Genomic DNA, 243,793 nt, shown 5'->3' with positions numbered 1-243,793 from the left:
GTTAGTTCATTTCGTGGCTTGATTTGAAAATATTGATATCTTAATTTTATATTTTTAAATACCGTTTTTGCCGCCCCCTCTTATGTGCCGCCCGGGGCCATGGCCCCCCTAGCCCCCCCCTCGCTACGCCTCTGCCGGCGATATTTGTTTTCGCTTACATTTACTAATAACTGGATTCCATGTGGAAATAATAATGTGTAAAAATTGTAAAAGTTTAAATCAGTGTTTTGAGTAGTACAGACTACTTACCGATTTCTAGAATTATGAAGGGCTGTTGCATTTTTACCCACGACGGAACGGAGACGGAATATGCGTTTGGGGTGAGAGGATGTTTGTGCAAACCAATGTTGCCATTTTTCTTAAAAACTACTAGTCCGATTTTGATGCGATTTTCAGTGATGGGTTCGGGTTTGATTGGTGCATGTTCTTAGATAGGTGTTACGGTGACAACTCACCAGAGGGCGCTGCAGTAAACATTTATTTGTGCATCCTTATTCAACTACGTTTTAACCGTCGTGGGTTTTTTTCAAAAAAAATAATTTTGTTTTATTAGCACAATGAACTTAGCAGCACTGCTGAGTTATAAGAATAACGAAATAAGTTGTTTTCAATCGCAACTGATTTCGTACAATACCGCAAAGGTACTTATTCGATCGACACTAAAGGGAAATAAATAACTATTATCTGTTTTTTAGGGCAAGTAGTTTCGGAGATAAGAAGAGCGTGAATCAATTTTCGCCTTTTTTCATAAATGAAGTGAAGAACAGAGCTTAAAATTGGTCAAGTGAGAACGAGGCACTTCGCCGAGCTCCGCACAGGGCCGGAAGCCCGGAGCGTCTGGTTGCGATGCACATTCGTGCGAGGCGGAAGGCCAGCAAGCTACATAAGAGCAGAGGTTGGAAATAAACAAAAAGGTCAAAAGCCGAGTCTCGCATAAGGCCGGAGACCCCAAGCTTTCAATCTCAAAGCACTTCTGTGCGAGGCCGAAAACTGAGTTGCACGAGAGCAGAGCTTGGAATTGAACCAATGACCAAATGCAAGCGAAGCCGAAGGCCAAGCTGCAGCCGAAGGTAAGCTGCTTGAACCGTTGCTGATGGGAGATGAGTTCATGTGAAAGACTGAGCAAGGTTAGCTGAGTGTGAGCCAATGGCCAAATCTTTCAAATATACATATTTGAAAGATTGAGGCTGAAGTCTAGCTCTGCATACGACCAAAGGCTTGGATTATTCGATCGCGGCATATTTCGGCACATGGAACCCTAATTAAAAGAAAGAACTATGGAACCCTAAAAACTATAAAATATAATTTTATACTAAAGCAGAGACGGTTTCCAGATTAGATTTCGATGTATGAAAATCTATCTGGAAAGCGTCTCCTCTTTATAATGCGATATCACATGAAATACACGCCCGCAACTGACAGTGTACTCTTTATGATTCTGAATATAACGTACATTGATAAACTATCCCAGTAAACACTAAACCATGGTTCCCGCGCGTCGACCGAGCTTTTCTACGTATTATGCAACTGAGTTTCAGTACTTATTTTAGTCAGTCAGAAATTTTCACCGCGCGAGCACACGTTCGCCGAAAACAAGCGAAAACAAGTCTTAATCCTATGTAATTAGATTCAAAATATTAACTAATACAGTGCGTTTAAATGTCGAATACTTAGGAAGTGTTTTTAATTGGTAGATTTTGACAAGTGACGACGGGCCGCCATCTTGGTTTTTTTGTTTGTTTATTTGTGCTGTTAAATGCGTAACTAGTGCAATGATTCAATGGTTAATTTTAGAATTTGTTGGTTAATTGTAAACTCCTTGGGAGATTGGATGAACATTTGTTTTATTCGTAGTTAATATTTTTCGTTTCGGATTGTTTCAAATAAACAATAATTATTACTTTCCATATTAATCTAGGATCAGATAAGCTTCTAAACACATTCGTGATTAAAAGAGTAAAAACAATGCACTCCTTATGGCAGTCGTGTAAAAATCAGACAAACGCATAAGGTTGAAATATAAATTATATGTGAATGTGGTTATATTGTTTGCTTCTGCCAAAAATACCGCAAATTCTAACGAAATCGAGCGAAGGCCAACATACTGTAAACATGAATAATCACAGAAATAAACACTGTCACGCGTAATGTTCACTACTGTATTCACATTTTGAAAGAGCTCAGAAGAAAACATTAAATATTAGATACATTTTTAGACAGAACTTAACGGAGGCATAATATTATTTGTGCGTGCTTCCAGAATTCTGTATTTAATAGACGGTGTTTTTTTAAACTCCGTTAACTTCCGGGTATAGCTCATAAGAACATTTAAGACAACTGAATAGTAGCATAACTTTGTATAAAAATAACTTTTTTTTTTTCGTAAAAAGTAATGAATAGCGTTGTTTTAACACGAACATTATATTTTAATCCACCAAACAATTGAGAACTATGACATATCAATGTCATTTCGGATATCGATCGTCCGAGATAGCACTTGCGTTTGGTAACAACTGTATAAATTCATACTAAACACTAATTAGTAATCAATATGTAACCAGGCCGTACGGCAAGTGCACACACTCGTAGAGGCCTTGTCAGACAAAAAATTATCATTATCTCCTAAATGGAGTTAATTAGGACACCGGTTTCTTTGAGAAAGTTACTTAATTTAAGCTTAGGAATGCACCCTTGAAATTAATTTCAAGGGTGCATTCCTGAGCTATGAGCTGAGTCTGTTAACAGACTTTAAAAAAACACCGTGAATATAAGTCAAGTAGTATAGTATTTATATAGATAGACAAATAAATCAGGAATTGGTTCCGTGTTGTATAAACTTACCACACGAACACCCAAAACAAATTAATCACGTCTCATTTTAGCTCAGTCGCTTCCAGACTTTCGACCAGTGTTAGTGAAAGTGCAAAATGATGACAATCAGCGAGAACCAGTATTCTTCCAATAAAATGTCGAGTTTCTACTCCATCAACGACCGGGTCGTCCATCGGGACAGTTACAACGATGTGAACAGCAGCTCCAGCGTGAACAGCGCGCTGGTCACCAAGCGCGGCTTCAAGCCCTCCGATATGTATGATCCTCAGAAACGAGAGTTCCTGACGAATCTCAGTTATAAATTATTCCCTGTAAGTTGGGTAAGTTACGATATTTTGTGTTGAGCTTGCTATTGGAGGTGCCCGTATTTAAGTATTGTATGAAATTTTTATATTTCCTAACCGTCGTGCCTTTGGATATGAAGAGAATTTTTAACCAAATCAACAGAAGGAGATACAAGCATTTTATTTACAATAACATCTCATCTCTACGGCACAACTGCAAAAGCCGGCGCGGCGGCAGTGGCGGCCGAAAAATTAAAAAAGATCAAATATAGGGCTTGGCCCCGAATACGATTTCGTACCTTTTGGCGTCGTGACCCTTGGCCCGTGGGGTCCGAATGCATCTACACTATTTAAGGAATTAGCCAAAAAAATAGCAGACGCTACCGGTGATCGTAGAGCTGGCAGCTTCCTCGCACAGAGAATAAGTATTGCGATACAACGAGGAAATGCTGCCAGCATCTATGGCACCATGCCGCAGGGGGATAGTTTTTAATTATTTATTTTAAGATTAGTTTTATTTGTCTTTAGATTATAACAATATACATAATGGATTACTAAGGTAAAAGTACGAGTGCTCGACGCTGCACTAATACTCGACATGGGCACTTTATGTCAAAGTGACAAGGATTAAGTTCGAATACAGAAAAATCTTCGTTGTTCAAATTTAACCTATATTTCCATGAAATAAAGTGCCCATGTCGGTGACTAGTGCAGCGTCGAACACTAGTACTTCTACCTTATAACTAGCTTAAATCTAAAACAGGCCCTTGAGGCGTTGTACCAAGGGTGCTGCTGGTGGCATTTACTCGTTGTATCGCAATACTGATACGTTGTGCGAGGAAGCCGCCAGCTCTTCAGTCACCAGTTAAATCAGCCAGACGCTTCTCGATTTTTTTCTTTATACTTTATATAGGTATAGGTACCTAATAGGTAACTGAATATTGGCAAAATAGTGACTTAGCATTTATATTTAAGATTGCATACACTCGAGAAATTGCGGTTGCCGTCATAACCACTGTATATGACGTCTGCTAAGAATGCAAACGCTGGACAGCCCTTGAGCGTTGAAGGTCGTGGTCACGTTTTTTTCGTTGGTTTCGTTTTTTCATTTATGAAGTTATTACAAACTATATAACTTTATACTAAAAATAAATTCAAAAGGCCATAAATTAGATCTCAAATAGCTGTAAATCGAGTGTAAAATGCTGTTGCTATTTTGTCTGATTTTAAACACGTTTATATATTTTGTTGTAGTAGTAGTACCTAGTAAAACATTTTATTGTACAAAAATGAAAACAAAATAACACAAAGGCGAACCTATCTCTTTAAGGGATCTCTTCCAGTTAACCTTTGAGCAATTGAGGGAGAGTTGGAGACGGTAGACATCCGTACTGTACAAACTGTGTCTATTGTTCTCTTTCAAAACTCTTTTCTCTCTCATACCAAAGTTTACAAGTAGGTAGGTATTATAGGTTGGTTTCTTTGTATTTAAAGGCGTTATATGTGGCTTTCCATTAGAGAAGAGTCCTTATGCTTATGAAGCACCCTTTTCTGATGAAAAGCCATATATTGTTTAGTATCATATCTATTTAAAACACTTTTATAAATAAGCTTCTAACAGTCGTTTTTCCACGATGCGCTACACTTGTTCCATACATACACATATAAGCGCTGGTTGCCTAGCGGTAAGAGCGTGCGACTTACAATCCGGAGGTCGCGGGTTCAAACCCCGGCTCGTACCAATGAGTCTTTCGGAACTTATGTAGTTACAAAATATCATTTGATATTTACCAGTCGCTTTTCGGTGAAGGTCGCATCGTGAGCAAACCGGACTAGTCCCAATAAGGCCTAGTTTACCCTCTGGGTTGGAAGGTCAGATGGCAGTCGCTTTCGTAAAAACAATTACTCGACCAAATTAAGAAGTCTCCGTTTCCATGCATATTATTAGCAATCAGTTACCTTCTTAACTCAGTCGGATAATATAATGCAAAAGCACGAGTGTTATAATATACTGAAGAAGCACGCGTGTTTAATATCTAGGATTATGAGCTAAAAATCGGTGGAATAAAAACGTCGTTTTGAGCAAGTGTGTTGAAAAGGTTTTTTTTTCAATTGGCATTAACTCTGAAACTAGGCAAATTCTAGAAAAGTTTATAGGACTCTAAAGTCTTTAGATATGATCAGGAATAAAATATTAAAATCTCTCTGAATCTGAATCTGTGGGACTAGGTCGATCTGTGTAAAATTATCCTATATAATAGTACAATTACGATAAAAGTGCGAAAAATAGGAAATTCGAAACGAGTGACGATAAATTGAAACACGACCGAAGGGAGTGTTTTAAATCGACACGAGTTGCGAATTGCCCATTCGCACATGTATCGTACAACGTTTTACAGTACATATGGCCCTTTAAATGTTCGACACAGTAACGTTATATGCTAATTTTCGCACTAGTGCTATAAAGTAGCACCATATGGTCCATATGTACTGTAAATACATTTATTTCCACCGCTCTGGCCTAGTGGGTAGTGACTCTGCCTATGAAGCCGATGGTCCTGGGTTCGAATCCCGGTAAGCGCATTTATTTTTGTGATGAGCACAGTTATTTGTTTCTGATTCATGGGTGTTTTCTATATTTCCATTTTAGTATTTATATATTATATTTATCGTTGAGTACCCACAATACAAGCCTCATTGAGCTTACTGTGGGACTTAATATATGTATTATTGATCTATTTATGTATTAAATGCAGAAATCTGGATGATAAAAACTGGCACAAAACTTCAGTTCGGCGGCTATTTGCGAACGGACAGATTAACCTATTTTCTTAATGATCTGGAAACTTTCGTTCTGTTGGAAACTCCTTAGTTACCCAATACGATAAGCTGTGGTTTCATAATAATACCCAAATAACTCAAATAACTGGCTGGAGTTTCGATATTTTTATTTAAAAAATGCGTGACTGTCGTGGAACACTCAGTTACAACTAAGAATATTATTGATTATTGATTAACAAATACAAAAAAAATACAAATCATACCTAATCAACAAAATAATAATTATCGAATCTGCTTACACAATTTGACAAATCAGTTCAGAAATGCGACTTTTATGTACAGACAGGGAGAACAACCAAACATAAGAAAACATTTTTGTACAAAATATGAAATTCAAATACAAAAAAGAATATATGCATACACGTTCGGGGATCAAATCCGGATCGTCGCTGTTTTTAATATGATTTATGATGTTTTTATCCACCTTCAAAGAGGTAAGTATGTATGTATGTATGTTTGTCCGCGATTATCTCGCGTTCGGCTGAACCAATTTTGATGCAGTCTTTAGAAAAATGTTTGTCACATTCTGAAGAAGGTTTTAGTATACGTGGATGGTTTAAAAAAACGATTGGACCCAGTAGGTGGCGCCGCTATCAGTATATCGTCTTTGATTTGCTGAAACCGATTTAGATGATATTTTGTGTGTATATTTCAACGGGTTACTGGATGGTTTGGCACCGACTTCAAAAACTAAGTAACCATCCGGGTAGCCTATTATTTTTTATTATTAGGTATTACTTATTTTTGGCAGAAAATCGCTTTACGGGATAGGGACTGGACAAAAATAGGGGTAGGGTGTATAAAAATTATTTTGGGTTTTTCAGTGGGTTGGTTTTTTTAAGGCGGTTCTCTTTTTTAAAATAGATATGAAATTAAGTTATTTTAGTTATGGTTTTTGTTTTTATTTTTTATCTTTTTTTTTACTGTTTACACGGTTAGTATTTTTTTCGCATTGGTGTAGTGAAAAGTTTCACTCGGGAGCAAAGTTATCTTTAATTCTGAAACCGTCTTCGCAACACTCAAAACCTTTATTTACCTTTCGAACCACTCGCTATGCTCGTGATTAATTTTGGAGTCTCGCTTGCGGGTATCAATATTATCACCACGGCCGGATTTAGGGGAGGGCAACCGGGGCTACAGCCCCCACAATAGACTTCGGGAAATTGTCCATTTTATTTGGAAAATAATTTGGAGCCAGGGGGATCCACTCCTTTGTTGCCCCGAGGCCTCCAGACCTCTAAATCCGGCATTGATTATCACGAGGGGTTAAACAACTATGTCACCTTGTAAATAAATAACTATTGTCTATCAATACTAAAGTATTTATCTGCAACTGTGTTTTCTGCAATTGTTGTTTGCTTGTTGAGGGCAATGAAGTTTTATACGAGTATAAGACTTTGATCTTACTGTCCTTCCCGAAGTTGATGGAAATGACCTATCACATGAAAAGAAAACGACAGTAGGGCAAGTAAGTGCAGAAATGTATGTTCTCCCTCACCATACTGGTTTCCTAACGTCTTCTTTTGCTGTTCAAGCAATCCGTCTTTGGAATGCGCTTCCTCTAACGATTAGACAAGCCCCAAACAAGCTGAATTTTAAACGAATTCTCTACAAGCACCTGCTAGATACTGTCTAGTGGGACCCACCCCCCCTCTCCCCCCCCCTACCCCGCACACATGCAGAAGTATATTTATGTATATTGTATAGTATATACTGGTACGAAAACCAAACGAACTACGTAAAATGGGGCGAAGCGACTTCTAACGAGTATAGGTTAGAATGCGGTGTTCGCCAAGGGGGAATAACCTCTCCGGACCTTTTCAACCTCTACGTAAATGACCTGATTGTGGGGTTGAGGAGTACCAGAGTCGGATGTCACATAGGTGGCGTCTGCGTTAATAGTTTAAGCTATGCGGATGACATGGTGCTCCTCAGCCCCTCGGCTGAGGGCCTCAGGAGGTTGCTTCATTTCTGTGAGAAATATGCGATCTCTCACGGAATGAAGTATAATAGCTCTAAAACTGAATACCTTGTATTTAGAACGGGAAAGGGTCCAGAGAGGATACTTGACGTGTTTTTAAACGGGTTACCTGTTCGAAGGGTGCAGCAGTTTAAATACCTCGGACATATCTTAACCGAAAACCTGAAGGACGACAAAGACATCGAGCGAGAGAGAAGAGCCTTATCAGTAAGGTGCAAGGACGACAAAGACATCGAGCGAGAGAGAAGAGCCTTATCAGTACAATCGGATACAACACGCCACACACGCCAGCTAAGCTGCCGGTCGCCTTCTCCGCGGCTCCATAACCTGGCCCCGCTCAAACGGTATCACCAGGTTAGGGGCCGTGGGGTTGGATAAACGATCGGTAGCGAAGAGCTGGCCCACACCAGCAACCCACACCGTCCCCAAAATGACGGCCACTCGACCACCCCACCAGTCGGTGGGGAAGCGACCCGCGACAGCCGCCGCAGCCACTGTGCGGTAGCGGCCCCTCATACCCCCCTGACGGGGGGTATCGACAGATTACTCGACAGCCTTATCAGTAAGGTGCAACATGCTCGCGCGAGTCACGTGCCACCCTGCGTCGTAGCGACATCGTTTTCTTTGAGCTCCGCAGTTGAAAATTCGTGGACGTGGCAATTTTCGTCGTATTGAGACCAAACAAGTGTTGTTGTGTGCGGGACAGTGAGTGCCATCTATCGGATTGCAGTGTATAAACGTGCGACCTCGGAAAAAACCGTGAAGTGCTCAAAACCGTGTTTTTAGAGGTTAAGTGTACATAAACATCAATACGCTGCGTCACTGGACATTGATACCGCTACGTGCGATACACCGTTGGAAGCGCCTCTACGAGCCCCACACGCCGACACCTCACACGCGTCTGGACGATACACCGTCGAAGCACAAAGTGCAAAAAAACAAGTACCACGTGGTGGCGTGGTCAGCGATCCAGCGGCGACCGGCTGAAATTGACAGAACACCAAGAAGCAGTTCATCACTAGGAGTGAAACGGTACATTGAACAGAATTTTTGGACTTTTATTTCCTGAGTAATTGACTTTTCAAAATTCAAAATTCAACTGCGTATATCTAAAAATCTTCAGGCAGACCATACCTTTTTTATATTAAATTCTGTTGCGCGCTAAGGAGCTGAACGTGCCTACGAAAAAGGAAAAAATTTAGAGACATTTTTCAGTGAAAATTTTTCAAATTTCCAAAAAATTTGTATTTTGAGCAGTTCCAAAAATTTTTCTTTGGAACACTTCTAGCTTTTAATTTTATGTTATAGAATAGTATTTATAGTGTATTTTAACGTTTTTTCCGGAATTTTTGGGCTTGTGGTTCTCGAGATATCGATTTTTTAAGAAAAATTGTATTAAATCCGTAATTAATAGAAATAAATAGTTTTTAGCCTTAGAAATAGTTATACAACATATATTTCATCTTAATTAAGCCCAAGAACGAGTTTTCTAGCTGTTAAAACAAAAAATTTGGACATTTACCGGTTTTAACCGAAATTTTGGGAAAAATTCAAAATTAAATAAAACGAGAGCCAGAAGACCTACAGAGGCCGGAGAAACGGTATTTTTAGTTAGAGTTAAGTAGTTTTCAGGCACACCTGTCAAAACACCGGATTTCCAAAAAATAGATTGAAAATTTTTGCAAGTAATATTTTGGATTCAGAGCACCTTCAGGACATAGCCAAGGTCAAGCCGAACTGTCTGGAAAAAACCGGAGTCCAATAGGACCCATAGAACCGGAGTTATCAAACCCCAAACCTCTAGTTTGACAGCTCGGCGGCCATTTTGGATTTCTTCGATTCGACATAACTGGGCAACGGTAAGTCGTATTGAAACGGCGATTTCGACGTCGAGCTCGGAAGATCCCCACCTATCCTCCTCCCCCAGTTTCAGTCGAATCGGAGGGATCACTTTTCAGGATCCTGAAAGTGGCCTGAATTGACAGGGAAGGTATCATTACCTCGGGAAATCGAAAACCCCGTCTTTCTGCGACCACTAGAAGCGCCACAAACTCAAATTAAAGTTGAGTTTTGACAGTTGGGCCGCCATATTGGAAGAACTTCAAACCTCCGTAACTTCCATACGGAACGTCGCAGAAAGGTGCGGTTTTGGAAGCAGGTGTTGGCAGGGGGAGACCTACCTGAAATCGGAGGTTTCAGGAATAAAAAAGTGTTTTCAGGAGCTGAAATTTCAGGACACCACTTCGGCCAACCGACCATCTTGGAAGATAGCTCTCACCGTGCTGAGGACAGCATCCCAAACCGCAGGTTCGTGGGCCCAGTGGTTCCGGAGATACGACCGTTTCCGGTTAACCGATCCTTTACCGATTCGGTTATCGGTAAAACTGTAGACGCCATAGCTCCGGAGCCCCTGGTCGTAGCCACCTCGAGTTTGGGTTCGTTGGAAAGGGCACGAGGAGAGCTACCAGCCAGTGTACAGAAAACGGCTCTACATAGAGCCAATTTTCTGCTCCACCGCAAAAACCGTAAAAACCTGGTTTTTCGGCCCCTGAAAGCGCAGACGGGTTGAGCTTCCTCTTAGATTTAAGTGATAGCTGCCTCCCTTGTACAGGACAGCTCTACGTACACCGTACGGCTCTACATAGAGCAAAAATTATTGTAGTTAGACACAAATAAATTATTTATTTTATTTCCTAGTTTAGACCATTAGCATAAGAGATCGTAGAGTCAGCGACTCTTCAAAAATTGTTTGTGTGTTTTTAGTGCTATCGCTCTGATTTTCTGTCTTTCTCTCTCCTATATCTTCTTTACAAATTCCTCTTTATTTCCCTACATCTTCTTACTATACCGCCTCCCCTATACAGAGGCAAACAAACGACTCTACATAGAGCCAACCAGACCGACTCTATAAGTAGAGTACAATTCTAGGTTATAAGTAAGTGCCATCTACAAACTTTACAAAGTGCACAAGCGACACCTCCAACATGGCAACACCCAGAACACCACCAACAAAAGTGGCAACATCGGTGCCTATGTCTCCGAAAAGGGGGTCGGAGGAAATGACGGTGAGACGCAGGACCGGGGAATGGGAGGCTAAGACCCACCCCAACCCATCCCCACCCCCGGCTACAGTAACGAAGCAGGCAGGTCCTGCGGAACGCGGCAGAACCTTCGACCTCCCAGAGCCCGAGCAGGCTCCTGCGGTCCCCGCGGCGTCGACCGCAGCAGCCAAGGCCGCGATTTTTCCAAGGACAGCAGAGGCCAGACGCCTGCTAGAGAAAGGAAAGGCCCTGATGGAAAAATCCGGCAACATAAAAAGGGAAATAAAGCTCGGGGTCACGGAGGTCATCGAAAAGCTGTACAAAGTTGTGAAAGAGGCGGAACAGGAGAGGAGCAGACTGGGAACGCGACCCTTGCCCACGGGAGGCAAAGCCTCCCCGCAGAGGGCCTTAAAAGAGGATCAGTCCGCAGCACAGGATCCTGCGGCCCTGACTCTGGGATCAAGTCTCGTAGCTAAGTTCGAAGAGCACGCGCAGCGGTTAGAAGAAAACAACAGAAGAATGCAAGAGCTGAAGACGGTCATGGAGGCGCAGAGAGAAGCCCTCGAGAGGGCGGCAACAGCCCACGCCACATACGCAAACGTGGTGGCAAGGCGCCCAGAGCAAGCAGTGGCGGGAGGGCAAACTCTGCACTCCATGATCGTCACGGCGCAGGACGAGACTGAGACAGGAGAAGAAGTCATAGAAAGAGTCAGACAGGCAGCAAAGGAGAAAGGAGGCGTGCAGATCGATAAAATAAAGAAAGGTAAAGACAGGAAGGTCATCTTAAGCTGCAGAACAAAAGAGCTGAGGAGAGGAGTGAAGGAGAGTCTGCAGAGAGAGGGGGTCGGTCTCCGGGTCGAGGACGTGGAAAATAAGGACCCCCTTCTGATGCTCAGGGACGTGTTGCAGAGCAACAGCGACGAGGAGATACTCGAGGCCCTGAGGAATCAGAATGGGGATGTCTTCGGCGGACTCGACCAGGAGAGCAATAGGATGACGGTAAAGTATAGGAAAAGGGCGCGCAACCCACACCTGACGCACGTGGTCCTTATGGTCTCCCCGCAGATATGGGGGAAGGCGCTAGCAAAGTCTGTGGTCCACCTGGACATACAGAGGGTCAGAGTAGAGGACCAATCCCCTCTGGTCCAATGCTCTGTATGTCTAGGGTACGGTCACAGCGGCAAGTACTGCAGAGAGACCGCCGCGAAGTGCGGCCACTGTGGGGGACCACATATGCGAGGGCAGTGCGAGCAAAAAGCGGCCGGCATGCCGCCTGCTTGCACAAACTGCAGCAAGGCAGGAGCAAGAAATATAGAGCACGACGCATTCGACCCGGACTGCCCGATCAGGCGGAAGTGGGACGCTATAGCGAGAGCTAAAGTAGCGTATTGCTAAAGGCACCCTTAGCGAAAACACGACGGCAAATAACACCCATAGGCATGGAAAGCGAGGGCTCCTGGTGATGCAGGCCAACCTGCAACGCAAAAACCTAGCAACAACCGAACTACTACTGGAAGCGGCGAAGAGAAAGGCAGCCATAGCCATGGTCCAGGAGCCCTACGTCGGGGGAGTGGGGAAGATGAGAGGTGGAGGACCTGCAAGGGTGTACCAGAACGCCTCAGACGAGGAGGGCCCAGTCAAGGCTGCTATAGTCATTTTTGACGCAGACCTTGACGTGGAGCAAGACCCTGAACTTACAACCAATAACATCGTGGTCGTAAGGATTCGGTCTGGCGACTGGTGCACCACTGCGGTATCCCTCTACTGCGAACCAACCACCCCCATTGATCCATACCTAGCCCATATAGTAAAAATTCGGGACAAGCTGGGAACAAAGGGGATGATATTAGCGGGCGACGTCAATGCAAAGAGTGTCTGGTGGGGAAGCGCGTACACCGATTGGAGAGGCCAGGAGCTGGCAGGACTCCTTCACGAGCTGCAACTGCACATACTGAACATAGGCAGCACACCCACCTTTGAGGTGGAGAGGCAAGGCAGGACGTGCACCAGCATAGTGGACGTGACCGTGTGTTCGGCGGATCTCCTCCCTAAGATATCAGAGTGGCGAGTAGACAGAGAGGTAACGGGGTCGGACCACAATGCTATTGTCTTTCGGCTGGATATGGAAAAAGGCGCATGCAGAACTACAGACAGAACCACACGCAAATACAACACAAAAAAGGCAAGTTGGAATGAGTTTGATGACAAACTCTCCCAACTTTTGTCACAGAACAACATAAACACAGACAATATAGACGCACTGACAGACAAAAAACAACTAGACAACACAGTAAACACATACACAGCACAAATAACACAAGCATGCGCCCAGCACATACCACTGAAAGCCAAGAGCCAAAAACTTACCTTCCCATGGTGGTCCGACGAATTGTACCAAATGAAGAAGCTCGTCAACACGAAGAGGAGAAGGATTCGATGCGCCGCGCCGGTCCGACGACAGAAGGTGGTGCAGGAGTACCTGGAAGAAAAAGAAAAATATGAGACTGCGGCCAAGATGGCCCAAACACGCAGCTGGAAGGAATTCTGTCAGAAGCAGGATAAGGAAACTGTGTGGGACGGGATATACAGAGTTCTCAAAACAACGGAGAGGAGAACAGAGGACCTACCGCTAAGCAAGGAGGGGAGGGTCTTGGGATTGGAGGAGTCAGCACAATGGCTCGCGGAAAGATTTTACCCAGAGGACGATCGACAAGGGGATGGAGCTGAACACCGCGAAACACGAAACATAGCACTCGAAATAAATAAACTGGGTCATGCTGAGATACATGACCCGTTATTTACAGCAGGAGAAATGATGGCCGCGGTGAACAGCTTCAACCCCAAAAAGGCCCCGGGCGATGATGGCTTCACGTCGGACATATGTCAAAGAACAGTCAAAAATCACCCCACCGTCTTCCTTGCTGTCGCGAACAAATGCCTTGAACTGGGCCATTTCCCGACAGCATGGAAGAAAGCGGTGGTGGTGATTCTCAAAAAGCCAGGAAGAGCCGACTACACCGACGTGAAGTCATACAGGCCCATAGGACTCTTGCCGGTCCTGGGTAAAATCTTCGAGAAAATGATAATGACCAGATTGCGGCACCATCTGGTCCCAAGACTCAGCAAGAACCAGTATGGGTTCATGCCACAGCGCAGTACCGAGGACGCCCTCTATGTCCTAATGCAACACATCAGAACCAAATTGGAGCAAAAGAAAATAGTCACAGTAGTATCATTGGACATAGAGGGAGCCTTCGACAGCGCTTGGTGGCCTAAGATAAGGACCCGCTTGGCGGAGGAGCAATGCCCTGTGAACATCAGGAGGGTAATCGACAGTTACCTTGAGGATAGAAAGGTGGAGGTGAGGTATGGGGGCAGGAGGGCAGAAAGGGGAACGGAAAAGGGCTGCGTTCAGGGATCGATAGGCGGGCCCATACTGTGGAACCTCCTCCTCGACCCACTCTTGAGGCGGCTAGAAGAAAGAGGCCATTACGTACAGGCCTTCGCGGACGACGTGCTGATGGTGTTCGACGGTGGGACGGGCCTGGACGTCTCGATAGAAGCAAACGCAGCGCTCTCGCGTGTCCTGGAGTGGGGTGTCAATAATAAGCTGAAGTTTGCACCCAATAAAACAGTAGCCATAACGGTAACAAAGAAGCTTAAATACGACACCCCGGTCCTGGTCATGGGGGGGCGTGACATCGAGATGTCCAGAGAGCTCAAAGTCCTCGGACTGACGATAGACGATCGTCTCACATTCAATCAGCACGTCGTTAGGGTCTGCGGGAAGGCCCTAAATATATACAAGAAGCTTCGAACCGCTGCAAGAGTGAGTTGGGGATTACACCCGGAGGTGATTCGCTCCATATACACCGCAGCAGTAGAGCCAGTCATCACTTACGCAGCCGCGGCGTGGTCACCTGCCGCGGAAAAGATAGGGACCCGCAAGGAGCTGGCGGCGGTGCAAAGGGGATTCGTGCAGAAGCTGTGTGGAGCATACCGCACAGTGTCCCTGGACTCGGCCCTAGTACTGACCGGGATCCTGCCCCTGGACCTCCGCATACAGGAAGCAGCCGAACTGTACAGAGCCAGAAAAGGCATGACCCGAGCGTTGCCTGACGATAGGGAGGTGGAGGTTGCGTCAAGGTACACAGAGTCTCCTCATCCGGCCCTTTGCCAGGAGCTGAGCTTCACGAGCCTTCCGGACCGTGAAGCTCTGGAAAGATATGCGGTGCCGGAAGTGAAAATATATACTGACGGCAGCAAAATTGAGGGCAAAGTCGGAGCCTCCCTTTCCATATGGAAAGGTGAGCGCGAAGACCAAGCCATAAAAATCACCTTAGCCAACTACTGCACCGTGTATCAGGCCGAACTCCTGGCAATACACAGGGCAACCGAGGAGATAAAGAGGAGGGGTGAAGCGAGCTTCGGCATCTTCAGCGACTCGAGAGCTGCTCTCGAGACGCTGACGAACCGGGGCTCGCTCCACCGCCTGGCACTAGAGGCGAGACGCAATCTCCAAGCCGCTTCTGACCAGGGCAAGAATATCCTCTTGTTCTGGGTCAAGGCACACGCAGGACTCGCGGGCAACGAGCGGGCGGACGAGCTGGCGAAAATAGCAGCACTTTCGTCACGGAGGAAGGCGGACTACGACCGGTGCCCCATCTCATTCGCCAAGCGCTTCATACGTGATGAGACGCTTGGCGAATGGGCTGAGAGATACGCGGCGGGTTCGACGGCCTCCGTGACGAAGGTGTTCTTCCCGGATGCGGTGGCCGCATACCGGCTTGTAAGAAAGATTCAGCCGACGGGTGCAGTGACGCAAATAATGACAGGGCATGGTGGGTTCTCCTCGTACTTGCACAGATTCAAGCTCAAGGACAACCCATCATGCATCTGCGAGCCAGATAAAGAGGAGACAGTAGAACACCTTCTGATAGAATGCCCTGTGCATGAATACGCGCGCATCGAGTGTGAGGTCAAGATGGGAACAGAGATACGGAGGGAAACAATATGTAATATAATGAAAAGTAAAAAGGAGAGAGAGATATTTTTAGAATTCTGTACAGAAATAGTTAAAGTTGTAAGGAATAGAAATAAGTAAATAATATTATGTACTCACATATATCTGGTGTATATATTAGGAGATACATAAATAAAAACTGTAAATTAAATATAGCAAATAAAAAACTGTAATATAATATAAACAAGTGTATTAGAATTAAGAAAAATGTAAAAGAATCCAGCAATAAAAAATGTAAATAAAGACTCTGACTTAACCCACGTCAGAGGACCATACCTCCCCCTTGATCCCAGAAGATCCCAGAAATAAATAAATAAAGTAGCTCAATTAGCATAAGGAAATAAATAGACGGCAGTCCCAGCCGTGAACAGAATGAAAGAAGATGAAAGAAAGAAAGAAACGTATGAAGAATAAAAGTGCGAGAAGCAAAATAGCGAGAACTGGAATGAATGCGAAACTTGATTAAATAGGCTCCGATCCATGTGGAGGTAGACAGTAAAAAAAAAAAAAAAAAAAAAAAAAAAAAAAAAAAAAAAAAAAAAAAAAAAAAAAAAAAAAAAAAAAAAAAAAAAAAAAAAAAACATGCTCGCGCGCAGGTTTGGCAGATGCTCTGACGAGGTCAAAGTGACCCTTTTTAGAGCATACTGTCAAAGCTTCTACACAGGGCAACTTTGGACCAACTTCACCAGGAAAGCAATTAACACCCTAAGGGTTCAATATAACGACGCCTTCAGAATCCTGATGAAGTTGCCAAGGTGGTGTAGTGCGTCGAGTATGTTTGCGGAAGCTCGTGTCCCCGATTTCTTTGCCGTAATTCGGTCTAGAGTGGCGTCCTTTTGGAGTAGGCTGCGCAGCTCTGGGAACTGTATCCTAGCCACGATTAGTGAAGATTTGCACAGTCCAATCTGTAGGTTTTGGCTGTCTCTGCATCAGGATGCGAACCGAAAGTAGTTATTTTAGTTTATTTATTTTATTCGAAATTGTAATTACTTTACTTTTTACACTTTTGTGCCATTTTAAATTGTGAATTCTATGTATAACGTTATTTTATATGGGTGCTTGCCTGAAATAAAATCAATTTATTTATTTATTTATATTATGTAATTAATTTATATATGTATTTATAACGATAATTTGTGTAGTTTATAAAAGTATTATATATATTACCTATTAGTTTGTATACTGGCTTAGTAGTATTTAATTTTGGAATATATTTTTTCACACTGCACCCACCTTAGCAAATTTCTGTTTGGCCCAGTGGTAGAGAATGCCTCAAGGCATTAAGTCCGCCTATTATACGTTATACTTGTACTTGTGCAATAAAGTTTAAATAATAATAATAAAATGTAAGGAGCAGTATGCACTTTTCACACGTTTGTATTAGGCCGTGCTGCATGGCACGATTGTCCCTTGGATCGTACTAACCAGCGGTTCTTAACTTTATTCCTTCCAAGGACCGTAGGAAATCAAGTACAAGTCCATGGACCACTTAAAAAACAACATAAAAAACAACAACAATACATTTCAGACCATTTATTTTAGTATTGCAAATACAAAAAAGTACGCTAATGTAAGGTTGGTGCTTCATCGTAACTAAATTGGTGATATTTGGGCTGATGTTACTACTACTACTAAGTTGCACTCACAAATTGAATTCCATTTGTAATCTGTTTCTGTATTTTTTTTAAATATATACAAGAGAAGAAAATGCATTTTTACAGAGGTACCTATGTGGTTTTCTCGTTATGTTAGCTGTGCTTAGTAAGCGTAGTGATTACGAGATTTTTAGTAGTTAAATGGTACATAGGTGAGACTGTGGTGTCCCCAGAGGTCCGCAGACCATAGGTTAAGAGACGCTGTACTAAGCCATCTTTTCCCCTTTCCTTTTTGGGGATGGTCACAAGAAAAAAATTGCTTTTCGGGATTCTCGTGGTTAGGGTATGAGATAAGCTTTGTATGACTCAAGGAGCAATCGAGAGAGAGGATCCTACTACGCCTATGCGTCCTCATGGCTCAGTTACGGGATAATTATTTGGGGAAACAGTACTGACATAAATGATCTATTTGTTCTTCAAAAAAGTGCGTACGAATACTAGCCTACACTAAAGTCTCCAACAATTGTAGACCCTACTTTATAAAATACAAAATTTTGACGATTTATAACATCAATTTACATTTTAGAAATCTGCAGATTTGTCAGGAAATACTTGGAATTCTTTCCAAAAATTGGCGACCGTCCTCGACGTTTTGAAAGTAGATTTAAGAATAACCTGGCGCCACCGACAAGTTCTGTACTAAAGCTACATAAATTTTGAATCAAAATTTATAATAAAATCCGCGACGTCATTAAATTGCAAATATCAGAAACGCTATTCAATAAGCAGTTGAAGGAATTTTTAATAAATAAGTGCTATTATAAGCTTAATGATGTTTTGAATGATAAAATTGTAATTATCTTGTAGTTTAGTGTATTTATTAGACATGTCTCATTTTCAATTATTAATTTAAGCTTGAAATTAACATTATATAGGTATTGATATTCTTGACATAAACTGTAACAATTAATGTAAGATTTAAGATAATTAATGTAAGTTTTAAGATAATTTCCGTGCCCTATCAGGGCCCATGTGAAACAGATTATTATGTTACACCTGTGTACCTACCATGGATGCAATAAATATATGAATATGAGCCAAGCGGCATCGCGTGAGATTAAAGTGCATGCTCACTGTATTTACTCCCCCCACTTTCATTAAGAAATGCTCAAGTTCCTACTTCTATAAATTATATGCAATCTAAACGCGTAGTTAGTTGACGTTCGGTACCCGCCTAGGAACACTGATATAAAATTATCACTTTCCTCGTTATTCTTGTAAACAATGTACTCGATAATATTACTTATTGTTGTTTTCGCGTTAACCTTCCTATATCTCAGAGGCAAATACAATGAAAACTATTGGAGGAAACGCGGCGTCGCTTTCTACGACAAAAATAAAGTTTTCGGAATTTTCTGGGACTTTCTCACCACCGACAAAGCTGTGTTTGAAATCCTCAGTGAAATATACAAGAAATACGAAAATGAGCCTGCCGTGGGCATCGGTTCGCTAATGACACCGAGTCTCTACATCATGGACCCGCAGAACGTCCAGCACGTCATGCATACGGATTTCCAATCCTTCAGCTACAGAGGACCCCTAATAAATGAAGGCGATGTGCTAGGAGACAACGTGCTTTTCATGAATGGACCTAGGTGGAAGTTGATGCGACAGAAATTAACACCATTTTTCACTGCGGCTAAATTACGTAATATGTACCATATTTTGGACAAAACTGCGCAAGATTTCGTGGAGCATTTGAAGCAGAATCCACAGAAGTTGAAAGGAAACGGGTTTGACAGGGCCAGTGAGTTCTGTTCCGCAGCCATCGCGGCAGCAATCTTCGGGATTAGGACGGATTTTTCCTTCGAGTCACCGTTTCTGAAGATGGCTAGAGACGCTTTTACACTCAGTTGGTTTACTCACCTTAGATATGCGGTCGCTAATTTAAGTGATTCAATAAGCAAAGCTGTGGGTTTGAAGTTCTTTAAAGAACAGGAACCTTTCTTCATTGGCGTCGTGAAACAGATGTTTAGAGCTGCAGAAAAAGATGAAATTAAGAAGCATTACTTTACCGATATCTGCTTGAGTCTGCGGAAGTCTGGAGTTATGAAGGATATAGAAACGGGCGAAGAATTGGAGCCCACTGACGAGATTCTTGCTGCCCAAGGTTTCTTCTTCTACATTGCCGGGGTCGAACCAACAGCCAGCGCCCTGTTTGGTGCTCTCACTGAGCTTGGAAAACACCCAGAAATCCAAAGGAAACTGCAGAAGGAAATCGATGAAACTCTCGAAAAACACGGCAAACTCACTTACGAGGTCATCTCTGAGATGAAGTACTTAGATCAAGTTTTTAGTGAAACTCTAAGAATACAGACGCCTGTAGGCTTCATAAACAGAATATGTACAAACGATTCAGTGCTCCCAGTTGGTAACATCAAAGTGTCTAAAGGCACAAAGTTGTACATACCTATTTTCGACTTTCATTTTGACCCTAAGTACTTCCCAGAGCCTGAGAAGTTTGATCCGGAGAGGTTTTCTTCAGAAAATAAGAGTAGTAGTGAGATGGCTTACTTGCCGTTCGGGAAGGGTGCGCGGGTGTGCATCGGGATGCGGTACGCGCGGCTGCAGGTGCTGGCGGGGCTGCTCCACCTGCTGCAGCACTTCCGCGTTCTGTCCCACCGCGACCCAGCCGCGAGGAAGTATGCCAAGGGACAGTTCCAGATGAGACGGACCGATTACGATATTGAGCTCATCCTTAGACAGACAGAATAAGCTTTGGCTACACCTAATTATGGGTCGAATAATGATTGTTCGAATTTGTTAGTGTACTCTAACCATAAGTGGCTTTCCATCATAAAAGGGTCCTTTTGTTCCATGTGCATAAGGACCCCTTTCATCAGAAAAAGACCCTTCGTTGATGGAAAGCCACTTAAAGTGTTTGTTGTTTTTTCCTGGTCAGACAAAGTTTTGCTAACTTTATAGGTATAATATAAATAATTCAGCATATATAGGTACGTCCCACTGCTGGGCACAGGCCTCCTCTCATGCGCGAGAGGTTTCGGGAGGTGAGTGTCGAAAGTCTTTAAATTATTTCTGAGGAACAATATTTGCAAGGGGTAAAAGGTTATTCAACAAAACATTGCTTTCAAAACGAATCATTATTTATGTAATTTCTTGAAAGTGTTTATCATGGTTCTGCAATGCATTGAAAGTTGGAGACGAATTCGTTATTATATCACAAGATGTAAAAAATAAATACTCATATTACCTAGTTAAACTGTTTTTGTTTTTTATTATACAATGATTTAGACGCTATATTTCTTATAAGTATATTATATAGCTACCCACAACACAAGCGTCACTGAGTTGTGGATAATTCGATTTGTAGGTATATGATGTTAATGTTCTCTTCGGTAATATTTAACTAGGTATTTATTTCATATAAACATCCATGTAGCAGAAATCGTCTTATCAATATGCAAGTACAGTTATCGGTGACACATTTCTAGTCGTATTTAACCTATGAAATGACCAAATGACCCATGTCTTACATTATAAATATATTAGGTAGGTACTTACATAGTTATATAAAGTAGTTGATAAATGTATCCTTCCGTAATCAGTAAGTACAGTGACACCAACTAATATGTAGTTATTTTTCAAATCATGAGCGTTGCGAAGGTTTCAAAGCACGATTAAACAAAGTTTGCCACCGAGCCGAAACACAAAAAATTTCACCACACCAAAGCAAGTAAAATACTAATTGTTTAATATCAAACAAAATCAAGTCATTATCATTCAAAATCATCATTTAGAAGTCTATACTACTAGCTAACATAAGGAAACAACTCAAAATTTGTATCTGATTACTTTGCTCACATGTGGATAAAATGCAACTTTCTCATTCGTTTTCGAACTATCAAGAGGGCCTTTACCAGTTGGTGTGGTAAAAAATAATTATGCTTAAAAATACAGTTTTTTAATCCGTCGCTTGCTTGGGTATCAATAAAACCCTCGTAAAACAAATAAATGTCTCACCACACCAACTCGTAAAGGCTCTAAAACCCTCGAAGGTTAACACTAGCTGCTTGACATAATTCTCTGGGTGCATGCCCTAGAAGTATATTGAGAAAATTTTGCTTAAATTGCAGTGAAAATATTAATGAAACAAAATAATTCCAGCCGCAATGTAACAACACATAAAAGCTACGAGATACGAGCTTTTTAAAGTAACTGTCAACGCTCGTGTAATGTCATGTTATTCCTCGTAGTGTTTGCAGTACATTGCTGGTCGGTAACATTACGGGGTCTCGATTAAGTGTAACTTAAAAAAACTTCTTAGTTAATGACTAAACGGATTAATTCTATATCTGATTTAATTTATCGTCTGTATTTGATTTACACACTGTATAAACAAATGCCTCTTGTCATCTAACAACCATGAATATAGGTATTTTAAATAATTTTTAAGAAAAAAAACCGACTTCAATGAGGTAGAACGGTGAAAGAAAGATTATTGTTGATTTTGGATTTCATACAATGAAATTAAAAAGACTGGTAAATTACCCGCAATAGGGTACTCGATTATATTTAAAATAAATTATTTCACACCATACATGAAATAATATTAAAAATGGCTATAAGTTTGCTTAAAAGAGTTGAGAAGTACCCTCAATTCCTCATGGAATCCATCATCAAAACTCTAGCTTGACAAAAATGTACCTTGAAAACCTAACTGCTTCACAAACATGCGAAGAGAACAAATTGCCAAACGTGAACTATGCGGCATTGAAAAGTTCCATTCTGTTCATCATCAGCAGTTTCGCTTCATCAAATGTCACTTCTACAAATGTAAATGCTTGATTTGATGATGAAAATACTAAGATCACTATATGCCTCATGGATCCCATCATCAGAACTGAGTTTTGACAAAAATGGGACCAATCTATATATATATAGATTAAAACAAAAAAATAATTTTCAAAATCGGTTCAGAAATGACGGAGTTATGAAGTAACAAACATTAAAAAAAAAAAACAAAAAAAAACATACACACCGAATTGATAACCTCCTGCTTTTGAAATCTTGAAGTCGGTTAAAAAGAAACTTTAATGTAACATGTGTATTGTGTACAATATTGTAACATACCAAATTAGTGAATTAGTCTAATTAGGCTGTAAATAAGCAATTTTTGGCTAAACAGTCAGATTTTGTAACTTGGCGATAAATTTAATGTATGGAACTTTAATAAATAAATAAATAATATTATACAACACCCTCAATCAGTGCATTCCCTTCAAAGATCCATCCGTTGGTATCCTTGCTCTACCTATATGTCTCTCGGTATCAGTTCAATATCGGTATCGATCTGTCTTAACTGGAACTGTCCCTTCGCGTACTTCCTCTTGGCGGGGGTGCGGTGGGCCAGCACGCGGTAGTGCCGCAGCAGGTGCAACAGCCCCGTCAGCACCTGCAGCCGTGCGTACCGCATCCCTATACAAATCCGCGCTCCCTTTCCGAACGGCAAGTAAGCCACCTCACTACCCGTCCTCTTCTCCGCAGAAAACCTATCCGGATCAAACTTCTCAGGCTCAGGGAAGAATTTTGGGTTGTAATGCATGCTGAATACAGGGATGTATATCTTCGTGCCTGATGACACTTTTATGTTCCCAACGGGAAGCACTGAATCGCTAACACATTTTCTGCCTATGAAGCCTATAGGCGCATGCATTCTTAAAGCTTCACTTAAGACTTGATCAAGGTATTTCATCTCGGAGATTACATCGTACGTGATGATTCCATTATGCTTCTCAAAAGTTTCGTCGATTTCTTTCTGCAATTTCTCTAGGATTTCCGGGTTTTTGCCCAGCTCGATAAGCGCCCCAAACAGACCGCTGGCGGTCGGCTCGACGCCAGCGATGAAGTAGAAGAATCCTTGGGCAGCGAGGAGCTCGTCTGACGGTTCAAGTTCCTGGCCCGTCTCATCGTCTTTCATAGTCCCTGCTTTCTGTAGACTCACGCAAATATCAGCGAAGTCGTGCTTTTTAACATTATCATTTTCCCTAGCTCTTAACACTTGTTTTATTGCATCAATGAAAAGTGGTTCTTGCTCTTTAAACAACTTCAAACCTATACTTCGGCTCAACGTTTCGCTGGTATTCAGGACCGCGAACCTAAGGTTAGTTCGCCAGTTAACTCTCACTGCGTCTCTTGCCATCTTTAAGAATGGTGACTTGAATGTAGATTCCGTACCGATGCCGAACACAGCGGCTGCGATGGCTGCACTGCAAAACTCGTTCATTGTATCAAATCCATTACCTTTCAAATTCTCTGGATTCTCCTTTAAATATGCCACGAAATCTTGCGCACTTTTGTCTATAATATAAAACATGTTTTTGAGTTTAGTCGCAGTGAAGAGCGGCGACATTTTCTGTCGCATCAGCTTCCATCTTGGACCATTCATAAAGAGCAGGTTATCAGCCAACAGATCGCCTTTGTTTATGGTTACACCTCTATGGTTGAAGGATTGGGAGTCGGTCTGCGTTATATGCTGGACGTTTTGTGGGTCGATCACGAAGAGGCTCGGAGTCATGAGAGATCCGATTCCAACAGCAGGCTCGTTTTCGTATTTGGTGTAAAGATCGCTGAGAACCTCAAACAAGGCCTTCTCGGTGGTGAGAAAGTCCCAGAAAATGCCGAGAACTTTGTTCTTCTCGTAGAAAGTTACACCGCGTTTTCTCCAATAATTCTCATTGTATTGGCCTGTTAGATAGATAAAGATGAGACCGATGATAACGAGAAGTAATATAGGAAACATTGTAGCCGCGGAACGACCGATCGTGTACTAATTGTGCGTTGCAGCATAATTCTATTTATACGACTATTTATTTTGTTCTTTATCATTAAGTGATTAAGTATGTGATACCTACTAATAGTCTCTAGAAATACGGTTGTCTCTCTGTAATTTGAAAGATGACATGACAGATTCAGGTTTGAATTAAGCGCAAACAATCTGTTACCTGATTGTTGGTTTTCTTAGTTTGACATTCCGAAGAGTTAACCCTTTTCTAGGCCGCAATATTCAATAAGGTTTTCCGAAAAAATATGTACCTATTCTAATTAATCCAGCTTTGGTGATTTATTTGAAAACAACAACAACAGCAACAAAGTCACATTTCCCGAAAGTGCAATTTAATTTGACCTTTTATCGGAATGCTTAAGTTGAAATTCGATTATTCGTATTATGTCTTGAAAAGGGTTAAGTACTTTTTGAGAAAACTATGAATATGACTTTTGATGTTCTTTTTTTTTCAATTGTCTTTAGATACTATTAGTTACATTTCGTCAATTGTAATCTCATCTTATCTTGATGCCAAACATTCAAAACTTCGGTTTTTTTGTAGTTTGTCCTCACTCATTCCATTATTGTTATTGGTCAATTCTAATTAACGTTCGGCCAACATTGGACGATGATAATGTCTAAAAACATTAAGTCCGCCTTTTGTAGTAATGTTGCAATAAGTTAAAAATAAACCAATAAACAAAATACAGGCTAAAGGTCACAGATAACTGATTCCACAATGTGGAGCAAGTTACGAAATGTTGTGTCCATGACTTCACCTTATAAAACAAAGTCCCCCGCTGCGTCTGTCTGTTTGTAAGTTCGCTATAAACTCAAAAACTACTGAACGGATTTTCATGCGCTTTTCAGCTATCAATAGAGTGATTTTTGAGGAAGGTTTAGGTGTAATTTAATAAGGTTTTATGTAACCCGTGCGAAGAAGATTCCATTCGTCTGCTGGTTTCGACGATGGCGATGGCTGTGCCGTTTAAGCGAAAATATTTTTAAATGTAGTTTATTTTGTGCCGCGGTGACAGTTTAAATACCTACTACATTCAAAGACTCTTGCAAAATGAATACAGTTTGCAAAATTCAAAAGACTATCGCGTCCAAATCTCAAGCGAACGTGTTGACCTAGCCAGAAATAACTCGGGCATCGAACTCCGAACGTTTCGTAGCGACCCCTATACAACAGACGCTAAGATAACCATCTGAGGAATACGATACTGACCGTCTTAGATTTTTTAAAATTTATTATAGTAATAAGTCTGGCAAACCCAATTTGTCAGTAAATGAGAAAAAAAAGGTTCTTTTGGTGCTAGTACTAGCGTAATAGTTTCTAGTGCCATCTGAATGTCTACGCAGTCTTTGAATACTTCGGTCATATTACAAGAAAAGACGGTGGCAACCTCGAAAAGCTGATTATGACCGACAAAGTAGATGGGAAGAGGCCTGGACGTAGACGCAGTCCAGTACGTAGGTGTTACCAGATCCGCACCGCTCTTGACTTCACAGTTCACATGGCTCTCCACACCGCCAGAGACACACAGTTGGAGACCCTCAATATTGAGGAATACGACGCAAGGAGTAGAGTAAAACACAGATAGTAATTCTCCCTATCTACTTATGTCCGAAATGAAACAGTCCCTGACCAAACTATAGATGTTTGCCAAGACTTTGGGATGATTTTAATTGCGATAATTGATTAAATTACTTCAGATACTAAACAGACGCCGCATTATTAACCGTTTTTCTGTGTGACTTATCACCGAACCATGACCGAATTTTCTTCTTTTTGCATTTTTTCGAGAACGATTACTTCTTCTGCTTTGTACAACGAGATTTGAAGCCACGATTTTTGACCACCACACTATTGTTATTGCTAATTACAGCTATTGGTTGATTCCCGTACGTCTCCTCTCATCTCCGCCTCAGTGGATAGGCAGTCTAACCGTGACCACCAGTTGCCTTACGGCGACCCCACACTAGCGTCTTTTGAGGCCGGCGTCTATTCAGCGCTATGGAATGAATATGGCGTCGCTGCGCAGCCTCAGTTGCGCCAACGTTGCGTCGAGCAGCTCCATACAGTTGACTAGCAAAGTGGCCCTTACATGCTTGTAGTTGGGGTGATCAGTGGGCTAGATGCTTGCCAAGATTTTAAGATGAATTGGATGTCTTCAATTCCTAACATTATTTCTATCGCCGTGTGGTATTTGGCAACCAATATATTAATTTCCTTTCGCCCGAGTACTTTTTTGGAACCATTGACTTAGATTAAAGCCAAGAGAATCTAGCGGCATTATCTTATATTATCCCACAGTTGTCATTTATAAGTGTCGCGATTGAAACGTATGGAGGAAATAAATTAGTGTTCAGTGAGGTAAAGAAAGAAAAGTACATTGAGCTGATCCCATAAGTGTAGTTTTTTTCAAAGTTGATACGGGACTTTTAAAATTTGTCCGCAGGCGTATTATGCATGGTTTTGTCCACGTGAAATCAGTGTCTCTTTCTAACTCCACGCGATTAAAAGAGAAAAACCATCGCACAAAAGTGTTAACGAATAAACGTGTAAACAAAAAGGAAGGAATCGAAAAATCCGTAGCTCAGTTGGTCAAGAGCGATCGGACCTGCGTTCCGAAAGGTCGCAAGTTCGGGTCTTGCCGGAAGCGTTGATTTTTTCCATGTTTCCTTGAATATATAAATTTAAAGTGAAAACGAGATGGATATGATACCGGATGAACGAGAGGAAACCATCATCGCTGAACTCCTAGCGATCCTTCGGAAGAAAAGAGAGCTGGTGTTAGAGAGGATGGAAGACAGTGCTTTAAGTAGTTCGAGAACTGTGCAAAGCAACAAACACGTATGTTAACGGCACCAATCAAGGGAAAATTTTGAGTATTTTTGATGTTTCACCGACACCTGCATTTCCTATTCGTCCTTTATGTTTTCTATGTATTGAATGAAAGTTACTGCAATTGGTTTCAATATTATTAACAAATTAAAACTATTATTTTTGCTCTGGTTATGGGATGTAATGGCGCCATTAATTTTTAAACTAACAAACATCAATGAAAAATTATCTTCTTTGGCTCTTTCTTATGGTAAAATGCTGCCAGCGATTAAAAACTGGTGGTAAATACTTGTTTTACAGGATTTGTCTATACCATCCCATTACTGGTTCCAGTCCCATTAGTCACCATCAGCGTTTATTATATATATATATATGCATATTATATGATTTTCACTAAATTAAATAATAAATAATAAAACTTTAAATATTGATTATTAAAGTGCACGCCACTCAAACAATGCACATCGTTCTTATCTAAAGACGCAACTCATGCAAACACAACAAAAGCTGGTTCTGTGCGAATCGTGTCAAGCACTTAAGTTGCGCGAAGGTTAAAACTGGTTTATCTACCAGAGTAAGCGTAGGAGTTGAAAATAGAGTTCCGGTTGCTCTGGTTATAATATTAGCGGAAAATCGTTGAGCATTAGACTTTTTGTTTGTCGCGATATCTATTGTCGAGAGACTGTTGTTGTTGTTGTACTGAGAGTTCCGCTACTCGTTGTTAGATGTCGACTACGAAAATAATAAGAATAAGCGTTTTGGTACCAAAACTGATGTATGGAGTGACCACTTTATGTACTTCTTATTTCTCTATGTTCATAGTAAAAGTTGCTCAGTATGACCTAAACGTTAATAGGTCTCTTTCTTTGCCTTTCGTTCTGTGACACACTGTTTATGCGACCCACATGACATCAGCTATCGGAGACTATGACATCCTGAACACGTCATCTACGGATTAAACATAGGATATGGACTTTAAGCTTTGTTTTTCTTGCGTTTATCATGCTCTTGAACCTTTATGGATACCGTATGATATGACAATTACTTCTGACTCGGCTGTACATAAATATTACGACGCTGCAATTAGATTTTGGAGTGATCCTCACACTAACGTCTCCCGATGGTCGGCGTCCAGTCAACTCTATGACAGCTGCTCGAACGTTGGCGCAACTGCGCAGCGACGCCATATTCCATAGCGCTGAATAGACGCCAAGAGACGCTAGTGTGGGGTGGCCGTAAGGCAACTGGCGGTCACGGTAAGACTGCCTATCCACTGAGGCGGAGATGAGAGGAGACGTACAGGAATCAAAATTTAAATAAATAAAATAAAATAAAAACTAAGAAAATAGCAATAGTGTGGTGGTCAAAAATCCTGGCTTAAAATCTCGCTGTACAGAGCAGAAGAAATAATCGTTCTCGAATAAAATGCAAAAAGAAGAAAATTCGGTCAAGATCCTTATCAGACATAGAAAAACGGTTAACAATAGCGTGTGGGGTCTCTCTTACGAGTACCATACCCTGAATCTAACCGAGAGTACCTTCGCAGCGCTTTGTACCTACATCTTTTTACTAAGAAGAGAAGACTTTTTGAAATAACTCAAAAACGACTGGATCGATCTTGTTCGCTATAGTTTTCATTAAAAGCTCAAGCTTCATCAAGCTTTTGTTTCACGATTTTTTTTTTCATATTTTTTGTACTTATGGTTAGCGGACCCATGTTTTTTTTGAGTGATTAGTTCCGAAAATAATCTTTATGAAAAAATGGCTTTAGGAGACCCTTATTCGTTTTGAAGGACATATCCAACGATATCCCACGCCATTGGGTACAAACACAAAAAAAAAAACATTTTTTTTTATGGGAGGTACCCTAAAAAAACTTTTTGTAGTTTTTTTACCGTTCTGTCCCCATTCATGATTTATGTACCCATACCAAATTACAGCTTTCTAGCACTAATGATCACGAAGTAAAGCCGCGGACGGACGGACGGACATGGCGGAACTATAAGGGTTTCTGGATGACTACGAAACCCTAACAAGTATCAGGATGGATGACAACGTGTGCCTTGACTCCTATTGTCATGTTGTTAACATGACATGTTGAATTTGACAAATTTGCGCGCTATCGTGGATGACACGAATATATCAATATATTATTTATGTTAGGCCCCCAGATCTGTCAACTGTTGACAGTTGGGTTTCTGTTAGACCAATAAGAACTTTCAACACCGACATTGGCGAATTCACCCTGTGCAAATTGGCAGCGAGTAAAAGCCAGATGGAAAAGAAAAAAAGGACTTGGGGCTTCCTGTTCGAGCGCCATTTTGATAGTCACGTCTCGTAATTAATTCCTTTATTTTTGCTCATTAATATCGTGTAAAGTGTAATATCGATAGCTTATTATACAGTAAACTAATGTGGTAGTATGAAGTGAATGGAGACTTAATCTTAAAACGCGTTTAACTTCCATTTCGGAGTCAACGGCCGTAGTCCAGCTATCGCTTTACAAGAGCTGATAAAATCACCGTACACTGTCTTGTACTAACCGTACAATTTTAGTCGTATTTAAAGCTCCTAATACCTTGATACTAGCGCAATAGTCCCACTGGACTGAAGCTATAATTTTAAAAGAATAAATGAATAAGATGACTTGATCTTCATTCAGTTTTACATGACAGGCTTGGTCTTAGCGCTTATTAACGTATATTAGTATCCAATAACTGCGTGTTATTTACTAAGACGCCTGCCATGAACGCGGTGGCCTGAATTCTGCGAATAAAATCTTGTTGTCGCTTGTAAATCAGGCGGCTTGGCAACATGCGCCATCTATTCTTCCATCACTAGCATCGCTTCAAAACCAGTTTAATTGCTATCTTATGATTGGTAATAACTACATGTAATTGGGGGTAAACTAATACTGGTTTTTTCAGATAAATGCTTGATAAATTGTAGAGAGAAGCCCTGGAGTTGCGCCAAGAACGCTGTCAAACGAAATATCATAAATGCATTAGACTTTGAACTTTAGTTATTAATTGATAGAGTTTTAAATCAAATGGATGCCAACGATGCTGCTGCTATGCAAAGAAAAGCGTTGGTTAATTAAAGCAATATATCTGGGGAGACCGAGCTTTGCTTGGAAAACACATAAAAACTCAAAAATGCACATTTTCCTAGAGATAAGACCTAGCTAGGTCGATTTTTCGCCACCGAAATCCTCCATAGAGCAAATTTCGTCGATATCATTAGAGCCGTTTCTGAGATTCCTGAAATATATAATTCATAATCATTTATTTGCACATAAAAAGGGTTTACATAAAAGGTGTTACAAAAGTTACATGTGCAGCATATAAATATATATATACAAAAATTGCTCGTTTAAAGGTATAATAATATAAGATAGTGTTAGAGTCAGGCTAAGCTTACTCTGTAGCGTGTTCAATAGCACAGAGTGTGGAAGTGTTACCATAAACCTCAAACTTCTAATAAATTCTGACGTTTAAAATTACACTTGCACACTCTGTGCTATTGAACAAGCTGCAGGGTTAGCTTAACCTGACTTTAGACCCGTAGTCGCTCATGGAATCAAAGATATACTCTGCTCTTCTTCAATAAGAGAGGGGTTTTTGCCCTTTATTTATAATTAATCTATGTTAAACTAGCCACCAAATGTGCGAGCGCAGGATGCGGTACAGAGCATTACGGCCCAAAGAATCTGGAATTTCCTGGATTCAACGGGCATTAGTACTGAACTTTAAAGGGCCGTCACTGCTTGGTCGACGTGGAACTCAAATACAAATACAGATACAGATACAGATACAAATACAGATACAGATACAGATACAGATACAGATACAGATACAGATACAGATACAGATACAGATACAGATACAGATACAGATACAGATACAGATACAGATACAGATACAGATACAGATACAGATACAGATACAGATACAGATACAGATACAGATACAGATACAGATACAGATACAGATACAGATACAGATACAGATACAGATACAGATACAGATACAAATACAAAAAAAAAAATATAACACCAGTTTTCATATCATTAGGTACATACTCAAAATAATTATTACACATTTAACACATTTTAATTAGTACATTTAATTCAATGGCTCACAATACACCTAATAATTATTATAAAATGTGCGAGCTCTAGTAATATATAAACTATTTATGTATTTTATATACAGAACGATGGAGAGTACGCCCGGAGCGGCACAGTCCCCATTTTACCCTCCCTGGACAAAGACATAGTAAGGACAAACCAATCTAGGTTCCCAGGCGGGAGATCTAGATCTAGCCTAGACTTCGATTTTGTGGTTTGACTCATCGCTAGAATGTTTTAAGCCCCATTAGGGTTCAAGAATTTGCATGCAATTTTCGTTTCAATGCGTTATTTGGATTTGGTCAATCGACTGAATTCATTGTACAGTCAGCATCAATAGTAGCAGATGAAACAACGCGCCAAAAGTATCTGATATTCCGGATAACTTTTCTAAATTAATATAAATCTCTAAAATTTATGTTCATAAGTATATCTTTTACAGTCTTAATTGTTCTACATATAGAACCATCACATTTTGTTAAGCTGTTACAGAGTTTTTGGACCCGGGTACGTCCTTAAACTACGTCCACAAGAGAGGTATGGGCATTGTGAATTCATTGTCATCTCGCTCTGTGTGGTAGGGCACAGCACAGCGGATGTCATTCCAGATCTAGAGCAGAGCCCAACCTCCACCTTACAGAAAATCTCAGCCAAATAACACTAGACCCTACTCATAGTGTTGTGTTCCTGCCGGTGAGTAACGAGCTCAACGAGGGGAGGCAGGGGGTTAGGGTCGGCAATGCGCATGTAACTCCTCTGGAGTTGCAGGCGTACATAGGCTACGGATACTGCTTACCATCAGGCGGGCCGTATGCTTGTTTGCCACTGACGTAGTATAAAAAAAAAAGAATGGTAGAAACTTTTGACACCTTGTTTGATCCGTTAATTTCGATGCTGACTGTAGTCTAAGTATAGTTATGTAGCAATGTATCTGTCGGCGAGACCGATCGTAAGATCAGGTAGATCGTAAAGGGGCCCACTAATTACCAGTTCGCCGGACGATATCGGCCTGTCAGTTACTCGCAAAAGCTGACAATCACGAATAACTGGCCGATATCGTCCGGCGAACTGGTAATCAGTTATATAGTTAATAGATAGGTAGAATAGAATAGGTTAGTTAGGTTGTTTTAGATGCCCCAAGGACAAAGCTTCCAGAAATAGGAGCCCTACCGTCGACACAGGGAACGAACCAACATTTTCAAGTTTTTCGATATGCCTAATCTTACGATCTCCCTGAACTTACGATAGGCCGCTGACAGATCGACTGAATTCATTGTACTTTGTAGTTAGCAATGTATCTGTTGGTGATCGATAAGATCAGGCAGATCGTAATGTTCCTGTGTAATATTTTGACGGTATTACTCGCGTAGCGGGGCGCCGCCGTCGGCTCAGGGAACGAGACAAATATTTTCACGATATGCATGAACTTCACGATCTGCGTGATATTACGATCGGTCGCCGAATGCGATTGAATTCATTGTACTCTGTTGTATCTGTCGGCGCCCGATCGTAAGACCAGGCAGATTGTAATGTTCCTGTGTAATGTTTTGACGGTAAATATTAGTTACGTAGCGAGGATCCGTCGACTCAGGAAATCAGACAAATATTTTCACGTTTCGATATGACTAGGAATTTTACGATCTTCATGATCTTACGATCAGTTGCAGACATATCGAATATTGTGTGCAAGTTCTTGAACAGCCTGAATAGGGCTTTTAATTAACGCTAGAGCCCGTCTAAGCTAACTTTGCAACGACTTCAATTAAAACACAGTGTGGGAGTGTAATTATAATCGTAATATTTACATTAATGATGCCATTGCCATACTTTGTCATTGAAAATTGCATGCAGAGTTAGCTTGGTCCGGTTCTAAACATACATGTGTAAATAAAGCATTTAGATGGATTAGGTTTTTTTTTTTCATTTTGTGTGAAAGATTGGCTTTTCTCTGAACTATATTTTCAATGTTTGAGTTTTTTGACATTCTCGTGTTTTCGTGTTTTTCTGTTGATAGGGAATATCATTATAATTCATATTTCGCGCGCAACTTATCTTGGGTCAGTCTATAAAAATCTCATTCCCCTGGGCATACCTATTCGCAAATTCCCAGGAAAATTCTGTTTTGTTATCATCTCATTTGTGGTGAATGCAACTCGTGCCAAGTTCCGTCTACAGCCGAAACAGCTAAGCGGAATCTCCTGGGAATTTACTAATAGGTAATATATCTAGCCAGGGGAATGAGAATCCAGGGGAATGAAAGTAAAATGACCTACCCTAGCAACGGCTGCAAGGAGAAACTTTGTTAAATAAAAATTGTCAATTTGCGGTGTTAAGATCGTAAATTTTATAATGTAAGTAGTTTGTAATCGTTCGCAATTTCCCGCTATGAAAAATAATTTGTGATAATAATCACAAAACAAAACTAATAAGTAAAAGTTTTAATGAGTAAAAAACGGATAGACAGACGTACATGACGAAACTATAAGTTAATATATTTACTGCCATCTTTCGACTCATGATTAAAACTTTTAGAACGCCATTTTACTTTGATCCTTATTCTTTCACTGATATGTGTTAAATTTAAATTTGTTATATCAATCAAAATGTGGCGTCATCTAGTAGATCAATGGCCAAAGGTATGGCGGCATTGTTTCGAGCGATGGCTTTAGCCGATGCCCGGTAAGATGGCAGCACTTTTTGATATTGTTAACAAATTTAAATTTAACACATATCAGTGAAAGAATAAGGATCAAATTTAAATGGCGTTCTAAAAGTTTTAATCATGTGTCGAAAGATGGCAGTAAATTTACTGTGACAATCCACCTCAATTTTAAATTTTCTCTGGTCTTAGTCTCTGTACTTAGCATAGGAGCACTGCGCGACAGTATACCACGGGAGTTAGACTAACAGTTATTTTCTAACTGTATTAAGAAGGACGGGTGGTCTAACTCGCGCGACATACTGCCGAGGTGCATTGCATTCATTGCCTTTTAAAATGAAACTAGTTTCTTATCGATATGATTATAGGGTTCATTCGAGTTTGCTTTGTATCTCAAGGCATTAAATATCGATACGGACAAAGTGACAAAATTATGTATACACTACCTTAACATATAGGCAATAAGGTCGTGTGAACATATTGTACAGTACATGACTTGACAAAACTTTATGTATCATCTAAGTATTGAAAGTCATCATTAATCGTGTTTTATTAAGATTTGTGTTATAATAATAATTGTCGTTCTTATCTGTGCAAGTGCAAGTTCAAGAGATGTTTAATTGCATTCTGATTCACTGTGATTTATGATTTATTTACGCTATTGCATTTATTTACCAGAAAGCATAGGTATAGTAAAAATATACGGTGCAGTTTTTTAAGTTGCATATTTCTCATCGACTTAAGAGGCAAGACCGGTGGACATTTCTCCATACAAACTTAGGTACAGTGACGCCTGAAAACATCGACACGATTGAAGTGCCAAAAACATGTATACACGACCTTATGGCCCACGTATTAGAGTAGTGTACACGTATTTTTGACACTTTGTCCGTATTGATATTTTCAGACGTGACCGTACTCGACTGTTTCCTCTATGGTTTTGACCTTAGAGCCAGGAAACCAATTAATTTATTCAGGGGTCCGGTTTTTAAAATGAAAAGACCATCGCGATCCGTTTCTACTTGAGTTTATTATATAAGCAAATGAAATATACAGCGCAAAATAAGGTCTGTCCGGACGTGGGTCGCGGCCCAGATTGAACCGTAAACTGTAACCGTCCGCTACGGTTTACGGTTCAATTGTAATGGTTAACGGTCAATTGAAATTAACATTCGGCCAACACTGGATCGCGGTTTGCCGTTTGGTCATGACCACCAGTGATCCCTGCCCTATATCAGCGTGACGGAGATATTCACCTAAAATTCTCAAATCTGAGAAGAAGTTAGAGCCAGGACACCAGTTAGTTTTTTCTGGGTCCAGTTTTAAAAATGAAAAGAGTATCGCAATCCGTTTCTATACTTAAGTTTATTAAATAAGCAAATGAAATATACAGCGCAAAATAAGGTCTGTCCGGATCTGGATCGCGGCAGTGTTAACCATTACAATTGAACCGTAAACTGTAACCGGTTACAGTTTACTGTTCAATTTGTAATGGAAAATGGACAATTGCATCGGGTGCCATATTGATGGAGTATGCGTAAATAATATCAGCTACGCCGACGATATGGTGCTGCTGAGTGCCTCTCCCTGTGGGCTCACTAAACTGATAGGTGTCTGTGAGCGGTACGCTAATAGTCACGGTTTAAAGTATAACGTTAGAAAGAGCGAATGTATGGTCTTTAGGGTTAGAAACAAATGCCCATGCGATGTCCCACCTATAAAATTAAACGGGGAGGTACTCACTGTAGTGTCACAATTTAAATATCTCGGACATATTGTGACTTCTGACCTTAAAGACGATACAGACATTGAACGCGAACGAAGAGCATTGTCTATTAGAGCCAATATGATCGCCCGTAGGTTCGCTAAATGCTCTAATCAGGTCAAGGTCACTCTCTTCAGGGCGTACTGTACTTCCCTATATACTAGCGGCCTATGGGCGGACTACACAGTAAGACGGTACAATTCTCTTCGTGTACAGTTCAATAACGCTTTCAGGGTGCTGATGGGGCTGCCGCGATACTGTAGTGCATCAGGGATGTTTGCCGAGGCGCGGGTGGACTGTTTCCACGCGACTATGCGCAAGCGTTGTACATCCCTGGTGCGCCGGATCCGCGCCAGTACCAACAGCATTCTGAGAATGATATCTGAACGGGTAGATTGTGTATATCTCAACCGCTGTTGTAGTTTGCACCTGAACCGGGATGTGAAATATCTACACTGACATCCTGACAACTGTATAGAATAGCAAAATTGTATGAAGTGACATTTTATCAAATTTGACATCTGTATTAATTAATAGCGATATTGAATGAAACATTTTAAAATTAATTTTATTTCTATTTATTTTTATTTGATCGAATTTTGTTTTTATTGTATTTTGTTTGATTTAGTTTCACTTCTTTTCAATTTCAATTAATTTATTTATTCTTAATCATCATAAGATATTGACATTCCCATTATTGTGTATAGTACTAATCATATATTTTAAGATATACATTTTTTACTAACAATAATTGATCTCAGTTGGTCTCTCAATAAATGAAATTTATTAACGTTTCCGACAACAGTGGATCGCGGTTCGCCGTTTGCAGCGATTTTGACAGCCTAGACATTGCGGGTGCTATTTTAAACGTCAAACTTCTATGAAATTATAACGATTACTTAACACTTGCACAAGCTGGGCTATCAAAATCGCTGCCAACTTAGCTTGGTCTGACTAGCTTATGCTCTTAAAGTTAAAAAATTGAATGTCGTACCTACTGTAATTATTTGACGACCGATCTGGCTGGCCTAGTGAGTCAATCTTTAAACTTAAAAGTACATATTGATTCAATGTTAATGTATTCTGCCTCCGTGGTGGTTACAGGAAAACCTGGAGAACGCCCCAATGCTGAGCAAGGAGGTGGATCTGAACAAGATCTTCACGCCGGCGCCTGATGCGGAGGAGCATCTCATCAAGAAGGATCGGAAGTTTGGTCAGTACTACATCTTCTTAGGATACTCTGTGTTGGCAGTTATTTGCATTTATCCCTTAACTTCTTAAGAGGAAACATTATTGGTGATTTTTCAATACAAACGTCCTCGACATTTTCGCCTCTGGATTTATGCACTAGATGAATATTATTTTTATATGAGTTAAATAAATGTGTCTGTACGTTTTGCTTTTTTGATATTCTTTTATTATAAGAACTTGGTTACTTTAAAAAGCGCTAAAACGGCCAAATAAATGCGCCGTAAATAGACGCCTAGCATACAAAATCGGAAACAATAAATGCAAAAATTAAAACGGTTAAAACACAGATCTTTCACATTCAGTTCCCAAAATGTTCATGTTAAACACGATATTCATTTAATCAATCAAAATTCCAGAGAAAACCTTCGCCTCCTCAGCGTTTTACGTGCCCGGTGTCCACCCCACGGTCAAAGAGCAGATGGACCTGGCCCGTGCCATATCGAGGAGCCTGAGCGACCAGAGCAACCATATGAGTCGCGGACAGAGCATGTATGTGAACCGGAAGAAACGGTCCGTCAAATGGGTGCATGAGGGCAGAGGTAAGATTGATCTGTCTAGAATATGTAACCTAGGTGTCAGATACCCTGATACCGCTGGAGTGACGCTGTCCTAAAAGACCTGTCGGCCCTCGGAGTACCAACTGGCCTGAAGTGGCGCAGGATAGGGCAGAGTGGCGATTTTTTGTGTCAGAGGCTATGATCCTTTTTGGGTCACGAGCCAGTGAAGTAAGTAAGTAAAGTTATATACCTAGTATTATTCTATTCAAATAACTTGGGTACGATGACTGTCATCTCCATATTCTCCATATAAGTTATCAAAACGATTTGTTTTTTAACGCGATTTATTTTCTATGGGCATAGACACGTACAAACCTTTCCATACAAACGTAGTCCCAATTTTCCTCTTTGGAAAATTATTAAAAATATTTTGGCACAATATCGGTCAAAAACGGTCGTCCCCCTTACTAATTAACATTGAACTGGCCTGAAGTGGCGCAGGATAGGGCAGAGTGTCAATTTTTTGTGTCAGAGGCTATGATCCTTTTTGGGTCACGAGCCAGTGAAGTAAGTAAGTAAAGTGAGAATGCAATGCTGTTGTGGAATTATCAAGTTATATACCTAGTATTATTCTATTCAAATAGCTTGGGTATGATGACTGTCATCTCCATATTCTCCATACAAGTTATCAAAACGATTTGTTTTTTAACGCGATTTATTTTATATGGGCATAGACACGTACAAACCTTTCCATACAAACGTAGTCCCAATTTTCCTCTTTGGAAAATTATTAAAAATATTTTGGCACAATATCGGTCAAAAACGGTCGTCCCCTTTACTAATTAACATTACAATGAATCAGTCTCCTTTAATATACTTTTGCTGACTTTAAATTAATTGATAGGTGTAAAACATTAAGTCTGTCAAGCCATTCCCGTCAGTATAGAAAAAAGCGGCAAATCTTAAAAATGTAGGCTCGGGTGTTCGTCCCATAGAAAATTTGAATTTCGCGCCTTTTTCTACTGACAAAGTTATTTGACCGGCTATATATTTTTTTATACTACGTCGGTAGCAAACAAGCATACGGCCCGTCTGATGGTAAGCAGTATCCGTAGCCTATGTACGCCTGCAACTCCAGAGGAGTTACATGCGCGTTGCCGACCCCCTGCCGCCCCTCGTTGAGCTCTGGCAACCTTACTCACCGGCAGGAACACAACACTATGAGTAGGGTCTAGTGTTATTTGGCTGCGATTTTCTGTAAGGTGGAGATACTTCCCCAGTTCCAGTCCAGATCTAGAGCAGAGGCTCTAGATCTGGAATGACATCCGCTGTGCTGTGCCCTACCACACAGAGCGAGATGACTTTCACAATGCCCATACCTCTCTTGTGGACGTAGTTCAACCACCAACCAGCTATATCAACCAGCTTATGCCTAATATAGGTACTTCTACGCCGATAGAGGCAGTATATGACGCACTTATTGTAATTTGACCATCTTTGCACCATATTCTAAGAAAGATACATTTGTATTTATATTTTTAAAACACTATCCGATAATTTGATTAGTGTGAACCAACCTAACGGTCAATATTGCTTTCCAGGTCGCAACACAACGAATCTATCCACCACACCAACGCCAGTCCCAACACACGACACGCCCTACCGCCCGCCGTCCAGTCTCCGCAACCAGAAGACCTACCCTAAATCCGCGCTGAAGCACCCTCTGCCCAAAATGGAGCCGTTCCCAGTGTCTCCGCCAACGATTATCGTGCAAAACCAGGAGATTCCTATTCCTATGGCTCCGACGAAGTTGAATGATGTGTACGCGGCGCCCGTAAGTCCTCGCTTGCCGTTGGTGTCAGGCCCGAATTTCAACGTGGCGCCGCGCGGGTGGGGAGAGATGAAGGATTACTACAGACCTGTTGCGCTCGATGTAGCTGGTGCAGCTCCGCGTTATTCGGATTTTTAGTTGGTAGCTCTGTTTATTTTTAACTCTGCTATTTTCTAGGTACGAAAATGACAGTTCGGTTTGCGAAATTACTGGAGTCCACGCTAAGTTTTCATGCCAAGTCGCTAATGGTTCTTTAACAACAAGGTAATAAAGTAATTAGCACCCGGTTTTACTTAAAGTATACTTGAGCTAACTAAACAATCTTCATACTAGTTACTTTTCAATATTTTAATTTCTTAGTTTTCTTAGTACCTATTCCAACTTTTCAATTCATAGTCTGTTGTTAAATTAGATAAATGATTTAACCTAAAGAAGCAATTTCATAGTCAATACGATTTTTATCGAAAACAAATATTTACATACTAACGAATTGATATTATCCCAGACTCACCAAGTATCATAACTAGTTGTTTTATACTCCTATATGGATGGAATGTGCTTCGCCGCATTTTTGTATTCGTAAAGATAAAGTTTTATTACCAATTACCAACCCTAAATAGCCGAAAGGGATAGTGCCATACATTAGAAAGGGACAGCATGATTCGTCCCTGAATCGCTGTCAAACTTCGGTTTTGTAGGAAGTTTCTTTTCTATACGGTAGTACTATTACTTATTCTGTGGAAATAGTAAACTCTTTTTTGGACAAAAACACTTAATAAAAGTAACTTACGATTAAGACGAGTTTCGTACAAAGGTGAACTTATCCCTTTCAGGGATCTCTTCCAGTTAACCTTTGAGTAGTTAGCGTGTTAAGTCTACCCAATTGATTTCATATTCAATTTGAAAAAATGACAGATCCGTTGGACGCTTGAAGGATTTAAAAACTGGAGTCGCCTTTAAGAGCTTACCCCTCTGTCGAAAACCTCGGCCAATGGTCATATGTATTGTATGGACTGACGTTTATCTGACATGACTTTTTGTATGTAACGTAGAAATTACACACAAGGCGTCTCCATTTGTTAAATCCTAGGTTGGACTAATTGAGGCAACTGTAATTTAAGTACCTACCTGGAATATAAAAGCGAGCTTAGAGTTAACTAAACTTTTGACATGCGATCAACCGTTACCAAATAAGTTATGTTTTTATTTTAGATTGTACGAGTACTTTTAAATAATTAAATGACGAAGTTTTTATAATTATAATTTAAACTTATTATTTATTTATTTCATTATAAAACGATAACATATCAACGAAAAAAAACGTCTTAACAGATAATCTGTGCCTTTTTGAAAGAGTTTGCTAGTAAGATGTTTCTTAAAGTTTGATTATTCTATATATTATGGTATGTATGTATGAGTGATCTGTTTTTCAGATGATAACGAATCTGAGAACTCCAAAGTCAATAAAAACTAGTCATAAATATGATTAAATAATAATAAATTGAGCTAAATGTGTACGATATAAGATTATTACATTAGTTATTTCAGTATTTAAAAATGCTTCATCGTGTTATATTTATAAACATATTTTATTAAATTTTTGCCCTCTAAAATAAAATCCGCATTTACTGTTGTGTTTTTTTTTGTTATAGTTCATATTATACACAGAGAATATAATTATAGTGACAATTAAGGCAAGGGCTATAACCGGAAATCGAAGTTAGTCAATTGCGGGCATTTTTCTATGTCACTCTAATTACGTCTCAGTAAAAGTAAAAGAGATCCCCGCAATTTGCGAATTTCGGTTTTCGCGGTAGGCCCCCAGAGCTCACCGGCTGCTTGTGCATTAACGTGCGCGCATGCTAAAATGTTAGCCATGCCCGCACGTCACGCGCTTTGCCGTCTCTTATAGCATCTGGGGGCCTACCGCGAAAACCGAAATTCGCAAATTGCGGGGATTTTTCTCTTTTACTTTTACAGAGACGTAATTAGAGTCACATAGAAAAATGCCCGCAATTGACGAACTTTGATTTCCGATTTTCCCTGTATTTCAACGCGCACGCGCACCTGTCTATACCTTTACAGTTTATTAATTTAGATACATATTATACCTAGTCATTTTATAAATATACTACTGAAAGTTTCTTAAATCAGTTTTTGACTAAAACTAATTACCTACGTACTTTTTAGTATTTAAGTGATTTAATATGTTTTTTTTTATATTTGTTTTTGTATATCAGTACTAGGTAAATTTTTTATTAACTTGCCTTAAAATATTTTGATGCGTATACGTAAGAATATTTAAAAGTTAACATCGTATGATATGTTTATTGTAAGTATTATTGTTGTTGTCACCATTAAAATAGTTTATTAATTTTATATATCTATCTACCGAAAATAAAACATAAATAAATAAATAAGTACTATAATTGTATTGGATTTGTTGTGATTGTGATACTTTGTTAGTGAATAAATGATAAAACAACCATATTTTTTTTCTTAAATAGTAAATAAGTCAACCAACGCAAACAAAATACTCACGTATTAATACAGAAACAAAATAAATGCCTAAAATAACAAAGATAATAACTATAAAATAACTAAGCCAACAAAGGTGTAAGTCTCTCAATAAATATAACTAGTCAAATTATAAATAAAATTAATCTTAACTAATAAGCCTAGTAAGTAAATCATTATAAAAAACGCAATTAACCGATTTGCAAGACCGAAGTTATCTCATAAGAGCTTCACGAACAGTTTTGCGAGGAGCTCTAAAAGCATCGAACAAAACTAATCGACTTAGCCTCTACTCTTACAAACTTGACAAAAGCCGAAAAATGTACAAATCAACTCAGCATTTTAGTATTTTCATCTTTGTCATCACAATCTTTCTCATCGCTAACGAACCGTCCATGATTAAAGTAATCCTCGATCTCCTGAAGAGTCCGGTCTTTTGTTTCTGGAAGAATAAAGTACAATGCCACTAGACAGGTCGCCATGGCTACGCCGTATATAGTAAAAGTCCCATGCACTTTAACACTAATAAGCATTGCGGGGGTAATCTTCAAACATATCAAGAGAAAGGAACCCAAGATCAACCCTGACATAGCAGAGCCTGCTCCTCTGTGAGCTACTGGGAACACCTCTCCAAGCAAGGCTAAAGGTATAACAGTACAACCCAAGTTAGTCAATACAAAGTACAGCATAAACATCGACACAGGCAGCCAAGCTCGGTCCTTCGATATCACGTCTATAGCAGTCAAGTAAAGGTAAACACAGATGCCCGTTAGGATGGCTAAAGATGCCCCGCCAGTGACGAACAGCAAGGTTCTTCTCTTTACCACGCGAACCAGTGCCGACGAAAAAGTGGCGCTTAAAGTAGTAATCAAATCTATACTCAGCGTGTAGTAGAACGACTTAGACTTATCCCCCGTGATATCATCCATTATCTGTAACGCGTAGGCTGGAAAAACGTGTCTCCCGCATGCCTCTTTTAACATCTCAGCGAAAAATATTATAAGCAATGGCTTCATGAAGTCCTTTTTAGTAAATTTCTGCAGAAAATTCATCAAGTGAGTTTTGAGATTAGGTTTCTCGCTAACTTTGGATAGGCTCTGCTTCTGGGTAGTGATCATACTATCAAATTCTATCCTAGATTCGGAGTCATTGCCTCTCAGCCACATCCATGATTTTTCACTCTGATCAAACTTGCATTTTGTGGCCAACCAGGCCGGGCTTTCAGGCCAAGTGCAGACGATTCCAAAAGCGATGATATGATGGACTAGTGCGAAAATGGCCACCGTTCTCCAAGGATAATAGTGGCCTACAAGGTGGACTAAGGTATTGCCTACATAGTTGACAGCAGTCTTGAGGTTTAGGAACATGCCCCGGTGTTGTGGGCTGGTGTATTCTCCGATGACAACGGCACCTAATATGACGCTGGCGCCAGCGGAGATGCCGCTGAGGATCCTGGCGGCCATAAGCGTGGTCACATTCGTGGCAAAGTAGATGAGCAGCCAGCCCAGAATGCCCGGCACGATGACCAGGGCATGCGTGGTCTTCCGGCCCCACTGTTCCATGAGGAAGGCGGAGATCAGGAAACCGGGAAAGGTCGCCAAGCCCACCACAGATGCTAGAATTATGAAAACAACAATAAAGTCATAGGTATTATGAATAATAAGAGGTATTCGTCCATGAGTCGGTCAAATCTGTCTGGCGGACAAATCTGCAAGTCTATTAGGGATTTGTAGGCTGACACATCTGCTAGACAATTCTGATGTGTACCTCTGTGCATATAATATATCTTCAGAGAATGTTCATCGCACTCTTTAATTATGGCCAAGTGATTCTGCTATGAACAAACAAAACACCACCTTAGGGGATAAATTCCAGGATAAAAAGATTATATGCCTCTATCCAGGTAACAAGCCAAATTTCAGCCAGTTAGGTATGACGGAGGAGAAAATATCCTAGATATTGAAACATTTGCTTTAAGATAATAAGCACCTACCAAGCCACGACATCATTTCCGCGTCAGTTTTTATCACTGTATCGACCTTCAACCCCGGCAGCATCACCGAAGGGAAGCTCATCACCATACCCTGTGCCACCATATTCAGCAGTACCGCTGAAACTGTCCATGTCTGAAACAGATTGTAGAAGTAAGGCCGTTAGCACAGGCTTGACTCGCTACAGCGCGCAAATCGTTTAGCCAGGAAATTAGAAAGGCACAAAAAATTAGGCGCGCCGCTCAAACATGCGACGGCAGATATCGTGACGGGTTTTAACGTTAATCTGTTTTTTGCAGAAATCGCGAAGCGTCTGGTTGACGTAACTGGTGAGCGAAGAGCTGGCTTCTTCGCACAACGTATCAGCATTGCGATACGAGGCAATGCCGCCAGCGTCCTTGGTACAATGACTAAAGGGCCTATTTTAGATTTAAGCTAGTTATAATAATTTAATGAAAAAAACTAAATTAAATAATCCTATTATGAAATGAAAACCTCTGTAGTCCCTCGGTATATATCTATTAAGTTAATTAAGTTCTGTTTAAAATTTGGCTAGTGAAATCCCTCGACCCTATCAAAAATCAAATCAAATCAAAATAGTTTATTAAAACAGTGAAACTTATAATTAAAACAAGGTTAAGTAAACTTATTCTAGTTAAACACTGCTAAATGTTGTTTCAAGTTATAGAAATTGCCCGTGACACCTGCACTAGGCTATGCCTGTCTCGCAGGATGGCACTTTTCCTAGTTTGCCAGTTTTTATTGATTATAGGCGCTAAAGAATTCACTATCAGCTAAAAATAACAATTTGCATGCTACATTACAGTTAACTACGACAATTTTTTGTCTTGTATTTTTAACAATAAAAAATAAAATTAAAACTAAAAATTAGTGCCTATTATTAGCTATTTTCTGCTAAAATCATACTGGTATCGTATGGAGTGTAAAAATAGTACTTACACAATTGAAAATAAAATTAAAATTGTCATTGTGTATGTGTATTATACATATGTCTATGTTTCTGAGATATTTTCTATCAAGCCAACTTTAACGCATAAGTATTGCCATTCACGGAGGAAATGTTGCCAGCATCTTTGGCAGTTTGGCACAATGCCGCGGAGGCCTTATTTAGATATATTTTAATTAGTTTTTAATTTTATTATAAGTAGCTATTTTATATGATTGTATATACCAATAATTTTACTTTAAAAATATACATACAAGTTGTTTATTAAAAAAAACTCCCCATTCCATAAATCACGATAATTTTACCGAAATTGTTAATTGAAAGCACCCTCAAGAAATACTATAAAAGTTTATCAAGCCATGAGTTATGAATTTGTTGTCATGTTTTTAAATACACATGTATTTCACTTTTCCCGTATTCGAAATGAAAAGTAAAGTGCTTAACTTGGGTTAAAGGCATCATTTCAGTCCCGGACTATTGGCGCTCGAGCGCAGTAAGAAAGTACCTCGACCGAAATGTGTGCCTTTCATCCCTTGGTTAACAATCTACTATATTATACGACCGGTCTAGCCTAGTGGGTAGTGACCTAGCCTATGGAAGCCGATGGTTCTGGGTTCAAATCTCAGTAAGGGCATTTATTTGGGTGATGAACACGGATATTTGTCTATGAGTCTTGGGTGTTTTCTATGTAATATTTAAGTAGGTATTTATGTATTATAACTGTCTAAGTACAGTCACGTCTAAAAACATCGACACAGTCGAAGTACCAATATCTATACACGACTTTATGGCCCACATATTAGGGTAGTGTATACATATTTTTGGCACTTTATCCGTATCGATATTTTCAGACGTGACCGTACAACATAAGTATTCTTGGGATTACTATGGGTCTTTTGTCATAAAGTACACAAATATTTATTTTATTTATTTTTATATTCCTCAAATCCTGGCTCGTACCAATGAGTTTTTCGAAACTTATATACGAAATATCATTAGATATTTACCACTAGCTTTTCGGTGAAGGAAAACATCGTGAGGAAACCTGCATACATCTGCGAAGAAATTCAAAGGTGTATGTGATGTCCCCAATCCGCATTGGGCTAGCGTGAGGACTCTATAGTCCTCACGCTAGCCCAATGCGGATTTGGGGAGCCCTCTCGCACATGAGAGGAGGCCTGTGCCCAGCAGTGGGACGTATATAGGCTGAATTATTATTATTTATTATTATTATTTTTATATTCATAATTATAACGAAAGACACCGATCTTGTTATGTTTAAACGAAACAGTATAAAAAATAATTGTACAACTTACTTGTCTCGCAAATGATGTGCATGAATTTGTTTCTGCACTTTCTGCCATTTCAATTTGTATTTTTTCTAAACACAACACAACACTTTGACAAACACAAAATGCACATAGATATGCCTCATTTATATATACCTATTTAGAGTGTTTTCTGCACTACCCAGTACCTATTAAGACAAAATAACGTAAATTAATACTTTGAACGCTACGAGAACAGTCTCGCAGCGTTCAAAGTATTAATTTCTCGCCAGTTGTGCAAGCATCAAAGAAAGACAATGTTTGAAAATAAATAATTATATATAATGATTACCGGGTGTGTTCTGTATTAGGAGCAATAAATTAAATCACCATGGGTCTGTTTTCTATGAATTTAAGTATTTATAAATTTTTGACGACTGGTTTGGCCTAGTGGGTAGTGACCCAACCTACGAAGCTGATGGTCCCGGGTTCAAATCCTGGTAAGGGCATTTATTCGTGAGATGAGCATGGATATTTGTTCCTGAGTCATGGGTGTTTTCTATGTATTTAAGTATTTTATACATATTTATATATTACATATATCGTTGTCTAAGTACCCTCAATACAAGCCTTATTGAGCTTACTGTGGGACTTAGTCAATTTGTGTAATAATGTCCTATAATATTTATTTATTTAAATTGTAGTCTGTGTCCTCAAACTGACCAACATTTGTTCAGCCATTTTTAAAAATAGCTTGATTTTTGATTTTTACGACACTTTAAAATTTATATAATATTTTTTATTTTTATTTAGTTAAGTACCAACACTGTTACCTATGTTTACAAATAAATAACTTGAATTGAATTGAACTGAATTGCGAATTTTGTTGCTTAGGCGAAGGGTAGGGCAAGCTCTTTCCATACAAACTTTGTGCGCGTTTTTCTTCGTTTGTGTTTGCGCTACAGTTATTATTTTTGGTAAATATGCTTATTTTTCTGTTAGCTAGGGCTTGATGTATTTTTTTTTTGTATTTTTTTTTTAATAAAGAAAAATTTCTACATCAAGTTCTGCGTATATCCAATATATACAAGCAAAAAATGAAATTAAATGCTATAGTGCCGAAACTAACAAATATAACTTTCACAAGGTTTGTATGGAGAATGCCTTGCCCTACCTTGCGCCCTAAGGCGTGATAATAGGAAGTCTAAAGGATTTATAGGTTTCAAAGGTTGTTTAACAAAAGTTTTATCGTTTGAGGATAATATATGTTTAAATTATTAGCCCATGTTACAGACCACACTCGGTATATTATTATCAATAAAAATAATTCAAGCAATTATGTACTATACAATATAAGTCCACCTGAATACACAGAACGGTTGTCTATTTCATTAAATTTAATATGTTACTATCGCCCCGTGACTGGCCGTAAACAGTACACGTAAGTAAATCTACCTCCTAGCCTAAAGTGAGGACGGTAAGCAAACATAATTTCGTACATTGAATCGCCATTTCCTGTCTCTATCGGACACGCATTGACCGCTGGCATCATCATAACAAAATAAGATGAAGTTTATCAAAAAGAGCGTACTCCCACTTTAAAGGCCGGCAACGCACTTACAACCCCTTTGGTGTTGAAGGTGGTAATGGCTTACCATCAGGTGATCCGTCTGCTCGTTTGACTCTTATATCATAAAAACAACCGTTCTGGCCTAGTGTGTAGTGACTGCCTATGAACCCGATGGTCCTGGGCTCGAATCCCGGTAAGGGCATTTATTTGTGTGATGAACACAGATATTTGGTCTTGAGTCATGGGTTTTTAGGGTTCCGTAGCCAAATGGCAAAAAACGGAACCCTTATAGATTCGTCATGTCCGTCTGTCTGTCCGATTATGTCACCGCCACTTTTTTCCGAAACTATAAGAGCTATACTGTTCAAACTTGGTAAGTAGATGTATTCTATGAACCGCATTAGGATTTTTTACACAAAAATAGAAAAAAAAAAACAATAAATTTGAGGGGTTCCCCATACTTAGAACTGAAACTCAAAAAAATCTTTTTTATCAAACCCATACGTGTGGGGTATCTATGGATAGGTCTTAAAAAATGATATTGAGGTTTCGAATATCATTTTTTTCTAAACTGAAAAGTTTGCGCGAGAGACACTTCCAAAGTGGTAAAATGTGTCCCCCCCCCCCCCCGTAACTTCTAAAATAACAGAATGAAAAATGTAAAAAAATATATGATATACATTGCTATGCAAACTTCCATCGAAAATTGGTTTGAACGAGATCTAGTAAGTAGTTTTTTTTAATACGTCATAAAATTTAAAATATTTTTTTTTTCATCTAACTCATACGTCTGGGGTATCTATATCTATGGATAGGTCTTCAAAAATGATATTTAGGTTTCTAATATCATTTTTTTCTAAACTGAATAGTTTGCGCGAGAGACACTTCCAAAGTGAAAATAATTGTGTCCCCCCCCCCTGTAACTTCTAAAATAACAGAATGAAAAATCTAAAAAAAATATATGATATACATTACCATGCAAACTTCCACCGAAAATTGGTTTGAACGAGATCTAGTAAGTAGGTTTTTTTAATACGTCATAAAATTTAAAAAAAAATTTTTTTTCATAAAATCCATACGTGTGGGGTATCTATGGATAGGTCTTCAAAAATGATATTTAGGTTCCTAATATAATTTTTTTCTAAACTGAATAGTTTGCGCGAGAGACACTTTCAAAGTGAAAATAATTGTGTCCCCCCCCCTGTAACTTCTAAAATAACAGAAAGAAAAAAAAAAAAAAATATGATATACATTATCATGCAAACTTCCACCGAAAATTGGTTTGAACGAGATCTAGTAAGTAGTTTTTTTTAATACGTCATAAATGGTACGGAACCCTTCATGGGCGAGTCCGACTCGCACTTGGCCGCTTTTTTATTTCTATGTATATATAAGAATATATTTATGCATAGTACAAGCTTTCCTTAGTTTGGACATAGAGAGAAAATAAGCATGGACTGCTCACCATAGATACTATGGTTTGGGGCTAGGTCTACTGAGTAAGATTATTATATATATATATATATTTTTTATACCACGTCGGTGGCAAACAAGCATACAGCCCGCCTGATGGTAAGCAGTCACCGAAGCCTATGGACGCCTGCAACTCCAGATGTGTTACATGCGCGTTGCCGACCCTTTAAAAACCTGTACACTCCTTTTTTGAAGAACCCCATACTGTAGACCCTCGGGAAAACCTCGGCAGGTATATCATAACGATATATATAGTACATGTATCGTACAACGTTTTACAGTACATATGACCCTTTAAATTTTCGACATAGTTACGGAGGTAAAGTAGCACCATATCTTATACCTTTAAACGAGAAATTCTTGTATATATATATATTTCTGTGATCTCGAAAACGGCTCTAACGATTTCGCTGAAATTTGGTATATGGGGGTTTTTGGGGGTATACAATCGATCTAGACTTATGTTTGGGAAAACGCGTGTTTTCGAGTTTTCATGCGTTTTTCTTTCGACGCAGAATATGGTCGCTAATTTCGTGTTGCCGGCCACTGTCCGTCTGGCCCAGCGGGTTAAGACGCGGATGGCTAGAAACGAGTGTTATGGTTACGGGTTCAAATCTCGCCCGGTGACTATATTTTTTTTTATATATGTTCAAGTTTATTTATATTTTTTAATTTTTATTGTTTTAGACAAGTTTAATTTAGTAAAAAAATGTAGTTAAGATTATCACCCATACACAACCATATTACAATAAATAGTTATAACCGAGCAACGCTCGGTCGCCCAGGTATGTACTGTAAAACAGATACTTAAATCAACACAAAAATCGGCAAGGATAATACTATAAAGTATTTTGCCTATAAAAACAAATTAACAACAGAAGTTAAACCGGTTTAAAGGAAATAAAAACCAATGCTGCACTGCAGAATAACATCGTTATAATCAGAATAGATATGACGCGCGCGGTGTGATATGAGGGCTTACAGCAAACCACGTTTGACGTGTTGCCTCTGTCGCACTTGTAAATTCGTACGTAAGTGTGACAGGGAGGCAAAACGTCGAAGGTGGTTCGCGGTAGGCCCTCTGGCCTTAAAGGAGGGATTTTATATTTTAGTCTGTTCACGACCAAATGTCAAGGTCAGAGCCGGCATGTTAAGATCCTCGTTGTGTTAGATACTTTTTTAATACCACATTCTGTCGGACAAAATAATTAAAATTCATATTTTGTCGAGATTCTAATTGCGGGGATATTTCTCTTTTACTCTCACTAAGACTTAATTAGAGTGATAGAGAAAAATGCCCGAATTCGAATGCCTTTATTTATAGGGAGTATGTAATTTAACAAACCAGAAGCGCTGGTGGCCTAGCGGTAAGAGCGTGCGACTTTCAATCCGGAGGTCGCGGGTTCAAACCCCGGCTCTTACCAATGAGTTTTTAGGAACTAATGTACGAAATATCATTTGATATTTACCAGTCGCTTTTCGGTGAAGGAAAACATCGTGAGCAAACCGGACTAATCCCAATAAGGCCTAGTTTACCCTCTGGGTTGGAAGGTCAGATGGCAGTCACTTTCGTAAAAACTAGTGCCTACGCCAATTCTGGGGATTAGCTGTCAAGCGGACCCCAGGCTCCCCATGAGCCGTGGCAAAAATGCCGGGACAACGCGAGGAAGAAGAGATGTAATTTAACATACCATAAAATGGTTAGAACACAATCATCTTAAGGACTAGTTTTGTTTCTCCAAATTAAATGGATATGTACATAAATTAATTCATAAACCAAAAAACACGTGCCAAAAGCTGAATCAGACAAGTTAGACAGGACTTAGGCCACAGGCCAGTCACAACTGTGCCGGTCGCGGGCATAACACGTTTTATTCGCGCTAGAAGTGTTATCCATCATTTATAATATGGAGTAAGTTTTTTTTAATTTATTTATGTAGGTAAAGAAACAGTCACTACATGAAAGGCTTAAATATAAAGTATTTTAAACACTGTTTATACTATGTGTGACCAACACCGTTCACCACTTATTAATAATTATTTAGATTATTTTTTACACACACATACACACACTTAGTAGCATACGTAAGTAGTTAGTAAGGTAATCTTATACAATAAGTGGGTTCATTTTATATAAACCTAGTGGATAAAAAAAAAAAAAAAAAAAACAAAATGTACTTACCATTACAGGAAGAGCGAGTTCTCCTGACACAGGTGTCTTCATACCTACTAGGAGGGCTCAACACTTGTAAAAATTGTATACGTGTTTTTTTCACGAAATAAATTTTATTTTATTTTTTATTTTATTTTTATTTTTTATTCGGAGCTTTCGTTTTGTATTCGGAGCTTAAGGCTCCGGGAGGCATTGACATTGACAAATTAATGAAAAAAAATAGAATAATCTTTGACGCTTAACAGTGCATGCAGTATTACGTTAATATTGCATATTTACTATCTTTCGCTTCATATCAGTAGATGTTACATTAAGTGCCACTTGCACCATCCCACTAACCCGGGGTTAACCGGTTAAACCTTGAGTTACCATGGCTACCAGTACAATTTGACACTGGGTTAACGGTTGAACTGATTAACCCCTTGGTTAATGGGATGGTGCAAGTGGCGCTTAGTTATTGTCTCTAAGTACATCTATCACAAGTTTTTTTTATATATACACCAAGATTTCTAATATTTCTATACCTCGCGCATCATGGCTAAGCAATTATGGCGTCGGCTTCAATGATGTCCCTATGATAGTTAATTTTTAATCCTCGACGAAAAAAAGAGGGTTAAGTTTGACGCCAATGTTGTCTGTGAGTGACGCCTGTGGATTTGTAGCTCTCCAACGGATGGACCTATTTCGATGCGGTTTTTTTTACGTGAAAACGAGTTACCTTGCGGTGGTTCTCAGCTATGTTTGATAAGAATCGATGCAGCAGTTTGAAGAGTACCAGCTCTTTTCCAAAATGATGTAAGGGATTTTTGGCATGTACTCGTTTGAAATCTTCTGATACGCAATCATAGGATTTTTATTATTTTAAATTTAATAGTTATTATATTGAGTAGCTGTCACGTAAATTGTTTATAGACATTTTTGGGAAATTATTACCACAATTTATTTAAGTAATAAAACTATGGTAGAAACATATTTATTTAATTATTTTGTAAATTAAAACCAACCAAAAGAGATTTGAAAGAACTGTCACAGGGATCCATCATTGGACACGAGAAATATAAATAAAAAATCTAGTCATTTGTAATATTAACTTCATGGATAGACATGTGAGTTTTTACAGCTTTACTTGTAACATTTCCTATTTTTTACTTAATATTTCTGACCATATGTTATGTGGCGGTCGTCAAAAGCAGCTGGTCTGTACCAGTTTTTGTGATTACGTAGTTGTTAGTCTAGGTCACCAATGTCACCATGTCACATATTAGTTTCTCCAGGGGTCCGGTTTTTAAAATAAAATGACCATCGCGGTCAATTTTTACTTGAGATTATTAACCCTATGAACGCCAAGAACCCCTAAAGGCGTCGTTACTAGTCGTGCGTAAGATGACGTATCTGTCAAGGTAACCACAATTTTTTACATTAGCTCGCTTGCGCCCGGGAGCCTGGCGTTTGAGTGATGTTTGTGTTTACGACATAAAGCGTTCAGAAGTTAAACCTTCTGAATGCTTTGTGCAAATATTTAAGCAAATGTACAGGAAGAAGAAAGAGAAAAAGAAAACAAGTTTTAGTCTCACAAAATCACTTTGAATTCACACAAACCGCCTAAGATAAGTGGAAGAGCTTCCACTCATGACTACAACCCAAAATCCTTTCTTACGCACCGGCTTACGTGAGCGAATAACTCGCGAATCCTTTGATACCTGTGGAAGTGTCTTACGTCGGCGATCTCGTTGCGAACGCGAATGCCGTGGGCCGCCGCGCCGCGCCGCTTCGTGGGTTTAGTGGACCTTTACAACTTTTGAAGAATTTATATTTTAACATTTATCGGTCCTACTTTCAACGGTTTAGGCTGTGCGTTGTCTGTCAGTGTCTACTGTTAATACGGACAGCGACTGTAACTAAATATTTAGATGCTTTGATGTAAGATCTAAGATAAGATCTGGCAACCCCATATTGCATAACAAAACAAATGGGGTTGCCAGATAGTAAAACGTTGAAAGTAATGTTGTGTTGGGGTGTTTTATATTTGATAAATAACTTTGTTCAGGCAAGGGACTAGGCAAGCTGACCCTAACCAAGGATACAATGTATGCAGGCCTGTGCCCCGGGGCATGCTTCGTGAAGTGCTGATGGAGTTCACAAGCACGTCCACCCTGCACGGCATGCACTACCTCACTGAGCGAGGACTTACCAGACTTGAGAAGTAAGGAAGAACTAGGGAACAAACCCCTTACGTTTACGCTTACCCCGAGATCACGTTTCTCGATAGCGAGAACGTGGATGCCACGCTGAATGCTCGGCACTAATCAAAAACTCTGTGGGCCTACCGCGAACCACGTTCGACGTGTTGCCTCCCTGTCACACTTATGTACGAATTTACAAGTGCGACAGAGAGGCAACACATCGAACGTGGTTCGCGGCAGGCCCTCTGGTTTCCTAGGATAGCGGTATTAGCGGTGCTGTCATATAGCGGCCGTAATATTACGGACGAAAAAATAATGTTCCTTTAATCACCGCCCTCACCCTCTAGCAAACCGCGCCATTTTGTTTATATAGACAACGTTCTAGTGACGTCATTTCACCGCCGTACTACCGCGAACCACGTTCGACGTGTTGCCTCTCTGCCACACTTACGTACGAATTTACAAGTGCGACACATGTCGAACGTGGTTTGCGGTAGGCCTTCAGGAGGCCTGCCGCGAATATCGAAGTTCGTCAATTGCGGGCATTTTTCTCTGTCACTCTAATATTACATCTGAGTGAGAGTAAAAAAGAATGATCCCAAATTACGAATTTCGGTTTTCGCTGTAGGCCCCCTGAGCTCGCCCACGAAAGGCGTGAGCGTGCACGCTCGACCCTGACGCCGACCGCTACGAGCAATGCCGGATTTAGAGGTCTGGAGGCCTCGGGCAATAAAGGAGTGGAGGCCCCCTTGTCCCAAATTTTTTCCAAATAAAATGGTAAATTTTCCGTATTCTCTATTGTAGGGGCCCCTCTTTTGTGGAGGCCCGGGGCAGTAGCCCCGGTTGCCCTCCCCTAAATCCGGCCCTGGCTACGAGCATGGGTTTTGTAACCCACGAATAAGGATCACTATTGGTTTTCAGGATATTCTGGGCCATCTTAACGGTGACCAGCATTTTTCTTTGCGTCTGGGCCTGCAGCAAGGCGTGGTACAAGTGGCAGTATAACTCCACGATCATCACCGTCAACGAACAACTTATGTTCGCCACAGAGGTATGTAGATAGATTATATGTTAGAATCCTACAACGTAACATGACACACCCTTGTCACGCAGCGGCTTAAGTGAGCGAATAACTCGCAAACGCGGCGGCCCAACGGTATTCGCGTTCACAACGAGATCGCCCACGTAGGACACTTCCATAGGTATCAAAGGATTGAATTCACCCGCGCCGCGCCGCGCCGCTTCGCGTTCGCGAGTTATTCGCTCACGTAAGCCGCTGCGTCAGTGTCATATATCAACTATACGTACAGTTATGTATATAATAGCGATACGGACAAAGTGCCAAAAATATTGTTATTGTCAATTGCATTAACGTTTCACTGGCTGTTATAATTTTACATTACATTTTGTGTGTCAGGGATAAGACAACATAATAAACTACTATTAACACGCACGATGATATAAAACTTATTTAATGTATAACAAACAGGTGGGACCACCATTAGACGGACTTCACTTTTCAGGTCCCATTCCCGGCAGTAACCGTGTGCCCCCAGACGAAAGTGAACCAAGACCGATACAACTACACCAAGCTCATGTTGGCAATCACAAAGTTTACCAAGGACTCGAATTTACATCGCGCTACGAAAGACGAAATAACACAACACATGAAAAAGTGAGAAACATACCGCCCGTCTAAATTGCGTTACGCAGCAGGCTTGCGTGAGCGAAACTCGCGAACGCGAAGCGGCGCGGCGTGGGTGATTTAATCTTTTGATACCTATAGAAGTGGCGTGGGCGATCTCGTTGCAAACGCGAATGCCGTGGGCCACCGCGCCGCGCCGCTTCGCGTTCGCTAGTTATTCGCTCACGTAAGCCGCTGCGTTAGTTGTTTTCGTGTTATTAAGATGGAGCTAACGCGAAATTCCACATTGTATATTGAATTTTTACACATTTGTATCAAGGACTAATGCCATAAAAATTCACTCGGAAATTAGACTTATCGCCCACGAACTCGGGATTAACCGGTTAAACCGTTAACCCAGTCTCAAACAGTACTGGTAACCATGGTAACAACAGGTTTAACTGGTTAACCCCGGTTTAGTAGAATGGTGCAAGTGGCGCTAAGTATATTTTGCAAAGGCAGACTCTAAGCACAACTTGCACCATCCCACTAACCCAGGGTTAACCGATTAAATCGTTAACCCAGTGTCAAATTGTACTGGTAACCATGGTAACTCCAGGTTTAACCCTGGGTTAGTGGTATGGTGCAAGTGCCCCTAAGCAAAACTGTAAAAGATGAGAAAGAAGTTGGACGATAGAAAAAATCACAAAAACATGCATACAATACAGCATTCCTTTCTGTTTTTGCAGTTTTACTGGACAAACTCCTTTTATGAGACAGCTAGGCAACATCGATCTGATTTGCAAATCACTGCTAAATACAATGGTTCCTGATGTTGACGAGAATTTCATTGATGATATTTTGCAGGTGAGCAATGTTGACTTAGACTACCATAAGGGCTTTCAAAATTTTGCGTAAAATCTACTGTTACTATAACTTGCTTAAATTTAAAATAAATAGGCCCTCGAGGCATTGTACCAAGGACGCTAGAAGCTCGTTGTATCGTGAGGAAGCCGCCAGCTCTTCGGTCACCGTTACGTCAACCAGACGCTTCGCGTTTTCGGTAAAGAACTTGTGTGCGCTAGGACCCCATGGTACATTTTTACTTGTATTGTATTGCAAGGCGATTTTTCATGACTCGACGACTGGGGCGTATGCTGGCGTATTTTTTTTACTTAACCAGTATAACTACCTACTTATCAACCGCATTAGTAAACCGATGATTATTTCTACAGAGGTATTGATTGATATACGGGACAAAAACCGGACGGATAAAAATACGGGACTAGATACCTACTTAAATACGGTGTATATACGGGACGTATGGCGACCCAACATATGATAGAACTATTCTATGATCTTTACTATAGGTAGTTACAAAAAAAATTAAATGTAAGCCGGTACCTTTACACTCGTCGATTTTTGTTTCAGGCAGCACCTACATTAAAAGATATTTTTATAAATCTGAAATGGCGGGGGAAGATAATAACACCAAACCACAACGTCCAGAGTTACCTCTCCCCAGTGATGACTGCAGAAGGGCTGTGTTTCACCTTCAACGGGCTTGCGGCTGACGAAATATTCAACATTGAGAAGTAAGTTTACTGAAATATCACTGTCCTTAGAAGATAACACCGTACCAGAACGTTCAGAGCTACCGGTCCCCAGTGATGACTGCAGAAGGGCTGTGTTTCACCTTCAACGGGCTTGCGGCTGACGAAATATTCAACATTGAGAAGTAAGTTTACTGAAATATCACTGTCCTTAGAAGATAATAACACCGTACCAGAACGTCCAGAGCTACCGGTCCCCGGTAATGACTGCAGAAGGGCTGTGTTTCACCTTCAACGGGCTTGCGGCTGACGAAATATTCAACATTGAGAAGTAAGTTTACTGAAATATCACTGTCCTTAGAAGATAACACCGTACCAGAACGTTCAGAGCTACCGGTCCCCAGTGATGACTGCAGAAGGGCTGTGTTTCACCTTCAACGGGCTTGCGGCTGACGAAATATTCAACATTGAGAAGTAAGTTTACTGAAATATCACTGTCCTTAGAAGATAATAACACCGTACCAGAACGTCCAGAGCTACCGGTCCCCGGTGATGACTGCAGAAGGGCTGTGTTTCACCTTCAACGGGCTTGCGGCTGATGAAATATTCAACATTGAGAAGTAAGTTTACTGAAATATCACTGTCCTTAGAAGATAATAACACCGTACCAGAACGACCAGAGCTACCGGTCCCCGGTGATGACTGCAGAAGGGCTGTGTTTCACCTTCAACGGGCTTGCGGCTGACGAAATATTCAACATTGAGAAGTAAGTTTACTGAAATATCACTGTCCTTAGAAGATAATAACACCGTACCAGAACGTCCAGAGCTACCGGTCCCCGGTGATGACTGCAGAAGGGCTGTGTTTCACCTTCAACGGGCTTGCGGCTGATGAAATATTCAACATTGAGAAGTAAGTTTACTGAAATATCACTGTCCTTAGAAGATAATAACACCGTACCAGAACGTCCAGAGCTACCGGTCCCCGGTGATGACTGCAGAAGGGCTGTGTTTCACCTTCAACGGGCTTGCGGCTGACGAAATATTCAACATTGAGAAGTAAGTTTACTGAAATATCACTGTCCTTAGAAGATAATAACACCGTACCAGAACGTCCAGAGCTACCGGTCCCCGGTGATGACTACAGAAGGGTTGTGTTTCACCTTCAACGGGCTTGCGGCTGACGAAATATTCAACATTGAGCAATATGTTTACTGAAATATTCATCTGTCCTTAGACAGTTCTTAGAAGATATAACACCAAACCAGAACGTCCAGAGCTACATGTCCCCAGTGATGACTGCAGAAGCATAGTACAAAGAGTGGGGAATTAGGTTATCTTCATACAAATGCATCGCGCGCGGCTTGTATGTGGCGCCATAGTATCTATGCGTCGCCGCACGCACACTCAAACAAAATCTCGACCCGTTTCTCAGTGCGTCAGTCAGTCAGTCAGTTTAAATATATGTATGAAGATAAACTACTTCCCCACTCTTTGCACTATGGCAGAAGGGTTGTGTTTCACCTTCAACGGGCTTGCGGCTGACGAAATATTCAACATTGAGAAGTTGAAATTAAATTTAGTTTCACTTGTGTGTCTGTATTCAAAACTTGCAAGTTACATTTGACCCACTTCCCGTTTCCCGATGAAGCTTAAAATTTGTAAATTTTTAATATGTAAATTGGATGACAATGCAATATGGATACAGAAGGAGGCCATAGGAACTCTGTGATAAAACCACGTAACCAAAGTTTTTGGGTTTCGGATTGTCTCGACGACTACTAGTTGCCACTCAGTTGCCAGTTGAAAGAAAAGTACAGTCGGCGATAAAAGCTTGTATCAAAATATTCTTTTTGACAAAAAACTTATTTTAAAACACTCCTGTCTTTTTTGTTACAGCGTCCAACCGAAGTACATTTTATCCAACGTGTCGCTGTACAGGAGCCAAGGCTGGTCTCCGGATCTTGGCTATTTCAGCACAGAACAGAAAAATGAAGAAACGCGAACTGATCTACCGTATCCTAGACGCGGCGAGGTATTTTTATTTCCTACTCGGGTATAATCCGGGCAGTTTTTCACAAATCGACGACTAGCGACTATTTTGCGTGATGGGATCGGGGGGGCAGGCTAGTCCCAACTCCTCAAGGAATCCTATCTATCCTATGTTAAGTAGGATTTCGGGGCGATCTCTTGGAGATCCGAGTTGTTTTGCTCTGTACTGATTCATTTCAGCACTACATAAGAGGCTGTCTTTCTGTCTCCATGCACCCTCGGCATAGGGTGACACCTGATATAAAGAGATGTTTGTAAAATAGTTCATGACCTGTTATGCCACTGGTTACCATTCTCAGTCGGACTTTTCCAAGTTGAAGTAGCGACGTAATCTCCGTTTTCTTTCTGGATATTGACATTATGCCCCATTTTTTTTTGAGATTTTTTAAATATAAAAGTTATTAAGCATTTAAGAATTTGTATGGAATTTGTTTTTGCTCCTAATTCTTATAGTCTTCTAGGTGATATACTTATTGATAACGGTTTAGAGGATATTAGGTAATAATAATAAAAAATAAAAAAGTCAAACGAAAGCACATTGCTACGGTTAATTTACAATCAATTGTATAAAAACTGTTCCCATAATTATGTATTGAGTGGTGTTATTTATTTTTTCTTTTCCAGGAAAGTAAACTGGATTCTGCTGACTTTAGATTGACCCTGCATGATACTTTGCGCCGTGATTTTCTATGCGACGGCACCTTTTTCCAAGGTTTTAAGGTCAGTCAACATAAAATCATTTCATGAAATTAATAATGAGGTCCCAGCGCGCACGAGTTTTTACAGAAATCGCGAAGCGTCTGGTTGACGTAACTGGTGACCGAAGAGCTGTCGGCTTCCTCGCACAACGTATCATCAGTATTGCGATACAACGAGGAAATGCCGCCAGCATCCTTGGTACAATGCCTCAAGGGCCTATTTTAAGCTAGTTATTATTAATTTGGTTTAGTATTAATCCAGTTACTGTAATACCTCTACTATGTAAATAAATAAAAGATAAAAACAAAACATATATATATATATATATATATAAACGTACTTAGGAGTGGTCGTACTGCACGCCGCTCAAATCAGTTGTGAGCCCGACGCTCCCCGCCGAACGCTCCGCTTCGAGCGTCCACTCAGGCCATACATAGGGAGGTGCATAGCGACATCTACTGTAAGAACGTTATATCCTTAACCTATAGGTGTTCCTCCACCACCCGGCAGACCTGCCGCAGTCGACGCTCAACTACTACGCTGCGCAGGCGCACGAACGCGTCACCTTGGCTGTCAAAGTCAACGTTGTCACCACCTCCGACTCACTGGCTGACTACTCGATGGAACTGTGAGTTATATCTGTAGAACTCACACTTCACTTTTTTCAAAAATAATACGCACTTGGCCGATTACCGAGACAATCCACTAAAGACCTTTAGCCTTACCACAACTCCTTAGCAGTGTCAAATTGACATATTCGCTAACGTCTGCGTTACTAACTTTCTATACATCTCGCTCGCACTAATATGCGAGTACGAGCGAGATGCACAGAAAGTAATTTACGCACACGCTAGCGAATATATTAGTGTCAAACTGGTGGTAGCCGTACTTACTTACTGCTGTGGCGCAGCGTCCCGAAGTGGATCTTGGCCTCCGACACCAAAGACTGCCATGCTTCTCTGTCCAAAACCGTTCCCGTCCAGTTGACGGCGCCGAGTTCGCTAAGGTTTTTTGCACTTCATCTCTCCAGCGGTACCTACGGCATCCAGACGGTCTTCGGCCATTTGGAACTCCAGAGTACGCCCTCCAGACTGCACGATCCTTACCCATCCGGACATCGGAGTCTGGCGGCTTTCCTTTCTCCACCGCCGGTGGTAGCCGTACTTAAAAATAAACCTGTCACAAAAGCTGTTTTATTTTTTAATCGGATCGGAAATTATCAATGCTGATGTCGTGCCCAAATTTTAACTATTTTATTTGATATTTAAAAAATCACTCCCTTAGGCCTTGGCAGGAAAACAGCTTTCCAATTTGCCTCGCTTGCGAATCGCAACAAAATGCTGAGAATGCCGAGTCAAAGCTTGCTGAACTCAATGTTTTTTATTTGTGTACTCGTATATATCGGGTATGACCTGACGAGCAAATAATTGAAACAGAATGTACTCCTCAAACGGCGACACTTTTGTTCAATAACTTTTAAACATTATGAAGTTCTACTTCTATTTCTTTCTATTTCTATTTTTCATGCAAATTAAATATTATCTTCAATTTACCTACGATATTATCGTTGTAATTGACGTTGCTTGTCAAACATAACAAAATTCGCTATATATTGCGTCTTAGAATAAAGTTTAAACTGTACTAAAAATCAAAATACACTGTACAAATGTTGGTCATGGTCAGTTTGAAGAGTACAGCCTACAGTTTGATTTTCTGCTCCTTAGTTAGGTTACAGGCCACATCCGGTATAATTTTGTATATTGTTTTTGTATTGATGGTTGTCTTTTTTTCTTTGCAGGCGTCAGTGTTACTTCCCTTCAGAAAGAGCCCTGAAGTACTTCAAGGTGTACACACCGAGCAACTGCAGGCTGGAGTGTCTCACCAACCACACCATCGAGAGCTGCGGCTGCGCCTGGTTCTACATGCCGCGTGAGGATAAATCATTCATTTATAATGAACAAAATCATTCATTCATTCATTCACAACGGACCAGCGACTGCAAGCTGTAGTATCTCACCAACCACACCATCGAGAGCAGCGGCTGCGCCTGGTTCTACATGCCACGTGAGGACAAATCACTCATTCATTCATTCAAAATATACGAGCGACTGCAGACTGGAGTGTCTCACCAACCACACCATCGAGAGCTGCGGCTGCGCCCGGTTCTACATGCCGCATGAGGACAAATCATTCATTCATTCACAACGGGCCAGCGATTGCAGCCTGGAGAGTCTCACCAATCACTCCATCGAGAGCTGCGGCTGCGCCGGGTTCTACGTGCCGCATGAGGACAAATTCATTCACGACGGACCAGTGATTGCAGGCTGGAGGACACTGGTTCATTCATTCATTCATCACTAACCACACCATGCGGGCACTGTCACTGTCAATTTACTTGAGAGAATGAGTGACACATTCAACGCGGCATCTCACAGCGCCCTCGTTTACTCCGTAGCAGCAAAGATACAATATAGAGCTCTGTACATTGACATATATCTAAGGACGAGCCTTACGGTCACTAAGAATGGTGCTAGTTCAGTGGTGTCGCTCACGAAATCGAGTCAATCAAGCAGTCTAACGCAACTAGTTGCGACCAATCGCGCGCGTGATGCGGACTCATCAACCAATCGCGTTGTGGCGTTAGACTGCACGATTGACTCTAATTCGTGTGCGTGACACCGCTGTACTGGCCCCATTCTTATTGCCCGTAAGGCCTGTCCTTGGATATATATGTCAATGGCTCCGTATAAGATAAAGTCTAAGAATAAATTACGCTCGAATACGGCCTACCTTTAGTAAATGTCGACACCGTTTGATATCTAACACATAATAGTGAAAGACATGGGTCAAATAGCCACATGTCATTCTAAGAGTGTTAGTCCTGTGTCGAAAGATGGCAGTAAATCTAGTTGACTACAAAATTTACTATGACAATACCCCTCTATACTAAATTCTCTTTGGTAGCAGTAATGCAGCAACAGTGATGCAACTGCAGTTGTCGACCGATCAAATTCATGGTTTTTGTGCACCATATTGTGCGATAGGAGTTTTAAGATGGTTGTGGTTGTTTAGACGACCGGTCTGGCCTAGCGGGTAGTGACCCTGCCTATGAAGCCGATGGTCCTGGGTTCGACTCCCGGTAAGGGCAATTATTTGTGTGTGAACACTGATATTTGTTCCTGAGTCATGGATGTTTTCTATGATAACTAGATAGAAATAGTTTTAATTTTATTTTTCAAAACGTCCGGGTTTCATTCCCGAGCTGAGTACAGGTTTTTTTAAATGTATGAATGTAGTTTTTATTGTTATTAAAATCGATCACATGGTTGCTTGGGACAGATTTTCGTATGTCTTATAGTTTCATTCAGACTTTCCCATATTGACCGATCTAAACGGGCCACCCTGTACAAACTTCGTACTCAATAAACTTTTTCATATTTTTTCATATTTTACTTTCAGGTGACAACAAAACACCTTTATGTACAACCGCAAATAATAAAAAGTGTGTTGAAGAAGTGCTAGGTAAGTTTCCTTAATCTAACAAAATATCTCGGGAATTCTAAGAAAAGTTTATGAAAACCATTAGAAATCGTAGAGCGAGAAATATGTGTCGTTGTTTTCCTAAATTTTATCTTTTATTGAAGTGTACAATAAAAATTATTCTGTACGTCGGCTGCTGATAGTAAGATCAGGCAGATAGTGTAATTCCTAGGCGTGTGAAAAGTGAAAATCTTTGTCTCGTTCCCTGAGTCGACGGAGCCCCGCTTTCTATTTCTGGACAGTTTGCCCTTCGGGTATCTAAAGCAACTTAACGAACCTATCCTATCTATTGGTTTAATGCGACTACCTTCAAAACATTACACAGGAAAATTACGATCTGCCTGATCATACGATCGGCCGCCGACATATATATCATGTTTCAGGTCATTATGTCACGAGCGAAGGCGAGTTTAGCAACAACGGCACAGACCGTTGTAACTGCTTGCAGTTGTGCCACAGCGTGCAGTATGAGGCCGAGCCCGTCAGGACCAACTTCGATTTCACCGCTTTTGACGAAGCCAGACACAAGTTTAGGAACGAGCTGAATGGGTTGACAGAACCATATAAATCTCTCATAGACGGGTAAGTGTAACGCCTGAGCGGACGCTCGAAGCGGAGCGTTCGGCGGGGCGTGCAGCGTGGCGTCGGGCTCACGAGTGATCTGAGCACCGTGTTAGTTTAATGGTGCATTTCCAATAAGATTTGGAGCCGTTTAAAAAATATGACACTCTTACGGTAGATGTTGCTAGGGACGCTAGGACCTCCCTAAGGTTCATACATGGTGGAAATATTCGCTTTATTTTCAATTTCATATAACGAATGTTGAAGTGAAACGCTTCGGGTGCACAGATAGGGCCCTCCGTTCCCGCTCTACATATATCCATATTGGATAAGGTCATGGTAGTACAGATGGTAGAGCTAGTGACCCAGTCCTCGTGGGTTCAACCACCGAAGACAGTGATTTTTTTTTAAATTTTAATTTGGACCTTTAAAATGATTGCAGGCTAACCAGGATCGAGATGTACTTCAAGGACGCTCAGTTCGTGACGATGCAACGCAAGGAACTGTTCGGGGCGACGGACTTTCTGGCCGAATGTGGGGGGTTAGGAGGGGTGTTCCTAGGTTTCTCCTTCCTGAGCCTCGTGGAGCTCATCTACTACTGTACTTTAAGGTGAGACATGACGGATGAACTTCGTGGCCGAATGTTTAGGGCTAAGAGGGAGGAGGGGTAGAGTTGGTAAAAACTCGAGTCTTTTAAGTCTAAATTTGAAGAACTCCAGACGTTATTACGCGACTCTGCGCTTAAAAAACTTCAGAGTCTTTTAAGTCCTGAGTTTTTTAAGAACAACTAAAAGGACTCGAGTCTTCTAAAGCCCGACCAGAAATCTATGATCATTGTCAAGAGGGCGCTGTTATTCTCATGTATAGGGTGACAGTTCAGTTTAGTATGAAAGATTTAGTTCCAATGAAATTCCGCAATATGGCGCGTGATCATATATTACTGGTCAGGCTTTAATAAAGACTTCGTCAAAAAATTTATTGGTTTTATCTACGAGTAACACAGGAAAATTGTAATTTTTTAATAATTTGTACATAACCCATGAATTTAACGAGACAATGCCTTTAAGAAAACTTTTGTACATAATTTGAGAGTTCGCTTTAAAGGGCCCAATGCCTTTACAAAAAACTTAGGTCTCGATAAGGATTAAGGACTCCAGTTTCGACTTAATGACTAGAGTCTGAAAAACTGAGTCGAATCTTAAAGCAGAGGACTCAAAGGACTTGATCACTTAAATTGAGTCTTAATCAACACTAGGAGTATGGTGTGTTCCTCAGATTCTTTTTTAACCCGGTTGAGCTCATCTAATCCGCACTCTAAGAAGAGACATGGAATAGGACACCCCAAACCCCAAGCAATTATCGCGCGCCGTGTAGTAGATAAAGATATGCGGCGAGCAGGCAACATGAACCGGTGCTCGGCACTGTCAGTGTTTGATACTGGAGACCTAAGCTCTCCGAAACATGTCGCAAGAGTGACAAATACTTGAGTTAAACCGTAAAATGAATTCGATATTTTGTTTGTTTCAGATTATTCTGCAAGTTTAACGGACAAACCGATGAAGATAAAGGGAAGAATGGTAATGCAGTGCCCCACGCCAGCGAACTTCAGCCATATGAAGCGCGCGATATCAAAGACTAATCGTCCCAGTGCTCAACAACCTAATGCCCAATAGATGACACCCTGTCCTCACCTCTATAGCTAATATCTCATGATATTGCGATAAAATGATAACTTAACGTTCGTATGTTCTAGGAATCGGGTCCGACGTAGAAGCGACATCATGCATGAAATAAAATAAACAAAATCTTTTAGGCGTTTTGTACAAAAAAGATTACTCTTTATTTTTGGACTGTGCTGTGCCTAAAATAATATATTATTATAAGTTACTATACTCTTTATTTTAACATGCCCACGAGGTTGCCATCAGATATGAGCGGCCAAGGTGCTGTGCTAAAATATATCTGAACAAGATATTAAGTGAAGCTTTGTCCAGATATTTGTGAACACCTTGTCCGCTCCGATATGTCTACCTACTATGCCTATCTCAAATATTGAAATATAAAGATAATAATTATCATATGTAGGTGTGAAACTTATTTCACAGAGATACTGCCCAGGGTTGCCAAGCGAACAAAATTTATTGTACATATATGGATCAAGTGAAGGAGAAAGTGAACGTCGTGTCGTATCAGGCCGTCAAGGAAGAGGCAAGAACGGAGAAGGAGAGGAGACAAGAGCGCAGCTCTTAAATTTATGATGATGATGACGATAATTTCGACTAATAAACATTATCGTACGCAAATGTACGATAATTTAGACCTTGGACGATTCAAGTCAAAAACTCTTTGGTATATGAAGCAAGAAAGTGAGTAGAAATATGTTAAAATTGGCACTTTTCGGGCGTAAGGCGCCTTGATATGTCGTCAAATGAGTATGACAAATTTTCCTCCAAACCGTTTGGAAGTAGCACAAATCGCTGAAATTTAAATAAATATAAATATTATAGAGACATTCCTACACAAATTGATTAAGTCCCACGGTAAGCTCAAGAAGGCTTGTATTGTGGGTACTCAGACAACGATATATATAATATATACAAATACTAATACATAGAAAACATCCATGACTCAGGAACAAATATCTGTGCTCATCACACAAATAAATGCCCTTACCGGGATTTGAACCCAGGACCATCGGCTTGATAGGCAGGGTCACTACCCACTCTGTCAGATCGGTCGTCAAAATATAGTTGTATTTAATGTTAGGAACGTAAAAAGAGCGTACCTGGGTCGCCTAGCAGGAGGACGTCTTATCGGACGCCCTAGGTATCGCTGGAGCGACATGGTGGAGGCGGATCTGCGCGAGCTTCGAGTCGACAATTGGCGAGAGGTCGCACAGGACCGAGAAAAGTGGCGCTGTCTTGTGTCGGAGGCCAAGTCTCATTTTGGGTCGCTGAGCCAACGAAGTAAGTAAGTAAGTAATGTTAGTTTCACAAGACTTAAATACCCGTGAACAAGATGAATGTAAGTGCGTCTAAATAGCGGGAGCTGAAAAACAATATAAAAGGTAAAGACGGTCTATAACCCGATTAATTTAAGTCTAGCAGAATGTAGTTTATTTTAAATATATATTGGACATTTATTTGCTTATTCTGCAAGTAATTTTACGAGTAGTGCCTTTTTGCCTGTACATGTCATCATCATACATGTACAATAATTTATTCATCGGTATTATAATTTTGACAATTAAATACGATAATTCACTTTCGCTCACCTGGCAACCCAGACACAGCCAAGGTTGCTGTGTCGCTATCTAATACTAAGGAAGAATTGTTATCAACTTTCAAATGTATTTCATATCTACTCTCAATATTTATACTTCATTAGACGTTATTACATTTTCTGAATCATAAAAAGGAATGTGAATCCTCTAAATTTCAAATTTGACGATTTTTTTTATTACGTAATATGGAACTTCATGGCGTATAACGTACAATATTGTATAGTAAAAGTATTTATAAGTGAGTGAGTTCTAATTATAATGTAAAAAAAGTGCATTTGAAGAATTACAACTGGGAAAATCTGAAAATATCAATAGAACAAAATGACGGACAGGAAAAAAAGGATTACTCCATTTATGAAACAAGTAAGTTATAAACTATTTCAATAAAAAATTGCAGCTTTCCGGCTAGTCTGGACAAATAAAGTTTAAATTGCTGTAAAGTAATTAGCTCAAAAGTAAGGTGATTACTAATATTTTTAAAACTATACATTTTTCAATATACATATTTAGTTTAATTTATATTAAGTAGAACATCTTATCTAACATATTTTTATCAGTAAATCAACATTAAGAAATATTGTATTGCATATCTGAAGCAACTACTTAATACGGTGCAAAGATACACACTATTTGGGGTACCTACCTTTGCTCCTCTACCTATAGAATCAGACCAAGATAAGTTGGCAGCGTTTTTGACAGCCCAGACAGTGCAAGTGTTATTTTAAACTTCAAACTTCTATGAAATTATGGCGCACTTGCACAGGCCGGGCTATGAAAATCGTTGCCAACTTAGCTTGGGCTGAGCAAAGTTGTCCCATCATGCCCTTAATTAAGGCGCAGACCAAAAAAGAGAGACTAGATTATAGTAACCAATGTAGCAATTCAAAATATGTACGTATTCATTTGCGTTTACCCCACCCCAGTAGAATATACACTCAATAAATCTTTGGTACACATAATAAAATAGAAATATAATCCTCGTATTTGAACACTTACACGTACTTAATAATTATATGATAATTAGACGTACGTATTACAGAATTGTAGAATAATTACCCTCAGGGAAGAAAAGTACGACTATTTAACAAAACTAATTTGCAGATGCAGTTTTCTCACTCTCACACATTCTAGAAAAAATATCCGTTATCTGCAGTGCCTAGTGACTGCAGCAGTCAGCATCAACATGATCGGCTGCGGCGCCTTCTTCGGCTTCCCAGGGATCCTGCTGCCGCAGCTGCAGAGCCCAGGATCGCTCATCAGCATGACTGAGAACCAGGCATCTTGGCTAGGTAAAGTGGGTGAAAGACGGGCGAGTAAGTTCGCGAACTTATGGCTCGACCTTTTTCGCTTATGTGTCACCCTAAGTAGGTACGCATAACTGGCATTTTATGTCTAGGCTAGTGAGGCGGTTACCTTCAAATGTTTTGACACCGTTATGGATGGTAGAACGCCAAGAAGACCTCCTTTCAGCAAGCTCCTCCCAACGCTCAAGGTCGATGGCGCAAGTTACGGAAAAAGAGACCTAAGCCCTTTTACGTGTACACGTTCAACGCAGCTGGCCAACTTTATTATCATGCGTGCAATAGAGTATTTAAGAGCAAGTTCGGCCTGGCCAGCCACATTAGGGCTCATGCAAAACAACGTCCATAATGTTTATTTAGGGTCGCCGTCATCGAAAACGATGAGGAGGACTATATATATAGGTACGCATACTTTAAAACCGCCGAGTAAGTTCGTTGACGATACGAAATATTTGAAATTTTGCTCGTAGCCTGCCTCTGCTCACACGTCTGTCACGTAAAATTGTTGTCAATTTGTTTCATTTATAGGTTTACACAGCTAGAAACAGATTACCTATGAATCTACTACTATTTAATGGTTGAATGCCAAGACAGTGTGTCACAAATTCACAATTTGACGTTTAAAAACCAAAAAAGGTTGCTTTACAGGCCTTAGTGTGTAATTCCTTTACATATCACCTTCACTCATCGCACCGGATACGTAGTATTTCCGAACCTAATTTGAAGTAAGTTTCATTGAAAGTTTGAGAAAAGTTTATTTTAATCAAAATGAAGCATAAATAAAATTATAAAAAATCAATATCCGCAACGCAGGCTTCGTCAGGAGGGTACAACCATAAATCAGCAACAGGTGTCGTCATTGCACACAAACAATAAAGCTATCCGCAACATGCAGGCTTCGTCATTTTTAATACACAGTCATTTCATTTAAAAAGGACCCATCCAAAAGTTCCTGTTGCGCTAGTAGCGTTTCCATGTTGCAAATGGATCGTGAATCACATGTTATCCCTAAGTCGGTTAAGTTCTTTAAAGAATCTATAAGGGTTCCGTTTTTTGCCATTTGGCTACGGAACCCTAAAAAAGCCTTAGCCTCTGTTCCCCAGGGTCCCGCAGTCTCCACTGCAATTGGCACAAAATCGTACATTGGTGCCAGGGTACTGTACTTAAATTAAATTAAAATTAAATAAGCATTTACACTTAGCGTGCTTGAGTTTGGCTGCATATTCAGCAGCTGCCCCAGCAGATCTAAAAGCGTGAGTGGGACGGTGCACACATGCTGATACACGTGGCGTACACAAGAACAAAATATTAGTTAAATAAGTCTTAAGGTCAATTCAATCAATCAATTCTTTGTACTTACAATACTGAGGCACATTAAATTAATATTCTCTTGAATGAATTATTCTATTCATGGAATACCATGTGCTCCTTTAAATATGTATACCGATTAGAATTTTTGTTTTTATACCTTTTCAGCTTCTGTGGGGTCAATTCCTATGATCTTCGGCAACTTTCTGGTCCCACCGATTATGACGCGCGCAGGGCGGAAAGTGGGGATCTACTGCGTGATTCTGATTTCGATTCTAAGCTGGTTCATCCTCTGTCTCGGTACCAGCTATGAGGTATGCAACTATGCACGGGATGTCTATCCCTGAGATTCTTATGTTTCCATATTTGCCATTGAGAACGCAGCTCTCGTGACTTCTGGACGGCCGGTTAACGTAAGCCAGAGGGAGGTTGCAAGATGGCGATCTTGATAGAAAACGCCAATCATTTGTCATCCCGATATTTTTTTTCTTATCTTTTGGTGTTTGTTGATGTACTATTGTCAACTTGGCTAGGCCCCTGTTCTGCCAATCTGACAGGAGGAGGTGCAAGAATTTGCTATTTGAAACAAGCTGCCTTATCTTAATTAACTGTACCAAATAAATTGAATTAATTAATTGATTGTGGGCGGTGGAGAAGTGGTGTCTTTATGCAACTATATTATATGTATATGTCACTTATCCTAATCTGAAAATTTTGTAACGACTAATTGTCGACATTCTTCTGTCTTACGCTTCTGGTAAATTAATTTAATTAGGTATGAGAGGTTACTACTTCTTTAATTCGCTTTATCTTTTTCAGTGGCTGCTAATAGGCAGGATGCTGCAAGGTTTCTCGTTTGGCATGTTCATGCCGCTTCGCTCCATCTTCATTGGCGAGTGCTCCAGCCCACGCTACCGCGCCGGATTCCTTTCCACCACCACCCTCGCACTAGCCTTTGGTTTATGTTTCGTTCATCTCACTGGATCACTCCTCAGTTACCAAGTAACGGCTCTCTGCTGCTTATCCTTCCCTTTTATCAGCCTTCTCTTGGTGATATATTCACCAGAGTCTCCAAGTTGGCTAGCTACCCAAGGGCAATACGACAAGTGCAGAAAGAATTTCATACGGTTGAGAGGAGAGGATGAAATACCAGAGTTAGACAAGCTGATACAAACAGTAAAGCATTTAGAGGCGCAACAAACTGATCAGCGGAATAAATTCAGACAAATTATCACGATTATGAAGAAAAAAGAATTTTTTAAACCAGTTTTCCTGATGTCTGCCTTATTCATTATGCAAAATTATTCCGGAGGACCAGTTATGGGAGTATACGCGGTAACGGTTTTAGGATTGCTGATGGGTCCCGAAGTTAACGCTCATTTCTGGATGGTGGCTTTAGACTTCATGAGACTGTTGGCAGGTGGTGTGGCTATTTATCTGATTAACAAAGTTAGAAGAAGAAAAATGCTGTTTATTATAGGAACTTTAAATGGAGGTAGCCAGCTCTTGATGGGTGTTTACGTGTTCGCTAGAACCAATGGATATTTGCTCTTCGATTCTTTGTGGATACCTGGTATATTGGTGAACCTTCAAATGATGACCGTTTCCTTGGGAATGCAGCCGTTGCCGGCCGTGATAGCTGGTGAGGTATTCCCATTGCAGCATAAGGGTTTAGCAGGAAGTGTTGGTTTAGTAACGCAGTGTTTGTCTGTACTTATTGTTCTGAGGGCCTTTCCTAGTCTGCTCTCTTCCATGGGTCTGGAAGGAACATACGCTGTCTGCTCTGGGGTTATAGCAGCGTGTCTGACGGTAGCGTGGGTGCTGCTGCCGGAGACGAGCGGCCGGACGCTGCAGCAGATCGAAGAACACTTCAGGGGGGCTCCGCTCCCAGACCTTGAAGCTGATGTTAGGGAGTCAGCTCCTTTGAATGAGAAGCTGAATGGTGTAGATAAAAGAGGCAGCGTACTCTTTACAGACACTGAAGCTAATGTTATAGAAAAGGAACCGTTAACAAAAATTGATGAAAATTCGTCGAATGGGAAACCAGTTAAGTAAAACTAATCAGATATAAAACTAAACGCTAACAAATAATGGAGAGGTGAAAAAGATGTATTCTGACCATCGCTGACACTCGTAGATAAGAGAATTGCATCCGAAAAGCGATGCCGCGCTGATGAAGGTACTTAGCCAGACTATATGACTGTATAAAATGCTTAATGAAGGTTTACTTTATATCTATATAGATGGCGTTGTTACGACAGGGGAATACATCCTACATCTCGCAAACGTTATTTCAACGTAAATCCATAAGGTGTTAAACTTTTTCCTATATTAGGAAAGGATTTGTGTATAGTTCAGCATGAATAGACATACGTCTGTATATAATTTATCACGGTGTTTTGTTTGTTTCTTGCTTCCCCTTGAACTATATTCCGTAAAACCTACTTTTTGGAAAGTGTTTGTCACTTTTTGATATCATAAATATCCTTTATTTGGACTATGTCCCATAGTGGCAACATCGCCACCAAAAAGGCGTTTTGCACTAAGTAAAGAGGCCCCCAGACGGGCCATAGTTTCACGAAAATGTGTGGCTGCAACAGTGTGGCTGGTAGCATCAGCCAGCATTTACGGCCAGACAATGCAATACTCGACAATATTTTTAGTATGGCCGGGATATATTGTGATATATTTTTAGTGTGGCCGATGAATGTTTAGGGTCCCAGCCATATTGCCGGTAAAATCGCTTTGCAATCGAAAATACTGCAATATTTCTTATTGCTGTCTCACTATACGGCATAAGTGCGTCCTTTTTTCATGCTACGTGAAGTGTGTTTGTTGTTGTTTGGTTCGCGGTTTGAGGTTAGGTACGTATCAAAATGAGTGGAACATGGTCAAACGCAAAAATTATTGATTTTATCAATGAAGTGCATTTGTACCCGCAATTGTGGAACGTGGAATGCGGAATATACAAGGATCGAAACGCTAAGAAAGATGGGTGGGCAGATGTTGCCCAAAAATTTGGTATATCAAGTGAGGAGGCGTACAAAAAATTTAGAAGTTTGAGGACATACGCCAAGAACGAGGAAAAAAAAAAGAAAAGTGGCAGCGCTTGTGGAAAGCCCGTAAAATGGTTTGCCTTTGACGCCATATCATTTGTACAACGCGTACTAGTTCGTCAGCCATTGTAGCCATACTAGCCATATATGTAGCCCATGTAAAGACAAAATAATGAAATATTGCATACTGAAATATTTTGCTTAAATATTGCCGAGATATACATTTTCCAGCCATATGCTGCAATAAAATGTTTTTCGTATTGCTGAGATATATTTGGCAATATTGTAGCCACATATTTCAACAAAAGTGTAGCCCGTCTGGAGGCCCCTTAACAATAAAAAGATGTTGTTATCTGTAAGCGGCTTTAGCTCTGAAATTAGGCGAATTCCAAAAAAGTTTATAGGACATTTTAGTCTTTAAATTGTGATCAGGATTATACTCTTAAAATCTCTCGCAATGATCACGGGCACCGTGTATAAATATTTTGTATATTATTATTGTAAATAAAATATGTGACGTTCCATGGTAAAAGGTACCTTATGGCGGTTGGCGCTTACGTCGCGTCGCGTAGCACCGCATAACCAATCCATGACCACCCCCATGACTTTCTACAGTACCACTGAGAAGGTAAGGTGGAGGCTATGGCTCTCTTCGATACTAATCTCACTACTAGGCATTTAAATTCTGCTAATAGTATTGAATACGAGTGGTACCAGTACCACTCGATTCTCAATTTCTATCGCTCGTATTACAAAAATAACATTAACAGAATCGAGTGACGAAATCGAGTGCTCAAAATTCAAAAAACGGCCCTATAAACACTGAATTCTCGTAAATTTCTAGAGATTTGGTAACGTTCGTGTGTGTTTTTGGTTTTTGGGATCGCGAGCTATCTTGGTAAGCTGTGCGCTTGGTAGCCACAATTGGTTGGTGGTTGGTGGTCGTGAGTAATAAACATAGGAATGTAATTTATATTTTACGTAAGTTGTAAATATAAACTGACACGCGTATAACCTTATGCTGCAAACACTATCAAATTACACTTGTTGTACTAATTCAGGGAATCAATACCAGAGCCTAGTAAATAAAGAAGACTAATAACCCTCATACAAAGCCGCGAGATTAGTGTTCCAAGCAAAAATTCCCACTTTGTCGTTTGCCATAAGGACGCTTTGACAGCTTATTCTTATAAAGATACAAGTTTGCTTGTAGATTTGCTCGTCCTAGTCGTCCATATGGTGAGCGACAAAGACTTTAACTCGACTTTGACACATTTTAGTTTTAGATGATATTAAATATTATTTTTACATTTCAGTTCTTTGCATATGAAAACTGCCACCCTACCACGTCGATGGCAAACAAGCATACGGCCTGCCTGATGGTAAGCAGTCACCGTAGCCTATGGACGCCTGCAACTCCAGAGGTGTTACATGCGCGTTGCCGAACCTTTAAAAACCTGTAAACTCCTTTTTTGAAGAACCCCATACTGTAGACCCTCGGGAAAGCTCATTCCGGAGCGTCCGCGGAAGGAAATTCTTCTTTAACCGCACAGTGCGTGACTATTTAGGCTCTAGGGTATGAGGATGAACACCCTGCCGACGGCGAGCGGTGCGGTGATAGAAAGCGGCCGTTGGAATCATGTCAAATTCTTCAGAGCACAGCCCATTGTACAAGCGGTAGAACACACACAAGAAGGCAAAGTCTCTCCTTAGACTTAAAGGTTCAATGCCGCTTGTGAGTTTGGGATCATCGACGATCGTACAGCGCACCTTTGGACTGAGTCGAAGGGTCCAAGCTGGCATCCAGGTGATCCTGCCCAAAGGTGACTGCAGTACTCCAAGCGCCACCCTAATGCTATTTAATATTTCAAAACGTTAAATTGTTGACTGTTATAATCGCATTTATAGTCACAAAAGTAGATTTAAAGCGTAAAGCGTAAGCGTTTGTGTGGTAGGGCACAGCACAGCGGATGTTATTCCAGATCTAGAGCAGAGCCCAACTGGAGAAGTACCTCCACCTTACAGAAAACCGCAGCCAACACTAGACCCTACTCATAGTGTTGTGTTCCTGCCGGTGAGTAAGGTTACCAGAGCTGAACGAGGGGGAGGGGGGTTTAGGGTCGGCAACGCGCATGTAACTCCTCTGGAGTTGCAGGCGTACATAGGCTACGGAAACTGCTTACCATCAGGCGGGCCGGACGCTTGTTTGCCACCGACGTAGTATAAAAAAAAAATTGAGCCGTAATAGTTCTTTTTTTAACATTAGAAAAAAGGTAAACAATCCTGACATGTTAAAACAAAACATAATGAAAAACCCTTTTTAAAAATCAGTAAACTATTACTAATGAAAGAAAATAATGTAAATAATCGTATATGATTTATAATTGTTACATATCTGCCGTGACTTATTTTTCCAAAGTGTTTTTCAATCAAAATACACATTAATATACGTTGTTTCTAATGCCAAAGAGAATTTGAAATAGAGGTGGATTGTCAAAGTAAACTTCGTAGCCACAGTAAATTTACTGCCATCTTCTGATACATGATTAAAACTTTTAGAACGCCATTTGACTTTGATCCTCATTCTTTCAATGATAAATTAATGATATTTTATAGGTATGGCGGCATCTTTTCGAGCAATGGCGCTATAACCTTTGGCCTATGCTCTAGTAGATGGCGCAACTTTATGATATTTATTTTTTTAGGTATGTAGGTTGTTCGTCTTGAATATTTACTAGTCTCGGCTAACACGTACCTTGCATATTTATTAAGACAACTAAGTATTTTAAATATAATAAGTTCCTGTTCAACTCGTACTAAGATTTTATAAATTAAATATGTACAATTTACTTATAATCGTCCTTCATCTATCTTTAATCCAATCAGAATTACATTTAAATGAAACAGTGCAAAAAATAAAATCCATACTACAAAAACGTCACAAAAAATGTGTGGATAGTAATACGGATGAATTTTTAAATAATGCCCTTAGTTTTCTCCATAGAACGGACAGTTATGGAGAATTTTTGAAGACTGTCAATGTGAGTAGTTGTGGAAATGGAGATTACAGTTCTAGTTATGTTCGTGAGCATATTGTGGATGGTCTTTTGACAAGCCACGAAATTCCTGAATCACATTGGCATGAATACAAGGTAAGCCACTTGAATTGCTTTATTTTAACTCTTTGGAGGCTTTATGACATAAACAATAACATCACTCAAACACCAAGCTACCGGGCGCAAAGCGAGCTAATGTAAACCTTCCTCGAAAGTGTGAAGGTTACTTTGACAGCGTCCGCCATGACATCTATTGGTGTCCTTGGCGCTGTGGACACGATGGCAAACGACACTTTTAGGGGTTCTTGGCGTTCAAAAGGTTAAGCAGTTGTCCGACGGGCTGCGATCACCGAGAAGAAAGTATCGATGGACGATTTTTTTTCTAGAACGCTCTTAGAAATATTTTTGCCTGCTGAGTCAGTAGCTGCAATCAACGACAAATTATCATAATATATAATTATTATATATCTCTTACAAATTCTCGGGACCGTGGGGTCTCGGGCATTTGGAAGGCGTGCGTGGGGCCGAAGCCAACACTCCTGCTTGCACTATAGTAGTACCCAAGGACAAGCCCCGGTTAGTGTAGGACTATTGGGTTAAGTAGCTAGTGGACTGGTAACCGAGACTATGGAGGAGACTATGGCACCTGCCCTGATCATATGTTAAAAAACACGAAAAAATGGACAGGTGGTGACTCGCCAACTCACAATTTGGGTCTCCGAAAACGGTCGCTCGCACGGAGCGACAAGGGGACAACATTGCGTGAGCGGCTCAGGGTGTGGAGAGGTGTGCGCCGCTTGCTACCCAGTGGCTGTAAACAGTCACTGTGCCAACTCGCGTCTTATGCATATTTCACTTCCACCCTGCGAGCATATAGCTCTGAGACCCCACTCTGGACGGCCGGTAAAGGCAAGCCAGAGGTGAGAGTCCTGCGGCCCCTGCTCAGTTTTCACTCCAGCCGGCCAATCAAGGTAAGCCGGAGAGAGGGGCCTGACCGACTCTTAGGGGTATGGGACCCACGGGACGTCACTTCCCATTCAGCTCGCCACAAGCTGCCCTGGGGGCTAATTATTATTATTATATTTTACAAGGGATTAACATTTACACGTATTACGAGTACTTGACGCTGGTCGGACAGCTGCCCAATCAAGGCTTGGAAAACAGAAAATTTCCAAACTATTATCATGCACTTGGCAAAACCTTTTTAGTTCGGTTTCGTGCGTGGAACCGTTATTTTTAAACCGGTTTTTAAAAGACCATTTCTATAAAGTTCTTGTCAGATTAAGCTGTTTAGAACAATAAAAATTGGTTTATTCCTACGCACGGTATCTTCGTTTACGCGACAGACGGCCGGTAAGCCGTGTCGATGTCGCCGCTCGTCGAATAAACCGGTTTATTTAGGGTATAATAAAAATAGAATAGAATAGGTTATAAAGAGGGAAGAATAGCTTTTTGAATCTAACAAAGTAACGGTAATTTTTCTACGAAAATCCATTTCGGGAGAAAACAGAGAATATTTAGAAGTGGAAAAACGTTTTCTCTTTTTTTATATAGACGATGATACATTATATTCTTCCCTCTTAAAACATTCGCGTTCTTGTGAACTGAAAAACTATTTTTGAAACCGGATTCTGAGCCCTGGTTACGACAGGGATTTCACTGCAGCAACCTTCTGCTGCAGCGTAGCAGCAAAGGGAAACGGGCGATGAGTTAATCGTTACAATCTCGAAAACGATACGGCAACGACAAAACGCAATTTAACCTTTTGAACACAAACATCACTCAAACGTCAAGCTCCCGGGCGTAAGAGAGCTAATGTAAACCTTACTCGAAAGTGTGAAGGTTACTTTAACAGCGTTATGGGTATAACACTTCTAGTTGTCCTTGGCACAGTGGACACGTCTAGTAACGACGACTAGGTGTTCTTGGAATCAAAAGGTTAACATGGAAAATTATTATTTATTATTATTTATTTATTATTTATTTATTATTTATTGTTCGGAGAACCAACAGCTATAGATTGTACAATAGTTATATATATAGATAACAAAGAGCCAATTATAGGTTCCCACCGGTAGCAACAGGTTAACAGATAATTGGTGGTTAGCACTAGATTTTTTTTTTTTTTTTACAACGTGTTACCACTAATATTACCACTAATTACAGTAACATCTTTCTTTTCCCGCTACTGCAACGCTACTGCAGTCGTAATGTAACCTTAATGTTACTCGTCATCATATATCGTCATTATTAGCCGTTTTACAGGTAGTTTACAATAAGGAGTTTGAGTCACCCCACCACGAGATGGCGGCACTACAGACATGGCGGCAGAATTTACGAAGAGTCGTTTCGCATAATCAAGGATATATCTCTGGAAAACATAGTTATTCGCTGCATCTCAATCATTTTGGGGATTTTGTAAGTACCGATACCAATAAATATACCTTCTAGAAAACTTTGAATGAAGGTTTTCAATTCAATAAGATATTTTTCATAATTATTCGCGACTGGACCAACGGCCCGATTCGATGAATGAGATACGATAACGATAAGGGCTGGTTTAGATAAGTTCTCATTTAGATATCGTTTGTACGTCGTATAATTGACAGAAGCAGCTCGATTCGGGCAACCAATGTCACTTTGACGTTAGAAATATCGTAGATAGATCTTATTGGGATCACGGCGGAATCGAAATAAACGTCAATTTTGACATGTCATGTTATCGATCTTTTAAAGATCTTTCCAAGATCTTAAACGTGCCTGAATCATTGTTCGAATCGGGCCGCAAGTGTTTTTTTGTTTGAAATGACTGTCTGCGATATTTAGGAATATACGAAATATCTTCTCATATTCGCTATTTCCGAGCAAAACTAACTACCAATGTTTTTTTCACCCTATTTTATTTTTAAAAACCCGAGAATATTGTGGCCAGCAGTGGGATGTAAATATAGCCTGGTGATGATGATATCCATTGTAATTTCAGGCTCCAGTGGAATACGCCACAAAGATCTTGAAGCTGAAAAAGACTCCGCACTTATTCGATCCTGCGCATGACCCTTTCAGACGAGATTTCCATAAACATGCCCACAAAAGAGCGCCCAGGCAGGTATGGTAACCTTTAAACGGACAAAGCTTTCGTTAAACTAATATTTACAAGCGAATTCGTGTATACGTGGATACTACATTTTTTAAATTACTTAAATGAGAAATGGGAACATTCACCGTCTCATTCTAAATTGTGGCCTTTTGGGAAACCCTCTCCAAATACTCGTAAACAACTGTTTCCAGAAAAGTGCGGATACAGGAGTTGTACAGTTGTTGCAAGGATCGGGTAGACGTATGAAATCGCGACGCAGTTAACGCCTGTCAAATATGAATGGCAAGAAATCACACGCGGTCTAGATTCGCAGGCAGAGATCTTCAAGATGATGAATGATTGATTGGCAGGTAGACTGGCGCTCAGCGGGCTTCAAGCCTGTGCGGGAGCAGCAGCACGCTTGCGGCGCGTGCTACGCATTCGCGGTCGCGCATGCGCTGCAAGCCCAACTTTATAAGCGGCATGGGGACTGGAGCGAGCTGAGGTGAGCTGTGATTGGTCAGTTGAGTTGGAGTCAGTTGTGATTGGTCGGCTAGGTTTAAAGCCTGAGCAGCAACAGCATGCTTGTGGCAACTGCTACAACATGCTGTAAAGTTGCGCTTGCAAACTTTACAGGGCCGGATTTAAGCGAACTGAGGTAAGTTCGTCATTTTCTTCCCGTATTATTTTGATTTCCTCACGCTGATATTCTATCAAAAAGTGATTGACCAAATGATAGCGATAGCGATCTTTGGTTGAGAAATCGCACATATGTCCGTATATCATAGCCATTTTACTCAAACATTATAAGTCATTATATCGACGATTTATTATGCGGAAGGCATCCACTATAATCTCACAATCGAATGGTTTACGAGTAAACATACTTTCAGAGAACTCACGGGAATCAATCCAAATGGAGTAAGATATTATTTAGCACTGCCCACAATGTTTTCTACAAAACAACGTTACTTACGAATGCTAATTCAGAAAGGACCTAAATGGATCTAAGGAGGTTATAGGGAGGTTTCTTAAGATAAACAAGGATAACAAAATCGTGTCACAGACCACGTATAATAAATTTAAGATACCGAGCTTCTAGAAAAAGTGGTTTGTTTTTAAATGCACTTTAGAATTAAAGAATAATGAATACGTAGAATTAGAAATGAATCGTTTTTATTTTCAGCCCCCAACAGATAATCGACTGCAGCTACCCCGACGGCAATCAGGGTTGCGACGGAGGCTCTCTGAATGCGGCTATGCGATACGTCGCCAGAGAAGGACTCATCATGGAGAAATTCTACCCTTATAAGGGAAAGGTTGGTGCCCTCACATCCTGCATAACCCTCTCCAATTGCAAAAGCTCGAACGCTTGAACTCATCTGCTACTATATACTAATACGAGAGGCAGTGAGCGCTGTTAGAATTTTCTAAAAAATGAGGGGGCCTGGAGGTGGTCTTGATATTCTACGGTATAGTTTTAATGGTTCCCTGATTTCGGGAATGCGGTTCGTCACCAGAAACAGATGTCACGGAGAACTTATACCTCTTTGAGGTCAGAAGTTATTCCTTTGGGAATATTCTGTAATGGACGCGCTCACAGCAGTCGGTTTTATCTAAGGGGAAGTACAATTTAATATCCTAATTTGGGGGTTCCTAACAAAGTAAACAAGAGATGGTACTGATGTCTTTCGATCAAAATTGTTGCATGTTGGCCATTGTAGCAGTATTCACGGCGCAAAACTACTTCCAAAAGAGAGGTATAGGCGCTGTGAATGTCATCTCGCTTAGTGTGGTAGGGCACAGCACAGCGGATGCCATTCCAGATCTAGAGCAGAGCCCAACTGGGGAAGTACCTCCACCTTACAGAAAACCGCAGCCAAATGACACTAGACCCCACTCATAGTGTTGTGTTCCTGCCGGCGAGTCAGTTTCCATCAGGCGGGCCGTGTGCTTGTTTTCTCCCACGTAGTATGAAAAAACGAGCGAAGGACAATTTTACTAGCATATAATGTTTCTAAGTTCTAATTTTATTCCAGAAAGGCCGCTGTCGCTACAGCAGAGTCCTCGTGCGGGCCAGGCCGCGGCGCTGGGCTCTCCTGCCGGCCGGGGACGAAGACGCCATGGAACTAGCTCTGGCTGCCATCGGGCCTCTCGCTGTTGCTGTTAACGCTGCGCCATTTACGTTTCAACTTTATAAGTATGGCTTACTGCACCTCCTATCCTTTGGAAATTTATTAATTACTTCTCAAGGTCTTACTCTTACTTAAGTATTATAGAATTGAGTAGCCGTTTTTAGCCGAATTACGTAATCTAAAATTTGATAATTTAGTCTATATATGTCCCATTGCGGGACACAGGCCTTCTCTCATGCGTGAGAAGAGCTATAGCTGAAGCTTTAGTCTCACGCTGGCCCAATGCGGGTTGGGAACTTCACATACACCTTTGAATTTCTGCACGGATGTACTTACATAAGTTCCAAAAAACTCATTAGTTCGAGCCAGGATTTGAACCCGCGACCTCTGGATTGGAAATCGGACGTCATATCCACTAGGCCACCACCGTTTAGCAATCTAAATTTTACATTCTTAAGTATCTTATTAGTATAATCAAAAACTGTGGTATTCCAGGGGTGGCGTTTACGATGACCTATTCTGTACACCCTGGCAACTGAACCATGCTATGTTACTCGTTGGTTACACCCAGGAGTACTGGATACTGCTCAACTGGTGGGGGAAGAATTGGGGGGAGGATGGGTATATGAGGTAGGTTTTTTCAATACGATTGTAAACGTCAAATAATAAATAGATATTATTGGACTTTTCTCTTAATATGGCTGATCCGCAATATCAAAGAGAATTTGAAATAGAGGTGATTGTCAAAGAAAATTTTGTAGCCACAGTAAATTTACTGCCATCTTTAGACACATGATTAAAGCTTTTAGAACGCCGACTTTCACTCTTTCTCTTCTCTTTTTTTTCCTTTTGACAGTTTGACTCCTCATCCTTATTCTTTCACTGATATGTGTTTTTGTTAAATATCTAAAAGTGGCGCCATCTTACCGGGCATAGGCCAAAGGTTGTGGCGCCATCGCTCAAAACGATGCCGCTATACCTTTGGCCTTTGATCTATTAGATGGCGCCACTTTTTGATATTTAAGAGGAATTACTAGTTACGATTTTTCCATACAAACGCTCTCGACTGTTTCTCCCTGGATTTTTAACTTAGAGCAATGATTTTTTCAAATAAGTTCCATATCATCAATATCTGGGCCGCAATGGTTTGCTTTTTTGGAGTATACAAATATGACAACAAATATCCAGAAAATCATAAAATAGCGGCATAGATTATTTATTCCTCTTGCAGTTTCCAAAATTTCATAATGATTGGATGCGTTTTGGAGAAGGAAACAATCAAGAGCGAAACCTCGATTTTAGAGTTTTTTGCGTGGGAATTTTAGTCCATGCTGCAGTTGTCCTTATTGCACGCACGCACTCCCGCCTACCGCAGCGCGACAGCAACATAGCTTCAAAAATTCGAGATTTGAATAGTTCCTAGCTCAGCTAGGAATTGCTCTTAACAAATTTAACACATATCAGTGAAAGGATAAGGTTCAAAGTCAAATGGCGTTCTAAAAGATTTAATCATGTGTCTAAAGATGACAGTAAATTTACTGTAGCTAAAGTTTTCTTTGACAATCCACCTTTATTTAAAAATTTTGACAATATCCACATACACAAATTACAGATTTATAATCTTATGGGCTCACCATCAATTCAGAAGCAAATTAGCAACGAAAATGTTTCGGTTTAAAGAATCTTTATTGTCTAAGAAATTGCACAAATTTCACTTAAAGACAACTTATAAATAGCTAACTTAAAAAACAATACAAGTTACGCAATAAACAAGCACTTATTATGACAATGTTTAACAATAACACAGTTGCATTGAGAAACATGATAACAGGATACTCGTAAAAGACAAAAATAAAACTAGCAATCGACCCTATAGTTTGAATATAAGGTTTAGATTTGATTGGTTAGTAATAGGAAAGTAAGATTTAAGTAAAATTACCGTCTTTATTATTTTTAGGGTAAGGAGGGGCTTCAACAGATGTGGCGTCGCCAATATGGCTGCCTATGTGCAGTTATAAAAACAATGAAAGGAAATAAAGTTACGGTACTGATAGAAAACCTTTTATTTGCCAGCTACCCTTCGACTCAGTTCAAAGGCGCGTTGTACGAATCGTCGACGATCGCAAAGTCACAGGCGGTGAACCTTTATGTCCAAGGAGAGCCTTTGCCTCCTTGTGTATGTTCTACAATGGGCTTCGACAATGGGCTTTGATCTGAATAATTGTTTGACATAATGCCAACAGCCACTTTCTATCACCGCACCGCTCGCCGTCGTTCATTCTCATCATACTCTAGAACCTAAATGATCGCGCACTGTACGGCTTAAGAGAAATTTCCTCCCGTAGACGCTCCAGCTGTGATAAGAGCTCCCTGCCGAGGTTTTCCCGAGGGTCTACAGTATTGGAAGCTTCAATAAAGGAGTGTACAGGTTTTGAAAGGATCGGCAACGCGCAAGTCTTTGATCTCTGGAATTGCAGGCGTCCATGCTACGGTGGCTGTTTACCATCAGGCGGGCCGTATGCTTATTTGCTACCGACGTGGTATATAAAAAAAATTGTTTGTCTCTTGATATTATTTAGATGCAACTATCCAATGACAAAATTTTAAATAGGCTGTTATCAATTTTAGGCGCTAAAATAATAGATATAGTCGATGAAATTGTACAACTTTTGATATTTATTAGAAATAACAAGTCCTGGTTTCTATTAGCACGTCGTGTTGTCTTTCATTTTAATAAATCATTTTTTTGAAAACAGACTCACTTAATTAGTAATGATTTTTTTTCTGATGGACGTTTAGGTAAACTCGCGCAAAGCATTGATTTTAAAGCTCTTTGTAAGTTTCGTAAAGTTTGGACTGCTAAAAATGGTAATTTTGTATTACACATATCCTGTACTTCAACTTTAATAAACTACACTTTTGTTAGAAAGTTAGACGAAATCAATTTTCTCCAGAAAATACTTTCAAAACAAGTGACAATTTCTCTGAAAATCGAATCCGTAATCCGAATTTATAAAGTAAGTATATATTATATCGTCTAGTACTCACAACACAAGCCTTATTGAGTTTACTGCGGACTAGGTCGATCTGTGTAAAATTGTCCCTTGATATTTATTTATTTAAACTGTTTATTCACTTTTTCGTCTGCAGACTTGTGACTTAGTTAGTATTAAATACTTGTATATATATGACACCGTCAGATTGTGCACCTGTTAGTTTATAATCTAACGTAGGTTAGGTTAGCTTGTAATCTAACTACCGTCAGTTTATAACTTAACTAGCAAGATTATAAACTGACGAGTGTTTACAATTTTACGGTGACATATATACTGTTACAAATTGAATCACTCAATTCTAAAAACAGATCTTGATAAAAGATTCATAAAAGTAAGTCGAGAGTTCATTCTTACTGTGTAATGGCATATGTGGTTAGGCAAAACGTGTCGGTTGTGACCTTTTGTGCAATAACTCTGGGTCGGATTTAATCCAGTAGAGTTAATATTAATACTAGGTAATGTGACTGGCGACGTAACTATTAAGGAGAAGCAGTAGAAAAAGTTTTACTGTTAATTTATTACTATAGTCTGCACTTTTAGGTATTTAAATAAACGTAAACAAAATCTTCCCTCAAATGACTCAGTTGAGGGTAGATGGAACATTTACACGATCAAAGTCAAAGTCGATCAAAGTCGGTTAAAGTCAGGTCGTTCAGTTCCAGGAGGTTTTGTATTTGGCTGGTTAACCAATAAATGTTATAACTACCCGAAAATGTACAAAATGTATGTTTACGTTTATTTTAAATACCTAAAAGTAAATACTATAATAAGTACGGCTATGGAATATGTACTTTTCTTATTTGTGGGCAGACCCCAGTACCAGCTTCACGTCAAAAAGAAATTGCTGCTGCTAAGAGGTGTAACCTCGCTCTGCATTTTCTATCGCATGTATAACGGGGAATGCTTCAACGTTCGGGTTAACCTCTGCCGCTTTCTACCATCGCTCTACGCGACCACATTTCTATCTTCACCACTTAGATGGTTGGCAGTCCTCAACTGTGCGTTTTGTCCAGAAACTTCCTGCCAACAGTTTCTGCTAATTAAAAGCATCGTAAATAATATCTGTTCTGTGGTCGTATCTGTTCTCCTCCTTTAATTAGATTTAATTAATACTGATATTGCTGTTCATAGTTTTTAAACATAATTAGAAATCAGAAATCATAGCATTTATTCGTGATAAACTATGACATACAAAAGTATAACAACATTTATTTTATACTCTAAATGTAGGACTCAGTTGTGTTTTCAGATAACGACTTCGTATTATTAGATTGCCTAATTAGAAATGAAGTAATTAACAAAGAACGAAAAAATACCGTTTTCACTAATGCTAACCCAAAAGTCAGCGCTGATCTTCCGGCGAGACCATTTGTGGGTCAATTAGGTATTTTTTGTCTCTTAATGCAATCTATACTAATCTTTTCTCACCCGGAAGCGACACACACACACAACACAACACACGATATCTTTCAAATGTATTTACAGATTGCTGATTAAAAATCGTTTATAAATAGGACAGTGCAATTTTTTTAGAAAAATCGTTGATTCATCGTAGGTAGCTGATACTTTGTTACTCGTAACATCATAATGTCATTTTTATTGTCTTCTAAAATCTGTAATAATTTCGCACTTCCCCTTAATCGGAAACGTCGGCATCATAGGATGCTGTTAGCGCCACTTTTGACGTTTGCCGCTACACCGGAAAGCACTCAGACCGTCTGCCAACGGTGCCAACCTTCCAATTATGAATTTTAGCTGCATTGCGATTGGTTCATTTGTTTATATGCATGATTACTATTTTTAAAATGCATTTCCCTCTCCCCTGCATCTATATTAGGTGTGGTAACACCTGCATCTATATTAGGTGGTTTCCCCTTATCTTTCAGACTTTCGGGGGTACGATAAAAAGTGATAATGAACAAAAAAATGGGCCAAGAGCATTTCGGGCCATGCTCAGTGTAGGGTTTCGTTATTACATTCTGTCAGAACAGGCCAAACGAGGGCTATTAATTAGTAAGTATTACATTACAAGCATAAGGGAGTACTTATTACATCTTTTTACTAACAGAGGATTTTTGCAATATGTTCATGTTCGCTATAGTTTTGATTTAAAGTAATGACTAAGCTTTTGTTTTCCGATTTTTTTCATATTTTTTGGACCCATTTGTTCAAAAGTTAGGGGGCGTCATTTTTTTCGAAGCGATTATTTCCTAAAATATTAACTTTATCAAAAAATGTTTTAAAAGACCTATCCAACGATACCCCACACTATTGGGTCAAATAAAAAAAAAACTAAAAAAAGTTTTAAGTTTTTATTTTACCGTTCTGTTGCCATGCATGACTTATGTACCTATCCATGCCAAATCGCAGCTTTCTAGCACTAACGATCACGGAGCAAAGCCGAGGACGGACGGACAGACGGACATGGCGAAACTATAATTCAGGGGTTTTAGATAAAAATTGCCAATACCCAATCGAGTTTACGATTAGTCGAGAATAGAACGAAGTTACATTACGATTTACGATTAAAGTTAGTCAGACTGATTCTTTCTTCTTTTGATTGACTGATTTCTGAAATCTAACGTGCAATCTAATTTCGTGTCGGAAATTAGTAAGTAAATCAAATGGACTGTTGCGTATGATTCGTCATATTGCATAGGGGCATTTATGTATTTCCCCAGTTGTCACCAGTGGTAACAAATAGGTAGGAATCATCTGTATCCTCCAAATATTCGGATTATTCCCACTGGGAACAACTGGGGAAAAATAAACAATATCTTCCATCAAAATATTTAGTAAATAAAACAAACAAATGCAATACCGTTTTTATTTATTTATACATAGTAATATGTCAGTTGTCATTTTGTTAAATGATAAAGTACAGTCTTGGAAATATTAAAAAAAATTATATAAATTTACAACAAACTGAACGCGATGGTTCTATAAAGGGTACTTCATAGTATCCCGTAATATTTACAGGCTTAAGATAAAAATAATAAAATAAGTGGCATTCGCGGCAGGCGTGTAGCCACGCCATACTTGCACAAAAGAATTATTTAGTCAGCATACTTGAACTAACAAAAACACATTTAGAGAATAATCTTCATAAAGGATCCAAAAAGGGTCTCGGAACTTCCCATTTGATCTAATTTAGACAGTTCCAAAAATTACGTTCCAACTTGAAAAATTTCGGACTCTTCTCACACTTTAAAAAAAAAAAAAACAAAACTACTACTTTGTGTGGAGACCGAAATTATCGATTTACAAAAATTTTATGATGATCCCAAATATTTAAGCCAAATTTGCTAACTTTTGGGAAGCTTTCCGCAACATGCACAAATATAATTTGATATTCTCATCTTTTTCTCAAAATATTTAGTAATTTTTACTATGCAGAATTATTGTGTGAATTTGGTTGTTTCATACTGCTTGGATGTGTACAGTCAGAATCAAAAGTAGCGGATGAAATAACGCGCCAAAAGTGTCTGATATTCCGGACAACTTTTCCAAAAATAGATGAATTTCTAAAATTCCAGTTCAAAAGTATATCTTTTACAGTCTTAGTTGTTATATATTAAAGACATCACTTTTTGTTAAGCTGTTACAGAATGGTAGATACTTATGAAGCGTTATTTGATCCGCTACTTTTGACGCTTGTACAGTAAGTGCTTCGACTTAAGCTTGTGAGGCCCACGGCTCAATCAGCAGTACTAATTGCTTCATTGTAATTAGGACCATTTTCAATTGAAACAGGGTTGCATTTCTTTTGTTTACATACAAAACAAAATATATTCGACATTATTTCCTTCACTATTTATTCGAAAATGAAGTAACAATTTTTGGTGTGTGTGGACTTTAGAATATGTACCGACGTCGCCATACTAGTGGATACTTTAGGGCGCCGATACCAAGTCAAGTAACTGACTGAAATATTCCCTCTGTGATACTTATTTAAGATCTATATACATAGGAATTATATTATATGAGCACGGTTAAGTATCGCCACATACGAACACCACAAAACGTAGAATGATGGTACCGATTATAAATATTCTTTAGTATTTTTCTAATTTTTACAATTATTTTAATTTTACCTATCTATTTATAGTGCCAACATCAAGTTAATTGTATAATATTTATGTTCAACATACATTTATTGTAGATAACAAATCTACATATAGTTTTGTGTTCGTGTATCAACTCCTTATAGTATATTCTGATATCCTAGAGTTCCTATATTCGATACCCACTATATTATACCGCAATTACATGTCTCTCATTTTTCCACATTCAGTTAAAAAGAGAGCTTAACTCTATTAGCCATGCGCACGATTGTGGCGCCGCCTGGCGGCTATGAGATACATGTTTTTTTTTTTTTTTTATATAGTTGACACATGTCAAATTGAGCCCTTTACGCATAGCGAATAGCAATACCGTTGCTATATAACTTAGTGCGTGTCGAATGTAGGTGTAATTAAAAATGGCAGCATATTATAATATGGTAGTTCTGTCGTGCTGACTAGGCAAAATGCTATTTCACAAAAATCATTTTTTTTCTATTTGCCGTGGATCTAAATATACGAAGATACTAAAGTGGTAACACTTTTATAGGACATTCAATTACTGCTCTACAATTGGTATTTAGACACAAATTATTCACAATTGGGGATAATATTTTAATCAACAAAGAATTGAATAAAAAAAATCTGATTAACTTTGTAGGATGATTGAAAAAATATTTGTAACTAATTATGAACTAGCAGTTCATATCCATGTTGATTAAATTGAACATAATTGAACGGACGTAACAAAACATATAATATATAAAATTTATTCATGATTAAATTACTTGGACAGCAAATATGGACATGATTGTACCAGCTAACATATAAACGTTTTTTTAACATTAAATATGTCGCCCGGATTCCTTATCTATGGACAGATTTGTTTGAAACAAAATGTTTATAACGATATCACATATAGTTAAAATTGTCGTTAACTTACAACTAAGTGGGTATTATACACATACCTTAACGGCTCTAAACCTATAAAAATGGCAATCCAGGGGGGTCAATGTTACTGAATTTTCAGTCGAACCTAGGTCATATAAAATATCCCAAATAGTCAGGAGCTGATTCTAAAAATCGTTAAATTGCGATTTTTTTTTGATATTTCAATTACCCCTAAACCTTGCGAGGTATACACGAACGGGGTCATAGAAAATGTTCATGTTTTCATCTTGTATAGAAAAGTTTCCTTTAGAAATCAATTTATAATTAGGCTTTACTGTTGGCAAAACTTCGATAAAAAGTCGCTCTGTTCTCATTTATACTTGCAGGAAAAGTATTTTTTCTCGAGACTTTTCCTCATCAAGATAAATGCAAAAATAGTAAAACTATCGCTAGTTCGTCACAGGGTCATAAAAATCACGATTTCTTATAAAAAAAGGCCGTAAACTTAAAAAAAAAACGCGTATGTACATGAGGCCGTGAATGATACTTAAATAATACCGCATTAAACCTAAATCATTTACAATTTACATGATCGGAGAGTCAAAGACTCGAGGCTCGGCAGCTCAGAAAAAGAACAGCGTTCAAAATCAGCCTTTATTCATCAGAAGCTAAGGTTCTCTGCCAGCGGCAGATTGATGGTGAATCAAGTTTGCGAGGGACCGTCTTCTAAAGGCCGGAACCTCACGAAGCCGTCCTGAGCTACCAGCATGCTGTTCCCGTCCGCTGCGTGCGGGCTGACCTCGTCCTGAGGCTGGGAGTATGAGGCTTCGTACCCGCAATTCCGCGGCGCCGGTTGAGGAGCTAACGCGCAAGGGTAGCTTCTCTCGTTAGGGTCTTCGGAAAACCCGTACAAGTCTGTGGACTTAGGCCTATCAGGGAATCCGTTGTTCTTCCCCCTCTTCTGACTCCCGCTGGAGTTAGCGGCGGAAGTGGATGGCGAATTCCGTCGTTGGGAACTCCTTTGGCAACCTTCCCCGTAACTCCTGTTAGGGTTCAGAGTCTGGATGCCAGAGGCGTGGTAGGACGCATTCTCTGTGTTGTAATTCCCGTATTCATCAGGCATATGGGGCTGATGGTAATGATGGCCCATTGACGCGTCGTAACCCATAGTCATGCAGTTCTGGACGTTCTTGTTCTTCGCTCTATGCTTCTTCCGAGGATTGCTGTTCGTTCTAGAGGATACCCTATCGTACGACATGTGTTTGAAGTTGTGCGAACTTCTGTTTGAACCCCCGTTGTAATTCTGGTTTTTGATGTCACGAATGAAGTCGCTGTTACTCCCGTACTGTATGACGTTGTATTCGTGGTCTAACGGGTCATCTCCTTGTAAAGACTGGATGGCTGGGTCGCAGTTGGAATAGTGGTCGTCGGACGCAGATTCTATGCCATTGTAACCGGCCATGTTTGGATGGTGTTTGATCAAATGATTGGTCACACCTTGGCTGGACGTAGCGTTACTAGATTCCGTTGAGCTACTATGGCCAGCGTTGGCTATGGAACTGTGCCCGGAATAGTTCTCGGTTCCGGAATTATTGTCGCAAGGGCCCCCAATAGTATTCAGAAACCTTGGGTGTTCCATTGGCGGTCCTCCGCAGCAAGGATCGGGCATGTTCGGATGATGACCGGCTGATTCATAGATTGGCTTGCCAGTTCTTAAAGTATACGTATGTAGATTCGTATTGGTATTACAAATGGCGGGATAGTCTGATTCGAACTGCTCGTTGCTAGACCCAGCCGTGCAGGGGAATAAGCCCAAACCAGATATTTTCTGCCCATCAGCCTTCTCATGCTGTAGAGAAGCCACGATGCCAACTTTGAGGCTTATGACCCAGGAGATAAGGGCTACGATGCAAATCTCAATAAGACGTAAGGAGAATTGGTAGCCCCATTGAAGCCAGTTGAATTTAGTCATGTTGACTTGGCTTATTCCAAATATACCGTATATTTGAAGTGTGGCCATTAGAACGAACAGCAATGCCGTCGCCAGATTTATATGAATAGCCTGGTACAAATTCTGGAAACCATGTATATATGTATGGCTTTTCTTTTGAAGAATCGACTTGAGCATTTTATATACATAGAGATAGCACAGACCTAGTGTCAAGCATGCCATGATAAATATTATTTGACAAGTTAGACCTAATACCCTTTTTTCTACTCCCTGCGGAGTCCTATAAATTGTATTACTATTTTCAAAGATATGCAACATCAGACACGAGAGGAGATGAAGACCACCCCCGATGATGATTGTTCTCGAACGGAACAGGAAAGAACAGCAAGTGTTCTTAAAGTTGATGCTATTTGTTAATAGGAACAGGATGGTGCATGCGAATGCAATGCTGAGGAATATTTCTGGGACATGTAGCAGGATCTCACTAAGAAAAACTGGCAATGAATTGTTGATATTATAGGGATCGTAACACATATAGAATATCCTCATTAGACATACAAACACTAAGATTAAGTGTAGTATAATAAAGTAGTACTGGGTGAAGAGGTGCGTGAACTTATTATAACATATGATCTTAAATATAGAGAATACGGCTAGGATTGTAAAAATAACTGTCGCTAAATAAATATGTACGTTCCAGGCGAAAGGCCAGGTGACTCCTGCTCTCTGCACTGGTCCATTCTTGGAGTCCTGCTTCAGATTCTTCTTATCCAAATTGACATTTGCTAGATTATGGTATCTTTCAGTGGACATTTCTGGATCTTTGAGATCGAAATGCACTGTCGTCGCTGGTGTAAATTCGTCGTTTCTACTCTCATTTCTATCTTTATTAGTCGAGTATTGAAGGTTTCTTCTAGTATTTGTTTCTCCATTTTGGTCGACGATTAGAGGTCTATCTAGGTTGTTCATTTCAGGGTCCAGGACGGCAAGGACTGATCCTTCAGTGGAGCTGTCTCTGTTGGCGTCGCTGAGAGTGACACCCTCTTTGGTGACGTAGACGTCACTCTTGGAGGTTTTCTCGGTGTGTTGAGGTTTGGCGGTGACGGTCCTGAGGAGGACGTCGGGGATGTCTTCCTTGCGTCCGTTGGAACCGGAGAGGATGCGAGAGATGGTGGGGATGTTGAGGGAGTTTGGCACGAAGTCTGTGAAGTTGGCCTGATCCGAGCCATGCTTTATGTCGCTGTCTAGTTCTTCAGGCTGAAAGGAGAGGAAAGTAAAGTTAATATTTTTACGAAAGTAAAACGTTTTTTAAAGAATACTACTGAACCCTTTAAATTTTATAGTTTCGCAATAACCATCTTAAAGTGTATGCAAAAATAAACGAGCGCTGCAGTTTAATTAATTCACTCAGTAAAAATTTATGTTTTATGAATGGTCTGAAAAACAGAAAAAAGTTACTTCTTCCACCAACTCAGGACTTTTTTTTTTGAGTGCTGGTTATAAATGAACAAAGTCTAGGGCCATTTTGACTTTTCGTACTTTCAAAAATTATATAAGTTAGAAACAGTATTGACTGAAAATAATAGCGAATTTACCAGTATACGGAAACTTATGAGTCTATATTTTGCTTAAATACCATTTCCGAATATATTACAGCTTCGTATTAAAATCAAAACTTGCAAATTGAACGTTAACAATGCAAATTCCTTAATACGAACTTATCTGGCTTCAGTAAAACGTTTCTACGTCAAGCAACTAGTATGTTAACCCCAAGATCCTTCTTTATATGGTTTCAGTCAATCACCTGACCCTACTCAATGGAATGTCGACTTTATGCTGAAGCCGCTGGGTCTCATTTGCATTAAACCGCAGCGGGCGATGCTATATGTCAAGATTGCCAAGGGTATAAATACCTTATGGCTAGGAGTGTTGAGTGGTTTTTTCTTCTGCGGCTCGATGCCGGCCGGCGGGAGGGGCGGCGCGGGCGGAGGCGCTGGGACTTGAGGCGACGAGGTCTCCTGGAATGATGATTGATTTGTAAGGGTTTGTAGCAGATTTGGAGTAATGGTTTTGGGATAAAGACGTCGTAGTATTGCCATTTGGAGGGCGCATTTGCATTTTGCATGCGCTTGGAGAAAAGGGTGTGTGACGTATGTTTTTAGGGTTTCGTACCACAAAAGGAAAAAAACGGAACCCTTATAGAATCACTCGTGCGTCTGTATATCTGTCTGTCTCTCCGTCTGTCACAGCCTATTCGCTCCGAAACTACTGGACCAATTAAGTTAAAATTTGGTAGACATATGTAAGTTTGTGAACTCGTGTGGGCTCGTTGAGTACAAATCACGATAACTTCATAGCAACCTGCACTCGATTGGATATGGATGTGTTAGCAATCAATGAAACTTGGCTGAGAGGGGGGGATGAGGGTCGGGCCCCTGTGCTCCCAGGGTGTAGGCTGCGCCACACTCCGCGACCACGGGGCCTACGCTCACGAGGTGGGGGGGTCGGGTTCTACTTAAAACGTAATGTCACAGCTCATAGCCTACCACACCCCGTAGACCCCAAACACAAAACGATAGAACAAATATGGATACATATGACAGTACAAGGGAAAAAACTTGTAATTGGCACGGCGTATCGCCCACCTTGGCAGGACGTTGACCTTTTTTTGGACGCCATATCTGACACCATTAGCTCATTAACTAGATATGATCACTTAATTCTGTTGGGTGACTTTAATATTAATTTAATTACTGCAAATGACATTAAAACCACAAAGTTTAACCATTTCTTATCTAGTTTTAATTTAGCACAAATTGTAACAGGGCCAACACACTTTACAAACACAAGCCAGACACTTATTGACGTAATTTTCACCGATTTATTTGCCAAAAAAATTAGTATCGAGCATGTAGGTTCTCTCTTTGGGCACTGTATTGTTACTTGCGAGTTCGCGATTAAGCGGAACAAACCTAAGCCCTACACTATATTGCACAGGCCTATTAATAATATTAATCCCATACATTTTGACAATGATTTGCGTAGTGTGTGGTGGGATCTGATGTCTGCGTTGCCGAACATTAATGATAAGGTAGAAGCATTGAGCAGGCACATAGTTAATATTTGACTTGCATGCACCCATAAAAACATCTATAATAAAGGGTCCCTCATATCCTTGGATCACAGACACAGTGAAACTGATGATGCGTATGCGTGATCAGGCTGCCGCAGATTATCATAAGACAGGGTCTGAGAGTAAAAAACTTTATTATAAGGACCTTAAGTCAACAGTAAATAAGGCCATATACAATGAAAAATTGGCTTTCTTTAACCATAATATAAATAATAAAATTAAGGAGCCGAAATCACTTTGGAAAAGTCTAAAATCTAACATTCTGCCTAAAAACAATATAGAATTGCCATCTACTTTCAGCGACCCCGATATAATTAATAAACATTTTTTGAATTTACCAATTGCATCACAAGTCACAATCTCACAGTTAACTTACTTTGAGTTCAACAGTTATAATGAGTCTAGATTTCATATTGAACCAGTTAGCTCCGACAAGTTGCTAAAAATTATATCTAAGCTCAAATCGAATGCAGAAGGGCATGACCTAATTAATTTAAAAATGCTACTTATGACATTTCCTTATACTATAGACATACTGACTGATGTGATAAACACCTCAATTATAACATCCACTTTTCCTGACTCCTGGAAGGTAGCCATCGTGCGCCCACTGCCAAAAATCACTAATCCCTCTGAATTAAAGGACCTGAGGCCCATCAGCATTTTACCATGTATGTCTAAGATACTAGAAAAGATTGTTTGCGCACAATTAAATGACTACATTGAGAGTAACGATATCTTACCAGACGTACAATCTGGTTTTAGGAAGGGGCGCAGTACTGTGACGGCCTTGCTGGATGTCACAGACAACATACTTTGCTCACAGGATAGGGGAATGTGCACACTACTTGTACTGCTTGATTTTTCTAGGGCATTTGACTGCATTAATATAGACCTGCTACTGTCTAAGCTAAGTTACTATGGCTTTGATAACAGCGCACTGCGTTGGTTTCATAGTTATCTCAGTGACAGACAACAGTATGTTAAACTAAGCTCAAGTGATGGATCAGCTAAAGTCTCAGGAAAAATGGCGCTTTCCAGAGGTGTACCACAGGGATCGATACTTGGCCCAATCCTGTTTATTTTATATACAGCGGACATCAGAACTTGCATCGCACACTGCAAGTATCATATTTATGCCGATGATATACAGATATACATTTCCTGTAAGCCTTCTGAAATTGACAGTGCTACAGAAAAACTTAATATGGACCTTGCAAACATAGCTTCTTGGGCTCTAGACAATAGTCTAATGCTCAACCCATCTAAGACTAAATATATGATCTTCGGCACTAAAAATCAGTTGAGCAAAATTGGACCTGCCAGAGATGTGATGTTATCGGGTGAACCCATTGAAAAAGTGTATAAGGCTAGAAATTTAGGTTTAATTATGGATAGTGAACTTAGATTTGACAATCATGTTGCTGAAACTGTGAGAAACTGTTTCTACAGGCTCAAGCTACTGTACAACATTCGACCGTTCATTAATGAAACCTTGCGCACTCAGTTGATCGAAACACTTGTTCTGTCTAAATTGAACTATATGGATTTAGTCTATGGTCCACGTCTTCTGGCAAAAACAAGGCGACTTATTCAGCGGGTACAAAATGCTTGTGCTCGTTATTGCTTTAACATTTCTCCAAGAGCCCATGTGACTCCATTTCTAAATAAGCACAGTATTCTCAAAATGCTACACCGTCGCAAGCTTCATCTGGCATTTCTCTTATTTGGCATAGTAAAACACAAATCCCCATCATATCTCTTCGAGAAGTTATCATGGATGTCCACCCGTAGGTCACTTGGGGCGCGTAATTGCAGTGTGCAGTTGGTGACACCTCAACATGTTTCAGCAGCATTTCGTGGGAGCTTTAGGTACATGGCAACCAAATGCTGGAACAACATTCCTCCACCGCTCAGAAACCTACAAAGTATAGTGACTTTTAAAACTAAGCTTAAGCTATCTACTTTACAACACCAGCGGCAACAGGAGACTTTAAGACAGGACACTAGTTTTTTTTAATATTGTTTTTATTCCAATAATTGTATGTCTTCTGTACTTGTGAGCAACTCCAATCGATAATATTATAATATATTTACCTGTTTTTCTGTCCTATCCTCACGTTCAGTCAATGTGTCTGTATAATGTTATAATGTATAATGTTATAATGTTGTTAGTTGTCATTTGTTTTATCGCTGCTTTGCAACTCTTGCGTCACCGTTGTGCGTGATATTTATGTTATTTATGTTATTTTATCTTCTTAATGTACACAACTTTTAACCGAAGAGCCAAGCTTTACTTTACTTTATTTTGATTATTTTTTATTATCATTCATGGGTAAACACTCTCACTTTGGCGAAGTTAACACATTGTTATGGTAGTTATAAAACCTTAATCACCTAGGTGGTATCCTTAGTTTTAATATTGTAAGATTTAATTGAATTTCTGTTTAATTTCTTGCCATGTAAACACGTTTATTTTCGTTCATGTTTTGCACTGATGCTAGTAAGTAATAGTAAGTAATAGACTAAAAAAGTAAGTAATAAATGGTCTTGTTATCGTTGTTATCTGTATCTATCAGCACGCGTACGACATGGCCTCTTTTCTCATCATGACGTCTCGCCGTCAGACTAGATGGCGTTGATCGCCGCCCTTTCGCCGCCGCAAAGCCGCGTTCAGTTTTATGTTTTATGTTTATGCCGTGTCGTACAGCTGCGTTCGTGACCCACAAATGGTATCGCCGGAAGATCAGCGCTGACTTTTGGGTTAGCATTAATGCTGAGGCGGGACCATTTCGTGGTAAACTATTTATTTATTCTATGTTTCTTCCTTTTGTCATGTTGTTATACTTTTGTATGTCATAGTTTATCACGAATAAATGCTATGATTTATGATTTATGATTTATGAACCAAAGACGGACATGGAACGTAAACAAATGGTCACTGGGGGTAAATGAGAAAATTAAAAAACAAGGTTTAGAAAACTAAATCGTGTTACGTATCAAATGAAAAGGCTAATTGTGAGGATTCCAAATATATATTTTTTTATACTTTCAAAACCAACAATTTAGAAGTTATTCAAAAAAATAGGCAAATAATTGTAATTTTATTAACGTTCAAAAAGTTTCATGGTACAAGACAAGCCATAAGTCAAAGCCATAAAATATGGCCCACAAAAAGAAAGCTGAAGATTGAAGGCCTGGCTCAGGCCATCAGGTTAAATTTTGGAGACATCTTACAGTTGTTATGATCGTACCTGTCCTGGAGGCCTGATGGGTATCCTCTCGTGGCCTGGCCCGAGAGACGGAGGTGGAATAGGCCTCCGGTTAAGGTAGTTGTTCCCGTCTGTGTTTGTGCCTGGAATTTAGAAATATAACACGTTAGTAACGTTTGAAATTAAAATATTAGGCCTAGAGGCGTGGTCTTATCGGTGTTTAAATTTCAAGATAAAAGACAAGTCGTGTGTTATAGCTGGTCAGCTACGTCCTGGTAATATGCCTAACAAAGTAGTAGTAAGGTACTAGAAAAGTAAACGCCCCATTATGATGTATTATGATGAATGATATCTAATATATTTTTTATCCATGTCCATCAGTAGACGACTGGAAGTGTTTTGGCTTATGATGATATTGATGATAGTGTGAGAAGCTAAACTAAAAACATGTAGGTCCGATGAGTATTAAATAATCTCACTCTCCGCGGTGCTTCACGGACAAGTAGTCAAGAAGCCGACTAAGAAGAAACCACTCTCGTAGCGGCGTCTCTCGACGTAAGGCTGGGTAAGGAACCGAAGAGAGCACTTACAGGAACGGGTTCATGTACCCAGGGGGCGTGAAGAAGGTGCAGGTGGAGGGCGCGTATGATGGCACCGCGCTCACCCACTTGCGCTTTAAGTGTGAGCGAGCGAGCGAGCACTCTTACGCCACTCTAGCAATGCCATGCTTTTAAAGAGTCGAAGTGAGCACTCACCTCTAAGTGTAGGCTTGTCAGCGAACGGGTTCCTGTACTCAGGGGGCAGCGGGGGTGTGAAGAAGGCGCGGTTGGGGGGCGCGTAGGAGGGCACCGCGCCGTCACCCACCCGCGCCAGCACCGCCGCGCCGTAGTTCTGTGGCGGCCTGTAAAGAAGGAAGTGGTTAGTCTAAAGTAAGAAGCTCCCTCAAGGTACCCTTGGAGTTGCAGTTGGCACAACTCTGTTGTCATTGTTTGGAGAGTAAGAGCGTGTGCAGATCATTTTGAATATCTTGCCACTTCTACGCTTAGCCACTTCATGTAGACTTTACAAGTTTCTATAGGCTATGGTAACAGCTTAACCTCAGACAGGTCGTCTGCTAATTCGCCAACAATAATATTTATGTAATAACTAATTTGCTCAAAACACAGTTACAGACACAAATACAATTGTGAGTGGTGTAGTTTCTCAAGAACTTCAAAACGTAATATCGATAATCATATTAATGAAGAAAATAATTGTAACTTTATACCTAATAAAATAAAGTAAGTTTTTTATTTCCAAATCACTAAAGGCACCCAAGCGCCAGCCATAAATAATGCTCCAACTCCCAATCCAACGAGTTAATAAAACACGAAAAGAACTAGCCAAATGGGATTTTAAAGTGGAATCTATCACGTCCGAATTAAACCGATAGCCGCAGCAGATCCTACGGATAAGGTCTTCACCTCGAACAAGCGAAACATCGCTATATCCCTGCATAGCGCTGTCTCGCTTACACGCCGGAACGGCATGCGGATCCACATCAGTGTGATAACCGCGTAACTAGCCATGTATTCCGCCTCTGTGGTAGAAAGCGCGCGAATCGATTCGGACGCCATCACCAGCTTAACCTGACTTAGAGATCCGATAAAAACTATGCGTTAGAAAGGCATACTTATACTGGTTTAATTGAGCAAGTAAAAAGCTTGTTTGGCGATTGGATAAAGTACCAAACAGAATGATTGATGTTAGATGGCCTCGGCAATTGCCATCTTGCAGGTGAGCCAATTTACTGGCTTTTTAAGCTGAAATCATGATCCTATCTTGACCTAAACAGGTTAAGTATAGGTACGGCGACAGTATTAAACGTAGAGTTAAACTTTATGGTAGAAAAACTTAGCGATAGACGCTTAGAATTAGATTTAAAGGGCGATTTAAAAATTTATCGAATTTTAGTCAATGAGCCACTAATTATTACTAGTCTTCGAGCAACACCGGCTTCCGACACGTCGGAACGGAGGGGCCCAGGCGATATCTTACCGTACAAATCATTCTGCCATTTTTTGCGGGGGGAAATGTGCACACAGTCGCAATTCTCACTCACTACATACAAAATCCAATCTGTAATGACGACACAAATACATAGAAAATGACACACGTCAAAGACAAATCTTGCACACCTCGATCTCTTTTTGTGTATGGACGAGTCACAACATGCACCGCCATAGGTACAGTTGTACCTATGCTTCGGCAGAGGGGATAATAGTACGAATGCCGTCTCCCTTCCCGGTGTTGCTCGAAGTTACTAGTATTCTACTTATGCTAAACGATGGCACGCTGTCACTATGCCTGTCACTTTCGCACTTACATACTTGTTAGAACGCGACAGGCATAGTGACAGGCGATAAAAATGCAACCGCGCTTAACCCGCTGGTCAAGGCATTTGTTTGTATGTATGCATCGTCTAGTACACACAACACAAGCCTTATTGAGCTCAATGTAGGACTAGATCGATAGGTGTAGATTGTCCCATCCGTAACACATATACCTACAATTATGTAATTAGATATTGACACAGCGAAATTTGAAAAGCATATACATCATCGAACCCGGGTCGAAAAGTTTTTAATGACTGCACAGTCTAGTCAAGCTATAAAGAATTAAAGACCTAACTTTCAAGTATCCAGGTCGCTTCTAAAGTACTCTCTCAATAGGCTCAACATGGAGCCAAGTTTCGTTTGGCAAGCCAACTTAGATTACACCGATCTAATGTAGGTAATGATTCGCAAATGCCAAGTTTTCGCCTAAAAGGCTTGTGTAAGCATAAATTATGTTCCTACCAAGCTGGTGGTCCTGGTTTTTTTTTAATTACTTGTCATGTCATGCGTCACTTTCGCACTTACATATTTATTAGATCGTGACAGGCATGATGACAGATGATAAAAAACCGGCGGTTAGGACTATTTGTGTGATTTCCTACGTGTTTATAGAGCATGTACTATTTATTTATTTACCTATCCTAAAACACAAGCCTTATTAAACTTAGTGCAGAACTTAAGAATTGATTAGTCAATGTGTAGGCACAACAACGTCTGGCCGTCCGGAAACCTTTAAAACGGTCTTCTATTCAATTCTATTAATAAATTTAATTTTTAGAAATCATAATTAGATTTGTTCTTGGTAAGTTTTGACGTGTGGGCAGCAGCTCGAGAATAACATTGTCCTAAAATACTTAATTTAGACCGTGATAGAACACAGTGTTCTGTGCATTATTAACTCAGTTGCGTCACGACATACGATACCACAGACTTATTGCGGTGACATGAACCGCAGCATATAGATTACAGATGTTGTGACATACCCGTCATACCAATATGACTTTTCCTTGCGGTTTTGCCTGAGGCCTGAGAAACAGCGCAATTCTGCTTTAGTTTTTGACATCGCAAATTAATTTTGCGACATAGAAGTACCGTTTTATAAAAATCCAAAAGCTAATGCACGTTTCTATTTCTTTTAACCAAAGAGGTAATATTTTACAAAGTTCTTTTTGAGCTGAGCTGTACTCAACTACCACATGATTGGACTGAAAAATAACAGATGGTTAAAGAGGTTGAAAGTGCTACCCATTGGTGGGGTGCCAATAATAGGATAGTGTTTAGTGTTACCCTCCCGCTAGTTTTAGCTGTGTTGTTAAATTAGCTATTTAGTCATGACATTTAACGGCCTCCAAGTGGGTAGTGACCTGCCTACGAAGCCTACTGCTTCGGATACTGGTAATGACATTTGTATGTGTGTTTATCACACATATTTGTTCCTGAGTTATTTATCGATATCCATCTATAATATATAGTTGACGACCTGTTTGGTCTATTGTGTAGTGACCTTAGTGCCTATGAAGCCGATGGTCCCGGGTTCAAATCCTGATAAGGGCATTTATTTGTGTGTTGAGCACGGATATTTGTTCCTGAGTAATGGGTGTTTTCTATGTATTTAAGTATTTATAAATATTTATATTATATATATATCGTTGTCTAAGTACCCACAACACAAGCCTTATTTAGCTTACAGTGGGGCTACGTCGATTTGTGTAAGATTGACCCATATTTATATATTTTTTATATTTTTATAAATTCATTCAAAAAACAAAAAATATTACTTTGCTAATCCGCGAAAAGATAACGTGCTAGTAATCAGTGCTAACCCGTTATACTTACTTGCGTATTTTTACATGCAATTAATGTTCCCCCCTCCCACCGCAAAAATAAATACGCAAATAAATATAACAATCCACCACCGAAAGTACAAAACTCGACACGTGTTTCGCCTCTCTACGAGGCATCCTCAGGAGATGTTGACCATCTGAAGTCCGACGACTGAAAATCAAATTCAGCAAATTCTACAATACCTATATAATTTTGCTTTAAACTTTCCAACAAAAATAATCATGTTATTTATAATTTTACTCACGACCTTTCAGCTTAAAGAAAAAAACTAAAGGTCTCAAATAACCTGACGACCGGTCTGGCCTAGTGGGTAGTGACCCTGCCTATGAAGCCGATGGTCCCGGGTTCAAATCCTGGTAAGGGCATTTATTCGTGTGATGAGCATGGATATTTGTTCCTGAGTCATGGGTGTTTTCTATGTATTTAAGTATTTTTAAATATTTATATATTATATATATCGTTGTCTAAGTACCCTCAACACAAGCCTTATTGAGCTTACTGTGGGACTTAGTCAATTTGTGTAATAATGTCCTATAATATTTATTTATTTATTATTATTATTTATTACCTAAATGCCCTTGACGCAGTAGAAAATTCCAATAGAATTCTAAATTCATAAAAAAATATTAAAAATAATGTGAAAGAAGCCAATTCAATTGAAAACGAAACCAATATGCAAGATTGTTTTCCTTTGATCTAACTTTAATATCTTGTGATGTGATCTCTTTGTACATCAACATCAACACGCTTTGGGTCAATGACCTGAAGCGGCATTAGAACTTTAAAAAAAATATCTTGACTAGACATTACTTGTATTTTGTTCGCTCCTATTTGTATAAATGGCGAAGCCAACTGGTTGATCTAGCAAGCCAATTAGTTGCCTAGCCCATTTATTAAGCGCCGGCATCTGATTAAATGGCTTAAGAACAACCAGCGAAGTCATTTATTACAACGTTTAACCAGACGACTGAACGTCGTGTAGTCGTTTAGTTCAATTGGACATTGATGAATTTATGATTTCGGTTAGGTTATTTATTTTATTATAAATTTATTCAATTTGTTTTATGATATGTCATTTTTTAGGTAACATTTAAATCACTCGGCTGAGTGAATCAGTCATTTTCAAAGTGCTGACTTTCAATACGTCAATTGTCAAAGGTTGAATGAATCTAGTTCAACAAACTATCGGCCTAGGCATTAAAATGGATGCCGTGATTTAATGAACGGGCTAGGCGACTAATTAGCTGGCTAATTTCACCAGATGGCTGCGACATATACATATACTGTTTTATAATATACTTAAGAGGATTTAGCTTTACGATCCGTACCGAACGTACGTACATTTTTGATGAAGTTTCCATTACGGAGAACTAAATCGTAACAAATCGCTTAGTTTTGATGTCGATCTTTTCAGTATAATATACTCTAGGTATATAGGTTTCGCTATATAAAAAAATATAGTTTTTATAAAACAAACGGCTTAATTCGATCAAGTTTTAATCACATGATCGATACCCCTAGTGTAAATTTATTCGATAGCGTGACGTGACGTACGCGTATGCGTTAAGACCCATTTTGTATGGGATTTAGAAACAGCGCGCCAAGCGGAACGTTTTGGAAACTCAAAATCCCATACACAATGAGACATAACGCAAACGCGTACGTCACGTTACGCCATCGAATAAATGTACACTAGGGGTACAGATAGATGTCAGATCAAGTAAAAAAAATGAAATTCGAATACACTGCATCTGCAATTTAAATCTGCATACGTTCTTGCATTGTTGAAGTGCAATGTTATTGCATGTTATGCATTCTAGATAGACTGAGGGATAAGAAAACGCTCTAAGTGATTTCAGTGGAATAGAACATTTTTTGTATGGTGTTCAGCGCACCAGCGTATGGGCGTAGACTGGTAGGAGCAGGAGGGGGGGGGGGGGGGGGGGGAGGTTTAAACGTTAATTTATCAATAACTGTTTGATCTACGTTTTTGAAACTTTGTATTTTAGACAAGCTAAGGGGATTGAATAAATGTGCTAAATTTCATGTGTGTAGGTTAAATAGGTTTCAAGTTGTGAAGGGGTCAAAAGTAGCTCGATATGGTTCGCGTAATATTTAGTACACACGGTTCCTGCGTCACTAGGGGGCCTACAAATTGCAGGGATCTTTCTCTTTTACTCTCACTAAGACGTAATTAGAGTGACAGAGAAAAATGCCCGCAATTGACAAACTTCCATTTTCGCAGTTATAGCCCAGGGGACCGATTTTTGAATTTCGAGCGCTCGATTTCGTCACTCGAAAATCTGTGGACAACGGCGAAATGCTATTTTTTTTAAATACGAGCGATAGATTGGGCATCGAGTGGTATGACGACACGTTTTCAATTTCATTAGGAGAATTTAAATGCCTAATAGTGGAGATATTATTGAACAAAATACACGAAAGCGAGCGGTCGAAATTCAAAAATCGGCCCCCAGTTTTTTTCCTTTGAACTTGGCTGAACACGCTGCCGCGTGTCTAGATTGTAGATCTATGGTCGTTAATACGTTTGCAAAAATGTGTCTTTCTCATTTGACCCAGTCATAACAATAGTTTGGCAAATGACAGACGTCTGACCAGACATACAAATAGAACCATAAAACCTACATCTAAAGCCAATGACCTTTAAAACAGCCATAACTAGGTCTACAACGCCTACATTCTAAGACATCTTCACCAGTATAACTTGACCCCCGATTTGAACAAAATTGTATGAAGGAAAGGGTCATCACGGTCGTATGGAAATGTCAAAAATTGGCATACTGCCCGCGCCCATTCAGTGAGTTTATTTTCGAGATGTACACAGCATTTTAATGAATCCTTTCATGCATAAATATGTATACTATTTTTAACCTTAAACCCTTGATATAACGCTTAACATTCATGTATAGTACAAAAGACGTATTCAGACAAGATGCGAATGGAATGCCTAGGGCTTAACTATAGGGCTTTAAAGTGTTGCTGTTAAGGGTCATTTTGAAATGACTGGTAATGGATACGGCTTTGCATGAAGTGTTTATATTAGCGTATCCGGTTAGCTTAAATTGTTAATGCACATTTGCAATGGACGCGCGTGTATTTACAATATTGTCTTTTGGAATTTGCCAGTAAATTGTACTAAGTGAAATAATTATTTCACTTGGTTATAAGTAAATTAACAATATCATTAACATTTCTTTAAAAAATATTTAGATTATTACTTATAAATTTTCAGTGTTCATTTTCAGTAAAAAACCTACCGCTATTTCTTTGGTAAAAAAAAATACCATAAAAAACTACAATACCATAAATCATGAAAATACGAAAAAAAACCTATTGAATTGCAACAACAAATTGCATTGTAACAAAATGAAATCATCAAGATTATTTTTTCAATGAATTCTAAAATAATACCTTACATTAGTTCCGCTACTCGCCGACAGGTGGCGCTAAGAGTATATCGCATCCGCGTTGCGACACATTCTAATAAAGGGCGTCCATTATTTGATCAAAAGGAACTATTTTCCAACGAGCAAGTGACACGTAAAATTGTAAGATCTTTCAATAATAACTTGGTAAAAATATATTAGTGTTAAGCTTACTTAACCCTTAGGAAAGGACTGCGCGGGTCCATTTAAACAAACAAAAAACCGCGGCATAAGTATTGACTATTTTACTGTTTCATGTAGCGCATCCAAATGATTCATGCAATATAATATTTTTAAAGCATAAAATATCCGTGTAGATCGTGTCGTTCACGAAGACACGTGCCTTGACTCGTAATGTCATGTTATTAAAGGTCAGATTTGACCAATCTGAGCGTCATCATGTATGACACCAACTAGAATTGAAAACGAATGGTCAATACCATTAGATTCCTAATTTCTATCGCTCGTAAGGTAGAAGTACTAGTGCTTGACGCTGCACTAGTCACCGACATGGGCACTTTATTTCATAGAAATATAGGTTAAATTTGAACAACGAAGATTTTTCTGTATTCGAACTTAATCCTTATCACTTTGACATAAAGTGCCCATGTCGAATACTAGTGCAGCGTGGAGCACTAGTACTTCTACCTTATTTCAAAAATAGAATTTCGCCGATTTCCACAGATTTTCAAGTGACGAAATCGAATGCTCGAAATTCAAAAATTCTAAATACGAAATTCAAAAACAAAGCTTGTTTTAAAAGTGTCAGGTGTTAAATGGCTCCTGTAATTACACATTTACGACCATAACTCTCTCCGCACATGATGCTATTGTAAAAAAAAAACGGGCCAAGTGCGAGTCGGACTCGCGCACCGAGGGTTCCGTACAAATCTGTAGGTATATATTATTATATGAATGTAACTAAAAATTTAAGTTTTCACAATTTTTTCTTTATCTGTGCTATAAGACGTTGCTTTGTTCCAAATTTCAAGATTCTGAGTTCACGGGAAGTACCCTGTAGGTTTTGATTCCCCTGCGAGTGTCGAAAATTTGCGGAAATAATAGGCATAAACGGCTGTGTCTTTTGATTGCGTTGGCTTAGAAGTTTGATTTTTTCACAGCTCCAAGGGACAGTAGACCTGAGTATTTGATATAAATTCCAGCTTGATATCTCCACGCGTTCCTGAGAAAAACTGTCTTGACAGACAGACAGACGGACTGACGGACAACAAAGTGATCCTATAAGGATTCCGTTTTTTCCTTTCGAGGTACGGAACCCTAAAAATACAAATTTCACAGGCTTAGCGAGTTTTATGTTATGACAGCAGATTTAGAGTTTCAATTCCAAGTAAGCCCACGTGTCAGTGATTGAAAAATGGCGTCATTTTATTGGTATTGTTTTGCCGAATTATATGGAAATGACGGAGGGTAGTTTTAAATTGTTTTTCTTTTTCATAATAGGGGAGCTCATTCAGGGCTGTGACAAATTGTTTTAGGAAGGAAAATGTAGATTTTAAGAGTACTTGGAAAGGAGGAAGCTTAGATAACTTTAGCGAAATGTATGTCTATAAGTTTTTATTACTGACATTATTTCCTTTGTTTCTTTAGGGCAAATCTTATCTACAGCAATTTACGAAGTTCGCTTTTTATGATAAATCGCCTGATGGTAAGCAATTACCGTCCCCCATGGACAACTGCAACACCAGACGTTGCAAATGCATTGCCGGAATTTAAGATGTACGCTCTTTTCTTGAAGGTTATCGGTCCGGAAATACCGCGGGCGACAGTTCATTACACAGAAAATATAGAATCATAAACCGGACCGGACCGGTCTGGCCTAGTGGGTAGTGACCCTGCCTATGAAGCCGATGGTCCCGGGTTCAAATCCTGGTAAGGGCATTTATTTGTGTGATGAGTATGGATATTTGTTCCTGAGTCATGGGTGTTTTCTATGTATTTAAGTATATTTATAAATATTTTTATATTATATATATCGTTGGCTAAGTACCCTCAACACAAGCCTTATTGAGCTTACTGTGGGACTTAGTCAATTTGTGTAATAATGTCCTATAATATTTATTTATTTATTTATAAAGCCTCATATTCATATTCCCTAATGATCGTCATTAGATACCTTTACGATGATGAAACCTGATTACTTCAATCTACAGCTATTACTCAAACGAAGTACTTGTTATAATTCACGTGACTCCTGTGCTTGATCGTAACAAAGTTCCGTGAATTGTTCTTACCGGGATTATGGTAATTGCTATCGTCGAGTGAATACTTTCCGAGTTTCCTTAGTTACGCTGACAGTTTAATCTTCGAGGTTATGTTTACTAAGTCCGGCTGGACGGAGATTAAGATGTGAATACATAAAAGTAAGCTAATTTTCAGCGAGAGACTGTCACGACATACATTAGTATATTAAGTTTAATTTTATTGTATTAGTAACAAATAATATGGGGTTATTATGTCTGAATTACCTCCACCATACAGATAACCGCAGCCAAATAACACTAGATCCTACTCATATTGTGTTCCTGCCTCAACGAGGGTGCGGAGTGTTAGGGTCGGCAAAGCGCATGTAACTCCCGAAGTTGCAGGCGTACATCGGCTACGGAGACTGCATACCATCAGGCGGGCCGTATGCTTGATTGCCACCGACGTAGTATAAAAAAAAATTGAATTGAATTATACAATTTATAAAACAAAGTCCCCACCGCGTCAGTCTGCCTGTATGTCCGTATTTACGCGATAAACTCAAAAAATACTGAACAGATTTTTATGCGGTTTTCACCTATCAATTGAGTGATTCTTGAAGAAGATTTGGGTGTACTTGTTAAGGTTTTAACCCGTGCAAAACCAGATTTTGGTAATTTTGGACTTCAAAAAAACGGTTCATATGACTTAAATACACTTATCTGACATGTCACTGAAAGTAATTCCTTCTCTGTAAATATACCCCGACTGCAGCTTTGAATGTTATACAATACACATTTTTTTAATAAATAGTGATTTAAAAAAGTTTTGTTTAGAAAATAAAAAATCAGTATCTTTCGTCTTTAAAATCTAGGCCCCCAGTATTTCAGATACTACATATTCATTCGCAACTCAAATACCGGAGGTTATTCCATAACAAAGCAATCAGTCATATTAGGTAAACAAAAACACGTTTTGTTTAATCCCAATTAGCTTTGAAACCCAACACCAAGTTCCCTAGCGTTAAAATGCCAAAAGTTATCTTAAAAACATAGCGGTTACGTCCAAAACCCGGTGTTGAAATGTTTTCTCAATTAAAATGATCAATCAGGTTGAAAAAGTTTGGACAATTTGACGTAATTGAATGTCGCTAAATCGAGGCCTAATCGATTACAAAATAAATAGGTATTAGCAGAGACTAATAGCATTGTCACATCGTCTCGAGAATGTTTTTGTTTTTTACTCTTGAATGTTAATTTTTTTTGTTGTTACAAACAGCGAATATTACACGTAATGGTAAGTCAGTAAATATATTACATTAGCTAACACAGTTTTCACTTATAGAAAATAACAATTCAGTTGCTCAGAAAAGACATAGCACTTAGAAATGTGCTAATTTGTTTTAGTCTTTTTAGGGTTCCGTAGCCAAATGGCATAAAACGGAACCCTTATAGTTTCGCCATGTCCGTCTGTCTGTCTGTCTGTCCGAGGCTTTGCTCCGTGGTCGTTAGTGCTAGAAAGCTGAAATTTGGCATGGATATATAAATCAATAAAGCCGACAAAGTCGTAGAATAAAATTTAAAATTTTATTTTTTTTAGGGTACAACCCCTACACGTAAAGTGGGCGTGATTTTTTTTTTCGCTTCAACCTTAGAATGTGGGGTATCGTTGGAAAGGTCTTTCAAAACTAATAGGGGTTTTCAAGAAACATTTTTTGATAAAGTGAATATATTCGGAGATAATCGCTCCGAAAGAAAAAAAAAATGTGTCCCCCCCCCCTCTAACTTTTGAACCATAGGTCCAAAAAATATGAAAAAAATCGTGGAAGTAGAGCTTAAGAAAGACATTAAATGAAAACTAAAGCGGACATGATCAGTTTAGCTGTTTTTGAGTTATTGCAAAAAGTTTTCCCTTCATAGTAAAAAGACTTACTTTAATTAGATACTGATTATGTAAATTTGCCTATTTGTTTAACTCGGGTGAAAGGTACCGTTTCATCCCTTGGTTAACTATTTACTATACTTTAAGCTCCAGTTTAGCTTATTGTGACGGAAGAGTAACTACGGAACCCTACACTGAGCGTGGCCCGACATGCTCTTGGCCGGTTTTTTTGTTATATGTATCAACACAAACACAAGCCTTATTGAGCCTGTGGGACTTAGTCAATTTGTGTAATAATTGAAAAATTGAAATTGAAATCATTTTATTTCGAGCTAAAACACTCATATAGTGTTAGTCCATACATACAACAATTATTATTTATCTACCTATATATCTAAGTTAGTGTACAATATAAACAAACCAATAAATACCTACAACTAATTAATATAATCTATTTCGATGATGTCCTAAATATATTATATGATGATAATGTCCTATAATATTTATTTATATATTTCTGTATGTAATTTCAGTTTAACCACGAAAATAAATGATTTATGTAGGTAGGTATGTAAGGGCATTTGCCCATACGTAATTTTATAAATGGTTAACAGGTTAAAATAAAGTGAATAAAATTAGATTTTAACATTAGTGTTAACATTTCACATTTGAAAATATTATTATCGGGGACTAGACATTTTACTAACATTAGTAACTGCAGTAACAAATTGGTTCCAGTAGGGCTAAGATGGCCTGCTCTTTATCATTTGTCACCATTCCTGTCACGTTCTAACATGTATGTAAGCGCGAAAGTGACGGGCATAGTGACAAATGATAAAAATGGAACCATGCTGCCCCTGCAGGTCATGTTAAACATGTCAGAGTCGTGATATTTTTCATTGTGCTTTCTACATGCACTAAACTATAGATAGATTGTGCAGCTAATGAAGAATTAGCCATGAAACGCGTTTAACCACTCTCTAAGGGGCCCACTGATTACCAGTTCGCCGGACGATCTCGGCCTGTCAGTTTTTCGCGATTGTCAGCTTTTGCGAATAACTGACAGGCCGATATCGTCCGGCGAACTGGTAATAAGTAGGCCCCTTAAGTCAACACCCGGCAATCCATCGTGGTTATTTGTAAATTCCAGTTATCACTTAACTCAAAGCAAGTACCGAACAACGTCATGCTCTACGAACACACTCTTAATAATGGCGAAATCAACATAATAAATATGGAAGACATTTTTATGGCTCAACCATTAAAGTCCCTACTAACTGACGACGCATTAAAAAGTCGCTGACGGCCGTTTGCTAAAACAAGTTAAGTTTCTTCAAAAACACAAGTTTTCTATACAATATATTATGCAATTGCAATTGTTAAGTCTATCCCTTTTAAGCAAATTTGAAAGAAAAGAACAGGCGGTAGGGTAAAGTTTCCATCGAATTCCAAAAGGACTTAAGCATATTGAATTTCAACCAGACTTACGTCATTTTAAGATAAGCAGGATGCCGAAAGTTCCTATTGTGTCCAATCTATTGTCCCGATTGTTATTGAATTTGTGAGGTTGAAAAGCGCCAACTTGCGTTCATTTGAGTAAAAAGTGCAAGAGGGAAATTGAAGTAGAAGAAAGGGAATGTTCAGGCAATCAATTTTATATAACATCACTCCCTTGAGTTTCTCGTTTAGGGTGTTTCCAGCTTCACGCACACTGCGTCAGGATGATTTATATAGAAATGTATTGTCATGGTTACATTGAAGACTTTCATCTCGATGCGTCATGTGCTTTGGTATGAAAATATAGTAGCTGTGGCAGGTTACTCATATAACGTAGTATCTGCCGGCTTGCCTATTTACAGCAGTGTTACCAGGTGTGCGGAAGAGAATTATCGTCCGTCTATCAAAAAGACTGTACTCCAAAAATTGCTTGCAAAATAAGCTTTTTCCAATATACGATCAAAGAAAAAAACCAATTTCCGTCAAAATTGCGCAAAAATAAGTTTCATATTTGTGTATTTTTGTGACAGATCCGAACGGTTTACAGAATATTTCGTCAATTTTGACTTACACCAAGGAGCCGAATATGCTAATTTTAGCCTATTTCTAAGGGAAAGTGTCATATTTTTTTTCAAATACTAGACTTTTTGGGTGGCATCGTCCAAGGGCTGAAATTATTGTGCTTTTGCGTACGATAATGCTCTTTGGAACGTACATCGTACCGGAGCCGTATATTATGTGCGATAATTATCGTACGCCTAGCAACACTGATTTTAAGTCAAAGTCTATAAGTTTTAAAGAAAAAGAAAAAGCAAGCTCTGGCTTTCCCGACGGATTTGATGTACCGCTGCGTACAAGTGTAAAGGAATTAGGAACATTCTTACAGAACGTGACGCAATACGCAGTGCAGAGCGTCAAAGAACGACAAAGAAAAAATTATAGAGAGTATTGTTGAACTGCAGGGGGCAACACAATAGCCTCTTGTTTATTGGTGCGAAATGAAAATGTCAAACTTAACCTCCTAAGGCCCAGCCATACAAACGAAAAATCCAATATTTGACACTGGAATTTCAACCTATAATGCAGGGAATAGAGTTGATTTTGCTCCGTTTGAAAATTGAACGAAACAAAGTAAATGAAACTCTGTTCCAATTGATAATGATTTAAATCTCTTTGAACTGAATAAGTACTATAGGTAGGATCTTGGGCCTTAGGGGGTTAGGTTTTCGATTTAGGCCACAAGATGCCAGAACCCACAACCCGCAAGAGAGCGAGCCTGAACTGAAGGAAATTTTAAGTTTCTAATATAGGCTACAAGATGGCTGACGCTCCGACTCGCACTGTTCCTATATGGCCATGAAAAAAAAAACGCTCAAAGGCCTTAAAGCGATTTCGCTTGACGCTGACGTTGCCATCGCCGTGAGTAAATCGCTCGGAGCGTGTTTCGTGGCAAACATAAACCATAAATGATTTACGGCCCGATTCGAAGAATGATTAAGACACGTTTAAGATCTTGGGAAGATCTTTAAAAGATCGATAACTAAACCCAATAAGATCTATCTACGATATTTCTAACGTCAAAGTGACATTGGTTGCCCGAATCGAGCTGCTTCTGTCAATTATACGACATACAAACGATATCTAAATGAAAACTTATCTAAACCAGAACTATTCATATTTAATTCCTCGCTCAACGCATCAGTCGAACGATCCAGCGAGGAAATGCTGCCAGCGTCTTCGGTACTACGCCGCAGGGGCCATTTTTAGATTTATTTTAGATTTAATTTAGTCATATTTTAGTTTTAGTTTACATTCTTATGTGTACCTGTTAGTATTTGATGTTTTAAAATAACCAGAACTTATCGTATCTCATTCTTCGAATCGGGCCGTTAAACATTACTCGGGGCATTATGCTCAAGTACCTGTTATTGTTTCAATACTTATAACGACCGGTTTGGCCTAGTGGGTAGTGACACTGCCTACGAAGCTGATGGTCCCGGGTTCAAATCCTGGTAAGGGCATTTATTCGTGTGATGAGCATGGATATTTGTTCCTGAGTCATGGGTGTTTTCTATGTATTTAAGTATTTATAAATATGTATATAATATATATATCGTTGTCTAAGTACCCTCAACACAAGCCTTATTGAGTTTACTGTGGGACTTAGTCAATTTGTGTAATAATGTCCTATAATATTTATTTATTTATAACGTTTAAAAAGAACAGTAAACTTACAAAGTCTATTATCAAAGTAGCTTTAACTGTTATTGCTATTTTATTAAGTCCTACAACAAAAGTAACTTATACTGTTAATCTCGAAATTAGCTCATTAACTTAAAATGCTAATCGTCCCGTTAAAGTTAAATACCGTTTATGGTGCACGTAAAAAGTTTTCCGAGCGATTTATCTCATGGACTCGTAAATTTCGCATAAAATATTATCATTATACGATTACTCGTGTAACTAGGGCGAGCACGTTGTGGAAGAAATCGGAGAAATTAGGTCAAAAGTAGGTGAACCTTTTTGTAAATCTCAAGGGGCCTAGACAAGGTGATAATCGTAAAGAAAACATGTATCGAGATGACAGATTCAGCGAAAAGTAGTAACGTGATATATTTCTACAGTATTTAAGTGTGGATTGGCGTTTTCTGTCAACGATTATCATCTTGGCTAGGCCCTTAAGAGACAACAGGAGTGGTCATTACTCCATATAAGCGTACTCGACTGTTTCCTCCGTGATTTTTGAAGCTGGAGCGATAATTTTTTCAACAAAGATTATTATTATTAATATCTGTGTCGGAATGTTTTGCTTTTTTTGATACTTTTGTTTCTTAGGGCGCTAGTGCACTTCAAATATTCGCAAAAACGGCCTTATTTACTAGGCCGCAAAGAAGCATGGTATTCAAAAATCAAAACTGACATCAATTAGCCTAAAAAACAAAACAGTCCGACACAGATAATTTCATTGCCATTTAGATCTCAAAGTTTCGTTACATTTGGTTAGGTTTTGGAGGACGAAACAGACAATTACGAGGCATTGTTTTTTGAGAGTTTTACGCAGAATTTTTCGCCTTACCTTGCGTTGTCCTTATCGCACAACTTTTAGAAGCGGCTTCCGTAAGCGAGAAGAATATATTCACCTTCTTAAGATACCAAGGCAGTACGATTGGCCCAAATTATTGGACGGATTTGTCATTTTCGTATAAAAGCAAGATTGGATAGTAAATCGAACTGTCATTTTATGCACACACATTCGTTCGTTCATTAAAAAAAAACACAAAATATAACGGATAGGTATTGCCGAGAACTAGAAAACAATGTTTTCCTTAGAATCTAGATAGATAGTTTCTCCGATATCGAAAATATAAAGAATTTCGAAATCTGCTTAAACAAAAAGCAAATCGTGTAAATCAATTTCAGGGGCCAGTGTGACATATTACGCGAGAAATCGTATTAAACGGGATCAAATCGGGTTCTGCTATAGTTACTAATGCTTATAATAAATTCTTAATCATTTTATTACCCGAATCAACAAAACGCGCCCGTGGGTGGTTAATGATCAAGCGCAGATCTACAGTAAATTGATATTGTGTGAAACCAGACAGGTTATCTTAAAATCTTAATATCGCAAGCTTATTATCTATGCGTGATTACGCTGTTATGGAGACTTGTAAAAAAAGGACTGTCAATCACTCATACCTAAAATTTTGGGGAAAATTCTCCTCTCGCGCGAGATTTTATCTAACGGTTCTGGTTCTGGTACACCTAGTCCGCTATAACAACTAAACTTACCTCATCGCGGCAAATATTTCCATCGTATTCTTTGTTTTTCTATGCCTTGTGAGAGTGCCTAGTATTTAAAAAATATTTACAGTATAATTTCTCCAAAACTTAATTTTCGCTGAGCATAGATAGGGATCAAATCGGAAGCTTTATATAGAAAACGCCATGCGTAACTTAAATTGGACCCGGGTACCTTAAACTACGTCCTTAAAGCGAGATGAATATCATCTCGCTTTCTGTGGTAGGGCACCGCACATGCGGATGTCATTCCAAATAGAGCAGAGCCCAACTGGGGAAGTACCTCCACCTTATAGAAAACCGCAGCCAAATAACACTAGACCCTACTCATAGTGATGTGTTCCTGCCGGTGAGTAAGGTTGCCAGAGCTCAACGAGAGGGGGGGGGGGAGGCAACGCGCGTGTAACTCCTCGATAGTCACGTGATTTTTCCTAACATCTGTCATCATGATACATTTTTTTTCATTTGGCGTGTGTCGATGTGCGATTGTCCTGTATATTACAATATTTTTTCATTCAAATTAGAACTCCACATGTGGCAGAAGTTCCAATTTCAAAAACTCTTTTGTTCGAGTTATCGGGTTCCACCGATTGCTCTATATTAACAGTGGTATTTGCGTGGTAAGTCTTTGTTATTTAAGTGTCTCTGTTTGTTTTGTAGTCTATTGAAGAAAAAAAGACTTAAGTTTTGCGAAATCTCAAAGACATTTCGGTCGTTTTTTATTACCTAGGTAATAATCGAAGTATGTTTAGATGTTAACGCCTACGCCAGGATTTATTGGGTATAGTTTTTACAACATGTTTTTGGATATCGTAATATCGTGCCTTTTCTGGCTTCAAGGTGATAAATGTTATATAAAGACATAGAAACACTAGATATTATGTATATTATGTATGTATGTATATACTTTATTGTACATAGAAATAAAAACACGAAAAACACAGTTACAGAGTAAATTAAATACAACAAAGGCGAACTTATCCCTGTATGGGATCTCTTCCAGTTAACCTTTAAGGAAATGAGTAAAACAGAAGTAACGATGAATGAATGACAAACACAAACAAAAGTGTACAATCACTGAAATTAATGAAATGCACGTTTTGAATACACATTGATACAAATATACATAAATAGAAAAATAACCATAAAATAATGCATATATATAAATAAAAATAAATAAATATTCAATATATAATATAAATAAATATGAATTCGAACCAGAAAAGTAAAGGAAATTAAAAAAGTAGAAGTACTCAATGGAACTAGGAAGTTAAGTATATTAAGTATAGTTAGGTACTTAATATAAATACTTTGCATTTTTTAAACCTACATATCAGAAATTCCAAATTTAAAGATTTTTAAGTAGGGGATATACGCAGTAAACAGTAGATATAATTTACTCGTACGGTCAGTATCAAAAGTAACGAATCAGACTATGCGTCAAAAATATCTACCTACACACAACAACAACAACACACAATAACAACAACAACAACAACAACAACGATATTAACAATTTTAATTATTTTGTGGTAAGCGTTTCAATTGAACGTCTAGCGACCTTTACTCGTACCAAGGAGGAGTTTTGGCCGAAGGGTGTCAAGTTCCGGCGGTTCCTCGGCCTGCTCCCTGACACTGCGAGGTTGCGAAATGCGTCTCCTCTTCTTCCTTGCGTTGACATTTTGACTCATCTCATGGGAGCCTGGGGTCCACTTGACAACTAATCCCAAGATTTGGCTTGCTTTGATTTTGGATTTTTGGGTTGCGAAATGCATCGCAACCATAATTGTGTGGTCTTAGTTTTTAGTTCTATCTCGCTCTTATGTAATACGCTATATTCTGAAGAGATACATCACAAAGAAAATGATACGTCGAAACATAAATGAGTTTTTGGCAAAAAATTACATTTTTGGTACAAGCTTTTATCGCTGGCTGTTCTTTTCACAGGCAACTAATACTCATCAAGGCAATTCTAAAAACCTCAAACAAAATTAGCTTGCGTTGTTTTATCACAGAGTTCCTATGGCCACCTCCTGTCTCCATCATCAGATCAGCTCGATGGTACCATAATATTGCATCGTCACCCGACTTACACATGTATGCAAATTTTCAGCTCCATCGGAAACCGGGAAGTGGGTCAAATTTTACTTGTAAGATTTGACCGGTACATAAAAAGGTACATTGCAAGTTATATAAAAGCTTGTAAAATAATATGGTAGAAGTACTAGTGCTCGACGCTGCACTAGTACTCGACATGGGCACTTTATGTCAAAGTGACAAGGATTAAGTTCGAATACAGAAAAATCTTCGTTGTTCAAATTTAACCTATATTTTCATGAAATAAAGTGCCTATGTCGGTGACTAGTGCAGCGTCGAGCACTAGTACTTCTACCTTAGTGATGTTAATATAAATAACCATACTGACAATGTCAAATTCAACACCAATATCAATATTTCACTAACAGACGTAGCTAAATATTTAGATCACAATTAATCAAAACGTTTCTAACCGCAATTTGTCAGAATTGTCATCAAGACAAAGGTACAATAAACAATTTATTAGTATTACATTTAATATTATTGCGGTTTTCTATCGCCATTATTGCACAAGTATTTAATGGTTATTGATTGACCTGGTTTATAAAGTCAATATTATTAAATGGCTTCTAGTTATTATGCTTGTTATGTATAATTATACCTTTTGAAATAATATTATGTGGCAAGTAGATAATTATTAATTAATAAGAAGAAGATAATTGTTAAGACTTATGAGTCACAAACCCGCCGATAAAAAGCCGCCTACATGCAATCAAGTTACGCTCTCATAGAGGGAGTACAAGTTTTTTATGGAACAATATAATTCCGTGCAATATTTTTTTGTAAATGGCGCCGTAAGTCAATTTATTTGATATTCGTACAACAATTGACAACTGACAGCGAGTGACGTATAATATTCATCAGCAAGAATTGCCTCGAGGTTTTGTGTAAATTTTTGATAACGTAGAATATCTCTTACACGGGGTTGCTTATGGTTTTACATATGTTCGCGTTCGGCACGGACGAGTATGACTGAACGTTGTTTAGCGTGATTTTAGCATGATAGATGTCTTGTGAGATAGGTGGGGTTGCTATTGGTCTTGAGTATGCCCACGTTTGGCAAGGACTTTTATGTTGTTTTGCGAGCTTTTACGTTAGCAATGTATACTTACCTAGACTTGTTTAGGCACGAACAACAAGCGTACCTAACGAAACTTAATTTATATGTAGTTTAGGGTACTTTTAGCATGATTTACACTTACCTAGGCTTGTGATAAGTGGGGTTGCTGTTGGTCTTGAGTATATCCGCATTTGGCACGGATGTGGGGAGCGCGTGCTCGCGCTCAAGTTCGCTCTCATAGCTCTCCAGCGGCACGTGCTTGCCTGGCAACGGGTCCGCTGTAACAAACAGACAAACACATTAATACTGAAAATAATCAGGTAAAACTTTGCAATGTAATCGATACGTGACTGTCTTAAAGTTGTAAATTATTATATTTACTTGAAACACTTAAAAACAATTAGTTATAAAGCTGAATAGAAATAATTTTGGTTTACTGAACCGGAAGGCATCGCACAAGAGAATTCATTTCAAAGAACTGTAACCAAAACTTCGTTCGAAATATATTCAGACTTCCTAAAAACAATTAAGAAAACTAGTACAGCACGACGCCAAAAATGTATAAACAGTTTTCGCCGTATTACGATGGACTAAGGATGCAAACGCGTAAACATATCTTTGACAATTATAAACAAACTATGCTAAGTTATTATTCCAACCGCTTGCAAGCGCGGGCTAGAGAAACCAGTATAAAAGATTAAAAATTATTCACTGTAACGAATTAGTTCCTATGGATCACAATAAGCTGGTTAGTTCAATAGTCCGACTATCTCGCGTGTCCTATAAGAATACTGGTTCCAAATTCAAATTAGCTACTCGGAACAATTATCACCGGCCAGTATCTTATTTCATCAAACGGCAATTTCAGAAGATAACGCTCACAACCTCATATTTTACGTCACCGACACAATGAAATTCAATCTCTGTTTACTAACAAATAAGGTCGTGTTTGCAGGTTGATTGGAATTTTAGATTGTAGTTAGTGCGAATTATAATGCTTGTTTGCGCTTCCCACGTCGATATCCAATTCGGAATTCGGTGGAATTTCATCGGTTTTGTTCTAAATTTGAAACTGTTGATAGTGTTGTTATATCAGGCATTGTATTAACCGTTCATTTAGTCGTCACTAAATGAACGGTTAATAGGAAAATTATTTTGAATGCCAAATATTAACGGTGAGTAATTTCTATATTTTGATACAATAAAAGACCGATTGGGTCCGCCGGACACTACCGAAAATACAGTTTCGGCGAGGTCGAATGGTTCGTCAGTTTTTTGGCCGAAATCGAAACTTTGGCCGAAACTTGATTTTCATGCCGAAACCGAAACTTCATAGTTGGACACTAACTCATATTTGTCACTGTCATTGTATAAAACTACTTTTGAAAGTAAAACTCAAAGGAATATATAGCGTCACCTGTATATTTATATCCTTTTATCTGCAGGCATGGTCGATAGTATATCTCTGTTCATAGTTTGACCCAGAAACAACTTTTATCTGCTTTCATTGCATTGTATGCAAGTCGCTTTGCGTTTCAAACAGAGGTTTAGTTCTATTTTATTGTTTTCTCATAGGTGTACACTTTTACAGTCAAAGTCAATTTATATGAAAGTCGCTAGGGGCCTTATACTATTATTACTGTGACAAAGTACAAAATGGTACTAAAATAATGACCGTATGAATTCGTTGTCCTATAAAATAGGAAACAGAACCTACAAAATATCTAAAAAAAGATATCAGAAAATGCACAAACGTCTTGATGACAGAGGCTGTGTTTAGATATTTGTGAACACCTTGCCCGCTCTGATATATCTCATGGCGACTGCACTAAGCCTGTATCTAAACTAATCAAAAAGGAATTTTCGGTCTTAGATATTTTTGTTGCGTTTTTTATATTAAGTAGTAGTTCATTAATTATCTTGATGCAATTTAAAAACATAAACTCGTTAACTCATTAAAAAATCTTTTTGTAATTTAAAGATATTATAAATTCAAACGTTTTTAATTTATTTTTAAAGAGAAGTCATTAACTCGTTATTATTTATCTACAGTTCATCGACCTTAGATTTTTATTATAAAGATAAGCGTTATCTTGAATTCAAATATAAATAGTTAATTAAACATTAAAGTAGGTTATTCCGGTTTGATAAATATTTCAACATACAAATTTGTTGATGATTATCATTAATATGAATACCAATAAATTAAAAACTAGATAGATAGTTAGCTGTTAAAAGTTGTAAAAAACGGAGAAATGTGGATTTCTGGCGCGTGCAACTAATATAATTATAACTAGAGATGGGCCTTCAAATATTCTGTAATTAGTTGGTATTCGACATATTGGGCCGAAAATTTCGGTTAAAATGCCGAATATTCTGCATGTATTTTTTCATCATGTTGATTTGCCTTGTTGCAACATAAAATGCAAGCTCCTCCAAAACTTTTTAAGTACTTCTTCCAACATGTTACGTTTTCCCGTTATTACTAAACCATTTTGAATCCATAGGATGTTTTGATAATCTGGAAAATATTATATTTGTTTGCAAGTGCCTCTTGGCTTTTTAATTATTTGTTTCTAAGGAATTCCCTAGGAAATTCAATTTTCGTTTTCAAATGTTCATTTTAGTTAGAAATGTTCAAGTAGTTTTATTCCAGTTTTATTACCTATTTGTTGGATAGCGTAAGGCATTTACGCACCAAAAACCCCGAATAATCCGCCCAATATTCCGTTCGGTAAGATCACAACCGAACATTTAGCCGAAAATTCGTATTCGGCAAACATATCGGCTCGTCTCTAATTATAACTATCGCCTTCAATTAACATCAATTACTATTAATTTCCAAGTTAAATTGAATATAACCACCGTGGGAACGCTGTAAAACTGAAGTTAAAAGTTCACAAAAAACTTGGAAGCGGCATAATCAAATTAACCAAAAAGTGCTGACCGATGGAATTTAATTAATAACTCGATAAAACGTGACTGACGTCGGGCACGTCGGGTAAAAAGGGTGCATTTTATCTAGTGGAGTGCAACGAATGAACTCCCTCAACTCCGTGGAATGTATTATACGTCGTTTTTTTTAGCAAAAGGATAGACTTATACTAGAAAAAGCAATCTTGACGTGTATTTTTGTTGAAAATACGCTTTAAAAACTTATAACTATTTATTATGACACCAAAAGAATGTATATGATCATATATGCTATTATAATTGTTACATATTTTCTGTCTTATTTATAAATTTTTTAAAGTGAAAACTTCTTTAGCGGCGCTGTGCACTTTTTGTGATGGGGAAAAAATGTTAAACTCGCGACAGGTCACGTGACCGACAGATTCGTCAGATTGAAAATTCGTAAGACGGACACGTGACCTGAACGAAAAACTGTTACAATGTCACACAGAGTCGAGAGTGTAAGAGTCGTTGAAATTATGGATGGAAGTTGATTTTTCTGAGATAAACTTTTTAATGTTAAATAATTGTAATAGTTCTGAAGTGTTAATTTTTTTTATACATACATATAATCACGCCTATTTCCCGAAGGGGTAGGCAGAGACCACGGATTTCCACTTGCTACGATCGTGACATACCTCTTTCGCTTCCTTCACTTTCATGACATTCCTCATACACGCTCGTCGGTTTAGGGTGCTCTTGACACCCTACGCCTTTCTTCAGGATTTCCCCGATTTGATCAGAGAAAGTCCGCCGAGGTCTACCCCTTCCAGCTTCCTCTTCTACTTCTCCCTTATACACTCTCTTTGTTAACCTTCTTTCACTCATTCTTTCCACGTGTCCAAACCATCTCAACATACCTTTCTCAATTTTTGTCACTACATCTTCGTTCAGTCCACACTGTTCCCTATTTTTTTTATGTAATATAAATTATCATGTTTGTGTACGATAGCGCAATAAATGAATATTGTATTTTACCACATATGATAGTACTTTTATACTGATAATTAAATCAATTCGTGCAATATTATTCCCTAACCATTCCAAAATATCAAAAATGCACAACGTTAATATTAGAGTTTTTACTTCTGCCGGCACTCCCCGAGTGCAAACCGATGTTTTTTTTTCAATAAAAACACTTCAATACTACTATGTATGCGGTTGTCTGGAAGAAGCTATGCCACGATAAAACCGCCTGTTGTTTACCTCTACTTATCCTCCGTATTATTTTCTTCTATTGAAAATATAAAATAGTAAAAAGGCAATGTGAACCATGGGTCCAAAAAATATGAAATAGTCTTGAAACCAATGCTTAATAAATACTTTCAATGAAAACTATAGCGAATATGATCGGCCCAGACGTCGAGATATTGGTACGCAACAGTTTGCGTGATCTTATTATATGTCTAACTGTGAATGCTACCTGCATTACCGGGTTCCGAGAAGGTTTCATTACAAAGGAAGCGTAACAATGGAGGTGTCTAATGTCTGTTGCTCTGGCATTATTCTCAACGATTTCGCGAGATAAGTAAGGTGTGGTCAAAACCAAAAACAGCAAATACCTACTTGCGGTCTTATATAACGAGAGGCAGCTATTAATTTATTTAAACTTTATTGCACATAAGAAAAACTAATTGTACAAAAGGCGAACTTATTGCCATGAGGCATTCTCTACCGGTCAACCTTAGGGCAAAGTGGAAAAGAAGAAACGAGTCATACGCAAAGTTGACAACCCTAGAGAGCCGAAATAGATCGGACTGAGTGACCTTGGGCGGGCAAACATCAGTTTTGCTTGACAGTGGGTGTTCTATACGAAGTGGAGATACTACAGCTGAGGGTTATCGATATCGATATTCTTATCCACTTCTGTCACTAGAATTATACAAGAGCGATAAAAATGTAAGCAAGGCGGTCTTTACAAAGGAAAGGATACACACCCAGCTCCGGTGTGTGAGCAAGACAGCGATCAAGTCTTCACGTATATAGCGATGTCTCGCTCATACACCGAAGCGGCATGCTGGTCCTCATCCAATGTGAAAACCGCCAAATACACTAGCGATATATGGAGATTATGGAGAGAGGTCTTAGGTTTTCATAAGCCACATTTTTTGTGACCTTTGACCCTCGTTTAAACTCTTGGCCGGTTGCCTTTTGAAAAAAAAAATAGTTTACTTTAACGAAACGTAAATTATGACTCAAGAGTGAATATTTTTTTTTTAGGTAAGCATGCTCCATCTGAATCTATTGCATCGACACTTACCATCAGCTGAGATTGTGATCAATAGCTTACCTTTTTCTATAATAATAATAATTCAGCCTATATACGTCCCACTGCTGGGCACAGGCCTCCTCTCATGCGTGAGAGGGCTCGGGCTATAGTCCCCACTCTAGCCCAATGCGGATTGGGGACTTCACATACACCTTTGAATTTCTTCGCAGATGTATGCAGGTTTCCTCACGATGTTTTCCTTCACCGAAAAAGCTAGTGGTAAATATCAAATGATATTTCGTACCTAAGTTCCGAAAAACTCATTGGTACGAGCCAGGATTTGAACCCACGACCTCCGGATTAAAAGTCGGCGGTCATATCCACTCGGCAACCACCGCCGTCCACCTTGTTAGAACATATGTAAACTACATGCGTCATAGACTTATACGTTTTACTGGTTGTTTACTATAGCAACGCTTTTATGATTTGACTGTTGTCATCCACGAAAATTAAACACACTTATATTTAAATCAAGTTGGTTTTTCTCTATTATGGTAGCAGAGCTTATGGTAACAGTCGCTTAATGTGAAGTGAGCGTCTGCGGAGTGCTGTGTGCGTTATTCTTTATGTCGTGAAAATTCTGCGCACGAAATTCCAAAATCGAAATGGCGACGTCCAGTTCGGGGGCGGCTATTGTTCCAGCTATTGATAAATTAAATGGCATGGGGAACTACGGATCATGGAAATTCATGGTGAAGATGATCCTGATCCAAGAAGATTTGTGGGAGTGCGTCGAGAGCAATGATGGTGTGAAACCTATTTGCGACGATAAAAAGAAGCAACAGAAAGCACTGGCTCGCATTTGTCTGAGCATAAACCCTGTGGCCATCACGCACGTGCGTAACGCAACTACCGCACGGGAGGCGTGGGTAAGTCTTCAGACTGCATATGAAGACAGGGGTCTTTGCCGAAGACTGGGCTTAATGCGGCAGTTGTTTGGGATGAAGCTCCAGGAGTATCCCGATATGGAATCGTATCTTACGAAGATATGTGATGTCGCACAACAATTAACCGACATCGAAGCTCCGCTGAACGACGAGTTTCTAGCTGTGATAATGTTAAGTGGACTCACATCTGACTATGACCCACTGATAATGGCGCTAGAAAACTGCAGTGTCAAAGTGTCGAGCGAGCTGGTAAAGCAAAAGTTATTACAGGAACATCAGCGCCGGGCTAACGGAACGGACACGAGTAGTGGTTCCGTGATGGTGGCGAAGCGACGTGACGAAAAGCCTGTCAAATGTTTCCGCTGCAAAAGGCTGGGCCACATTTCCAAGAATTGTCCAGAGAACAGGAAGACGAAGGGACCCGTTGCCAAAGAAACGGCACAAATGCTGAGCGCACTGTCGGTAGATGTGCAGAAGGATTTCTGGTACGTCGATTCGGGTGCATCGAGCCATTTCTGCAACCGGAGGGACATCCTTGACGACTTCGTTCCAGACACGAACTTGGAAGTCACCGTGGCGAACGGCGAAAGGCTTTGTAGTGCGGGTCGTGGCAGTACCGAACTGCATGTTAAAGACGGTATAAAAACTCTTTGTAACGTAGTTAATATTCCGAACTTGTCATATAATTTGCTATCTGTCAGCGCTTTGACGTCAAAAGGTTTTAAAATCGTATTTGTTTCTGATGTTTGTAATATTTATTTTGGAAATGTTTTATATGCTATTGCAAAATGTGAGAATGGTCTTTACAAATTACAAACCGTCTCGAACACGCGTAATAGTAAACCGAGATCGTCTGAGTCTGTGTCCGCTGAACATGTCGCAGCGAACGTGGGGACTGGACGTAGTGTTATTTCTCAAGATGTGTGGCATCGTCGTCTATGTCATCTGAATTCAAGAAGCATGAACCTACTGAAATCAGGTATGGCCAACGGCATTGACTTTAATAACTCCGAGTTTAAACAATGTATTTCTTGCATAGAAGGGAAAACGCCTAAGTTACCGTTTCCAAAGAAATCGTTTACGAGAGCGACTGAAGTCTTAGGGCTCATACATACTGACGTTTGCGGGCCTATGCCGCAAACATCGTACGGTGGTTCGAGATATATGCTACTTTTTATAGATGATTTTTCGCGTAAAACGTTTAGTTATTTTATTAAAACGAAAGACGAAGTTTTTAGTAAGTTTAAAGAATTCAAAACCCTAGTCGAGAATCAAACAAACAAAACTATAAAGATTCTGCGTAGTGACCGGGGAGGCGAGTTCGTAAATAAAAAGTTTGATGAATTTCTGAAGCAGCATGGCATCAGACACCAGCTGACAGTTCCTCATTGCCCTGAACAGAACTCGGTCGTCGAAAGGGCGAATCGCACGATTGTTGAGGCTGCGAGGTGTATGTTGCAGGGAGCTGGCTTGAATCAGAAATACTGGGCAGAAGCAATGAATACCGCGGTTTATGTGAAGAACAGATCGCCAACCAAGGCCGTGTTGGGCGCAACTCCAGAGGAGAAGTGGTCGGGATCTAAGGTAAATCTGAACCATTTACGAATTTTTGGTTGTGTTGCTTACTCTGTCGTAGAGGATCGTAAGAAACTGGATCCGAAATGTAGATCGTACATTTTTGTTGGTTACTGCGAGAATACGAAAGGATATCGGCTCGTAAAATAAAGAATAATACCCTTGGCAACATTGCATCCGTTTTTGAAGATCGTTTGGAATGTGTGTAACCGATGCCGATACATTTTAGCTAATGGAATCACGCTTCGAGGCAGAAATAAGACGAGATTCCATTTCAATCCACGTGTATCTGTAATTAGGAGTTCCATTATTATTCCTTTATTCGGTTTCTGAACACGAGTATGTTTTGTTTTATATGCCTGTGGTTTTTAAGAACAAAAACATTGAAATATTCTATGAATTGAAAAGCTTTGAGTGCTTCTTACATATGATGGGAAAACATGTTTTGGTCATGTTCTCTTTGGTTGGGTTTATTTAATTTTAAATAAATAATAGATGCTTTTACCGTAATTTTATTACCTTAATGTTACATCATCATCATCCTCGCGTAGTCCCGGTATTTTGCCACGGCACATGGGAGCCTGGGGTCCGCTTGGCAACTAATCCCAAAAAGCGGTGTAGGCACTAGTTTTTACGAAAGCGACTGCCATCTGACCTTCCAACCCAGAGGGTAAACTAGGCCTTATTAGGATTAGTCCGGTTTCCTTACGATGTTTTCCTTCACCGAAAAGCGACTGGTAAATATCAATAGATATTGGTGGCCTAGCGGTAAGAGCGTGCGACTTGCAATCCGGAGGTCGCGGGTTCAATTCAAACCCCGGCTCGTACCAATGAGTTTTTCGGAACTTATGTGCGCAATATCATTTGGGTTGAAAGGTCAGATGGCAGTCGCTTTCGTAAAAACTAGTGCCTACGCCAAATCTTAGGATAAGTTGTCAAGCGGACCCCAGGCTCCCATGAGCCGTGGCAAAATGCCGGGACAACGCGAGGAAGAAGAAGAGACTCCAAATAAAAGTGAACTGTCATAGCCTCTTAGGGACCATCATTCGACGACAGATAGAAACTATTTAGAAAGAGTTTATATTATCGCTTGCAGTACAATCTGTGTCGGTTGTCGGAAACATCCTTTGTGCCAGAAACCCGTTTCTCCGTAAATTCCCTGCTAATGTAGGTAGCAGGTAAAAACTCAATTCGCAGGCCTGTGAATATGACTCAGGTATAATTTTGCGGTTAGCATCGATTTGTGTTCTTTCGAATGCATACCGACTTACCGAGTCGAAAATTCAGATGAACTAGTTTATCTTCGTCCCGCGTACTAGTTCTTACAAGTATAAATTCAATTCGAATTTGAATTCTTATACAGATAAAAGAAAGTTCTAATTTCAAAAGCGCAAAAATTGCCTTGGGTCTTAGTAAGTAAGTAAGTAAGTAATATTTTATTTGTGAAACACAGGTTATAATACAGATGACAGTGAAATGATATAGTACTCTGTGATCTACCATATAGGTGTACAAATATTTAGTCTTATAGCTAACTTATTATCTAGATAGCTTAGAACCTATTATATATTTACATTATAGCACATTAATTTGACATTCGGATACATTGAAATTATGTCACATAAAATAAATTAATAGAAGGGATACTTTTGGTCACGGGCAAAGTTTTTGTCAGATAAAAATTCATTGATGGTATAGTATGTACGTACTTACGAGAACAATCTTGACATGTCTTTTTACTGAAACCTTTTTTTTTATATCTATTGCTTATGAAAGCACAAGAAACAAGAATGTTAATGATCGTATATGATTTATAATTGTTACGATTGCCGTGACTTATTTTTCAAAAGTGTTTTTCAATAAAAAACACGTCAAAATCGTTTACTTCTTTGTAATGCCAATAAAAAAGGGGGAATGCAGCCAGCCTTATGGGAACCCTTCCACAGGGATCTGACCTGGGTGATCTAGCTTAATATAAACATATTGGGCTAGGTCACTCATGTTATGTTTTTTTTTTGTTTTAATTTTAGTTTTGTAGGTAGTTTTAATTTTAGGTTACATTTTATTCTAAGTTTGTTATTATTTAAATGTGTTATTGGTTTTAATAAAAATAATAAAAGTCACACCTGAAAGAAGATATTCGAGTCCATTTTGAACAATAGTTGCGAGCGTTTGAACTATTTTGGGGCGATTTGACGGTACAGTCATAAAGATGAGAACTAGAGTAGAAACTTACAACAATGTGATAGTTCGAATCGCCTGCGTCGTGTAAATCAAATAAAAGTCACACCTGAAAGAAGATATTCGAGTTCATTTTGAACCATAGTTGCGAGCGTTTGAACTATTTTTGGGTGATTTGACGGTACAGTCACAAAGATGAGAACTAGAGTAGAAACTTACAACAATGTGATCGTTCGACTCGCCTGCGTCATGTAAACTTCGGGAATATACCTACAACCAGCAATCGCTGGTGAATCATCAATACCTCGATTTGTGGTTTCAGTAATAAAACGACGTTAGATTTTTGAAGTCCTTGGAAATTAGAAACTGTATAGAAAACGGTTCGGTGGATATAAGAAAACTGCTTTAACTTTTAAGTTACAAAAAAATTCTACCTCACTAATTCATTATAGTAAAATAAGTTCGTTTCATGTTACTTATCGTATCGTACCTATAAGTATGTTGTATGTAAAAAAGCGAGATTTCCTTTAAAACACACAAAAACTAATCAATTCAAATTCTGAAATAATGCCTGTTGTTTGTTGTTAATGCCTATTTTTCATGTATTGTAACTGTCATTTACCTAGCTTATGAGGACTGTAAATGATCTGAAGTTAGAAAAGAAAAAAATCTCAGCTGTTACCAGGTGGCAATCTGGTAAGAAAAGATAGAAATAACCCGAAAAAAGCAGTCGTGTTCAAACTGAGTCTCTTAACTTAATTATATTCCATCACTAAGACCGTGACGCCCAACGCTAAATACAATACAACGTCAGATCATCATATATGTAACGAATCATCGTGTTCGTTATCTATATTTTTTTATTAACACGACTGCAGTTAAAAGCGAAGCGAATAGCTAAAATTATTTTTTAGATATGTTAGTTACTCCACTTAATTAATGTAAATTAGATTATAAGTTTCAGTCATGGCCATAAACAGCAAACGCAAAAGTTAATGCTCATTTAGGATCGTGACTGTACCTGCATATTTTAATTCAATTGGAGTCGTTCAACCTTCATGTAGTTTTTTTTTTCATTTAAAAGATATTTTACCCGGGATGGCCTAAGGATTATAATGATACATCATACATCTAAATCGGTAAAGGCATTCAGAAGTTATGGTGGAATAATGAAGCTCACATACATACACATGAACGCTGAAAACACAATATTCACACACATTCCTAATTAAACTGCCAAGGAGTGGAATTCCGCATGAGTCAATCTGGTTCTTCACGGCTAGAGTAAATAGGTATCTCATAGGTAAGTGCTCCACCGCATCATCACTTACCATCAGGTGAGATCGCGGTCAAACGCCTGCCTATCCATAAAAAAAAATCATACAAAATAACACTGTACACAACATCAAATGAATACCAAGGGCTCACAATTTTTAAACCGAAGAAAGCAAAGTTCACAGTCGACCATTTATTTTCAATTATGTCAATTGCAAGTCTGGCCACACTAATTGAGAGTTCCGTTTTTTTTCTCCCCTATTCAATCAGTCGTTTGCCGACTGATGATAAAGGGGTTATGTTTTAAACTTCACTAGCCGATGTGTGGTCCTATTTAGTGTCAGGTTACCGATACATACTTTATAAATTGGATTTGTTAAGAAGTCACACGGGCTACAAAGGCTAACAACATGGAAATGAAAATTCAAGTAACATATATGTCTGGTCTGGTACTACAACAGGCGGCCTCATCACTAAAAAGCGACCTCTTCGAGACAATCTTATCCCATAAACACCCTGCTCTTTAAATCGATTTAGATTCCAAGACATATGAATAAAACAGGCGAACCACGCCTCATAAGGACTCATAAATAGCAAAGCTAAGCTCTGCCCTTGACCTCTTCCATCTCAAAAGAGCCTAAGCGCTGCTACTGAATCCCAAAACACATATGACCTTCATAAAAGGATACGCATCTCCGAAACCATTAAATATTTATAGGAAAGTAACAGACGAAAAAGGTGGAAAAACTGCCAATGTATTACCATAGGTTATGTAAGCTCGGAGTAACGTTAACCGCTATTTTAAATTGACCTATAGTAAACACCCCTATAATGGAACAGGCACCAGTAATGGGATGGTATGGACAAATCTTGTAAAACAAGTTTTTACCATGAGTTTTTAATCGCTGGCAACATTTTACCATAAACAAGAGCCAAAGAGCTGCTTAAGTTTCATTTTTCATTGATATTTGTTAGTTTGAAAATTAATAGCGCCATACATCCCATGACTGGAGCAAAAAACCATAGTTTTAGTTGGTTAATAATATTGGAACCAGTTGCAGTAGCTTTCATTTAATACATAGAAAACATACAAGACAAATTGGACATTCAATTTTTAAAGCATAAAGCGGTAAACATTATATGGACGTCGGTGAAATATCAAAAATACTCCAAATTTTCTCTTAAATGTCCCATGATTGGTGTCGTTAACATATGCGGTATACGTATCGAACTTCTTATGGCCAAGACAACGCTAAAAATTTTGGTGACGCATCGTTAAACAATAAAATTTAAAAATGCGATGCTTGATTGCTTCCCGAAACCCGCGCTCATTCCATCAATTTTTTTTTCAATTCAATTCAATATTTTAATTCGAATAATACAATCCATATTAGTGTTAGTACATAGCACAGTAAAACTTATAAATCTATGTTAGTGACACCTATAACAACAAACAAAAATAAAAATAATAATAAACATTAATTAAAAGCGGCGCGGTGCGGCGAGCGGCGGCGCGTGCAGCCGTACCCAGCGCGCGAACAAAGGCGAGTCCCAGCGCTGCGCCAGCACGCTTAGAATACTGTTTGGGCTACTGCGAAGACGGTTTAGTAATGACGCACACCGCTTTCTAACTATTGCGTCAAAACTATCAGTGTGCGCCTCAGCAAACATAGTTGACGCACTGCAGTAACGCGGCAGCCCAAACAGCACTCTAAACGCGTTATTGTATTGCACGCGCAGTGCGTTGTATGCCCGCTGCGTGAAATTGACCCACAGATTGCACGTGTAGAATGTTTGGCAGTATGCTTTAAAAAGCGTTAACTTCACTTCAGTACTACAACGAGCAAATCTGCGGGCCAGCATGTTACTACGAACACACAACGCCCTGCGCTCCCTCTCCATGTCATCATTATCTGACATGTTTTCTGTTACCCAGTGGCCAAGGTACTTAAACTTCTGTACAACTTTTAAAGCGGTACCACAAAGGGTAACAGGTGTCATTTTGTATGATTTTGGTCCGGCTTTAAATTGCATTACCTCGCTTTTCGAGGTATTGTACCTCAACCCATGGGCAACTGCATATGATTCACATGTCTTCACCAATCTCTGCAGTGCACCAACCGAGGGGCTCAGCAGCACCATATCATCCGCGTAGCTGAGGTTATTAACACACACCCCGTCTACGTGACATCCGACATAGGTACTGCTGAGCAATGCATCGCGTAGTGAATTTGCTTTTCACTAGAAACACGAGGAAGCTGAAAGATTTGAACAGTGAATATTTTGACATCGAAATGTAATTTTTTTTCTGGAATTCGCCTAGTTTCAGAGTTAAAACCAATTAATTAAAAACATCTTCGTATTGTTACTTAATGCGAAACGTTTCTTTGATGGCAATGATGCCATTATGGTGCGTAGTGTCAAATAACACTTTGCAAAAACTAGGTTTTACGAAAAAAAAGTTAAAAATCATTTTAAGTCACAGGTTTACTAATAATATTAGAGTTTTACTAATAAACCTTTTAGAACCATGCTGAGATGGCTGAGATCGTGACAAAATAATTGGCTGATTACATATGGAGGATTTTTAGAGAAAGAGTTTTTTCGCGATTCTAAAGTAAAAGTTAACCATTTACCAGGCTAAGGGATATATATTTCCCACATGCGGCTCTTCAAACATGTGTTCTATTTTCGTTGAGTAAGACTGACATTCGATTGTCATTTTTGAACTGTCAGCCTGGTAAAGGGTTAAACAGTATGACGTAAATATCCACCGCATATAATTTGGCTAAGGGATGAAAAAACAAGCCATAAGTCACCGAACACCGTTTTTGCTAGTATTATAGCGACTGAGACTGACTCGCACTGATTTTGTAAGCGAATGGAATGACGCACATGAATTTTATACGAATGTCTTAGTTTTTATTGCTTCAGATTTTGCGTATGAAAGCACTCTTGCCTTTGTACGTCTCGTTTCTTGAATTTACCTTCATTGAAATGCCAAAATAGTCGTAAATTAACTCCAAAAACCTTTGAAAGTGTGTCATGGATACTTTTATAATTTTAATTAGTGCTATGGGGTAGGTACGCTGTCAGTGCTGTAATCTCACCCTAATGATAAGGAGTCAGAGCATATATAGTAACGGACTTTAATTGTTGAGTAGAAAAAACGTCAAAAGCAAACTGGACAACCCGTCCTGTTTGCTATATAATAATTTTATTTTTATAGACTAATATTCATAGAAAATGCTGCCACGGTCACGGGCGAGAATTGAGACGCCATGATTTCAAATAATGCGATTTCACGTACAAAACGATTCGTCTACGCGACGATCCGTGCGTAGAGCTCGTTGCGTTTTACGTTACGCCACGATTCGTGTGTACTGTGTAGAACTCTGCGCGTCTCGTACTCGTTGCATTTTACGTTACGCGACGATCCGTGTGTACTGTGTAGAACTCTGCGCGTCTCGTACTCGTTGCATTTTACGTTACGCGACGATCCGTGTGTACTGTGTAGAACTCTGCGCGTCTCGTACTCGTTGCATTTTACGTTACGCGACGATCCGTGTGTACTGTGTAGAACTCTGCGCGTCTCGTACTCGTTGCATTTTACGTTACGCGACGATCCGTGTGTACTGTGTAGAACTCTGCGCGTCTCGTACTCGTTGCATTTTACGTTACGCGGCGATCCGTGTGTACTGTGTAGAACTCTGCGCGTCTCGTACTCGTTGCATTTTACGTTACGCGACGATCCGTGTGTACTGTGTAGAACTCTGCGCGTCTCGTACTCGTTGCATTTTACGTTACGCGACGATCCGTGTGTACTGTGTAGAACTCTGCGCGTCTCGTACTCGTTGCATTTTACGTTACGCGACGATCCGTGTGTACTGTGTAGAACTCTGCGCGTCTCGTACTCGTTGCATTTTACGTTACGCGGCGATCCGTGTGTACTGTGTAGAACTCTGCGCGTCTCGTACTCGTTGCATTTTACGTTACGCGACGATCCGTGTGTACTACGTAGAACTCTGCGCGTCTCGTACTCGCTGCGTTTTACGTTACGCGACACCTACGCTTACGACTCATGTTCTTAGGACCTCAGTGTCGTTTTTGGATAAACGAATATTACAATAGAAACTATCTCAAAAACATTAAATTATGTCGTAAATATTTTTTTATGAATCCGTCAAAAAACAACTTCCATATAAACTATGTTACGGTGTCATTTTAAAATGACATGCTTAAAACACATACATAACATGAATCTTGACTTGTACATTTGCGTATCTCGTGGCCAGATCTTAGATTGGATAATTTCATGATGTGGCCATTTCACGAAATGATCGGTTGGCAACATTATTAACTCTTAACCTAACCATATCATGAATTGAACTTCTAAAATGGCAATTCATTAAATCATCAAATTCTATGATAAGCTTGGCAGCATGGTTCCATTTTTATCACTTGTCACTATGCCCGTCACTTTCGCGCTTACATACATGTTAGAACGTGACAGGCATGGTAACAAATGATAAAGAGCCGACCATCTTAGCCCTACTGGCCACCACATATATCTATGTAAATAAACACTAACTTGTACAGTGTACACTGACGTCAAAAATCGTCATCTACACGTCGTTGACGTTCAACGGCTAAGCGGTCGATAATGCCAGGGCACTTTTCGACCTCAAAACACGGTTCCTGTCAAACATGAAGGGCCCCTTTCTCTAAATGGGCTACTTAAGTGGCACTCGGAGAAAGAATGACAATTACGAGTATCTTTAAGAATAAGGAAAAGGTTATTTTTAACGGTACGGTGATGTATTAGGTTATACTTAATGGTAGGTACTTAGTATATACGTGTCTCTATCTTAAATCCATTGTTTTTCCTGAAACTGTAGCTTTTACTGAGGTATGAAGTAAAAAGTATTCTATCTAGATTATTTTATTTTTTTATTTTATTTTTATTTTTTATTCAAACAGATTACACAGTATTACAGTGAGACACTAAGGCACTGTGGAATGCATACAATATAATTACTATCCAAAAACATGTTGTGTTATACAATAACAAATAAACTTAAATACTAGATAGATATCTATAGACCTAGGGCGCAATTGTGAGAAGTTTGGTGATGGATTTTGAAATTTAAGGTATACTTATACTTTAGGCGAAACCGTTAAAAAGTTTTCCACCGACTTATGTAAATGAATTAACAGTTGTTATCGACTTTTTAATGAAAAATACGGTCTATAAAAATATATTTCTGAATGTTACGTTTTCTTTAATATGCAACAAAAAAGCTACATACGTACCTAGTAAACATAACACAATATATACGTTGACAGCAAACGCCATCTGTCGTCGAGTAGCGAAGTCCTGAGCCGTAAAATGTTCCGATCTCTTCTTTTAACACTACAGGGTTTTTTATATATAAACCAGTGTCGCTTTGAACGGATCGTGGACAACCGCTTCTACATACAAACTTAGTCCCTATTTTCCTCCCTAAATATTGACACCTATCCTTTATAACAATCGAAATAAACTAAACGAAGAAAAGCTGTAGTTAATATACATAAAATTGCGTAAAAATATTTTTTATATTATTAATATTCAGAGATGAAAATGGGGACTAATTTGTATTAGTCGTCCGCTTTCCTCTTAACATTGCATCTTCTCACTTCATAGTCAAACCATATACATGTGAACAATGCAGTTCAAAAGCTATTATCTCCTTAAAAAGCCTTTTATGCACAGCAAGCTTAGAACCTAAGCTTAAGTACTTGAGTCTAGATTATTGTTTGAGTGTTAATAAACTCCACACTCCATAGAGGGAGTCGGGAAGATAGCACTAATGGCTTTGTCCCACTCACACACATACGGTCTTAAGCGACAGTGGCTTTCGAACAAGATAGGCTGTTGTATGAAAAGGGCTTGGTTAAGTGCGGTAGATAACTAGAATGTTTACTGTTTGAAACGGAACGTAGAAAGTTCATAATAGATCAGGATAACGGGCATAAAATTCATTTTTTAAGTGCTGGTCAATGATAGTGTTAAGTAGGGTGACCATGTGTCTCGCATTTTTCGGGAAATTCCGATTTTTTACTGGAAGTTGTACTTCTACCCAACGAATTTTTATTTTTCAATATCAAAATAAATAAACCATATACGGCGATAAATTGCTAAAACAGGTTAAAAACGTTGTTGGTAATTATATTGACATTGAATACCTGCTTTAAGCAACTTTATTTTATTTTAGGGAGATCAAAATTATATCTTGATGGATCTGCTTAATTAGGCCACTTAAAATCTAGGGACGATGGCAAGAGGCCCGACGGTATGACGTTGGTGCCTTGGAGGATGGGACGGCCGCTAGTCTGGGATGCTACATGCGTTGACACCCTCGCGCCGTCTCACCTTCCAGGCACCAAAAATGATGCTGGTCATGCCGCGTCCATGGCAGAAGACCTCAAACGCCGCAAATATGCCACCCTCGGCAGTAGTTATATTTTTGAGGCGTTTGGGGTCGAAACGCTGGGGCCGTGGGGGCCAAGCGCGCGCCGGCTTTACAGGGACTTAGCCGCGCGCCTTATAGACGCCACTGGTGACCAGAAGGCTGGCCAGTATTTTGCTCAACGCATTAGCATTGCCATTCAACGTGGCAATGCGGCCTGCCTTCTGGGCACACTGCCCATCGGCAGTGACTTGGAGGACGTGTTTTATTTATAGGACCTTTATTTTAAGTTTATTTATAGTTTTTATTATTATTTTTAAGTTTATGTATAAGTTTTTTAAGTTTAGTATTATTTATGTTTAGATTATGGAAGTTAATTATAGTAATATCTGTTAAATGTAAATATATACTTAAAATCTAGTATATATTTTGTAGGTATTATTTCCTAATTCAAATATACACATCCATAAAACCCTAACAATACATAATTACAACGTTCGGATTCCGTCCTGATTGCCAGATGCTATCGCATCATCATCATATCACGTCCGAATATAATGTATATGTTACCCTTTGTGTCCTTAATCAAAATACCCTAAATCTTATCAGCGGGGTCCTATTATGAACTTAGTAATTTCGGGTTTCGTCAACTCCCCGAGTTCCAATTTGATGATAACCCAATGTTCTCTCAGTATTCCAAATGAATGCTAAGTCGGGATAATATAAATAGGCTATTTTTTACTGGGTTAATTATGTAAATTTTACGGATTGACTCATGTATTTTTAGTGACTCGGGCTCCATTTTTTCAAGCACTAACAGTGCATGAGCACTGAGCAGCGGTCACGATAGCCGCGCGCTTTGCACGACGGATCTAAAATGTATGGGAATACCCGCGGATCCGGATCCAGATTCGGATAATTTCATACATTTCGGATCCGGATTGCATACTTGCCGCAAAACTAAGTGGCGAATCAGGTCATAATGCCATCTCTTTCACTCTTAGTTAGTTTCAACAAGGGTAAACGAGATAGCATTATGATCTCAGTAATGGCGAGTGACTAAAAATACTTGAGTTAAAACGTCAAATTAGCTTAATGTAGGTATATGACTGACGATAGTTTAAATTCGAGGTTTAGAAAATTTTATATTTTTTCTACATTGAATCACGAACCCTTTCGATCTTAAAATGAGAAAAAAGTCTCCCAATATATATTTTCATATATTTTATGTTATATAAGTCACACGAAACTAGCCACCGCCATCGCCATACAACCAACATGCGCTCTTATTTTAAAATAACATTTTCAAATAATATGAAATTTTACATGTACATTCTAGTAACATATCAATATGTCTGGTACATTGCTAGGAATTGTAATAAGGTCATGTGGGAAAAAGGGGGTCCCTGCTGTTTGCCATAAAGTTTTAAGTTATAATGTATTGTTTGTCCGCATTTTCCTCAAAACTTAACGGTTTCTGAGTTATGACTAATGATAATCTGACTATCATTACATTATGACTTTCAATAATTATGTCAAACAAAGGGATCCCGGGAAAAAGGTCAATAAAAAATAAATTTTGACCTCGGACTCATTGATACCTCGAGGTTACAGTTACATTAGTTCGTTCGAGCGATCAACTCGCCTCTCTCCGTCACCAATTGGAATCCGTCTGGACTACACAATGGTTCAACTTTGAGAATTTTCCCCTAAAAAGAGGGTTGATATTTTTGTTGGGAAAATTTCGTTTCGTTCGTTTTTAAAGGTAAAACTTTTGATGATCACAAATATTTATAGGATAAAATTAGATATTGAGCTACAACAATGATCCAATATACAATATACGTTGATGTATTTGACAAGCCTAAATAGAAGTAGAGGATACGAAGTTTAGTATAAAATTTTACCCGTTAGGCCTCAGCACACGGCGCGTAAGCGTAAGAGACGCGTAAGCGTATCGTAATACACGCGTAGAACGAAAGCGATATGAGCACGAACACATTCAAACAAATCCGCACACGAAGCGTCGGCGTAGTGTAATACAGGCGTAAAAATCAAAACGTCTGATGTAATCAAACAATAAAAAAATCTTCTTCATCTGACGAGAAAGTAAGATCGTCGATACATCCACTGAAAACATCTGACGCCAGTGACGCCATGATTTCAACATTTTCAAATAATTAGATTTAACTTATAAAACGATTATGCTTACGCGACGCTTGGTGCCTAGAACTCTATGCGTCTCATACTCGTAACGTTTTTACGACCTTAAACTGTTAAAATGATAGAATGCATGGACTTGGACCCTACAAACCAGCATCTATTTAGTGTGATACATACAACTTTTACAACAGGCGTTTACAATTGTTTAAAATTACTGCGTCTCAGCGAGAAGAAACGTAACGTAAGTTGTTTTAGTACAAAAGTACAGATATCAGTTATTTTTCTTTCTGATATGATGATGCATTAGCTAACTATATTTATTTCAGTTAACATCCTCATGGTCTTTTTGTATTTTCTTTTTGTAGTGGTACATCTTTTGTATTGCATTTTTGATATGTTTATATGACTGTATGGTTTCCAAATAAATTTAAAAAAAAGAAACGTCAGACTTCGGGTGACACTGGCTCATTCCTATGTCAAATAATAGGCATAGCCATCCAGCGGGGAATGTAGCCAGCGTCATGGACACCCTTTCGCGGGAGACACACCTAGGGGACTGTCCAAGTGTTCATAAATGGGCATTTTTACTTTATTTCGTTAGATTTAATTTAGTTAAGTGCATAATTTAATTTCAACGTTTTAAGTTTTCCGAATTCCACATTCATTCAAATTCTCAGATACTAAAACAAAATCGCATATTACAGTTAAATATATGTTATCCGTTTGTACTTGTAAATAATATGTTTATGCAGAGGTTACTTCTAAGAATTTTCCAAGCTCCTTTGAATGTGCTTTGAGCGAGCAAATATTATTTTACTAGCAAAAATAAATACAAAAAGAACTACAAACATAACATTTCTCTATTCCAAAGTAACATGAATAAATCCGTTTCTCAGAACTTCACGGATTAAAAACATGTTACAGAACATACTAAAAGCGGTATGAAACGGTTAAAATGATCGTAAAGAGCAATAAACATTCGAAGAGGCAATAAAAACATTTTGGCATGCAGGCCAGGAAAGTGGTTTTAAAGAGTTATTAATGGCCTCAGTGTACCGGTGACGTATTGTTGAGGGTGGATATCGTTTCCGTTACTAAATGAAGAATATTAAATAAAACCTGACACAAATATAAATGGTGTATCACAAGGAACCCGAAAGATTTTAACCACGCATTTCTAAGGCAAAAAAAAAGGAAATATATTATATTTAACTTTAAGTCAATTTTGCCCGTTTTTTTTTTCATTTTTTTATGTATTTATACATTAAAATCAAATGTTATTAGTAAACCTGTCACATATAACGAATTTTTACTTTTTTTTTTTGTAAAATCTAGTTTTTGTCAAGTATTATTTGTCACTCCTTTACAATTACCAATGAGGAATTTTTAGACTTCGTCCTATAGCCATCGAAAAGGCGTTTAGCACAAGTAACAATAAAAATATGTTTTTTTTTTCAATTGGCATTTACTCTGAAACTAGACAAAATGCAGAAAAGTTTATAGGACATTTTAGTCTTTAAATATGACCTTCTTCCTCCTCGCGTTCTCCCGGCATTTTTGCCACGGCTCATGGGAACCTGGGGTCCGTTTGACAACTAATCCCCAGAATTGGCGTAGGCACTAGTTTTTACGAAAGCGACTGCCATCTGACCTTCCAACCCAGAAGGTATACTAAGCCTTATTGGGATTAGTCCAATATGACCAGGAATACACTATTAAAATCTTTCGGGTTCCTCGTAAAACACCGTGTATTTATGCTTTAAACAAGGCTAAATTTAACTTATTAAATGAAAGCCTGAAGAGAAGATGATACTCGTAGTACTAACTAGATGCTAATACTTTTCTTAGATTGTAAAATTCAGCCATGTCTAAAGCGCTTACTTAAAATAGTTTTTGAAACGTTTATATTACCAGTCCCTAACGACGATATTCCTACAATACCTACATAAATACTTATAAATAAAGGTAAAACTATTCCTTCAATATTCTTTCAATAAGCATTTTATTTATGAATTGTAGGTAAGATCACTAAAAATCTTGAAAATAATGAGTTTGGAAATCTTCGTATTGTTCAGGGGTATATTTTTCAAACAATACTTAAAAGGCTTATAATATTTCCATGAAAACTGGCTAATAATATAAAAGTGAATATTAATTGAAGTACTCGTATGTACTCGTATTCCTATTAGTAATATTCTAACATTTCATTTCAAACACATGTCTAAGTATGTATAGACACACAATAAATTACAAATCATTAAAAGTGAAAGGCAACCCTACAGTAAACGCAACTATTTTTGGAGCGGAAGCGTTTTTTCGGCCTAGGCCGGTAAGTGTCGGTTTATTTAACCGATGTTTATTTGAATGTTTACGTTCTAAGGTTAGGTTAAACAAGCCACGTTTAACGGCTCAACTAGTTAACTGTAAACAGATCGTTAACGTTAAACAATAACAGACCCGAAATCTATCACGGAAAGGTAAACTTCTTGGAAATGCGTAACACAGAACTTAACACTAGGTTGAACAATAACAACGTAAAAGTATACCTTACATACATTATTGTAGATCGATAAATTTTATTTATAAATATTTTTTCTTTAAAACAGTAACCTGAACCAACTATTGGTGAATAGTTTCGGCTACCCGCCAATAGGTGGCGCTGCAAGGCAACAGTTAATAATTCACTTTTCCCAGAACAACACAATGCAAAGCCATAGTAAAAATTCAATCGTTAGTAACGTAAGCGGTCAAAAGGTTAATTAATACACAGATAGATTGGCTGTAAAAAATACGGCCATTGCCATAAAAAACTTGTAACATCGCGATATAAAATAACTGAGAAATATCAGTGCTAATTAAATTTTCACGATGAAGCAAGTAGTTACTCATCTTAATTTAATTTTGTGGCTTGTAACGGTAAAAACACTTTATGACTCTGGCGTTGATTTGGTTATTACACAAATCGACTGTTTCGGAGTTTTTTCTTTAGTAGTTTTTTATTACTTTGACCAATGACACGAGATTAAAACACGATAAAAAATCTTGTTAAATATCAAGTTGGGCTTTAAAGCCCGTCACAGATGGAGCGATAATATACATATATTAATATACCGTAAGATACCGACAGATGCAGACAGATATCTTATGGTATAGCCAAGCACCACACACGCCAACGATACCAAAATATATATCGCTGTCTGTCTAGCAACTTTGTAAGAGAGACCAAATATACCAAAAAATATCGTAATATACCGAACTATACAAAAAAAATGATATGACCGCCGACCTATTTTGTTTTTTTGCTTATTTAATAAACTCAAGTAACACAGAACGCGATGGTCACTTTATTTTAACTCGAAGAAACTAATTGGTGATCTCTCCGTTAAAATAAACGATTTGCTCTCTGATAGTCCTAATACAACTATTAAATTGGTAACGTGATTTTATGACATTTTCCGTAAAGCCAGAGATGTCAAAAGTGTCGGTCTAAGGGTGATTCGCCCAGGTATAAAAACTCTCATAAAACTAAACATTTGTCCGTTTTCACGACACCCGTCCAAACTTTCGAAACATGTCCGTCATGTTTCCAAACAAGTAAGCCACGTTAACTCCCGATAAACCCTAAAAGTCCTAAAACAATGTCAACAAAGTTCCACCATACGGCGGCAAAAAAAACTTTTGACAGCCACATTAACATGCCTGTCCCTTGTCCCAGGGGAGACGAGTTTCCCGTTTTTTACAAAATTAGCATTTTTCGTAAAAAAATACGATACATTTTTAACTGGAGTATTTAAAGTTCGAAATAAGCCTCGATTTTTTAAATTCAAGTTCCCAGTTTTGTATAAGATACAGTATTATAACATAGATAATTAATAAAATGAATAGAGTCCGCAGTTACGCAGCTATCTAACAAACACTATTTTTTTAAATATGGGATAGAGCGAGGCGAATCGGATCAAGCTAAAATCCGTTGATATTTGAAATATTGAATTTACGTCTTAGCCTGCATTTAAATATCAACAGTTTTTTTAGTCCGATTCTATTCACCTCGATCTATCCTAAATAGGGTAGAGTAAAATTATACCCGGCAAGCCTATTCCAAAAAGCTTGCAACAAAATTTATCTTAATCAAATAAGACATTCGGAAATTAAGATCTTTCAACTTCATTTAGGTAACAAAAATACCAGTTTCTAGTCAATTAAATATATACTCGAAAACAAACAAATATCAATTTATTAATATCTAAGTACAATGCTAAGACGTGCACAATGACCAAGCTACTTGAATCAATCATCTGTAAAATCTGTAGTTCGTAAACTAAACAATATATAGGGTTGCCATACGTCCCGTATATTCGAGACTGTCACCGTATTGAAGGATCGCGTCCCGTTTTTGTCCCGTATATCGAAACCGCTGTAGAATGCCGAGACGTAACGCAATTACTACCCCGATTACCCTATCAGTATCAGTTCCGAATAATTATGGCAACCCTACATATATACCTACTCCTTTAAGATGCCACAAAACTTCAATCAAAGTCTGAATACATCGCTTCGCAATCATTAATAACTCATGCTACAACAATATCAGACAAAGAACAGCATTTGCATTCATTGAAGAAACTCAAAATCATTTAAAAAGATTTCAACTCTTTAAGAGAAATAATCCATCACGAACAGAAAACTTCAAGAGGCATATTAAAGGGAATTTTATTTGAAAGGACTTAATCAAGCAAAGCATCTAAAAAGGTCAAGTATTCTTGAAGGTTCATTGAAGACCCGCTTGTTACGGGCGGGAAGTTCCGCTACTTGCCGAGAGATGGCGCTAGTAGTTCTGTGAATGCAACTAAGTTACGTCTTTGAAATCTTTGAATCGTGTTAATCGTCTGACATAAAATACGTAATGCGCTTAGTGTTTTTTTTATTTATTGCATAATTTAATTTAATAGAGTACTAGTGAAGCATTATGAAGTTTAAAATTATTAAACGAATAAAACAAAACGAGGCAGTTATGTTTTATGGTTTTTGAAATCGATTCGGTTTTACGAAAGCTACAAATCTGTTCAGAAAAGTAGCAATGAATACATAACGACTGACAAACGAACAATGCCAGATCATTTTCAAAGGCATAGCAAAAACCGCATACCTATTTAAAAATACTTTGACAAAAACATGAGCCGGTAAAAAGAAGCAAAAGACGTTCCAAAATCGTGTGCGCCAGTCACGTTTCTATGGCCAGCCTCGGTACGGGCACTTTCTAAACACAAACCCGACCCAAAAGGGATTAAAAATCTCCATTGATTTATTATCGGTCCAAGATAACATATTTCGCGTCGCTGCTTTTTGACTCGATCATAATTTCACTCGTTTTGGAGCACGCCCCGGTAATAAAATTAAGATACTGCTTTGACTGTATGCATTAAGCTTTTATGAACCTAAAGTAGTTATTTTAAAGCTTAAACGTTGGAAATTCACTCGATAAGCGCCAATATAACACGATTTTGTGCTTTTAAAAGTATAAAAGTGGAGCTAGGCGAGTCCTTATATAATTTCGAGCGAATTTTTATGAATGTCACAGTCAAGTAAATTATAGGGTTACAAATCTTTTTTACAAAACTCTAATCTTTTTAAGTCAGGCTGTCTAAAGAAAGACATGGGTTAGAAATATTGCAACTCATAAATTTCATCAAATAGTAGATAAGAAAATCTAGATTCAGTAAAAGTTTACTAAAAGATAGATTCGATTTTGCATATATAACTTATTTTTTTCTGATGACCTGTCTGGCCTAGTGTGTAGCGACCCTGTCTATGAAGCCGATGGTCCCGGGTTCAAATCCTGGTAAGGGCATTTATTTGTGTGATGAGCACGGATATTTGTTCCCGAGTCATGGATGTTTTCTATGTATTTAAATATTTATAAATAATTATTATGTTATATATATCGTTGTCTAAGTACCCTCAACACAAGCCTTATTGAGCTTACTGTGGGACTTAGTCAATTTGTGTAATAATGTCCAATATTTTTTTTTATAGGTAATTTGTAATTTAGATAAATTATGTACGTAAGATATGTAGGTAACAATTTAGGGATTGATTTATAAATATAGTAAATGCGAAAATAACTCTTTCTGTTACCACTTCACGCTTAAACCGTTACTGAACGGATTTAGGTGAAACTTAGTATAGACATAGTTTGGGACTCGGAAAAGGAAATGACATAGTTAATTATGATAATCATTATCTTTCCACGCAGACAAAGTAGCGGGCAGAAGCTAGGCAATTATATAAAAAGATAATATATAGGTGAGGAATGAAAGATATAGGTAGATATTAATTTGTTTTCCCCAAACTTACGTTAAATATTAAAACACTTGGATTTTCAATTCAGTCCTATAACTAGGTCACTGAAAAGTTTTTGACTTTACGTAGGTACAGTCAAGGTGTGATAAAAATATGTACACACTACCTTAATATATAGGCAATAAGGTCGTGTATACATATTTTTGGCACTTTATCCGAATCGATATTTAATAGCTTGACTGTACCTAAATTCCTATAAGTCTCTAAAAAGTTTTCGGCTTTACGTAAATATAAAACGTTATTTGATAAACGAAATAACACGGTCTGGTTGCGTTCTCCATATCGTATCTATATTGCCAATTACGATGTCGGGTTCACTGCTTGCCGAGATACGGTTAGGATGTAAATAAGATTGACATATTTCACGATTTTAATTCTAAGTCGGGGATGGGCAAACTGAAAGTTTTTGGAATAGAGAAAATTTTAGAAATTAGGCAGTCTATTTTTATTTTAATGCCTGCTTAAACTCTTTCTGATTATGTTCATTAAAATACCTTGAAAAACCATTTTAAAATACTTTAGATAATAACCGTCATTTTACTTAAGAAAAATATATAAGCTGACATTTTCGCAACGGCGCTTTCGTATTTTTCTCGTGATAAAGGTAGCCGTGTTCGCCTCGCCTTTGCTTCTAAACTAGATTATTACCGAAGTTATAAAATTAATCTTTCAAAAGGATTTAAAGTTAAGACGCAAGATTAGAAATAATTTCATTCTGTGATCAAAATTCGCCAAAGAAATTAATGTGGATCTGCCAGATTATCATTTAGTTTTTACGTTACTGAATGGTTTTAAGCCAACAAGAATAATAACATTTTTGACACAGTTTTCCGTGGAATTATAATGTGTTTAAACAAAAACTGCTTGCGACATTCCTAACGGCGACTACGAATTCTCTAAGCTCCCGTTTGGACTTTCACCGTACCATGCAAATGCTATGCAAAATAAATCATGTAAAAACGTTTCCTCCACATTTATCATTAGGGCAATTCATAAATTGTACGTTCCGCTGAAACTTATAACGTTGTCTCGGAATTCCGTATTTTTGGCTTCGGTCCAGTAAATTAAAGGAAATAGTGAATTTACGAGGATGCGATTACGAACGATCGCCGGCGGCCAAACATCGATACGTGATGTTTATTACTGGAAAAATATCTCTTATCAATATAGGTTGTCTGCAAGATATCACTCTCTAGCGAGAAGATAGCATATTGTCTGCATCTGTTTAGACAATATGCTTTTTTTAAATTGAGCCCAATTGGGGAAATACCTCCACCTTACAGAAAACAGCAGCCAAATAACACTAGACCCTACTCATAGTGTCATGTTCCTGCCGGTGAGAAAGGTTGCCAGAGTTCTACGAGGGACGGGTTTAGGGTCGGCAACGCGCATGTAACTCCTCTGGAGTTGCAGGCGTACATAGGCTACGGAGACTGCTTACCATCAGGTGGGCCGTATGCTTGTTTGCCACCGGTATAGTATTAAAAAATATATATATTGGGGTGTGCAATAAAGAGTATTCTATTTTATTATGTGTTTAACTATTTTTAGGAGCAGTTGAATTGTAGAAAGAAAAAAACATCTCTATATTTAGTCGTTGTTAGTTTTTACAGTGTTTTCAACCTGTCTCACAGACATTTAGAAGTTTATATTATATTATAACTATAAAACTCTTTGTTTTTTAATGAAATTTTATATTTTTTTATAAGTCCAGAAAATGATTTGAAAGGGCAGGCAATGATTTAAAAAAAAGCGATGAAATAGGATAGATAGGTTCGCAATGATACTTTGAATGTGAAAGAAAGGTAAAGCTTCAATATCGTATTTTTATAAAAAGTTCTAAGCTTCCTTAAAGTTGAAATAATACTCTGTTTTTATAACAATTTTTCCGGAACAAAAAGCCAAGTTCCGTAATTCTCTAATGAAATTACCTACATTTTCCTCGTTACAGAAATTTACCGAAGTGATGATTACATTAAGTAGGTGCGCTCCTAAAATTTCTGTCACAAATCAGTTAACATTACATTAAATTCTAAATTTAAAATAGCACCGTTTAACGATTAACATTTGAAGTCTTTTTGAGTCGTTAATTGGTACATCTATTTTAAATTTGGAATGTGTGTGGTCCGTGACATTTAATACCGTCCTAATTGACGTGGATTTGACGGGGCCCATAAAATCGAATTACTTGTGTCGGGGCAGGACTGATAGTTTATGGTGAGTTCAACTGTCGGGGGAACAGTTATTTGCGGTAGCGTTTAGGAGATGAAAGTGATTTTCGAATAACTTGCTTAAATTGTTCTTGGTTTGTTATCTATGTTAGGTACTTATTGTTAAGTATATTTTGAAAATGTATTTTTTTCCTTAAAAATTGCTAAAAAAATACTGGTGGCCTATGGATTTGGTTTTGTGAGGTCGGTTTTTATAATTTCTTTTAATTTGGCATCAACAATTTTAATATTATTTTGACTTTTTTTGCAAAGTTTACGAAGTACATCGTTTTATTCAAATTTATAAGTACCTAAATTTATTTCGGTTTTATAAAGAAATATTAATTTTATTTCGCACATAGCCGTAATAACAATTATTCATCGTCCGTTGATTTAATAGGCCAATTACGTACTCACGCATAAATTAATAATTAATCACAACCGCACATAACTCATGAATGCAAGTGTCAGTTGCTGTCAACATCACAATAACTATTATTCATGAATAAACTTACCTAAAACTATCAATATGAAACACAGGCTAATGTACAAGATCATCAGGATTCTTTGGTAACTAATAAACTAAATATATCACACGCACAGACAATCATCTACGTGATTGTTGAATTTTTTTATCACAGTTCACATCACTAACTACACAGATTCGGCCACACTGCGATCCCATCAGGCCATCACTACGAGCATTTTTTGTGCTCAACAGGACCACAACTTTTTTCGGTCGTCCAACTTAAACTTTCGGTCATCGTACGTCGTCGTAATCGACGCACTGGTCACTTCCCATCACTAATGAACACTGTATTTAATTCAGATTCGAATTCGGAATATTTTAATACACTTTGAGTTTGTTTCTGTTTTATTGTACGATAGTTTTGCCGGAGCGAGCGGCAGCGGTCCGTCGTCGGTGGCGGTCGGGACCCAACTGGCGTGAAGTTCGTCGGGATTGGTGTGGAATGCGCTGCGCATGGTTGCCACACCGACTCCGCTCGGGTGAACCCGGCCGAAGCGAAGAGGCTCACATTAAGATTACACCCCAAATAGCCCGTGTAGTTTTAATTCGGCCGGTTCACAGAACCAGTAACAGTCGTGCATTGTTGGTGGCGTCGCCCTCGGTATGGCATCGCTCGTTTTCATAACATGACAGAGATTCTACTTTCCGAACCTTCCGTCTCTGTCGCTCGAGCGTTCCAAATTTAAGTTATAAAAAAAAACAGGTAAACGCATCGGGCTTACGGTCCCGAGACCTATTATTATTATTTTTTTTTTTTTTTTTTTTTATACCACGACGGTGGCAAGCAAGCATACGGCCCGCCTGATGGTAAGCAGTCACCGTAGCCTATGGACGCCTGCAACTCCAGAGGTGTTACATGCGCGTTGCCGACCCTTTAAAAATCTGTACACTCCTTTTTTGAAGAACCTCATACTGTAGACCCTCGGGAAAACCTCGGCAGGTAGCTCATTCCACAACCGGAGCGTGCGCGGGAGGAAGTTCCTCTTAAACCGCACAGTGCGTGACCATTTAGGTTCTAGGGTGTGAGGATGAACACCCTGCCGACGGCGGGCGGTGCGGTGATAGAAAGTAGCCGTGGGCATCATTTCAAACAATTCTTCAGAGCACAGCCCATTGTACAAGCGGTAGAACACACATAAGGAGGCAAAGTCTCTCCTTAGACTTAAAGGTTCAATACCGCTTGTGAGTTTGGGATCGTCGACGATTCGTACAGCACGTCTTTGAACTGAGTCGAAGGGCCCAAGCTGGCATCCAGGTGCTCCTGCCCAAAGGTGACAGCAATACTCCATATGGGGTCTGACTTGCGATTTATAAAGTAGCATAAAGCGATTTGTAAAGTTGTAGTAAATATCGAAGTTTGGTACAATCTTCAATTAACGCTTTTGTGTGGGGATAGGGATCAAGTTTCATCCGTGGTTTAAGCTTTGTAAAAACAAATTTGTCTTTAAACTCCACACATGATAAACAATAACTATAAATATGGCTGGTGCACCGCCAGTTTTTTGCGACTTGGCTTGCTACACTACCGAGTGTCTATAATACCAATTTCAGGATTTTGATAAATTTTAAGTACCAAAAATATGAAAGTTTCTTCAGAATCGATACTGTACAAAATAATCGCCAGAAAATCGACTTGAATAAGAGTAAAATTAATTAAATCTTTATAAGTTCTTCAATAGATATCCGATAATCGATAAGCAAAAAAGCCACGAAGTAAATTAACTCCTGGCAAATCTTTATCTTTATTAGGTGTTCGATTTTATATGATTAACTTGCGGTACGTACGATTTCAATTATACGTCTTATCTTTCATCTTAGCTTTGTGCCAGTACCATAATGTCGTAAGAGCATTGATATTTGAAACTCGTACTACCTTTTAGAATATAACTATGAACATAGACGGGCCACACTACGTTTCTTAATGTAGCCGTGATCTTTAAATGTTTTAATGGGGTTGTGAAATTGATATCAGATAAATTGGTCATGACATTGTGTAGCATAAAAACACTTTGATAATACTTAAGCTTTTTAAATTAATAAACAGTAAACCTACCTGCTTTATGCTTGTATGCGAATCAGCATGAATTACATTTTGTTCACTTGATTGAGCTTACACTAAGGTATGGTAAAATTATGCGCTCTGATTTTCTACGAATATTCGCGAAAAAATAATATTTTCCGAATCATACAATATTTTTCCTGCGTTAATTTTGTTTTGTATGAAATTGGTCGAGTTTACTCAATATTTTTAATTTACATAATTCATAGCAAAGAAAAAATAGTAAAGTTATATTTGTTAAGTAATTTTAAAATAATATTGTCCCTAATAGTAATAAGAAACATAATTTACATAAGGATATACACATTCTTCGTTAGTTTGATGACGTATCCACGTAACTACGACCACATATCTTTGTTTAAATTAAAATTAAATTATTATTAAATTAAATTATAATCTTTATTTCAGACCAAGGATCCATATTTTGTTAGTAATGTACATAAAAATATATAAAGAAACATAGAAACTAGTGTTAGTGTATAACATAGAAATAAAAATAATTTTATGTGTTATGTTTAAGCATGGTTAATGTCATGGTTGACAACGAAACTCAACCGTCTGTTGTCTCAGTTTTTTACACTACTGGACGGTTTTTGGGGGTGTTTTTTACCCCCAAAAACCACCCCGTAGTGTAAAAAACTAAAGGTCGCTATCAGTCAGTAAATCTAACCGAAAATGGGATAAAAAAAATTGCTCGTTAACATCTCTGGTCACCAACTTTTTATAAACTTATCTAACGGTTAAGCCACCTTATTTTGAGGTTACTATAGCTTAAAATAAAACGACTGCTTTTCGAAATCATGACCAGCCAAATGAGCTAAGCTAAAATGCGTTTTGGTGAGAATACAAAAGACCATGTAAGTGATATTGGATACCATAGATAAATTGCCAGAAAAAACTCAAAATTTTAAAGGTAAATATAAATTTAAATTGACTACAGACAGAAATGAGGTAGGTATAAATAGAAATTTAGTTACTTATAATTGTAGCACCGCTCACAATCTTTCTGTTTAGCCTTAAGGTTGACTGGTACATAATGCCTTATGGAATTAAGTCCGCCTTTTGTACTGTAAGTTTTTTTTTGCAATAAAAGTTCAATAAATAAATAAATACTTTTTATCTCAAATTTGAAGACTTGGAACGAGGTACTGTCACCGTCTAATTTTAAATTTTTCACTATTAAAATAACCTTGGCAACATCAAGTACCTAAATATCAATGTCGTTTTTTTATGAACTTGGCTATTGCACTAACAGTAATAAAAATGAACTTAATTAAAAACTGTTCGAAGTACGTTCCAATGCGTTCCAGATATTATTAACTTATTATGACATCTCCAACCGCAGATATAATAAATTATAAATAGCACAATTCAACTTAGCAGTAAAAATCGAAATTGGAATGGTTCAGCATTTTAAACCGTAAATAATTTTCGTCTAAATTTCACGGCGCAAACCCAAAATCGTCTACTATTAGTAAAAACGCCTCTGCATTTGAAAAAAGAACAAAAAACCAGGTAAGGTCGGGGCTCTATAGAATTACAAGGTATAACAAACTTACTTGGTCCCCTCGGATTGGTTCAATTTTTGTATTATAAAAGGCAAAGCGACTAAAACATTTGGTTACAAATTTATCCACTGGCAAAAATAAAATTGTGGTTCTGTAACATGCATAAAATTTCTATCTGTCATGGTGTATACGAATTCAAATAAACGAACGAAATTTCCATTCTATCTATGCAAACGAAATATTGTCGCTACATATTTAAATATCGAATGCTTCTGACAGTTGTGTTTGATTGCTTTTATTTCATTTGTTTCCATTCTGTGGTGACAATTTATTGTGAATTCAATTAAGTGTTTACCGTATTATCATTTGCGATAATTAATATGAGAGTTTCTTATTTTCAGTGCACAAACTAGTTATGTAAGCAAAAGTTTTTAACCTTTTGTATGTGTATGATAAGCATCCTGGCCGCATTTTTAGTAATCTTTTTGTTCTTTTTACGAGAACAGATTCTGCTCTTCTTTAGGTATACAGCACAACGGAGGTTTAAAACCCACTATTTATGACTACCTCACACAAAAATCAAATACGGTAGAATACATAATACAGACTGCTTCTAAAATTTTCACTATTTTAAAAACTTTCAGTTTGCCCTTCGTGCCCGACTAAATCGTGGAATATGTCAATCTTGTGTAAGTAGTTTATTATGATTTTCTTTTTGGCTTCTTTTCTGGTGAAGTAACACGAATAAGTTATTCTATTGTACGTTAGACATGACCAGCGCTTTTCGTTTTGAAAGTGGACTAGTTTTTATTTACATTGTATGACTCAGTTAACTTTCGGCGCATACGCATCGAAAGTAAACATGGCCGACTGACTGACAAGCTTAGAGCGAGTTCACATTAGGCGTACAACAGTTTTTTTTTGTTAGCTGTCAGCGACGTACCTAGGTGCTATCTGCCGTAATGTGATCTCTTTCTTTACAATACAACTTGTCCGCCAGTAAGAAGGAGGAAAATTATACTCGTCCCTTTCTTTTGGGTGCTATTACTAGCGTAAGACAAAGACAGTATGATTCCCTCTGTCTATGTTTGAAATGAGACAGTTCTGGGCCAAACTAGAGTAGATATAGGAATAGGACAGTAACTGAAGCCGTAAATGTTATTTTGTTAGAATATCCATTTCCCGGACATTTTTGCCAAGACCAACTTTTCCGTTTCATGAAACCAATGTTTGAAGACTGACACCAACAAATTATATCATATCATATGTTTATTCCTAATAGTTCATATTATATGTCACAAAATTATAAGCTAAAACATAATTACAAAACACATAGGTATATAGGCAGGGACTTAATTTAAAAAAATCATAAAAATATATTAACATAAATACTCTTCATTGCACATCTCGTGTTATAAAAACACAATACAAGTTACAAATCTACGAACAAAATCAATTTTAAATATGTATTTTACTTAAACTTTGAGTTAAGGATTTTTTAAGTTAAATTATTGGTATCTAAAACGATGTTCTGACATTCCGTGAAACGGAAAAAATGTCTCCTAAAAACTGTCCAGCGACAAGATTAAAGACTTTTAACATATCGCTGGATATTTTCTGTTATCTTGTTGCTAAGAGTGACAGGGAAATAGCATATACCTTTCTCTGTCCTTCTCCGAAAAGTGCCGGCGACCGGATAGATACTCTTAGCCGAAAACCGTACGTTGAATGTGCCCGAACGTTCGGGCGTGACGTCTCACAGGCGTTTTTATGGTGTGGTAGGTTTACTTAGTGTAAACAAACACATCGTTGGCCACCTGGCGGAATGTTCACACAATAGATCGTGCCATTCACGATGACGCGCGCCTTGACTCGTAATTTCATGTAATAAAAGGTTATATTTGATAAAGATGACAGGAACTATATCTGACGACCAGTTTGGCCTAGTGGGTAGTGACCCTGCCTACGAAGCCGATGGTCCCGGTTTCAAATCCTGGTAAAGGCATTTATTCGTGTGATGAGCATGGATATTTGTTCCTGAGTCATGGGTGTTTTCTATGTATTTAAGTATTTATAAATATTTATATATTATATATATCGTTGTCTAAGTACCCTCAACACAAGCCTTATTGAGCTTACTGTGGGACTTAGTCAATTTGTGTAATAAAATAATGTCCTATAATATTTATTTATTTATTTATTTATATCTTCAACACTGTTTTAAGACGTATACGAACCTTTGGGCCTATTCGAACTTACACTGACATCAGTTATATCTGAATCATGTCAGTCGGGTATCAATATTAGCACGAGCGGTTAAACAAATAACTATTGATTTGTTCCAAAAGTTGCTTTTTATTTCCTTGTCAATCAAAAACCCAATTGAATTAAGAAACAACTTATTACCAAAAACTAATTAGCTAATTACGTTTCCGTATCCGTCGATTGTGGGAGGTCGTCGGTTCGACGCTCGACTCGGCCCGGACACAATGGGGTCTCGCTCTGTTAGTGTCTATAAATAGCGTCACTAATCGAATTTGGTCTTAGACGGGAAATATTATAGTTTGAGGACAGGGGATAGGTTAAATGATATCTATAGGAAAAACGTACCTATTCAATTGGGTACTTGACACATGTTGAATATTATAAGAAAATTTAGTTAAATGGATAGAGCCATTCCATTATAAAAAAGTGGAATTTGAAAAAATATATGGCGATTATAAAAAAATACAAGGCTCGTCTGAAAACATTTTTTTTTTTTTGTCTTTTAAAAATAGAAAAAAAAAATGGTGCCATTCGATTCCTTACATTTTATTGAAAAATAAATTGTGTGACATCTATACACATAAACGCAATATTTCAGGGTCAAAATGGCAATTTCCTTGATCTTCCATACATTTAGGACGGACTTATATAAGTGACGTCACATGTCACATCACATTATCATTTTGTTAGAGGCGTTTCAATCGTCGAGTGCGAGCGTCAGACTTTAACTCTCATTTCTGACCTTTGTGTTGCTTAAATGCCATGAGTCCCATATAGACATTTGATCCTAAGATCCACAGAGTTCCTTGAATATTCTCGAGGCTGTGTAAGTTAAAATTAGAACCCGGGGGCCAATTCGTACATTTCGACATCAAAATAATATCATACTTGTCCATAGGTACAATGTATTGGCGCGACAGGCGCGAGTGAGAATGTATTAAGTTTGAATTGGCTTTCGAGATGATTCTTGTCATTCACACGAGTCACAAATGCATTGTGATAATGATTTACATTTTAATTTATTTAATTAATAACCTAAACTGTTATCCTGGTGATTTATTTCACACAAAAAAAAAACTTAATTAGATTAACTACATAAACCTAAATACATCTAAAATTAGAAAGATTTTCACAAATCCAAGAACAGAAAGCAAATAAAAGACATTTATTCGACAAACACCTCCACTTCTAGAGCTCTGACTCGCCCCGGGAAATAGGACACCTGAAGAGATCAGCTGCCGATTCCGCAAACACTTTACAGGCGAAACAGAGATAAGATCCGAACAGGTACTACAGATTCCGCCATCTTTGACATTTATATTTCTGGGCTATAACCGCGAAAATCGAAGTTCGTCAATTGCGGGCATTTTTCTCTGTCACTCTAATTACGTCTTAATCGGAGTAAAAAAGAAAAATCCCCGCAATTTGCGAATTTCGGTTTTCGCGGTAGGCATCGTGGATGGTACAGTCAGCGTCAAATACTTCGTAGCAGTCAAAGTAGCCAAATAGTTCGGTACACCATATATTTAGTTTGGTGTACCGAACTATTTGGCCACTTTGACTGCTAAAAAGTATTTGACGCTGACTGTACGACTCTGTGGATGTGTTAAAACAAGCGAAGAACGCATGTCAATGTTCAGTAAAAATCGGCAAAATTAGGAGCACATTAAACCTTGGAACTCAGTGTTGCCAGGCGTACGATAATTTGGGCTCCGATACGATGTACGTTCCAAAGAGCATTATCGCACGCAAAAGTACGATTTTAGCCCTTGGACGATGCTAACCAAAAATTCTAGTGTTTGAAGCGAAATATGAAACTTTCCCTTATAAATAAACTAAAATTAGCACCTTTTGGGTACTACACCAATTATCGAAATTTTTACTAAACCGTTCGGATCTGTCACAAAAATTCACAAATATTAAACTTATTTTTGCGCAATTTATATTGGAAATTTAAGTTTATTTTGCACGCAATTTTTGTGGTACAGGTTTTTTGATAGACATAGGTACGATAATTCTCTTCCGCACACCTGGCAACACTGCTTTGAACGCTACGGCTATTTTATATACTCCATAGTAAACTTAGTTATCACTGAAATACTAAAATGTTAAGATACTTGTATGAAGTAATCACTGTCGCTGTTATTGGACAAGGGAATAAATAATAAGAAAAATATTGAAAAAAAGTGGACTATTTGTGTAATACCTATTACTCATTAGCGGACCCATAAGTCAAAAAATAAAGATATAGAACCGTTTAATGGTGGCTTTAAGTCCAATCTTTGCAATTATTTTCTATTGAGCCGATTATGTCCACTCATATATCGAGTACGGCCACGGTCTTTGAAATTTAATGAAATATATAAAATATTATTTTCCAAAACAGATAGTTTTTCTGAAAATACTGCTTAAGTGACATCAATTTCAGCGAAATTGGGTGTTGAGTCAACTGTTGACATCCCCTTAATATGAAACAGTAAACGTGCATTTGTGGACGTCTTTGGCGTCAAGTTAACGTGATTTAACCATTTGGTCCGATATTTGAGGCAAAATAAAGATAAAAAAAACAGATGCTAAAGATTCAGCCGTCGATACTGGATCATTTTATTTAAAATTGTACTACATTTTTTTCATTTGAAACTGCTGCTGTGTAGTAGTTACAAAAGTTTTGGTCATTATCAAAATATTGTAGCCACTCAAAGCTAAATTCTAAACTCAAACAATGCACCCGGCCCACTTGCACATGCACAGATAATGAGCCTAATAACGGAGCAGCATTTCATTTAGTAATGCGAGGGTCGCGACCCCTCCATATTCGGCTATTGAATGCACAAAATCTATTCCAGTATGACTTGGCCTTCGGTTTGGTAATAACTTCAAGTAATCAGGGATCTGATTTATACTGGTTTTTTTGAGTTGTGTGGATGCTGCTATCAACTCAATGCATTTGACCCGGTTGTGATATCGTTTGAGAATATTCTAGAAACAGGATCGTCTGTTCATTGAAATCAACGTTCGGTTTAGCAAAAACATGTTGAATATTAATCATCATCATATATTTAAGAGTTAGACTCTTGCCGGTGGAGTGATTTCCATGTGTGTCGGTCCTCTGCCTTCTCCTTGACAGCTTGATATGACACGACGTTGAGTTTTTCCTTTACTTGATCTAAGTAGGTTCTCCTTGGTCTCCCCCTCCGTCTCCTTGCCTCAACTCTCCCTTCAATTATGTTCTTGATATATTCGTCGTGTTGTAGCAGGTGTCCAAGTATCTTTCCTCTTTTCTATATTATTTTTAAGCTATTTAATGTCTCCACATATTGTTTAAGATGTGTAAAATCTAAGAAAAGAGCATGCCCTGAGTTTGACAGCTGAAAAATATGGCGTCGATATGTAATACCAAAGCTCACCTATCATAACACCTGTAAAACGCTTCGATGGGGTTTATAAACTTAATAAACATGACAAACATTTTGTTAATTTATTTAACTAAATATTATATCGGACGCACCTGCATTAAAGCGATGTGTTATTATGATAAAACACACGGCACTCAATAGCGGACAGACGCTTTACAAGTTTTATGACTAGTTTTATAGTTCGGTTAGTATAATACGGTGAAGGAATACATCGTGAGGAAACCTGCAGACATTTGCGAAGAAATTCAAAGGTGTATGTGAAGTCCCCAATCGGCATTGGGCTAGCTAACTATAGCCTGAGCCCTCTCGCGCATGAGAGGAGGCCTGTGCCCAGCAGTGGGACGTATATAGGCTGAATTATTATTGTATGTCTTTCCCATCACGGAACAATGGTGTTCCGGACCTTTGGGAGGCGTGCGCGGAGCCGAAGCCAACACGTAGAGGCCCTTTTGACACTTTAATGAAATGTAAGGGGTACACCTAGCGGATGTTGCCCTTGCCCGCGTCATGGGACGCGCGCAGAGGCAGCACCCGCCAGGGTGTAAGGACTATTTGAGAGTTGATGGAATCTAAAATGAACTGGGCTATTGGGTGAAAGCGATGGACTAAATACTGGGCTATGGGATAAAAAACCGGACGCCTGCCTAATAAAACGATATTCAATCTTATTTCCGGCAGACGGTGACTCGCCCTCACAAGATGGGCCCCCACAAAAAGCGACATCTAGGATGGCTCAAGGGCAACACCTGTGTGAGCGGCTCAGGGGTGTCGAGAGGTGTACGCCGCTTTCTACCCAGTGGCTGCGAGCAGCCACTGTGCCAACTCGTGTCTTATGCAATTTTTCACTTCCACCCCTGGAGCTTATAGCTCTAACGACTCCACTCTGGGCGGCCGGCTAAGGCAAGCCAGAGGCAGAGAATCCTGTCCCACCCACGAATTATTATTATTATTATTTATAGTTCAGGTGCAGTTGGTAAAAAAACGGAGTTTTAAAAAAGTCGTAACGCTTTTTGGGATCACAATACGACTGCTATAAATTTAATTAACCATCTTAAAGCTTTTCTCGAGGGACTGAATCGATTCGAATCCTGAGCTTTTGACTTTCGCTCTATAGAAAAAAATCACGAACAGGCAATATATACATTTATAAACTCCACAAATAAACATTATAAATACATAAATAAATTAATAGGTGACTTCTACGCATACGAAACGGGCGGTTAGTTAATATTAATTGCCAATACTAGATTTTTTCTCCGCCGTCCCGTCCGAAATAACACCCCGTGTGTCCCCCCACAATCAGACTACGTACTCGTTACGCAATTTCACACTTTATGACTCAAATTTGACAGCTGCATGCAAATCCGTAGGAATTAGCATTAGGGGTCCGACCGTGCAGGTACGGAACCCTTTCTATGGAACCCTTCCGTGATGTTGACAGTTATGGACCTTGCGGTGAGTTTGTGAATTGTTTATTTTGAATATTATACCAGGAAAGAGTCTGACGAGTGAATGTTTGCAGAACATGTATTTTAAGAGCTTATCTCCCACTTCTGAATTAACTTTTTCAAAGGTCTCTGTACTCCAGAGCACGTGGAAGGTGTCAAGTCTTCGTTCCTGAGGGCCTAGGTTCGACGTGATATAACGGTGTCCGACACCTTCTACCCCGCGGTGTTAAAAAGGGATAGGACTTCATCACGTGGTAAAGCCATCCATAACACGTCTGCTGATTAGCGTACCTCGTTCAGGTTTCAGACCCGTCCTCGAGTATGCTCAAGACACAAGTTTGGTAAACAGTCATTTGTGTCTTTGTCATAATATGTTTCTTATTCAATACTCTTGCACGTAGCCTGCCGAATATCTCAGCTGCCTTGTCGATGCGAAAATTGGTAGTAAAATAGAAAATATGCCATTAAACCTAATGGCTCTTCTACACAATGGCCCAGCGCTAGACCAGCGAGGCCATGCGATGGTTAAAACGCAACTACACGATATAGTTCTGGAATGGGCCACGCGTAGATGCCTACTGCCATCGCTGGCCCACTGTGATGTGCGGACGAAAAACCGACACAGTGGCCATCCCGTCGCCATCCCACCGCGCAATAATTCACCCGACACCACTGCGCTCTCCACACGCTGGCCCATCTTTGTAGGCCAGTATGATGGCCCATCGCGTAGAGGAGCCAAAAATGTATTATGATATGACGCTTACACCATTGACATTTATCAAATCCCATTGTCACTTCTCACAAAAATATGAAAGGAACGCAACGCGTCAGTAAAACAAGTTGAAAATACCTCCTGTCGAAATCTTTTACAGAAATGTGTCAGGGCTATGACGGCCATGTTTTTCATCTTTTCTTTACATTTGTTAAGCGATGATACATTAATCGTCAATTAAAATTGGCTACGATCATTAAGAAAGAAGCGACGACGGTTAAAAGTAATAAAATATCTAAATTATTCCGTTTTAACTTTTAAAATAAACTGACATACTTTATAGTCGAGGCGTCGTAAATTTTTATTTTAATAATTGTATCATAATTTAGAAAACAAATATTTGTCTATGAATAATTTTAGCGTTTTAGTTAATCAAATATTATAATATAGAATTGGAATGATTATGATTATTGACTTATTGATTTAGATTCTTGAAATATTGGTCTTCTAGTCAAATTAAGCAATAAAAATATAATTAGATATACAATATTATTCTTTGATTTTTAGGGTTCAGTACCCAAAGGGTAAAACGGGACCCTATTACTAAGACTCCGCTGTCCGTCCGTCTGTTACCATGGCTATAACCGCGAAAATCGAAGTTCGTCAATTGCGGGCATTTTTCTTTGTCACCCTAATTACGTCTTAGTAAAAGTAAAGGAGATAGATCCCCGCAATTTGCGAATTTCGGTTTTCGCGGTATGCCCCCAGGCCGTGAACCGTGATAGCTAGACAGTTGAAATTTTCACCGATGATGTATTTCTGTTTCCGCTATAACAACATCATCACATGCCTTTGCGTCTATTGCAGACGATTTAAGCATTGCTGTTTAGACAACGGGTTTGGTGACTGTGGAGGCCGATGCGTGAGCGTATATATAGTACTAAAAAGTACGGATCCCTCGCTGGGCGAGTTCGACTCGCTCTTGTCCGGTTTTTTATTTATACTTAATTGTAAAATGTCAATTTCAATATATAGATACATATTCCTGTGTGTACTCATTATTAAAAATGTACATTAAATTACTTTTAAAATAAAATATAACATACATTACATGTATTAATAGTTTTGTATAGTTTTTGCTTAGAACCAAAGCCACCTGTCGCATTCCATGCAAAAAACGAAACAGGGTCGAGAAAATAAGCTATTAAACAAAAAAACACAAATTGCTACCTCCACGCGTCCCACGACTAAAGGAGGTAAGGCCCATTTCACACTCGCATACATTTCAGACTGGATAACGATAGTTTTCGAGTCATTCTCCTTTATTATTATTTTTTTTTTTTTTTATTAAAGTTCTAAACATTAAATTAATCGCAGAGTTTCTTATTTCTTAACTGCTAAGCCAAAGATGGCTTGTTTACAGCCAGAGTTCGGACTAATGCACTAAGAATTTAGTTATGTTATAATATTGTACACATGTTACATTAATATTATTCTAATGTTATCCTTTATAAAATATGTTCATGGTTATTAGATGATAACAAGTATTTTTTTATATCTTTAGTTGATTCAGGATTGGTGAGGTATAAATCTTGTAAATGTTTCGGAAGGCTGTTTAGTGTTTTTGGAAGCAAGTAATAGTTGGTTCTCATACCGTACACATTTTTTACTGTTGGTAATTTCTTTTTTGTGGTGATACAAAAGCCTACAATTTTGCTAGGTACTCCCGAAAGCTACTTTGATTCCTGTTTTGAATGTTGTGAGTCAAAACCCAGTATCATTTTTCGGGTACAAAAGAGACAATTTTTGGGACTACATGTGTGTTCAACTTTTCTTCACATTCCCCAACTTTTCCACTACCCAACGATGGTTTGGAAGATACTGTAGTCAATGACATATCTTTAATGCTGTCACATCGTTGTCGCTCTAGATGTGACAAGGCTCGAAGCACCTAGTAGCGGACAGATGAGGGATTAGCGTCACGTGACCTATTGGGCTCGGTGCGAAGACCTGACAGGCTTAAGCTGCGGCAACGGCACTAAATACCTAGGTAGAGGCAGTATTGTTGGGATATTACCGGATTTTCTATATGTACTTAATTGGGAATTTAAACAGGTAGGTTAAAATTGGATGTCTTAGTTTCTGGCATGTTATTAACTTTGACACTGTCATCACTCATCAGTGGCATTGTGTATGACGTATTTATTTTTTCTGAGTAAAACTGAAAAATATCCTGTAGTTGACTCTGTTCACCCAGCTCAAATCACCTGGGTCAATTAAATATATTGTAAACTATCCGAAAAATACATTTGATTTTTTCCGGAATTTTCACCCCTTAGAAATGACAAGTGATGTTAGAAAAAAAAAATACCGTTTTGCTAACAGTTTTTCAGGAAGAGTTTGTTTGAGCTGCTATATCCTATTTTTCACAAGAATACATGTTATATTATATGTAGATAAGAAATGCATCATAATTTAAGAGGATATATCAGCTGAACCCCTTCTCAAATATTACAATTTTAGGTAAATATCTCCGTCGCGCTGATGGGGACGGCTCCTAAAATTAAAGACAACTACAGCTCAGGCAAAGAATCCTGCGTAAAATTCTCAGAGATCGAGGTTTCGTTCTCGACATTTGCCTCCTCCAAAACTTAACCAATCGTAACGAAATTTTGGGAACGGAATTAAAAAAAATATATCTGTGTCTGACCGTTTTCATTTTTGCGTTTATTGTTGCCGATTTTGTATGCTAGGCGTCTGTTTACGGCGCATTTATTTGGCTGTTTTAGCGCTGTTTAAGGTAACCTAATTCTTATAAAAACAAGAATATTAACAAAAAAAAGTACAGACACAGATGCTGGTAATATTGACTCATATAAAAAAATCATCTAGGGCCAAAATCCAGACAGGAAAATGTTGAGAACGTATATATATTTAAAAATGACCACCAATGTATGTAATGTATTAAGAGCCCGGTAACGATTTTAGAGCAAGAATGTAAAATTGATAGATTTAGTCGTAAATAACAAGCATTGGTTTCTATTAGCACGTCTTCTCATCTTGCCTTTTAATAATGAGGTCGCAAGCGTGCGTCCCCGCTAATATGTGACGAGAAGGGACAGTTTAAAAAAAATCATCAAAAAATTATGGTGGTAAATTGTACAAAATACAAAATTACGTTGAAATTAAGTCGATTTTCACAGAAATTGTCACATGATTTGAAGTAATTTCTAAAGGAAATTGATTTCGTCTAACTTTCATTTATACTACTTCAAATTATAATAACAAAAATATAGTTTATTAAAGTTGAAGTACAGGATACGTGTAATACAAAATTACCATTTTTAGCAGTCCAAACTTTACGAATTTTACAAATAAGAGCCTTAAAATCAGTGCTTTCCGCGCGTTTACCTAAACGTCCATCAGAAAATTTTTGCGCCTGTTTTCAAAAAATGGATTTATTAAAATGAAAGATAACAAGACGCGCTAATAGAAAGAAACCAGTACTTGTTATTTCTAGTAGTTAACCAAAAGGTGTACAATTTCATCGACTAAATCCATCAATTTGACATTTTTGCGACTAAAATCGATACCGGCCTCTTAATGGTATCAATAAGTTGACTAGGTACAATACTCTTTGCATTCTTATCAGTGGTAAGTAGGCCGGCCTGAGTCAGAGGCCGAGCTTTGCTGATAACATCAATGCGATCATTCACTGATAAGGATTTCAAGGAGTTATGGGTTTCATGTTAATGTGGTGACACATCTATCTGATGTAGGTAAAGAGTGCCCTTTTTAAAGTGAAGTTTTAAATTTACTATCTTCACTAATTTGGAAAAAAGAATAGTCACTAATTTATACTCAGAAACAAAAATATCTGTAATAAATGATGTATAAGTTGCAGGAAGAATTATTGCGTTTTAACATGGTTCTAACGTTTAATAACCCCCATTCATAAAACTTTACAAGCCTCAATTAATTAAGTTTAGAAACAAATTAAAAATGGAAAAGTCCATGTCTTGGGTAGGACTTGAACCCACGACCAACGTATTCGCTTTATCTCGGTCTTGGTAGCTCAGATGGCAGAGCACTGGGCTATCTATCCAAGGGTCGTAGGTTTAAGTCCCACCCAAGATAGTGAATTTTTGCAATGAATTTTTTTACGACTCTTTACTCTATACTCAACTTTCAATCCGGAGGTCAGTTCAAATCCTAGCTTGTACCTATGAGTTTTTCGGAACTTATGTACGAAATGTCATTTGGTATTTACCACCAGCTTTCGGTGAAGGAAAACATGAGGAAACCTGTATACATCTGTGAAGAAATTCAAAGGTGTATGTGAACTCCCCAATCCGCATTGGGCTAGCGTGGGGACTATAGCCTGGGCCTGTGCCCAGCAGTGGGACGTATATAGGCTTAATTATTATTACTCTATAAATGATCAGGAACACATAAGCGCTGGTGGCCTAGCGGTAAGAGCGTGCGACTTGCAATCCGGAGGTCGCGGGTTCAAACCCCGGCTCGTACCAATGAGTTTTTCGGAACTTATGTACGAAATATCATTTGATATTTACCAGTCGCTTTTCGGTGAAAGAAAACATCGTGAGGAAACCGGACTAATCCCAACAAGGCCTAGTTTACCCTCTGGGTTGGAAGGGCAGATGGCAGTCGCTTTCGTAAAAATTTGTGCCTACGCCAAATCTTGGGATTAGTTGTCAAGCGGACCCCAGGCTCCCATGAGCCGTGGCAAAATGCCGGGACAACGCGAGGAAGAAGAAGAAGAGACATGATCAGGAACACACAATGTTAAAATCCTTCGGGTTCCAGTGTCAATTCTAGAAAAGAAACTTGCAGTATTCAATGGATATTTACGATATCTCAACATGATTGTTCCTATGACTTCTGTTCATACATTAACTCGTTCACGTCATTAAGCCATCAGTTTTTGTATGTATGTTAGAATCCAATCTCGACGATTCGTTACGCTCTCCCTACAATTTCCGTGTAGGTACTTAATATTTATTAACTAAGATAAGAGTTGTTGATAACGCAACGAGTTATGAGAATTTCAACCTGGTTATTACGGCACGTGAAAAATATGGGGTGAATTCGGTCGATTTCGTAATAAAATTGATATAAGCGGCATGTGTTATGTTGTTATCAAGAGGTCATGAGGTGGGTTGGCGATAAATACGTTTTCGAAGCGAATCTTTGTCTGTTTAACAGACAATATAGCTATAAAGGTAAGTAATTCTTTGCTTGAACGCTATACAAGTTTAGTAAACTGTGGAATGAACTGTCGCCTGCGGTATTTCCGGACCGATACGACCTTCAAACCTTCAAGATAAGTGCGTACTCCCATCTTAAAGGCCGGCAACGCACTTACAACCCCTCTGGTGTTGCAGGTGTCCATGGGCGGCGGTAATCGCTTACCATCAGGTGATCCGTCTGCTCGTTTGCCTCCTCTACCATAAAAAAAAAAGTTATTATATATTATTAAAGGTATATGCTGCTCAGGAAATCATATGCTTCGAGTATTTTCGAAGATATACCGTACGTGGAAGCAGAAGAAAATTGATTGATTCTCCTAATTTATTTATTTTCTACCTTAATGACGACCCATTTGGTGAATTTATTTCCTAAATTATTGTTTTTTATTTATAACTCAACTGATGCCATACAATTGTAATTTAAAAACTAATAATTTTGAATGAATTATTAATTGTCACATATTTTTCATATTTATATAAATTAAAACAAACTGACGATCCTAAGAATTTACCACGCGTAGTACTTCTTTTTGTTTTAACTGCTGACCTCCCAAGACGGCACTGGTGCAGCCTCAACAGACTTCGCACTGGTCATGGTCGCTGTGTTATTACAAACACCGCTGTGGATGCGTAGAATCCCCAGCTTGCAATTGTGGCGAGACTGCACAAACAATCCAGCACATTACAGAGCATCGCACCATAGCACGCTATGCTGATGGACCTCCTGAAGACCTGATCATCCTCAGCGACGAGGCCATCAAGTTGGACTTAATCTCTATGTATACCTGTTTGTTTTCTGTTTATTATAATATGCCATACGAGTAAATAAACAAACCTACTTAACTCTTAACCATCATTTAACAGGCCACTTCACGTTAATTATGACATTTAAGACAAACAAGTGATGACATGACAGAAAGTGTTAAACATCTTGTCAGTTAAATGCACATGATTATTTTTAGATAGATTTATAATTTATTTATTTAGTTCGGCAGAAGAAAACAAAAAAATCACATGAAAAGTTTTCTTAATTTCGATTTTAATTTTTTTTTAAATGTAAAGTGCCATCTCTTCAAAAATCGGTATCTAATTTGTCAGCACCTTATAGAAGGCATTATTTTATTTTTTCCTTTTATTTATCGTCCAATCAATTGTGAACGTAACGGATTTACGTGAGTCGCGTACCTAATTGGTCGAGTTCACCCTAACGGAGGAATCGCTTAACAACATTGCCATGAAGGTCGTACCAAGACTATCAAGTGTCTTGCAATTTTTGATTCTCTATGGTTCATTTTTTGTTTCGTAACAATAGATAGCACAATTGTGTTGCGATGCAATATCACAATTAAAGTTTTATAATTCAAAGCTTATATTTACTGCCTATTGCATATGTTGCATGATGTGTGGATTTCCACAAATAGTTAATATTTCATGATGATATTAAGATGTCACAAACACCAAAGCTTATACACCGTGTTTTTTTTATTTGCGTTAATTTCAAGGGTATGCACCCTTGAAATTAACGCAAATAGCCCGCAAATTCCCGAGCTTAAATTAAGTAACTTTCTCAAAGACTCCATTTCGGAGATAATCAATTTTTTTTTTTATCTTATAAAGCCCTTACGAGTATGTACACTTACCTTAGGGCCCGTTCACATATTGATTAGTGTTTAGTACGGGTTAATACATTTCCTACTAAACGTAAGTACTATCTCGGACGATCGATGTTCGAAATGACATTGACATGTCACAGTTTTCAATTGTTTGATTGAGATAAATGTAATGCCCGTGCAACAACAACGCTATATGCAACATTTAATTACTTTTTATAACAAAAAAATGTTAAAAAAAAAAAAAAAATTAAAACGTACATTACCAATACCCCGAAGTTAACGGAATTCAATAAAAACACGGTGTATACACTAGGGTATACCTGCGCAGTTTTGCCTGTACAGTTCAACTGCATAGGTGCCACACATGCTCCGTTTTTCCTGTGCAAGTGATAAAACTGCGCAGACGTACCTTAGTGTGTATGGCCAGCTTTAGTCAATTTGTGTCCTATTATTATTTATTATCTAATAGGGTCGTCACACGAAAGGTCTCTTATTAACATTTATAGTAAATACTAACATTCGGTTCGACGTTTGGGAACATTACACAAAAAGGTCTTCTTTGTCTGGGACGCGACGCGTATGGCACCTACCTTAATTACCTGCAGAAATCTGTATATAACCGTTCAATTTAAACTTCGTTATCGACCGTTATTACTAGTAGGTATGCCAGATATCTTCTATCTTAGCTTTATCCGAAGAGTCAAAATATTTTCATTCATTTCTGGAAATTCCCATTCAATAAAAAAAAGCTTATAAAAATGAGCTTATAAATAAATAAATAAATAAATAAATATTATACGACATTACTACACAAATTGACTAAGTCCCACAGTAAGCTCAATAAGGCTTGTGTTGAGGGCACCCAGACAACGATATATATAATATATAAATATTTATAAATACTTAAATACATAGAAAACACCCATCACTCAGGAACAAATATCCATGCTCATCACACGAATAAACGCCCCCACCAGGATTCGAACCCGGGACCATCAGCTTCGTAGGCAGGGTCACTACCCACTAGGCCAAACCGGTCGTCGTGAACTTAACATTTAAGTAGTCCATTAAAAAACCGTTCAAAGACTTCACCTTCATTATTTGCTACTTGCTAGTAGGTGTGATTTCGCATCAGTCCCTGTTTTCTTAGAAACCGATCTGTTGACTTAGGATGCCATTAGAAACCCTTTTATATAGTTCTGTGTATTTAGTAGGCAGGTATCTATTCGCTTTTAAATGGGTTTCCTTAGTTTTGTGGTAATTAAAATTAGCTTCTGCCAGGGACTTTGCCTACGTAAGTAGGACGGCTGCAAGCAGAAATATGCAATTTGACATTAATTTTTTTAGTCCTCAAAATTGCAGCTTTTCGAAAGGTCACTTTAAACTCCAACAGCAATAAAATGGGTCACTTTGTACCCTTATTTCTATAGAAAGTGCCCATTTCTATTCATTTGGAGTGTAATTCCAAATTTAAACTATTAATCTCAATAACTGTCATCCAAAAATGTGCACCTATAGAGTCCATCCTATAGAAGTGATTATATGGTATTTGCTCGAATGCACAAGTTTTTCTACAAGGCAGGTGTGAACTTGTGAAGTATGAACTCCTGCGCAACCACGTGCTTCGATTGAAACTCGGAAATCGTATTTTGTCCTCTCTGTCACTCTTATTTGGAGTCACAAAGATGGAGTAAGAAAAAGCAAGTTGCTGTTGCTGGTGATTTGGCAATTTTAAATATAAGTATATGCCAAAAGAGGGCATTTTGAGGAATTTCAGAGAAGAAGCAGAATACAAGTTCAAGCCGCGAATATTTATCAAATTATTTTCGAATACTCCCATGATGTTTAAATTTAATTGAAACTAAGCAAGAAACTTTTGAAAAATACGTGTAATAGAAAAGAAAGCTCGTGAAGTAAGAACAAAAATTGAATTTTAGAACACATTTTTATTCGGACATAATTCTAGAAATTAGATATAACTTAACATTTTCCTCGTTGTGTGGAAAGCTCTCCTTAGGAGTAAAGCGCCCCTTTGTAATGTTGCGCAAGTTTTTGCAGCAGGTGTGAGGTGTGGACGCCGCCTGCGCAGGGTCGCGTCGCGTGCGTTTAATCTCTGCGCAAATTGTGCGAGTGGATATTGAACGCCATCTGGACGTCTGGGACGGTATTACGGTTACTTCAATGTGTATCATCTTGAAATAAGACTGGAGCATTTAGAAAAAAAATATTAGCAATATGTTTCTAATTAAATTAAATAATATAATAACGAATAAGCTGTCGATTGCGGTATTTCTAGACCGATACGACCTTCAAACCTTCAAGAAAACAACGTACTCCCATCTTAAATGCCGGCAACGCACTTACAATCGTCAGGCGATTAGTCTGCTCGTTTGCCTCGTATATAACAAATAAAGTATGTAAATCTATGTGTTAGTTATATATGTAAAATTCTTTTTGCCGCTAAAAAGGCAGAAATTTCGATTTCCTATACAAACTGATCCATTTTCAATGTGCTGAAGTATAAGTACATTGTCGTTTCAATACACTATAAGTACACGATTTTTTTCAATCTAATAACTTACTAAGGGCACAGGGGATATAGCAAGCCAAATTTTAGCTCAAATAGTTTTGCAAAATTTTTGGTCAAAAATTCAGTTTAAGGAGACATCTTTATTTATTTATTTTACAAAAACATAGTTTATTGGCCGGAAAGTGTCGTGGCCGACTTTTTGTTTGAAAAACTGCAGACATCCCAAGGGGTAGCCAGAAGCTAACGCGTGCAAAGCAGCGGGCGACACCTATTATAATTAAAATTTCAAATTTAGGCCGCATAATTTAGTTGGTAATGTTATGTTATATCCGACTAATGACGACAGGTCTGATCTGGCCTAGTGCATAGGGACCCTGCCTATGAAGTCGCTGGTCCCGGATTCGAATCCCGGTAAGGGCATTTATTTGTGTGATGAACACAGGTATTTGTTTCTGAGTCATGGGTGTTGTCTATATGTACATATAAGTATATATATATATATATATATATAAGTCGCTTAGTACTCATAGTACAAGCTTTGCTTAGTTTGGGGCTAACTCGATCTGTGTATTAAGATTGTGCCCAAATATGTATTATTATGTATTATTAATTTTAAGTTTCCTGCAAAAACCATTAATCTGAGAGCCTAGCCAAGATGACAATCGTACGTCAAACGAAAACAAAAATGTATTGGGCTGACAGATGCCACGAAAAGTCACGTGACAATTTTCATACTAGTTAGTAGTTAACTACATAAGATAATGACAGTGACAGCTGTCATTGAAATGTCACTATCGCACTGTCTCTTTTGTCGCAACGATAAAAAAAGATGTCTCTGACACCTCATAATATAATTACAGTATTCAATACCTCAATTTTTTATCAATAGCCACCTTCGACCTGTATTATTAAGTAAAAAAAAAACATTCTTGTAAAAAGAAATGTACACGTTTAAAACCACAGGCGTCTGGCATATGCCAGGCGGATCTGCCACTAACAAAGCTAAATAACACCATTAAACGATATGTGTAATCCAGTCAAAAAGGTACTGGTTAACGCCCCACATTTATTTCTGTTAAGTAACGTTTTAATAGATTTCAAATTAGGAGTATTAGGATACAACGGTTTATTTGAATTTGAACTCTAGTATGAGATAAACTGGGTTTAACAATATGTGAAATCCTGATCAAACATAGTCTTTCCATATAGTAAGTTATGTCATTTCGCGTCTATAATAAACTTTTATATCTGTAGCTATGGATATGTTGAACATCGTATGATATAGGTATATGGAAAAATTGTTGTTAAACAAACGAACTTGAATTACAAATATGAAGTCTCAACTTGTATTGTGACCCTAAATATTTTTATGAGGTACATAAATACATACATATAATCACGCCTATTTCCGGGAGGGTTAGGCAGAGACCACGGTTTTCTACTTGCTACGATCCTTTTTTTTTTTTTTTGACGGATTGGGAATGCATTTACGTACGGTGTGTGGGACTCGCCGCTCCTTTCCCCTCTCCTGGCAAGAGGGGGGGGGGGGGGAGAATTTGGCCCTACCCACTAAACCCACTCCGGTTTTTCTACTTGCTCCAATCCTGACATACCTCTTTCGCTTCCTTCACTTTCATAACATTCCTTATACACGCTCGCCGGTTTAGGATGCTCTTGACCCTGGCCTTTCTTCAGGATTTCCCCGATTTAATCAGAGAAAGTCCGCCGAGGTCTACACCTTCCAGCTCCCTCTTATACACTCTTTTTGTTAGCCTTCTTTTACTCATTCGTTCCACGTGTCCACACCATTTCAACATACCTTCGTTCTACATCTTCGTTCAGTCCACCACACTTGGCCTAATTCTATCTTGTAATCTGACACCACACGCACTTCTTAACGCACTCATTTCCACTGCATTCACTTGGTTCTGATAACTCTTCTCAACTTTTTTTTAATGAGGTAAGTATGTCTAAACTTTTGTTCTTTAAAAAACTATATTCTATTCTAAGTGAATATTGGCTCATGGTTGACTGGTAGAGAATGCCTTCTGGCATTAAGTCCGCCATTTGTACTCTTCATGTATTGTGCAATAAAGTTTAAATAAATAAATAAATAAATATTGTAGGATTACCGACTACATTTTCCCAATGCATATTGGGCCGACGTAGGGTGGGTGGATAGGAGCTGAACCTTTTTTAGGTACAGTTATAAGAGACACCCACATATGCCTAGCATTGGAACGTATTTGTAAGAATATATTTCACTGCTTTCCGATTTCATTGCCAAAATATATATATAACTTTAACAACCTCCTAGCCTATTCAGTACTGACCCTACCAACGAAGCTGAAGGACCTGGGATCGAAACCCGCTAAGGGCATTTATTTGTGTTTATTGCAGATATTGGTTTTTGAGTAATGGGTGTCTTCTATATACCTAAGTATGTATTTTCTAGTACTGATAGTACAAGCTTTGCTTAGTTTGGGGGTTAGCAGTGGCGGATCGTTCAAAGAACTCGATTACCACCGGCTTGTCTAACTTCAGCCCGTTGAGTACTTTCACGATCGGTTCATGGAGAAAAGGAAAGCAAAATTAGCTCCGGGTTCCCTATGAATATTTGTGACGCGCCGCCACTGGGGGTTAGGTCGAGCTGTGTAAGATTCTCCCCAACACCAACAACAACAACAAATCCTCTTTATTGCACAACCTCAAAATAACATTTACAGAGAGACATACATAATACATGATGAAAACAGAAGTGACAACAGGCGGTCTTATCGCTAAAGAGCGATCTCTACCAGAGAACCTTTAGGTAGCGGAGAAGTGATAATATTAATTTAACTACCCCAACTCTTTTTAGTAAATGAGTTTTTGGCAAAAATTTAATTTTTGGTACAAGCTTTTATCGCTGACTGTACTTTTCTTTCCACAGGCAACTAATACTCATCGAGCAAATTCTAAAAACCCCAAACACAATTAGGTTGCGTTGTTTTATCACAGAGTTCCTATGTCCACCTCTTGTCTCCATCATCAGATCAGCTCGATGGTACCATAATATTGCATTGTCGCCCGACTTACATATGTATGCAAATTTTCAGCTCAATCGGAAACCGGAAAGTGGATCAAATTTAACTTGCAAGATTTGATTACAAACAGACAACGGTCAGGTGAAAGTAAATAAAAGCTTGTAATAAAGCTTCGTTGACTAGACTACAAACCTCCAAATACCGCCATTAAGTGCCGCAAGAGTGCTATACGCGCCTTAAACGAACGCATAATCGCCTTAAATGTACGTAATTATACTCGTACTGGCAAGAACCAAGTAATTTCATATTTCGTACGAAGAAATAGCGTTGCCTGCATATGTTTCTATATCGATCGTGTCATTCACGAAGACGTGTGCCTTGACACGTATAGCCATGATATTAAAGGTTAGATTTGACAAATCTGCGCGTCATTGTGGATAACATGAATTATAGTAAAAACGTGTTTTTTTTATATGAGTTAGGTGCTTGTTTGCCACCGACGTAGTATAAACAAAGACATCCGCTTAATAATATATGACGTTTGTCATTTCCCTTCGATGTCATTATAAGCGGTTTCTACTGTAATTCTGAAGTGCTCTTCATGGAACTAAGCGTGAAATGGATGATTATTGTTAATAAAATACCTACACTATGTCCTTCCCCAGGCCTCGAACTCTCTCCATACTAATTAAAGGATTATTCGTCAAAATGATCCAAAAACCAACGGAGTTCAGAATAAGGTCATTAGATAGGTATTTCTATGTACTGCATTTTGTTATATCGGCACCAAACGGAATTCTATTGCAGAACTGAGATATTTGTAATTTAGTCAAAATGTCATCAACCTTATTATTCATTTTATTTTAATCTACTGTTTCTGTACAATATTATGTTTTTTTTATTTTTTTTTAATGTAATAGGCTGCAAACGAGCAGACGAGCCGCCTGATGGGAAGCAGTCATCGCCGCCCATGGACATAAGCAACATCGGAGGAGCCACTTATGCGTTGCCAACCTTTGAGAACCCTAAAAACCTGCTTCTTGAAGAACCCCATGTCATAGCGCAAGGGAAACACCTCAGAAGGTAGCTCATTCCACAACTTGCACGTTCTGGGAAAAAACGAGCGAGATGCCCGCTTTAAATATTTATAATAAATAAAATAACATTTTATTATAGGTAAAAAACTTAAGTAAGTCACCTGTTGTATGTTAGTGACGTGTTCGAATAGACATTTGTTTTGTTTGTGTGTGTCTTTTAAACATGTATTGTCTATTTAAACACGTCACAACTACATACAACAGGTGACTTACTTAAGTTTTTTACTTGTACCTAGGAAATAGAGTCCTCCGCCGAGCGAGCGCGGCGAATGGTTTGCCGCGCTTGCCGCGGTGCGCGAACATCTACCCTGCAGCAATTAATTGACTTACTTGGACCCTATTGCCTATGATTTTTCGTCTAATATACAAATATCTCCGTTCTGAATCGGAATTCCGCTTGGTGCCCATATAATGAAATGAAGTACGTAGAAATACCTATCTAATGACCTAACTCTCATTTCTGATGGTTTTTAGGCTCCATACAAAGTTGGCCATGGTCCATCTAACTGTGATAAACAAATTTCTATGCAGGGGCCACTTAACTCTGCAGCTTACTGTACATTCGTGTAGCGGTTTAAGCATGAAGAGGTAACAGACAGACAAACTTACCTATCGCATTTATAATATTAGTAGGGATTGATGAGTAGGGGATACGGGGGCTAGATGACCTTCGAGGCAAGACGGATTATGAACTAGTTTTTTAACTACTTCAACTAAATGAACATCTTCTCGCCCAGCCAGAATGTTACTGTTAAAATTTTGCGCTTGCATCCTCCTAGAGTCCTACGTGATAATTGTGTAGATTACCTGTAACAAAAGAGAATAAAAAGATTAATTTATGGTTCCATTCTTTTTTTCATTTTTAAAAACAATACTTTAATCGCAAGAATATAATTTAAAATTAAAATATCTTTATTGATAAAAATGGCTTCACAAAAAATAACTTAAAGCTATAAAAGAATAAATGCTTATCTTAAGGTGGTTCGATTTTCATACAAAAAACAATCGCTATTTATTAATTAATTACACAATATTATTACATAAATAGTTGCGCATCTATCTACTTTCGAATATTCATTTGCGCTAAATTAATAGAAAAACTTTGTTTCATACAGAAATCATGCAATAATCAACGTTATATTTTTATAAATTTTACTCATGTGTGTGTGACAAATGTCGTGTACAAATACATTGCGGCGTTGCCACCCCGCCTCCGACGGCCATCGGCGCGACGTTGCGATGTTTGACGCGTTTTTAGCTGACTCTGTCGACACTGACACTCAGTGTGACCAGGCGTACGATAATTGTCGTACATGTACGATAATTTGGGCCCCGGTATGACGTAATGTTCCAAAGAGCATTATCGTACACTAAAGTACTATAATTTCAGCCCTTGGATGATGCCACCTTAAAAGTCTAGTAATTTGAAGCAAAATATGACACTTTCTCTCAGAAATAGGCTAAAATTAGTATCTTTTGGGTGTTCGGCTCCTTGGTGTAAGTTTAAAGTTTAAAATGTCACAATTTCCTGTATATCGTTTGAGTCTATCCCAAAAATACACAAACATAAACAGATTTTTTGCGCAATTTAGACGAAAATTGTCTTTTTTTTATTATTAATTGGAAATTTAAGCTTATTTTGCTAGACATTTTTAGGGGCTGCCTTTTTGATTGGCGTACGATATTTTTTTCAACGGTACAATAATATTGACACTCAAGTACGATAATTCTCTTCCGCTCACCTGGCAACACTGCTGTAACTTGACAGGACCTGGGGGCCTACCGCGAAAACCTAAATTCGCAAATTGCGGGGATCTTTCTCTTTTACTCTCACTAAGACGTAATTAGAGTGACAGAGAAAAATGCCCGACATTGACGAATTTCGATTTTCCCGGTAGCCGCCCTGGTGCTTCAGGTACTTGATAGAAAACAACGCTGCCGCATGTTCTGAATTGTGATTTTATGTGTTTTTGGATTTAAAATGAAAGCAACGTCTAAATCAAGTTACAAAAATCATCGATATTCTGGTCCGCGAAAAACCAGGAAAAGTGTAACTGTAATTGGAGTCTACAAAAATGACCAATTCATAGAAAATATGACCTAGAAACTAGTTCACTTTTATAAAACTCAATTTTGCCCGAGATTGTACTTAGGCGAATACCTAAGGGAGCTAAGTGTATTGATCTTGAATAATTAGTTGGCTAATACATATATGACTCCAACATGATATGGACATTTACATCATAACTATTATACCTAGTTGGTTACTAAGTTCTGTTACTCGATTTCTTTCTTTCTTCCTAGCGTTGTCCCAGCATATTGCCACGGCTCAATGGAGCTTGGGGTCCGCTTTGACAAATAATCCCAAGATTTGGCGTAGGCACTAGTTTTTACGAAAGCCACTGCCATCTGACCTTCCAACCCAGAGGGTAAAACTAAGCCTTGTTGGGATTAGTCCAGTTTCCTCACGATGTTTTCCTTCACCGAAAAGCGACTGGTAAATATCAAATGATATCTGTTCTGAAGTTCTGGTACTCGATTTGCAACCTCTTTATTTCCGTTAAAACAAATGCTACCGAAAAAATTAAAAATGACATAATGTGGTGGATTTGTGAGCTATAATTATATACCACACATAACGCTTATCTCGTCGTATCTATAATGAATTGGGGCCTAAAAGAGAATCGTATTCCAATTTTTTGAAACGCTTGTATTACTTTCTGTATTAACTAAAAGTTGCCTTAAAATTCAGCTTTTATACTAAAAACGGCTTTAAATATGTTAAATTAACAAAATATATTTTGACAGATGCTTTCGCGCCCAAAACGTTCTTTGAAAATTGTGTGACGTCACAGTTTATGGTTTGACACATAACTACATACACACGTAGAAGATACGAACTGTCAACTGATATTTATCATTTGTTGTTAATCGCCTAACTGTCAACAGTGTCAATCCGAGAGTTGTGACGTCACCAGAATCTTCAATGACGTTTCGAGTTTGGTCACGTGACGTGTGCCAAAAGATATTTTAAATTCAATATTTACAAAAATATGGTCATTACAGGTCCCCTAAAAGTAGTTTAACATGTTCTTATAATCCAAAAGAATTTTTTGGGATACAATTATGCCCTAAGATTTGTAAATGGAAACAACCCTATTGCGTTGCACAAATGTGGGCACCCACCAAACATGATTTTGAGTGTGTCATACTCAGGGCTAACACAGATTCATTTCTGTGAAAAAGGTGTGAAAACCGGAAACTGGAAACCGTTCTCGAACCAATAGTTAAGCCCTTAAGCCACACCCTATTTCAAAACCAGCCATGGATCTTTGAACAGGACTCAGCTCCTGCACATAAGGCAAAAACAACTCAACCCTGGTTTCGAAGGAACAAAATTGACTTTATTGCCCATGAAGACTGGCCGTCCTCCAGCCCGGATCTTAACCCCCTGGATTATGCCATATAGCAGGTTATTGAGGAGAAAGCCTGTGCTAAACCCCACACAAATCTTAACTCCCTCAAGCGGGCCATAGTTAAGACAGTGACGGAATTAGACATGACAATCGTGCGTGCCGCTATTGATGACTGGCCTCGTCGTTTGAGGGCCTGTGTCAAAGCCAGAGGAGGCGATTTTGAATGATATTGAAATATGTAATTCCTGATTTTGTGTACTTCATTTTAATATATACTTTATTAAACTTTATTCCTGTGATTCCTGATTTTGTGTACTTCATTTTAATATATACTTTATTAAACTTTCGTTGGTATATTTTATGTAGATAAAGATTATTGCAGTAACAGAATTTAATAACCAACTAGGTAGAAAACAATGCAATACATAAACACATAAATTGGATATGATGTGATCCGTTGAATGAAATTGACAATAAATAAAATAAATAAATAATTTTCTATCTCTAGGCATTGTGTGAAACTTCTAGTTGTGTCAAAATATCGGGAAATCAATAATATAAACAAACATGGTAAATATCTCATTTCTTTTTATAATGGTTATAAATAGAAGGCCATGCAATTTTGTAACTCACTGTAATTTAATTAAATGTATCGTAAAAATTTTTTTTTAATTCTACTGTAAAATAGTACCTACTTTTTTAAAGGCTGGGCAGTAAGGGATTGCTTTAATTTTAGAACAAAACAGCGTTTTTTTTTTGAAAAAAATTCCGGAAATCCTGACTTACAAATTTGGACTTTCTTAGGTTCATTCTACTTAGAATCTTCTCCACCCTAGCATTAAAAAAAGATATCCTAAAATATCCATACCATTACGTCACATTTTAGTGTGAAAGAAATTTCAATGTAAAACTAAAATTTCAATACAAATTTTCGGGTTTTTTTAGCACGAGGACTGATTATGCTAGTGATTCTGAGTTGGAAGAACCCAAAAATATCATGATGTGTGAGAATCAGATTTTTAATATTTTTATGGAAAACGCTCATATTTCTCATAAAATAATTTATTAATAATAGGTACTTGATAATACTGATAACAAAAAAAAAATAATGAGTCTCGAACCCACATCCTCTTGCATGTATTTCCACGTACATACCGAAACGCTATTGAAGCCTACTCACGCTGCGCTGTGCCAAATTGTCTACTACAAGGATCCCAGTAAGACTGTTTGAATGTGTGCGTGATACTTAGAAATAGAGTCAAGAAACATTCTGTCGACATTAAGGGGTAGTTTTTGTGCAATGAAGTGCTCAATGTTTGTTGTAATAGTTCAATATTTATTTAAAGAGTGCGCTAAACATAATTTACAGTATAGAAATACCAAGACTACTCCACAAAAAAATTAAAACTCAAAATTTGCAATTGTGGCGCCATCTAGAGAGGTTTAAGCTTTGGGTAACCTAGTCGAACCACCTTAAATAACATGCGCTAATAGGGTATCTCCGCGGCATATATTTGCGCCGTGCAAGACTGTGGCGCCGCCCTAGTGGGTGTGGGACATATTGCTTATTTGACAGTTGACAGCTGCCAAATAGTTTGAAGATGTGTCCCACGAAAGTTCATATTTTCGCTACGTCGTGCGTTGGCCACGCTTGTGTTTACCCCACCACCAACTCACAATATACTCGGTAATACAGATGCTGGCATATTGTTTTTATTTTCAGATATAATAAAAAAAGATAGCTTAACGAATCTGACCGTACGAAAAGGCGTGAATTTCGTCTTTAACAATTCTTCTTCTTCAGTCGGTCCCTCATTGCTGAGGATCGTGACATCGTGTCCTTCTGTTGAAGACGTTGAAGACCAGATTCCTCCTAAGGCTTCTATTCCTCGCCAAGCGCATGGTCTCGTGCAGTTTTAATTGCATAGGTGCAGTGATCTGAGCACACCATCTAGTTGGGGGAGGGCCCTGAGGTCTGGTGCCTTCAACTTTGTCCGTCATAATAACTCTCTCTAGGCTATCCGGGGAGCGGCGTGAGAGATGTCCGAAGTATATGAGAGTCAGGTCCTGGCATACTGTTGACAACCGGCGTGTTATGCGTAGCTCTTCCAATATGGACTTATTAGTACGCATAGCTGTTAACAATTCTAATATTTATTTTAATAAATTACGGTTCATTAGCAAGCTAAGCGAATACAACATCACATAGCATCGCTCCCACCCTCATACCGTCCCAAACCCAACTGAATTCAAATCAAGACTGAACAAACGCGATAACCTCTCGACTAATGAAGCTTCCTAAGACCAATTTAACACTAAAACCCAACCTTAACATCTTAGCAATAAAGTACAAATTTAAATGAGTTACTAGTTAATACACTTATTTACCCTAAGTATTAATTTGAACTTTGTTACTATAGTAATAAGGTCCAAGTTTGAATGATTACAGGTTGACGTACAAGTCAACTGTCCTTTTAAGTTCGGGTGAAAATATTTCTTGTAAGGATTAAATTTAAAGGAGCCCTATGACTTTGGAGTGGTTGGCAATGATAAGGTGCGATGAATTGTATGTTTTTTAGAGCAGTGTTTTTCAATTTCTCACGAGAGGCATGAAAAAAGAGGAGCTCTTCAATTCTCATTTAACAAAATATGAAACAGTGTTTACCGAAACGTTTTTGCCGTAACCGACGGTTACAGTACCTCTAGTGTAACTTTGATCGACATCCTAACGTGACGAACGCGTTTGCGTTAAGTGTCATTTTGTATGAGATTTTTGACTTTCCAAAACGTCCCGCTTGGCGCGCTGTTCAAAAACCCATACAAAATGAGACTAAACGCAAACGCGTACGTCACGTTTCAAAATCGAATTTAGTTACACTAGGGGTACAGCTTACGGTTATCCCTAAGTAGCGTTCGGCCAACACTGATATGAATCTACAGCAAAACTTGTGTAAAACATGTCTTAAGCGGGAAAGCCGGCCCGATTCCAAGAATGAGATACGATAACGATAAGTTCTGGTTTAGATAATTTCTCATTTAGATATTTATTTAATCTTTATTGCACAATACATGAAGGTACAAATGGCGGACTTAATGCCTTAAGGCATTCTCTACCAGTCAACCAATAGGTTAAACCAGAAAGATTAAGTAGGTGCAGTGTCTTAAAGTAAATGAATTTGTAACCGAGACTATATATCTATTATATGTCGTATAATTGACAGAAGCAGCTCGATTCGGGCAACCAATGTCACTTTGACGTTAGAAATATCGTAGATAGATCTTATTGGGAACACAGCGGAATCGAAATAAACGTCAATTTTGACATATCGTTTAGTTATCGATCTTTTAAAGATCTTTCCAAGATCTTAAACGTGTCTTAATCATTCTTCGAATCGGGCCAAGCGTAATAAAATAATCGTGAAAAAGTAACAAGTTGCAGAGACCAGTGTAAAATGGTGTATTATTCAGGAAATCGTATTAACACGATCGTATTAAGCGGGTTGTACTCTACTGTACCTATGTTTATTTTTATGGATGTTTCCATTTGAAGGCTCAAAATGGCATTGTATAAAACATTTTATAAAGGATAACATTAGAATAATATTAATGTAACATGTGTACAATATTATAACATAACTAAATAGTGCATTATTCCGAACTCTGGCTGTAAATAAGCCATCTTAGGCTTAGCAGTTAAGAAATATGAAACTCTGCGATTAATTTAATGTTTGGAACTTAATAAATAAATAAATAAAAAATACTTTTGTAGTACAATAACAAAACTTACAACACGAAATGACCACGAAAAAAACATCGTGACAAATAAACAACGATATATCAAATTGTTTCTAACTATTTAATCCCAAACTAACCTTAAGATACTTTTGAGACCTTCACCACGCTCTGTAGCAAATCCTACCCTCGCCAATTACACTTGGGTGGACAATTATGTCAAACAACGACTTTTACTCAGCTAGATGTACTATCTCATGAGAGGCATGAATAATAGAATATAATAGAATATTACTTTGTTTCACTTAATAAACAAAACTTGGAGCGATCACTAGTACATAGGAAAAACATCGATGATTGAGTTAATCGATACAGGAACTCCCTATCTGCTATAAAATTTTGCCCCCTAAAATCCGATGTCTGCGTATATTTATAACATGATACACAATTTTAATAAATACTAGCGACCCGCCCGACTTCGCACGGGTTTGTATTATATAAACCTTCCTCTTGCATCACTCTATCTATTTAAAAAACCGCATCAAAATCCGTTGCGTAGTTTTACAGCGCGGCTTACGTGGGTGATGACTCGCGAATGCGACGCGGCGCGGCGCGGCTCGGCGGCCCAACGGCATTCGGAGATCGGGCGATCGACGTAGGACATTTCCATAGGTATCAAAGGATTGAATTCACTCGCGCCGCGCCGCTTCGCGTTCGCGAGTTATTCGCTCAGGTAAGACACTGCCTTAAAGATCTAAGCATACATAGGGACAGACAGACAGCGGAAAGCGACTTTGTTTTATAGTATATAGTGATTATCTTATCTTGTCTTACCTCGTTAGACGGAACATCTAGGTAGTCAAAGGTCCTTGGTCTCAAACTTTTTGCGACTGCCAACCCACCCGAGCAAATAAAACAACTATTTAACTACCAACTTGCCCATACTTCGCCATACTTTGGCAAGTTTTGATTGAATTTAACAGCCATTGGAACCCGCCAGATCATAGTGATAGCACCTTTAGATTCCGTATTGTGAAGTACATAATATACTAAGACTCTTGCCCACACATTGGCTAATTTGTACTATAGTTCGTGTCATCCACGATGACGCGCAGATTTCTCAAATCTAACCTTTATTAACATGACATTATAAGTCAAGGCATGCGTCGTCGTGAATGACACGATCTATAAGAATCTACATATTAAGAGGGGGCGTAAAGTTAGGAAATTAGAAGTGGAAAAAGATACGGCGCCGCGCCCGCAACTTGCGACGGAAGAAATGGCCATCGCACGGGTTTTTAATCTTATCACAATTACTCTGAAAATAAACTTTTGTTTAAAATTTTGCTTATCATTTTGTTGTTATCTTGTTATATCATCATTACATCGTTTTCATTTGATTATTATCATTAGCTATCTGTTCGTCTCATCGTCAGCTCCAAAAACGGTGCTGATAAATTAATGTCTAATGGTTTTAGACGGGATACCCCGTCTTGCCCGCTGCCCGCTCTTACCCGCTGTCCTCTACTGCTATTACAACGTAGGTATGTATACGCAGCTAGCTTTTTTCTAGCATCACCACTCAGTTGCATCCCACGAAATTGTTACTATGTTCATCTTCAAAACATTTTGGATTTATATATTTTCTCATTTTATTTAGAAATGACATTTTAACATGTCATTTTATGTCACCAGGAGATTTGTGGCGAGATGTCTCTACACCCCCTCTCATACTTTATTCATATAGAGGTTTTCTCGAGGGACTATTGGTGTTCTTCAAAACAGAAGTGTACAGGTTTTTAAAGAGTCGGCAACGCGCATTTAACACCCCTGACGTTGCAGGTGTACATAGGTTAAATCAGTAGTTCCCAAGATTGACTGGGCTCGTCGGAACCTGACAAAAATTGGCAAATTCGGGACCCACCACTTGGCCGTCTTAAATAGGGAGCATGAAATAGTATTAACACCGGCTGTTAACGCGATTGGTCGGCTTCGGCATGTCGTGTTACGTTTCAGAGCCCACTCAAAATTCGCTCGCGACCCACCAATGGGTCGCGACCTATAGTTTAGGAAATGCTGGGTTAAATAGTTGCAAGTGACCGCTTTCTATCAGGTAGACCGAACCTATGCTTAACACACGAGAAACGAGTTGATGTCTGTGTTCAGCTCGAGCCCTTAAATAAGCCATCTATCAGGCGAGTGTCTGTCTGAACGGATAGTTCAGTTAATTGTAAACTTGACCCCAGCTCGGTTGCAAATGAATTAAATAAATAGATCCCCAAGTTTAGCACAAATATTAACAATTTCCATCAAGGGAGCGGATTACGAAGTTTATCAAACGTTAGCAATTGAGTTATCATTTTAAGTTCAAAGCCATCTATCATTGAATTATTGAAATTTCTTACCTAAAACATTTAATGATAAATACTCGTAGCGAAGAGTCTCAACCATCACCTTGGGAGTCTCCCGCTGGGTGCCTGGATCAAGGGTCAGATGCAGAAGGCGGTAATCCTGGACACGGTGCTTGAGCCCTGCCCCGCTGCTGGCGGCAACCTAGATTAGGATTTTTATAATGTGTTTATATATTTACGACCCGTCTCGCCTAGTGGGTAATGACCCTGCCTACGAAGCCGTTTGTTCTGTTTTCGAATCCCGGTAAGGGCATTTATTTTTTACCTTATAACGGGGTGTAGAAAAATCTTAATAGCGCGAAGTAGCCGATGGAACAGCGACATCTAGTGTGATATTGGGCAACTAAAAACCTTAAAAATTACTACATTTAACAAATACGCACCAGTGTATTGTTTCAACAGTTCGTTCTCTTTTGGAATCGTGCCACATTGTTAGGCAGTTTTGCCAGCGTTTTTCGATGCCAAATATTGCTAATTGGGTCTCTGACCCATTTTGAAAGCCTTCTAATGTTTAGATTCATTCAAGTTACAGGTTAACCGTAAGCACCAATAGTAGCAGATTAAACAACGCGCCAAAAGTATCTACTACCCTGGAATACTTTTCGAAATACAGATGTTTCTATCTGTAACAGTATAATTGTCATAAATCATCATGATATTAGCCTTTTATCGCCTACTGCTGAGCTTAGGCTTCTCTTCAAGTACACCACTTATCCCGGTCTAGGCTAGTCTCATGTGAAGTGACCCGCAATCTTCCGAATGTCGTCCACCCAACGAGCCAACGGACGCCAGGCACTCCTTTCGTCTGAAAGCGGCCACCATCCTGTTAACATTTTGGCCCTCCTGCCATCACTCTGCCGGGCAACACGTTCCTACATTGTATTGTTATAGATATAGAGACTTCTTTTTAGTTAACCTAAGCTATTCGATATTAGAAAGTGTACTTTTGACACGTCAGTACCCCTAGTGTAATTTTAGTCGATAGCGAAACGTGACGTACGCGTTTGCGTTAAGTCTCATTTTGTATGGGTTTTTGAACAGCGCGCCAAGCGGGACGTTTTGGAAAGTCAAAAATCTTATTCAAAATGACATTTAACGCAAACGCGTACGTCACCTTTCGCTGTCGAAAATATTTACCCCCTACTGATCCGCTACTTTTGATGCTGAGTGTACTTAAGCGCGAGATTTTATTATCATATTTTATGTTCTTAAAAAGATTTTAAAAGCAAAAGAAATGGATTTAACAATATTTTGACGTCAATAATACAGCAATACACTATAGAGTGTATGTATTAGAAAGAAGGTAAGCGATTTTGACGTGACTTTTTATTGAAAAAACTTTAAAAAAAATAAGTCACGGCAAATATGAAATATGTAACAATTATAAATCATATACGATTATTTACAATATTTTTCTTTCGCAAGTAATAGTCACTGATTTTAAATAAAAAAACTGATTTAAAAAAAAAGCGTTTTGGATTAAAAAGACATGCCAAGATTGTTTACCTTTTTTCTTAATGCAAAAAAAAACGAAGTATAGATATCATCTGGATTCGCGAGAAATTGATAAAAATGTAATTTTTTTCTCGTATTTTCTATAACCGTTAGTGACACCAAAATTTGAGATACATATTAGAGAAAAAGAGACCACCTGCTGTACATTTTTTTATACTACGACGGTGGCAAAAAAGCATACAGCCCGTCTGATGGTAAAGCAGTCTCCGTAGCATATGGACGCTTGCAACTGCAGAGGAGTCACATGCGCGTTGCCGACCCTAACACTCCGCATCCTCGTTGAGCTCTGGCAACCTTACTCACCGGCACGAACACAGCACTATGAGTAGGGTCTAGTGTTATTTAGCTGCGGTTTTCTGTAAGGTGGAGGTACTTCCCCAGTTGGGCTCTGCTCTAGATCTGGAATGACATCCGCTGTGCTGTGCCCTACCACACAAAGCGAGATGACATTCACAGTGCCCATACCTCTCTTTTGGACGTAGTTTAAGGACGTACCCGGGTCCTACGCATTATTACTTTTCATTGTAACGACAAAGAAGATGAACTAAAAGACATTATAAAGTTAATATTAGTCTTCAGTTTTTTACTTAATATAAAAATCGGCCAAATCCAAGACGGTTTTTAAATAATACTGTTTAATTCACACAATCGTACAAAAACTACCGAAGACAATCAGATGATCGTTTTTGCGGCCAACAAAAACATAGACAAATTATGTTTTTGCCCCCGACGACCTAATTTCGTAACAATCATTGACATTGTTTGCTATTGACAGGTAAAAAAACATTTAGGAATATGCAAAGTGACTCGTTCCGGCTGTTTGACGCCATGTCGTGCCGAGTTGGGTTTTAGGGTTCCTATGATATATATATGACCTATGTAATAAGAGAAATTGACAATAGATGGCGTTACTCTGTGACAAGTGCTGTAAGGTTAAAATCGATTGTAAATAATAATAATTGTCAGTTCACATTTTACTTTTTAAGTTTATGTAGATTATCACCAATACACCACCATATTACAATAAATAGTTATAACCGAGCAAAGCTCGGTCGCCCAGGTACTATCAAATTATGTAAGAATATTTTCCATAATGTCAATATCCAGAGAGGAAAATGGGGACTACGTTTGTATGGAGAAGCGGCCGTCCCCGTTCTTCTTAAAAGGCAAATCTTAAAATATGTTATTCTTACTACATATACTTATGTACAGTCAGTAAAACTATTAGAGATGCCAAATCCCTGCAACCAAATATGTACACCTCTACCCACTCAGAGGTCTATAAAAAAAGTCTATAAAATTGCATTTCTCTGGTTTATTCGTTTTAGAAGTTATGAAAAAAAAAAATATATATATCTAAAAGCAACCTATAAAAAAATGTACGATGGCGGTGAACTGAACGAAACCAGGCGCGTTGGTCGTTGTTTTTTTTTTAATTCCATGGCGTTTGGCGATGAAGGTAACTTGTTTAGCCATAGCGATTGGCCGGTAGAAAGTTAGATTGGATTCTAGAACTGAGTGCTTTTTGATTTTCGAACTGACGGTGAAAGACCGCCTGTTGTTACCTGGTTCTATTTTCCTTTAAAATTCATTTGTAGTTTTACATGTATGTAAAATGTATAAAATTGTTGGTGCAATAAAGAATATTTACTTACTCGTAGCAAAGAACCTCAGGTGTCGAATGATGGTCCCTGACAATTCCTTCAAGTTGCTTTGGTTGGGCTCAATTTAATAAATATGTTTTTACCGTATTTTTGGAACGAAGTTCCTTATCGGACGTTTCGCGGATGGGAGTTTGATGAAAAAAGTGTAAGATTTTTGCGTCCCGGCCCTCTTTTATTTTGAATTTCGAATTTGAATTCTTTCTCGAGAAAGGCTACTTAAGACTAATTTCACCCACTTACCTACAATATGTATATCCCATATAGTGGTGTAGTTAACAACAGCCGCTTAAAACAGGTGATAACAGCGACGATCCGGGTTTGATCCCCGGACGTGTAGCAGATACTGTTTGTACTTTTTTTGCACTTAAATTTCATATTCTTGATTGACTACGCGAGTGTGAAGCTCGAGCTAAGCGTATCAGTTTCAGCTTTTCTAAAATGATTTTCTCATGTTTATTTGTTTTCTCTGCCTGTAAGTCGCATTTCTGAACTGATTAGTGAAATTTTGTGAGTAACTTTTTTTTTGTATTTGATAATATATTCATATTCATATTCCTTTATTAATAAAATTACAAATTTTACAAGTCAAAAGGGTAATACAACATACAATTAGGTCAATGTCAATTGAAGTACAATTAAGATAATAATAATCAGATTAAATTACAGTAAAAAAAAACTATATAAAAGTAATCGAAACAATATAAATATCCAATAAATTAAATTAAATCATTCTTATAATATTCAGACATGTCATAAAATTCGTAATAATGAAATCAATTTATATAATATATAACAATATAAAATAATCAACACAATTCAGGTATCCAATAAATTAAATTAAAATTAAAATCATTATTATAATATTCTGACATGTCGTAAAAGGCATTTGTAGTATTTGTAGTAGGCATTACGTGTATCAATAATAATACCCATACTTTGTTCCAGCTGAGTGTTTCACAACACTCACGCATTTTTTATTACTGAATTTTTTTTTTATGTTATGTTATAGTCAGCAAACGAGCTGACGCCGCGCCTGATGGGAAGCGGTCATCGTCGCCCATGGACATAAGCTACATCAAAGGAGCCACTTAAGCGATGCCGATCCTTGAGAACCTTAAATACCCGCTTCTTAAAGAATCCCATGTCGTAGGGCAAAGGAAAAATGTTAAATTAAACTTACAACTTCAGTTAGTAAACTTCCAAGAAATGACAGACAGCAATGCATATAACAATTAACTGTCATAGGTACAGTCACGGACTTTAATTGTTGAGGCACTTAGGGTTTACTTTGCATTATAGGTACAGTCAGCCAAGAAAGTGGTTTACCACTTTTCGACTCTATTACTTGACAAATAGAGTCGAAGTGGTAAACCACTTTCTTGGCTGACTGTACATTTCATACCGTTAGTATTGACAGCCAAATTAGCTTGAACCCTAAATAGATCAGCAATTTAAGTCCGTGACCGCATCATTCCACGCCAGAGGTATAAATAACAAAATAAAGTTACTAACAATCTAATTTCAAATAAGTGGCAAGTGGCAACCCACACCCATATGTGTAACTGCGTACCTTATGTTACAGCCAAAACCATTAGTAGAACTTATTAAATAATACCTTCCTTCTAACCCATTCAAATTCCAACCATAAATCCTACCATTAAGTTCTATATTCAATTGAAAGCGAATTGAAATAAAATGTGGTCAATAGTTAAAACCATTGATTCATTAGCATGGAACAATCTGAATTCGACTGTAGGTTGTATGTAGTAAGGTCGATAATGGATTGTATGCGAGAAACAATGGACCAGCAAATCATTGGCAAATAGGCAAAATGTTCGTTTTACCTATGAAGGAACGAATTGTAGATGCATTTATTGAATTCCCGGCGTAGATGCGTCACTTTAAACATAATATGTAATACTAGCGTCTGCCTGCAAATTCGTTCTGCAAAGAATTGCGTAGAACAATGATGATGATTGATAAAAACTAGAGATGTCCCGAATAGTGGTTTTGGCCGAATACCGGATATTCGGCTACTCTCCCGGCCGAAGCGCCGAATATTCGGCGATCGAACATTTTGAGTCACATTAATTATGAAACTGTTCGCCAATAAAGCACAACGTTTTAAGATTTCATTTTTCTTGCTCAAAATCAGTGAAAACAGTGAATGTGGTTAGAGTCAATCAAATCAGAAATATTAAATTATTTGTAATCAACAAATGCTCATAAAACCGGTACCTATTGGTATTTAACAACTTTCCAAGAATAATAAAAGATTTCCAAGAAATATGTACGGGTTATTTTATTTCATATGTATTCTTGGAAACATACAGAGACATAAGAATAAACATAGACAGCCGGACAGACATAGAAAACACTTTTACCCAACCTGAGACCTCGGTCAATAACTAGACTGTTAAAATTATGATTATAAGGTTACGACCTTTTAATACAAAAAGTAGCTACGACAGACGTTTGTGATACGAATAACGGCATAAGACTTCGAGCAACACCGGCTTTCGACACGTAGGAAGAGAGGAGCTCAAGCGATATCTTACCGTACAAATCGTTCCGCCATTTTTTGCAGGTACACGTGCACGCAATCGCACTTCTCACTCACTAAATACAAAGTCCAATCTGTAATGACGACACAAATACATACAAAATGAAACTCGTCAAAGACAAATCTTGCACATCGATCTCTTTGTGTACGTACGAGTCACAGACTGAGGAGAAATAGTGCGAATGCAGACTCCCTTCCCGGTGTTACTCGAAGGCATAAGAGTTTACGTATCTATAAATTTTTCTATTCGATTTATAGAATGACGCGACGTTTTCAAAGGCCCTTTTCAACTGTCATTTCGTCCATATGTCTTATGTATGTAGGTCCAGTCGGCATTATAAAAGTTTCTACCATTCTCAGACAGTTTACCAAAAAGAAATATGTCTATAGCACAATATTATTAAACGGTTGCAGATACTTAATGGTAAGACAAAAATTAGCGTCTACAGGGCGCTAATCATTCCTGTCCTTTTATACTCGTATGGAGCAGAGACATGGTACTAAAAGATTTTGTTTACCAAAAACAAGTACCTCTGTGCTTACACCATCGATCCCGGGGCTCTTAGGCATAGGTACTTTATACAGCATTTTTTGTGGCGTATCTGATGTGTATTATATTCAATTCTGGATGAAGAAATGACAGGAAAACCCAAATAATAATAAGATAAAATCAGAAGAAATCATAAAACTATTCACAATGTCAATTACATTCAATACGATAATTATGATATTTCTAACAATACACATTTTCCTTTACATGCATGGTCGTAAATATCTATCCACATCGTCTCCTTATTCCAGAAATATAAGGGAAGAATTTGTTTATATGCTTATGACTGTATTGTACGATATACATAGATCACTTATAGTAGATGCAGCATGTATAAGACGAATCGCGCTCACTTTTACAGAATATCATTGCGTGCACCGGGTTTTGTAAGTTAAGATTAAAAGATGTAACGGAGCTATGTTATTATACAATCTAAATCAAATGAATTAGTGTAATTAGTTAAAAAAACTGTGGTTTCGTAGGAAAATATTCAAAATAGTAGAAATTGGCTTAGGCTATGCTGGCACTTAAGACCTTTATAGGTCTTAAGTGCCAGTACGGTCTATGGCACTTAAGATCATTATGAGTTCGCTCTGATGATGACTCCACGAAATAAGTTTCTTTTATTTTTACATTTTTTAAACTTAGGAAGCTTATCGCAAGGTCTACAGCGCAGCGTATTTAGAAACAGCGCGCCAAGCGGGACGTTTTAGAAACTCAAAATCCCACACAAAATAAAACTTAACGCTAACCGTACGTCACGTTTCGCTATCGAATAAATTTACACTAGGGGTACTGAACTGTATGCTAATACCGTAATTTCTGCTAGTGTCTGTAACTTGTTTTGTGAGCCAAATAAATGAAATAAAATAAATGTATGGAAAGTGATCTTTGACTATACAGGATTATTGTTAAATGGGTGTATTGCTCGAAACTAAACGACGTAACCGCCAAGGTTTTTATAATAAACTACGCCATTCTGTACAAGTACCATTCCATTCATGTCAGAAAAGCCATCAATGGGGCTCGTTAGGATAAAGTCCAACATTTCCTTATTTATTGTACTATTAATGAAATAAAAAAATAGGCGAAGAGAATTTAACCACTTTCCAAGAATACGTACATATTAAATATGTAAGTACGGGGTTTTTTTTTATATGTATTCTTTCAAAATACACAGACATAAACATAGACAGCCGGGAGACATAGAATTTTTTTTTACTCAAACTGAGACCTCGGTCAATAACTAGACTGTTAAAATTATAAATAAAATAAATAAATAAATAAATATTATAGGACATTATTACACAAATTGACTAAGTCCCACAGTAAGCTCAATAAGGCTTGTGTTGAGGGTACTTAGACAACGATATATATAATTATTTATAAATACTTAAATACATAGATTATGATTATAAGGTTATGACCTTTTAATACAAAAACCGGCCAAGAGCATGTATGGCCATGCTCAGTGTAGGGTTCCGTAGTTGTTTGTCAGAATAGGCTAAGCGGGGGCTTTTAGTAAGTATCATGTACATTACAAGCATAAGGGAGTACCATCGCAGCGCTTTGTACGTTTTTGTTACCAAAAAGAGAAGACTTTTTAGGTTTCTAGCACTCACGATCACGGAGCAAAGCCGCGGACAGACAGACAGACACGGGGAAACTATAAGGGTTCGTAGAGAAATAGTTGAAGAGGTCAGGGCTAGAAGTTCCACGGGTAAGATTAATAGCGTATTAAAAAACATTTTAATCGAAGAGGCACGGCCACATGATTAAAATTTTGTAAGCTAAACACAAACTAACTAATTTTTGTATCACCATAATTTCGGTTAGAACTTTACAATATACGCTACGAGTACATACGCTTACAATATTCATGCAACTAATCTGATGTTCCAGTCTGTTCCGGTGATGTTCCAGTCTGTTCCGGCAAGAAGTTTACCAAATGTCATTATACATACATGGCGCCAAAAACCACACATCACAGTTGTAGAGTCAGACCAAGATAAGTTGGCAGCGATTTTGATAGCTCAGACAGTGCAAGTGTTAATTGAACAACACTGAAGTGCAGTTGTATTTATGTCTTTTTTTGCAATATCCTTTACTGAGTTACCATATACGTGTATAAATATAATACTATATAATATGTTGCATTAATGGCGTCCCAGCTTTTATTTCACATAATATGGGTTAGAAGAATATACAATGTGGTTAGTCCTTTCGAACCGAATTTATTGAATTAGTGGTGAATTACGATCAACCGTAATGAAATAGAAAGATTATATGTAGACGTCACGCATCGAACAGTCTAGATTCTAGAACAAAATTAAGCTTTTAATTTTATTTTCTGTAATTTATTCATACTTGATTAACTTACCTGTAGCTCCTTTTTGCAAGACTTGAAAATAAAATACAAAAATTAGACCAGTAGAATTAGCAGAAGATTAGCTTATACAAATACAAAAAAAAAATATTGGACAGAAACCTTCATCCTCAATAGATCCAGTCTATAGATCTAGTGAGAAATGTTTTTCTTCTTAGATCTAAATTTTTATGTTGATACTTAAAACTGGATCTATAAGGAAAATACTTTATATCATTAGATCCATTAAATTATACTATTATCAAAATGGATCTATTGAGAATGAAGGGACAGAAGACAGAAAGAATACAGACAAAGTATACACAAAGTTCTGCAGAAACAGGGCGGCCAACTCTTGCGCTACAAAGATGTGCTGAAGCATTACATGCAGAAATGTGAAATTGAACCATCGCACTGGGAGACTTTGGCACAAGATCGGCTGGAGGCATAGGACTAAAGAGCAAGCCTTCCAAGAGCAGAGGCGAGTGGAACTCGACGCGAAGCGTGACGAGTTAAAGGCCCGACCACCTGCGGTCATCAATTACAATTTTGTCGGAGGGGTGCTGACCTGCAATATGGCGTACATTTGCTGCTAAAATCGGTTATGGTAACCACCTGAGAGCTCACGAACGTCGCTCTCATTAACCAGTATAACAATCGCCGTGGTCGAAACCGGCCAGGATGATATGATGTCATGTTACCGAGAAAAGATCTAAAAAAAACAAATTTTATTTTAAATAAAATAATGCCAGGCTTTCGAAATGAATATCCATATTAGTTTATTTGAACTATAAAATGTTTACAATAGGCACATTTCACATTTCATATTTTTAACATCCCCAAATTTTAATATCATAATAAGCTAAGGATATATCGTAGTTTCGCTAAAGGACAAGGGTATATATTTATATTTTACAATACGCACATATAAATAAATAAATAAAAATAAATATTATAGGACATTATTACACAAATTGACTAAGTCCCAGTAAGCCCAATAAGGCTTGTGTTGAGGGTACTTAGACAACGATATATATAATATATAAATATTTTATAAATACTTAAATAAATAGAAAACACCCATGACTCAGGAACAAATATCCATGCTCATCACACGAATAAATGCCCTTACCAGGATTTGAACCCGGGACCATCAGCTAAATATTTCCTAAGGTTCAATTATCAAAATAATTGTGTCCATAGCAACGTTCTAAATCCATGAGAAATTACAAAATAATTACAAAATGTACTACAGGGTTAAAACAGCCCTTAAAATTGAAAATTAATAATGGATAGGAGTCACCCTTTGAAAGGGTTCAGACCCTACTTGATACCTGACTAGAGTAATCTATGCTTACAACTTACAGATCACTCCTCACTAGATGTAACATGTTTTTTTTTCAATGTTCGTCCAAATTTTTTGGCGTATATGTGATATTTTTGCGTTTCGGGGCTTGGCGCTACAGTAATAGCTGTAATAAACACGTATGATTCTTTGATACTCCTATATCTTGGATCTTGTATGAGAGCACGACCAGGCCGGTTCGTTATACAGGTTGTTAATTTAAATGTGTTCACCCCTAAATTATTGCAGATGACTAAATTAACAACTTGGGTACGATGAAAGTTGTCGTCTCAATACAAATTTTACGAGATTAAATTTATAAATTGTATAGATATGACAGCTGTAACCTTATTTGAAAAATATTACAATTGACGTCGATATTCGCGACCAGACAGCGAATTTGCTGAATTTGAGTATTGGGGTAATCCCAACGAGGGTTGTCTAAGAGAAATAAAGCGAAGTATCAAATTTCTAACTAAACCCCTTATCTGTGTTTGGTAATAAAGATATTTTTTTCTGTTCTATAACCACATACAGGGTTTGAACCCACAATTTTTAACAACCACACACATATGATAGGTTCCATCATTAAAATTGTCATTTCAACGATCAAAAATGAATACCACCTGTGTGTGTCCACCACAAAGCGGAGTCTACAGGAAGTAATCAATGCTCACGACTAAATTACTGGGTGGGGTAAGCAGGCTATTACATTATTCATGAACACTATAATGTTATAATTAAACATTATCAGCACACTACAACAAAAATATAGCTTTTTAAAGGGACGGCAACACGCGTGTGACATCCTGTACACGTGTTGCATCAGTAGGCTACGGGATTCGCATCCATCAGGCAGGTCGTATGAGTTTTGGCACATTTTGGTACAAAAAACGTAAGTACACGTATTTCTTTTTAGGATTCCGTACCCAAAGGGTAAAACGGAACCCTATTACTAAGACTACTGTTCGCCCGTCTGTCCGTCTGTCACCAGGCTGTATCTCATGAACCATGATAGCTGCGTGGCAGTTGAAATTTTCACAGATGATGTATTTCTGTTACCGCTATAACACCAAATATTAAAAACTACGGAACCCTCGGTAGAAGATTCCGACTCGCTCTTGCCCAGTTTTTTCATTCTTATTCAAAAATATTGGGGAAAGTCGGCTACATCGTATCACCTCTAGATTTCCCCTTAAACCTACCTGGTTTATTAGGGCTGGTAGGGCTCAGATGGTCGGTTTTTTGTCATTTGTCACCGTACCGTACCTATCACGTTCTAACAAGTATGTAAGTGCGAAAGTGACGCATGACATGAAAACTAATAAAAATGCGACCATAATACCGCTGCTGTAGGGTTAAGATGGTCGGCTCTTTGTCATTTGTCACATACCTGTCACGTTTTAACAAGTATGTACGTGAAAGTGACGGGCATAGTGACAGACGACAAAAATGGAACCATGTGGTGACGCCGCAGAAATGGCATAAGGTTAAAATCGATCATCTATGTTTTTCGACGGTCTTAATCTCATACGATATGTACTAGTATAACAGATTCTCTTATACTCACTCTTCGTACAAACTAATCTTTTTACAAGCTTTTATTTAACTTGCCCTGTTAGTATCTATGGGACAAATTTTGCAAGTTAAATTTGACCCACTTCCCGGTTTCCGATGAAGCTGAAAATTTGCATACATATGTAAGTCGAGTGACAATGCAATATTGTGGTACCATCAAGCTGATCTGATGATGGAGACAGGAGGTAGCCATAGGAACTCTGTGATAAAACAACGCAACCTAATTGTGTTTGGGGTTTTTAGAATTGTCTCGATGAGTATTGGTTGCCTGTGGAAAAAAGTACAGTCAGCGATAAAAGCTTGTACCAAAAATGGAATTTTTTCCAAAAACTTATTCATTGCCCATATGAGTAGTTTTCTTAAAATAACCCTACTCATAGTGTTGTGTTCCTGCCGGTGAGTAAGGTTGCCAGAGCTCAAAGAGGGGGGGGGGGGGGGGGATGCTAGGGTCGACAACGCGCATGTGACTCCTCTGGAGTTACAGGCGTACATAGGCTGCGGAGACTGCTTGCCATCAGGCGGGCCGTATGTCTGTTTGCCACCGACGTAGAATAAAAAAAAAACTTCTTTGCAGAGCAGTCGTTGTACTCTTTGCAGAGCGCTGTGGTCAACTGCTGACATCAGGCGCAGATGTTGCTTGCTGTACGATTTCTCGCCATTTTCCGCGGTTGGGGGGTCATTCGGGCAAATGCGTTCACGGGTCCCTTCATTGCAGATCTGATGAAAAAAAACTTAAAAGAATAGCTGACCCATTTTCTCTTTAGACATTCCAAATCCAACTAACCAAAAAAACAAGAGCTCATTAAGTATTGGATCAACTAATAAAATTGCTAATTTCTATGGATTCATTGATTGCCTGATTTCTATGCGACGAGGTGTTTTCGCAAGTTAAATATTTGGGCCAAGTCTAAAGGTCCCCCGAGTTTATGTTTTAAGGGCCCGTTTGGATACATGTCTTGATTACTGGGATGACAGTAACTGGCGTCTTTGAACTTGAACAAAATTTTGACAAGTGTTATGATTTTGACGACCGGTCTGGCCTAGTAGGTAGTGACCCTGCCTATGAAGCTGATGGTCCCGGGTTCAAATCCTGGTAAGGGCATTTATTCGTGTGATGAGCATGGATATTTGTTCATGAGTCATGGGTGTTTTCTATGTATTTAAGTATTTATAATTATTTATATATTATATATATCGTTGTCTAAGTACCCTCAACACAAGCCTTATTGAGCTTACTGTGGGACTTAGTCAATTTGTGTAATAATGTCCTATAATATTTATTATTTTTATTTATTTATTGTGACACACAATTTTTACAATTTACACAATGAATGGGACTTGCGAAATATATTTACTTATTGAAGCTCAGTTAGTTTTTGAATTACTCAATTGATATCGTACGTTAACGATGCTACTAATGATAAAAAGTAAAAATAGCTGTCACGCGCACAATACATTTGTAAAAAAAAAATATTTTCATAAGTAAGCTACTGAACTAAGCTTAAAAAATAAACATTTATTTGATTTGTACATATAACTCAAATATATCTCATTTTTTTAAGCCATTGAATTGAATCTATTGGATTCGAAATGAATTTTCGGATTTTAAATTTAAATGTGAACAAAAGCGAATTCTATTTTTTTTTTATACTACGTCGGTGGCAAACAAGCATACGGCCCGCCTGATGGTAAGCAGTCTCCGAAGCCTATGTACGCCTGCAACTCCAGAGGAGTTACATGCGCGTTTCCGACCCTAAACCCCCCCCCCCCCCCCCCCCCCTCGTTGAGCCCTGGCAACCTTACTCACCGGCAGGAACACAACACTATGAGTAGGGTCTAGTGTTATTTGGCTGCGGTTTTCTGTAAGGTGAAGGTACTTCCCCAGTTGGTATTTTGATTTACAAAGCTTTTGATGGCATTTAGTGAAAAGTTTAAAAAGCCGTGGACAAGTAGGCGATTGAAAGCGTTTCCAAGTTTTTTAGTAACTTGCAACCTTCATGTGTAAGTAGATTAAGTAGGTACTAAAAATTAAGTTGTATATTCACTACGTTCACGTGATTTCGAAAATTACCGTCGGTACTTCTACGTCTACGTATTATTTCCTTAAAACATCGCAAAGATAACTTAAAAACAATTTTTTACGCTGTACCCTTTCATGCGGGTTTTTTTTTTCATTTGCGACTCAAGTACGACAAACGTGATAGGTACATCTGTAGCTTTTGAAATGTTTGACATTATCGTGTATTTTGTAGTGATATCGCAATAAAAAACCGGACAAGTGGGAGTTGGACTTGCCCAACGAGGGTTCCGTACTTGTTGTTATAGCGGCAACAGAAATACACCATCTGTGAAAATGTCAACTGTCTAGCTATCACGGTTCATGAGATACAGCCTGGTGACAGACGGACGGACGGACAGCGGAGTCTTAGTAATAGGGTCCCGTTTTACCGTTTGGGTACGGAACCCTAAAAACCAACTAAACTTTTTTTATATTTACATTATGTTGCCTATCTTTGATTATTTTGCATGTATCTTTATTATTTTTGACAATAACTGTTTTCCTAGCGTGTAAGTGGTCTAAAACTGTAAGCTTGCATTGTGTTCAATAAATAAAATAAACGAAGCACCAAAGCCGTCCAAAGTGTCCGCTCCGAAGTTGAGCAAATTTGAGCAGCCCCACCTTCGCCCGGCCATTTCCTGGGACCATATAAGTCGGGTGGCTTAAGGGACATTGGGTGCAGCAGGTAGCTTATGGACATACAACACACAACACTACATAAATACATATCTACAACGAAGGGGGATATCGATGCTTAAGAATCAATACTGTCTAACTAACATTTTTTAAGTTTTTTACCTTTTAATGCAGTTATGTTCTTTTTTAGTTTGGTATAAGAAGCCTTAATTCAACCATTACAGTTAACGAGTAGAAAAATAAGTTAGTTAACTTAAGTCACTAACTAGCCAAATAATTCACAGTGGACAGTGGACTTACTTAATTTGATACATATCTAATAGATACATTGTGATATGGCCAATGGGGCATTTCACGCCAAGAGGCCAGCGAAAAAAATGTCAGGTCATAGGATTTGGTCATATTTAGAATAGTTATACTATTCGACTCCTGAATTTATAAAAAAAAATATTTTATTTTTATTCGGCACCGTTTCTTCTAGTTAAGAAGCATTTAAAAAATGGACAAAATCGGAAAAGTGACTTTTTCAAAAGCTGATGTTGCTATTGTTTGATAAACTGAAAAATAAGTTTCATATCGATTTTTATACAATCTTAATTGCTCTTTCTGGCAGTTATAAAAAAATCATACAAAAAACTGAAAAATAATATTTCAAGTCGAATTTATATAAAGCTTGTAGTTCATTAAAAAATCCTCGTCATCTCATCTTTTTCTGCATCTAACTGCATTAAAAGGTAAAAAACGTAAAAAATGTTAGTTAGACAGTATTGATTCTTAAGCGTCGATATGTATTTTAATAACAAAACTTCCGTGAGACGGACATATTAAATATACTGTATAATATACAGTATATTTAATATGCATATTAAATATACTGTATAATATACAGTATATTTAATATGTCCATCTCACGGAAGTTTATACAGTGTATATTTATGTATGTGTGTATGTAATTATGTGAATTACTCGTAAAACTGCTCCTCAATACTCGATGCCTCTCGGTAAGAAGTGATACATATCGAGCGATTTTCCGCTTAAAATATGTGAGTGACCCGTTTCCTTCAAAATATGAAATATGTATTATTGGGTCAAGTACAGGTACAGTCGCCATCAGATATATCGGAGCGGTCAAGGTGCTCACAAATATCTGAACACGTCTATTGTGCGTGGAATGTATTTGCTCCGATATATCTGATGGCGAGTTGGCGACTGTACTTACCTTTAACATGTGGAGCACGTCCTTCTATAGGAAGATTCCTTAGTTGATAATCGACCCAGTGCTCGACATGTTGAAGAATTAAAAAATAACGAACGAAACGAGACCGAAAACCGCAATTCAAACCGAAGCACTTCATTAAGAGCCCGGATCGCTGAAATATTCAAATTTCACTTAACAACTTAACTAAATGACTGGGGAGTTAGATTTCGCTAAGCACTGAAACTAGGACACAGCTAATGTCGTGAACAGTAGCGTGTCTTGGTGCAGTTTGGTTATGTTTTTCGTGCACCGGCTATTTTCGTACTACAAACCTACGTACATACCTATATAATAACAACGTACTCAGGTAAGCTGGGGTAAGAAAATACTGGTGCAAGAGAAAAACTTGTAGAAAAAGTTAATAGAAATACCTAAAGATATAAAAGACAAAATTACGAGTAAATGATAATATTAAAAATAAAACTAATGCATAAATAAAATTTACTTAATAACACCGACATAGATGGACTTCACCCACCTGAACTTAATATATAGAAATATGCAGATGCAACATAATATGTTCTCAGAATAACAAAACATATCGTTTTATTGTGTCTATAAGAGCGATTTGTAATATCCTGTTTATGCTAATTTACTTGTAGCCTTAGAATTAATAAAGTGGTTTTTTTTTACCTGAGAAGCACAATCAATTTGTATATAAAAGAAATTGATCTATGATGATCAACCTGAACCTTTAAGTAATTTGAATTTATTACATTTTTATTATTACTTAAATTATAACTATTTTTCACGAATTAGGGAAGTGCCTCGTTGGTTCGCAAAACTCGAATAGCAGCCTTCTTTTTAAATTACAAATGTATTTATTTCAAGAAGTTATTTTGTTAAATACTCAAGTCAAGCTACTGCCCTAAACTTAACCGCACCGCCACTGAAACTAACAGGGCCACTATCGGTTCTCGAATATAATTCGATTGAATCCCGATTGACATTTAGCTTTTCCCTACCAAAACGTCATAACAACCACCAGCGTTCTACCCAGCGACGCCATTTTGAAAAATGCATTTGAAAATTGGCACTCCACGCCCACAACGTCCACGACCGGTTTGGCCTAGTAGGTAGTGACCCTGCCTACGAAGCTGATGGTCCCGGGTTCAAATCCTAGTAAGGGCATTTATTCGTGTGATGAGCATGGATAGTTGTTCCTGAGTCATGGGTGTTTTCTATGTATTTAAGTATTTATAAATATTTATATATTATATATATCGTTGTCTAGGTACCCTCAACACAAACCTTATTGAGCTTACCGTGGGACTTAGTCAATTTGTGTAATAATGTCCTATAATATTTATTATTATTTATTAACTACCAATAGTTGTGTATGACACCGCCGCCATTTGATATTTGGCACTCCGCGCCCACAACGTCGTAACTGCCACTAGTTGTGTATGACAGTGACGCCGTTTTTGAAAATGGCGGCCAAGTTCGTCGCTGAATAATTTCTAGGTGTAATGGTTTAGCAATTATTGGATAACACTCAATCTATTAAAGATAAATTTGTAGGTTGAAGACTAACTTAAGTAGTTTTAAAAGACCGATGGACTTGAAGTTTAAGTGCGTTTAAAGAGTTTAAGTTGGCTATTCAGACAATACATTGATTAATGTTTAATTGAAAGCTTATCTTAACAAGGTAGATTAAATTCTCTATTGAGAGAATCTGCAGATAATCGTGTTATCATTTAGTAGCTTAATAATTTATTAGTCAATTTTAGGTTACTATGTTTCACAAAGTAAAATTACAAAATAAATTATCCTTAACTAATCTAGATTAACACACAATACTAATTTAAAAATAAACTAAATACGAACAAAAATGTTTGTTCCCGAATAATGGGTGTTTTCTATGCATAATCTATATATGTATGTACCAGGGTGACTGGTAATTCGTCGTATTCCTTCAAGGGGGTTATTCTACAGCTTATTTGGAGTGATTTAAGTCCAGTCAACCAGGGGTCAAAACTCATTGGTCTTCAAGTTATTCAAGATTTTAGATTTTTTTAATAAATACCCGCTTTTTGACCTAAAACTAGTATGTTTTTTTAAACTACGTATTTTTCAAATAAAAAAAAAAAAGATTTTCCGAATAGCCAATGAATCGTAGTATAAACTTTGCTTAGTTTGAGGCTAGATCGATGTGTGTAAAATTGTTCTATTAAGAAATAATACAATAATATACATTACTTATGTATTTTTTACTGACATTGAATGAAAAGCTTTTAGAACTTAATCAAATCATTTGCTATGGCTTAATGAGGAAGTATGACTAATTTTATAACACCCCAATTTGTAAAACATGAACCCTAGGGGCTAAATCCCTTGAGAAATTAATCCGGATTAAATTTACTTTTTACAATGAAAACATAATAAAAATAGGTAAGTAAAGTTGCCAGAGCTCAACGCGGGTGCGGGGTTTTAGGGTCGGCAACGCGCATGTAACACCTCTGGAGTTTCAGGCGTCTATAGGCTACGGTGACTGCTTACCATCAGGCGGGCCGTATGCTTGTTTGTTACCGACGTAGTAAAAAAAAATGCTATCACATTTATAAATCAACGTTTCATCTGATAAAAAAAAAATTAAGTACAAGTGCGAGTTTGACTCGCCCATCGAGGGTTCCGTACAAATTTGACTTTTTGTTTTTTTACAAATTTATAATTTTGAGATTTTTTCCTGTAATTTCTTCTAATGTAAGACTGTATTACTTGCCATAAAAAGTTCTAGGGTAACGGGAAATACCCTATACATTTTGATTCCCTTGAGACGGACAACAAATTGATCCTACAAGGGTTCCGTTTTTAACTTTTGAGGTACAGAGCCCTAAACGTTTCATCCGATCAATTAAAAAAAAAGCAGATATAAACCCTTCGGCCGCGTACGCAACCAGAGCTTCGTAACCAGATGCGATCGAAAACTATTTCTGCCTTGTACGAAACCGGTTGCGATCAAAAACTGATTCCGTCTTACTAGTTATCAGTTACGATCGAACACTTTTCTTTGTTGTACGAAACCTTTCGACCGTTGATAAAGTCAGCTAAGATTATATTTATACACCTTGTTATACAGTATAAGTACTGTACACGTTATATATCTAGTCAAAAATCAGAACACAAAATTTGTACCAGTTGATAATATTCAAATACTTTGTTGGCAAATACAATGTAACCTTGTTCCTTAAAAGACACTGGCTTGAGTTGAGTTTTGTTAAATCAATAGTTTCCAAAAAATGCACAGGATAAGAAATTATCTTGAGTATCATGACAAAATATTTGAAAAAAAAAAACCTATAGCTAGATGGCCCAGACATTGGTTTCGTATAAGAACGAGAAGTGTTCGATCGTAACTGGTTACGGGTAAGACGAAATTAGTTTTTGATCGCAACCGGTTTCATACAAGGCAGAAATAGTTTTCGATCGCATCTGGTTACGAAGCTCTGGTTGCGTACGCGGCCGAAGGGGATATAAATCTCAAAACATAATATAATTCCTCAAATTCGCAAATACTCATCTCACAATTCGATCAATAAAAACAGTTTACAAATCTAAAAACATCTGAATTCCCAAAAAAAATTTTCTTGTGTTTAATAATGAAGTGTAGATCTACTTACGTCACTTACGCTCTTACAACAAATCATTCCTATACATACAATACAAACGTTTAAATTAAGAAGATCATAACAACCAAACTAGCAAGCTACGTTCGATCTCAATTACATGTACACATTATTGGTTCTTATTACAATGCAGTAAAGTGCACAAATGTATAGATATATTTGACGTAGTTGACGTGTGATCGAGAATCGCTGTTATCTCCGCGATCGCAAATCTCCTTACATGGACTTAAGCTTTTTTGTTGCTCCTTTAGGGGCGGTTCGCATTAGTGCAATTATTTTAGGGTTCCGTTTCGTTGTTGCAAATGGATTTTGGGGAACTATATATTGGAAATTTAATCATTGATTGATCAAATAAAATCGAATATTTTACATATACACCGTGTTTTTATTGAATTCCGTTATCCTTCGGGGTATTGGTAAGTACGTTTAAGGAAACTACATGACATAGTTAATTTTCAAAAAAAAAAATTTTTTTTATTTTTTTTTTTAACATTTTTTTGTTATAAAAAGTAATTAAATGTCGCATATAGCGTTGTTGTTGTACGGGCATTACATTTATCTCAATCAAACAATTGAAAACTGTGACATGTCAATGTCATTTCGAACATCGATCGTCCGAGATAGTACTTACGTTTAGTAGCAAATGTATTAACCTGTACTAAACACTAGTCAATATGTGAACGGGCCCTAAGGTAAGTGTACACACTCGTAAGGGCTTTATAAGATAAAAATAAAATATCGATTATCTCCGAAATGGAGTTAATTAGAATACCGGTGTTTTTGAGAAAGTTACTTAATTTAAGCTCAGGAATGCACCCTTGAAATTAAAGCAAATAAAAAAAAACACGGTGTATACTACCTACTTACAAATATTGACTGGATTGAAAGGATAAATACACAGTTAGTGCTTAGGTAACTACTATCACTCGTTAATCATTGCTGGTAAAACATGTCTGATTTATTTGTTTAAAAAAAAAAGTAAATCGGATGACAATGAAATATTGTATGGTGACATGGAGCTGATGATGGTGACAGGAGGTGGCCATGAGAACTCTGTGATAAAACAACTCAAATTAATTGTGTTTGCCGTTGTTAGAATTGTCTATATGAGTAGTTGCCTATAGAAAGAAATTGATTAGACATAGTATTTATTATACTAATTTTAATTTAATTGTTATTTATGTATTCTAATGTAAAACGATTTAATATGAATTATTATGAATATACGAATACGAATATGAATATGAAAAGTACACTCAGCGATAAAAGATTGAACCAAAAATGAAAGCATTGCCAAAAACTTTCTAGTATTCCTATCTCAAGAAATGTATATCAGCATTCGCTTGCCCTTATCCCATTCATTTGGGGTCGGCGCAGCATGTCTTTTTCTTCCATATCTTTCTGTCACCCGTCATCTCATCGTTCACTCGCGTTTGTTTCATGTCATCTCTCACACAATCCATCCACCTTTTCCTAGGTTTTCCTCTCCCGTTCCATCCCTCCACATTCATTCGTAATACCTTTCTCGTCACATGACTTTCATACCTCCGCATCACATGCCCATACCACGCTTGGCGATTCGCCCTTACTTTTTCTATTATGGGTGCAACTTTCAGGATTCCTCTTATATGCTCATTCCTTATCCTAAACATTCTTGTCACACCATACATCTATGTTAACATCTCAAGGACTGTAGGTATATAAAATAGTCTTTACTAACTTTCAAACAAAACCCAGCAGCTTAAACTAAATGCCTTTCACCCTTAAAAACTAAACTGACACTAATTAATGACCTTCTTGCAGTTTATCCTATTAGGCATATTACAGAGAAATTAAAAACACACCACGGGTAGAAATGAGATTCATTACTACAACTAAAAAAATACATAACAAGAAACTGGAGTTGGTCAAAGACGCCTAGTCTTTCTAAGATTGCATATTTTCGAGAAATTGGTATGGCTACCACCGTGATGGTCTAGAGGACCAGGGCGTTTGAATCCGGCCTTCGCCACTGGAGGGCTTGTTACTTTTTTTGTAGTATATGACATCTATTTCAGTTTATAACAAAAAACTAACTTTTCAAACCAACAGAACCCAGCAGCTGAAACTAAATTTCTTTTCACCCTCAAAAGCTCTAACACTAAGCTTTACACTAATGGTCTTGCAGCTTATCCTATTAGGCATATTACAGAGGAATTAAAAACACGCCGGGGGGTAGAAATGAGAGTTTTTTACTGCAACATGATCTTGTTCAAATTGCCTTTGTAAAGGTTAGTGGTAGACGAGTTTTTTTTTACATTTATAAGTGTATAGTGTGTGTTTTTTTTAATACTACGTGCGTTTAGTTACATGCGCGTTACCGACCCTAAACCCGCCCCCCCCCCTCGTTGAACTCTGGCAACCTTACTCACCGTACAGTCAGCATCAAAAGTAGCGGATCAAATAACGCTTCATAAGTATCTAACATTCTCTAACAGCTTAACAAAAAGTGATGTCGTTAATATAGAACAACTAGGACTGTTAACGATTTACTTTTGACTTCACATTTTAGAAAAGTTATCTGTGATGTCAGATACTTTTGGCGCGTTGTTTCATCTGCTACTATTGATGCTGACCCTATATTGTGATAAATGAATTGTTCGGATTAATCCCTGCCGCTTCTTTTCGCCATCGCCCTACGCGACATTTCCATCCTCAACACTTAGATGGTTGGCAGTGCTCAACTGTGCGTTTCTCCAGAAACTTTCTGCCTCGCACAGCTAAACTGTGGAATGAACTGTCGCCTGCGGTATTTCCGGACCGATACGGCCTTTAAACCTTCAAGTTAAAAGTGTACTCTCATCTTAAATTCCCACAACGCACTTGCAGCCCCTTTGATGTTGCGATGTGCTTGTTTGCCTTCCTTCTTCCTATTCATCATCATCATCTCAGCCATAAGGCGTCCACTGCTGAACATAGGCTTCCCCCTTGGACCGCATGTACCGGTTGGAAGCGACCCACATCCAGCGTCTTGCGGACCTTAATAAGGTCGTCTGTCCATCTTGTGGGTGGTCGTCCTACGCTGCGTTTGCTAGTCCGTGCGCTTCTTCATATTCTTTCCTACATTATAAAATAATAATAAATAAAAGATTCGTGTGTATTGGTCGTGCAAGTCACTAAATTCTATTTTAATAAGGAAATTCCGGTCGGAATGAGGCAAATAGGTTTTGACGACCGGTCTGGCCTAGTGGGTAGTGACCCTGCCTATGAAGCTGATGGTTCCGGGTTCAAGTCCTGGTAAGAGCATATATTTGTGTGATGAGCACGGACATTTGTTTCTGAGTCATGGGTGTTTTCTATGTATTTAAGTATTTATAATTATATATATATCGTTGTCTAGGTACAGTCAAGTGCAAAAATTAGTATCGAATATATCGTTTCATAAATATGGTACTACGCTCTTATTACACTGGAATAAGATGCTATGGGACATATTTTTAGTAAGATGTGTACACCCATATTTTTACACTTGACTGTACCTACAACATAAGCCTTATTGAGCTTACTATGGGACTTACTAGTAGTCAATTTGTGTAATAATGTCCTATACTTAATATTTATTTAAATATTTATCCTTTTCTCTGAATGTATTTCACATAAAATAACACCTACTTGTACTGTTGCTGGAAGTAATACAATTTATTAGCTAAAATATTACACCCTACCCTACACACATGACTAGCTTTTCATCCTTATTGGCACCAATAGCTTAAATAGTAAAAATTTTAAAACACACGAATTTAACCCCTATTAATATGGCAACAGAACTGAAATTCAATTATTTATATACCTGGACCAAATACATTTTTCTTTTGAAATATGACAGTTCTTGGGATTCAATTCTACCTGAGAACACCAATCAGTGGTCCTCAACCTTTTTAGGACAAACTAGAGGACCTATCATTACCATCGAAAAATCTAAAAACGTTATCTGCCTCTCTATCGTTTGAATATGCAAGAGCAATAGAGAGGTAGAGGTTTTCGAGGGTCTACCGGCAAAGACTCTCTGGACTGGAAGATTACTAGCATTTTAATTGGAAAATAGTTTGCAAATATGAAAACCTCGTCCTTCTTGAGGCTGCAGTCAGTATTTTTTTGTCGAATTATTTACCTACCTTAAAATATAATTGGTTGACTGGTAGAGAATGCCTTAAGGCATTAAGTCCGCCATTTTTACCTTCATGTATTGTGCAATAAAGATTAAATAAATAAAATATTAATGTCTAATTATTTTATGACGTAGTAGATCTCAACAAAAACATTTTCATGTCTCGCACTGTCAAAAATTTATGAGATCTCACGTAGAGCCAAGATTCTAACTCTACAAGCCCTATCCTCACAAACTCTACACCTTAGTTAAAATATGTGGCTTGGCCGTTTCGTTACATGAACTATTGTAGGAACCTATGAATAATAACAAAAAAAAATTAATAGTAAAATAATCCACCTTACTAATTTGTATAAGTAAATGATTACAACAATTTTTTTTCGGACCACAGGTTGGCAACCACTGCCGTAGATAAACGTTATTCGGTTTCGTTTAACCGATTACGTCAATAAACAGTGTTTATGTTTATTATCTCTCATTGTGTGCATTCCTGGGTGACGAAGTCGGTTTCAAATAAATATTGAGTCACTTGATATGATGGGCCTATTAGAGTAGAGTCGAAAACGAAAAAAAAAAAGTTTTTTTTTATTATGCTACTTTGATCGATATTTGAATTAGTTATTTGTGCAACAAGAGAAGAAAGTTAGTTTATTGTGAGTGTTGATTTTCGAACACGAGATGTAAAATAACTTTGCTCTCGTGTGACACGTACAACTTTTCACCTCAGTAGTGAGAACATATTAAAGGTTAAAAAAAGTAAAGTTTTTATTCCTGTATTCATGGCCTTCACTAAATTAAAAAGCTACTTTGTCTCACTCTCTGGAGTGAGGAAAGTCGTACTTTCGTCACTCTCTGGAATGAGAAAAGTCGCACTTTCCACACGCCCTGCAGATACGAAAGTAGGATTGTTCGAGCTGCTGAGGTGAAAACAATATAATAGACCCTAGGCTCCCATGAGCTGTAGCGAAAATGCCGGGCCAACGCGAGGAAGATGATTTAGTCTAATGCCGTAGATCTCCACTGAGAATTATTAAAAATTGAACCTCGAAAGGGATGAAAAATTTTTTTTTTTTCAGAAATCTAGGAGCAGTCGCAAGGCGGAGATAAGTTAATTACCAAAATGAAACGAAAAAAAGTTTCTCTTAAGATATACCTAATACTTAGCACGATTTAATGGTTTGTTAATAAATAAAAATAAAATATACTATGGAGTTCGATTTATGATTAAATATAGTCTGTCAAACCATTTTCGTCAGTAGGAAAAAGCGGCAAAGTTAACAAGAACGTAGGGTTATCGTCCAATAGAAAATTTTAATTACGCTTTTCTGTTCTACTGACAAAGCTGTTTGACAGACAATATAAACAACATACCAGAAACCTAGACACGTCTAAATAATAATCATACGTAACCATGCAATACGTGTTTTTAAATAAATTACGTTTATGTTTACGTTCCTAACGTCACCCTGTATATCTCTGTGGCAGTGACCGAATTGTTTATGATTCTGTTTGTCAACAGCGGTGAGGCAGCCGCCTCAGCGGTCTGAGGTGCTCAAATATTTGAATACACAAAGGCCTTGCTGTTAGGGTTGTCACTAGGGTTGGCTCCCGTATATATTACGCTCTGTATCTTTAGGTATTTAAATAAAAGTAAACAAAATCTACCCTCAAATGGCTTCTTAAGCCAGTTGAGGGTAGATGAAAACATTACATGATCAAATAAAGGTTAAAGTCAGGATCAGTGACAGATCCAGGCGGTTTTGTATTTGGTTGGTTAACCAATAAATGTTATAACTACCCGAAAAATTACAAAGTCTTTGTTTACTTTTATTTAAATACCTAAAGACGCAGAGTTATAGTAGGTATTGTTCTATATTTTGGATTGAAAATATACACCATGGGCTGGTAAAACCTGACAGATTTTAACCACGCAGTCCTGAGGTTATCAGGAGCAAAAAATGTTATAAGAGTTTTGGTCAAATTCGAAATTTTTTTACTATGATAACGGCACCAATCTTGAGACTGATTTAAGAGAAATGTGGAATATTTTTAATATTTCACCGACACATATATAATGTCTACCGCTTTAAACGTTAAGAGTTGAATGTCCTATTCGTCCTTTATGTTTTCGGTGTGTTTAATGAAAGATACTGCAATTGGTTTCAATATTATTAACAAATAAAAACTATGTTTTTTTGTGGCTCCAGTCATGGCCAGTATGGCGTCATTAATTTTCAAACTAACAAAAATCAATGAAAAATCAAACTTAACCAACTCTATCGCTCTTGTTAATGGGAAAATGATGCAAGTGTATACCTATAAAGACTGATGATAAATACTTAATTTACAGGATTTATCAGTAGTCTATACCATCCCATTACCACGCCCATCGTAGGGGTGTTTACTTATACAGTTTAAGTTTTGTACATGACATGTTCCATGAAAATCTGCAAAAAAAAAAACAAAAAGAAATAGCTAATTTCGCATTTAAAATATTGCTAAGGACACAGACAAGCGAAATGCATTATAAAGAAATTTTAAACTTGTAATAACTTATATAGTGGCTTGGAAATTGCCAACTTTATAATAAGAAATAGTTTGGATTTGACGTTTCTCTAAGAGTTTTTTCTTTGAGCTTAGAACATTTTATATTAAATAGGATTTAGAATAACTTTTAAACACGAAATAGGAATTAGTTGGATAGGAATTATACGGTCAAGATCATTTCGTACCTTGTTGTAGTGACAATAATATGAGGTCCCTAGCGACTTTCATATTGACAGTCACTGTGTCAAAGTACGAAATGATACTTACTAAAATTTAATTATTTGAATTATCATCGCTAAGTTAAAAACACATGTACATTAATTTAAGATGCAAGGGGCATCCCTGATTTCGCCACACCTTATTTGATATTCCCTTTTAATTTTCTACTGAATTTAAATTTTCGTCAAAGAGGTTTAGGCCGCGGACTGGACGCACGCGGCGCGCGGCGCGGCGAGCGACGCGGCAAGCGGCTGGCGCTGTCGTCCAACACACATACACGGCCCGATGCGTAGAATGATTAAGTCACGTCTAATATCTTGAAAACATGTCCAAATTGATGTTTATTTCGATTCCGCTGTGATCCCAATAAGATCTATCTACGATATTTTTAACGTCAAAGTGTCATTGGTCGCCCGAATCGAGCTGCTTCTGTCAATTATACGACATAAAAACGATATGTAAATGAGAACTTATCTAAACCAAAACTTATCGTTATTGTATCTCATTCTTCAAATCGGGCCGACATTCAAGTCTTTACATTTTGATCGTGCCGCGCCCCACCGCTCGCGCCTCTCCGCTCCGGATCTGTTTCTCTCCGGATCTGTTCTATTTGGACGGACGGACGCCGCTTCGCTCGCCGCGCCGCGCACCGCTTGACTCCAGTCCGCGGCCTAAGGGAGTGTAATGTTGCCGAATAGATTGTTTTTTTATAACCAGTGCTATTCCGATCGCTAGCCGAGCCGAGGCGAACTACCAAAATACAAATAGACCGCTTATTTAAATTTTCATGATTTTTACACATTATTAAATTATAGAAATGTGACATTTTGTGGATAAATATTTGCTGATTACATTGAAAACTGAAAAAAATAAAAATAATGATGAAAAAAAAACTGAAAAAATGAAAATGAAAAAAAAAAAAAACTAAAAAATGAAAACGAGTTCATGAATAACTCTTGCGGTAACCAAAGACAAACGACTTAATTTACATTTCGTGTGTAATTTATAAAAATATGTATTTCATTAGACACTGGATGAGCTATCGCTTTACATGCTTTGCACCGCTAGATTCCCTTTATACAAGTGCATCGTCAGTTTAAAAAAAAATATATTGAAAATATCAAAGAGAAAAAAAAAACGTTATTTATATAATAAAATTCAGTAAGTGTTTTTAAACAACATGTATTGTTTTATTTTTAATATCAGGATTATCTTGTCCATGTTGGTTATCATATACGATTCGACGTCAAAGTGACATAAAATGCTACCTGTCTCAGATCATTATTTTTTATTCAACACAAAAAATAAATGTGCTCTTTCTCTTCAGTATTTAAGCAAAGTTAATAACAACACAGAAATCAGAGCTTCCCTCGAGTCCAAAGAGGTTCATTTTATTCAATTTTTATGTTGACAATAACGTCCGGTTGAATTTTCGAGTGTTTTTCTACATTTTATTTTTACTCATTGGGGCCATTATCTTTTGTTGGTCGCCATTTTCTGGTTTATTTCAAGTGCTTATTAGCGATTTTTTTAATTTTATTTGGTATTAGGGTTGTCAATGAATGCTAGGGTAGACCGATGCGAATTGGATCATAGGATAAATCGGTAGAAACTAATAAAGTATACGAATGATACGAGTATATAATATTGGCGTTGCAGGATAAGAGGAGAAATGTGGTTCAATATTTGAAATACTTAGAGACTATTTCATAACTTGATCCGATTCGCGCCGGTTTACCCTATCATTGTTTAAAATTTATATTCAGTCAGTCAATAATGTATTTGACTTGTAAAATGGGCTTTGTTTCCTGATTCAAATTATAAATTAAATTGTTAAAGTTTCAGTGGGTTCGTTATACTATTATTTAAAATAGAACGACGGTGATTCCTGTACCCCTAGTGTAACTTTGATCGACATCATAACGTGATGAACGCGTTTGCGTTAAGTCTCATTTTGTATAGGATTTTGAGGTTCCAAAACGTCCCGCTTGACGCGCTCTTTCGAAATCCAATACAAAATGAGACTAAACGCAAACGCGTACGTCACGTTTGGAAATCGAATTTATTTACACTAGGGGTACTGATCCCTAAACCGAATGTGTCGTTTCGTTTAAACAAGGGACGGCTTGGTGCATTTAAAAATACACTTGTCCTTGCAGTCCTTATTTAATATTTATACAGACAGACACGTTTCGACAAGAAAAACGCGAAGATTTTTCAACAACAACAAACAGCAAATCCAGGTGCAAATTCATGTAACTTTAATGTACCTACTCCCTTTCTGTCATAGATAGATTTAGTTTATACGAGAAAATACAATAAACGCACCTTCTACGTGCTTATTTTCGCCGCACTCTACCCCTGAATGTAAAAAAACATATAAAAACACAAAAAACATGTCGCTTACGACTTTAACGTAAGCGCCACATTTTGTTTTATAAAAACAAAAGGAAGCGCACCTGTCAAGCCTGACATGTTGAGAAGGCGTCTGTAAAACAGGCTGTCATACATACAATGATAAATATAAGGAAAAATCCTTGAGGAAAACTTTGTTTGCGGGCTGAGAGGTCTTGTCACACTGTATTTCCATAGCTTGCTAAAATGTGAGCCGAACCGTTAAGCGACCAGGATAACAAAAAGAAATCCTTTAAGAGTGGGAGTGACTGGTGAAACAGTGTCTCTTTCATGGCTCCTCTACACGATGGGCCATCATTCTGGCCCACTAAGATGGGCCAGCGTGTAAAGGGTAGTAGTGATGGATGGCTTGTGGCGCACGGTGTCGGTTTTTCGTCCGCATAATAAAGGTAGTGTGCCAGCGATGCACGATGGCGCGTACGCATCTACACGTGGCCCATTCCATATTGCGTGGTCTCAACCATCGCATGGCCATCTCGCTGGTCCAGCGCTGGGCCAATGTGTAGAGGAGCCATAACCATCGCATAGCCATTTCGCTGGTCCAGAAGCCATCACCGTGTAACCACAGTGCAACACCACGGGGCCTCGAGAGCCATAGTTTTAGTATAAATGATCTTAAATTATTTTTTGGCCTCAAACCCAGCTGTTAAACAAAAGGCATTGTTTCTTTTGTACACCGCGGGGGCTACCTAATTTTCACTAGTGAGCAGGATCAAGCAACCAAATTCGTAACAAAAAGCTGTTACCTAATTTGAACCATATATGCAGCACGCTAAAGTTGCCTTTAAAACGGGCTTGATTCTTCTCACTAATGAGGGATTAGGAACTGAAAGGAATGCCTTTTGTTTAACAGCTGGTTTGAGGCTAAAATCATTTCAGATAATTCATACTTTATGACTAACGCATTTTTCTTATGTGCATTGCATCTTACTTGTGGTTTGTACTGCAGAGTTTTCTAGTACAAACTGTGATCTCGAAATCTTTAGTATAGTAATTTCCAGAAGTATAGTGAAAAGCTTTCCCATGTACAGTCTTTATGCCGTATGACTTTCACATACGATATAATTGTATCTTAATTGAGAATTGCTTTTTTTATTTAAAAAGGGCAAAGACACATTAATTAAGATGATAAACGAGATGGCGCTGTACAGCTCGATACATTTTGCGCTAACTCTGATTGTCAAAAGTTGACGTTTGACAATTCAGTGACCACAAAACATATGGTGCAGTACAGCGCCATCTGGCTATTAAACTAAAGAGCAGGTTTTTTTCATGGACTTTATCTCTCTATTACAATCAATTTTAATAGTTTTGAATGATTCATGGTTAGTGTCACTAGACTTAAATCGACCGGGATATAAACCTTTTATATTGTTTTTGAGCTCCCGATATATTCACGCAGTTACATGCATCTTATTCACGGGTATAAAACCTTTTACCTAATCACGGTTTATATCCCGGTCGATTTAAGTCTAGTACAATCAATTTTCTTTGAAAAAGGGGCAAAAATAACAATTAAATATTTCTCAAATGTGTATAACAGCTGCTGTCTTATCGATTTAGCGAAGATCTGAACAGTTTGCATTATAGCATCAGGTTCGACTCGTTGGCTAGATAAGCGTTTCCAACAACATCCCAGGGTTGACTATTTGCCACCCTCGTTTAGGGGGATATATTCAGGTCGAGGTTTACCTTGACAGTCAGAAATTTGGCTATAATATCACCTACTTATACACTCTATTAATAATCGTTGTGAACACATGTGGCGAACTTAAACACATTATACACCCTGAATTTTCATCCGAGACTGATTACTTTTCGCTGAGCATTGTGAAAAACAAAATTATATAGTTATATATTACCTACCTTTACCTTGTATCTTATACAAGGTGTAACACGAGGAACCCGAAAGATTTTAATAGTGTTCCTTATCAAATTTAGAGGCTAAAATGTCATATAAACTTTTACTTAGTATTCGTCTGATTTCAGAGTTATTTTTATACTTTTTTATACTACGTCGGTGGCAAACAAGCATACGGCCCGCCTGATGGTAAGCAGTATCCGTAGCCTATGTACGCCTGCAACCAATGGGTTAATACCAATTAAAAAAAAATCTTATTATTACTTAGTGCAAAATGCATTTATGATGGCGAAGATGCCATTATGGGGCACAGTCTAAACATCCGTAGTGAGAGATGACAAAAAGTGACAAGTAATACTTTGCAAAAACTAGGTTTTATGAAAAACTAAAAAAAATATATTTAAGTACCAGCTTTACTAAAAACATTTACTTGTTATGTACAAATACAAACACATAAAAAAAAAAAGAAATTTACTTAAACTCATAAAATATTTCCTTCATTAGGCCTTAGAAATGCGTCATTAAAATTTTTCGGGTTCCTCGTGTTCCACCGTGTATATTTCCGAATAATATGCCAATTTTGAGCCAATTAACTATTGAAATATTATGTTAATGTGATATTTGTAGAATCTGGTTACGCCTATTTTAAGGGGCCACAGTACTGGCAGTAGACGGAACCCTGTCAAATTTGTATTTGTGTAGCAACGGTTCTATGAATTGTTTGTTTACTTTAAAAGTATTAATAGACGTTCGAATATGGTGCGTCGAACCGACGGACCGGTGCGGTGCGCTCTACACGCCACACCACCGCACCCGTACAAACACCGTCCAGTGCTTTTCGTGCTACGGAACGGTGAGGTCGACATGCCTCCGACTTTATCCAAACAAACTAAAATCGCGTTAGTTGTGGCATCCGTCGTAGCTATTACACCTATCAAAAAGCAGAGGAAAAAAAGAAAACAATGGGCAAAATTCTATTTAAAAAACCGAGAGTCATACAGTCATGTGCGACTTGTGAGAGACCTTGATGATGACGATTTTCGTATATATCTCCGAATGAGTTCCGATTCATTTAGTGAATTGCTTGAACTTGTGAAACCATATATAACTAAAACCGATACAGTCATGAGAAAAGCTGTGACAGCTGAAGAGAGATTGCTAGCAACCTTAAAATATCTCGCGTCAGGGAGAGAATTCAGCGAACTCAAATTTGGTACAAGTATATCATCGCAACTGTTGTCTGAGATAATACCAGAGACCTGTCACGCAATATGTAAAGTGCTTAAAAACTATATGAAGGTACGTATTTATAAATAATAAGTCAAAATTCATACTATTTTTTATTTAAAATCAAAATATGTGGCATTATCCACGAGTAGGGACCTTGTTGTCGGTATTGAGTTATTAGTGTATTCATAATCTAGGTCCCTTTTCATAGATAATGCCACATATGTGTGTACACATTTACATAGGTAATTATTTTTTAAAAATCAAGAATTCTTGAAGTTGTTTTCCTGTGCCCCTAAAAACATCCATATTACACTTCCTCTAGTGTCTGGCTCATTATGTTGTGTTTCCCCACTTGGGGTCAACTCAAGTAGAGTGTCAGCTGGTAATAAAACTTGACTCAAATGTGTGTCTGCTGAATGAAGAGTAATCGAATCTGCCGGTGTTTGTGGTAGAGAGGGTGTCGATTGTTGAGGGGACGGTGCCGGTGATGGTTGTGAATACTGAGGAGACGGGGATGGTTGTTGTATGTATTGAGGGGACGGTGATGGTTGTGAATATTGAGGAGACGGGGATGGTTGTTGTATATATTGAGGAGATGGTGAGGACGGTAATGAATGTTGCTGATATAAATGGTTTCTATATGGGTGAGTGTGGTATGAGGATTGTGTGCCAGTATGTAAGTTTTTATTTAAGTTTATTGAATGTTGAGGAGACTGTGATGGTTGCGATTGTTCAGATGATGTGTGTGAATATTTAGGTGACTGTGATGTTTGTGAATATTGAGGAGACGTTGAGGACGGGAATGCATGATGCGGATAAATATGGCTTCTATAAGGGTGGGTGTAGTAGGAGTATTGTGTGGCAGTATGTATGTTTTTTTTAAAGTTTATGGAAGTATCTAAAGTAAGCTCTCCTAATTTAGCGTAGAACAGTAGTTCTCCAATTATTTTTTCGGCTATGCATCTTTGAACTTTTGGTAATTCTTTCAACTGAAAGCTCACTGAGCGTCCAAAGGCATCGGCTGAGGTGTCCTGCGAGTTGCTGTCTTTGATTAATTCTGCCGCAGACTGAATCAGTTCTTCTTGTTTCTTGTACAGTTCATTTTGCCGCTTGGTTGAACTCTTTACCTTTTTTGTTACAGGTTCCTGAAACAGAAAGTGAATGGCTACAAATAGCAAAAGACTTTGAACAAAAATGGCAGTTCAATCATTGTTTAGGTGCAATGGACGGGAAACATATTCTTATCGAAAAGCCACCAAACTCCGGTTCAACGTATTACAATTACAAGGGAACTTTTAGCATAGTTTTGCTTGGCATTGTTAATGCCAATTACGAATTTATTTACGTAAATGCAGGTACCAATGGAAGTATTTCTGATGGTGGAGTATTTAATCACACATCATTTCATGATAAAATGTTGTCTGATCAACTGAATTTACCACGACCATCTGTGTTGCCGTCATCTGATATAGTTGCTCCATATTGTTTAGTTGCAGACAGTGCATTTGCCATGAATGAAAATCTTCTAAAGCCCTACCCACAGAAAAACTTGACACATGACAAAAGAATATACAACTATAGACTTTCCAGAGCTAGGAGAATTGTAGAAAACACATTCGGTATATTAGCTGAACGCTTTAGGGTATTCAAAAAACCCATCACAATGAATGTTAAAAAAGTACCAATAATAGTAATGGCTTCATGTTTACTACACAACTTTCTAAGAAAAAAGTCTACAAACTACGTCACAGGGAATTGTGTCGATCGGGAAGATACTACAAACAATACTTTCCGTCCAGGAGATTGGCGGAATAATAATATCTCAGTAAATCTCAATAGAACAGATAGACAGCGTACTGCAGAAGGTAATGCGGCGAGACAGATATTCACAGAATATTTTAACAATCAAGGCCGTGTTGATTTTCAAGAAAGAATGATTAATGTGCTAAATATTTAACTACCCACCTCGCTATCTGAATCTGGAGTTCCTTGTATATTATCGATTCCCTGGGATACCGGCATAGTCTTCTCATGAAGAAATGTCAAATATGGATAGTACCACAGGGACGGCGTGTACACGTCTCCCAACCCAGCTCCAGTTGATTTGCTGGATTCCACCTACAAATAGTTATACACTGTACTACCGTTCATAAAAATAAAGGAATTACAAATATGTAAGAAAGTGGATTAGTCCATTAAATTTAGAAAAACAATGTTAATTACAAATAAAATACTGATTTTAAAGAGTGATATTTACTTGTAATTTACCTACCTTCTTTCGTTCACGTCTATACGCAGCTCTAAGGTGTTCCAGTTTTTTTTTAACTTCCTCTGTAGTAGCCTGCGGGTAACCCGTTTTCCATTTATCTAAAATTATTTGTAACGCTTGACTGCGGGCATCTTTGTTGCAGTAAAGTTCGTGACTTGAATCCCACAAACACGGAAAACCTTTGTAAAGTTCTAACACTTCCACTATTAATTGTTTTTCAGCTATATTTACGGATTCAGACGACATTGTGACGTGTGTCTCGCTCGGTTGTAGATCCGCGACTAACGCTCGGAACGGTGCGGTGGCCCGTCTACACGAGCGAATTTGGTGCGGACCGCACCATATCCTTTGGGAGAATCATCGAACCACCGCACCGTCAATAATAATAATATTGTCCGGCGGACCGCTGTACACACCATCGAATATTGTTCCGAGCAGACCAAGTTCGCGGTACGGAGCGCACCATATTCGATCGTCTATTAATACTTTTATGTATGTCAGTCGGTCAATAACAGTTCTCATGTAAACACTGAATAAATTTCTAGTATACACTTTCTTGGTTTAACTGTGCTATAGATCTCTGCTAAATAGTGATAGGTTTCTTCCCCACAGTGGTTATGTAGCCTACGCACGATTCAAGAATAGTGTTAACGGTAAAAGAAAGAAATTTTCAGCGGAAATGAGTAGTGCTGTAAAAATTGATCAACTCAACGAGAGTAATTATGAAACATGGAAGATCCAAGTTGAAGCAGTGTTAATAAAAAACGACGCCTGGGGATACGTTAATGGGAGTATCAAGAAACCAGCTGAGGTAGCCGAAGCAGTAAAATGGGAAATTGGCGATTCTAAAGCTAAGTCTGACCTAATTTTATCCATAACCCCGAGCGAATTACGACATTTGAGAGGTTGTAAGACATCGCGTGACGTATGGTTAAAGTTACAGAACATTCATGCTTCCAAGGGACCTGCGAGAAAGGCTACGCTATTAAAAGAGTTGTTACTGCGTAAATTGGATGAAGGTGGTGACTTAAGAGAACATGTCATGCGATTTTTCGATGTAGTAAGCCAATTAGCGGACATGGATATTGAAATGCATGATGATTTGATCTCTATAATGCTGCTGTATAGTTTGCCGTCCAGTTTTGACAATTTTAGATGTGCCATAGAATCTCGAGATGCATTGCCAAAACCAGACGCATTGAAAATTAAGATATTAGAAGAGGAACATTCCAGAAATGATAAAGAAAGTGTAGATAAGGCACTTCTTGTAAAAGGAAAGAGATCTTCTAAGCCTAAGAAACAAATAGAGCATCGTCAACACGCATATGATGCCCCTGAGCAGGCTAATTCGAAATTTAAGTATAAATGTTATAAATGTCACCAGCATGGACATAAAGCCTCTGAGTGTACACAGAAGATGAAAGTACAACGTAATGATAGTGCAAAGTATGTGTCGAACTTAAATGAATTACCAGATGTTGATTCCAATTTTGTAACATTCAATTGTGTTTCAGATGTTAATGCTGATTGCAACGAGAATGGAAATTGGATCGTTGACAGTGGGTGTACGTCACATTTGTGCAACGATACAGATAAATTTGGTACTACATTACTACCGTTGCCCGGTAAGCTAAATTTAGCGACAAATGCGAGCACAAACGTACAAGGTAAGGGGACAGTAAGATTTTCTTCATGTAATAATGGTTTTAAAACTGAAGTGCAACTGCCAAATACTCTATTTGTTCCTGATTTGCGATGTAACCTAATTTCAGTAGCTAAAATTACTGATCAAGGGTATAGCGTTACGTTCAAGAAAAACATAGCTAGTGTTCAAGATAGCTATGGTAACACTAAACTTGTCGCGAATCGTAAAGGTAATCTATATTACGTCGAGGAACATTGTGATGGAGTGTCAGCGATTTCTGAGCGAAAGGTTGACGTATGGTCGTGGCATGAGTATTTAGGTCACTTAAATGCGGAAGATCTTGTCCGAGTCTTAAACAAATCTGGCATGAACTTAAAGATGACAGATGTAGCCGAGTTGTACGATTGTAATATTTGTGCGAAAGGAAAAATGAGTAGGTTGCCTTTTTCTAGATCGAGTGGGCCATGCGATGAAAAGTTGAGAATCATACATTCTGACCTCGTAGGACCCATGCGGCATACGTCAATAAATGGAGCGAAATATTTCGTAACCTTTATCGACGATCATACGAGATGGTGTGAAGTATATTTTCTTAGTAAGAAAAGTGAAGTCTTCACTACATTCAAGGTATATAAAAATCACGTAGAGAATCTATTCAGCCGTAAAATAACTTATCTCCATACAGATAACGGAGGCGAATACTGTAATCCGGATTTCGACGAGTTCCTGAAGAAAGAAGGAATAGCAAGAAGATTGACAATTCCTGGAGTACCCCAGCAGAACTCGGTTGCGGAAAGAAAAAACAGGACCTTGTTAGAAATGGCGAGATGTATGCTGATTTCATCAGGACTTTCTCCGGGTTTCTGGGCAGATGCTGTAGCAACAGCTTGCCATGTAAGAAATCGTTGTCCGACCAGAAGTCTTGAAGGTGAGATACCTTTTGAGAAATGGTTTGAACGACCTGTCAAGTTAGACTACTTACACAAATTTGGATCTAAGGTACACACTCGATAAATGTTCAAAATCAACCTGTATCGGTAGATGTAGAGTTCCATCCGACTCAAACTAGTGATAATCCGGTAATACATAACTCCAATCACGAGGATGAGTGCATCGAGTCATCGAATAGTCGTGATTCAGAACCTGAAGGAGGAGATGATGATCCCGTTGAAGCCCGCCAAATGACAGACGATCCATATATTGTCATGGAACCATCTCAACACGATCATCATCAAGACGATGTTCATGTTGATGGGGGGAGGATAGTAAAGAGAGGTCCAGGGCGACCACGACTGGAGCGAGGTCATGTTGGGCGTCCACGCAAGATATACAACATGGTTGATGTAGAGCCACAGGTTTCCACGGAAGAAGGCGTTGAGTCGACTGGAGAGTATGCAGACTGTATGGATTTCGTTGGAGTCGCCGAAATAACTCTAAAGGAGGCCTTATCCGGTAACGAACGAAAAGGATGGAAAGACGCAATAATTTCAGAAGTTCAAAGTTTAATCAAAAACGATACTTTCGATGTTGTCAAGAAACCTATGGGTCGAAATGTTGTTGGTTGCCGATATATATTAACAAAGAAGTTGAATATCGATAGAACTGAGAAGAAGAAAGCCAGACTAGTGGCAAAAGGTTTTAGCCAACGTTACGGCATCGATTATCAGAAAACTTTTGCGCCAGTCGCTAGGTTTGACTCGATAAGACTATTAGTTGCACTTGCAGTGGAGCTGGATCTTAAAATTCATCAGTTGGACATTAATACGGCATATTTAAATGGATTATTAGAAGAGGAGATATATATGAAGGTGCCAGATCTCCTAGATGAATGTTTGCAAGATCTAACACGATTGGAGCAGCCAGGTTCACTTATACATGAAAGAGCTAGCAAGATGTTATGTGACCTGAGGTCTGGAGGCAGTGTGTGCAGGCTCAAAAAGATCGCTGTACGGGCTTAAACAAGCTGGTCGACAATGGAACATCAGACTGGACGAGCAGCTGAAGTCCATGGGATTACAAGCATCTTTAAATGAGCCTTGTCTTTATTTTAAAAATATAGATTCGCAAACTAAACTCTTTGTATTAGTTTACGTGGATGACATTCTCGTCGCTTCGCAAAGAGGTGAATGCATCGAAGATTTCAAAAAGGAACTGGCCACTAAGTTTGAATTGAAAGATTATGGCATTGTGAAATATATGTTAGGCATAGAGTTTGACAGATGTGACAAAAGCATGAAATTGTCACAAGAAAAATACATTGATGATTTATTAATCAAATTTAATATGGATAAAAGTAAACCAATATCTACGCCTATGGAAGTTAAGCAAAAGATTGAAAAATCTGTAAATAAGTGCAGTGACAGTGAACAGTACCCATATCGTGAGATTATAGGTTCACTGATGTATCTCTCTACGGGAACAAGACCTGATATTACGAATACCGTGGCTGTATTGAGTCAATTCTTGGATTGCCCTAATGAGGAATGTTGGAATGCTGCAAAGCGTGTGCTGCGATACCTAAAGCATACAAAACAATATGGACTTGTTTACAAAAAGACAGGTAAATCTTTGCATGGTTACTCGGATGCTGATTGGGGAGGATGTTTGATAGATAGGCGTTCTTATTCCGGTTATGTTTTTATGTTAGGAGGTGGATGTGTGTCGTGGAAGTCGCAGAAGCAGAAATGTGTCAGCACCTCAAGCTGTCAATCAGAGTATATAAGTCTAGCCTCATCAATGAAGGAAGCTATCTACTTGAACAGCTTACTTACTGAAATTGGGTTACGTAAGTTTGCACCATTATCTTTACATGTAGATAATCAGGGGGCGATTTGCCTTGCGAACGATCCAATGTTTCATTCTCGGAGTAAACACATTGACATAAGGTACCACTTTGTACGAAGTGTATTAAAGGACAATAAGAGTATTGAGTTAAAGTACTTACCGACCGACTCAATGCTCGCCGACATATTAACGAAGGCTCTGCCTAGAGAAAAGCACTATATGTGCATGCGTGGTTTGGGCATTGCTTGTTAATTGTTTATTTTTTTTATAGTTGTTCTTTGATATCACTTTGATTTGTTTTTATATGTTTTATTTGTGTTACCGTTTATTTTGAATATGCACATTAAGGGGGCGTATTGAAATATTATGTTAATGTGATATTTGTAGAATCTGGTTACGCCTATTTTAAGGGGCCACAGTACTGGCAGTAGCCGGAACCCTGTCAAATTTGTATTTGTGTAGCAACGGTTCTATGAATTGTTTGTTTACTTTTATGTATGTCAGTCAATAACAGTTCTCATGTAAACACTGAATAAATTTCTAGTATACACTTTCTTGGTTTAACTGTGCTATAGATCTCTGCTAAATAGTGATAGGTTTCTTCCCCACATTAACGAACTACTTTTACGTTCCAAACTCAGTCCAGAAAAGTTCACCTGATGTAACTATCCTACACCCGTTGTCCTATCTCCAATGTGAACTAGCGTCGTCCTATACTATCCTAATCACTAAACATGTGTCGTAAGACATTATGTCGCTTACGAGAAAATGCTTAAACATACGGCTTTGCTCTCTAAACATTAAAGAGAAATAGTTCTTCTACCCTTATCTTAAAGTTCAAACTTGAATAACATAGTTGTTGTTGCTAAGTGGCCGTAATCGTGGCAATTAAACACGCCTCTGGGTTCCGTATAAATTACCTGAAACAAACAGAAGGTAAATTAATTAATGCATTATTTTTATTTATATGTTTTCTACAAGGATTGTGCTAAAAAACTCTCATTTAGGCCCCTGTTGGTCCTATGGTTGACTGGTCGAATTTTGCATGAAGTCCGTTGCGAAGTTTGTACATTGTTGTATATATTTTGTGCAATAAAGATTAAATAAATAAACGTCCTAGGGTGCCGCCAGCAGCGGGGCAGGGCCCAAGCTGCCGGTGATCAGGGCCGCAGAGAGAGGAACCGCCGGACTATCCGCGTCGTGTCCAAGATCACCGCCTTCTGCATCTGACCCAACCATGTCAACATTACGAGTACCTACAGATAAAGCTGCCAATTATTTTGGAGTTTTAATGCAATAACTAATTTCCCTCTTCGTTTTAAACCCAAATCGACAGCATATAAATCAAATAACTTGATATATTTTAGGATTAAAATGTATCCAACTTCATAACTTTTTTTTTATGAGAAATGTACTATATACATAATAGATGTATACTTCATTACATATTATTATACAAATACATGCATATTGCATAGATTTAAGTGTAATTTACCCAGCGTAATTCTGCAATAATGTTTTAGATATTGACCATTTTGATAATTTAAGACTTGAGGCCTTAAGACAATAAAGTTAATCTTGGCCTTTCTAAAGCACGGAAACTCACGCCGAGTGAAACTGAGGTCAAATAGGTCCTGAGGGTCACAGTTCAAGAAAGACAAGGGACATTCTCACAGAACGACATTTTGACCATAGAAATACGTGCTGTTTTTAATTAGATTTTATCGTTCAATACTAAATCGTAACTATATGCTAACACAGTAATGGTTTTTAAACACGCTGTTTAAAAACCTTACAGCTATAGGCGCTTACGTTAAAAATCTTTGCATTTTTAATATTACAGAATGAATAATGGTGTAAGCGACCACCAGATTAAGGGCCCTTTTCCAGAAAAACGCATATATATTTTTTAATGAGTTAGAAATCGTGCAAATCCGTAGGACGGAGCATGTACATTGCAGTGTAAGAATGTAAGATAATTACTGGCATTGTTTTCGTCTAATTAGCACTTAGTGGAGAGTGATTTATTTGCCCTCGGGAGAGGTACGTGGGCTCAGAGTAAACAATACGATTTTTCTGTCAAGTGCAAATGGGACTTTGTTTCTCGGTTAAAATATTTTTTTTTTCTTATATTTTTGTGAAATGACAATGTACACGCTTTTGCATGTAGACTTGGACCAAGACAACTCTGCAGTGACAAGTGTGGCGGTGCCACCATAAACAGCAAACTATGAAAACTGACATTTATAATAAAACTTTTACACTTTATTAGAAAGTCTGTGTGGATTACAAAATCTTTTTTGTATTTGTTTTTGTTGTTTGCAATTTGATTTAAAACAAATAATATGTGTTTTTCTATTTGCACAATTTTGCAATAATTTATTGTTACATTTAAATCGTTTTCGCTCGCTCTTTTAAGTAAATATGAAAAATTTATTAGTTATGTATACCCCATTTCATTCACCATGGCGGGATCCACATGAAACTGCGCAAAGAGAGCCATTATGTTGATCTATTGTTTAACAAATGCTTAACGAGCTCTACTCGTCAAAGCCAGTGTGGTCAAATAATAACACAAAAGGATTACATGTAAGACACGACGCCGCAAAAAAAGTTTGCTGGGTATCGTTTATTGTCACAACTTGTATTGCTTATACCTAATGACCGCTCAAGTACCGCTTATCAATACTAGAAGTGTGAGAGATAAAAAGCTAGTACAACCAAAAATGAACAATTATTACGGAAAAAGAACCTCAAAGTATATGGTACCACAAATACTGAATAAAATTAGCTTACTACGACACAGTCCTAAATTAAGTAAATCCCTGATAAAAAACAGGCTAAAAGAGTGTCTCCTCGATTTGTCTTAATGTACTCGTAGGAGACTATGAGAGCATGCTAATATCATAAGTTGAATAGGTTAAGTTATTAAATTGTATAAAGAACTGGCCTCTCGCCAATAAACGTTACAGTTTGGCGGGAATAAATATGTATTATATATAAGTTTTAATTTTAATATATAAATAAATTAAAAAAAAAGTGGAATCCCGCTATGGTAAATGAAACGGGGTATATGTATGTATGTAAGATTGTGTGGAAGATATCGGTTTATAGCGATAAGACCGCCTGTTGTTGTCTACCATAGATTAATCTACCTATATGCTTGTTTAATTTAATGCGGCTTAATTTGTATGACATGTCACTTTTGATATAGGTGAGCAATAAATAATATTTTTGTATTGTATTGTAACGGTTCTAAATATACTAAGCCTTCTAAAGGTCGGACAGACAGACGGACAGCGTAGAATTAGTAAGGTTTAGTTGGCATATTTCGGGTACGGAACCTTGAAGGACCTTGTAAACATGATGGACATTATTGTAAATATAATATCACTACGTGTATGTACCCTCACTCATGTTTTACAAATAAATTATCTCTTATCTCTCTCTCTCTTAGGTCTGAGGTAAAGGTCAAAGGTCAACAAACTAAAGGTCAACTATTTTTAGCCCTTTCGTATTATTTGTACGGGGCGGGCGGACTTCTAGTTATAGGTAGCTGAGTTTTCGAAACTAAACGAATTAATACATTACAATGTACATTGTAGTACATACTTACTACTTATTAGTTTGGCGCGATGACCCAAAATGAGTCTTGGTCTCCAACACAAGACCACGCCATTTTACCCGGTCCTGCACGGATTCACGCCAATTTTCACGCCGAGCTCACGGAGATTTACAGCCATAGTTGTGCCGTTTTCGAGAATGTTCTCCGTTTTGTATGGGGAATGTTCTCGCGCGAGAACTTAATTAAGCTCAAATACTAATAAAAATACAATTTTGTAAACGCCATACGAACAAAGCCTAAAACCCCTTTTTATATCACAAATAGGAGACGGTCTAAACATTGGATGCGGATCTGTACGCCGTCGGTGCGAGCGGGACATCACCATATACGTGCATAGTACTGTCTCGCTCAGCTCATTACCGTGTTTACTATAACAATAGCATAAACACAAAGGGTCCGATAACCACTAAATCGGTTCCCACGGACCAATTAAGCGGTTATTTACATTTTTATTGCTTCGACTTTATCGGAGTGATAGCGGTGATTGAGCGGGATTTACTCGGATAGAGAAAGGGTTGGCTTCAATGATTAAAAACCTATTGTCCTGACTGATACGGTCACGAGCCCATGTGGGTACCGGACATATGTGACAGTCCATATAATAAAACCCGGACAAGTGCGAGTCGGACTCGCCCACCGAGGGTTCCGTACCTTTTAGTATTTGTTGTTATAGCGGCAACAGAAATACATCATCTGTGAAAATTTCAACTGTCTAGCTTTCACGGTTCATGAGATACAGCCTGGTGACAGACGGACGGACGGACGGACAGCGGAGTCTTAGTAATAGGGTCCCGTTTTACCCTTGGGTACGGAATCCTAAAAAGGGACCTTATGGTGGTCGGCGCCCACGTCACGTAGTAACGCATTAGTATTGGGACGCCGCTAATAATAGCGTATACGCCGACCGCCATAAGGTCCCTTTTGATGTGGACTATCACAGATAGACACATTTTTTTAAGCTACAGGACTACGCTCGTTTCTTGTGTGATTTTTATATCTACCTGACCCATGAATTTTACACGAAGACAATCAGCCCGATTCGAAGAATGATTAAGACACGTTTAAGATCTTTAAAAGATCGATATATAAACGACATGTCAAACTTGACGTTTATTTCGATTCCGCTGTGATCCCAATAAGATCTATCTACGATATTTCTAACGTCAAAGTGACATTGGTTGCCCGAATCGAGCTGCTTCTGTCAATTATACGACATATAAACGATATCCAAATGAGAACTTATCTAAACCAGAACTTATCGTTATCGTTTTTCATTCTTCGAATCGGACCGATTGTCTTCGTGTCAAATTCATGGGTCAGGTAGATATACACAAATCATACAATAGGTTTAAAAGAGGGATATTTTTTGTAGGTATACTAGGTATAACAGATATTCTGTATTCGGCCGAATCGTAGGCATCATTCGGCCGAATACCGAATATTCGGCAAAGTGGCCGAATACCGAATATTCGGCAAAGTGGCCGAAAGCCGAACATTCGGCAAAGTGGCCGAATACGCAGAATAGTTTCCGAATATTAATTCCGAATTCCGAGTTTCCGAATTGTAATTTGAATGTTGTGACGTGTAAAATTATTATTTTATAAATAAATAAATTGAATTGAATTGAATATTCGTGGCATTTCTAAAGTCTTAGCCAACACGTATTATTATACAACATGTACAGTCGAGGAAATTGATTCTTTAGCAGTTTACGGTTCACTTTACATTGGACAGCTCTTAGCATAAGTATGTACAACAAAAATTACTTGAACCGCAAATTGCTAAAGAATCAATTTCCTCGACCGTACATACATAGGTAACCTTATACCTTTAAACGAGCAATTCTTGTATATATATATATATATATGTATTTCAATGAAATTTGCTAAATGGGTGTTTTCGGGGGCGAAAAATCTAGCTAGGTCTTATCTCTGGGAAAACGCGCATTTTTGAGTTTTTATATGTTTTCCGAACAAAGCTCGGTCTCCAAATATCATTAATTTATTAGGTACTGATACTTAATTACCTACATAGCTCTTGGTTGTCAACTCGCATGTGACACCCTAGGTGTTGCCCCATGGTAACTCACAACAAGGCTGGTCATATTACTTTGCCATCAAATAAAACACTGAACGAATTAATATAATCCTTAAAATATTCAAAACCATTTGTGCTTGCTTTATGATTATGAGTATTTTATGTTTTTTTTTGTAACCCGTTTAACAGTAATATAAAATTCCAACTGTCAGATGCCGAGCATTCACACTAAAATACAAACTGAACGGTCACAATATTCGAAATTCGAATATGCAATTACTTAACCGTTTTACACTGTAAAAAACCCAATCATTTAGATTTTATTCGTCGCACAATTTTCGCCACATTTATGTGTCCTGTTGATGAAAAGGGATCCTAAATTAAATGGCGGTTACATTACGAAGCGTCGAAATTCAATATATTTACTCGTTTTTCTTAAATCATCTTCGCGTTGTCCCGGCATTTTGCCACGGCTCATAGGAGCCTGGGCCCCGCTTGGCAACTAATCCCAAGAATTGGCGTAGGCACTAGTTTTTACAAAAACGACTGCCATCTGACACACACCCTGATTCCACATGGGTTGGTACTGTTAGGAAGGTACCCTGTGGTAAACTACGCTTTATTGGAATCAGTCCGGTTTCCTCACGATGTTTTCATTCACCGAAAAGCGACTGGTAAATATCAAAATAATATTTCGTACAGAAGTGCCGGGGTTTGAAGTGTTTGAACTTGAACCCGCGACCTCGGAGATTGCAAGACGCATGCTCTTACCGCTAAGCCTAAATATTTAATCAAATCAAAGTTAACAATACAGATATCAGAGTTCCGGTCGAATCCAATAGAATTGACATTTTTTTTTGAGACAATAAGTTTTCGGGTGTTTTCAAATTTTTTTTGTTCAGATAAGGTCATACATAGACATAAATCCATGAGGTCATAGTTGAAAATAAAGTAAGCGCCAGTTGCCCTTGGGTACCTCTTTACATACAAGGACACATGTAAATCTGGATATGCCGAAAACATTTTTGAAATTGGAACCTTTATTCAAGTAATTTTCACTGGACTGTTCTAATTCCAAACGCTTTCCCAGCAATCGCCTATAATGCACCAATGCACGTGTGTTCTTCGATTATACATTATATTACAATTCACAAGATCATGTATTATGGTTAGTACTTGAGGCAAATACTCGCGGCGTTAGAGAAACTTTCGAACAACAACTGGCCACAAACAGATTTCGAACGTTTGGAAGTAACTTTAAAAAGGTTTTTTACAGTACATATGGGGCTACTTTATAGCACTAGTGCGAGAAGTAGCATATTATGTTACTGTGTCGAACATTTAAAGGGCCATATGTACTGTAAAACGTTGTACGATACATGTGCGAATAGGTAATTCGCAACTCGTGTCGATTTAAAACACTCCCTTCGGTCGTGTTTTAATTTATCGCCACTCGTTTCGAATTTCCTATTTTTCGCACTTGTATCGTAATGTACTAATCAACGTTTCATTGTTGTTGGAAATTCTACTGTATTTGTAGACATCTAAAGTCTATTGTTTTAGAAAAAACTAGTAGAGAGTAGGTAGACTGTATGATTTTTTTATGCCAGGAGTAAATCCAGCTTTATTTTATCGATACGAAAAATGTGCCAAAAATATGTATACACGACTTTATTGCCCATATATTAAGGTGGTGTATACATATTTTTGGCACATTTTTCGTATCGATATTTTCAGACGTGACTGTACAAATCCGAAAATCAATATAACATCATCTCTGTCAATAATGCACGAAATATATATACTGCAGGAAATTTTGTGGATTGGATTTCGAAAACAGAAAGAGTAATTATTAGGTCATTACCTATGAAATTGGCGTTTTGTATGGAGAACTTTAACGAAATTCGATTTTTCATACAATGAATTTTGCGGATTATTCTGTGATGGCATTTTCAAACCAAACATATTTTTGCCAGTAATCTGAGACATTTTTAAGGCACATTATCTATCTCATATTTTTTTTTAAATCTGTCCCGTCAGAAAAATATAAGTCATTTAAATACTCGAGCCGGCAGCACATGAAAAGAGCTGTTTTCAGGGCGGTATTCTGAATACATAAAACAATGAAAGTAGCAAATAATTGTATGTAAAATCGTTGTTATGTAGCGCACTAATCAAATTAAAAAATACTTCGAAGTTACTATTAAAATAAATAAACTATGACATGACTAATGCTTATGAACAAAAACGCCAATTTCGTAGGTAATAATGACCTAAATATTTTATTTCAATATTATTGGTAAACATATTTTACTCTAGCATATTAAAATACATATTTGTGACCGCGGTCGGCAAAACGTCCCACTTTGTCGTTCGCCATAAGGACGAGAATTGCTTGCATCTTTATACGAATAACCTGACGCAAGCTTCTTATGCGGTCACATATTGAAAAACTCGTATCTGAATTTTTAGTAGTATTTTATCAGAATACCGTTTAATACAAATCTATATATAATTCGAGTAGGTTATTCATCACACGATGTTCACTCAAATTGAAGTTTTCAGAAAAGCTATTGAATTTCTGTAACATACGAGTACAAACACAATTTACAATCACAAACTAAAATTTGAACTAAATACCATGAATATGGAGTATTGTTTCCAATAAAATAGACATGCGAAAACGATGGACATTTCAGATTTAAAATGTACAATAGTTATTTACGATACAAGTGCAGAAAATAGGAAATTCGCAACGAGTGGTGATAAATTAAAATACGACCGATGGGAGTGTTTTAAATCGACACGAGTAGCGAATTACCTATTCGCACGTGTATCGTTCAACGTTTTACAGTACATATGGCTCTTTAAAGTTTCAACATACGCACGGAGAGTGCTCATTCCCGCACGCGTGCGGGAAAGTAGCACCATACATATTATGTACTGTAAATAATGATTTTATCAACCGACATACGCGATTTCTTCTTGCATACCCAAAATTATTATGCTCACATATAACAATAAGAAAAGAAATAAATTATAACAAACAAAGTTGTCTTTTAAATAAATATTATAGAACGTTGTTACACAAATTTGACTAAGCCCCACAGTAAGCTCAAGAAGGCTTGTGTTGTAGGTACTCTGTCCACGATATATATAAATTATATTATATATAAATATGTACCACATCACACAAATAAATAAATTATTTTGCTGTCTCAATTTTCTTATGTGCCATTTTTATATTGTTCCTGTAATAATTTGTGTTTTTGTTATTATTATTTCAAACTTTATATTGTTTGTTTTTGCAGCTGTCAAATGAATGATTTATCTAAAAAAAAAAAAAAAATGTCCTTACCGCGATTTGAACCCAGAACCATCGGCTTCATAGGCAGGGTACGTACTAGCCAGTACTAGGCCAGAACGGTACACCAAGATTATGATATAATTTGAGGATTATTCATCATGATTGTTTTTTTTTCAGAATACTAGTAATTAATTAGATCTCCTATACCTAGGTATATCTTTTACGTTAAAGCAATTTTCCTTCAGCCCATAAAAGTACCCACGATTGAGTACTTTCGAAGGTTTTTCGAAAGTCTCTACTAAAATCTTTATTTTAATTTGTGATACATAATTGTAAAAATAAATAGAAGTGGCAACATAAAATTAGTCATACTAAATGTGGTGCAGAATTTTTTCCACCTGTGGAAACTTGTAATTGGCTTACTGTTTCTATTTCGCAACCTGTTTTGTTACGCAGCGGCTTACGTGAGCGAATAACTCGCGAACGCGAAGCGGCGCGGGTGAATTCAATCCTTTGATACCTATGAAAGTGTACGTGGGCGATCTCGTTGTGAACGGGAATGCCGTTGGGCAGCCGCGCCGCGCCGCATCGCGAGTTATTCGCTCACGTAAGCCGCTGCGTTACTCTAGCTGTAAGATTTCCTAAGAAATTAAGTAAGAAAATAAATTAGTTTTGACTTGAACTTTAAATTCAAACCGAGACATTCCTCGAAATAATAAGTCCATATTTTACATGTCAATGTTTGTACTCGTATGACTGAATTTTCAGGTGAAAATGTACTCAAATAAAATATATTATTAGCCGATTGTATTTATAAAGAGCATACTAATACAATAAATTTTGTGTGTTTTATAATAACATATTGCCTTGGGCTTCCAAATTTAAATTCAATGTCCTTTTATACTATCAAGCCTTTATCAATTTATACATATATACATGTTTTAGACAAATATTTATTGCCACTGATTTAGCTATTTGTGTAAAATTATTTGTAAGATAATTTATATTAATTATTTGTTCATTATGGTTTGTGTAATCGGCCAAGAGCATGTCGGGCCATGCTTTTTTTCCATATTTGACCATGAATCAAAAAGTTTAAAAGTGTGTGGGGGGAGGGGGGACATTTTTCTTTCGGAGCGATTATTTCCGAAAATAAGAATTTTACCAAAAAATGTTTTTTAGACCCTTATTCATTTTGAAAGACCTATCCAACGATACCTCACACTAATGGGTCAAAGCAAAAAAAATAAAAGAAAATCATTGGTACCCAATTTTTTATAATAGTTTTGACTTTACCGTATTTTACTTTTTTTATTTTATTTTTTTACTGTTCTGTCGCAATGCATCATTTATGTATCCATCCATGCTAATTGTAGCTTTCTAGCACTAGCCATCACGGAGCAAAGCCGCGGACGGACGGACGAAACTATAAGGGTTTCTAGTCACCCAGAAACCCTTATAGTTTCGTCCCTAAAAGTCGTTTAAAAAAATACAAAAATATGACTAAAGATTCTGTTGCGACTGCAACTTAATATTATATAAAAATCAATGCAGTAGCTAAACGCAGCCGTCGGGTTTGGCTAGTATTCGGAGGCTTTTTAAAAGCACGAATAGGAGCGCTCCACATAATCTGTATCGCGGCCAATTGGAAGCATTTAAATCTAAACCTTTTGTACTGATCAAATCAAATATGACAAATCACTCTTTCATCATCCTCCATACTTTCAACACCTATTTTCTACATTGAACCGTTTTGGCAAGAACCCTTGTAAACCAGTACCTTTGGGATGATTATACTTCACTTCATTATAAATCGAAGTTTTATTTAAGTCGTCGAGATCCTGACCTGCACGGCGGCTACAGATTCGGTTTAAATGTTTTGATGAGTGTCATAATTCTACTATACGGAAGTGCTTGAAAAGAAGTGATCTCAATATCTATCCTTTTTATCCTGTTCTCAAACATTAAACAAGCAAGTATTTTAATTCCTAACGGACAAAGAGTTTAACCGTCGGTATCGGCCAATCACTTAGCGGCGCCGCGGGACTGGAGCAAACCGGATATAACCGGATCTATGCAGATTATTGCAGACCGGACCGGTTTGAGCTTCAGTTTTACTAGAAAATGTTAAAATTGCATATTTGCTTGGAATTAGAACTTATTCAGGGAACAAATATAATCAATGATATGTTTTATAAAAACAATGTTTTTATAGCATAAATGAATTTCTAGACTATAAGTAGCTCAATAAGTATATGTCAATTGTACATTATGCATGCCTGTAAGGTAGTTTTAGTGATACCATCAATGTACATACTTTGTATATATGTATATATATATTCATAAAAACTGTTCCTAAAACTATGCATAATAAATATTTCATTTCATTTCATTAAAAATAATAATAATGTGGAATGTTTTTTTTGTTTGTTGAATAGACTATCATTATTCAGATAAGCTTAGGGTTACTCGTACATTCACGGAAATAAATTTCAATAAACATGTAGGTACATATAAAAAAAACTAATGTGATATTATTTAATGTCTAATTGTCATTAAATATATTGAATTGAACGATGAACAAACAGTTTTGCGAGATTTCTACCTATGTACCTAAACATTCGTGTGGCTAATATTATTATTGTGTTGTCACGGAAACCTATACGAATTGACAGTTTGTGGACTAATAATCTTAGTCTAATACCGGTTTAGATATTAGTCTAATATAATTAGTGTGTTGTCATGACAACCCATACGATTTGACAGTTCGTGGACAAATAATATTAGACTAATATCGTTCGAGAAATGGGTCCCAGAACGGGACCCTATCGATCAAAGACTCGGGACTCAAAGGATCGGAAAAGATGTGAACCTATGCTTATTTGGCACCAACGTGGTATTAAAAAAGCGGCCAAGTGCGAGTCGGACTCGCTCATGAAGGGTTCCGTACCATTGATGACGTATTAAAAAAAACTACTTACTAGATCTCGTTCAAACCAATTTTCGGTGGAATTTTGCATGGTAATGTATATCATATATTTTTTTTAGATTTTTCATTCTGTTATTTTAGAAGTTACGGGGGGGGGGGGGACACATTTTTCCACTTTGGAAGTGTCTCTCGCGCAAACTATTCAGTTTAGGAAAAAGTGGCTGTGACATAATCGGACAGACAGACGGACATGACGAATCTATAAGGGTTCCGTTTTTTGCCATTTGGCTACGGAACCCTAAAAATGGCCCGATTTTGACTGATGTATTGATATTGAAGATTTCAATAACGACAAAGCAGGTAAATCTATCAAATGACCGGCGAATCGAGTGGTATTGGTAACATAATACAAGTGTCTCGACCGGCTCCGCTTGCGGTAGCTTCGAATGGCAACGCCATAGACCTGTGTAGGTTTAGAAGAGACATTCAGATTTATAAAAAAAAGGGTTTCTGAAAACGTCTCGAAAATAACACATAAGACCACATATAATTTAGGTATTCTGAACCGTCAGTTCCCTATGTTCGGTTGAGTTAGAATTTTAGCTTAACTTCGAAAATACTGATAATGATATATGCTGACTACCGATTATAAAAATAATGCATTTAGTTCCGACAGTCAGATGACCGTCTCAATGAAAGGAAGAATGGGGGGAATGAAGGGAGAACTGGGCGAAAGATATATACTTGTAGAGATAAAGGCGCCACACCGGCACCTATAAATATATAAAGAAATCCACGCGATGAACTCGTAATAATCGGTATTTTTGCCGTGTTTGTAAAATTAGTTTAGATGTGGGCATAGGTGCACTAGGGAAGAGAGCACAGTTTCAACTGGTTTATCTTCTTCTTTTCGTTTTGTGAACTAACCTGAAGCTAGTCTTGTTTATATCTTCCAAAGCCCTGTCAACCGCAAATTATCCAGCGTGCTTCGGATTCACCGCTCCACAGCTTATAGGCCACTGACATATTTCTACTAACTCTAGTAAATTGCACGCTGTACATTGCACAATATACCGGCATGTTAAATAAAGTTCCCGACATTGCGTTGCCAAGCCAACTAAGATTCAGTCAACCTGTAGTCTCACTCCGCGGAGCGGGATAATTTCGTTCTATTTAACTAACTAAATTAACTTATATAGTTCAGCGACCCAAAGAGGGTCTTGGCCGCCGAAACAAGATAACACCACCTTTCCCGATCCTGCGCCATTTCCTGACAATTATCGGCCATTCTGTATAATTAATATTACTTATTTTTTAGGTCTTGTCTATATATTCCAAAGCCCTCTCAGCCGCAAATTATCCAGCGTGCTTCGGTGTCGGTGCTCTATTGATTACGGCTTACAGGCCACTGCCATATTTCTACTAACTGTAGTAAATTGACTTATTCGATCGTGAGTGATCGAAGCTATGATTGGGTGGCGTGACGTGATTATTTATATCAAGTTTTCATGATAGCGCACTCAAAATTGTAACTCGCGCAACATTAAGTAAAAATAGTTTCTGAAATTGGGTTATAAAATGACAGATAAAAAAAGGCTACTCTACTCAGACTGACGCTGTAGCAAATTACCTGTCACAGACAGCTATTTAGACAAACAGACGCACGAGAAATCTAATTAATGAATGAGAAATCGCATGAGTAAAAAAAACATTTAAAACAAGTGAAATTGCATTACTTTAATGCTTTAAACAGTTCCATATGAGCCTAACTAGACAATAAATTTTACTGTTCTGAAAAGACAGTAAATTTTACTGTTTTGAGTAGCTAATAAGATACAAGACTGTTAGTTTATTTTTATCTTTTTTTCAATACTTAGTAATTGTTCAAACAGTTAACTTTATTGCTTTGTATTTTACTGTTTTTCATACACTTGTTGATATTGTATAAAGCAGTTAATCTTAATAAAAATCACTGAAGTGTGTGTTCGATATATCATATTTTTTCCCGTGTATATTCTTTCCATTTTTTTCTATTGAGGTACGACACCCTAAGAAGCTAACTTTGTATGGCGAGATATATGCAGTCAGCTTCGAATATCATATTATACAAAGGCATCAGAATTATTTGTGTTAGCACTCCAATCTGTACAGAATAGTAAAATACTCACTCGAAAACTCTTAACAAAGCAACAATGGTTCATAGCTTTTCTCAATCGACAGCTCGTTCCATATTCTCATTGGAAATCACCTCGTATCCAACAAAAGCGCGGCGGTGTGAACGCTCCGCGGGTTGATACAATACTGCTAATGAAACATGCATACGTTTCGTTTTTATACTCCCCCTCCACCCAATCACGGCTTTTTATTGGCGTTTGTAAATGTTATGATTTTGAATTTAGAACGCGTTTATTTAATTATAATAATAATTATAGATTTGTGTTGTAGGGATACATTTGATCCCGACATTCATCCTTAAGGGGGTACAATGGGGGTTTGAATTTAGTACGAGAGTAGGTTAATGGGTGCTGGTAGCCTAGTGGTAGGAGTGTGACTTTCAATCCGGAGGTTGGGGGTTCAAACCCCGGCGTGTAACATGAGTTGTTCGGAACTCATGCACGATACACAAAAATCTTGGATAATTACTACAGTCGCCTTTCGGTGAAGGAAAACATCGTGAAGAAACCGGACTAATCCCACAATAAGGCTTAGTTTCCCCTCTGGCTTAAAGGTAAGAGGGCAGTCGCTTTCGTAAAAACGAATGCCACCGCCAATTCTGGGGATTAGTTGCCAAGTGGACTCGGGGCTCCCATGAGCCGTGGCCAAGCCGGACAGCGTGAGGAAGATCATCAGGAACCACCTACAGTTTAAAGTTTTCTTAGCGGATGAAGTCGCAAAGGTTAAGCTAGTCTAAAATGAACGATCAATTCAAACATTAAAATGAATGGCGGAGTTATTTCCGATCTTGGAAGTTGCAACTGAGTAATTCATTCGAAGCTCAAAGCCGTTACCTGTCTCTCTTATACTGGTTTATCCCTATGGATTTCCGTGGATGTAGCTGTCTGTATCCCTGGATGTAAGTGAGTTGCGTTAAGATAGGAGTACGCTCTCTTCAAGGGCGTCACCGGGAGGGCACAGGGGCAGCTGCCCCCGTAAAGAAAATTAAATTTGTAACTATATGTATGCTCCTCCCCTTCCCCTCCGCCATCGGCCATAGCAACTAACCCCCTCCCCCTTAGCCCATCAGTTGGCGACGTCCTTGGCTCTTTTCTTGAGGGTTTTAAGGTCGTATGCGGAAATGCCGCGGACGACAGTTCATTCTACAGCATTTGTTGTAAATGGAAAAATAAATATTTTAATACTTTTATTCTAAGAGTAGGCCCCAAGGATTCTTATAACATTTACAAGGCATTCTATATTTACATGCAAATATATAGCATCATATATTTTAGGCATCATGGGGAAAGCGATATAATTTGTCGCCTTTTATACATGAGAACCACTTAATACAGCAGTTACCCCACATTTTACTCGCCATCGTTAAAACTATCGTTCTCGTAAACTTGACACTATAAGACTAGATGTGTCGTAAATTTCTCGCCATGAAGACATCGCTTTTAGACGATAAAACCGAACGTTTAACTGGCAATATATGGCCTGCAGTTTTATTTGCTGTTCTTTTCCCACAAGGATACTGTAGTTGTTATTTAAGAAGTAAATTGGAATGCAGAGGGAGCCGTCTCTTGTCCGTATGATAAGGACCTCACCATTTTTTTTGCATTTTTTACAAGAACTATTTTTTAGGCTCTATATAGCACATCTAACTGGGTTCGAACTCTCGATTTTTGACCATTTAGCAAATAAATAACTGAATATCATAGCATTAAAGTTTTGAAAGTCTTCAATTGTTGTAGTGCGACAACGAAACGAATTCTCGGCACGGGTTTTTTTTTGGGGTTTGAGCCATATTCCACGCGCTAGCCCAATGTTTTCAACGAATTTCCAAAATTTGCAATAAATTACAACTTAGTAGTTGATACTTTGATTTTAATATTTGTATTGTGACATCAGATTAGGGGCATCCACATATTACGTCATAGCAACAGGTCCCGTGTCATCCAAAAACTCGAAATATTGTTGACAAAATGAATGTATAAAAAAAAGCTAACTTAGAACTAATCTTATATTTTAAAGATTATATGGACTAAGGCCAGGATATCGGGATGCATATGGAATGTATTGTCTGTACAAATACAAAAATACAAACACATAATTTCGGTCGCTCGACAAAGCTCTCGTATAATTCTTCATATCACAAAAGATGAAACATCTAAACATTACCATATTTGCCTGAAATAGTGTACATTAAGATTCTTATCGCGGTACACTCGGCCGCGATTCGATTAGAAACGTATTATCGGGAGCAATATCGGACGCAAATTTGCTTTCTCGTTTCCATTTCATAGTGCAAGAGCTGGGCTGTATAAGATTTTAAATTTTAAAATTATATACACGCCTGTTATCTTAGAATTAGATTTTTTTATGACGTAGGAAACCAACGAGCAACTAATCGCCTGTTGGTAAGCTATCGTCATCCATGGATACCTGCAACACCAGAGGGTTTGCAAGTGCGTTGTTGGATTTAGGATGGGAGTACGCTCTTCTCATGAAGGTTTGAAGGTCGTATAGGTCCGGAAATACCGCGGGCGGCAGTTCATTCCACAGTTTAGATGCGAAAATAAAATTATTTCCAACCATAGGAGTCATCTCGTAAGGTTAAGGGGTCATATCAAAATATCCCTTGTATTAAATAAATATGAATAAAGAAAATCTACAAGTTAGGCTCGTCCATGTGTCAATAAAATGGGTTTTGTTAATTAGTAGCATTTAGTACACATTAACACTCAATAGATGTCACAGCACAGGTTTTCAACCTCAAACAAATCAAGTAGCGTCTGTGGAGCGCCAACCCTGGGAACATTTGAAGTTAAAGTAATCAAGTAAAGATGCTATCAATAAATTTAGACGACCGGTTTGGCCTAGTGGGTAGTGACCCTGCCTACGAAGCTGATGGTCCCGGGTTCAAATCCTGGTAAGGGCATTTATTCGTGTGATGAGCATGGATATTTGTTCCTGAGTCATGGGTGTTTTCTATGTATTTAAGTATTTATAAATATTTATATATTATATATATCGTTGTCTAAGTACCCTCAACACAAGCCTTATTGAGCTTACTGTGGGACTTAGTCAATTTGTATAATAATGTCCTATAATATTTATTTATTTATTTAATAAATCGGTTGGATTTTTTTCTTTATATAATAAAAATACTATCAATCAATAAATCAGTTGGATTTTTCTCTCTATATAATAACGCGGTGGTGGCCTACTGGCTTTGATATCCTGGGTACAAATTCTGGCTCGTACATTAGTACAACCCTCAGTACCTCAGAAACTGCCCAGGATCCTCTATGACATTTGTTCGAGCACCCTCACCCATCTCTCACCGGTTAGCCGGGCCGTCAAAATTTTTTCGACCCGGAAGTCAGATCGAAAAATCCATATTTTTCTGGACCTACAAATTCCGAGCTCTATACGAGTTCATCTTTCATCCCGCTCTAACACACGTGGTTTTCAAATAAAACATATATATGAGACATGAGTGGGGATGTATTTGTGTACCGTAGTGCCAGCGTGGGGACTATACCTAGATAATTGTGACCATTTATGTAGGTATTCTACAGCGGTATTGATATAGGTAAAAATACGAGACGCGATACTTAATATGATCACATGTCCATATACACCGTATATACGGGACGTCTGAGCCCTCTCGCGCATGAGGAGATCTGTGCCGAACAGTGGGACATATAAAGGCTGAATTACTAGTGTAAAATATTCCTCAAAAATTGTGGGATTTGATCCTCCATCCATTAAATTACATTTTACGAAGTACGAATCAGAAGTATACTACAATATGAAGTCACACCTCGCCATCGCTTCTTAGACTATTACAGTAACGCGAAATAACACAGCAGTTGTCACAACATCGCCGTCGCGCACCATCGTTTACCTATAGAGCGAGACAGATAATGGGATATCTCGGTTTGTCGCCAAAAACTCGTTATTTAACTTTACAACGAATAAAAACATTAAAAAATCGATTACTGATGATGTTGAAGTGACGTCACAAAGTTTGTGACTCCCCCCTCCCCCTTGTCATTACATGTCACATTTTCTTGACCCCCACGTGAGACGGTCACAGGTTAGATTCTTCCACGACGTTGGCTCTATATGAGCTCTCTTCATATACCGCTTCAGCACACGAACAGAAGTCAGAATCAGAATTTATGTTCGAATTGGCTCCTTGGCTCCATTTATCGGAGGTGATTTAAAATGAGAATATGCAATGAGCCGACTGACGCTCCATCGGTCTGAATAATTCCCGCTAAGACTGAGTGCCGGTAATAGACCGCAAGCCAGGCGCAAATTTCGTCGGTCATCGCATCGCATGCTGGCATCGCACTCATAAAGTGGTTATGGGCGATGTGTAATGAAGCATCGTGGACGTCAGCTGCCGCTCCGTTGGTGGGTTGAGGAATACGTAAAAAAATAGTAAATCCTCAAACCACCAACGGAGCGGCAGCTGACGTCCAAGAGCGGTCATTACAAACCGCCCTTAACTACTTTACGAGTTTTCGCCCGGGATGCCAATGGCCATGGAAATCTGTTATTGGACCGCGGTCTATAATGATAGAGCCAGGAGCTATATAGCCAATTCATTGACTAGTGCAAAGTTTAATACATGTTAGAGTAGCTGCGACAAAGTTTGAGGAACGGTGCCATTTTAAAGACAAAGCCAGGTCGTTGTATTCTTTAATACCATGTCGGCATTTTACATAAATCGGCCAAAGGTTTCTATATTCGACGATATTTCGACGACCGGTTTGGCCTAGTGGGTAGTGACCCTGCCTACGAAGCTGATTGTCCCGGGTTCAAATCCTGGCAAGGGCATGTATTCGTGTGATGAGCATGGATATTTGTTCCTGAGTCATGGGTGTTTTCTATGTATTTAAGTATTTATATATTATATATACCGTTGTCTAAGTACCCTCAACACAAGCCTTATTGAGCTTACTGTGGGACTTAGTCAATTTGTGTAATAATGTCCCATAATATTTATTTATATTTAGGGGTTAAAAGGGTGGATCAACTATTTTTTTTTCTGTCCCGTCAGCCAGGCGACAATAGTAGCATTAGTTTGTTAGAAGAAATTTAACTACGTTCTGCTAATTAATATGCAAAGTAAATGATCCATTACGGGCTTTACTTTCTCCCATGATGTTAGGTTCAGCCACTAGGTCTTCAATCTCACGGTTCTTAAGGACTGTTCAGCTCCCATCCGGTCTTCGTTTGGGGCCCAGTTAACAAAATGCCATTGAAACATAAAACTACAATAATTTCACTTACAAAAACGTATTTTCTTAAAAATTATTTTTCCTTACCTTAAATACGCAAACTCAAATGAATAAAAAATCGACAATTAGCCGCAGTGCAAATATTTGTTAACGTGGTTTTCGGCCACCCGAAAACATCGACATCAGTATAAAACAGCCAATTTAATCGGGATTTCGTATTGTTCTAATAGTAAATAGTACAGTCACGTCAAAATATATCAATTCAGGAAAAAGTGCCAAAAATATGTATACCCAACCCCATATATTAAGGTAGTGTATACATATTTTTGGCATTTTGTCCGTATAGATAATTTTTTAACGTAACTGTACTTAGTAGTACCTACTTAAACGTCTCGCACAATATAGCCAAGGGCTGAAAAAATCGTATATGGTTTTTCGCAATCATAACCAGATCGAAAAATAAAAGAAACCGCTTCTCCAACCGCCATCGAATCCAAGGATGAAACAGAAAGCCATAGTTATTATTGTCACAGTAACCGCAAAATAAAACCGCCACTGTAGCTATATCCAATTCCAGTAAACAATATGAGAATGAAAGCCGGATAACAAGAAATGGAAAACCCACTATTTAAACCTGGGCAAATTGGAAATCTGAAGCCATTGGTGGTAAAGTAAAGCTTTGGTCTCCACGGAGGATTTGTGCCAGCGTTGTGACAAAATACAATAGGTATTTTTAAATACAATATCTGGGAGACCGAGCTTTGCTTGGAAAACATATAAAAAGATATAAGACTTAGCTAGATCATTTTTTCGGCCCCGAAAACCTCCATATAGCAAATTTCATCGAAATCGTTAGTGCCGTTTCCGAGATCCCCGAAATATAATATACTAGAATTGCTCGTTTAAAGGTATAAATAAGGATATACGAAAGGTGCCATTCGGGTTCAGACTTTCAGACTGCACGGATGCGTGCAGTGTCTCGGTAGCAATGTCGCACCGCAATATTGCAACAGTACTGGTGTAGTCTGAATTCGAATGGCACCTTTCATTTCAAGTTATATAACATGGTAATTCACATTATCAATTATTTACATATCTTTTCTATATTAAGTTACTGATATCTCGGCACTGTTGAATCATGAAGCTCGGAGGATTTAGTTTTGTTTCGTCAAGAGATAGGCTGGATCGAAAATATTTTTAAGATAGCTTACGATTTCACTCACGTGTTTGCAATATGTTTCGTAGAGCCTACGAGCCTATTAGGTTGTTTTTGTTTTGCAATTGTTTCACATGATACCAACGGCCGCTTTCTATCACCGCACCGCTCGCCGTCGGCAGGGTGTTCATCCTCACACCCTCTAGGGCTCCCACGTGGCTCTAGCCTAAGGGCCTACGCTAGCTGACGCGGACGCCCGCCGCGTGCGCACGCACGCGGGGCTATTTGTAGGTGAAATCCGCCGCACGCGTCCGCTTCAGTTAGCGTTGCTCATACTATTTTTCGTTAACCCGCTCGTCCGATCCGTGCACCCGCGCCAGCTAGCGTAGGCCCTAAATGGTCGCGCACTGTGCGGTTTAAGAGGAATTTCCTCCCGCGGACGCTTCGGCTGTGGAATGAGTTTCCTGTTTTCCCGTGGGGCTACAGTATGGGGTTCTTCAAAAAAGGAGTGTACAGGTTTTTAAAGGGTCGGCAACGCGTATGTAATATCTCTAGTGTTGCAGGCGTCCATAGGCTACGGTGACTGCTTACCATCCATTTTCAAGCACCAACAGTGCATGAGCGAGTCATGTGTTTTCCGACAGTATATATTCGACTATTTTCAGATAGGTTTCGTTCCTATTTAGGTAACTATTAATCCTACATATTGCGAATAATCAACAAACGCTCAGAAACATCATTTCACAAAATTGTATGCATATACTTTTTCACTCAGACAAAAGATAACGTTCAACCCGATGCCTGATAAAACATACAACAAATATTATCTTTAAACCATCCATGTTACCCACAAACTGTCACTACTCAAACATATAAACTAGTTTTATGTATCTTTAAATTTAATCTGCCTAACAATGGCTGAATATCAAAGTATATTTATCTAGGCGATCCGGCACGAAGGACCAGCGGTCCGTTTTACATAAACACATTTGCAATTTACACCGTGGATATACATATTAATTCTAAACACTGACACTGGACCGTTCTTGATTATAATAAGGGATCTGTATTAATTTGTAGTTCGTTGATTGTATCAACTTTGGCTGTCTCCTGGGTCACTTATTAAATAAATAAATATGATAGGACATTATTACACAAATTGAAATAAATAATATATAAATATGTATAAATACTTAAATACATAGAAAACATCCATGACTCAGGAACAAATATCCATGCTAATCACACGAATAAATGCCCTTACCAGGATTTGAACCCGGGACCATCAGCTTCGTAGGCAGGGTCACTACCTACTAGGCCAAACCGGTCGTCAACAACAAACAAATAACCACAACAAGGTTATTAAACAGTATAATATAATTGATTTATCACTCAAAAAAAAAAACTATCGAGCGCACATTAAAGTGACTTTTATAAAGAATTACTGCTTTAAACAAAATCAACAAATAAGTAGTTGAACAGTAAAATACAGTATTAAAATGTTTGAACATTTGTAAATATTGAAAAAACGAACAGTCACTACATTTTAGCTACTCAAAACAGTAAAATGTACTGTCTTTTCAGAACAGTAAAATTTACTGTTTTCTTCTATAAGCTCATACGGAACTGTTTAAAGCATTAAACTTTAATGCAATTTCAATTGTTTTAAATGGTTTTTTTTAGTGTATTGATATTAACAAACTTTTGTGAGACACACATTTGTAAACGCAAGTAACTGGTATTGATGCATTTAAGTACCTACTCTTTAGTATTGATTTTAAATACACAGTACAGACAAACTTGCTTGATAACGGATAAGATATAAGAGATATACTTCTCAGATTTGAGATTTTTAGATAAATATCTCCGTCGCGCTGACGGGGACGGCTCCTAAAATGAGTGCGATAAGGACAACTAACTAATTAAGATATACATCTGGAGCATCGCTTTGTATGGGTGTGAGACGTGGACAATGAGACATAAAGATAGGAAACGATTAGAGGCTTTTGAGATGTGGTTGTGGAGAATTATTTTTTATTTATTTAAAGTCATTGGTCACTTGATAAGCCACGAAAGAAAGTGAAAAAAAAGAAAAGTGTAAGAAAGTGTTCTTTAAAGCTATTTTGGAAGGCAAGATCGAAGGTAGAAGAGGAAGAGGAAAACCACGAGCAAGTTACACGCAGCAACTAAAAGGAAAAGCAAATGTCGTGTCTTACAGGGACCTAAAGAATTTGGCCGAGGACCGCGAAAACTAGCGTCTACTCCACCGACAAGAGCCCTGCTCTTAAATTAAGAGAGAGAAGGACAGCTGCAGCTCAGGCGAATAATCCTTTGTAAAAATCTCAGAAATCGAGGTTTCGTTCTCAACGTTTACCTCCAAAACTTGACCAATCGTAACGAAGTTTTGGGAACGGAATGTGAAAGAAATTATCTATCTATTGGCGATTAGTTTTTGCGATTATTGTTGCCGATTTTATATGCTAGGCGGCTGTTTACGACGCATTTATTTGGCCGTTTTTAGCACTGTTTGAAGTGTCCTAGTTCTTATAAAAACTAGAATATCAAAAGAAGCAAAACGTACAGACACAGATACTTGTGATATTGAACTCATATACAAAAATATTCAACTAAGACCAAAATCCAGAAAGGGAAATGTCGAGAACGTTTTTATATGTATCCTCTTAAGAAAAATATAATTCATATTTATAACCGCAAACCAAAGTAATTCCACAAATCAAATATGAATAGACCTTTTGATCCAAAGCCCGTTAAATAAATTCCCCAAAATCCATACTAAAATGTGACGTTATCTATGAAAAGGGACCTTATTGTCGATGGCGCTTCCGCCGTCATAAACGATGCTCCGATACAAATACAACGCTGCGCGACGCAGTGCGGTGCGGCGTAAGCACCATCGACAATAAGGTCCCTTTTCATAGATAATGCCACAAATTAAATATTTAATTCATAAGGGTATAAATAATTAAGATTCAGGCTACCGTTTTTACCGTGAAACCGAATAAACCAAGCCTTTAGAAGTTTAGACAAAGGAGGATGAATGACAGACGAGGAAAAAACTGATAGATGATAAAATATGATATTTGTTAGGCTTTTACTCGTTTAAAGCGATGCTAAGATAGATATATTTTGCAGTAAAAATAAAAAATATTACTTTGCTTATCCGCGAAAACATAACGTGCTTAGTCAATCAGTGCTAACCCGTTATACTTGCGTATTTTTACATGCAATTTTAATTAATATGGATTTATCCCGCAAGAAACGCCTGATTCTATTATTAACTATATTTTGCAGCTATTAAAAGTTACTAACTCATTTAAAATAACATATGTAACTCAGCAAGGTCAACTAGGATAAATGCAACTATGGGGTTATTGCATCTATTTGAGTAATTTAGGGTTCCGTAGCCAAATGGCAAAAAACGGAACCCTTATAGATTCGTCATATTTTTTTAAACAATTTGAATTACATGCTTTCCGTCCTCTACTGATAAGAACCAGCCGGCCTAGTCAAGGTGACAATCGCTATCGCTACGACAACGAAACGCTTTATGTCTCTCTATCACTCATCCATATTAGTGCGACAGTGACAGTTGCGTTTCGATCGCTACGGAGCGTAAGCGATTTGCATGTTGGCTACAATTGGTCTAAAGTATTAAATATATATATCTACATTAAGGCAGGTATAGGTTTTTAGCTTCTGATTTCCGCATCATTGACGCCGACTACGCCATAGCTTTAGGAAGAGTAATGTTTGTACCTACTCAATGTAAGTAGGTATGTATCCATTTGGGTATATTTGTGAGATGTAAATCGGTTTGTCTTGATAGCGACAAAGTTTATTTATAACCGTTTTCCAAAAAGTTTTCTTGCTATTCGTTAGTTTTAATATAGCATAGCTTACACTATATGACATCCCTGCTTTTGCTCGAAACATCTCAGAGCCACATCAAAAAAATTAAATTAAAAGAATCACGGCGGCATTTCCAGACAGATTCTAAAGCTACCACCACATCAAACATTTTCAACAACATCATATCTCACACAATCTTATCGCTGCAAAATATACCTTGATGTCTTCGAAATTCAATTCATATTTGAATGGGATCAAAAGTTTCGACAAGAGACGATTCGCTTTTGTTTTTAAGGTATTCGTTGACAGTTCGTTTTCTTTTAAAAACGCCTGATTGATGTGATTTGATAATGAAGTCGGTATGTCAAGCAGGCCCATTAGGTGGGCAGGTATTGTTGGTAGAATTGAGTGTTTTTAGTTTTTAGGGTTCCGTAGCCAAATGGCAAAAAACGGAACCCTTATGGATTCGTCATGTCCGTCTGTCTGTCCGTTTATGTGACAGCCA

At 38.1% G+C, this 243,793-nt stretch overlaps 10 protein-coding genes and 1 long non-coding RNA gene across 18 annotated transcripts; 6 read left to right on the top strand and 5 right to left on the bottom strand.

Annotated features, from left to right (window-relative positions):
- Window positions 1–1,519: 1,519 nt before the first annotated feature.
- On the top strand, window positions 1,520–41,910 carry LOC133530640 (uncharacterized). 7 transcript variants are annotated; one of them, XM_061868653.1, is made up of 6 exons: window positions 1,520–1,619; window positions 2,883–3,143; window positions 31,507–31,569; window positions 36,950–37,058; window positions 37,453–37,635; window positions 39,195–41,910. In XM_061868653.1, exons 2-6 carry the CDS (start codon window positions 2,928–2,930, stop codon window positions 39,560–39,562), a joined length of 939 nt encoding a protein of 312 aa, XP_061724637.1. In that variant the 5' UTR covers window positions 1,520–1,619; window positions 2,883–2,927; the 3' UTR covers window positions 39,563–41,910. The 7 variants fall into 7 exon arrangements, with proteins under 7 accessions (XP_061724637.1, XP_061724634.1, XP_061724639.1 ...); XM_061868650.1 differs by having other exon boundaries at window positions 2,883–3,152; XM_061868651.1 differs by having other exon boundaries at window positions 1,546–1,734; window positions 2,883–3,152.
- LOC133530621 (cytochrome P450 6B5-like) lies at window positions 18,423–20,881 on the top strand. Its single transcript, XM_061868624.1, has one exon. The coding sequence runs from the start codon at window positions 18,882–18,884 to the stop codon at window positions 20,370–20,372; it is 1,491 nt and encodes a 496-aa protein (XP_061724608.1). The 5' UTR covers window positions 18,423–18,881; the 3' UTR covers window positions 20,373–20,881.
- LOC133530622 (cytochrome P450 6B5-like) lies at window positions 20,744–24,453 on the bottom strand. Its single transcript, XM_061868625.1, has one exon. It carries the CDS (start codon window positions 24,415–24,417, stop codon window positions 22,930–22,932), a length of 1,488 nt encoding a protein of 495 aa, XP_061724609.1. The 5' UTR covers window positions 24,418–24,453; the 3' UTR covers window positions 20,744–22,929.
- An 86-nt stretch (window positions 41,911–41,996) lies between the features above and the next one.
- On the bottom strand, window positions 41,997–47,212 carry LOC133530626 (facilitated trehalose transporter Tret1-like). Its single transcript, XM_061868633.1, has 3 exons — window positions 46,216–47,212; window positions 43,935–44,067; window positions 41,997–43,556 (listed from the first exon to the last, which is right to left on the bottom strand). The coding sequence occupies exons 1-3, from the start codon at window positions 46,261–46,263 to the stop codon at window positions 42,271–42,273; spliced, it is 1,467 nt and encodes a 488-aa protein (XP_061724617.1). The 5' UTR covers window positions 46,264–47,212; the 3' UTR covers window positions 41,997–42,270.
- Window positions 47,213–51,059: 3,847 nt separating this feature from the next.
- Window positions 51,060–56,811, top strand: LOC133530509 (uncharacterized). The gene is made up of 6 exons (XM_061868429.1): window positions 51,060–51,122; window positions 53,431–53,586; window positions 54,488–54,617; window positions 55,090–55,241; window positions 55,940–56,057; window positions 56,622–56,811. The coding sequence occupies exons 1-6, from the start codon at window positions 51,118–51,120 to the stop codon at window positions 56,787–56,789; spliced, it is 729 nt and encodes a 242-aa protein (XP_061724413.1). The 5' UTR covers window positions 51,060–51,117; the 3' UTR covers window positions 56,790–56,811.
- A 622-nt stretch (window positions 56,812–57,433) lies between these two features.
- LOC133530507 (pickpocket protein 28-like) lies at window positions 57,434–65,482 on the top strand. Of its 2 annotated transcripts, none has more exons than XM_061868428.1 (9): window positions 57,434–57,801; window positions 58,642–58,777; window positions 59,419–59,514; window positions 59,982–60,121; window positions 61,292–61,422; window positions 62,953–63,015; window positions 63,417–63,615; window positions 64,037–64,204; window positions 65,122–65,482. In XM_061868428.1, the coding sequence occupies exons 1-9, from the start codon at window positions 57,734–57,736 to the stop codon at window positions 65,231–65,233; spliced, it is 1,113 nt and encodes a 370-aa protein (XP_061724412.1). In that variant the 5' UTR covers window positions 57,434–57,733; the 3' UTR covers window positions 65,234–65,482. The 2 variants fall into 2 exon arrangements, with proteins under 2 accessions (XP_061724412.1, XP_061724411.1); XM_061868427.1 differs by lacking the exon at window positions 57,434–57,801 and adding an exon at window positions 57,843–58,308.
- Window positions 65,483–65,629: 147 nt separating this feature from the next.
- LOC133530506 (facilitated trehalose transporter Tret1-like) lies at window positions 65,630–81,494 on the top strand. The gene is made up of 10 exons (XM_061868426.1): window positions 65,630–67,240; window positions 68,031–68,166; window positions 69,655–69,800; window positions 70,306–71,532; window positions 77,864–78,016; window positions 78,582–78,704; window positions 79,046–79,179; window positions 79,861–79,993; window positions 80,714–80,874; window positions 81,305–81,494. The coding sequence occupies exons 1-10, from the start codon at window positions 67,199–67,201 to the stop codon at window positions 81,441–81,443; spliced, it is 2,394 nt and encodes a 797-aa protein (XP_061724410.1). The 5' UTR covers window positions 65,630–67,198; the 3' UTR covers window positions 81,444–81,494.
- A 5,184-nt stretch (window positions 81,495–86,678) lies between these two features.
- LOC133530606 (uncharacterized) lies at window positions 86,679–146,803 on the bottom strand. Its single transcript, XM_061868591.1, has 6 exons — window positions 146,157–146,803; window positions 117,460–117,595; window positions 97,869–98,014; window positions 97,156–97,256; window positions 92,682–92,786; window positions 86,679–92,025 (listed from the first exon to the last, which is right to left on the bottom strand). Exons 1-6 carry the CDS (start codon window positions 146,197–146,199, stop codon window positions 89,521–89,523), a joined length of 3,036 nt encoding a protein of 1,011 aa, XP_061724575.1. The 5' UTR covers window positions 146,200–146,803; the 3' UTR covers window positions 86,679–89,520.
- Window positions 95,267–96,800, bottom strand: LOC133530653 (uncharacterized). Its single transcript, XR_009801345.1, has 2 exons — window positions 95,999–96,800; window positions 95,267–95,822 (listed from the first exon to the last, which is right to left on the bottom strand). It is a non-coding gene; the product is annotated as an uncharacterized LOC133530653 (long non-coding RNA).
- Window positions 146,804–211,607: 64,804 nt separating the features above from the next.
- Window positions 211,608–214,501, top strand: LOC133530629 (uncharacterized). The gene is made up of 2 exons (XM_061868637.1): window positions 211,608–212,320; window positions 213,393–214,501. Exons 1-2 carry the CDS (start codon window positions 211,778–211,780, stop codon window positions 214,206–214,208), a joined length of 1,359 nt encoding a protein of 452 aa, XP_061724621.1. The 5' UTR covers window positions 211,608–211,777; the 3' UTR covers window positions 214,209–214,501.
- LOC133530630 (bromodomain-containing protein 4-like) lies at window positions 212,349–215,005 on the bottom strand. The gene is made up of 3 exons (XM_061868638.1): window positions 214,524–215,005; window positions 214,217–214,369; window positions 212,349–213,396 (listed from the first exon to the last, which is right to left on the bottom strand). Exons 1-3 carry the CDS (start codon window positions 214,764–214,766, stop codon window positions 212,512–212,514), a joined length of 1,281 nt encoding a protein of 426 aa, XP_061724622.1. The 5' UTR covers window positions 214,767–215,005; the 3' UTR covers window positions 212,349–212,511.
- Between the last annotated feature and the right edge of the window lie 28,788 nt (window positions 215,006–243,793).

Source organism: Cydia pomonella, chromosome 23 (genome assembly GCF_033807575.1).
Source record: "Cydia pomonella isolate Wapato2018A chromosome 23, ilCydPomo1, whole genome shotgun sequence".
Classification (NCBI taxonomy): Eukaryota; Metazoa; Arthropoda; class Insecta; order Lepidoptera; family Tortricidae; genus Cydia; species Cydia pomonella.
Note: the sequence above shows the minus strand (reverse complement) of the source record. Positions and strands in the feature narration are given on the sequence as shown.

Bases quoted from the DNA above. Each gene is read 5' to 3' on its own strand.
- LOC133530640 (XM_061868650.1), top strand. From the start codon at position 2,928: ATGATGACAATCAGCGAGAACCAGTATTCTTCCAATAAAATGTCGAGT. The intron at 3,153-31,506 runs GTAAGTTACGAT...TTTTATATACAG, and splicing joins AATTATTCCCTGTAAGTTGG to AACGATGGAGAGTACGCCCG. The intron at 37,636-39,194 runs GTAAGATTGATC...ATTGCTTTCCAG, and splicing joins ATGGGTGCATGAGGGCAGAG to GTCGCAACACAACGAATCTA.
- LOC133530621 (XM_061868624.1), top strand. From the start codon at position 18,882: ATGTACTCGATAATATTACTTATTGTTGTTTTCGCGTTAACCTTCCTA.
- LOC133530622 (XM_061868625.1), bottom strand. From the start codon at position 24,417: ATGTTTCCTATATTACTTCTCGTTATCATCGGTCTCATCTTTATCTAT.
- LOC133530626 (XM_061868633.1), bottom strand. From the start codon at position 46,263: ATGGCAGAAAGTGCAGAAACAAATTCATGCACATCATTTGCGAGACAA. The intron at 44,068-46,215 runs GTAAGTTGTACA...AATCTGTTTCAG, and splicing joins GCACATCATTTGCGAGACAA to ACATGGACAGTTTCAGCGGT. The intron at 43,557-43,934 runs GTAGGTGCTTAT...TCATAATTCTAG, and splicing joins GGAAATGATGTCGTGGCTTG to CATCTGTGGTGGGCTTGGCG.
- LOC133530509 (XM_061868429.1), top strand. The intron at 53,587-54,487 runs GTAAGGAAGAAC...ATTGGTTTTCAG, and splicing joins GGACTTACCAGACTTGAGAA to GATATTCTGGGCCATCTTAA. The intron at 56,058-56,621 runs GTGAGCAATGTT...TTTTTGTTTCAG, and splicing joins TCATTGATGATATTTTGCAG to GCAGCACCTACATTAAAAGA.
- LOC133530507 (XM_061868427.1), top strand. From the start codon at position 58,091: ATGCATCGCGCGCGGCTTGTATGTGGCGCCATAGTATCTATGCGTCGC. The intron at 60,122-61,291 runs GTGAGTTATATC...TTTTCTTTGCAG, and splicing joins GCTGACTACTCGATGGAACT to GCGTCAGTGTTACTTCCCTT. The intron at 64,205-65,121 runs GTGAGACATGAC...TGTTTGTTTCAG, and splicing joins ATCTACTACTGTACTTTAAG to ATTATTCTGCAAGTTTAACG.
- LOC133530506 (XM_061868426.1), top strand. From the start codon at position 67,199: ATGACGGACAGGAAAAAAAGGATTACTCCATTTATGAAACAA. The intron at 68,167-69,654 runs GTAAAGTGGGTG...ATACCTTTTCAG, and splicing joins GAACCAGGCATCTTGGCTAG to CTTCTGTGGGGTCAATTCCT. The intron at 79,994-80,713 runs GTTGGTGCCCTC...ATTTTATTCCAG, and splicing joins TCTACCCTTATAAGGGAAAG to AAAGGCCGCTGTCGCTACAG.
- LOC133530606 (XM_061868591.1), bottom strand. From the start codon at position 146,199: ATGATCTTGTACATTAGCCTGTGTTTCATATTGATAGTTTTAG. The intron at 117,596-146,156 runs GTAAGTTTATTC...TGTTTGTTACAG, and splicing joins TTTCATATTGATAGTTTTAG to CGGACCCGTTGCCAGGCAAG. The intron at 92,787-97,155 runs GTACGATCATAA...TCATCATTCCAG, and splicing joins CCATCAGGCCTCCAGGACAG to GAGACCTCGTCGCCTCAAGT.
- LOC133530629 (XM_061868637.1), top strand. From the start codon at position 211,778: ATGGTGCGTCGAACCGACGGACCGGTGCGGTGCGCTCTACACGCCACA. The intron at 212,321-213,392 runs GTACGTATTTAT...TTTTTGTTACAG, and splicing joins TGCTTAAAAACTATATGAAG to GTTCCTGAAACAGAAAGTGA.
- LOC133530630 (XM_061868638.1), bottom strand. From the start codon at position 214,766: ATGTCGTCTGAATCCGTAAATATAGCTGAAAAACAATTAATAGTGGAA. The intron at 214,370-214,523 runs GTAGGTAAATTA...AACTATTTGTAG, and splicing joins ATAGACGTGAACGAAAGAAG to GTGGAATCCAGCAAATCAAC. The intron at 213,397-214,216 runs GTGGGTAGTTAA...TTTCTGTTTCAG, and splicing joins CTCCAGATTCAGATAGCGAG to GAACCTGTAACAAAAAAGGT.